General features: G+C 40.6%; 3 protein-coding genes across 3 annotated transcripts; all 3 read right to left on the bottom strand.

Moving 5' to 3' along the window:
- Window positions 1–43,008: 43,008 nt before the first annotated feature.
- LOC126457452 (UDP-sugar transporter UST74c) lies at window positions 43,009–182,581 on the bottom strand. Its single transcript, XM_050093735.1, has 5 exons — window positions 182,370–182,581; window positions 88,861–88,918; window positions 59,367–59,467; window positions 45,350–45,586; window positions 43,009–44,414 (listed from the first exon to the last, which is right to left on the bottom strand). Exons 3-5 carry the CDS (start codon window positions 59,463–59,465, stop codon window positions 43,770–43,772), a joined length of 981 nt encoding a protein of 326 aa, XP_049949692.1. The 5' UTR covers window positions 59,466–59,467; window positions 88,861–88,918; window positions 182,370–182,581; the 3' UTR covers window positions 43,009–43,769.
- LOC126456143 (T-cell acute lymphocytic leukemia protein 1-like) lies at window positions 88,915–95,285 on the bottom strand. The gene is made up of 2 exons (XM_050091897.1): window positions 94,663–95,285; window positions 88,915–88,918 (listed from the first exon to the last, which is right to left on the bottom strand). The coding sequence occupies exons 1-2, from the start codon at window positions 95,283–95,285 to the stop codon at window positions 88,915–88,917; spliced, it is 627 nt and encodes a 208-aa protein (XP_049947854.1).
- A 9,663-nt stretch (window positions 182,582–192,244) lies between the features above and the next one.
- LOC126457451 (nudC domain-containing protein 3-like) lies at window positions 192,245–277,770 on the bottom strand. The gene is made up of 7 exons (XM_050093734.1): window positions 277,601–277,770; window positions 277,391–277,510; window positions 263,776–263,919; window positions 253,260–253,545; window positions 228,340–228,525; window positions 203,297–203,485; window positions 192,245–193,615 (listed from the first exon to the last, which is right to left on the bottom strand). The coding sequence occupies exons 1-7, from the start codon at window positions 277,696–277,698 to the stop codon at window positions 193,490–193,492; spliced, it is 1,149 nt and encodes a 382-aa protein (XP_049949691.1). The 5' UTR covers window positions 277,699–277,770; the 3' UTR covers window positions 192,245–193,489.
- Between the last annotated feature and the right edge of the window lie 614 nt (window positions 277,771–278,384).

The raw sequence follows: 278,384 nt of genomic DNA, 5'->3' as shown, positions 1-278,384 counted from the left end.
CAGATACATCTGGGCATCTGGACATACCGGTCTGCTGTTTCAATGAGCAAATGGCATTGTCACTAGATACCAAGCATCACATTCACCTCTATTAACATGGTCATTTGCTGATTAACTCTGGCATAGGGATAATTTCACAATGAGACAGTTCCTTATGCTATTGACAAGGCACGATGTATAGCAACCCGTACTGCCGGTAGGAATCTGTAGTTGCATGTCGCTGTAGTTAATTTTTGAACCTTTCCCTGTTAATCTTGACACTACTGCCATGTCATTGAAACCTGTTTGTTTCATCTTCTGTCGAAGAGACGCTGGTATGGGTTCATCTTGACTCCGTCACTCAGAGTACCAGTTCTGTCTTACACTACCAGCCAATATCTACTGAAGTGTCAATCCTCTATTGACACAGTATCCCTTACGTATTCCCTGAAAATCTATCACAAAGTATGACAGCTTCTCAGGCAGATATTCAAGCAAAAAGCCAAACGTTAAACCAACCAGTATTTCAATAATCAATCAATAAGCGTTAAGCAACAGTGGGAAACTGTATTCATGCACACTTACAGTCGACCACATTCCTACACAGGCCCAGCCTCATCTATGTCATCTTTATCTTTTGATTCTCGATTCGTTCTTTGCCTACGTGTACTTATGGGGACAACGACCTCACACTCAATGTGATTCTCGCGATTTTTGGGCGCTGATGAGATGACAGAAGAAATACGAGTTCCCAGAATGAGATTATCACTTTGCAGCGGAGTGTGCACTGATATGAAACTTCCTGGCAGATTAAAACTATGTGCCGGACCGGGACTCGAACTCAGGACCTTTGCCTTTTGTGGGCAAGTGCTCTACCAACTGAGCTACCCAAGCACGACTCACGGCCCATCCTCACAGCTTTAATTCCGCCAGTACCGCGTCTCCTACCTTCCAAACTTTACAGAAGCTCTCCTGCGAACTTTGCAGAACTAGCACTCCTGAAAGAAAGGATATTGCGGGGGACATGGCTTAGCCACAGCCTGGGGGATGTTTCCAGAATGAGATTTTCACTCTGCAGCGGAGTGTGTGCTGATATGAAACTTCTTGGCAGATTAAAACTGTGTGCCGGACCGAGACTCGAACTCAGGACTTTTGACATATGAGTTATCTAGAAACACTTGCTTTTCTTGTGCGCTTAAATATACATCACTTAATAATTACAATAACTAATTGCACCTCCTTTTCTAGTCATTTATTCATTCCCATCTTTTGAATTCGTGTTGTGTTCTGCCAGCTGTTCTTTTCATATGATTTAATTAGTATTGGCATGGACTAATCACGTCTCTGAGTAGCTGCGATACTAGATTCATCCGCACCCCCCCCCCCCCCCCCCCCCCCATTAATACCACATACATCTTACTCCCTATTGCATGATCGCTTCTTAACTCACCTCAAGTCCTTATAACATTTTTCTATATATTCAAATCTAAATCTATTTGTAATACATTTAATATACTTAAACGACATCCTCATTACTTAAGCCATTCGTTACCTATGTATAATGTCTTTCTCATAATTGAGCAAAAGACCTGTAAACTTGCACAGCGTGCGGAATTACTAGTCTCTGGCACTCTTTCGTTTTGGCCGCAAATAAATCAAACAACAGTATCCTGTTGCATTTACCTCCACAGGAAGGTTAACCATTGCATCTTGTAAACAAAAATGAGAAGATGATACCTCCGTCTAATCCATATTCTCATAGTGACTTCGTTCTCCTTCATTACATTGTGGATGTTGTTTGACATGGGAATGACCCAATGATATACTTGAGTGTGAAGCCACATCAGTGCATCATCATGAATCTTTACTACTTACCATAAACCCCACAGGTTCCTACCAACATTTTACCTACTGCCTTGTGCAGATCATATGATACAGTTTGAAATACACCTCAGAAACAGATTTTGTAACTTCCAGCTTTGCACTTATATTCCACATGTTCTACTTTGTCACTTCACACTTGAGTCACAGACAGCGAAATTGCATTTTTCTAGAGGAAATTAAGATACCTCCATGCCCCACACTGTTGATGCAATACCCAAACCTTGGTTCGCCCCTGTTGGGAACCGTTTGCTGCACTCTTTACCGCAGCCTATTGTAGTTGCTTTACTTTGTTATATTCGTGCATTTACATCTCATATCTATCGAATCACTTTGACTGATAGTTGACTTCTAGTCAATAGTTCCTCCTGTGACATAGTCCACTCACTGCCAAACTATCTGCCCATTTAAAATCTCTTCTACTGTACCTGGTAGAAGCCTACCTGGCCAATACCTAGGCTAGCCTGTTGGCCTGTTGCAATATATCAATCATTTATTAGTCATATTACCCTTGACCAAGCTACTTCACACATTGAGTGGAAGATTTAAGACTACCTACACAGGGTAATTGTTCCAAGTGTTACATGTGTTCCATTAAGTCTGCTCATTATCTCTTGCATTCTATGGGTTCTATATACAGCCACCAGTAACTGAGCAGCAGCTGTCAGGTGACTACCTTGTTAAGGCACTTCGGTGTATGACATTTTTCAGGCATGGCCCTTCCTCCAAGGTTAATCTAAAGAGATTAAATACTCACTGCCACTGCTTGTGTATTTGAATCCTTTCTGTACTTCACACTATGATTACATATTAACTAAAGAATGATGCAAATGTAACAATGTGTAGAGTACTTTATACTTGGCCAGTTTCCAACCAGATACTCTTCCACACAAGCAGTAGTAATCAGTTAATAATGTCTTTAAGATTTATACAAGTTATCAGCAAAAAGGGGGACGTACAGACTGTCAGTCAATTCACAGGGGAAATTTATACATGGATAACTACATGTCACTGGCTGCTTTTGTTCTTTCTATGATAAACCCTAAGGATACTACCAATGTGTAAAGTTCGTGTCACGTTTCCACGAACCTTGGCTGATGCATGCCCCTGATGGAGTATTGCAGTCTCTCATAACGTATGAGCCTCCTTCAGGAGCACCAGAACTGTTGGTTTTGACCACAACCTACCATCGCTGTGCCCAGGCATTGTCAGCATGCCAGCCTAACCACTGCCTGGTTAGTGGCCCTCAACAGCTCTCATGCTGTAATCTGCTCCATCCGCCATCATCACAACTGGCACTTCCTTTGCTCCAACAGAATCACACCAACATAATTCAAAAAGGCCACACTCTTCCCTATTTTTTAATGTCGCCAACTTGAATATAACTTATTGTACATAAATTTTGTTAAAAGCAACAGATAATACCAAAATGTTTGCCCCCTCCGTCATTTTAAGGATTATTCTGTTTTAAAACCACCTTCCAATAGATCAAGACCCTTTTTAAATGTTGGCATAACCTTTCCAAGGGAGCCCTTCAGCACACACTACCAGTTGTTAAGTCAACATAAAACCACAAACAGCTCCTGCAGAAAAGGGAGGAGAGTGCATGGTGAGCAATCAGACCGAGTGGAAAGGTTTATGAGCTGTTTAGTGGAATTTAAAAAATATATTTTCTTTCTTTCTTTCTTTCTTTCAAACAATGGAAAATCCAGGATGGAACATAACAAGATTATGAAAAAGCAAAGTTGCTACTCACCATATAGTGGAGATGCTAAGTCGCAGATACGCACAACAAAAAGACTGTCACAAAGATTTCAGCAACATGCAGGCGCACACTGCCACAGCTGTCGTATGTGAGAGTTGTGTGCTTGTGTGGTCTACTGTTGAAGGCCTTAATGGCCAAAAACTTTACTTGTGACAATCTTTTTGTTGTGCCTATCTGCAACTCTGAATCTCTGTTTTATTTCTTTCTTTCTTTGGTTTTCTGGCATAGTCAACTGCATCTTACACTTCAGCTTTAGCTGGACTTGGGCTGGTGCAATACCAGATGTTTGTAGGTATTGCACCTATCCACACTCAGTCCACATGAACAGCATTTCCACACCAGGTACTGCTGACAGAACACTATAGCAAAGTATTTCTGACAGAAGTGTATCCAAAGTACCCTCTGTCAGCAAGTCAGAGGGCAGGGTAGTCACATGAGGAAAGCAGAGTATACTGCCAAATGTGCCCCGGTACCATGGTGTCGCTCTTGCCTGCCACCTCTCGTCCCACCAGATGTGGGACGTGGTCGTGGCAGCCAACTGTCATGGTGTAGTTTGTATTTTCCAATATCTATTAGTAGTAGGAGACAGAGCATTAAACTCCAGTTAGTAATCCAAACACTTCTGGTTTTGACTTTTCTTCAAATTTCCAGACACCCACATCCCACCGAAGTCCTAATCTTGGTCCATCCACCACAACACACATACTCCATATGGTACCTCGTGCCAATCATGAAAATTGAGCTCGAAACAAAAATTTATCTGCAAGAGTCCTAATTTCCTTTATCTTACGCAAAATTTATGTTGGTTGTAAATGTCACTTCTCAATAGTGTTTTACAGAAACAGCATTGTCCAATTTCAGTTCATATAATACTAGGGTGCTGATTGAACCTACAGTTAGCAAGTCCAGAACTATGCGATTGGTTTTGGAATTAGTGTTCTACTTAGTAAGGGGTGCGTTTTCAGCATTTCTGCGAGCAACAAAAGATCCACTGTTATGAAGTGTGGCCAGAAACCATATAAACTACATTATGGGATTTGGTCTTCAGTCGGATCAGTAACAGGTTGGACTAATAGATGTCAGATGACAGTTATTGCACAACCAACCTTAAATGTGTTACAAGAGAATGAAGAAAAAAGATTTAGTAAGGTCCTATATACATCCTCCTCTTCTCAGCATCAACAGGTTCTGAACTTAACCGTGTCGATTTGTGTTTTCTCCTTCAACGACAGCATTGTAGACAGGACATTTTTAGAGCTCTAATGATGTATAAGAAGCAGGAGCGAGGATTTGTGCTAAAATCTTAATGTCCAACATTTTACAGCTGATGTAATTGTATCTAGTACATGTAGGAGTGCGTTGGTTCATAATTACGGCATTTTGTTTAACCCCAGGATATCGGCATACTTTTGTTTAGAAGACTGTATGGATGAATCTAGCACTTCAAACGCATATTCAATGATTTTCATGAGTCATGTAATAATACTCTTAGAACAATTTCAAGGTCGCCTTCATACAGCATATGGTGACATTCAGAGAGCCTGCAAGTGTGTGTCAGTGTGTGGGCTCCTCTATCATGTGGTCCTCTTAAGAGGCAGTGTGAATTATCAGACAAATACAGGTGCACATGTTGTGAGCTGTTGAAAGGAATTTCTTGGCTGTTACGTGTAGCAATTCACAGGTTGGTAATTCTATTTATCAGTTCACGTAGGACATTTTTCCTGTTGTTACCATCAACCAATGTCTGCTCATTGAGGCCATGGTGCTTCCTCCGTGGGGCTAAGAATTTCATTTAAGTGATGAGTGCCATAGCGACGACAGCTGCATTCCTCTGAGCTTCGTGAAGCCTAGCGTTGGTGAGGCAGCGTTCACTTAAGGCAGTTGCAAGAATCAAGAAGAAATGGAGACATTCTACTGTTATCAGATATATGTGACATCAATATAAGACATCTTATAGTGATGCCACACATCCATATTGCAAGAGTTTATTTGGTGTTAGATCCCTGCTGTTAGTGTTTCATGATCATTCACTTACTACTGTGAACAGAACAAGAAGCATGCCACCTATACATAGGCTCTAGTATTAGAAACGTGACAGTTGGGAGAGAGAGGAGAGCTTATTTCTTGTCCAGACAGAAAAGAGGAGGGAAGTGCTTTGTGCACAAGATATTAGCAATGCTTAACTGATTTACACTTATGGACATGCGGATGTTGAAAAGTTATGACTTGTTTGCTACAGTGAAATGCTCCCTCCCAGAATGCCTGATTTTGTGTCAGTGCCTTTTTTGCCAGCTACCAGTTGGTACATATTATTTAAATAATTCAAGTTCTTCTACCATTTCAATGAGTTCTATACCCTGCCAGCATCTCACTAGGCTCATTCAACACACCCTATCCAGCAGGGGGGGGGGATGCAGAGTCTTCCTTACCTAGTTGTGTATTTGTAGCATTGTGCTAATTGTTATACATACCACTTTTATAAACGTCTTTGACGGTCTTGGAAATTTGTAGAACTGCAGTACTTACAGAATTTTGCTATGACTGACTTCACCGAGGTGATGGATGCACACAATTCACCTAGAGGTGTGGACAAAAACTTTCACACTATTTGCTAAAACATCTAAGAGCTCAGGAGAATCAAGCTTAGGAACAAGATCTTGCTTCATTATGATGATGTTTGAGTCTTCCGCTTTACTGGACAATTTTTTTCTGCCATTTTACATACCGTGACATCATTAATGTAACCATATTGCAGTCCCATAGTGTTCTACATCATAAAATATGTAATATTTACCACCATTTTGCATAATATAGCATGGCATCAATTTACCCACACGCTGCACTGTCAGTGTCTTATATCACAAACTACATTAATGTTTACAGCTGTTTTACATAATATGCTGGACACCATTCTTTCTACCAACAGAGAAAAAAGTTCATTTCTAGTTCACGCATACACAAACACACACAAGCATTAGAAATATAGTGGTGGCTTAACACTGAAACATTAGGCTGGTCCATAAGTTCGTAGCATTTTTATTTTGAAAAACTGGTATTTCAATTGCTGTGGGTTTATTTACCAAAAGTCTTTTGTTCACTGCTGCTATTTTAGTTCACTTATTGTAATTTTGTCATTTGAAGATAGCAAGTGGAGCTATGGATGCTAGAAAATAAAGTGGCATATGGAGAAATCTAAACATTTCTGACTTATTCTTCCATTTTAGTTCAATAGAGGGTTGGCAGCAGCAGAGGCAGCCAGAAACATTTGTGATGTGTATGGGAATAATGTCATTGAACAGAACAGGGCAAGAAAATGGTTTTCTTGTTTTAGGGTGGATCATTTTGACAATGGTGATTTCGACGTTTGGGAAGACGTTTGAGGTTTGATAAAGAGCTTTTAAACGCATTATTCCACAATGATCCACATCAGTATGCTCAAGAACTGGCAAATGTGATGAACTGTGGCTCCTGAACAACACCGACCATTCCTGTCCTGTAACATTACTGTTGACAAAAAATGGTGTATTTATGCTAACATATGGAAAAGACAGGAGTGGTTGAGCCCAAATAAAGTAACAGCTTCCCATACAAAGAAATGCATCCTTCCACAAAAGTTAGTGTTATGCATCTAGTGGAACAGCAGAGGTGTGATGTACTACAAATTTATTGCCCAAGGTGTAACCACCACTGTTGACCTTTATTGTCAACAACTGGATGTCTCGATGTCTCCCAAGAACAATAACCAGGAAGACTGTGTGAAGTGATGCTACTCCACCATAACATCCACCAACATTCTGCTTAAAAAAAAGTTTCCCACTCTTAAAAACCTTCAAGAAACTTCCTTTCTATTTGAAAATTTGCTTGGAACATGCCTTGACAAGTTCTTCATCTCAAAACCACACAATTTCTACTGTTGCAGAATCTAAAGATTACCCCAGCACGGGCAGACTACTGTAACTAGTGAAGGAGAGTATTATTTATGACTTAAGTCTCTGTTATATTTATCCTTTGTGCTTATTACACTTATTGAAAAAATGCTGCAAACTTACAAACCAACCCAATAACCTGGATACTTCTGGACACATGCAGCATTATGATCGACAGAGCATCATGTTGAGAGCATGGGATTTAACTATGTAACTGCGTGAAATTATGGAAAATAGGGAAGAATGAGTGTACCTATATACTGGCCTAGGTGAAATCTCTGCTGGTGCCTTGAATGACGATTGTCGCACTATATTGAATTGTTACTAATCAACAGATCTTGAATGACATGACTTGACATAATTACAATAATTTGTTATTAATGAATTTACACAGCCGATCCTCTCCTTAGACTGTACAGTTCCAGAGTGAGGCTTCACTCTAGAACTGTACAGTCACTCAAGCACCCCATTGCGAAAGCTGAAGATGGGGAGTGGCTGTGGGTGCTTGATTCTCATCACTTTCAGAGGGATTGGAGGGGTAGTGTAGAGAGGGATGAAAGGGGGCAGGGTGTTCTCTGGATGAATTTAAATGCACCCCATACAAATGCCAGCAAGTTTCCTGTGTGGGGGTGACCCAGTTGTGTAACCCGACACCACAGATGACTGAGAAGATTGTTACCTGACCTCATTTTCTTCTTGACAACCTAATGCTTATCAGTTACAACATTATCATATCACTGGATGCACAGGTTGCCTATCCCGCTTCCACCAGTACTTTGGCCCTTCTATCCTATGATCCTACATATTGGGTGCTGCTGTACCTTTACAATACAGCTCTTCCCCTATCTACTATGCTAATACTAATCATTCTTAAGTAATAAAGAATAGCACAGTTATATTTTTAGAGTAGCATTGATTTAATTCTATTATCTTATTTTCCTTTTCATGGTCATATATGTTTGCTATATATTTTAAGCTAGGTACTAAAGGTAAGTAAAATTAATTCACTTTCATTCATTTCATGTCATACTTGATAATAAATACAGACTACTTTTCATGTTGTTGTTCACTGACAGCCTTTTTGCAAGATTATGGCTAACTTAATTAGCACAACCAATACAATGCATGTGTGAATCACCAGTGACTGCCAACAGAAAGCATAATTGCTGCAGGCAATTTATGAAGGTACAGTTACAGTTCACGGCCTATTATCAGTTGTGTCACTCCCACATGTTTACCATCATGTCCAATGTACTTGGGCAACCATATCTACTCCATAAATTCTGTTGCATTTTTTCTTATTAATGGTTGCACTGCTAACAGCATTTCCAAATATATTACAATCTTTATCCATTTACATTGATTATTACATATGTTGTAACACCATTCCATAAAGGGTAATGCCTAATTATTGTTTGAACTTTACCATCCACAGTATTTCAATCGATAACTTTCTGTTTATTTCCTGTCATGCCATCACATTAATCTTAACAATACATTCAGTACAGTTATCTTTATCCTATAGATGTAGGAACAGCTACAGTATAAACAGTTTTTATCAGATGTAAGTGAGGACGCTCTCACATCAGAATTCTTAAAATTAAAACTAAATTTCAGAATATCTCTGATTCCTTTTATTTCCATTCCCACCAAAATGTCCTTAGTAATTTTCTGGTACAAATTGGGAAACATCCTACTGGCGTCTTACTCTCTTACTCTATTTTTCTCCATGGTGATGACCAGGCAAACCCACATCCTTTCGTCTTTCCCTCTCCTTCCGTTTCCTGATGAAGCAACCATTGGTTGCGAAAGCTTGAATTTTGTGTGTATGTTTGTCTATCGACCTGCCAGCGCATTCGTTTGGTAAGTCACATCATCTTTGTTTAATTTCCTTAAAATTATCTTTTAACTGAAGTGACTGTGCATTTGTTAACTAGTGCCAGATGTACACTTTTGTTGTAATACAATTAGTACAGATTTCATTATATCGATTTAATCAATCAAGCGTGCATCTCTTTAGTGCCATTCCCACACATTGATTAAAACAAACTTTATGCTGAAGTGTTGTGCAGCTTCCTCTACTCAGTTTATATCCAATTCATATCACAAGTTCTCGTCATCATACATATATCATTCCATTTCTTTATTATATTACTGACTACTGGCCTCTTAACAGACAGTCTGAAGTCACCACCAATTCTGGAAATGGAACTACAAATTTAAATTACACGTAAAACAAACTGTACATAGAGTAATTATTTTTCTCATTGATATTATCATCCGATAACAAGGGTATTACTGGCCCGTCAAGACAAAGCTCAGGGACCCAGAGACAATGCTAAATCCCTCACAATTTTTAATATTATTGAGTTGTTGAGAATTTTTCGCCTGTCCTTAAATACTTCAAACCCCAGTCATGCACAGACCCATACTAATAAGCTCTGTAACTCATGTAGTCCACCACAATAGTGTTTTCTTAAGCAGTCAGTATTTACTTGTTTATCATCATACTGCAAACTTAATACTTATAATGTATCAACACCAGTTTATAATTTGTGTGTACAGCACTGCATTGCATTATGAGATCACTTGCATGTGTGGCACTAACAATCACAAGCATTGTTTTCTGAAATTCCTCGTTTCTAGATCTCTTGTTGTCCCTCCTATTTTCCTCAGATGATATTCTCAGAACCACTCTGTTGATTATGCCTTTTCTGTATTCAAAACCTGATCACTTTAAAAAGTATTAAATAGTATAAATAATTTTACGGTAGCTACTAGCTTTTGTAGAACAAGCGAATCTCATGGAGGCTCCTGCATTCTTGTCAATTCTTCTGTAAGTTATTAAGTAAGAGACAGTTTTAATTATTTAAATGAAGAGAGCATGTTTGAAAGTTGCTCTGTAGAAATAAATTATCTGAACACACTGGTTATAGCAATTTACAGAACTTCTGGATGTGCGGTAACAAAAGGGTTCTTAGCCAAATTCGAATGTCTCCTAGAAAAAGTCCAGAAAGAAAGTAAGAAAAAAGTTGTTATAGCAGCAGACTTCAACTTAAATGTCTTAATTGAAAGTAATGATTCCACTAAATTTCGTAACTTAATTCAGAAATCTGGTTTCAAGCTAAACTTTTCTGAAGGCACCAGGGAAAACAGCAGACCAGTGACCTACGTTGATAATATTATTACCAGCTACAAATTTGACAATGGAAATAAGCACAAATACTGCTTAGGCTTGGGTATTTCAGATCAGTCAGCTCTGTTTATTGAGCTCCCAAAAGCAAATAACCTAAAGCCTCCAAAAGCGTATATAAAAAAGGATCTCAGTAAAAGTAAAATGGACTTATTCCACAGTAAATATAAGTATAATAAGCTGGCCTGTAGAACACAATAGTTCAAGCTCGACAAACTATGATAAATTCTTAAATTGTTTCTTAGAGGTATTTAATGAATCATTTCCTTGTAGATCCAAGCAAGAGAAAGTAAATGCTAAACTCAAATAGATTAATACAGGAATAAAAATTTCTAGTACCAGAAAGAGAGAGCTCCACAATGAGTTTAATCAAACAAAAATCCAGATTTTGTTGCTTATGTCAAACAGTATAACGCTGTATTTAGGAAAGTTGTAGTGGCAGCTAAAAGAATGACAATAAATTCATATGAGAACACAGAAATAAGACAAAAGCAGTGTGGTCAGTTGTTGAATCTGAATTAGGAGCCAAAGTAAAAATTCATGAGATTTTGAAAATTAGACATGAAAATGAAATCATAGTAAACCATGTTCAGATGTCAAGTTGTTTCAATGAATTCATCCTAAATGTAGTAAGATCAGATGTGGATATGACATTCTATCGAGGCATCACAAATTTGGAAAACAGTCAGAGCACATCTTTTAGTAGTTGTTGTGGTCTTCAGTCCTGAGATTGGTTTGATGCAGCTCTCCATGCTACTCTATCCTGTGCAAGCTTCTTCACCTCCCGGTACCTACTGCAACCTACATCCTTTTGAATCTGCTTAGTGTATTCATCTTTTGCTCTCCCTCTACGATTTTTACCCTCCACGCTGCCCTCCAATACTAAATTGGTGATCCCTTGATGCCTCAGAACATGTCCTACCAACCGATCCCTTCTTCTAGTCAAGTTGTGCCACAAACGTCTCTTCTCCCCAATCCTATTCAATACCTCCTCATTAGTTACGTGATCTACCCATCTAATCTTCAGCATTCTTCTGTAGCACCACATTTCGAAAGCTTCTATTCTCTTCTTGTCCAAACTATTTATCGTCCATGTTTCACTTCCATACATGGCTACACTCCATACAAACACTTTCAGAAATGACTTCCTGACACTTAAATCTATACTTGATGTTAACAAATTTCTCTTCTTCAGAAAAGCTTTCCTTGACATTGCCAGTCTACATTTTATGTCCTCTCTACTTCGACCATCATCAGTCATTTTGCTCCCCAAATAGCAAAACTCCTTTACTACTGTAAGTGTCTCATTTCCTAATCTAATTCCCTCAGCATCATCCGACTTAATTCGACTACATTCTATTACCCTCGTTTTGCTTTTGTTGATGTTCATCTTATACCCTCCTTTCAAGACACTATCCATTCTGTTCATCTGCTCTTCCAAGTCCTTTGCTGTCTCTCACAGAAGTACAATGTCATTGGCAAACCTCAAAGTTTTTATTTCTTCTCCATGGATTTTAATACCTACTCCAAATTTTTCTTTTGTTTCCTTCACTGGTTGCTCAATATACAGATTGAATAACATCGGGGAGAGGCTACAACCCTGTCTCACTCCATTCCGAACCACTGCTTCCTTTTCATGCCCCTCAACTATTATAACTGCCATCTGGTTTCTGTACAAGTTGTAAATAGCCTTTCGCTCCCTGTATTTTACCCCTGCCACTTTCAAATTCTGAAGGAGTATTTCAGTCAACATTGTCAAAAGCTTTCTCTAAGTCTACAAATGCTAGAAACGTAGGTTCGCCTTTCCTTAATCTAGCTTCTAAAATAAGTCGTAGGGTCTGTATTGCCTCACGTGTTCCAACATTTCTACGGAATCCAAACTGATCTTCCCCAAGGTCGGCTTCTACTAGTTTTTCCATTCGTCTGTAAAGAATTCGCGTTAGTATTTTGCAGCTGTGGCTTATTAAACTGATTGTTCGGTAATTTTCACATCTGTCAACAGCTGCTTTCTTTGGGATTGGAATTATTATATTATTCTTGAAGTCTGAGGGAATTTCGCCTGTCTCATACCACCAGATGGTAGAGTTTTTCAGGACTGGCTCTCCCAAGGCCGTCAGTAGTTCTAATGGAATGTTGTCTACTCCCGGGGCCTTGTTTCGACTCAGGTCTTTCAGTGCTCTGTCAAACTCTTCACGCAGTATCGTATCTCCCAGTTCATCTTCATCTACATCCTTTTCCATTTCCATGATATTGTCCTCAAGTACATCGCCCTTGCATAGACCCTTTATATACTCCTTCCACATTTCTGCTTTCCCTTCTTTGCTTAGAACTGGGTTTCCATCTGAGCTCTTGATATTCATAAAAGTGGTTCTCTTTTCTCCACACGTCTCTTTAATTTTCCTGTAGGCAATATCTATCTTACCCCTAGTGAGATAAGCCTCTACATCCTTACATTTGTCCTCTAGCCATCCCTGCTTAGCCATTTTGCACTTCCTGTCGATTTCATTTTTGAGACGTTTGTATTCCTTTTTGCCTGCTTCATTTACTGCATTTTTATATTTTCTCCTTTCATCAATTAAATTCAATATTTCTTCTGTTACCCAAGGAGTTCTACTAGGCATCGTCTTTTTACCTACTTGATCCTCTGCTGCCTTCACTACTTCATCCCTCAAAGCAACCCATTCTTCTTCTACTGTATTTCTTTCCTCCATTCTTGTCAATTGTTCCCTTATGCTCTCCCTGAAACTCTGTACAACCTCTGGTTTAGTCAGTTTATCCAGGTCCCATCTCCTTAAATTCCAATCTTTTTACAGTTTCTTCAGTTTTAATCTACAGTTCATAACCAATAGATTGTGGTCAGAGTCCACATCTGCCCCTGGAAATGTCTTACAATTTAATGCTTGGTTCCTAAATCTGTCTTACCATTATATGATCTATCTGAAACCTGTCAGTATCTCCAGGCTTCTTCCATGTATACAGCCTTCTTTTATGATTCTTGAACAAAGTGTTAGCTATGATTAAGTTGTGCTCGGTGCAAAATTCTACCAGGCGGCTTCCTCTTTCATTTCTTAACCCCAATCCATATTCACCTACTACGTTTCCTTCTCTCCCTTTTCCTACTACCAAATTCCAGTCACCCATGACTATTTAATTTTCGTCTCCCTTCACTACCTGAACATTTTCTTGAATTGTATCATACATTTCTTCAATTTCTTCATCATCTGCAGAGCTAGTTGGCATATAAACTTGTACTACTGTAGTAGCCGTGGGCTTCGTGTCTATCTTGGCCACAATAATGCGTTCACTATGCTGTTTGTAGTAGCTTACCTGCACTCCTACTTTTTTATTCATTATTAAACCAACTCCTGCATTACCCCTATTTGATTTTGTATTTATAATCCTATATTCGCCTGACCAAAAGTCTTGTTCCTCCTGCCACCAAACTTCACTAATTCCCACTATATCTAACTTTAACCTATCCATTTCCCTTTTTAAATTTTCTAACCTACCTGCCCGATTAAGGAATCTGACATTCCACGCTCCGATCCGTAGAACACCAGATTTCTTTCTCCTGATAACAACGTCCTCTTGAGTAGTCCCCGCCCGGAGATCTGAATGGGGGACTATTTTACCTCCAGAATATTTTACCCAAGAAGATGCCATCATCATTAAACCATACAGTAAAGCTGCATGCCCTCAGGAAAAATTACGGCTGTAGTTTCCCCTTGCTTTCAGCCATTAGCAGTACCAGCACAGCAAGGCCGTTTTGGCTAGTGTTACAACGCCAGATCAGTCAATTATCCAGATTGTTGCCCTGAAACTACTGAAAAGGCAGCTGCCCCTCTTCAGGAACCACGTGTTTGTCTGGCCTCTCAACAGATACCCCTCTGTTGTGGTTGCACCTACGGTACGGCCATCTGTATCCCTGAGTCACGCAAGCCTCCCCACCAACGGCAAGGTCCATGGTTCACGGGGGGAAGCACATCTTTTAAACAATTTGAAAAAATAAAAAAGAATAAAAAAATAAAAATTACCCAAAGGGATGTGGAAAAGGAAATATTGTCTCCAAAAAACAGAACCTCATATGGGTGGGATGAAATAACCACATCTGTAATCAAGTGTGTGTACAATATTATTTCTCAACCACTGTCAATTATTATAAATCAATCTTTTGAACAGGGATGCTTTCCAAATGTATTGAAATATGCTGAGATCAAACCCCTATTGAAGAAAGGATCAACAGAAGATATGGAGAATTGCTGTCCCCTCTTTTCCCGGCCTTCTCTAAAGCGTTTGAAAAGATTGCAGCAAAACAAATTAATAAATTTCTTACTGTAAATGATGTAATTTTTAAAAACCAGTTTGGATTCCAACAAGGTAAAAGCACTGTGAATGCTATAAATAAGTTTATCCAAAAAATATGCTCTACGTTAGATAATGGTAGACAGGTCACAGGAATATTCTGAGATGTAACTAAAGCTTTCGATTCATTGAACCATGCATTCCTCCTCCACAAATTACAGATGTATGGAATCGGGGACACTGCTTTAAAATGGTTTAGTTCTCACTTGTCAGATAGTAAACAAAGAGTAAGTTTAACTTCAAATGGAACCAATTATTCCTCAGACTGGAAAACAGTTCCCAAGGAGTCCCAGAAGGTTCAATATTGGGTCCCTATCTGTTTCTTTCTTACGTAAATGACCGACCACTTGCTGTTGATGTTCATTAAGTCTTATTTGCTTAGTTCTAATTGAAAATGAGGTATTTGAAAGTATTCTAGAAAAAGCCAAAAATACTTTAGAAAAACTCGAATCTTGGTTTCATCAAAATGCAACTAAAACTAAATGCAACTAAAACTAAATGCAACTAAAACTAAATGCAACTAAAACTAAATGCAACTAAAACTAAATGCAACTAAAACTAAATGCAACTAAAACTAAATGCAACTAAAACTAAATGCAACTAAAACTAAATGCAACTAAAACTAAATGCAACTAAAACTAAATGCAACTAAAACTAAATGCAACTAAAACTAAATGCAACTAAAACTAAATGCAACTAAAACTAAATGCAACTAAAACTAAATGCAACTAAAACTAAATGCAACTAAAACTAAATGCAACTAAAACTAAATGCAACTAAAACTAAATGCAACTAAAACTAAATGCAACTAAAACTAAATGCAACTAAAACTAAATGCAACTAAAACTAAATGCAACTAAAACTAAATGCAACTAAAACTAAATGCAACTAAAACTAAATGCAACTAAAACTAAATGCAACTAAAACTAAATGCAACTAAAACTAAATGCAACTAAAACCAAAATGCTGCAATTTGAAGCTAAATCAGTAGAAAGGCCTAAAATAAAGATAACTTGCAATGATCAGGATATCACAGAAGCAAACCACGTGAAGTTCTTAGGCCTAAATCTTGATAAAAATTTAAACTGGAAGGTACACACAGATTACTTAGCAAATAAACTGAACAGCTTGGTATTTGCAATGTGTATTTTGTCAGGTGCCACAAACGTGGATACCAGAAAGATAGTTTATCACTGTTACTTTGGGTCACTTATTTGTTATGGCATAATCTTCTGGGGAAATTCAGCAAATGTCACTAGGCTCCTAGTATTACAAAAGAAAGTAATTAGAAATGTGTTGCAAAAAAATGAGAATCCTGTCACCACTGTCTATTCCCTCACTTTACATATATGAGGTGGTGGTGGTCTTATATAAAAATCAACATACACTAGACACTTTCCGTTTTGACCCCAACTACAGCACTCGCCACAGAGATAATTTCAAACTTCTAACACATCGTTTAGAACTTTATGCCCAAATGCCGGAGTATATGGGGTTAAAAATTTTCAATAAAATAAAAGGCAGTAATATATTTGAGATGGAGCTTGGTTCACTGAAAAGATTTCTCTTTACTCTTCTGGTGGAAAAGTTGTTATTCTGTAGAAGAATTCATTGAGGACAGCCTCACAGTCTGAACACAGGGATTGGATTATTATATGTACTTGTGTAGTTGTAACTTAGAAATGTAAAATATAATGTAAACTTTTGTATTTCTCTTAAAAAAAAAAAAAAAAAGAGAAAAAAAAGTTTCTTTTTGTAAACCTTGACATGTCTCCTGTACATCAAATCAAATGATTTGAAAATTGTACAAAATGAGATGAATAGATCACATATCACTTGTCTGATTAAATTTATATGCCTTACTGTGCTTGTTCATATGCTGTGTCCATACGTGATATTTCTAGTCCTAGCTAATGTAGAACTGCATCCTCTTATGTAGTTTTGATCCAGGTTTTTTCTTACCCTATACAAGTAACCTTAAATATAACCACAATGAAATTTGGAGGGCAGCTTTTGGAGGTCTTTCTCACTAGCAACATCTGCATCTCTGGACATGTGCTGTGTTGCTTCTCTGGACATGTGCTGTGTTGCAGAGGACTTTGTATTCCCCAATAACCACATTTTTTAGTGTTGATACCTTAGAATGTTCAACTGCCACAACTTCCCAAGGTGCATGGTTTCTTGGGTAAAACTACTTTCTTTTTAGACTCGATGCTACATTCCTGTGCTTGTACCACTAATATATTACTAACATCAAACTTAGGTATCTTCTGTATCTTACTAGGTTGTTTTATTCATTTCCGTGCACTCTGTTACAATCTTTGTGCAGCTACATCATGAGTAACAATTATATCTCTTTTATACTGGCATGCCCATTTTATTACGTTTAAGAAAGGCATTCCTGTTGTATAACAGCCCAAGATTTCTGATGGTGCCAACACTGTACACCCTTGTGGCAGTTCATTAAGTATTGCCAGGAACTTTAAGATGATATACCCATTTACTGTGTGTACTCATGCAGTAAGTTCTGAATAACTGCCCTCTTTCTTTCATTATCCATTTTGCAGGATTTCCTTGAGGATGGAACTTTTGTATTCTTAAGTGCTTCACTCCCAAGGTGTCTAAGAATCTTCTGAATTTTTTCTCAATAAACTGAATATCATTGTTGGCACGCAATATTTTATCAAATAGTTGCCTCTTAAGTGTCTCAAACACCTGATTTCGGGCATTGTAGGATTATATAGACAATATCTACTGGGTCTTGCCACCAATCCAATCAGACCTCTCAAATTTATTGAGACAAAACAATAAGTGGCCACAGAGTGAGTGACAGGCAGTGGCTTTCAACAATGTAAAAAGGGAATTAATAAATGCCAATAAATAACATCATACAAAATTTCATGAAGTACTTAAAATGGCTTCAGATGCATTGTTGTAAGTGACTGCTTGTGAAATATTTCAGGAAGATTTTGTGGTTCCTGAGAACCATAGAAGCAATGTCTCTGCAAGTCACATGTTGGACAAGCATAAATTAATTAAACAGTGACTGAAGTTATCCACTAGCCACACACAAAATTATACTGATCATTGAGCTCTGTCACTGTTAATAATAGCAAATGATTAAGAGGGCAATTTAAGTGGTGTGTACTTTTTTCGAGAGTTTGATTTTTTGGTATTGTATATAGAAGGAAAACAATGTAATTGCAGATACTCTTGTTTATCCATAGGTATGTATGGTGTACCACTTAGTAGCCGAGAAGGAAAACTATTTCACTTTTTTTGAGTGTCACAGAAAACATTAATGAACAAATCCTAGCACAAGAGATAATGAGGGAGGAAAGGGCAGATCCTCATGAACTCCCAATAATTCTAGTTTCGGAGAATAATCTTGGCCAAGAGAGGAAATTAATCATTGGTCGATATTCCAGAACATATTACACTGGAGAAGTGATATGGAAAGTAATTGGTGAAAGATTTGTGTACCTATACCTGTAATTGGTCAGCTGGTAACACATACACAGCACCAATATGGACATTTTGGTATAAATTGCTTGCTCTATATGAATAAGCATTATTATTGAAAGAACATAGGCAGGTCAGTGAAGGACAATATTAGATACTGTATTGAATGCCAGAGAGTGAAGTACCTGCACCACTACAGTTGAATAAAATTTTACCCAACAATACTTAAAGAGTTCATGGGATTTATGTACAACTGCCTTCTATGGCTCTTTGCCCAAAGGTAGGGGTGGGAGTGAAGTACATCCTTGTTGTTCTAAAATGTTGGGCAAAGATGGTGCATCAATATGCTTTGAAACTGGTATGGCTTAATTCCTTCTTTTACTTTGGATAGGGGGCAGTTGGCAATAGCTTCAACTCTGTGTCAGGCTGTACTGACACTATGACCCAAATATTTAACTTCTTTGACTCTAAAGGGTGATTTGCTCAATTTTATGTAAATACCTTTTTTTTAAAAACATTGTCCATTACTACTTCCACTATGTGTCTACACTCTTCCCAGGTTCTAGTAATAGACATAGCATCACCCACACATCAGGAGCTTTTGCACCAAGTGTGGAGCTAAAGCCTGGATCAGAACCCACAAACACATGCAGACCAAATAATGCAATGGTAAACTGATATACTACCTTCAAAGAGGTAAACTGTTATAGGACTAAATCTGATGTAATCAGACTTGCCAGTATCCAGCTGTCGGTTTCCTTTAGGTTACTTACTTCATGCTTTCTGATTTTACCAAAATTTCTTCTATCAGAATTAATCTCTCTCTATCTACTTACATATACAGTAGAACCCCTGTAATTCGAGCTAATTGGGGCCACAGCTATCTCAAATTACAAAAAACTGATAAAATGGAAGTATCACTAAATCAATGGGTAAATCATGAATAAATGTTTAATGAGCATATAATGATTAAAAAAATAAATAAAAAACAATACAGTACATATCCATGGTTCAAATGGCTCTGAGCACTATGAGACTTAACATCTATGGTCATCAGTCCCCTAGAACTTAGAACTACTTAAACCTAACTAACCTAAGGACATCACACAACACCCAGTCGTCACGAGGCAAAGAATACATGTCCATGTTCAATGTACATATGGGCACACATCTTTTGGAAGCATGGTGTTGGAGTAGCTTCCACTTGCTGCTCAATATAATGCAGTGCCACATCTAGTGCTGCCAAAGCATCAGTGTGAGTGATCACTGGTACAATTTCTTCAGGCAATTCTTCTTCACTGTCTTCGGTGGGTTCAACAATTGCAAGATTGGTCACTTCAGATTGTTCACAACTGTTCATTCATTCTCAAACATCACTCAAATTTGCCTTTACACATCCAGCAAGCTTTTCCATCAGTTCTGTCAATGGTAGATCATCTTCATCTGTACTGTAGGTATTCGTTTCATTCCATAAACTGGTTTGAAGACTTCGGTGTCTCCACCTTTATTTCAGACCTTGAATCAGCTCTCTACTAGACTACTTTTTTTTAGAATTTATTTAATGGTTCCTTCACCATCACCTGCTTGTAGAAGCATCTGAAGCAAACAGCGATGGCACTTTTTTAAGCACTGTAAAACGCCTTAGTCCATAGGCTGTATTAAACTCTTCACATTGCAGGTAAGATCAATGGATGAATACTGTCACAAGTCTTAATTCTTCCTCATCAGGGTGTGAACCAGCATTGACAAGCATTAAGATTGTCTTGGAAGCAAGTATGTTTTCTTTAGGTATCTTTTGGTACCTGGAACAAAATCTTCAAAAAGCCACTTCTTAAAAATATTTCTGTCCATACAAGCAGATTTTTGGTGGACACACATAAGAGGCATTGCATGAGCAGTGATATTTTTTTAAAGCTCAAGACTTAGCAGATTTCCTTGTTACCAACAGCTTCAGTTTATGGTCTCCACTTGCATTTGGTGCAACAAGAACTGTTAACTTCTCTTTACACTTTTTGTAGCCCGGGCAGTCTCTTCTTCTTTTGAGGCTAGAGCTTTAGATGGAAGCAATTTATAATTTAGCCCTGTTTCATCACATTTATTAAGTTGACCAAGAGTAAGATTTTTCTTCCTGTATAATTTTTCTTAATTTCTCACAAAATTGTACAAGAGTTTTAAATCCACAGAAAGTTTTTCACCACAAATTTCACATTGCCTAATGCCTTATAGCTTCTTCACCTAATCAACCAATCGCTTCTTCACCTATTCAGCCATCCTGAACTTTTAGTAAAATCACACTCACCTTCCTTTAACTCATTTCTAAAAATGCAAACTTTTGCTTGCAAAATAGGCTCTGAAATTGGACTTCCTTTTTGTCTGTCAAGTAAACAAAATGAACAAACCTCCTTCAATATTTTTCAATACTAAGATTTCTTCGTTGACTTTCAATATGAAATAGAAAACTTTGCAAGAACTCCCCACTCACACAAAACTTCCAGAAATGTCTCAGTTAAGCCTGTCAGATTGTAGATATAAGGGGGCGTACGGTGTAACTGGTCACACTTTCTGACTCAAGTTTTCTGATAATTAAGCTAGTCTATTCTTGAACTTGAGTTCTTCATACCTGTGGAGATCCTCTCTTAGTTTCATGTTCCCTTGCAGAGCCTAGTGCCTACGATTTATTTAGTTTTTTTGTGCAACTAATTTTCACACAGGATGCTATTATGGGGAGTTTACTTAAGAAACATCATAAAATGAACTTGCTTGAACTGATTGTAAGATAACTGAATGGTACAGCAGCACAGTCCACCACTTAACAAGACCTAAAGGCATCCTATCAACGACTGCCAACAATGGCACAAAGTCTGTAACTTGAGCTTACAATCTTAGTTTTTATAAGATTGTAGATCTTAAGTTATGCGAAAGTTATTTTTTTATTAATATTTTCTGGAAATAAAAATTACTGAAAGATAGTATTTATGACCCATAGCCTCCACCTAATGCCCAAGTGGTAAAAGGCAATTTTTGTAAGCAAATATTTATTACCAGCAATTACTTGATTCATGCCAGAATAAATGTACTTTCCCTTGTATCTCTTAGCCGATGTCACAGGAGATTTCTGCAGGAGCACTTGACCCACTGGCTCTGAAAGTGCCAGATGGCCAACCACCTCTGCTAACCAGCGGGGGAACCTATCGCTCACTCCTTACTCCGTACATACTGCAGTGCTGATATGTTCACTTCACATATGTAAAATGGCAAAACTGGAAATAACGTAAAATGCACTCTTGTCCGCAAATAACGGGTACCTTACAACTTGTTTGATGAAAACTTCTCAGTTTTGTCTCTTTCTATGCCAATCTAACTGTCCAGTCATTGCCTCCATACTCATCAAGGGTTTTTTTATGTTTCTCCTTTGTCTAGTCTTTTTAAAGACTCCAGTTTCACATTCATTGGCACAAATTTTCTCTTACTACCAGCACTCACTGGTGTACAAATTATGGTAACACATTAAGAAACATAGCTACGTATGTACAACACGCTGTATACACATACAACAGGTGGGTTCACTACAGTATAGATGTTATTATACAACCAATTACAGTACATACAACAATGGTCAGTCAATCTTTTAAAATGTTTACAGCATTGTTACTTAGGTATACTGTATTTTATGACCACTTTCACTGAGTAGTCACAACAATAAGGGTAACACGAGGATGATATGCACTGTACAACTGATTGTCAGGCAGTCCCAATTAGTGAAATGTTAAAGAAAGACCAAGTGCTATCCTCTAAACCTAATGGTACTTGTCCATTTGTAATAGAAATATATTACCAGTCTGAGGCCAAAGTCATTTCTGTACACTATGAACAAAAACCCGAAGTTTTACCTGTATTGTACATGGAGGTAAAGTTCAATATCTAACACATTCAAAAGCTCAGAACGTACATGCAGACAACATATGAAAATTTATTTTTATTCAAGTTTTATCATATAAATTTTATTTTTAAAAGACCAGCTGAAATTGTGGAACCTCAAAATTTTAGGGCTTTAATTACAAGGGCTCTGTTGCACTTGTTTAGTCTGCACGAATCAAGACCAGCTATATCTCACCGCAGAGTTTTTTTACCACTAAGACAACTGTTGTACAGACTATCTGAGCATTCTATTGCTCCTTGTATTAACAACTTAATTTCCTTGGTAGTGGGTTCTTTCAGTGCTCAGGCTTTCGTGTAAGGTTTCACAAGGAAAGGATTATCTCTTTAATATTCTACTGACACCCATAACTCTGGATAGTCCCAGGTTGACCTCAGCATACGTTTTTTATATCGCATAAATATGTCTTACCTACTCCTTTTCTTGTCTACCTAAGAGTTCATGACTTAGAACCTTCTCTATTATTTTCTGGTAAAATTCTTTATCCTCAATCTCCATTATTTATTTTCTTTAGTTCTACCTACAGTTGTCTTTTTACAGGAGTTTGATTAGTCAACAACTGGTTTTTCCTTCTTTCCCCATTTGTCCCACTTCCAAAGAACAAAATTTCTATTATATGGCCTGCGTTTGGCAAAATTAACTACTTATGGGCAAAATCCAATATTGCTCTCTGCTTTTCTAACCAATCCAAGTAGCACTGACACATTTAGGTAAGGACTACTAAGAATTTTTGGCTGCACTTCACTGGGCCAGTTAGGGCATGTGACAGTACCTGCTCCCTTAAAGGCTTTCCCTAAACACAAATAACTGACACCATGTACACTGTATGTGATATGTCACGTACTTCCCCTTAATCTTCAGCTTTTTGGAAAACTCTTTACAACACTAGTCTCACTGAGTCTAGAATCACCAAGTTTAGAATCATTTTCACAGTGTGAGGCTGGGTCATGAGTCATGCTTGGGTAGCTCAGTTGGTGGAGCACTTGCCCACAAAAGGCAAGGTCCGGAGTTCAAGTCTTGGTCCGGCACACAGTTTTAATCTGCCAGGAAGTTTCAAATCAGTTTTGGAATAGATCAACGAGCTGTTTGGTGGATCATATTGGAAATTTTTCATCCATTTGTTCACACTATTTGTATGTTCAAACGCTGTCAGCTCCTCTCTCTCATCACTCAAGTGTTAGATGTTCAAGTACTGTGACCACTGTGTTCCTTGTACCCAATTTCGAAATTTCGCCACGTCTGTCCTACGTAATACCCATCACAATCTGTGCATTTGATGTACATCCCAGAAATCTTGGATTTATTTTGCTTTGTTGCAGTTTTGGTTTAATCTATGTGCCATTTGCCCATCATTTTGAAGTGTTATGGTAATGGATTTTTGGAAAGAACTTAGCAATTCTTTCTAACACGCACTATGTATGTCAAAGACCCAAATTCCTTCTTAACTTTAATCTTGTGATTCTCCTTACTTGTACTTAAAAAACTTGTTTTAATTTTACCAAACATATGCATACCATCTTGTGTCTTATACTCATTGGCTGTAGCCACTTTATTAGTACAATCTGTTTCTCTTCGTAATTTCTCTTTCTTGGGGGTCACGTTTCTGGGCTCTGTTGTACATTGCATAAAAAGTGTGTTCTTTTGTCTGGCTGGGTAGCATGATGTTGCTCCAATAATACTGTCTAAGCATGTATACTATGCCAGAAGTACCCCTTCCTCCCTACCTTGTTGCAGTCAAATCCAAAAGTTAACTGCTTTATTGTCCTCCATTTCTAATGCAAAGCACATTTTTGGACGTTGCTCATTTAATATCATTTCCACTCTCAAATGGCTGAGTACTATGGGACTCAACATCTGAGGTCATCAGTCCCATAGAACTTGGAGCTACTTAAACCTAACTAACCTAAGGACATCACACACATCCATGCCCAAGGCAGGATTTGAGCCTGCAACCGTAGCAGTTGCGCGGTTCCAGACTGTAGTGCCTAGAACTGCTCGGCCACTCTGGCCAGCATTTCCACTACTACTTCTTTCCTTCCTTCCAAGAGCAAAGCAAAACTGTTGATGTACCATCTATAATAGATCATTCTGTCTAATTTCTAGACAAGAGCTAAAAAATTTATGCTCAAAGTCAGCCATAAAAAATCTCAGCTGATAGGCAGTTTTAATGGCCAACCATTCATCTAGCACAAAAATCTTGTCACTGAAGATAAAACAATTAAAGCCAACGTGAGCTCTAGTATATATAAAAGCTCATGGACCTGTTTTCTATTAGGCTGTTCTTAATAATTTCTGAAGTTTCTGAAATCAAGTTTGTGCAGATGTTCAGAACAGCTAATTAGGCCAAGATGGCACCTTCTTGGAACAGCTACATCTTTCACTTCATTTGCGAAGTGCACACTATTTTTGACATCTTAAGCATGCTGAAATGTACGCCAACTTCAACTTACAGTATAAAGCTTTATGCAGGAGCTCATTAACAGATTCCTTACCATTGCAAATAACCTACAGATTTATTCTCATCATACAACTCAATTTGTGCACTCATTTGTGATGCTTTTGAGTTCATCCTATTGAACATAGATTTTTCACTGAGTGAATCAATATTGCACTATTCATTTTATATCTTATCTACCAAAAAAGCAGAAACTCGTTTAATGAGTAACAATCTCATTTCCTACTCTAATTCCCTCATCAACATCTGATTTAATTCAACTACATCTATTACACTAATTTTGTTAACGTCTTACCACTTTTTAAGCCACTATACAGGGTGTCCCACTTATCTTGACCACCCTAAATAACTTTGTCCAGATGCAAATTACAAAATGTTTCAAGCAAATTTTCTTTAACTGTCAGGGGGACATCAATCAGCACGATGGCCTTCATTGTAGCCTTTTGCTTTTTTTTGTTTTTTTGTTTTTGTTTTTTTTTTTGTTTTAAATAAAGGTATGAACAGTGCTATGACTTTTTAAATGGCACCCTGTACTTATTCGTTAATGCATTTTCTCTCCTAAAGACCTATTCAAAAATGTATCACAGTGTACCATTCACCGGAACATTAATTACATAACACAACTTTGACTGAGCCCGGGATCGCAAACGCTTCCACTTGCTGGAGTTTTCGGAAAACAAATGAAAACCTAGTAAAAACATAACCAAAATTTACTGACTCCTGTACCATTGCCCAGGAGTAGAACATTCAAAGGTGCTCAAAGTCGTGACCCAGGACACCAATACACTGGTGCACTCATTGAATGAAAGAATTATTTACTGCTTCCAGTGTTGCCTGCTGAAGAGGACTACAAGCAAGCACGATACACCCCTGCATGTCTTTACTGTATCCCCATAGAAAAAAGTCCAGAGGATTTAAATCAGGAGACCTAGCAGGCCTCCTCAACCAATCCATCTGGCAGGATACCTTCAGTTTAGAAGACGACGTGCACGCGAGGCAATATGTGCTGGACATCCATCATGTTGATACCACATAAGCATTCTTGTTCTTAGCAGCGCTTTATCCAGATGAGAAAGAATTTGTGTGAGGAAATTGGCATAAATTGTGCTGTTTAGCACACTGACTACCACGTGAGTTAAATATAACTCACAGGATGTGTTTTCAAGCCACGTGAAGTAAATACAACTCATGGACATTTTTCCGTTTAAAGCTCCGTGGTGCAGTTCTAACTCACAGGAGCGTGCTGTGACTCGGTGTTATAGTAGGTTATGGCCTCGGTAACAAATCAAATTCGTGGTCTACAGTTTTCAGCAGCTCAAGAGTAGTTATTGACATTTGAATTGGTGAGTTATATGTAACTCACATGGCTCAGTCGTATTGGACTTTTCCTCTTTTTATTATTTACTTATTATTTTGTTTGACATATTACTTACACAGTAGATTGCAAATCACATACAATTTTATTTACATTCTTCAACTCTAATTGCAACAACAATGAAAGTGAAAGATTTGGGTCATCCCACTGTTTCTCTAACACCTGTATGCACTGTGCTTTATGAAAAAACACTACGCAACAATATGAGTCACAATTTTTACATTTCCAAGCAGTTAGTTTGCATTTCTTGACAGCTTGCTCTCGTCCAAAGTCATTCTTCATTTTTTTGTAGCACACTGTACACCTACATCTGGCTGCTCCCATGTTCACAAGTGCACAATCTGCATGCAACGCTTTGATGAGAGATGTCTCAGCCTCATCGGCATCTTCTGCATGGAGTAGTCTCAAAGTCACTTCCTCTTTGAATTCTGTGATTTGAGATCACCTTGTTGGTGTATCAGTAAATCACATGAGCATTTACCAGTGCTGACCCTGTCAACAATTCAATTGCAAGCTTATTATACCACTTCATATCCCACCTTAAACAAAGCGACTACGACTTCATTTGGTCAGAAAGATCTATAAATACTGACTGATTATAGTCAATTATCATGGTTTTTTTCTGTGTGCCCTTCCTGGTTTGAACTACTACTTCTCCATGAACAGTACTCAGCATCAGAACATTCCTCTTATCTTTCCATTTCAGTACTACTACACCTGTGGTACTTTGCTTTGTGTTCCCCTTCTTCAGTTTTGCCTGTACAACATCTTGAGGATTCAGTTTTCTGTTTGATCTTAGTGTACCAACTAAATGTGTTGATTGTTCAAGAGCTGGCCGGAGTGGCAGAGCGGTTCTAGGCGCTTCAGTCTGGAACTGCGCAACCGCTACGGTTGCAGGTTCAAATCCTGCCTCGGGTATGGATGTGTGTGATGTCCTTAGGTTAGTTAGGTTTAAGTAGTTCTATGTCTAGGGGACTGATGACCTCAGATGTTAAGTCCCATAGTGCTCAGAGCCATTTGAACAATTTGATTGTTCAAGAAGCTGGTGTGCTAGATGAGCACTTCTGTAAAAATTGTCTGTATGTAAGATTCCGACCTCATTCAGTAATTCACTCATAAGGCTCATACCAACAGAAGTGGCAAGAGGAACAGCAGTCTAATATATACAGTCGCGACACTTACTGCTGTGAAAATTGTTACCATTTGACAGTTCAAGTGACACTAGCGCCCCTAGCCACCAGAAAGCTCGCCTTCCTCTGACGGCAGATTCGACGTAAAAATGTTTGTTTTTAATTCGTTTTGTATGTATTTTACAAAATAGTTAGTATATTTTTGCATCAAGTGTTAGGAGAACAGCGAGGGACATAAATGATCGTGAAATATAAGTAAACAGAGCACGAACTATTGAATGAAGTGACATAAGCTGCAACATATTCTTGAAGAAATAATTAAGAAGTAGCATACAATCACACTTATTCCACTGTATATCCTACATATGAAGTATATAGATGATCTTCCTTGTGTGAAAATGAAGTGACACAGCACTTTTCATTACGTTCTGCTTTGTAGGAAGCCTGCTTTCAAAAATACAATTTCCATCTTATTCTTTGTGGTATCAGGATATCTCAATAAAAAGCATGACTGTTTTAAAACTTTATTATATCCCATTGATACATTTAACGAAAATAAAATTAAACGAATGAGTCAGTCCTAACACACTAGCAACCCAAATGAGCCAGCTTCATCACTTTTTTATTTCTTCTCTTGCTCCTACAAGTAGTAATTTTGTACGAAGTCTAATGATTTGCACGTTTTTACATTTCACACGATTTTCCAACACGCAAATAATTTCACGTAATCTAAGCATTTCATCTTCAAAAGATGTCTGTTGCAGATTCCGTTGTTAGTGATTTTGTGTGTGTGTCTCATGTAGTAACACTTGTGGTAGCTGTTTCTTCTGTGTCAGGAGACAGTTTTATTGTTTTTGCAGTAACACTTTCACATTTGTATGGCAATTTTCTCTTCGTCACCAATTGTGGCTTATTTGGCACATCAAATTCATTCCATACTAATGTCTTCTTTTCCGCGCTCATGAACTGGTTTGACTCTAAATGTAACGCACAAAACGTCACGTTATTGTGCAAATAAAGGACATCTTTTTTCAGCAGGTCCTGTCTTCTACTATTTATTAACCATTTCTTGCTCCTAAATAAGAAAAACAAATTCATTAATTCAATACAGTTTAGAAAAAAAAATCGTAAATAAAGAGCGCTCTAATGTGATGTTTCATACCTCTCAGGGTCCTTAGGAAACCTGAAGAATGGCAAATGTGGGGTCTTCTTCCTATTATTACTGCAATTTATTGCGCTACATACACTACCTTTCGTAAAAACCATCTTATAAATGAATATGAACGGTACTGTTTACATTTACTGAATACCGTATTCAGCAGCACAGCTTCTCCACCGCTTGGGGCACTGTTGTCGCTGTGTATAACAAAAATCACCGAGTGTCTCAACTGTGTATATTAGACTGTGGGAACACCAGGATTCGCATTCTTCCCACAGTAAACTTTCTTATTCTAGGCATAGCCACCCTTTAGACAAAGTTTGAACAATTTAATTCTGAATTTATGGTGCTTATTCTTTATATACTGAATGAAACTAAGTCTTCCGCGAACTGGCATAAGTGTTTTGTCAATGCAAACTTCTTTCTTCGGCACAACTGCACTTTGAAATCTCTGCAGTAATTTATCACTAAGAGGTTGAATTTTGAATAAGTGGTTTTCCGGTGGGCACTGGTTATAATTGGAAAAATGCCACATATGTTAAAGCAGTTCTAAATGATTGCGTGACAAAACATTTTTTACATTGTTGTGATAGAGCATATTTCTTGACCAATAATTTGGAATCCTTGGTTTTCCTTTTAGTGACATCCACAACAAAAATCCTAAAAATTGTTCAATTTCAGTTTTGCTGACATCAGTCCACTTTTTCAGTCGTGAATTTACAGTTACTGAATGAGTTTCTAAGCCTTGTTTTGCATACAAATTAGTTTGTTGAGTCGCATATTCTAAAATTTCATCAGTTACAAAATATTTGAAGAAATCTTATGGTGTCTTGCCTTTGAGAATTAGTGCAAGAGAAGCATTTACACCAGAACTGGAATGAATAAATTTAAAGTTTTTCATATTTTTACCCGTAACTGACCCCCCAGACAATCTCATTAGAATTTGTTCCAAGTGTGTCTCTTCATCTTCAGAACTTTCTGATATTACACTTGCTTCAATTGAACCTGAATCAACTGCAGTAGTTATGGCACTAACACGGTTAGAGGTGCTTTGTTGCCTAGTATTTTTACAGCTGTGAAATCTGGTTCTTTGATTGAATGTGGACATAAAACTCTTCTTCCTACCTTCACTGATGTGACTCCATCATCAGAACTTCTGTATCGCTTCCGGTCTCCTCTGGTAGAAATTTGTCTGACCTATCTCCAAATAAAGACGCAGAATCTTCATCACTGATGTCCATAACTTCAACTAAAAGCTGCTGTACATGCCTTTGTTCATCTTCAGAACTTCTACGAGATATTTTCTTCTGCCACAGTATCACTTTGTTACGGAGCAAACAACACTGAATAAAGACTGTAGCAACAATGCAGCAAAGCGATAATGGAACTGTACACAAATAATGCTGTGGAATGAAAAACTGACATGAGTACAAACCGAAAATTATTAGCGACGTAGCAAATGACACACCTGGTACCTTTACTCTGGGGCCAGGTGAATCATATGTAACTATCTCAAAAAATTTAAAAAGGTACTAAAATGGCATATTTTCACTTTATTTCCAGTTGACAAGTTTACTTGGAGCAAACTAAAACAGGATATGGAAAGAAAGTAAATGGCCCCAGGTGATTGGTAACGCAACTATACCATGGCAGTGAATGTGTGAGACTACCATTGATGAAATAAGGGCCAATAATTTTAGTACCAAGCATCCCACACCAGAAGTTAACTCTCTATTGACGCTGATGTTCCACCTGTAAACCATCGTGAGTTGTCGCTGGACCAATAATGCATGTTTCTTGTATTTACCTGGCCTTTGAGAGAAACATTCATTGGTAAATAGAACATTGGAAAAGTAGTTCAGGTTGACTAGGATTTGCTGCTGTGCCCACAGAGAACGGTACACAATTCTGGAAATCATTCCCATGCAATTCTTGATGTAGGTGTACATGGTAAGGATGGCAACAGTGACGTTTAAGAATATGATGTACACTGGTTATAGGAATGCCAATCTCATGTTCAAGATGTCATGTGCTCACATGTGGATTCACAGCAATGGAAGCGATAAAGGTAACTTTGGCAACTGTCTGTGTGAGTGCTATGACGATGGCATTGTCGTGGATTGAAACTTCCACTGGGAAGGTGGGTTCTTGTCAGGATATCGTTCTGTACAGTTCCGCTCCCTGCGTAGCATTTCGCCTATCTTCAACAACAACAACAACAACAACAACAAAACATTTTGTCGATGCAGTTTGTACGAAGGGCAGCCTTTACTGTATGCCTACTCTAAGCAACAATATTTAAAAGGACTAAACTACTGTACTAAATGTACCCATACATAAGAAAACAGTATTGCAATTACTGTTCTGCTAACTTCCATTCCCCATAGATGAGTAGAATTTCTACCTTCGCTTCGTTGGTGTACATTCTACCCTCACAACTCTTCAACTGACGATGGTTGACGGAATGACGGGTGTACATTCTACTTATGTTCACACTTGTCCTCTGAAAGTCAGCACTTGGATGTGTTCCATTACCCCAAGTATCTGCACTAAGGCCTGCGAGTGTCAATGTCAATGTTGTGGTATGTAATGTAATTAATAACTTTGTGATTCAGAGAATGGTACACTGCGATGCATTTTTGAATATGGTAGGTCTTTAGGAGAGGAAATGAATTATTGAATAAAAATACAGGGTGCCATTTAAAAGAGTCATACTGCTGTTCATATCTTTGTAAAGAACAAAGCTACAACCAAGGCAATCGTGCTGATTTATGTCCCCCTGACAGCTAAAGAACATTTGCTTGAAACATTTTGTAATTTGCATCTGGACAAACAGTACAGTTACTTAGGGTGGAGTTATTTAGGGTGGTCAAGATAAATGGGACACCCTGTATAGTCCACTTAATTGATCTTCCCAGTTCTTTGCCATCACAAACAGGATTACAGTGTCACTAACAAAACTCAATATTTTTTTTATTTTTTTATTCCATGTGAACTTCACTGTCAAAGTTTCTCCTGAGTTTCCTTTACTTATTAATCAATGAGAGGTGGGATAGGCTACAATCCTGTCTCATTCACTTTGTAACTATCTCCTACCTTTCATGTCCGTCAGTTCTCAGAACTGCCAAATAGCACAAATTCTGAATAAACTTTCATTCCTTTTGTCCCCCCCCACCCCCTTCCTACTTTGTAATGTCAAACAATGCTTTCCAATTAATATTACTAAAAGCCCTCTAAACGTGTTAATTGCATAAATGAAGGTTTGTCTTTCTTCAGTCTATCATCTTATATTAAGTGTAGTGTCACTATAGTCTCAGATTCCTGTATTTCTCTGGGATTTCAATTGCTCTTCCTTGTGGTCATCTACCAGTTTCTTTACCAGTTTCTTTATTCTTACTTGTGTTAACAGGCAAAACCAGTCAGAATGTAAAGCATCAACATTTTTGTAGGTGCAGCTGTACCTTTAAGTTGGATTATGCTCTCTTGATGCGATCACTATGCCATGGCACAGAGTGGTGAATTTTCTGCAAGAAGTTCAATCTTTTGCAGCCTTCCTGTTTGTGAACTACCACTAACAAAACAGCAGTACACTGAGTGTCAGCACATGATTCAGTGTTGACAGACATTCGACATGGAGAAAACTCCAATAGCACATCAGCAAGGATCCCCCTTGAGAAATCTGTTACTCTGAATTATATCAGTAGTGAATGAGGAGAAATACTTCAATAAAGGAAGGCTGCTAAATTCAAGTGCACAGTGATATGCACATGACAGCAAAGTGTTCAAGCCATGAAATCCTCCTCATGCCCTTCTGACGATGCCATACTGCTCAGCATCTGGCTGAAACCGACTTCTGAAAATTACAATTGTCCCTGCATAACACAAAGTTAGAAATAAAATTTTAACTCGGACCATATTAGTTAATACTGTGGTAATTCAATATAACTTTACCAGAGCCTCAACACTGAACAACTTTGTTGCACTTACTGATTACCGTAAACAATGAATATGGTTCTTCGCAAATGTATGACTAGGGAAATAGATATCATGCATCACCCAGAGATGATACCGTCACTACAGCCTTCGCCAGACATTGAACATCTCAGTATTAACACTGCTTGCACGAAGTATTTGTACCAACAGAAGAAAGTACAGCATGTTATGTTACACACACACACACACACACACACACACACACACACACACACACACACACACACACAAAATTTGTTGTATCACATCTGCCACCACTGCATTATATACTTCCATTGCCGTGGTGTGGTGTGGTGTGGTGATGGTTATGAAGTAGGAAGCATGCTTTATCTCGTTACTTCTCCTGTGACAAACTGCTTATCTGTTTACTCCAACTACCTGACCGCAATATGATGGTAAAAAGGTAAAACCTTTTTAATACACTACTTGCTAATCACAGAGAAAAATGCAATATGCGATGTTCCATCTTGAATCTGTACAGTTATTCATACATACAAATGGACATTCCACTTTATCAGTGGTTACTGACTTAATGCCTACTACTGCATGAAATTATAAGTGAGCAGTCACACTATTTTCATTGCACCATTGATTCAATGGCTCTGTTACTAATGAGTCACTGACATTGGGAAACCTCTTTAAGCATTGTTAGGAAAGTTCAATATTTCTAGAAGACATTTTCAAAATTTTTCAGTGACCAGCCTAAAATTTTAAGAGAACTGAATATTGTTAAGTTCAACAATTTTACCTATAGAATGGGACTGAAAACACTACTCACAATAGGCAGTGACAGCATTTCATTAAGTTAGCTGCTGTGAGACTTGAGAATTAGAAATCCATTCACGGGAAAACTTTTTTGATGCTATAACGTACCAAAATATTTTACAGTAAGGTGGATCCATAACATTTACATTGGTTTCATATTACTAAGTCTATTGGGCTAAAAGCTTGAAGAGCCCACAACATCACAATGTAAATAAAATAAATAGAATTAAGTCAACATAAATATTAGAATATAACAATTTATATTCTTAGAATAGTATCTTCTGGGCATGCTTCTAGGAGATTGTTAATTATTGTTCAAATATTTAGGCGACAACCTTTCAGCCATTCTCAAAGTGCCACTGGAAAGAATGTTAGTCATAGATAAAACTATGCACCTACAAATAATACAAAGCAAGCACAGGGAGCAGCGAATCTAGTGCCTACAAAGTATATTATGGATGGCATATGCTGGAATGCCAGGCAGTAAAAACTTAAAATTTCATTTGACAGTGCAGATGGAAATGAAGGTTTTCCATGATTTCTGGAGCTAGAAACCCTTATCTCAGTTGGGCAGCTTGTCTGCTAATTGTGTTTTCACAGCTTCCTTGACCACTGAATCCCAGTGGGTTGATGCTGTGGCCAGTCCCTTTCCTGTAACCCATGGAATGGCCAGTGGGAATGTTGAGCTACTGCAGATTTATTGGGCTTTCTAAGGCAAGTATATCACTAGTGTTCAATATAGCATTCTTATTGAGTGTTTATTATTTGTCCTATGTACCTTTTATCACACTCAAGGAATTTCATACATACCCACTCTTTGAAAAAGGTGATCATCCTTCATAGGTCCCAGCCGAGCTGCTACCTTTGCCATTAGATGGAAGCTCACATTCACTTTATGCTCATTACTCTTGCAAGTTTTGAAAAAACATTTCCCTATATACGGTAGAAAGGCTGTAGACTTCACGTCTTTCTTCTTGCTCTTATTTTTGGTTGATCTGGCATTTTCAATTGCAGAGCTCTCTTAATTTAATTTTTTATGAATTTCTTCTATCTAATCCAGATATGTAATCTGGCAGATTTACTTGCTGACCCATGCTTGTAATACAGCTGCATGTAGTTTTATATATCTACTTTGTGTCGGCATAAAAGTACCACAATTGTGTGTTTCACAATCAACTACTGATACACACGTGAAAACAAACTACACAATACAATAAATCATTTTTCACAGTATGTAGACTGTATTTCTGAAACCTATATTTTATCTTCCCAGGTTCGATTCCCGGTTGCGTCGGAGATTTTCTCCGCTCAGGGACTGGGTGTTGTGTTGTCCTAATCATCATCATTTCATCCCCATCGACGCGCACGTTGCCGAAGTGGCGTCAAATTGAAAGACCTGCACCAGGCGAACGGTCTACCCGACGGGAGGCCCTAGCCACACGACATTTCCATCTCCCTTTATGGTAATGAATGAACCCTAGGATTTTTAAAATCTAATGATAAATAAAGATACTCCAGCATATTTAAAAGAATTTTTTTATTTTGAGTGCACAATTGTACTTTGCACTGCTGATCATAAATCAGCAAAGAATAAAATTAACTTTGGCATAATATTCAGATGTTAGGAAATAAAGTCTTAAAGTCCACTTGTGTACACAAATATTATTGAACTTCTTACCAACCAAGCAGTGAACAGTCACACATTGCCTGTTTTTCTCTGAAATGCTGAAAATAAACATAAAATACTGATCGTATCACAATTAAGCCAAGGAAATTAAAAACCACACTTATTTTCCCATTCATTTGGGTGTTACAGTATTAATACATGGCCTAACATGATAAGAACTAACAATTTACACTAAAAAAATATGGACCCACAGCAAAAGCAGTCCAAATAATGTTTGACATTTTTTTTTATATATTACTGACAAATAATTTTGTACATGTACAGCTTTTTCTTAATTACATCTCACACCCTCGCATTAATTTCACTTTAGTTGCTCGAGACTTAAGTTTCATGTAAGGGTGTATCTTTTCACTACAGCTAACTAATGGACACCATGTAACTAAAATTATGGAAACTATAAAACAATACGTTGACATGCATTTCTTTTTTCCTTCCCTATTTATCTTTCAGTTCTCCAGCTACACTTCTTTGGCAACAGATCTGTTCTCACACACACACACACACACACGCACACACACACACACACACACACACACACAGAGGAGACAGACAGACAGAGAGAGAGAGAGAGAGTCAAAATATACAAAAAACAATACATAACAGAATGATTAAATTTCCAAACACAATCTATCTATAATTTGTTATGCAGTTACTTTCATTATCGCAGTACAGTCCTTGAGGTTGTCTTGAGAGAAAAATTTAAGAAGCCAATTATTCTGTTTTGAGACCCTGCTTACAAAGTTTGAAACACTAATATCAGGTGGCTAATCTAGAAATATTCTTCAGCTCACATACATATCACTTCTGTAGGGGCTGTGCAGAAAAGACAAGAATAATTACATCACACAAATAGGCACTTCAGGAGTCATTTTTCCCACAGTCTGCACAAGAAGAACAGAAAAAAACTAACATGCAGTATCATGCTAAGTACCCTCTGCCATGCACTTCACAAAGGTTTGCATAATATGCATGTAGAAGCCATGGTTTATTGTGCCAAGGAAATAGACTTTAGCAATATTTATCTAATGTCAAAAATTCCAGAGATATCTAATCTAAAACCAAGCACATTTACACTTTCTTAATGAATTTCCTCTGAGGTATGTATGCTTTATCCCATTCATCTGTCAAACAAATGATCATGCATAATTTTCCTAACATGAAGACAGTTAAACATAATTTTTTGCAATTTTTGTGCTGAAAACAGGAGGCTGCTCATTGTAGCAGTTATTTATTTAAATTATGTTCAGACCAACTGCCACATGTGATCTTATGAATAAAGATCGCTTCAAACTACTCGATATATTCTACTTCGTGAGATGCAAACAACCTTATTTAGTGATGATGACAATATAGTGAAGATGAGTCACAAACACACAACAAAAAGGGATCAGACGGATGGCCCAGGGAGATAAGTAGGGCATCTACTAACAGATTAGGCAGAAGGGGAATGGGAGGAGAGAGATAAAGAGATTGGGTGCATTGGTGGAACAGAAGGCTGTGTAGGGCTGGAGTGGTAACAGGGAAGGTAACCGGTAGGTGAAGAGCAATGACTAATGAAAATTGAGGACAGGAGGGTTACAGGGGAGTTCCCATCTGTGCAGTTCAGAGAAGGTAGCATTAGTGGGAAGGATCGAGAGGGCACAGGTTGTGATACAGTCATTTAAGTGATGAACGCTGCGTTGGGCAGTGTGCTCAGCACTTGGGTGGTCCAGCTGTTCCTTGCTGGCAGTTTGTTAGTGACCATTCATGCAAACAGCTTGTTTGTTGTCATTCCCACATAAAACAGCACAGTGATTGCAGTTTAGGTTTTAGAACACATGCTTGCTGTCACAGGTAGCCCTGCCTTTGACGGGATAGGTGATGCTTGTGACTGGACTGAAGTAGGTGGTGGTGGTGGTGGTGGTGGTGGTGGTGGTGGTGGTGGTGTGTATGAGACAGGTCTTGTACCTACATCTACAACAGGGATGCGAGCCAAGAGGGCTGGCCGGTGTGGTCGAGCAGTTCTATGTGCTTCAGTCTGGAACCGCGCGACCGCTAAGGTCGCAGGCTCGAATCCTGCCTCGGGCATGGATGTGTGTCATGTCCTTAGGTTAGTTAGGTTTAAGTAGTTCTAACTTCTAGGGGACTGATGACCTTAGAAGTTAAGTCCCATAGTGCTCAGAGCCATTTGAACCATTTGAGCCAGGAGGCAAGGGTTTGGGAGCAAGAGTTGTGTAAGAAAGAATAAGGATATTGTGAAGGTTTGGTGGGCAGTGGAATACCACTGTGGGAGGGGTTGGATAGGTAGTGGGTATAATATTCTCTATTTCAGGGCACAAAACATTGGTGGATAATGTGATTCAGCAGCTCCAGTCCTGGGTGTGCTACTGAATCATGAGGGAAATGCTCCTTTGGGGCTGTGCGGTGGGACCTAAGGAGGTGGTGGGCGACTTGAGAGGTAAGGCATGAGATCTGTTTCTGTACAAGGTTTTCATCTGCAAAGGCCTCAATGAGGCCATAGGTACAGTTCAAGAGGCACTGTTCATCATCAGAGATGTGACGACCACTGGTGACTAGACTATATGGGGGAGGGACTTCTTGGTACAGAATGGATGACAGCTGCTGAAGTGGAGGTATTGCTGTGGTTGGTAGGTTTGATGTGGACAAAGGTACTCAAGTAATCATCTTTGGGTTAGAGGGCAACATTGACGAAGGTATCTTGCTTGACCTGGTGTCCAGGTTCTGGAGGAATGTGGATAGACTGTCCTCAGCCTCAATCCAGGTCACAAAGATATCAATGATCTTAATTAGGTGAGCAGTTTGGAATTCTGGGTGGTTAGGAAGGATTCCTCTGGATGGCCCATGAATAGGTTGGCATAGGATGGTGCATGCAGGTGCCCACTGCCATACCATTGATTTGTTTGCAGGCGATGCCTTCAAAGGAGAAGTAATTATGGGTGAGAGTGTAACTAGTAATGGTGACCAAGGAGGAGACTCTAGGTTTGGAATCTATCAGGCACTGGAGAAGGTAGTGTCCAATCGTAGCAAGTGCATGGGCATTAGGGATGTTAGTGTAAAGGGAGGTGACATTAACAATGACGATCAGGTCACCCTGTGGTAAAGGATCACGAATGCCGAGTGTCTGAAGGAAGTGGTTGGTGTCTTTTATATAGGAGGTGGGTTGTGGGTAATAGGCTGGTGTTGGTCTACAGGGGCAGATATTGTCTCAGTGGCAGCGCACTAACTGGACATAATGGGGCACTCTGGATAGTTCGGTTTATGGACTTTAGCAAGAATGTAGAAGGTAGGTGTGCGGGGAATGGCAGGGGTGAGGAGAGAGATGGACTCCGGGAAGAGGTTCTGGGATGGCACTCGGGATTTGAGGAGAGGCTCGAGATCCTGTTTGATTTCCGGAATGGAGTCACTGTGGCAGAGTTTTTAGGTGGACAAATCTGACAACTGCCAGAGTCCTTCTGGCAGATAAACCTTTCACTTCAAAACCACAGTGCTGCAGTCTGTAAGCAGGTAGGATTATAAGACTGAGCTCAGTTTTTAGACGGTGGATTGTGGTTCTTTCTGCAGATTTAATGTTAGCTTGCATATTGAGGGATTTGGGAAATAATGATACAAGGTTGAGGTTAAGAAATTTTGGAACATTAATTGGGGGGGGGGGGGGGGGATTTGGGGCCAGTGGAAGAGGATCACAGTTGGACGGAGGAGCAAACTGTGACGAGTTACATGGGCTTTTTGGCTGAAGCAATCTATCCTCTTGATATACTGCCATTATTCCATCCTAGATTTCCCATTGTTTAGTGAGTATTTTCTTTGGTGTAATGGTAAAGTGTGTCTACTAGCAATGACTGATCTCAGTCTAGAAATGCATAGTCCTATTCTCACAGCAGTATTTGAGGAGTTAATTTTTTCTGTAAACTTTTTTTAGTGTTTGAAACATGAATAGAACCCAGCTCTCATATTCTCAATGGAGTACAGCCAGAACTGCAATGCCATCAAGAATACATATCTGAATGCATGTCGACTTGTGAACTCTTACTAGTGCATTTGGGCCTGCAGGCAAACCCATCCCTGTTAGTGAGACTCAGAGGAGAAGTGGTGCAGCTGGATTATTAGGATAGCTCATCTGATGTCGGATCCCTATCAATCCTGAATCCTAGTGCTGCAGAACACTGCAGTACATTTACCTCAAACTTCAACCATAATCTGCAATTTTCTAGTATGTGTAGCATGAAGCAGGTGACTGTCTTTGTTGAACCAGGAGAGACCAGAATTTTGCTGTATATAACACAACTGCAGCAGAGTCGATAAGTGTCAGAAGTATCACACAATCCACTAAAGAACTCATGCCTCGAAGTTACTGACAAGAATCATACAGGAGAATAAAAAAGAAAACTGATGACCTGTTATATGATTGCTTTCAGGAAAACTTTCACACAGGAGGATCTTGCAAACATTTTTATTTGACTGTCACACAGAATGCTGTATGGAGAACACAGTAATCACAGTAATAGGCTCCCCTTGCATAGAGAAGCAACTGAAAGAGCTGAAAAATAAGTTGCCAGACCTGGATGGAATACCAGTTCAGTTTCACAAAAAATGTATCTCAAATCTCTCACCCAACGAAAAGTCCCAAATGGATGGAAAAAATTGGCAGGTGTCTCCCATAGGTAAGAAGCATAAAAGAATGGACCCACATAAAGAGCAATATCCTTAATGTCAGTTTGCTGCAGAATTCTTGAATATATCTGAGTTCAAATATATTTCCTTGAGACAGAAAATCTGTCCACAAATCGTCATCGATTTAGAAAACATCACTTATGCAAAACTCCATTTGCTCTTTTCTTGCATGTCATCCTGCTAACAGTGGATGAAGGACAACAGGCAGATTCCACATTCCTAGATTTCTGGAAAGCAGCTTTTATCCTAGCCTTCAGTTCATTGACATCAGCAGCTGGTGTGACGAAAACTCTGTCCTTGATATAGCCCCGGTGTGGGAGGGGGGAGTCTTCGTCACACCAGTTGCTTACGACGAACTGAAGGCTAGGATAAAAGCTGCTGTGGGTACTGTGACAGAACACATGTTACGAAACACCTGGAGGGAACTGGAATCCGCCTCAATATTCTCCGAGCTACCAAGGGAGCACACACATCGAGGTTTACTAACTTAAGTAGTCTTCAAAAACTAGTAACATTAACCTATGTAATGGCATCAAATGTAACTTATCTCAAACAGTTATTCGGTTATAAATTTTTATAATCATGGCAAGACTGTTCACCCTGTATATTTATGACAATTTCCTTTCTACAGGCAATTAGCTAAATTTTCAATAATTCCAGAAAGCATGTCAACATTCAGTAATCAGTATTGCCTGCACACTAAGGATAGTATGGTATTTTAACTAACAACGTTTTGATTTCTCTGGTTACCTTCATAATCAGTGATAACCTTTCCCTTAAAGGGAGTTGTGTACCCTGTTCCCTCTAGGTTTTCTATGAGTAATTTTGTCTGTTATAAACTCTTTGTCTTGGGAATAAAATCAAAGACTTCTGCACCAATAACCAAAAAACTATCCACTAACCTAAAAAAGCTTCAATGACATTTTATCAGTCTTTGCTAATGGTGTCAAATGAAGAGCTCAAATTAAATTTATTCTTCCTGATAGTTTTAAGTTTTATTAGGTATCACATCTGTTGGCTCGCATCTATATTATTCATCCTTAAATTTATATGTTCATGATCTAGGGTATTGCCTCACTGTACAAGATATCACAGCCTGATGTCCTCCTCAGAGTGCAGGACAAGCGCACCCGCACCCGCACACGCACACGCACGACTGGTATATGTGAGTCTCTCAAGACATTTATTGAGAAGTTCTCAAGCTTTGAGGCAACTGTTGATTGATTTTCGATTACTATGTAAGAGGTGTTCTACCCACTTCAGCCAGTGCACACCTGCACAGTCTGTTTATCTTCTAGAGCTGTTTATAATTTAAAAGTAAGGTGTTTGCTACTAACTGAGTGGAAAAAATTACAGCAAGCATATTCTACATTTACATCTATACTTTGCAAGTCACTAGAGTGCATGGCAGAGGGTACTTCCCTCTGTATTATACATTAGGGGTTGTTCCTGATCCTTTCACATATGGAACATGGGCAGAATAACTGCTTAAACACATCAAATTTGAGTGTTCATGCAACAATGCATGATAAATGCATTTCAAGTGAAATAATAAATGCCGCAAATTGATAGTTTGGCAGAAAAGTATACAGAGAGAGCCACAGAAGCACACCTTTTCATAGAACCTTGGAAGGTGTGTCAATTCTGACCATCATGCCAATTAAACTGGCTTCAGCTTGTGCATAGTACCACCATTATCTTGCTACATGGAGGAGGAGGAGGAGGAGGAGGACAGAACACTTTACGAATTCCTGTGATAGAATGGGAATCTTTAACATCACACTGTTGGTAACCATGGTCATGGTAATGGTAATGGTAATGTTTCTGTTGCAAATTTCATAAAGGTATGTGGGAACAGCAGTTAGTTGACACTCAAGTGAAGCAGTCAGTGTGCCATAGCACACAAGATGTAGAAAATGAGTTGTGTGTAAGCATTATCAGGCATCTCAGCTGAATGATTACACTGCATCATGTAAGTAGAACGTCACATGTAAAAGCAGTGTGCACTTTGGATGGGTAGAACTGCTTAATGTACCAAGAACAGGTTCAAAAAATTTTAATCTGGTGCCTGACAATATTTAAGTGCATCTGGAGGATTTTGATAATTTGTGAGTGAATAAAATTAGGACTAATTACCACATACCAGAGCCCATGCAACAATCGGTACAGACAAAGGTAGGTGAGCGCACCAAATGGTCTAGTTGTTATGTTGACTGGAACAGTGATGTCTGTGCTTTTAGGGCTGCTAAATATAATTGTGAAAGCTTACTTGGAAAAGGCAGAACTCTGAATGAGTTTCAGTAAACGGGAGTTGACTGAAAATGATTAAGACAGGCACAAACTGCTTATATCAGCGCTCTGGCTTTTACTGTAGCAGTCCATAGGAATGTACTTTCTAGTAGATGTAATTGTTTCATCAAGTATGTTAATGTCTTGTCTCAACAGAGCCCAAACCTAAATAATTGTCTTAACAGCCTTTCTGCAGGTGACAACTAATTTTAAAACAGAAGGATGCTGAGTAACAAACTAAAGTCAGCTAAAAACTATATTACAGAAGACATCCGACAACTTATTATTGATATACTTAATAAGGAATATCTCCAAAGACCTCTTATCATTAACCCTCCAGCTACTAAAACACAAAAATGTAACATTCTTCATTCTGAGCACAAAATGTTTGATTATGGCACATAATTAACACAAACATTTCCAAAAATGGCACAATTTTCACATAAAAACTAGTCATTCTACAATATGTGAAGTGGGGGTAGCATGAATCTAAACTGAATAACACATGAGATTTTGTACACAACTACCAGTGTTACAACATGAAGCTGACAATAGGCTTAGCACCTTCAACAAGTAACTGATATTTCATTGTCATGAAATGTGCAGGAAAACAACAACCATACACATGGGTAGGCCTCTGCGCAACGCTTTGCTGCTAACTTAAAATCTGTCTCTTTAAGTAGCAGTTTAAAGTTACCTATGTACAAATATCTGGAGTTAGATTTTACAACCATCAATACACTCATTTAATTGAGTGATCCATAAGAGTGCATCACAGCAGAGTTAGAGTAAAAGAGAGAGAGAGAGAGAGAGAGAGAGAGAGAGAGAGAGAGAGAGAGAGAGAGGTAGGTAGGTAGGTAGGTAGGTAGGTATCCGACTTAATGCACATCCGGAAATCTGTCCGAACACTGTGTATGGAACTCCATACCATGTGTCTTCAGTGCAGTAATAAACGGCAAGTTTCATTTACCAGATTTTGCAGCACAATACTGTATTTCTATTTGTTGCACTCAAATGAAAATTGTCTGTATGTGTACAATTGAGGATCTTAATTTTTGCACTGGCATTATGATTATGATTATTATTATTATTATTATTTTGACATATGACAAGTATTTTTGTGGATCGACGTGAGTCTCTCCTCATCAATAATGTAAACTAGTTCCTGCAGCTCAGGCCATAACCAAGAGTCCGAAATTTGACACACACACACACACACACACACACACACACACACACACACATTTTGCATGTGCTTACATAAATATTTTAACACATGGTAATTTTACAGATCCTGTTTAACATTTGTTAAAGTAAGAACTTCATACAGTATATACTAGACTCTCAATTACTGACTTCATTCATTATGTTTAGAAAAATATACCACACTAGGAAGAATTTCAGACTAGCTTTTCAAAGCACTTATGTAGCATTGCATAAAAATTTGTCAATGCTGTGATCATTGCCCTCTTGTATGACGTACCGGATAGAGTTTAGTTTGATGTACTGGAATTAATGTGCGCCTTTTTTCTACATTCTCTCACCATTCTCAACCTATGATATGCTACAGAGCAAACATATCACCACCTCGAATCGCAGATGAGCAAAAAGAACTAAATTTGAGATCTTTTTCACATGTTCAGTTGCAGTTACACACATACACAAGTCAAGTGAAATCACAGTTTCAGTAGTATTGTAAGATGCATACTGTCACTGAGAATACCACCACTTTAGTCTTCATCATACAACTGTTGTGACAGCAGCATTTGACTTTGGCTCTTGTCTTGGTTTTCTTCTAAATGTCACCCAGGTGTACACAAGACTTCCAATAACACTGACGTTGATGCCTATGAAATTCAGCCAAGAAAATATATAGTCTCCACCAATCACCATACCTAGATAAGTAATACACACATTCTTGAGGCATCCAATAACTGTAGTTGTCAATGCTGAATTGTACATGGTACAAAGCATAACAGAATAAGTCAACACAAAGCCCATCACACACGAGGCAGCAAACTGCACCAAAAAAAGTGGCTGATCCCAATCAGAAAATGCAATGGCCCTGTCCAGTTCCCCCGTGGCCCATGCAAACACAGTGGCCGGTGGTAACATGAACAGTGAATTATAAAACATTAGTCCATACTTCCCAAGCTCTGCTGCATCCAGCTTTTGTTTCACAACAACACCATTTGCTGCAGTGAAGAAGTCATTCAGCAAAACTGATATGTAGCCTTCTGCACTGAAGGCTAGATCATTGCTTGCAGCAATTATTGCACCAAGAATCATTGTATAAACAGATATTTGGACAGCTGTAGTTGGTCTAACACCCAGCAAATAAAATTCACCTACCATTGTCATCAGAATCGAAAAACGTCGCAGAACCTGTAGTAAGAGATATTTAGATCAGAGGCTCTTTTTTTTTTCAAAACAATTTACACAAGACTATATAGTGTCTATGATAATTTATTGTATGTTAATGCATCGAATCATTAAAATCAATTTGTGTATGGCCCAACAACAATTCAATAAGAAACTGTTTTCTGTAGTTTGAATTTTTCAATATACAAGCAAAATTCACAAATCCTATGATTACCTACCTAAAATTTATTTCACTGAAAACATTATTTCACTAATTTTTTAAATTACCAGGTCATCAAGCAAGCAATACAAATTTCATGTGAGTCATTCTTATACAATGCTGTTCTCAACAGTCATGAATAGTACTAGATACCATACACATTGTGGCTATTAACATTACTTTGTAGTGATGGCCACTACATATTCACTACAATAGTAGTTCTCTCTCTCTCTCTCTCTCTCTCTCTCTCTCTCTCTCTCTCTCTCTCTCTCTCTCTCTCTGTGTGTGTGTGTGTGTGTGTGTGTGTGTGTGTGTGTGTGAGAGAGAGAGAGAGAGAGAGAGAGAGAGAGAGAGAGAGAGAGAGAGAGAGAGAGATGGGGGGGTTTGTGTCAGGCACACAGAGTAATGTGAAAGCAGTATTATTTTTTACCTATGATGCACCCACTGTTTTGTCACCTACAATGATAAATATATCACCATTTCTTTCATCAAGGAACAGCACAGTTAAGCATCAGACCTTGAGTGAATACATCATCTTGTGCAATATGGTACATATGAAAGTAACAATAAGCTAGTAATGCTAAAGTCCACTTTCAGCTTTCTTATCACATGGCCTGAAGAATAATGGTTGATCTACTGCTATACATTTGGAAGAAAACCTGTGATTTTCATTATTTTCATGAAATTTGTAGACATAATGATCCTATCAGCTATTTAACACACAAAAAATTATACTTACTGTAAGCATTGGCAAGGAAAGTTGTTTTGTCCCATAGAGCCCAAAGACAACATTTCCCATGTAAATCAGGGGCAGTGGCCATAGTTTACGAAAGATGCCTCTATCAAATGGAGGGAAAGATAGCACATTGATGCTCCGTGCAACAATGAGTACTGCTACGGTAGCAGCCATCTGACCCAGACCAAGAACTTGAGCAGAAGGAAATCCATAAGTTGTCAATACAGTCTTGTTTACCACCTGTAACAGTTCATTTTCAAAATATTCACAATAATGCAGCAAAGTTCCAGAATAAAAACTTATTTAACGTAGAGAGCACTCAAAAAATTTCATGTTAAATGCATTATGATGACAGAGAAAAAACACAACTTTCTGCAAATTATCAAAAAAGGAATGTAACTAGAGCAAGTATGCCAAATGCTGAAGCATAAGAGACGAAGTCCAGTACGCTACTTTATTACGATCCTGAGCAGATTCACATGCAGTCACATCCTGCCTATCCCATAATTTTTTTCGTCCTTTACCAAAGCAAGGAGACTAGTGACTACAAGAAAGGACAGGAGTTACTGAAGTCATTTTAACTGCAAGTGAGTTTAAATTGGAGATAGGTCCTCTCTTATCACAAGGAATCCACCAAATGTTTTCTTTGCTCCATTTTTCAACATCTCTTCTGGTTACACACCCACTTTTTCCTCTTAATTGCCTATTGTCATTTCTATGATTCATTTATTGGTCTTCCTGGGCCTTCAGAATATAATTAATATGCCCACTTTTCCATTCCGCTAAGCAACTCTTTTTTGCATTGCATCTGGCAGGACATGCAAGTTGAAATTTTCCATCTCAAGCACAATGAGGTATCGCCCACTTTAATGTGACATTCAATTTTTCTGAAAGATTGAAACAGTTTTTTCTCTATACCTCGTTCAGTCTTCACCTGCTCAACACACGCTAGGCTGAAACAAAAAATTAATCAACAGATTTGGTAACATAATTAACTAAGTTTTTTTCCTTTCAAAATACCAATTAAACACTGATTTAGTCCAAACTTTTATAGTACTTAAGTCCCTTCATACCTTGTTGGATTTTTCTGCTGTGAAGACAAGCAAAAACAATTTTTTTAACAAACTGAAATGTCAGTTTGATCCCTTCTTGTTTCAAATGCTGTCAGCAAAGATTTTGTCACAAAAAAAATTGTGAACATAATGTCTAAAAACTAGCATAAAATCAAACTCAAGTGAACTGCAGCTCCTTAAGGTATGAATTACAATGTGCACTAAACTGTGAAGGATAGATGCAGCACGTCTCTCCATCAGTTCACAGATGCTGGTTCAGTCAGTTGAGGGTAGTGCTTGTGGGACAATCAACTGAACACCAATATCATCACCCAATACATCAAGTCAAAATCAGTATTTTGTATATCCACAGAGATTAGCATGTGCCCACATGCATTCTATACATTTATGATATCTTGTCCAAATGTGGCATTGACGGGGAACAAAACAGGAAACCCATCAACAAGATGGTGTGTGAAGGAACCACTCACAGAATTCTAATTCTAATCCTAATTAGTTACCATAACCATTACAGGTGACATGGGAACAAAGTGTTTCAAGTAAACCAAGGCACACCGACTTACGTCATATGTAGTAATATGGATTTCTCCATGGCGTGTGTTTATACATGGTAGAATCAAACTGAAGGGTGTTTCAAAATTAATATACGGGTTTTAAGGCTTTGTAGCACATATTACTTTCACCTTACAATTATAAATAATACACCAAATGAAAGAGAAACACAAACACTTTTTCTTACAATTATTCAGTGTGAACACCGATCACACGTCAAGTCAACAGGATAGTTGCTCTAAAACCTCGATCAATGTGTTAAGAGTAACTACTGCAAAAACACTGTTTCTAAAGTTGGATAGATCAGCTGGTATCAGAGGCACACGCAAAAAATGCTGTTTGTCAACCTGCCCCTTGCACCCAATCCGCCGGCCGGATAAAACTTTGTTTAACCAGTCGCGTATCGAGTTATGACAGTGAGGCGGCACACCATCTTGCTCCCAAATAAAGATGTGTTGTTCAGCTTCTTCCCAATGAGGCACAGGCCATAGCTGTACCGCATCAAGATAAGAATCAGTAGTTATGGTTGGTTCACCGAAAAAGAGAGGCCCATAAACTTTGTGTGGGGATATTTCTTGGGGCTAAGCATGAAAGACTCACACTCGTTCAACATATTTTTCAGGCACTATGTCATTCCATACTCTTCCCATTGCACACAGACATACAAATGGAACTGTTTGAGTTGCTCTTTCATGTTGTGTATTATTTACAATTTTGAGTTGAATGTAATAAATGCTACAATGCCTTACAACTGGCATGTTCATTTTGAAACACCCTGTAAATAAATTGGCAATACTGAGCCCAATTCAAATGTGTGATGACACACCATTGCAAATCCTGTACGACATTTGCTATTTGTGCAAGAAATGCTCTCGACACAGGCAAGTTGCTTTGTCTCAAGTGTTATTTGTATAAACATACAGGAACAGCATGTCACATCACTACTCACTCCCATCCCTCCTGTAACATGCTGTTAATGTGAGTTGTGTTACAAGTATGAAGATGGCAGATCTGTAGAGGCAATGATGGCAAGTGGACTTTTATGTACCTAATAATAAGCCAGGGCAAATGCTTGTGGCACTCAGATGAAGAAAGAGTTGGAATTTATGCAAGTTCACAAGATCCTGAAGACCGCCCTGGACTCCAACAATTTGATCGGAGTCCTTAACTATCATGCTGGCCTAGTATTAGGTTATTTACCTTGTATGACACTACAGAAATGCTGATGCTGAAGTGGTAATATTGGCTGACTGAAGTAAAGAGCTAATGACAAAAAGCCTGCAAAGCTTCAGATTAACTAGTCAATATAATAGAAGGGTATGCTTTCACAATAAATAAGTGAAAGAGGTCTTGGTAACAGCAACAACCATAATTAATAAAAAGCTCCACCTGAGGTAATTTTTCTTCAAGAAATGAAGTATGCAAGCAATGCACAACACAGTCAATCAGACAGAAAATTCAACATTAGGGAATATCAGCCATGAAGAAACACACAGATCCTGTAATATGGGGAGCAAAACATATATTTCCATTTGCCAAAACACACTGATGTGTGGCATTTACATGAAATTAATCAAGAAAAGTTGAACCAGAAACATTGTAATACTGGATGACTTTCAAGTAATTGTTCCCAGAAAGTAAAGGTTACTGCAACAAGAAATGACTTGTACTGTCTTTTAAAAGCCCCCTCTGTTGTAAGTGGTAACTGTTGATGTGCCTGCAGTGTTCCAGAAACTGTACAGTACAAAGTACAATGCTAAGAATGACTGTTTCAAAAATAATGCAAAAGAAAATTATACACAAACATCACTATTTCCAGCAATAAAGAACCATTTTACAAATATGTCTCAATGCAGGCAAGAAGACAACCAGTTGTGAATATATTGACACTAGATGGTATTAACCCATTAGTGCCATGTGTTGCCATAAGGCAATGTTTGTAACACATTTTTAAAAATCGTTGATTCCACGACATCATACGAGTTGCGTTGGCAGCATTGGATTCCACTCTGCAAGACTGGAAAGATCACTACAATGCAACAGTTTTAACAATACATTTAAATTCTGCGGCATAAGCAGTGTTGGAAGTCGTCGTTTGCTGAATGACGAAGAAAAATGGAGAACAAGTTCGAGTATGTACGTTTTACACAGTAACTTACAATATATAATTTGGTTTTTTAGTATAGTTGTGCTTTGAATACTCAAATATATATTCTTTGGAGGTGACTGCTTGCCGTAAAATAAATTGCGTTCATTTAGGCCGTTTGAATGTCGGTGTTGCCATATGGCAACGCTAGGTGCTTGTACTCAGTAAAATGACAAATTTTCTCTTTTGTTTTACAAGAGGTTTCTCTCTTGCTGAGGCACTGGAGATTCTTTATAATGACGATATTGAAGGTGATGTGTTTGTTGAGGCCCCAGATCCGAATAGAGAAGAATGATGGATTATTGTATGTGCAGTGGTTGGACAACTCAGTTGTCACAATGATCTCTTCATGTGCTGCACAAGTAGTTGGCCAAGTCACGAGATTCTCGCAACTAAAAAAGCGAAATATGATTCCCAGACCAAAACTGGTAGCCAAATATAATACATATATGGGAGGTACTGATCAGAATCTAGCATGCTATCATATTGCAATAAGAAGCAAGAAATGGTACTGGTGTCTCTTTACATGGATGTTAGATGTCGCCATACAAAACAGTTGAATTTTGTATAATGAAGCAAGAAACCAAACTATTTTTCAGCTTGATTTCAAGAGACGTAGCAACAGCAAGTTTTTTAAAAAATCATGAAAAAATTAATTCCAGCACTAATGAGTTAAGGGAGTACACAATATTAGCAAATTGTGCAAAAATTCACACACACACACACACACACACACACACACACACACACACACACACACACTCTCTCTCTCTCTCTCTCTCTCTCTCTCTCTCTCTCTCTCTCTCTCTCTCTCTCTCTCTCTCTTTTCCAGTGGAAACCACAGAATTGATCATCATCATCATCATCATCATCATCATCATCATCTCCTTTCTCAGACATTATGTCTGGTTAAAAATGGAAAGCGACATGGACTTGATCAAGCGTGACTTCCATTTAACTGTACGGTATATGTTACATTGCATTTAGGAACTTTCGGGTAATTGAACATGTATCCATAATTACAGATTTATGTAGTTGTATATATAAGTTTGGATGTAGCTGTATTGTGTTGATGTGCTGGTGGATATTCTGTGGTATGACTCCTGTAGTTGATAGTATAATTGGTATATAATGTCAACTTTATCCTGATGCCACATGTCCTTTACTTCTTCAGCCAGTTGGATGTATTTTTCAATTTTTTCCACCTGTTTTCTTCTGTATATTTACTGAATTGGGTATGGATATTTCGATTAGTTGTGTTAATTTCTTCTTTTTATTGGTGAATATGATGTCAGGTTTGTTATGTGGTGATTTATCTGTTATAATGGTTCTGTTCCAGTATAATTTGTATTCATCATTCTCCAGTACATTTTGTGGTGCATACTTGTATGTGGAAACGTGTTGTTTTATTAGTTTATGTTGTATGGCAAGTAGTTGATGTATTATTTTTGCTACATTGTCATGTCTTCTGAGGTATTCCGTATTTGCTAGTATTGTACATCCGCTTGTGATGTGATCTACTGTTTCTATTTGTTGTTTGCAAAGTCTGCATTTATCTGTTGTGGTATTGGGATCTTTAATAATATGCTTGCTGTAATATCTGGTGTTTATTGTTTGATCCTGTATTGCAATCATGAATCCTTCCGTCCCACTGTATATATTGCCTTTTCTTAGCCATGTGTTGGATTCGTCTTGATCGATGTATGGCTGTGTTAGATGATATGGGTGCTTGCCATGTAGTGTTTTCTTTTTCCAATTTACTTTCTTTGTATCTGTTGATGTTATGTGATCTAAAGGGTTGTAGAAGTGGTTATGAAGTTGCAGTGGTGTAGCTGATGTATTTATATGAGTGATTGCTTTGTGTATTTTGCTAGTTTCTGCTCATTCTGTAAAGAATTTTCTTAAATTGTCTACCTGTCCATAAAGTAGGTTTTTTATGTCAATAAATCCCCTTCCTCCTTCCTTTCTGCTTAATGTGAATCTTTCTGTTGCTGAATGTATGTGATGTATTCTATATTTGTGGCATTGTGATGGTGTAAGTGTATCGAGTGCTTCTAGGTCTGTGTTACTCCATTTCACTACTCCAAATGAGTAGGTCAATAATGGTATAGCATAAGTATTTATAGCTTTTGTATTGTTTCTTGCTGTCAATTCTGTTTTCAGTATTTTTGTTAGTCTTTGTCTATATTTTTTCTTTTAGTTCTTCTTTAATATTAGTATTATCTATCCCTATTTTTTGTCTGTATCCTAGATATTTATAGGCATCTGTTTTTTCCATCGCTTCTATGCAGTCGCTGTGGTCATCAAATATGTAATCTTCTTGTTTAGTGTGTTTTCCCTTGACTATGCTATTTTTCTTACATTTGTCTGCTCCAAAAGCCATATTTATATCATTGCTGAATACTTCTGTTATCTTTAGTGATTGGTTGATTTGTTGCTGCCAGTAGTTTTAGATCATCCATGTATAGCAAATGTGTGATTTTGTGTGGGTATGTTCCAGTAATATTGTATCCATAATGTGAATTATTTAGCATGTTGGATAGTGGGTTCAGAGCAAGGCAGAACCAGAAAGGACTTAATGAGTCTCCTTGGTATATTCCACACTTAATCTGTATTGGCTGTGATGTGATATTTGAATTTGTTTGGGTATTAAGTGTGATTTTCCAATTTTTCATTACTATGTTTAGGAATTGTATCAATTTAGGATCTACTTTGTATATTTCCAATATTTGTAGTAACCATGAGTGGGGTACACCATCAAAAGCTTTTTGGTAATCAATGTATGCGTAGTGTAGTGACCTTTGTTTAGTTTTAGCTTGATATGCCACCTCTGCATCTATTATCAGTTGCTCTTTACATCCTTGTGCTCCTTTGCAACAGCCTTTTTGTTCTTCATTTATAATTTTGTTCTGTGTTGTATGTGTCAATTTCTGTGTAATGACTGAAGTTAATATTTTGTATACTGTTGGTAGGCATGTTATGGGGCGATATTTAGCTGGGTTTGCTGTGTCTGCTTGATCTTTAGGATTCAGGTAGGTTATACCATGTGTAAGTGTATTAGGGAATGTGTATGGGTCTGGGGCTTTCCAATTGTGAGTAGAATTAATTGCTTGGGTGACTTCATGTTGCAAAATTACCACTTCAGGCATTTGTGGTATCTTGTATGCATCTGTTTCTGAAGGCTCTAATTTAGGGGCCCTCAATGGGCTGATAAGGTTTAGTAGCCCTCCCTTAAACGGAGTAGTAAAAGCCCCTTCAAAAATAAAATGTAAAATTAACTTAGCTGCTGAGACATTGTTTCTTAACACCAGGGGTAGCAAGTCAGGGAGCTTAAGCGCCTGCCACAAAACAGCTAGGTTAGGACAGTTCAGCGAAATGAGGACCATTATCAAACAGGAACTGCATTAGCAGTGGGATGGGTCCTCCCAGAGGAGGGGATAACCATGAGTCAGCGAAGTATGGCCAATGCAGATCCAGAAAAGGACAGTAGAGTCCTTGCGAGAGGCCTGCAGGGAGGATTACCATGGTTGGAGGTTGTTTTGGGGAAGGAGACCAGACAGCAAGGTCATCAGTCTCATCGGATTAGGGAAGGACGGGGAAGGAAGTCGGCCGTGCCCTTTGAAAGGAACCATCCCGGCGTTTGCCTGGAGCGATTTAGGGAAATCACGGAAAACCTAAATCAGGATGGCCGGACGCGGAATTGAACCATCGTCCTCCCGAATGCGAGTCCAGTGTCTAACCACTGCACCACCTCGCTCGGTGAGGATTGCCATGGATTCATAGTCTCCACTTACCACACAAAGTTTGGCAAAGCCAGACTGAGCCATTCTGTATTAGAGATACTAAAACTTGATGGTGTAATATCGATCAGAGTCCTGTTACTGAATACCACTCTCAAGTCTATATACTGGTAGCCAGTTTGGCCAGGCTATAAGCAAGTTTATTCTCCATGACCCCAATGAGGCCTCGGGTTCAGACAAAGATCACAGAGTGTCCGCATTGGTCAAGGGCACACAAGGTATCGTGAATAGACATGACCAAGGGATGGCGAGGTTAACACTGGTCAAGGGCTTGCAAACTGCTGAAGGAGTTGCTGCAGATGGGAAAGGCTCTCTGAAGCAGAAACATATGCTCAAGAGCACGATGGCTATTAATTCTGCAGTGAGAACATTATAGCCATTCGGCAAGGAGTGCAGTTCAGTATGTCCTGCATGAGTACAAGAAAAGCCTACAAGACCAATAACCATTGAGCCTTTAGTATAGACAACTACTGAAGCCCAGAATGTGCCAAGGATGGTGAAAAATTGGTGTCCGAAGGCCTCAGATGAACTGAGTCTTTCAGAACTTGACAGATCAAGACAAAGCTGTGGTCGAGAGATGCACCATGGAGTTTTATGTGAGTGGGCCTAGAGAAGAGGTGATGGAGGAAACAACTGGAGTTCAGAGAGGCAGCACATGATGCAGATTTTGACTGTAATCCCTGATTGGGGCCACCATGTGGGAGATCACTTTCTGTATTTGGTAAGAGGAGACTGCAGTTTGGATGTTTAGGGGAGCTGCAAATGTATGTAGCGTACCTGATATTGTGATGTTGGTACCTGATCCACAATAGAGGGCCCCCAGCCTTGAAGAGTAAGCTGCTAACATGGCTAGTTTGAAAGATTCCTGTCAAGTCTTAACGCCACAATTGGATCCAGCATCCATAATGCTGACAGCGATGCCAAACCGTATGTCAGAGTCCCATAACGAAGACAGGATTGTATCACGGCTTTGTAAAGATGCAGACGGGAAGTGCAATCTGCAACCCAGCTAGTATTACTCAGGCAGTTAAGTGTATTAAAGTGCAGCCAGTACTTTCACTTAAGCTGGCAAAGATGGATAATCTACATCCAAACATGAATACCAGTGCTAAAAAGTGATAAGTCCATCACATTGAGTAATTGGTCATTGAGGTAAGGTTGTGGTTGAACGATATGATGCCAACGTAAGTGCATGACATGAGTCTTGGCAGCTGAAAACCAAAAGCCATTGATGAGCACACGTGTTTACACCTTTCGTATGGTGTCTTGCAGTCAATATTCAGTGATATCTACACTAGATGAGCAATAGTAGAGGCAAACGTCTTCAGCACGCAAGGAGGGTGATACTGAGGACCCCACAGCTGCTGCTAGACCTTTTATGGCTACTGAAAAGAGAGGGCACTCGGTATTTTCTTGGATATGGAGAGAACTGTTGGAGGCACCAACCTGAACCTAGAAAACACAATTAGACAAGTTCTGGATAAAGAGAAGGAGTGGATCCCCTAGACTCCACTCTTGTATGGCAGGAAGGCTGTGTCGCTGCCTTGTGATGTTTTCAGCCTTTTGCAGGTCTAAGAAGACAGCGAAAAGGTGTTAACATCAGGCGAGAGTTGTTTGGATGGCAGACTCCTTGAACTCCAGATTATCAGTAGTAGAACGACAATGGCGTAAACCACCCTGGGACTGAGCCAGAAGACCACGAGACTCAAGGAGCCAACACAGCTGCCAGCTCACCATGCACTGAAGCAACTTACAGAGAACATTGGTGAGGCTAACTGGGCAACAACAGTTTATCTCAAAAGGGAGTTTACCCAGTTTCAGTACTAGGATGATGTTGCTCTCTAACCATCGTGAGGAGAAATCTACCTTGCTCTAGACGTGGTTAAAGGTGGCAAGAATATGGACACTGACACTCCAACAATAGGTGCTTGAGCACTTTGTTGTTAATGCGGTCTAGCCCTGGGGCTGCATCAGGGCAATGGGCTAGGACACTAATTCCCACTTGCTGAATTGAACGTTATACGGCGCCAGGTGGCTTCTAGGTACAAATAATTGCTTTCACTCTACCCACTATTTCAGGACACAAAAGGTTGACTGATAGTTCTCAGATGCAGAGGCTCAAGCATAATGCACAGCAAAACATTTGGCAACAGCAGCTGCGTCAGTGTAGAAACCACCATCCGAGGTAATACTAGATACACCTGCAGATGTATGATATCTGTAGTGACATCTGATCTTTGCCCAGACCTGTGAAGGTGTGTGGTCCGATCACTGGAACTTTCTATTCAGCTTTCTTGCTTCTGTCCTTTTTCTTTAGGCAGTGGTCCTGGGCATGGAGCCACTTAAAGGCAATAAGGTGCTGCACTGATGGGTGGCACTTATGGCACTGGAGAGCCCGTCTATGATCTCTTATGCTCTCTGCGATTGCTGATGACCACCAAGGTACTGTCTTCCATCAGCACAATCTCAAAGAACAGGGGATTGCTAAATCTGCTGCTGAAAGAATGGCTGTAGTTGTATTCTGAACTGCCTCATCTGTATCTCCTTGCAGTGGGGAACCAAGGGTCACAGCAGAGGCAAAACCATCCCAGCCAACGTCGTTGAGGGCCTATCTCAGCAAGCTTCCAAGGGACTGACACTAATGGAGAAGAAGGAAGATCGGGAAGTGGTTACTACCATACAAGTCATCGTGGACTCTCCAGTGGCTGGACAGCAGAAGAAGCTGGATGCAGATGGAGAGGTGAATGGTCAAGAAAGTTTCGTGCGCCACACTGAAGTGTGGGGGCACCAGTATTCAATACACCGAGCAAGGTGGTGCAATGGCCAACACAATGGAGTTGCATTCGGGGGGACAATGGTTCAAACCCAATTCCTGCCCTCCATATTTAGGAGGAGGAGGATATTAGTGTTTAACGTCCCGTCGACAACGAGGTCATTAGAGACGGAGCACAAGCTCGGGTGAGGGAAGGATGGGGAAGGAAATCGGCCGTGCCCTTTCAAAGGAACCATCCGGCATTTGCCTGAAGCGATTTAGGGAAATCACGGAAAACCTAAATCAGGATGGCCGGAGACGGGATTGAACCGTCGTCCTCCCGAATGCGAGTCCACTGCGCCACCTCGCTCGGTCCAGATTTAGGTTTTCTGTCATTTTTTTAAATCTCTCCAGGCTGGGATGGTTCCTTTGAAAAGACACAGCTGATCTCCCCGTTCCCTGACAATCCAAGCTTGTGCTCCATCTCTAGTGACCTTTATGTCGACACGACATTTAACCCCATCTACCTTCCAGTATTCAAGAGACAAAGGTCAAGCTTTCGACATCTTTACCACCTCACAAAGGGTTATGAGCATCAAAATTACCCAAGATTAGGAAAGGTGGGAGGAGCTGAGAAACCAGTGCCAACAGTATGTTCCAAGACACTTTCACCATCAGGAAGGAGGTAAACACTTCAGATGGTAATATCCTGAAATGCCCCTATCTTAACAACCACAGCCTACAAAGGTGTATTAAGAAGCACAAGTTCACTATATAGGGTGTCCAGAACATATGTGCAAACTCCATGTGACACCCTGTCATAGGCAGTACAATTCTTATAATATCCTCAGTATCCACAAAGAGCCACAGTCCACATTGCTGGAAACCAAGTCTCCTGAAGGGCAACGCAGTAGGCAGGGGAAGTGCTTAAGAACTGTAGCTCAGCCAGGTGGTGGAAAAAACAGCTACAATTTCACCAGAGAATAATGTTTACATACTGTGAGGCCACGAAGGAACCAAGGAGGCAGGTTATGCCCTAGAGTCATCTGCTGGTTCTAGGTCCCGTTGTGTGTGAGATCTGGGGCTTCCGGGGCCACCATGATCTCCGCCTCTGTCACAGGAGTGGGAAAGCTGAGATTTGGTGTGGCGTTGGGGCCACCACAATCTTTCTTGGAAGACGTCTTATCCTTTCTCTCTTTAGAGGCTTTGGATGTCTGCAAGGACTTTTCTCAATCAGTTTCAGGCAATGGTAAGAAGAGCTGGATGAAGACTATTTGCCTCCTGCTGGGAGGAAGGGCGAAAGGGGGGGGGGGGGGGGGGGGAGGGAGGGACAATGTCCATGGTGGATGGGAAGCCAACAATGATCCCAAAGTAGATGTTGGACAAGAATCAAGAGGAGAGGCCCCAACCATAAGTGGGCAGGCATGCTCGAGCAGTCCTGGGGGTGTAATGGACATGAGTACCATTGCCAAAGGGGGGCGACAATGTCTTAGTTATAGCGTAAGAGACACTTATACATTCTGGATGCTACTGCTCTTATTACTTCTTGGCCTCTTCGTAAGTTGGTTTGCACAGAGTCTAATAGTCTTCTCCCCTCTCTCTGGAAAACAGTGCAATCTGGTAAGCAGGGAGAATGTTACTTTCCACAGCTGACACAGATGGGAGGAGCGGTACAAGGAGTGTTTGCATGCAGCAATCATTCACAATCCCTACAGATGGGGCTGGCATTGCAACATGAAGACACGTGCCAGAATTTGAAACATTTCAAGCACTGCACAGTTTCACATTGGATTGGTGTATCACCACCTTGACCTTTTCATCCCCTCCAAAGGCTAAGATGAAGACACCGGTAGCTACACTGGTCCTTTGGCACCCTATGGACATGACTGACTAAGCATACACCCCGCCACTCCCTGCTGGCATGTTGATCATCAGACTTGAAGACCAGGTCTCTGTGAAAAATGATGTCCTATTATGGGTAGTGACATTCACTGGTAAGTCACCCAGCTCGTTGCAACCTAACAGCACCCATGACTGGGTAGGGGATGCTGTTTTGATCAAAGATGAAACACTATTTTAGAGAGAGCTGCCACTTTCACAAACTTTACCTTTATGTTCTTGACAAAGAATAAGGGCTATGTGGCCAAGAAGGAATCCCATCAATCGTGCAAACCAAGTATTGGGGGAATATTTCTCTGCTTGCCGCTTACCGCTACATTCCTTCCATGGTCTAGCCAGGAAAGCTAACATTTTAGGGTTGTATTTATCTGCATTAAATGAGGATTGTCCTAGTGGGGCTGATAGGGCCATATGGCCACCAGCAGGAGGTAACTTCATCCTCTTTATTTGCAACTCATCAACCATGGTGCCACCCACTCCAAACGGGGCCTGTCCTCATGAGCACTATCCAGTCTCAGGAACAGCTACCTGGCCAGTAATCTGTTGTTTGGGGCCCCCATGCCCCAGTCACAATGCACACATACTTCTTGACATATACGAGGAGCTTTCAGCTAAGGCACAAAATGCGATCCCTGCATGGTTAGGGGGCTACCATCATATAGTTACTTGAAGACCCTTCCGACAACGGGATGGCTACAGTGCTGGGTTTTAGGTGTACTACCTTATTAAAGTGAAGGGTGCGAAAATGGGAAGGCACAAAGGTGGTGCATATACCACATAGAGCGACCTTCCCTGCACAATCCGCACTTCTGGAGAATTTTGAAAATTTGTGGCATGCCAAACCCAACAATGGGGACCAGATATTCATTTCATGGAAAGTTGCAGGAAACAACAGAAGTGGAAACTCGAGTTCCAAATCATGAACTAGTTCCGAGCAGGGTCTGCACCAAGGGAACCACCTAACAGAGGCAGAGGGAAAAGGGATATTGGAAGCACAAGTTTGTAGCACGGAAAGGGAGTAATGCTGTAAGGGTTGGGGCCCCACACAGTAGCCAAGCACATACTCACAAGAGTTGAGCCCCCTGAGGGACTTGAGCTGGAATTCACAACATTCTGCCGACAAGAGTACACGAAAAATGGTGCATCACAGTTGTTACGAATCTGTCATGAAGTATGGTATAACATTCTGGTGAAGTCCAAATAGTGTATCTCTATTAGAAACTGCAGAAATAAATTAGCAGACACATATGTACTGCACAGTACTAAGAATCTTGTCGCCCATTATTTTGGAACCTGCTAATCTTATTTGTTCACTCCATATACATTTATGAAATTATGATCATTCTAGACAGCACACAAAAATTATTTGAGGAAGATTATAATTATTCATACAACATGAGAAATAATTTGATGCTATCCACCTATCAGTTGTCATCATATCCACAAACTTCACAGTACATGGGGATGCCAATACACAATAAATTAATGAGCAAAAACATGTTTAATATGAAGCCAGAGATTCTAAAAATATGATTACAGTAAATTCTGCTGGAGAAATGCTACTATTCGGTAGAAGACACAGAGGACTAAATGATAATTTGAGCTAGGGGTAATTCAGTGTAATTTTTTAGACAACAAAATTTTATTACCACCACCATGCTGCTATCATTAGTTATTGTATGTTTATAGTGAAGTTTAACCCCAATTTTGATGTGTTTTCTGTGCATGAAGCAAGTGATTTAGATTATTTACGTTTGAGACCAGCAAACCGCAATTCGCAATAGGCATGCTAACTTACGGTTATTAGAAAGGAACACGCTCCATACAACACAGCAGAACCAATGCGTCTCACCAAGGCTGTGGTTGGCTCAGTTGTCTCACTGTTTGGTAGCCCCATACCTGATAACAGTAAAAAATATAAATTTGTCATTTAATGTATACCATTAAAACTTCTAAATTACTCTGAAGTTTCAAAAATATGTGATGGCATGAAATTGCTAAATTTGCAAACAAACATTTCTTACACCACCACATGAATGGAATCACTTATGTAACACCATATTGGAATAGAGGTTAATGTCCTTGGAACAAAGGAGTAACCGGCAAATAATGTCACAAACAGATTGAACTGTTTTTCTTTATACCTGACTATCGAGCCACACCCAGCTTCTCGGGGTTGCAGTAAGTATCTACAGCCAGACGACTTAATTGCAGATGTAATTTTGTTTATGGGCCATTGCACAGATTTATGATTAAAATCAACTGCTCATCATCACTTTCATATAACTAACTATTTAAGCTGTTTACTCCTGGACAGTTTCTGCAGTATCTTGCAGCTGCCTCCCAGTAGTGGTAAATACTGCTGGTCTGGCACTGCCATTGTGGTAGCCTTAGACCTGTGTCCACAAACCTTACTCATGAATAATTGTATCAGTGGAAACCCTATCAATATCTCTACAGCAGTTCCTGAGAATACCCCGAACACACAGACAGAAACTGAATCAGGAAATATTAATTTATCTATTATACAGATGATATGATACTGAAATCTTAGCATATTCCCTGTAAGTCACCTTTTTACAATCTGTTCAGCACTTTCTCTTACAACTATTGTCTGAAAGAGATAATTAGCATTTACTTAAGAAAACTGTCTGCCAAGTAAAACCCATTGCAATTATATTTCCAATCACCACTTGCATGCTCCACTTACATCTTTCCACCTGAGAAAATTAGTTCCTTCCCTTATGTTTCTAGTGTTCAGTAATAAAGTTGTCATTAAAAGTATCTCACTGTAATTGAAGTTAAGAGGTTGCTATTACTAACTGCAATCATACTTTTAACTTCAATTTTAACTATATACATCCTGAAAGCTAATACATAAAATGAAAATAGAAACTTACTTTAATGGACGCCATTCTAATATAACAATATTTCCTGAAGGAGGAAATATTTTCAAAATATTTTAAGGAACAAAGAACAGCCAGCTCACTCTTTATTCGTATTCATAACCATTCATATATGACAAAGTCTTTTCAGGTTAGCAGCAGAGTCATCAGGGTGTCACACTGGCCACAGGTTGAAGCCCTGACTTGGCTGATAACCTGAGAAGACTCCATCAAAATTCACCTGCATTCCTATATATTCATATGGTACGCAAATTGTTTTATTGGTAGATTGAGCCCCTTTATATAAAGCTAACACTACAGGAAGAGAAATGATGTAAGCAATGGATAATCAGATAATGTTACTTGCAAGAATATAATAACAAAAAGTTTTAGAGTGTGGAAAGGACAGCAGAGTCCTGTCAATCTTTACAGAAAAGCAGAACAACTGTTAAATCCTAAAAATCATCACACAGGTGTTGGTTGGTTGGTTTGGGGGACGAGGAGAGAGGGGTGGGGGGGGGGGGGTGGGGGGGTTGGGGGGAACGACACACAGACCATATAGCGAGGTCACTGGTACCATCAGATTAGGGAAGGAAGTTGGCCATGCCCTTTCCAAGGAACACCATCCCGGCATTTGTCTGAAGTGATTTAGGGAATCACAGATGTGCGTTTGAACAGTTGGCCTCTCGAATGCAAGCCCAGTGCAACTCGCTTGGTCAAGTGGGTGTATGTGGCTAGTGTCTGAAAGCTAGAATGACAGAACTTTTAAAACATTGCAGCCTGCTGGTATTTTGGAAATGGGTCCAGATGACAAGATTGCAAAACAATCTTAGTCCATAGTTACTCAAATGGGCAATTAGTTATTCTAGCAAACTTTACACTTGAGTCACTGTCACACACAAAAATGTAGCTTGGACAAATAAACCTTAGCCATGTAAATTGTTACCAATCAATACTTAAAAGTAACATGCACATATGCATGCATACTTTAAATATAAAAATGTGAGTTTATTTAAAAATATGGACCCAATTTAATTTTTATTCCTTTGGATCTGAATATCTACATACCATTAAAGAATAGGGCCAGACATTTCTATTACTGCCACTAGAGCACTGACAGTTGCATAAACTGCTAGAGTGCTCCCATAACAGCCAGACAGTTTGCATCAATAGCGTGTAAGATGGCTAACATGCAATGTAAGGTTTTCTGTCTTCTTGCATTCAGAAGAAATGAGTTGGCAATTTCTTTGCAGAGGACATTTCAACTGACTCAGCATTTAATTACCAACCACGAAAAGCATGAACTATTGGTTTAAGCAATTTTAGTAAACTCTATGGGTCTGTAAGGGACTGAGTACAGGTCAAATTTATGTGTCAAATGATGACATGGGACAAATTGAGAAAAGTTGTTTTAGTTGGTTGACTAAAGGGACTAGATTATTAAGTCATTAGTCTTCTGCCTCAGACAGGTCTACATGACTGTAGATTAAACATGCACTACTGCACAAAGCCCAGGGGAAGAAACCCCAAGGTCTACCACAGGTCCATGAAGGTTAGATAAGAGGAAAAAGAAAGGGAGACATAGCAAGAAAGGCAGATGTGATGTCCTGTATAGGGAGCAGCCAGAAGCCCCTGAACACAGGACAATGAAGGGACATAAACATCCCCCACCCCTCACTACTTATCTGAATACCACAATCAGATACTGTCTGGGAAAGATTAGCTACATTGACAGGACAAGAGAAGAACAAATAAAAGATGAACAAGCTGAACAGACTACATGGGAGGGGGGAAGAAGAGTAAAAGAGCAGGTTGGATGAGGATTGGTGTGGACCACGTAGCCCAGACAGATGCAACCTGGTCTGGGCAGAAGAGGCAACTGTGTTCTGCCAATCACTCAATGGGCTGATAAGGTTTAGTGGCCCCCTTAAACAGAGTGGTGAAAGCCCCACTTCACAAATAAAATGTAAAATTAAGTCAGCTGCTGAGGCATCGGCTCTTAACACCATGGGTACAAGCCAGGGAGTTAAGACCCTGCCACATGACAGCTAGATTAAGACACTTCAGCAATGTATGGACCACCACCAAATGTGAACCACAACGACAGAGGGATGGGTCCTCCTGATGGAGGCGATGACCACGAGTTGGCCAAATATGGCTGATGTGGAGCCTGCAAAGAATGGTACAGTCTTTGCGAGAAGCCTGCATTGGGGACCTTCACAGATCTGCAGTCTCCTTTATCACGCATAGTTAGTTTTGTGAAGACAGAGCCGTTCTGTATTCCAGATACCTAAAACTTTATGGCCTAATACTGATCAGAGGTCTGATTCCAGAATACCAATCTCTAGTCTTTTACTCGTAGCCAGTTTGGCCAGGCTATCAGCAAGTTCATTACCTGAGAGCCCAAAGTGGCCTGGGGTCCACACAGAGGTCATTTAGTGTCCACATTGGTCAAGGGCATACAGGGTATCCCACATAGCCATGTCCAAGGGTGGGCAAAGTTAACACTGGTTGAGGGCTTTCAAACTGCTCAAGGATTACAGACAGTCATGCAAAACACTTTTGAACACTTCTGAAAATTGTCTGAGTAGCTCACCCAGCAGCCCACACACAATGGACCTTATAGCTCAAATAAGCTGAATCTTTTTGAAAGTGTCCGTACAGAAACAAGAGTTAGCGATGATGTTACAGCAACAATGATTATAAATAATGTATACTGCCAGGTAAGGCTCATCAACTCTATAGCTCAAAGCACTTTTTGTCATCATTGTTGAGTAGCAGTAGTTCATATGATGTGGTACAGAAATTGAAACCCCCTTACAGACCCTGGAAAAATAATGTTAACTTTCGACACACTAATTACTGATGAAATGGTGTGACTGGCCCCAAACAGGTTGCTGCAAAGTAATGAGTTAACGCATTCAGATCTGACTTCAGATGAGATAGCACAAAATTGCAGAATGAGAAGAATTTATCACTGCCGCACAGAATGTACTTTTGGATGAGAGGGAGGTGGCAAAACTTAATGAGACCCCCACCAGGAGGGCAGGTCCCCATCAAAGGCTATTCAGGCTTCGGCAACCATGAACAAGTTGGTCAGTTGAGCATAGTGACAGGAGGTTCTCTAGCACCCCAATACCAGTAAGAAAGAAGGGGGCCCACAGAGGACTGTTCTCTGTGTGTGCCACAAGAGAAACACCATTGAGTTCATAGCAGGTGCAGAGTGCCTGCATTCCCAGCATCAGATTCTGTGCCACAGGAATGGCAGTTTTGTCCTGATTGCTGGTCATTACAAAAGAAAATACACTGCCCCTATTTTCTTTTCAACTTTTTCAGCTTTACATTCACCAGGGCACTTCGCAGAGGTGTGCAAGGAATGATGACAAGCAATGCCATGGGATAAAGTTCCCATATAAGCCAACAAGTCTGCAAACACCTCAGCAGGCCTACAGCCGCAATGTACCATAGCAGACTGAGATAGCTGGGTGTTGCATGATGTTTCAATTTGACACAGTAGCCTCAGCCAGTCTGAATAGTTTGGATACTTATTACCAGTGGGTGCACTCAACCCTCAGCACCAAGCATGTTGTTGCAAAAATGTTGGATGGCAACTCACATTTCTTCTTGTCAATTCACAACTGGCAGAAAAAAATACTAGGATTTCATGCTTTCACTATTTTTTGATTTAACGTAGTCGATAAAGTTAACCTTGTCTCTCAGTAGTACCATTTTGGAACTTGGAGGCAGGGATCTGGGTACAGACATCCATTTTGAGGTCCACGCAACACTAACAGTTTGCTGTTCCTATGTTCTGTCAAGCCAACCTCTTGCTGTTTGCTATGCTGGAAAGTGAAGGTGAAGGTGGAGGTGGAGCTTTAAGGATGGCAGAATCTTGGGGGTGGTGTCACTGGTTTCATCTAGCCAATGGGACACCTCATAATACAGAAACCGAACAGCAATTTTAAACTTTGCAGTCATTTCAAGCACACTATCAATGCACAATGTGAAACACATGTTTATCCTGTACTGTGTCTTGAGGAATTGGTGGCTAAGTTGGCTGTCAGTCAGGATTTTTCCAAAGCTGACTTCATGGATACAGAAGTGGAGTTGGCAGTGGACATCGAGTTATGGCAAATTTTAGTATTAAGTATTTCTTTTGGGATGTACCAGTTTAACCATTTGCTGTTTGTGATAGCTTCAGTGTTTTCTTGAGCAACTTAAGAACATTCCGTGCTGCATCAGTTATTGAGACATATGCGTTACTGGCTCCATGACAGAACAGTATTTGCAAACTTCATATGTGGTTTTCCTGCAACTATTGGACAATAGGCTGCTACATGAACTTTGGAAATTTAGCTTTTTTCCTCTTAGAGTGCATTTCTTAGGCCATGGTAAGTAAGAATGGTATAGTACCTCCAGCAGAGCAAGTTGCATAAATAGCAATTCCTGAGAATATTATAGAGTTTACAGACTATTTAGGAAAAGTAAACTACTACACAAAATTCATTCCATGCACTTGTCACTAATGAATCTGCTTCGTCATAAAGTGAAGTTTGTGATATGAAGCATGTCACCTCTGCTACGCACTGTGTTTGGCTTCTTTCACTCCCGGTAAGCCTTTTATTCAAGTTTCCACCAACACTGCACCACTGCGATTTCTGTGCTCGCACAGAAATCCCAATATCTCAAAGCATCCTGTTGTATTCACCTCTAAGGCCTCATCAAAAGCATGCAGAAATTACTCTCAGATTGAGACGTATGCACTCACGATCATATACAGTGTAAAACTATTCCACATATTCTTGTACGGCACTAGGTTCCACCAGCATACAGACCGCAAGCGGATCATCTCAGTTATCCCCAGTCCTAGTTTCTGGAGAGAATTGCAGAATTTTACAGCACTGGTTCTCGTTTTTGAGTAATTATTCCTGTAATATTCACTACAGACCAACATCACAGCACAAGAATGTGGAAGCTTTGACTTTATTACTGTAGAGTCCAGACACCAATGACAGGCAGGAGGCAGTCTGTTTTGCCTGGATCATAATTTGCAAGATACCCTCAACGAGTTTTCTTTGGTGGTTGGGAAGTCACAGGAGCTACAAGTGAGGATCCTCTTGCACAGTGTTAATGTTGTGGCCGAGCAATGTTAGCTGCGAAGTTTTCCACACAGGGTCATAATCAGTGCTCTGGACATATTTACAACTTTGTGATAGGCTCATTGCTGACGACATGTTACTGCTACCTACAGACCATAACTGTCACACTGTTATTCCACCATCATTGCAACAACACATTCTGTAGATGTTAAATGCATACCATGGCTGCTATGTCACATGAAAGTGCTGGTCTAGCAACTTTTCTATTGGCAAGCAGTTGATTCCATTGCTGACTACATAGTGTGTGCCTATTAACTGTGCACTCACAAGCAAGATCCCACAGCAAACATTCTCTCCATGACAAGTGCTGGAACACCAATGAGGCCGGATGCATGTGGACGTCACCAGCCCCTTTCTAGGACTCAAGTGGCTTCTGACGAGACCCCTTGTTTAATTTACCAAGAACTACTCACCTGCCCTCCGCAATGTCTCACGCTATAATTCTGACCTTAGCCATCATTTTCACTATCAAGGATGCACCACACATCTGAGTCTCTGACTATGGTCACCAGTTCATGTCTGAGGATTTTGAAGCGTTTTGCTGCCAAAACGCAATTCAGCATTTGACCACCATTCTCTTCCCTCTGGCATCAAACAGAGGTCGAGTGGTTTATCTTGACACTGAAATCACAACTGAAGAAAATAGTCTCAGCAGTATTTAGATGTGATAACCTGACAAGGGTTTTCATGTCTTACCAAACAACTGAAATCAACAGGTGCAGACAGCTGAGGTGCTGAACAACCATTATCAGCCATGCTGACTGACCTCTTCTCCCCAGTTCCACAGGTATCTTGTCAGCAAGTCATGCCACGGATCAGCAAGTTTCCACTGTCTGGTAATACATTTTATGGTAGACATACAGTTAGAAGTAAGGCATTGTGGTGAGACATACGGGGTGACAACATTACGTCACTGTAGGTCAGCAGCACCTGACATTTCATGTGAACTAGCCATGCTCACACCAAACTGAGTAGCCAGAGCCACAAATCAGCTGCACAGGAGCCCTTAGCACAGGCAGCAAGGACCAAACCAAACCTTGCTCCCAGCACCAAGTAGCACCCAGGGCATCCAGAGGTCCCCCACCTGTGCATAATGTCATATAATTAATTTATACTGTTGCCTTAGAAAACAGCTGTACATTTGCCAGGAGGCGGGTGGTGGCGGGGAAGAGGGAAGGAGATCTGAATCTGATGCAGGTTGAGTACCTCCCTTCATCTTTACCACAGTTGGCAGAAAGTGACCCTTAGTCGTCATTAGTTCTTCACCACCAGTCCCTGGTGGAGTGTCAACCCACTGTCAGCTCAAGACTTGCCAAGCTGATGAAACCTATTAAATAATACAGCTATAACAAGTTTTAGGACCTTTATGTTAATAACTAATATCAGGTCTCGAAGTTGTAGTTCAGAGATCATGTTCTTCTATCAGATCCATTCTAAAAATTCTAGAAGGCTAAATAAACTTTTTCTGTGATTTTAACTAACATACCTACATGCCTGCAAAATTAAGAAGATTCTAAATTGATTCATAACACTTATTAAATATTGTGTGTGTCCAAGAAAGCGGACCTTTAGAGACTGCTACCGTGTGCATAGGGTGGATGACAGCAGATGTTCCCCTGGCTGTCCGCACACCACATATATAAATACAGTCCAAGAGGCAAGACTAGGCTTGACTTCGCACCCAGCCATCATAAGATCTGCGTTAGTCAAACGCCGGAGTGCGCGCTTCCTCAGATGACGTCAGAGGGAGGCTGTTACAAAACAGTCATTTTCAGTAATAAGAAGTGAACTCTTGAGGATTGCACAGTGTCCTGGATCACTTAGATTTCACAGAAGTAACTGTTAGTGTGATGCCCAGAATGTTAACAATTCCATGTGGCAAGTTGTGACTTATTTTTCACTTTTGTGGCGAGCATTTATTTTGTTTATCAGTGGTCAGGGCAAAAGGCAATTTGGTAGGGACTTACCGTAGGTCGCCTCTGAACTGCTCATAGTGCTGTTTAGGATAGAGATTTACTGCCAGTACGAACATCACGAATATTACAGTGTTGTGCATGTGAAACTTTACCAAATGTATAAATTGATTAGAACTCAAAACCTTCATTTATAACCATAGTCCTGATCTGAGCAAACAGATAAATGAAATATTTCTTTCACTGAGCTGTACAAGAATGTGGACTCTCAGACTGGGAACTATGGTCAGTATGGTCTCCATCACTTTCTGGCTAACCACAGGAATAGTTGCCAGGCTCTCGTAAAAGACCGCGAGCAATATTTACAACAATTCGAATTTCCTCCTATGAAAAATGAATATTGTAATTTGATTCTTACAAAGAAGACAGCATTCAGCCACTATTAACGCTCCTATTAACGCTCCTATTTATTTAAGTAAATTGCGCCGTAACCGGTTTCAAACTGACAAGTTCATCATCAAACGGCTGTTCACAAGATTTACAAGATGCACTTTGCATAATCGTCAGTTTTCGATTTTATTCTTCCATTGTAGTGAAGTATTCTTGGTGTGTTGGTGCCCTGCGGTAGAAAACAGTGTTAGAAGCATCCTATGTGAACATAACTAACCTTGAAACAATTAAATACAGAGTAAACAAATATGTGAGGTTAAGTGGTTATAGTACTTGCATCGAAAATTTTGTTGCGATGTTGCACGATCGTATTTTTGGAATTGATTTGCATATCACCATATTGCACACGCACACGCGCAAAAGTATTTGCCACATGTGAAGTTTACACGAAGATTGCAGTTTTACAAATACAACTCACTGAGATATTACAATATACAGATTACTTTGATTTCACAGTATGATTGTTTTTAAAGAATGGACATAATATAATGAAATTAAAACAAAGATAAACCTTACATTATGAGCATATAATGTTACAGATGAAGTTGACAGATGGAGTAACCAGCTTGTGTGAATGTTACTTACACGGTATCATGTAAATACTGTGCTGTGTACAGGAAGCAACATAGAGGTGAGATAAAATGAATAATATGACAGTAACAATTATATTAACGTCATACCATGCAAAGAAAATGTAAATAAATAAATTGAAATTTTGAATGAAGTGTAGTTGCAATAAAGTGTGACTAAGCAGGCAGCTATATTTTTGTTTAAAGCAGTGCGAAAGAATTTCATGTATACATTTCTTTAATTTGACAGTGAATTTTTTCCCAAGAATCAAGGTAACATTACAAGTATTTATACTACAAAGAATAAACGTTACATTGTGAGCATACCATATTCAGTGAGCATTAATTACAAATAAACTGGGAAAATGTGCTGACCAGTTTGTATGAATGTTACTTACATGGTATTGTGTAAATACTATGCCGTAAACAGGCAACAACATATAGATGACATACATGAATAATGTGACAGTAGAAATTATATTAATGTAGTATGGGACACTACTTTTTTTTTAAAAAAATCAATTTTACAGTTGGAGTAATGTGTGACTGAGCCGGCAGTCATATTATGATGTAATACTATGTTTAGCTTATTGATAACATGTTGTTAAAAGGTGTAGTGTTTGTTTATGTTTTAAACTGGATAATAAGTGAGTAAAATTTTGTAGAAAGGTTGCATTGGCTAGCTCTGTCTGTCCCTTGAGAATATGATGTGGTGATTAGCTTTTGTGTGTGTATATTTCTATTGCTTCAAGCAGATAGATGAGGCTACCTTTCTCAGCATAATGCAATATTTGGATGTGGTCTTTAATGTTTTCTACTCCATGTTTACTGAGAGTTGTGTGCATTGCAAATGCAGATTTTGTAGGAGTGTTCAAACATATGGCATCTAAATGTTCTTTGAATCTAATCTCAAGGTTTCTCCCAGTCTGTCCAATATAGAAGGAGGAGCAATTTTGGCATCTGAGTTTATATATACCTTATGTTTTGTATTGGGGGTTGTTATTCTTTGTGTTATGAATGGTTAGCTGCTTAAGTTTACAGTTTGTGTGGAAGTTTATATTTATGTATGTGTGTTTTTGAAAAGATTACTTATTTTATGGGATATGCTCCCTAGAAAAGGAAGTGAGATATTTTCTGCTGCTTTCTACAGACTTTTGTGTTGACTGCGTAGGTGTCTGATGCAGGGCTTTGTTTGTTTGTTCTTCGGATTTTTTGTGATAACTTATCAGTAACGTGAGGGTTATATCCATTGTTTAGAGTTATGGCTTTAATGATAATGGTTTCTTTATGTTGTGCAACTGGTTCCAATGATATTTTATGCAGGCGATTCAGCATGGATCTGAAGTATGCTATCTTATGTTGGTTTGGATGGCAAGATGAGCTGTTGATGCACACATCTGTGGCTGTTTGCTTTCTGTAAATTTCAAAGTGATGTTTCTGGTTTTTGCTGGAAATTTTTAAATCTAAGAAATTGATGCTGTTATTGGATTCATGTTCAACAGCGAATTTGATGTTACTGGGCATGCCGCTCAGCTTGGTTGCTAATGTGTCAATTTCTTCATTAGCTCCATCAAAAAGAATAATTGTTATCATCTTCATACCTTTTATAGTAGATGATTTTAATGTTGATGTGACTTAGTTTTGAAAAATGTGTGCTCTAAGTGGTTAATGTAAAAGTGTGCTAATTCCCAGCTAGGCTGCTACCCATTGCCAACCCATCATTCTGTTTGTAAATTTTATTATTAAAACTGAATTAATTTGTATGACAGCACCAATGTAACTCAACGAGCTCATAGATTTCTGCCATGCTCAGTTTCTTATGTTCAATCAGATTTTTCTTGATTATATTTATGGTGTCCTGTATAGGGATGTTAGTATAGAGACATAAAATGTCAAGTGACGCAAATCTGGCTGTCAGTGGAATGTGCACATCCTTAATTGTGTCAACGAGCTCATTCGTGTTCCTAATGGAGTAGTTGGTTTCAAAAGTACAATGAGTATTCAGAAGAGCTAGCAGTTTGTAATTTAATCTATATGAAGGGCTGTACCTAGAGTTAACAAAAGGCCTGATCGAACAATGCTGTTTATTTATCTTAGGCTGTGACGGAAGGCGAGGGGCAGTGGGGTTCAATAGCAATGCAGTCACACACTTCTCAGTTAGGAGGAAATTACAGTTCTTAAGAGATTTCTTAAGTTTGCCTGAAATTTAAAAGTGGGATCAAAGTCTAATTCAATTATGTTATTCCTACTGAAAAATTCCATGGTCTTTTCAACATATTCGTTTTCATGCATTAAAACTGCACAGTTACCTTTGTCTGCCTTCGCTATAAGAGTTTTACTGTCAGAAAGTTTGAAGTTGATACAATTCAGTGTCGTTTGGTCACTGTTTTGATGTGAAGTATTTTTTAGGTGTCTTGTGATTATTTTATTGGCTTTGAAGGCTATTGCATTGGTTTCACTGGGATTTTATTTAGCAGCATCACATGCAAGCTTAGCAGCTGCAACAAGGCTTTTTAGGTTTTTGCCATTAAGATTTGGTTCTATGTTGTGCTTAAGGCCTTTGTTTATGAGGGCAGGTTCAGTATTTGTAAAAGTGATGTTAGTTGAATAACTCTTTCATCCAACTGATGTAGGTTAGCATGGGGATTTTTGGCACTGAAGCTACCTTTTTTACTTTTCAGAACAAGTTTTTTGTTATGCCTACAAGTTATTTTCTGATGTTCTTTAGAAACAAAGTATTACATCATAATATGGCTGCCTGCTCAGCCACACATTATTCCATCTTAAAAATTGATTAAAAAAGTGGTGTGCCATACTACATTAATATTATTATTCATGTATCTCATCTATATGTTGTTGCCTGTTTATGGCACAATACCATATAAATAATATTCATACAAACCATATAACTAACATTCATACAAACTGGTCACCACATTTTCCTAATTTATTTGTAATTAACGCTCACTGAATATGGTATGCTCACAATGTAACATTTATTCTTTGTAATATAAATATTTGTAATGTTACCTTGATTCTTGAGAAAAAAATTCACTGTCAAATTAAAACAATGTATACACGAACTACTTTGGCACTGCTTTACACAAAAACATAGCTGCCTGCTTAGTCACACTTTATTGCTGTTATACTTGATTCAAAAATTCAGTGCACCATATGATGTTAATATAATTGTTACTGTCATTATTTATTTTATCTCACCTCTATGTTGCCCCCTGTATACAGCACAGTATTTACATAATACCATTTAAGTAACATTCACACAAGCTGGTTACTACATCTGTCAACTTGATCTGTAATATTATATGCTCATAATTTAAGATTTATCTTTGTGTTTTAATGTTCATTATGTTATGTCTATTCTTTAAAAACAGTCATACTGTTAAATCAAAGCAATGTGTATATTGTAATATCTCAGAGAGAACATCTCTGGCACTGCTGTATTTGTAAAACTGCAATCTTTGTGTCAACTTCACATGTGGCAAATACTTTTTGGTGTGTGTGTGTGTGATTTTTTTTATATATATATATATATATATATATATATATATATATATATAGAGAGAGAGAGAGAGAGAGAGAGAGAGAGAGAGAGAGAGAGAGAGAGAGAGAGAGAGAGAGAGAGTGTTTTTTTTTTGTTTTGTTTTGGTTTTAGGGCGCAAAACTGCTATGGTCATTAGCGCCCAGCCCGTGACTTAGGAAACAGTAAAAAAACGAAATTTAAAATCAGCAGCAATGGGAACAAAGTCATAAAATTTGAGAAACTAAAGGCAGAAGGAATGCTTAAAAATCCACTATAGAAAGGGGTTGGTTGTCCCCCAAAAAAAAAGCTTCAAATGACTGACGTCATTTCACTGTCACTAATAAACTGTAGAACGCGGTCAGCTGAGCGCGTGTCATCTGCTAAAATTGACGATAGATCAGGCGATAGCTGTAGACGGGAGCGTAACGGATTAAAATAGGGGCATTCAATTAAAAGGTGTCTGACCGTCCACAGCTGAGAGCAGTGGGGACAGAGTGGGGGAGGATCACCGCTTAAAAGATGTCGATGACTAAAAAGACAGTGCCCTATCCGGAGTCGAGCTAAAATTACCTCCTCCCGACGACGCGTTCGGGAGGAAGAGGTCCAAGCGCAAGGAACGGCTTTCACTTCCCGCAATTTATTGTGGGGAAGTGTTGACCAATGCGCATGCCATAAATGAGTAACTTGGCGACATAAACCGCTCCGTAGATCGGTAAACGGAAGAGACTGAAGAGCCGGCCGAGGAAGAGAGACTGCAGCCTTGGCCGCTATATCGGCCGCCTCATTTCCACAGATACCAGCGTGTCCCGGGAGCCAGAGGAACGCCACTGAGACGCCCCCCAGGTGGAGCAAACGCAGACAGTCCTGAATCCGGTGGACCAGAGGGTGCACAGGGTAAAGAGCTTGGAGACTTAGGAGAGAGCTGAGAGAATCTGAGCAGATTACGTACTGTATCCGCTGATGGCGGCGGATGTAGTGGACAGCCTGGAGAACAGCGTAAAGCTCCGCAGTATAAACCGAACACTGGTCGGGAAGCCGAAAGTGATTTGGGGTGTCGCCAACAATATAGGCACTCCCTACACCTAACGATGTTTTCGAGCCATCGGTGTAAATAAATGTGGCTTCCGTCATTTGTGCACATAGAGCAGCAAACGCCCGACGGTAAACAAGTGTAGGGGTACCATCCTTGGGAAATTCACATAGGTCTCTGAGCAAGTCGATCCGGGGACGGTGCCAAGGCGGTGCTGTACCCCAAGTTGTCAAGAAGGTTTTAGGAAAGCGGAAGGAAAGAGAATGGAGCAGTTGACGGAAGCGGACTCCCGGGGGTAGTAGGGAGGAGGAGCGGCCTGCATACCCGACATCAAAGGAGGCGTCAAAAAAAAGGTTATGGGCTGGATTAGCAGGCATGGAAGACAGATGGCTAGCATAACGACTCAGAAGGACTGCCCGCCGATTGGACAGCGGAGGTTCAGCAGTCTCAGCATAAAGGCTTTCCACAGGGCTGGTGTAAAAAGCTCCAGACACTAAACGTAATCCACGGTGGTGGATAGAGTCGAGACGCCGAAGAATAGACGGCCGAGCAGAAGAGTAGACTATGCTTCCATAATCCAATTTCGAGCGCACTAAGGCGCGATATAGGCGGAGAAGGACCACCCGGTCCGCTCCCCAAGAGGTACCATTCAGGACACGGAGGGTGTTAAGGGAACGCAGACAGCGAGCCGAAAGATAGGAAACGTGAGAGGACCAGCACAGTTTTCTGTCAAACATAAGACCCAAGAATTTAGCGACGTCGGAAAACGGAAGGTTGACAGGACCTAGATGTAAGGAGGGCGGAAGAAACTCCTTACGTCGCCAAAAATTAACACAAACGGTCTTACTAGGTGAGAAACGGAAGCCGGTTTCGATGCTCCACGAGTGGAGGCGATCAAGACATCCTTGAAGACGTCTTTCAAGAAGGCTGGTCCGTTGAGAGCTGTAGTAGATCGCAAAATCGTCCACAAAGAGGGAGCCCGAGACATCAGGAAGGAGACAATCCATAATTGGATTAATGGCGATGGCAAACAGTACAACACTCAGCACGGAGCCCTGGGGTACCCCGTTTTCTTGGGAGAAAGTACGGGAGAGAGTAGTGTTCACCCGCACCCTAAATGTGCGCTCTGCCATAAATTCGCGAAGAAAAAGGGGCAGCCAGCCTCTAAAGCCCCAAGAGAACAGTGTGCGGAGGATGCCTGTCCTCCAACAGGTATCGTACGCTCTCTCCAGATCAAAAAATATTGCTACCGTTTGGCGTTTCCGGAGAAAATTGTTCATGATATAAGTGGAGAGAGCAACAAGATGGTCAACAGCAGAACGATGCTTTCGGAATCAGCATTGGGCTGGTGTTAAAAGACTGCGGGACTCCAGCCACCAAGCTAAACGGTAATTCACCATACGCTCCAAAACCTTACAGACACTACTCGTGAGAGAAATGGGGCGATAGCTAGAGGGGAGATGTTTGTCCTTTCCAGGTTTCGGAACGGGAATGACAATAGCTTCCCGCCATCGCCTGGGAAAGGTACTGTCGGTCCAAATTCGATTATAAAGGCGAAGGAGGTAACGCAGGCTATGGGTTGATAAATGCAGCAACATTTGGACATGGATACCATCCGGTCCTGGGGCGGAGGAGCGAGAAGAAGAGAGTGCATGTTGGAGTTCGCGCATGGAGAAAACAGTATTGTAGCTTTCGCGATTTTGAGAGGAGAAAGTAAGATGTCGCACTTCCGCTGCACGTTTCTTCGGGAGAAACGCTGGCGGGTAATTTGAAGAGCTCGAAATCTCAGCAAAGTGCTGACCCAATGAGTTAGAAATTGCGACGGAGTCCACTAAGGTATCATGCGCGACAGTGAGCCCAGAGACCGGGGAGAAACTAGGCGCGCCTGAGACCCGTCGAAGCCGACTCCAAACTTCTGAGGAGGGAGTGAAGTTGTTAAATGAGCTAGTAAAGAATTTCCAGCTTGCCTTCTTGCTATCACGGATGACGCGACGGCATCGCGCACGGAGCTGCTTATATCGGATACAGTTGGCCAAAGTTGGATGGTGACGGAAAATGCGAAGAGCACGTCGCCGCTCACGTATTGCGTCACGGCATGCCTCGTTCCACCAAGGAACTGGAGGGCGCCGGGGCAATTCGGAGGTGCGTGGTATTGAACGTTCCGCAGCTGTGAGAATAACGTCGGTAAAATGTGTGACCTCATCATCGACGCTGGGAAAGCGACGGTCATCGAATGTCGCTAGAGACGAAAAAAGTGTCCAATCGGCTTGGGCAAACTTCCAGCGTCGCGAGCGCATATATGGCAGTTGAGGCTGCAGTCTAAGAACACATGGAAAGTGGTCACTCGAGTGTGTATCATCAAGGGCGAACCATTCGAAGCGCCGAGCTAGCGGAACAGTACCAACCGCAAGGTCCAAATGGGATAAATTTGCCGTGGAGGCAGACAAAAATGTGGGGACCCCAGTGTTGAGGCAGACTAGATCCGCTTGGTGGAAGACGTCTAGCAATAGTGAGCCACGTGGACAAGGATGTGGAGATCCCCAAAGCGGGTGGTGGGCATTGAAGTCCCCAACCAGCAAATAGGGGGGTGGAAGCTGATCAAGAAGATGAAGGAGATCAGCTCGTGCCATTGGTGTAGACGATGGAATGTATACCGTACAAAGAGAGAACGTGTATCCAGAAAGGGAAAGACGGACGGTGACAGCTTGGAAGGAAGTGTTTAAGGGGATTGGGTGATAATGGAGAGTATCATGGAGCAGAATCATGAGTCCTCCATGGGCTGGAGTGCCTTCAACACAGGGGAGGTCATATCGGACGGACTGAAAATGAGGGAGAACAAAGCGGTCATGGGGACGCAGCTTTGTTTCCTGAAGACAGAAGATGACCGGCGAGTAGGATCGTAAGAGGATCGACAATTCCTCCCGATTTGCGCGAATGCCGCGGATATTCCAGTGGATAATGGACATAGGGTGAACAGAAAATGGAGGAACGTCACCAAGGGTGCTGTCAACTCAACGACTGCTCAGAGCTTGCGACCGACAGCATGGAATGGCATTCAGTCGAAGGCAGAAGATCCTGATCCATAGGTTGGTCAGGAGCAGCTCCTGCCACCAACGATCGGCCAGTTGACCGGCCACCAACAGTGCGCCTCGGCGACACAGAAGATGGCCGAGGGCGATTTCCGCCAGGTGGTGCTGTAGATGGGACTCGCCTTGGCGGAGAAGGAGAGGAACTGTGTTTCTTCGTAGCCTTCTTGGAGGTATGTTTAGATGAAGGAGGAACCGATGGATGTGAAGTTGCAGTACGTAAAAACTCTTCACGAGAATGCTCTTTTTTTGATGACTTGGCGTCTGACTTTTGGGCTCGAGATTTAGCAGAACCCGACGAAGGGTGAGCCATAGAGTGGGCAGGCGAAAGAGGTGAGGTTGAACGGGCAATCTTTGCGCTGGCCGATCTGACGACCGTGGTACTAAATGTGAGGTCGCAAGTCTGCGTGGCCGCCTCCTTTGTTGGCCGAGGAGAAGCAAGGACAGCGCTGTATTTTCCTTTCTGAGGCACGGTGGGCTGTCGACTGGCGAGTAACTTTCGAGCAGCAAAGGTCGACACCTTTTCCTTCACCCTTATTTCCTGGATCAGCTTTTCGTCCTTAAAAACAGGGCAATCTCGAGAGGAAGCAGCGTGGTCACCCATACAGTTGATGCAGCGAGGGGATGGAGGTGGACAAGCACCCTCATGGGCATCCCTGCCACACGTAACACATTTGGCCGGATTGGAACAGGACTGGCTGGTGTGATTGAACCGCTGACATTGATAGCAACGCGTAGGGTTTGGGACATAAGGGCAAACGGAAATTATCTCATAGCCTGCTTTGATTTTTGATGGGAGTTGAACTTTGTCAAATGTCAAGAAGACAGTGCGGGTTGGAATGATGTTCGAGTCAACCCTTTTCATAACCCGATGAACAGCGGTGACGCCCTGGTCAGACAGATAGTGCTGAATTTCTTCGTCAGACAATCCATCGAGGGAGCGTGTATAAACGACTCCACGCGAGGAATTTAAGGTACGGTGCGGTTCCACCCGGACAGGGAAGGTGTGGAGCAGAGAAGTACGCAGCAATTTTTGAGCCTGGAGGGCACTGTGTGTTTCTAACAACAGGGTACCATTCCGTAATCTGGAACAAGACTTTACAGGACCCGCAATTGCGTCGACACCTTTCTGAATAATGAAAGGGTTGACCGTGGAAAAGTCGTGACCTTCGTCAGACCGAGAAACAACAAGGAACTGTGGCAACGATGGAAGAACCGTCTGTGGCTGAGACTCAGTGAACTTACGTTTGTGAGCAGACATAGTGGAAGGTGAGGAAACCATTGCGGAAGAATCCCCCATGATTACCGGCGTCTCCGATGGCGCGCTCCTCCCTTGTGGGGGCCCTCACCGAGGGCACACCCGCCTTAGGTGATTGTTCACACCTCAGGTCACACCTCCCGACAAACGGACGGAGGGACCAATCGGCACTTTCGGAAGGTATCAGCTCGGGTAATCACCCCTCCCTGGGCCTGGCCGTTACCAGGGGGTACGTACGTGTCCTACCTGTCTACCCGGGGCGGGGAATTACGCGTTACCCCGTCACCGGCTACGCATGGAAGTGCGTGGGTCGGCCTTCAGACACGCACAGGGAGGAAGAAAGAGACAGGGAAAGGAAAGAAGAGAGGTCTCAAACGCCGCAGCGGAGAAAAGGGTAAAGAGAAGAGGTAAAGAGAAGAGGTAAGGGAAAGAGAAGGACGAAGAAAGATGAAGACAAAAAAGCAAGGAAGGCGAAGAGTGCGGTACATTTACAAGCGTCCGTCTCCGGACGTAGGCACAAACCATACTCCCAGAGGGGGAGAAAGGGAAGGAAAGAGCCAGAGGTGAGGGGGGGGGGCGAAGATGGGGGATGGGGAAGGATATGGAAAGGGGGGGTATGCAGCCCGGAAAAGAAGGAAGGCCACATTAGCTCGGGGTCCCGTGCTCGCTACACACGTATCCACAAAAGAGTTGTGGATCCCCTGGGGGGCACTAATAAACTGTAGAACGCGGTCAGCTGAGCGCGTGTCACCTGCTAAAATCGACGATAGATCAGGCGATAGCTGTAGACGGGAGCGTAACGGATTAAAATAGGGGCATTCAATTAAAAGGTGTCTGACCGTCCACAGCTGAGAGCAGTGGGGACAGAGTGGGGGAGGATCACCGCTTAAAAGATGTAGATGGCTAAAAAGACAGTGCCCTATCCGGAGTCTAGTTAAAATTACCTCCTCCCGACGACGCGTTCGGGAGGAAGAGGTCCAAGCGCAAGGAAGGGCTTTCACTTCCCGCAATTTATTATGGGGAAGTGTTGACCAATGCGCATGCCATAAATGAGCAACTTGGCGACATAAACCGCTCCGTAGATCGGTAAACGGAAGAGACTGAATAGCTGGCCGAGGAAGAGAGACTGCAGCCTTGGCCGCTATATTGGCCGCCTCATTCCCACAGATACCAGCGTGTCCCGGGAGCCAGAGGAACACCACTGAGACGCCCCCCAGGTGGAGCAAGCGCAGAAAGTCCTGAATCCGGTGGACCAGAGGGTGCACAGGATAAAGAGCTTGGAGACTGAGGAGAGAGCTGAGAGAATCTGAGCAGATAACGTATTGTATCCGCTGATGGCGGCGGATGTAGCGGACAGCCTGGAGAACAGCGTAAAGCTCCGCAGTATAAACCGAACACTGGTGGGGAAGCCGAAAGTGATTTGGGGTGTCGCCAACAATATAGGCACTCCCTACACCTAACAATGTTTTCGAGCCGTCGGTGTAAATAAACGTGGCATCCGTCATTTGCGCACATAGAGCAGCAAATGCCCGACGATAAACAAGTGAAGGGGTACCATCCTTGGGAAATCGACAAAGGTCACGGAGCAGGCAGATCCGGGGACAGAGCCAAGGCGGTGCTATACCCCAAGTTGTCAAGAAGGTTTTAGTAAAGCGGAAGGAAAGAGAATGGAGAAGTTGACGGAAGCGGACTCCCGGTGGTAGTAGGGAGGAGGGGCGGCCTGCATACCCTACATCAAACGAGGCATTGAAAAAAATGTCATGGGCTGGATTAGCAAACATGGAAGACAGATGGCTAGCATAACGACTCAGGAGGACTGCTCGCCGATTGGACAGCGGAGGTTCAGCAGTCTCAGCATAAAGGCTTTCCACAGGGCTGGTGTAAAAAGCTCCAGACACTAAACGTAATCCACGGTGGTGGATAGAGTCGAGACGCCGAAGAAAAGACGGCCGAGCAGAGGAGTAGACTATGCTTCCATAGTCCAATTTCGAGCGCACTAAGGCGCGATAAGAGGCGGAGAAGGACCACTCGGTCCACTCCCCAGGAGGTACCATTCAGGACACGGAGGGTGTTGAGGGATCGCAGACAGCGAGCCGAAAGATAGGAAACATGGGAGGACCAGCACAGTTTTCTGTCAAACATAAGACCCAAGAATTTAGCGACGTTTGAAAACGGAAGGTTGACAGGACCTAGATGTAAGGAGGGCGGAAGAAACTCCTTACGTCACCAAAAGTTGACACAAACGGTCTTACTGGGAGAAAAACGGAAGCCGGTTTCGATGCTCCAAGAGTGGAGGCGATCGAGACATCCTTGAAGACGTCTTTCAAGAAGGATGGTCCGTTGAGAGCTGTAGTAGATCGCAAAATCGTCCACAAAGAGGGAGCCCAAGACATCAGGAAGGAGACAATCCATAATTGGATTGATGGCAATGGCAAACAGTACAACACTCAGCACGGAGCCCTGGGGTACCCCGTTTTCTTGGGAGAAAGTACGGGAGAGAGTGGTGTTCACCCACACCCTAAATATGCGCTCTGCCATAAATTCGCAAAGAAATAGGGGCAGCCGATCTCGAAAGCCCCAAGAGAACAGTGTGCGAAGGATGCCTGTCCTCCAACAGGCATCGTAAGCTCTCTCCAGATCAAAAAATATTGCTACTGTTTGGCGTTTCCGGAGAAAATTGTTCATGATATAAGTGGAGGGAGCAACAAGATGGTCAACTGCAGAACAATGCTTTCGGAATCCACATTGGGCAGGTGTTAAAAGACTGCGGGATTCCAGCCAGCACGCTAAACGGTAATTCACCATACGCTCCAAAACCTTACAGACACTACTCGTGAGAGAAATGGGGCGATAGCTAGAGGGGAGATGTTTGTCCTTTCCAGGTTTCGGAACAGGAATGACGATAGCTTCCCGCCATCGTCTGGGAAAAGTACTGTCGGTCCAAATTCGGTTATAAAGGCGGAGGAGGTAACGCAGACTATGGGTTGATAAATGCAGCAACATTTGGACGTGGATACCATCTGGTCCTGGGGCGGAGGAGCGCGAAGAAGAGTGCATGTTGGAGTTCCCGCATGGAGAAAACAGTATTATAGCTTTCGCGATTTTGAGAGGAGAAAGCAAGAGGTGGCACTTCTGCTGCATGTTTCTTCGGGAGAAACACTGGCGGGTAATTTGAAGAGCTCGAAATCTCAGCAAAGTGCTGACCCAACGAGTCAGAAATTGCGACGGGGTCCACTAATGTGTCATGCGCGACAGTGAGCCCAGAGACCGGGGAGAAACTAGGCGCGCCTGAGAACCGTCGAAGCCGACTCCAAACTTCCGAGGAGGGAGTGAAGGTGTTAAATGAGCTAATAAAGAATTTCCAACTGGCCTTCTTGCTATCGCGGATGACACGACGGCACCGCGCTCGGAACTGCTTATAGCGGATATAATTGGCCAAAGTAGGATGGTGGCGGAAAACGCAGAGAGCATGTCACAGCTCACGTATTGTATCACAGCATGCCTCGTTCCACCAAGGAACTGGGGGGCGCCGGGGCAATTCGGAGGTGCGTGGTATTGAATGTTCCGCAGCTGTAAGAATAACGTCGGTAATATGTGTGACCTCATCGTCGACAATGGGAAAGTGACGGTCATCGAATGTCGCTAGAGACGAAAAAAATGTCCAATCGGCTTGGGCAAACTTCCAGCGTCGCGGGCGCATGTAGGGCAGTTGAGGCTGCAGTCGAAGGACACATGGAAAGTGGTCACTCGAGTGTGTATCATCAAGGGCGAACCATTCGAAGTGCCGAGCTAGCGGAACAGTACCGACCGCACGGTCCAATTGAGATAAATTTGTCGTGGAGGCAGACAAAAATGTAGGGACCCCAGTGTTGAGGCAAACTAGATCTGCTTGGTGGAAGACGTCTAGCAATAGTGAGCCACGTGGACAAGGATGTGGAGATCCCCAAAGCGGGTGGTGGGCATGGAAGTCCCCAAGCGGCAAATATGGGGGTGGAAGCTGACCAAGAAGATGAAGGAGATCAGCTCGTGCCATTAGTGTGGACGATGGAATGTATACAGTACAAAGAGAGAACGTGTATCCGGAAAGGAAAAGACGGCGACAGCTTGGAAGGAAGTGTTTAAATGGATTGGGTGATAATGGAGAGCTTCATGAAGAAGAATCATGAGTCCTCCATGTGCTGGAGTGCTTTCAACAGAGTGGAGATCATAGCGGACGGACTGAAAATGAGGGAGAACAAAGCGGTCATGGGAACGCAGCTTTGTTTCCTGAAGACAAAAGATGACTGGCGAGTAGGATCGTAGGAGGATCGACAATTCATCCCGATTGGCTCTAATACCGCGGATATTCCAGTGGATAATGGACATAGGGTGAACATAAAAAGGAGGAATGTGACCAAGGTCGCTGTCAACTCAACGACTGCTCTGAGCTTGCGACCGACAGCATGGAATGGAATTCAGCCGAAGGCAGAAGATCCTGATCTATAGGTTGGTCAGGAGCAGCTCCTGCCACCAGCGATCGGCCGGTTGATCGGCCGCCAGCAGTGCGCCTCGGCGACACAGAAGACGGCCGAGGGCGATTTCCGCCAGGTGGTGCTGTAGATGGGACACGCCTTGGCGGAGAAGGAGAGGAACTGGGTTTCTTTGTTGCCTTCTTGGAAGTATGATGTTTAGAGGAAGGAGGAACCGATGGTTGGGAAGTTGCGGTACGTAAAAACTCTTCACGAGTATGCTCTTTTTTCGAAGTCTTGGTGTCTGACTTTTGGGCTCGAGATTTAGCAGAACTCGACGAAGGGTGAGCCAGAGAGTGGGCAGGCGAAAGTGGTGAGGTTGAACGGGCGATCTTTGCGCTGGCCGATCTGACGACCGTGGCACTAAAGGTGAGGTCGCAAGTCTGCGTGGCCGCCTCCTTTGTTGGCCGTGGAGAAGCAAGGACAGTGCTGTATTTTCCTTTCTGAGGCACGGTGGGCTGTCGACTGGCGAATAATTTTCGAGCAGCAAAGGTCGACACCTTTTCCTTTACTCTAATTTCCTGGATGAGCTTTTCGTCCTTAAAAATGGGACAATCTCGAGAGGAAGCAGCATGGTCACCCATACAGTTGATGCAGCGAGGGGATGGAGGTGGACAAGCACCCTCATGGGCATCCTTGCCACACATAACACATTTGGCCGGATTGGAACAGGACTGGCTGGTGTGATTGAACCGCTGACACCGATAGCAACGCGTAGGGTTTGGGACGTAAGGGCGAACGGAAATTATCTCATAGCCTGCTTTGATTTTCGATGGGAGTTGAACTCTGTCAAATGTCAAGAAGACAGTGTGGATCGGAGTGATGTTCGTGTCAACCCTTTTCATAACCCTTTGAACAGCCGTTACGCCCTGGTCGGACAGGTAGTGCTGAATTTCTTTGTGAGACAATCCATTGAGGGAGCGTGTATAAACGACTCCATGCGAGGAATTTAAAGTACGGTGCGGTTCCACCCGGACAGGGAAGGTGTCTAGTAGTGAGGTACGCAGCAATTTTTGTGCCTGGAGGGCACTGACTGTTTCTAACAACAGGGTGCCATTCCGTAATCTGGAACAAGACTGTACAGGATCTGCAATTGCGTCGACACCTTTCTGAATAGTGAAAGGGTTGACCGTGGAGAAGTCGTGACCTTCGTCAGACCGAGAAACAACAGGGAACTGTGGCAACGATGGAAGAACTGGCTGTGGCTGAGACTCAGTGAACTTACGTTTGTGAGCAGACATAGTGGAAGGTGAGGAAACCATTGCGGAAGAATCCCCATGATTACCGGCGATACAGAGAGAGAGAGAGAGAGAGAGAGAGAGAGAGAGAGAGAGAGAGAGAGATAGATACATAGAGAGAGAGAGAGAGAGAGAGAGAGAGAGAGAGAGAGAGAGAGAGAGAGATACATAGAGAGAGAGAGAGAGAGAGAGAGAGAGAGATACATAGAGAGAGAGAGAGAGAGAGAGAGAGAGATACATAGAGAGAGAGAGAGAGAGAGAGATACATAGAGAGAGAGAGAGAGAGAGAGAGAGAGAGAGAGAGAGATACATAGAGAGAGAGAGAGAGAGAGAGAGAGAGAGAGAGAGAGAGAGAGAGAGAGAGAGAGAGATACATAGAGAGAGAGAGAGAGAGAGAGAGAGAGAGAGAGAGAGAGAGAGAGAGAGAGAGAGAGAGAGAGATACATAGAGAGAGAGAGAGAGAGAGAGAGAGAGATACATAGAGAGAGAGAGAGAGAGAGAGAGAGAGATACATAGAGAGAGAGAGAGAGAGAGAGAGAGAGAGATACATAGAGAGAGAGAGAGAGAGAGAGAGAGAGATACATAGAGAGAGAGAGAGAGAGAGAGATACATAGAGAGAGAGAGAGATAGAGAGAGATAGAGAGAGAGAGATAGAGAGAGATAGAGAGAGATAGAGAGAGATAGAGAGAGATAGAGAGAGATAGAGAGAGATAGAGAGAGATAGAGAGAGATAGAGAGAGATAGAGAGAGATAGAGAGAGAGAGATAGAGAGAGATAGAGAGAGAGAGATAGAGAGAGATAGAGAGAGATAGAGAGAGATAGAGAGAGATAGATAGAGAGAGATAGAGAGAGATAGATAGAGAGAGATAGAGAGAGATAGAGAGAGATAGATGCAAATCATAAATGCTGCATATATTTTGCAATATTTTGAAAATACAATCCTGCAACTTTGCAACAAAATTGTGCGGAATTTTCGATGTAAGTGCTATAACCACTTAACCTCATATATTTGTTTGCTCTGTATTTAATCGTTTGGGGTTAGTTATGTTCACATAGGGCACTTCTAACACTGTTTTCTACCATAGGGCACCAACACACCAAGAATATTTCACTACAGTGGAAGAATAAAATCGAAAACTGACGATTATACGAAGTGCATCTTGTAAATCTTGGGGCAGCCGTCTGATGATGAACTTGTCAGTTCGAAACTGGTTATGGCGCTATTTACTGAAATAAATAGCGGTGTTAATAGTGGCTGTCTTCTTTGTAAGAATCAACCTACATTAATTTTACACAGTACACAGTCTCTCCATGTCAGTTTTAGACAAAATAGCATAATGAATATTACTATGACAAGCAACACACCACCTCACACTTGACTTGGGAACTGGCATAGGGCAGAGCATTTTCAGCCCTACATGCCAAAGCAGGAGGGATTTGGCAGACGAGTTGTTTGGGTTTGATAGAGGGATCCACGACTCCACTGTATGTCGGTGAGTGCATGTACACTGGGCAGTGCCTTTGGAGTCTTAGCTTTCCTGACGTGACCATATTTACACCAAAGTTAGTTGCTTACTGGCATTAACCCAGATTCTTGTTTACTTGGGTTATGTTTGCTTGTATTCAAATTGTGAATTCTTCATGGTGTCGTGCCCTGATAGTTCCTCATTTGTCCCTGAATGAGCTTTTGGACTGCATGCCAGTTCTGTTGACACATTGTTTTTGAGACCACCACACATGTCACTCCCTCTTTATTCCCGAACATTTTCGTACATGCTATCATTTTGCTCCACAGGTTATAACCCTTATGCCCAAAATTGATATAATAAAATGACGGGCAATGAACAATATCTCTTAATGCTGCCTCTAAATGCATCCTTCACTTGGTCCCTAGCACGCAGAAGAATTGTAGCTCTTGGTCACGGTTTTTTATCTCTCTGTATGGCAGCTTTGCTAGTCTAAATCATTTCCCTGTTGTGTATTTGTTTTATGCCTTCTAGAGCACACAGTCAATGCAGGAGGGAAAGTTGCCACTTTGATGGCTTCTTACTATAGTGCCATAATGGATGCACACATTTTTGTATAGTACTGTGTACAGCATTGTTGTAATATAGTCATACGTGAGGCTGCTAAGGAATGATAAATCTCATTAGCAAACGCAAGCCTCCCATTAATTTGTCTTGTCACTACTAAAATTTCCAGTTTATGGAGATGGTAACCCCTTAAAGGTGCACAGGTATCTCAAATTTACCTCCTGGAGATAAGTGAAAGTATTTTCCCTGGGCAAGGAGCTTAAATTCTTCTACAGGAGTAATCAATTCATATTACACTGACTCACGGGAATCATTTTAATGAGCACAAGATACTCGTGGAAAGTGTCTTGTGTCTCCCTGGCTGCATGCCGCATTTCACTAGAACCATTTCGGGACCGGAGATTTATTTTGTACTTTACATTGTTTCCCCGAGTGTGATGTTTTTGGAAAAATAAAGGACTCTACACTACACACTCTTACTTGTTTCCTTCTGTTTCACAAATGGTGGTCTCATCTCAGGAAATTTTAGGTATTGTTTTGCAGGTGTGTGTGTTAGTATTTCTTGATGGTGAGGGCAAATCATTGGGGGATACATTAACCAAGTACAATACTTGTACACTTGGACTCATGTGGTCATTATCAGGAACATGCAGAGATGTTGCAGTAAACAAGTACAGTGGTAATTAAGGAAAACACATCACACAATTTTAACACAGTTGTGCATATACTATAAAGTGTTTTGGAGTATTTTTGTGAAATATTGCAATAAAAACCCATGATAAGCCTACTAAAGCACCCTCACTCCCAGGTGCAAAAATATTGTGTACGACTACTAGTTTTTTCAATGTCATCCTTGTATTAAGACAACGTTCATTTGGTGACCTTCGGCTCTAACTGAATTTTCTTCTCAGCAAATGACACAGACATTGCTCGACACTAGGTGAATGAAGGCAATTTGTGCAAAATGGAAGGCAGGCAAAAGATCTGTGTGTCTAATGTGCAGCTGAAGTACAGTTTTTGTATGTTGCTGTGGGTATACACGTAAAATTTGTATGTTCAAAGTTTTGACAATTACAGCAATTTTAGAAGTTTGGGGTATAGAGCTGTACCTAGTTTTCAGGTAATACTGGAAAACCAAAGCAAAGAATGAAAGCCACTGTATTCTACAATTCTTCCTTTATCCATAGATCTTAATGTTGCATGTGCGACACTTGCACCCTACTCCTTATCTAGTTCTGATGCATAAGAGCTTGCACATTACAACAGTCTTGCTAAAAGTAAAGGTGTTGGTCAGTTCTATTTCAAGGGAAACTTCCTAGCCTGTCATTTTTAAGAATGGCAGTAGGCTACTGAGATAGTAGTTTCAACTAAATGTGTTCCATTTTGACTCTGCATAGACTGCAGATTCCCAGGATCCCTTCTGAACTTTCATTGGTGTACAATGGGGACGCTTAAGAATGGCCCATTATCTCTCTTCGTAACAAAACATGTTTTAAGAAATTTGTATCCAGTTAAGTCTTTTAGTGACCTTGGAAACAAAATGCAATGACAAATAGTGTTTTCTTGTTCCCTTTACCGAACGAGGTGGTGCAGTGGTTAGCACACTGGACTCATTTGAGAGGACGACAGTTCAAATCCGCGTCCGGCCATCCTGATTTAGGTTTTTCGTGATTTCCCTAAATCGCTCCAGGCAAATGCCGGGATGGTTCCTTTGAAAGGGCATGGCCGACTTCCTTCCCTAATCCGATGAGACTGATGACCTCACTGTTTGATCTCTTCCCCCAAATCCCAACTCTTGTTCCCTTCTCTTGTTGCATGTTAGTACTCCCCACAGTACTGGAGCAATTCTTGCGTTAGTACTTTACATACTTATTTATATTTGGAAGTACATGTCTGCAGACCTGATATACTCTTGTAGTGTGCTACACTATTGTGGTGCAGGGGTTTCAGTGTGTACCGGGACTGCAAACATGAACCAGCGAACAATGAATTACATACTCTTTCTGGGTTAACAAGCATGTTAGGGCTATTAAGATCAAAACAGTCAGATTCAATTTATCTGAATACGCTAAACCCAACTGCGCTGTGGCAGCTGGATGGGATACCGTCCACAGTATGCAACTTTGTCTCCCCCCTCCCCCCCCCCCCCCCCCCTCCCTCTCCAGCACAGTACACTAGGTAAGTTAAGATTATTTTTGAAGGTTTTCATCTTCCTTAATTGAACCGAACTACGAACTCATTGTAACATACAATATTCCATTACATATCAAACTGTTGTGATTGTCTAACATGTGGACTTTACAGTGGGATAGATGTTTACCTAGTGGATTTGACCAGACACCGAACTGGCAACTTTATTTTTTTCCTTTTATTACAGTCTACGAACATAAAAGTTGTCCTTAAGATTATGGATATCTGTCAATAGCAACCATCTTCAGATCTGCTCACAGCACATTCTGGTAATTGCCATTTTTTAAACACATCGCAGGCGATCATTACTTGCCAAAATCAATATTCTGAGAATTTTTGTGACTACAATGGAATAAAAGTAGAGTTCCACACCACCTAGATTACAGTTTTTATTAGGGACTATGTTGCAGCTTGTGGTGACTTCAAGGCCTCTACACCTATGTACATCCAGCCATTGTTAGCTGGCTCCCTTGGTGGTAGAACAAAGACATGTAGCACATTTGCACCGTTCACATTCTCTCTCTTGAGCAACTTATCTAGAAAATAGCCATTTACTGTAACCCTCCTGGCTCCATTTGGTGGTAGAGGTCATATGTGGGTGAAGTGTGCTTGCTTGTGTGAATGTGTGTGCATTTCCTTTGTTGAAGCTTTTGATCAAAAGCTATAATGTGTAACAGTTTTCATTGTGCCTGTCCAACTCTAAAATGTCATCTTCATGGTTTGTAGCAATCTACCTTTTTCCTAATATTGTTGAATTTTTATTTTTCATGTACCTAAAGCACACTACAGTTCATTCAGCAAAAGAGCCATAACAGCTGGCAGTGCAGTTACCAGCTAAGTGCAAATGGTCTCTGGCAGTATCAAAGCTAGAAACAACAGCACTCTTCAGAGCTGCATGAACAACAAGGCATTGTCATAAAAGAGAAACCACCACATTACGTGATTAGTCATGGAAAACAAGTGAAGCAGCTGCATGGAACCCACTTTAAATGTCAGGACTCTTCTTTCCCTGTGTGTAATATACAAATGCACATCAACAGGATTCCTTAGGGCAACAAGATAAACTAGAGCAGTTTACCTTTTAAATCACGAGACTGGAAACATTAACAATTTTAATGTGATGCTTTTGTTAGCTTCCTCTCTTTTGTTATTTTAGTATTGCCCAAACATTCATGAAATACAGTTTTTGGTAGCAATTTTTATGAAAGGAGAACAGAATACTCTAGCAAGCTAGGCAATAATAATAATAATAATAATAATAATAATAATATGAACATTAACAGTTTAAACATCACTTATTCAATATTAAATTTCTAAATATTAACAACTGATGAGAGATGAAATTGTGAATTGGTAAGTGTCAAATGTATTTCCTGATGTGTAACTAAACTATTAAGGAAGATAAAATTCCTTCACTGCAAATTTAGCTTACCTTGGCTGAAATGAAGTCAGAACTATCTTATTATTCCAATCTCTCTGCCCATATTCATCTGCGAACAAATTTAGAATTGCACTCAATGTAAACAGTTCACAGATAGTAATTTTGTTTTCACTCAATAAAATAAAACTTAACTTCCTTCCATAAAAGAATTGTTTGCAAATATTTTCATCTGAGACTTTTGGAAGAAATTCTGCAGCAGAATAATTATAGTTTAGTTACACAGTAAAAATAATAATTTTATTAGCAGATATGTAAAATAAATTTCAATAAACGGTAGCTATGGAAAAATCCCTAAAGTTGTTAAATTAATACTCATAAGGGAAAGCAATTTACATCGTTCAAGGTTTAAAATATATTAACGTTATTCTCTTAAAGTGATGTATATGTCACACTCTAGAAAATAAATGCAAAGAAGTGTACACAGATACACAAAACATATATCCCATTACTAGGAACAGCTCTTACGTTATTTTTTTCAGTCTGGGCATTAATTGGCTCTGCTACAATTTTTCGCCAGATTTCTGCCCTCCACCGCCTTACTTACATTTTGCTCTTCAATTTCTGCTCTTACCTTCGACTTTTTCCCCACCACTACCTCATTAACTTCGTAGATTTCTAATTTTGTTTGTTGTTGTCGTTACATACTTTAAATTTCCATCTAGTTCTGCATGCTATGTCATCCTTGGGTCTCGTTTCTGCATTAATAACTTTCTCCAATCCTTGGTATCAGTGTTTCCTTTGGCTTCCTCATCTCACTTTTGCATCCAATATGGTGCAGTTTTTAGCACAATAGACTCACATTTGGGAGTAGGGAGAACACCTTTTCTGGCCACCCTGATTTAGGTCTAACCAAACTAAAACACCATGATCGTTCTTTCAGAAAGGAGACTAATTTTCATCCTTGTCCTCGCCCATCTGAACATCTAATTACCTCTAAGGACCAGACGGCTCATTAAACCCTACTCTTTGTTCTATCCACTTATCAGGCTAACGAGCTCCAGTTTCTGGAACCTACTTTACGTATCATCTTTTGTATATGAATCAATATCACCTAGAAGTTTTTTTAATTTTCTGTAGTTGTACATTTATTCTTTTCTTTTTCGTATAAAGGAAAGGTGAGCTGTAGAGTGTGAAAGATGTAAGCAATTCTTTATTTTTATACGACAGTGATCACTTACGCAAAAATTCGAAAGTCAAGTGAAAATCATCTGCACAAATCCAACAGTAGCACCTCTCAAGCTTAAACGAAGGTATTCAAATATATTCTAGTGGGTCATACGTACCAAGGCACGGATTATTTACATATGTTACTACTACTACTAAAATAATCTGAACAAGTGTTATTACTGACACCTATGACGTACACTGAAAACATTACTATTATTTAATTATGCTGTACTTACCTGTAAATAACTTATATTGTTTCACTAGTTAATTTTGGATTCTCTCTGCTTTATTTAGTAGTCGTATTTGGTTTATGTGATTTTTAACGCGCTAAAACGTTCTAGTGAAATTTCGTAATAATGGGAATATACGGTTTTAACACTAGGAAGCCGTCTACCAAACTCTGTATTACAAGGTAACTAATGGCAGTTCAAAATACAAAAACGCTCCATTTTTCCATTCCAATAACGGTACAGTACGTACGGTAGAATGTTAGGCACAATACTCTATAATAGTCGTCGTCCTAAATTGTGGAACAAACCATGAAATTTTGCAGCTTCAAAATTCAACAGGCATGTATCGACTACACTGTTACATCTGGTATCTAATAGGTACTAAAACAGGCAGCAAGGGAATTTTAATTGCGTCAAAATTATGGGTAGCGACATGCAGTTTCTTAAAATATTAATCGATTCAGCGAAGTACAAATCGAAACATCTTAGCGTTTCGCTAAGATGCCATTTTTCAGACCTATTTAATGCGCCACGCTCATTAGAATCTTAACACGCGACGACACAACCTACATTAGCACCACCTCCCATCTCCTCCCCGTCCCATCATTTCGAATAAAGTTTTGGATCACATTTTCTGAAACGGTATCGTTCAGTTCTTTATGTAGACGTAGTGGTCGACAGCAATTGGAAACAAGATCAAGGAGTGAGTGTTGTGAAAGCACGAGAAAATAATTAGGTCATGAACACCTCGAGAATGATGTTTTCTGCACGTTTCGGAGAAATTGTTTGAGCAGCTTTACGCACGTTTCTGCAGTCAGCGAGTATTGGACATCGACAGATAAGCAAAAGGGGCCCCTATGAGTGTGTATAAACAGGAACAGGTAAGACAATTGCGACAGCAAAAATTTACAAGACTCGGTGACTCATCAAATGCCCAGGCAGCACCGTACGTGACTGCATAGCCTCGGAGCTAACCTTCACTGTGCCCCTGTGGCAATAGCACAACTTAATTTCCAAGTGCTGGGTTACAGCCAAGTCAATGTCATTTGCTTTTCACGGTGTTTCGACAGCTTCCCTAGTTGTCTTCGTCTGGGCAAACAACGAATACGAAACAATACGAAGACAACTACTATAAGGAAGAGGTCGTATGTCTTGGAAAGAAAAAATGACAGTACTAGCTCGGCTGAAAAGATTACAGATAGCAAATCAATTGTGCCGGCATTGGAAAGTCGCCAACACTGTAAATTTCTCCCTAATATATTCTGCCGCTATATGCATGTGCAGATAATTGCAAAGGTTCTCAGAAATAACATAAGAATATCGGGGAAATCAAAATTTGTGTGGAATACTGTAAGAGTGAAACGAGGGCTATACATGAACAGGAAATTACTCTTACAAGTGCAGATGATACCAATACTGGAAGGAAAGACCTGAAATTTCATAAATTACTGTGAAAAATCACACTTAGTTTAAATTTCACAAATCGGGATAAAGGAGCATGAAGTAGTAAAAGGTGATTAAATGCCTCAAATGCAAAATGTCAGCTGGTATAGATTTTTCAGTGTCACTTAAAATTTACACAGCTTCACATATTGCAAAACTCTTGGCTCACTTTGTTAATTTATCGTTCACTAAGGGTGCGTTCTCCGAAAGATTAAAAATATCTAAAGTGGTACCTCTCTTCAAACGTAGAAATGGGCATAAAATTTACGATTAACGAGCCATTTCACTCCTCTTGGCACTCTCTAAACTGAGAAATTACTAAAACAACGAATCTATAAATACTTCGACGGCCGCTGCCTACTGAATATTAATCAGGATGGCTTTTGAACAGGTAGAAGTCCTGAAGCCCTGAAACGATTACACTGACGAAACAGTAGTTTGGATAACAAGAATGATTTGCGGAAGTTAATTTAGGTGTCTCTAAAGCTTTCGACACGTTCAGTCATGAAATCCTTTTCGGTAAGTTGGATGCATGGAAATAAAAGGAATAGAAAACAGGTGGTATCATATTTGCAAAATATGATTACAGGTCCTGGAGCAAGGAAAGTCGAAATAGGTATACCACAGGGTAGTGGGTTAGGCCCCTTCTGTTCCTTATTTATACACACGGCTCAGACACAGCAGTCAAGATCATATTTACAGATGACACTAGTGTAACAGTGACATTAAGGAATCTGTCCACTACAGTTGTTGAATTCTAAGTCCTTGCATTCATGGTTCAATGCCAAGAGGCTAACCCTAAATGTGGAAAAGTTATACGCACTTTGAGAGGACTAGTCAAAACCAAGATCTCCATCTCGTACTGGGCAGAAATGAGGAAAGGTACAATGCACGAAACTTTTAGAAATGTATGTTGATCAACATTTAAAATAAGTATATCATAGCTATTGTAACGAAGTTGAGTTTTACTATTTTTTTCCAAGTATTATCGAAATGAAACCATTGGGCCGTTATGTAGTTGAGATACAAAATTTATTAAATTTCAGGCCCATTTTTCCTTGTTAGTTAGAACTATAATTCGTTTTAGGCATTATGAGGTCACTGAAGTTTCGAGACGTGACAAAATGTGAATTTGCTTTCAGTAAGTCGAAATGATTGTTGGTTGAAAACTGTGTGCCAGTGATTCCAAAGTGAAAGCAGCAGAATAAAACGACTGTTTACTTTTTACCAATTTCTTCTTGTATTTGTTGCTTACCACGATCACGATTATGTGAAATTTTTTAAAATTATATTTTTCTATTGTTGGCACTCAAAGGGTTAATGTTAATGTTTCTGAAAAAATCTGGTTCCAGCAGAAATTCTTAAGCTAACTCTAGTGGCTATTTGTTCCAAAATATGAATGTGTGTGACAGCAGATGTCACATTTTCAGGCAGTATGGCGCAGTAACCTACAAAAATGTGAAGTTTATTATAATATTTGTGCCCTCTTCACAATCGTATTGGTGAAATCTCAATCACTCAGTTTTTCATTCCTGAATCTATTTTTTTCTAAAACAATTTAAAAGAATCTATAGGCCATCATCTTGCTGTACGCGTGTATCTCAAAGAGCTGAGATGTTTCTCCCATAAATTTTACTTGAGACACTGTGTCGAAGAGTTTCACGCATTAGATTTGCTAATTTAGACTTTAAACCGTATTCACAGATTAATTTATGTAATTAGTCAAAGAATCAAATGACTTATTTCTGCAAGTTTTTTTTTTTTCCAAAGTCTCTTTTCGTTCTCATTATTCTTGCTGTTTCCTTCCTTTCCTTTTCAAATTGATTGTAGTACTTTATTTTCCTTGAGAAAATCCTTTTCCCCCCACTGTTAGGGTTTCACTTAGTTCATTCCACCTTATTTTATTTTTGGTTGACCCAATGTTTCCTGTGCAGAATTAATAATTTCTTTACGTAATTCTCGTTAACTGCCATGTTTACTTCAATTTCCTCTTAACATTCTTTTGTTATAGCATTATTTTGTTAGTATAATTTTTTATTAGATACGAGTTTGACCTTAATTTTTGAGGGGTACTGATCAGAAATTCACCACTGCTTTTTACTTTCACATTTATAATTTTCTTTTTCTTTTTACTTTTATTGGGAAGCAGCTACATGAACAAAGAAAATCGCCCACCATAATATGTAGCCATGTTCTGACTTTTTTCTTTGTAGCTTCCTGAGGTTCGGTAACACCAGGCGAAAATTCTGAGTGAGTGAGTGAGTGAGTGAGTGAGTGAGTGAGTGAGTGAGAGAGAGAGAGAGAGAGAGAGAGAGAGAGAGAGGTTGCGTGTGGTTGCGCATTTTGTACTTTTCGTGCATATGTAGAAGACCTAACTGAGGTGGAAATACTTACCAGGAACATCACTTGCTAGATGAATGCGGGTAACGGCTTGAAAAACACATTAACGCTGAAAAGCAGAACGGTCTCAGGGCGACTTGCGTTAGAACCCAGATGTCACTCGTTACCGTGTAGCCTCCTCCGAGAGTTCTAATGCGAATGGGGAACAAAAGACAGAGTAGCATTTAATTGTCTCCTCGTCTAAACGATTATTGTTTTACTATCTGAATGGAGCTAACCAAAAGGCAACTTTGGCTGGTAGTCCAGTGTCCTAACTAATAGTTGTTATATTGATGAAATATTTCAAAAGCCAAAGTGTAAATCATCTGTGTGCTTAAATTAGTGAAATGAAGTTTTATTAAACGTTCCCTTTATATACTGAAACGCCAAAGAACTGGTATAGGCATGCATTTTCAAATACAGATACATGTAAACGGGCTGCGGTCGGCACCGCCTATGTAAAACAAGTGTGTGCCACAGTTGTTAAGTCTGTTACTGCTGCTACAATGGCAGGTCATCAAAATTTAAGTCAGTTTGAACGTGGTGTTATAGTCGGCATCTCCGAAGTAGGGACGCGGCATCTCCGAAGTAGGGACGCGGCATCTCCGAAGTAGGGACGCGGCATCTCCGAAGTAGGGACGCGGCATCTCCGAAGTAGGGACGCGGCATCTCCGAAGTAGGGACGCGGCATCTCCGAAGTAGGGACGCGGCATCTCCGAAGTAGGGACGCGGCATCTCCGAAGTAGGGACGCGGCATCTCCGAAGTAGGGACGCGGCATCTCCGAAGTAGGGACGCGGCATCTCCGAAGTAGGGACGCGGCATCTCCGAAGTAGGGACGCGGCATCTCCGAAGTAGGGACGCGGCATCTCCGAAGTAGGGACGCGGCATCTCCGAAGTAGGGACGCGGCATCTCCGAAGTAGGGACGCGGCATCTCCGAAGTAGGGACGCGGCATCTCCGAAGTAGGGACGCGGCATCTCCGAAGTAGGGACGCGGCATCTCCGAAGTAGGGACGCGGCATCTCCGAAGTAGGGACGCGGCATCTCCGAAGTAGGGACGCGGCATCTCCGAAGTAGGGACGCGGCATCTCCGAAGTAGGGACACGGCATCTCCGAAGTAGGGACACGGCATCTCCGAAGTAGGGACACGGCATCTCCGAAGTAGGGACACGGCATCTCCGAAGTAGGGACACGGCATCTCCGAAGTAGGGACACGGCATCTCCGAAGTAGGGACACGGCATCTCCGAAGTAGGGATGAAGTGGGGATTTTCCCGTACGACCATTTGACCAGTGTGCCATGAATATCAGGAATCCAGTAAAACATCAAATCTCTGACATCGCTGCGACCGGCAAAAGATCCTGCAAGAACGGGATCAACAATGACTGGAGAGAATCGTTCAACGTGACGAAAGTGCAACCCCTCCCGCAAATTGCTGCCAATTTCAATGCTGGCCCATCAACAGGTTTCATCATCATGCGAACCATTCAACGACATCATTGGTATGGGCTTTCGGAGCCGAAGGCCCACTCTTATCGTTTATGACTGCATGACACGAAGCTTTACACCTCGCCTGGGACTGTGAATACCAATATTGGACCGTTGATAACTGGAAACATGTTGCCTCGTCGGACAAACCTCATTTCAAATTTCACCGAGCAGATAGACGTATACGGGTGTGGAGACAACCTAATGAATCCATGGACCCTGCTTGTCAGCATGCAAATGAATCCATGGACCCTGCTTGTCAGCATGCTAATGAATCCATGGACCCTGCTTGTCAGCATGCTAATGAATCCATGGACCCTGCTTGTCAGCATGCTAATGAATCCATGGACCCTGCTTGTCAGCATGCTAATGAATCCATGGACCCTGCTTGTCAGCATGCTAATGAATCCATGGACCCTGCTTGTCAGCATGCTAATGAATCCATGGACCCTGCTTGTCAGCATGCTAATGAATCCATGGACCCTGCTTGTCAGCATGCTAATGAATCCATGGACCCTGCTTGTCAGCATGCTAATGAATCCATGGACCCTGCTTGTCAGCATGCTAATGAATCCATGGACCCTGCTTGTCAGCATGCTAATGAATCCATGGACCCTGCTTGTCAGCATGTGACTGTTCAAGCTGGTGGGGGCTCTAATGGTGTGGGACGCATGCAATTGGAGTTACATGGGACTAAAAATGGTTCAAATGGCTCTGAGCACTATGGGACTTAACATCTGTGGTCATCAGTCTCCTAGAACTTAGAACTACTTAAACCTAACTAACCTAAGGACATCACACACAGCCATGCCCGAGGCAGGATTCGGACCTGCGACCGTAGCGGTCACGCAGTTCCAGACTGAAGTGCCTAGAACCGCACAGCCACACCGGCCGGCAGTTATATGGGACTCCTGATACGTATATGTACGACTGACTGGTAACATATGTAAGCATCCTGTCTGCTCACCTGCATCCAATTTATGTCCTTCGTGCATTCCGACGGACTTGGACAATTCCAGTAGGACAATGCGGCACCTCGCACCTCACACCTCCAGAAGTGCTACAGAGTGGTTCCAGGAACACTCTTCTGAGTTTAAACACTCCGCTGGTCACTGAACTCCCCAGACATGAACATTACTGAGCATACCTGGGATGCCTTGCAAGGTGCTGTTCAGAAGATATCTCCACCCCCGTCGTACTCTTACGGATTTATGGACAGCCCTGCAGGATTCATGGTGTCAGTTCCCTCCAGCACTACTTCAGGCATTAGTCGAGTCCGTGCCACGTCGTGTTGCGGCACTTCTGCGTGCTCACGGTGCCCCTACACGATATTAGGAAGGTGTACCAGTTTCTTTGGCCTCTCATTGTGTATTATGCATAAGTAAAGCAGCAAGTTACGATAATGTGACTGCATATGGCTGAATAGAGGCTCTGCAGTTCAACAGTGCCATAGCCCCATGCAATATTTAACTTGTGCTGATCTGAGGAGGATTATTACCAATTAAAACTTCGCATCTGATTAATGTTTTTCCAGTCAGGAACAATAATTTACATACAGTTTCTCAATATGGAGCACAACTGATACATAGTTTTTCGACGGAATAACTTATTGTGAAGTATGAATTACCAGTAATAGCTTTACTTTCACAGAGACCTCAGTCACCTTTACAAAGCTACAATACGACCACCTAGACTTTTACACAACCTCCAGAAGCTTCACAACTGATGACTACGCTCTTACAACCATGCGAAACTGTCAAAGTAGTTCTTTGGAATGTGCATCCCGCACTTCACACTGGCTTGAATGTCCGTTACGTCGTTAAAGTGTTGACCCTCCAGGTCAATTTGTGCACTGTCGTTTTGTGGTAGGTACGTACTGATACGGCGAAGTCTCACCATTCGTGGTGATTTTCGCCAGAAAAGAATCGTCCATGCTTTGCATTCCAGTCAAGTCACGGACGTCGCATTAATTTTTCTCTTCTTTAAAACATTCTGGAGAATATCTTAACACTTTAGATATGTTGCTTCATTGTCATTTGTGAAAACTCTGACACTAGAGTAGCAAGTCCATGACATTAACACAGCCTACTGAGAAGTGACTAACGCATATCTGTGGTTTACAGTTGTTAGTTCAAACTGCCACTACAGTTACTACCCTGACGTCGCGTGTACGCCAGGAACAAAATCAGTCGCAACTTTTTAGACGAACGGTGTACGTAAACACGCACTCTGTTAGTAGTTGTGAGATAGACTTCGCAAATCATTAAAAGGCTATACACTGGCTGTCAGTCCAGGTTTTGTGTTATCTTACATCACCGAATCATTCTCTTTCCATCGATATAACTTTCAGACTGTAGCAAAGCTTGAGAGTCTGCTTTTAAATTCTGCTGAAAAATCTAGTTTATGGCCATTAGAAACACTCTACTGAAACGGGTCGTCAGTACCCGACAAATCAAAGTGCAAATGGAACATGAATTTCACACTTATCGGAACTTAAGAATTAACTCCAACACAGATCTATTTTCAGAGTAACCCTTACCTTAACTGCGCATAATCTCATATATATTGCTTGCAGAGAAATTGACATTCTTGTTACTGATAACAGAAGCCAATTGTAAATAGTTTTAGACAGTGCTCACAACTGGTACACCTCTTACTTTAAGAACAGACAGAAGGTCATTCTCCTAAGTACTGAAATGGCTATGACATGAAGTCCCAATAGGAAGTGGGAGGGGGGCAGGGTCCCCAGGGATCTGTGCTACTGTTTCTTATTTATATAAATTTTCTTATTTATATAAATGATATGCCTTCTAGTATTACAGGCGAGTCTAAAATATTTGTTTGCTGATAACACCAGCTTGGTAGCGAAGGATGCTGTGTACAATATTTGCTAAGTATCAAAAAAATGCAGCTGAAGAATTTCATGGCTTACAGAAAATAAACTGATGCTAAATTACAGTAAGACGCAGTTTTTTACCTTTTTGACACACACTTCAACAAAACAGACATTCTGATTACACAGAACGGCATATGATTAGTGATACTGAAAAGTTAAAATTCCTAGCTGTTCAGATAAACTGTAAGCTGTCTTGGAAAGACCACGTTCTGCAGCAAATTCTACTTTCTTTAACGTTGGACAAATGTCTGAAATAAATGACAACTCAACATGAAAAGTAGTCTACTTTGCTTATTTTTATTTACTTATGACGTATGGTATTGTTGCTTGGGGTAACATTTCTGATTCAATAAAGGTATTTTTGGCTCAGAAATGGGCAGTTTTCGGGCAATATGTGGGGTAAGTTCACAAACCTCTTTTCGACTCCTGTTCAGTATTTTGATAATTCTGACATTGGCCTCTCCATACATACTTTCTTTAATGTCGTTTGTTTTTAACAATATCAGCTTACATCTACATCCATACTCCGCAAGCCACCTGACGGCGTGTGGCGGAGGGTACCTTGAGTACCTCTTTCGGTTCTCCCTTCTATTCCAGTCTCGTATTGTTCGTGGAAAGAAAGATTGTCGGCATGCCTCTGTGTGGGCTCTAATCTATCTGATTTTATCCTCGTGGTCTCTTCGCTAGATATACGTAGGAGGGAGCAATATACTGCTCGACTCCTCGGTGAAGGTATGTTCTCGAAACTTCAACGAAAGCCCGTACCGAGCTACTGTGCGTCTCTCTTGCAGAGTCTTCCACTGGGGTTTATCATTTCCATAACGCTTTCGCGATTGCTAAATGATTCTGTAACGAAGCGCGCTGCTCTCCGTTGGATCTTCTCTATCTCTTCTATCAACCCTATCTGGTACGAATCCCACACCGGTGAGGAGTATTCACAAGCAGCGGGCGAACAAGTGTACTGTAACCTACTTCCTTTGTTTTCGGACTGCATTTCCTTAGGATTCTGCCAATGAATCTCAGTCTGGCATCTGCTTTACCGACGATTAATTTCTGTAGTCATTCCATTTTAAATCACTCCTAATACCTACTCCCAGATAATTCATGGAATTAACTGCTTCCAGCTGCTGCCCTGCTATACTGTAGCTAAATGATAAAGGATCTTTCTTTCTATGTATTCGCAGCACATTACACTTGTCTACAATGAGATTCAATTCCCATTCCCTGCACCATGCGTCCATGTGCTGCAGATCCTCCTGCATTTCAGTACAATTTTCCATTGTTGCAACCTCTCGATATACTACAGCATCATCCGCAAAAAGGCTCGGTGAACTTCCGATGTTATCCACAAGGTCATTTATGCAACGGTCCTGCGACACTCGCCTGCGGCACACCTGGAATCACTCTTACTCCGGAAGACTTCTCTCCAATGAGAATGACATACTGCGTTCTGTTACCTAGGAACTCTTCAATCCAATCACACAATTGGTCTGATAGTCCATATGCTCTTACTTTGTTCATTAAACGACTGTGGGGAACTGTATCAAACGCCTTGCGGAAGTCAAGAAACACGGCATCTACCTCGGAACCCATGTATATGGCCCTCTGAGTCTCGTGGATGAATAGCGCGAGCTGGGTTTCACACGATCGTCTTTTTCGAAACCCATGCTGATTCCTGAAGAGTAGACTACTCTCCAGAAAAGTCATTATACTCTAACATAATACGTGTTCCAAAATTTCACAACTGATCGACGTTAGAGATATAGTTCTATAGTTTTGCACATCTGTTCGACGTCCCTTCTTGAAAATGGGGATGACCTGTGCCCTTTCCAATCTTTTGGAACGCTACACTCTTCTAGAGACGTACGGTACGCCGTTGCAAGTAGGGAGGCAAGCTCCTTAGCGTACTCTGTGTAAATCGAACTGGTATCCCATCAGGTCCAGCAGCATTTCCTCTTTTGAGGAATTTTAATTGTTTCTCTATCCCTCTCATCTATTTCGATATCTACCATTTTGTCATCTGTGTGACACTAGAGAAGGAACTACAGTGCAGTCTTCCTCAGTGAAACAGCTTTGGAAAAAGACATTTAGTATTTCGGCCTTTAGTCTGTCATCCTCTGCTTCAGTACTATTTTGGTCAGAGTGTCTGGACATTTTGTTTTGATCCACCTACCGCTTTGACATAAGACCAAAATTTCTTAGGATTTTCTGCCAAATCAGTACATAAAACTTTATTTTCGAATTCGGTGAAAGCCTCTCGCATAGCCCTCCTCACACTACATTTCGCATCGTGTAATTTTTGTTTGTCTGCAAGGCTTTGGCTATGTTTATGTTTGCTGTAGCAGTTTTCTAACTTGGTTGTTGTACCACGGTGGCTCTTTTCCATCTCTTACGATCTTGCTTGGCACACACTCATCTAATGCATATTGTACGATGGTTTTGAACTTTGTCCACTGATCAACATTATCTGTACTTGAGATAAAACTTTTGTGTTGAGCCGTCAAGCACTCTGAAATCTTGCTTTTTGTCACTTTTGTTAAACAAAAATCTTCCTACCTTTATTAATATTTCTATTTACGGCTGAAATCACCGATGCTGTAACCGCTTTATGATCGCCGATTCCCTGTTCTGCGTTAACTGTTTCAAATAGTTCGGGTCTGTTTGTCACCAGAAGGTCTAATATGTTATCGCCACGAGTCGGTTCTCTGTTTAACTGCTGAAGGTAGTTTTCGGATAATGCACTTAAAGTTTCACTGGATTCTTTGTCCCTGCGGCCCGTTATAAACGTTTGAGTCTCCTGGTCTATACATAGTAAATTAAGATCACCCAAAACTATAACATGGTCGGGAAATCTACTCGAAATGTTTTCCAAATTTTCCTTCAGGTGTTCTGCCACAACAGCTGCTGAGTCAGGGGGCCTATAGAGACATTCAATTACCATGTTTGAGCCTGCTTTAACCATGACCTTCACCCAAATTATATCAAAGTTCGGATCTCCGTCAATTTCCTTCGATACTATTGCACTTTTTATCGCTATAAACACGCCTCCCCCTTCACTGTCCAGCCTGTGTCTGCGGTATACATTCCAGTCTGAGTTTAGAATTTCATTACTGTTTACATCTGGTTTCAGCCAACTTTCCGTCCCTAGCACTATGTGGGCATTGTGACCGTTTATTAATGTGAGCAGTTCCAGAACCTTTCTATAGACGCTCCTGTAGTTTACTATTACCACAATATTGTCATTCCCTGTTGCGTTTTGCCTACTGCTTTCTTGTCACGTCTCAGGAGGCGTCTTGTCGGGCCTAGGGAGGGAATTCTCTAATCTAAAAAACCCCCATGTGCATTTCACACATACTCCGCTACCCTTGTAGCCGCTTCCTGCGTGTAGTGCATGCCTGTCCTATTCAGAGGGACCCTACATTTCTCCACCCGATAGCGGAGGTCGAGAAATTTGCACCCCAGATAGCACTATTGTCTGAGCCGCTGGTCTAAGCCTTCCACTTTTTTTTGTGGGGTTTTAGGGCGCTCAACTGCTAAGGTCATTAGCGCCCAGTCACAAATGTGAGTGCATATAAATCTAGTAAAACTCAAGGGGGGGGGGGGGGGGGGGACACCAGAAAGTTCTTACAAAGATAAAATAATTAAAAGAGTTAAATGTCTTTGGACAAGTCCGTCAAAGTAATAAAACAAAGAACACGAGCAGCTGCTCGAGCGTCATCAGCTAAAATTTCCTGTAAGGTAGACGGCTGAGACAGGACAACACGAGATTGATTAAAATGGGGACACTACAATAAAACATGGCGCACTGTCAATGCATGACCACAAGGGCACTGTGGGGCGGGGTCACCGGATAGGAGGTACCGGTGGATAAACCAGCAATGCCCAATCCGCAACCTGGCCAAAATGACCTCTCACCGAGATGGTCGGGAGGAGGTTGTCCAAGCTGTTGGGAACGGTTTTATGGCCCGGAGCTTATTTTCTTGAAGTGACAACCAAGTATCCCACCATAATGACACAAACCTCTTACAAACAACCCCACTAATGTCAGACGATGGGATACAAAGGGAGGCTGGCCGAGGCAGGAGGACTGCAGCCTTGGCCGCAGCATCAGCAGCCTCAATCCCAGGCACTCCTATATGGCCTGGAACCCACATAAAGCTAACAGGAGAGCCATGATCAGCAAAAGAATGGAGGGATTGCTGGATCCGTTGCACCAAGGGATGGACCGGATATGGAGCTCCGAGGCTTTGAAGAGCACTGAGTGAATCAGAGCAGAGTACATATGGAGAATGGCGGTGGCGGTGGACATACTGAATGGCCTGATAGAGAGCAAAAAGCTCGGCCGTAAAGCTGGAAGACTGGCCGAGGAACCGGTATTTAAAGGTGACTTCCCCGACGACAAAGGCACAGCCGACACCGTCGTCAGTTTTGGAGCCATCAGTGTAAATAAAGGTGTTACTGGCGAGTCGCGCACGAAGTTCGACAAACCATGAGCAATACACTGCATCCGCTGTACCCTCCTTCGGGAGCGAGCGGAGGTCAAGATTAATGTGAACTGGAGCCTGGAGCCAAGGTGGTGTCGGGCACTCGCCCTCTCTGAAGGTGGTATGGAGGGCAAAATCCAACTGTCGAAGCAGGCGACGAAAGCAGACTCCAGGGGGCAGCAGGGCAGACACATACAACCCACACTGATGGTCGAGAGAATCATCAAAGGAGGACTGATAAGAGGGGTGGTCGGGCATTGACAACAGCCGGCAGGCATACCGACAAAGTAGTATGTCGCGCTGGTAGGCCAATGGTAATTCGGCAGCTTCAGCATAAAGACTCTCCACAGGACTAGTGTAGAATGCTCCGGTCACAAGACGTAACCCCCGAGCCTTCCACTTGGCTCCAAACCAGAGGACCACGATCGGTTCTGGGAACGATACTACAAATAGCTCAGATTCCACCTCGCGAGCAAGGCTTTCCGCCTTCAACTCCGCCAACCGCCTGTATGAACTGAGGATGACCTCTGAACCCAGACAGCAGGAGTCATTGGTGCTGACATGAGCAACAATTTGCAGTTGGGTGCACCCAGTGCTCTATCGAAGAAGGCAGGGCCTCCTCCATATCTCGGTTGGTTGGTTGGTTTGTGGGATTGAAGGGACTGGACTACTAGGGCCATCGGTCCCTTTTTCCATGAACTTGAAACCCCCACAAGGAATAAAAACAAACAATGGAGATGACAAGAGGCGACACAGGACAAGAAAGACACAGACAGAGACCAGACAAAAGGAATTAAACTCACCGAGTGTGACAGTGATTGGCCAACCATAGAAACAAAACAAAAAAAAGGAAATGACAACCACCAAGAAACGCACTAAAGCCCCAGTCTAAAATCGTAGGCCAATGGCCAGACTCAACACAAAAAAGGACCAACACTTAGATCAAGCGATAAAAACCCCCTGCACGAATAAAACTCAAAACTAAATCTTCCAACGCAACATCAACTGATAAAAGTGCAGGAAGCATACGAGGCAGTGCAAACGTCTGCCTGAGCGGAGTTAAAAGGCTGGCAGTCCAACAAGATGTGGACCACAGTCAAAGCTGACCCACAGCGACATAAAGGTAGGTCCTCTGCGATGCAATAAATAGCTGTACATTATCCAAGTGTGGCCAATGCGTAGCCAACAAGGGACAACAGGGTCCTTACGAGAGAGACGCAAGGAAGAGTGCCAAGGACCGGTAGCCTCCTTGATGGCCCGAAGTTTGAGTGAAGGAAGGGCACCATTCTTCACCCGAGGAGTGAAGTACCTTGTGGCGCAAAACTGACCAGCAACCATCGAACCGTCAGTACAGACAACGTCAGAGCCTTGAAATGTGGTGAGGATTGAAAGAAAGTGGCAGCAGAGGGCCTCAGGAGGGACTGAGTCCTTCAGGCCCTGTGCCAAATCAAGCTGAAGGCACAGGCGGGCACACACCACGGGGGTATATGCAGAGGGGCCGGAAAAGAGGTGGAAGATGGAAAACCTCAAGCCCAGAGAGAGGAGCTCTGACACGAACCGCGATCTGACACCCTGACTGGGGATGCCGTTCTGGAAGATGGATGACTGACTGAGGGAACAGGAGACGATAATTGGGAGGCCCGGGCACGCTACAAACGTGTGTAGCGTAAGCCGCCAGTAACTGTTGGCACCGGAACTGCAATGGAGGGACACCTGCCTCCACAAGTATGCTGTTGACAGCGCTTGTCCGGAAAGCTCCAATGGCGAGTCGGATCCTGCTGTGAAGGATAGGGTCCAGCAACCGCAATGTAGAAGGGGATGCCGAACCGTAAGCCAGGCTCCCGTAATCTAGATGGGATTGAATTAACGCCTGGTACAGCTGTAGAAGGGTAGACCGATCGGCACCCCAGCTGGTGTGACTCAAGCAACGAAGAGCGTTAAGATGCCGCCAGCACGTTTAAGCTGCCGAATATGAGGCAGCCAAGTCAGCCGGGTATCAAAAACCAATCCCAAAAACCAATGCGTCTCCACCCCTACAGGAGGTTCGCCGTCAAGATAAAGCCGTGGCTCAGGGTGAACAGTACAATGCCAGCAGAACTGCGTAATGCAGGTCTTGGCAGCTGAAAACTGGAATCCATGCACTACAGCCCAAGACTGCACCTTTCGCATAGCGCCCTGCAGCTGCCGTTCAAAAGCTGCAATGCCAGTGGAGCTATGTTCCCACCACCGCAGCGAACCCCCCAAATTGCAATTAAAACGAGGCAGACACTTAAGACAGATCCATGCGGTACCCCATTCTCCTGAACTTGGGAGGAACTATCGGAGGCCGCAACTTGCACATGGAAGGAACGAGGTGACGGAAAATTGTGTGTGAAAATCGGGCGTGGACAACGAAGAACCCAACCATAAAGCGTAGAGAGGATATGATGTCGCCATTTCGTATCGTATGCCTTCCACATGTCAAAAAAGACGGCGACCAGATGCTGACGGCGGGCAAAGGCCATATGAATGGCACAATCCAGCACACCAGATTATCGGTGGCAGAGCGGCCCTTATGGAACCCACCCTGAGACGGGACAAGAAGACCCCGAGACTCAAGTAGCCAACTCAACCTCTGGCTCACCATGCGTTCAAGCAACTTGCAAAGAATGTTGGTGAGGCTAATGGGGTGGTAGCTGTCCACCTCCAGTGGGTTCTTACCAGGTTTCAACACGGGGATTACGACGCTTTCCTGCCATTGTGACAGGAACTCACCCTCAACCCAGATACGGTTGAAAAGGTCCGTGAGGCATCACAAGCAGTCCACCGAGAGATGTTTGAGCATCTGACTGGATGCGATCTGGCCCGGGAGCCGTATCAGGGCAAGTGGCTAGGACACTTTGGAATTCCCACTCACTGAACAGAGAGTTGTACAATTCAGGGTGGCGCGTGTTAAATGAAAGGCTCCGACGTTCCAACCGTTCTTTCAGGGAGCAGAAGGCCAGTGGGTAATTCGCAGAAGCAGAACTCTGAGCAAAATGCTCGCTAAGCGGTTTGCAATTGCGTCCAAGTCAGTACAGACTGCTCCATTCAGTGAAAGAGCAGCTACACTGACAGGGGTCTGATAGCCATAGAGTCGCCTAATCTTGGCTCAAACCTGCGATGGAGAGGAATGGAGGCCAATAGTGGAGACATACCTTTCCCAGCACTCCTGCTTGCATTGGTGAATGAAGCAGCAGGCTTGCTCACAGAGCCACTTAAAGGCTACGAGGTGTTCCAATGAGGGATACCGCTTGTGATGCTGGAGTGCCCACTTGCGATCTTTAATCGCCTCAGCGATCTCTGGGACCACCAAGGCACAGTCCTCCACCGAGGGGACCCAGAAGAACAGGGAATGGCAGATTTTGCGGCAGTAACGATACCAGTGATGACCGAGTGAACCACCGCATCAGTGGCGTCATTAGAAAGAGGCTCTGTTGTGGCAATGGAGGCAAACAAGTCCCAATCAGCCTTATTCATAGCCCATCTGCAGGGGCGCCCAAAAGAGTGACACTATGGCAGTGACAGAAAGATCGGAAAGTGGTCACTAACGCACAAGTCGTCATGCACACTCCATTGGACAGATGGTAATAAGCTAGGGCTGCAGATCAAAAGGTTGATGGCTGAGTACGTGCCATGCACCATTCTGACATGTGAAGGCACCATTATTTAAAAGAGAAAGATCGAGCTGTGCCAGTAGTTGCTCAACGGCACTGCCTCGTCCTGTTGCCACTGATCCACCCACAGAGGGTTATTGGCTTTGAAGTCGCGCAGTAACAGGAAAGGTGGCGGCAACTGAGCTATCAGCACAGCCAGGACATGATGCGGGACATCACCAACCGGTGGAAGATAGAGACTGCAGACAGTAACAGCCTGAGGCGTCCACACACGAACAGCAACAGCCTCTAAAGGTGTTTGTAGAGGGACAGACTCGCTGTAAAGGGAGTGAAGGACATTGATGCAGACGCCATCGGATACCCTCTCATAAGCTGCCCGGTTCCTATAATAACCCTGATAGCCATGGAGGGCGGCGGTTCACATCGCCAGATACCAAGTTTCCTGAAGAGCAATGCAGAGGAAAGGGCGACGGCTGAGAAGTAGTTGGAACTCCGCAAGATGGTGGAAAAAAACCACTTCAGTTCCACTGGAGAACGACGTTGTCCATGGCCGAGAAAGGCGTGAAGGGACCGAGGAGTCAGATTACGCCACTGTGTCACCTGCTGCCACCAATTGAGTACCTGTGCGAGTGACATCCATTGTGTCAGAGTCCAGCGAGTAGGCAGACGCCAGAATCTCTACCCCGCCCTCAGACGCAGAGCTTGTAGGTTGCGGCTGAGTGGGTGCCACCTGAAGTTCCTTCATCTTAGAGGTCTTCTTGGACTTTTCTCGCTGCTCCTTGAGTTTCACTGGCTGTGAGGGCTTCATTGATTCAGTCTGTGGGACGGACGAGGATCACGAAGCCCTATGACCAGCTGCTTGTGGGCACTTATGTGCCATTGCCGGGCATCATCCTTCCCACTTGTGGAAACCTGGGAAGGGAGGGACCCCTTGCGAGCGAGAGGAGCTGAAGAAGTTGGATGTTTCTCCAGCTTAGAAGCAGGGACAAACGACCCCAATGGGTTTGGGGGGGGGGGTGTTGCTCCCGAGGTAAGTGGCGCAGGAGCAACAGGGTGGGTAGTGCCCCCCCCCACAGGCAAGGGGGCATGGGAGTTGTACGGCTCGGTGAGCCTACTGGAATTCACTGAACTGATGGGGCTATCACGGTTGTCGTAGAGGCAGCATATGAGGAAGTCATTTGCACAGGATGGAGTTGTTCATACATCCTCTTAGCCTCAGTATAGGTCAGTTGGTCCAGGGTCTTATATTCCATGATTTTCCGCTCGTTCTGTAAGATCCTGCAGTCTGGCGAGCAAGGTGAATGATGCTCTCCGCAGTTGACACAGATGGGAGGCGGGGCACATGGAGTATTGGGACGTGATGGGCGTCCGCAATCTTGACATGTGAGGCTGGTAGTACAGTGGGAAGACATGGCCGAACTTCCAGCACTTAAAGCACCGCATCAGGGGAAGGATATAGGGCTTGACATCACAGCGGTAGACCATCACCTTGTTTATGCGGTAACGTATCACCCTCGAAGGCCAAGATGAAGCAGCAATTTAATTATCCTTCGGACCCCGATGAACGTGCTGGACGAAATGAACACCCCGACACTCTAAATTGGAGCGCAGCTCGTCATCAGACTGCAAAAGAAGGTCCCTATCGAAAATAATACTCTGGACCATATTTAAACTCTTATGGGGTGAGATGGTAACAAATATCCCCCAACTTGTCACAAGCAAGTAACCTTCGTGACTGGGCAGAGGATGCCGTTTTTATCAATACTGATCCAGAGTGCATTTTGGACAAGCCCACCACTTCTCCAAACTTGTCCTCTAAATGCTCTACAAAGAATTGAGGCTTTGTTGACATGAAAGACACCATATCAGCTTTCGTACAAACTAGAAACCGGGGCGAATAAGTGTCACTGCCATCCTGAGCCTTATGCTCCTCCCATGGTGTGGCCAGGGAGGGAACGTTTTGGGATCTTATTCCTGAGCATTGAATTGAGCCTGAGAGCACTTAGAGACCACTGGCAGCTGGTCACCAGCAAGAGATAATGTACCACACTTCATTGCAGGTCATCTGCCCTGATTCCACCCACTCCGACCAAGGGCCCTCCCCATGGGTGCCACCCAGCCTCAGCGAGGGCCACCTGGCAGGATGGCCACTGTCAGGAGTCCTGATGCCCCAGGGCGATAGGCATCTACTCCTTGGCATACATGGGGAGTTAATGGCGCAGGCATCAGCAGAGCAGTCCCTGTGTCGTCAGGGGGCTACAACCAACAGGGTACATGGTGCCCCCCCACAACCGACTGGCTACCATGCTGGATATTGGGTGCAAGGGAGTCCAGTCATCATCTCTGCAAAAAGCAACACTGCACAGTGCATGGTTGAAATCGCACCCAGGAATGTATTCTCGCCCAAGAGCTGGAAAACAAGGGGGACAGCAATGCGACGACGAGAAAGCTGGCTAAATGTCTCAATGCACAATGGACACAATGCACCATGTAAGGCGCCCTTCTACAATTGGCTCACTCTTTGGAAGAATTTGGAAATATGGAGGTCAAACCCAAGAGTGGACAATCACATATAGGCCGAAACGCTTAAGACACTTTTTAGTCGCCTGTTGGGACATGCAGGAGTACCCGCAGGCATATTCTAATCCCCGATCCCGCAGGGCGTCCACATCTCGGATGAGACCCCCCGGCAAGCAGACAGAATGAACACTGGCCTTCTTCCCCAAGCTTGACTGTTTTGATCAAAATTGACCCTCTCTTCATTTTGAAGATGGCTGCAACTTCCCAAACTTTTTCTCTGTAGTTTCTACAAATACAAAAAGCTTTGTGGCCAAGAAGGAATCCCCACCTAAGTACTGGGGGGGGGGGGGGGGGGGAGTACTTCTGTGCTTATTACTTAGCCCTATGTTCCTCCCATGGCACAGCTACGAAGGAAACATTTCAGAGTCGTATATCTCTGTTTTAGAGGACTGACCTTTCAAAGAGACTGCTGGGCCGATGTGGCCACCAGCAGGAGATAATTTCATCTGCTTAATTTGTGGTTCATCTGCCATGGTGCAACCCACTCCGAATGTGGGTTCTCCCCATGGGCACCACCCAGCCTGAGCAATGGCTACCTGGCCAGTAATCCATTGCTTGGAGTCCTCACTCCCAGTAACAGTGGGCACCTACTCCTTGGCATACATGGAGAGTCTACAACTCTGACACCATCAGTGATATCCCTAAATGGTTAGGGGTTCTACCACCGTGGAGGTACTTGACAACACCACTCACAACAAAATGGCTACTTTACTGGGTTTTGGGTATATTGCCTTATTAAAAGGAAAGGTGCAAGGTTGGAAGGGCACAATTGTGGCGCATACATTGCACTAGGCGACCTTCGTTGAAGATCCTCACTTCTGGAGAATTTTGAAAATTGGTGGCAGGTCAAACCCAACAATGTGGATCATGTTTTTCTTTAATGACAGGTTTTAGTAAATGCCATAAAAAGAAAAACCAGGATTACGCAGAACCAAGAAAACCATCCGATGGAGAGGGAAAGGGGCAAGGGATAGTTGAAGTAGAAGCTTGCAGCACAGAAAGGAAGTAATGCATCAGACGGGGCCCCGTGGTAGCCAAGCATGTACTCCATAATAGTTGTGAGCACACCAGTGCGAAATGTTCTGATGGATTAACTATACTAACTATATAAACACATGCTAGCAAAATAAATTACATTCTTGTCACTGTTTTCTGGGTCTGAGTAAGATTTCAGTTTCTACTTATTGACTTACAGAAAGCAAGTAACGTCCCTGATAGAGGCAGTTCTAGAACGTCTCAGGTTTAGAAGGAGAATCTTACCGATTCGTTTTTAGATGATCTGATGTTTGTAGGTAGTGATATGGTTCTGGCACAGACGAACTGTCAACCAACAAAACTGTCGCGAAGATCTGTGTAGAAATTAATAAAATGTGCATTCACTTACGAACCGTTATTAGTTTACTGTAGCTCTAATGCCTATGTTCTGCCGCCAAACACTTATGACCAAGATTCTTTAAGAGGAAAAGTAAGGCAGTAAGGATCTAGGATATAGATTACAAAGCATAAAACCTAAAAAAGGAAAGGGGGAGGGGGTGGGTGCTTTGAAAGGAGAAGCTATTTGTTTGAAACAGTTACACTGCAAATACTGACAAACATGTGTTACCGAATTATTTTATAATAGTACTCTCACACACTATCTGCTTGCCACAAAGAATTCATCGCCCATAAAGTTATTACAGTGAAATTGCTTAGCACAAGAAACCCACCCACACGCCCCCCCCACCCCCCCACACGCCCCCCCACCCCCTCCACACACACACCCCCACCCCCCCACACAAACGCCCCCCCCCCACACCCCCCCACCCCACCCCCCACACCCTCCCCCCACCCCATTCCATTCCCTAGGACCATGTGAAAAAAATGAACATTTAGATCCTTCCGTTTGTGCTTTATTGTATGACGATGGTCATTGGTCTCCTATGTAGGTTAGAGTCAAATCTTTTCGCACTGACGAGAAAGTTGTTTTTACGACTGCCACTCTCAACTCTCGTATAATATTCGTGACACCTTTTTCGCGATGATACAAAACTAGCTGCATTTTGAACTTTTCCGATGTCCTCCGTCAACCCTATCTGCTAAAGGTTCAATATGTATTGACAAGACTATTTTGTCAAATCTTCGATACACGGAAGCGAGCTCGCGCTATCAACAATATTGACAATAGATAACGCTTTTTTATAAGGTTAAGACAGCGAACACCCTACAGGAAGCGTGCTGCAATTGTACTAGCTATAGTTTGCAAGCAACAGAAAACGAAAAAGAGGAAATAGGTCCGAGAATGTTTGAAAAGACGGTGCAACTGGTAATTTATTGACACATCAGACCACGGACCCAAAAGATATCAAATGATTTCCCGATGAGTCCTGCATCGTACGACAAGTCAATACTGACACGAGATGAAACAGAGCAGCAAAGTACGTTAATAAGAAAGGCAACTGCAGACTACAGGAGATAGGAGTAACAGTTTTCCGGCAACAGGCGGACAATTCTAATGCGTTCTGTAATATCAGTAAGCATTTAGTAAAAATCTATGGGAACCTGTGAAGCAATTATATATGCCTGGAAACGCTATGTTGAGGCAATTAACGCGAAACATTTGCGATACGTGATAATTAGGTGAAATAGACATGCATTTCAAACATCTCTCATTAGTCATTGCAAATAAATGATGGTACTGATCCCCCATGGTACACAAAACGGGTCAGATCGTTGTTGCACAAGCAACGAAAAAAAGCATGCCAAATTTAAAAGAACGCAAAATCCCCAAGATTGGCAAAGTTTTACAGAAGTACGAAATATGGCGCGTACTTATATACAAGATGCTTTTAATAATTTCCACAACGAAATTCTGTCTCGAAATCTGGCAGAAAACCCAAAGAGATTCTGGTCAACACAAAGCACACCAGTGGCAAGATGCAATCAATACCTCCACTGCGCTATAACAACGGTGAAGTCACTGATGACAGTGCCACTAAAGCAGAGTTATTAAACACGGTTTTCCGAAATTCCTTCACAAAAGACGACGAAGTAAATATTCCTGAATTCCAATAAAGAACTGCCAAGATGAGAAACATAAGTAGATATCTTCGGTGTAACAAAGCAGCTTAAATCACTTAATAAAGGCAAGGCCACCGGTCCAGATTCTATACCATTCAGGTTCCTCTCAGAGTATGCTGATACAATATTTAGCAATTATATACAACCACTCGCCCACAGAAAGATCCGTACCTAAAGACTGGAAAATTGCTCAAGTCACACCAATACCCAAAAAAGGGAAGTAGTACTAATCCGCTGAATTACAGGCCTGTATCATTAACGTCTATTTGCAGTAGGGTTTGGAACATCTACTGTATTCGAACATTATGAAGTACCTCGAAGAAAACGATTTATTGACACAGTTAGCACGGTTTCAGAAAATATCGTTCTTGTGAAACAACTAGCTCTTTACACTCATCAAGTAATGAGTGCTATCGACAGGGGATGTCAAATTGATTCCATATTTTTAGATTTCCAGAAGGCTTTCGACATCTTTCATCACAAGCGTCTTCTAACAAAACTGCGTGCCTACGGAGCATCGTTCGGTCGTGCGACTGGCTTCGTTATTTCCTGTCAGAAAGGTCACAGTTCGTAGTAATAGACGGAAAGTCATCGAGTAAAACAGAAGTAATATCCGGTGTTCCCCAGGGAAGTGTTATAGGTCATCTATTGTTCCTGATCGATATTAACGACGTAGGAGACAATCTGAGTAGCCGTCTTAGATTGGTTGCAGATGCTGTCATTTACAGTCTTGTAAAATTATCAGATGATCAAAAATGACTTGCAAAATGATTTAGATGACATATCTGTACGGTGTGAAAAGTGGCAATTGACCCTGAGTAAGGAAAAGTGTGAAGTTGTTCACATGATTACTACAAGAAATCGGCTAAGTTTCGATTACGCGATAAGTCACACAAATCTGAAGGCTGTAAATTCAACTAAATACTTAGGGATTACAATTACAAATAACCTAAATTGGAACGATCACATAGATAATATTGTGGGTAGAGCAAACCAAAGACTGATTCATTGGCAGAACACTTATAAGGTGCAACAGGTCTACTAAAGAGACTGCTTACACCACGATTGTCCGCCTTATTCTGGAGTATTGCTGTGCGGTGTGGGATCCGCATCAGGTGGGACTGACGGATGACATCGAAAATGTACAAATAAGGGCAGCTCGTTTTGTATTATCGCGAAATAGGGGAGATAGTGTCACTGACATGATACGTTAATTGGAGTGGCAAATCATTAAAACAAAGGCGTTTTTCGTTGCGATGGGATCTTCTCATGAAATTTCAATCACCAGTTTTCTCCCCCGATTGCGAAAACATTGTTGGCACCCACCTACATAGGGAGAAATGATCATCACGATAAAATAAGAGAAATCTGGGCTCGCACAGACAAATTTAAGTGCTGGTTTTTCCCGCGTGCCGTTCGAAAGTGGAACGGTAAACAGACAGCTTGAAGGTGGTTCATTTAAGCCTCAGAGGTACTTTATTGTAAATAGCAGAGTAATCACGTACACGTAGACGAATGTATGACGTTTTTCGAAGTGGAAGCGTTTTTCCTAACTGCTACGTAATTCACTAATATATACTATAGTTTCAAATTAATAAAGCAAGCAGTGTTTTAGAGAATCCTCCGTTAACCAGCATAAAATAGCATATAGAATGATTAACCCTACATAGACCTATTAGAACTGTAGGTGTGTTAAAAGAGTACTAAACATTTAAAATGGGGTATGATATACACAAAAGGCGAAATAAAAACTAAATGCACACTAACGCCGCGAGGCTGGGACATGAAGCTCTTAATGTTTGAATGGAGAATATTGTCGAACCGTCACTATTATACCTCACACATTCTGTACGTATTGACAATACTACGAATATTTTGAGGGCCATTAACGCTACTCGTCAGTATTTTCACCACTGATACGCACGCACTGATGATCAATATACTGGCGGTTTGACAATATTATTGAATGCATGAGGGCCTCAGGTAACCAATACCGCGCAGCAAAGCTCCAAAAGAGGGCAGGCAAGCGTAGTGAAGGCAGTCTATGGTAAATTTGTTGCGTCTACGAGTTCTGCGAAAACACATTGTCTTTAGTTCGCCTCCGCAAGCCGTTTTATACGTTATGGTTCCAATTTAAGTAAATAGTAACTGTGGCGGTTACCCACTTTTCGCACCACACACGTCTCTTTTCAATCATTTTCCAATAAGTTTTGCGTTTTGATCTTCTGGTGATTCTACTGGACAGTAAAGCATCAGTTGCAAAGAATCTGAGAGGTCTGCTCAGACTGTCTTCTAGATTTTTCATACAGATTAAGAACAAAGGACCTATAGCAATTCCGTGAGTTAACCCCACATTCCTCTTCACCCGAAAATTCCCAGTCGATTACTATGAAATGTGACATAACATAATAACGAACACTATGATCTGTCAATGGCAACTGTCTTCATTTAAACATTTACTTAGTGTTTGTCCTATATACACTTACGGTCACGTCAACGCTCCGCCTAACCTCTACTTTTTCACCAATGAGGGATTTATTGGGTGTTTGGACTCATAAAATTAAAGTACTTTAATTCTACAATGGCAGTTCAAAAATGGCTCTGAGCACTATGGGACTTAACTTCTGAGGTCATCAGTGCCCTAGAACTTAGAACTACTTAAACCTAACTAACCTAAGGACGTCACACACATCCACGCCCGGGGCAGGATTCGAACATGCGACTGTAGCGGTCGCTCGGTTCCAGACTATAGCACCTAGAACCGCTCGGCCATACAATGGCAGTGTCTTGAATGTTTTCATTCAGGGAGTTCTGAAACATGGTAAGCAGAAATGGCAAAAGTTAACGCTAACTACCGTCCATAACACTTCGTCCCGTTTTGGAGGCGTTGGACCAACAGGAGAGAAGATTCCCTATAAATTACATACTGGATTTTCGTCCGAATTTTCATAGCCTAGCTAAGAGTGGCAAATGGACAAAGGGGGAAGGTATTAAATTTAGCAGTACGACGTCTTGTTTCGAAGAAGGAGAAGAAGAAGAAGAAGAAACAAGTAATTGCTTGAAAGCAAACACGGTACTCAGAAAATTTAGTAATTTTGCTCTCTTCAGGTATTACGCGAAACTACCTTTATCTCCTCTTCCTCGACACTTATAATTCCTAGCCTTTAAAGGGAGTGTCACTCTCCCTTCTTTGTACGTGTTCGTTCCAAAAGTCAGTAATTTAAGGGAAGATATTTCTTGAGCAGCTACTGTTAGCTAGGAAAACGTAATGTCAAAAAGCTCGTCTCTTCAAGGCCCGCTATTTTGCGCATAGTCTTTGCATATTTATCTGATACTTAATTCAAGACGGCTCTCTTTGAATTACGTTCTAAATTCTGGACTTTTAGGGAAAGGAGAACGCTAGGAAAAATGTTTTTTCAACAAAAAAATGAGAATAAAAAATTGAGGAAATTGTTCAAATGTCTTGCGAAATTATTTGTGTAAAAGTAGAAACAATTGATTAGAGAAACATTTGACGCGCCTACAATGTTTATCATGTAGAGCCAATGTAATGCCGATTCAGAAGTTAATGTACAACGTTGAACTAAGAATCTCCAGAGTACCAGGATGGTGTTTGGTGGATTATGTAGACCGTGCCGTCTGCTGTTTTATGTCCTTGACATATTTCAACCATCTATGCCCGAAAATTTAAGGAAATTCCCAAAATTTTTCAGCATGAAAAAAATGTTAGAGAATCCTTGGAACTGCACGAAAGTGAATGCATGATTTCGGGCACCGTTCAAAGGCGCTACAAATGTGTGTGTGTGTGTGTGTGTGTGTGTGTGTGTGTGTGTGTGTGTGTGTGTGTGTGTGTGTGTGTGTGTAATATATTTTCATATTAAACTGAGCATTTTAAACATTTGAACCTCCTCACTTTTTTGGATAATCAGTAACAGTCAGTTATGTTATTCACAGTCGTCTGCGGCGGAGACAGTGTCGCGGAGAAAGTTTGACTACAGTACCTGCAACAGCGAACGGCCCAGCGGACAGCACGGACGGACACACACGCGTGTCGTGGCAGTGTACTCACGCTCGCGGCTCACGGACGACGCGCCGCCTCATCGCGTGCCGGGCCAGCTCACGTCGCCGCCTCCCGCTGGCACACACTGCTCCACTCGCGGCCACGGTCTCCATACACTCTGCAGCCGCACACGCTACGTCAGCACCATCACGCTCGCGAACCAGCTTCAGCTTATCGAGCCCCAGCGCTTCCGCTCTTCCTGTTACCACGTAGCGCCATCTGCAGTCTACGTTTCGCACCCTCACCAAACGTTTCCGAAATTACTAATGCAGTCACTCCCAACCGTAACTGTACAACAGTAAAAGCCGCTGCACCAAATTCGCTGCGTCTTCATATATACTCCACGAGCTCTAATTTTTCTGATTTTCTCGTCACGGTCATTTCGCGAGATCTTGACGCGTTTCCACGTGGCGGATAACTGGATTGGGTCTGCACCTGTATAATCCACTTTGCAGAGGAAACTGCTGCAATTTTCCTTCCAATGTCATTTCTAGACCAGTTTACGAAACCTATGTATATTGAGCAAGCAGTAAAGGAAACAAAAGAAAAGTTTGGAGTAGGTATTAAAAACCATGGAGAAGAAATAAAAACTTTGAGGTTCGCCGATGACATCGTAATTCTGCCAGAGACAGCAAAGGACTTGGAAGAGCAGTTGCTTGAAAGCAAACAGGGTACTCAGAAAATTTAGTAATTTTGCTCTCTTCAGGTATTAGGCGAAATTGCCTTTACTCTCTTACTCGACACTTATAATTTCTAGCCTTTAAAGGGAGTCTGTCACTCTTCCTTCTTTGTACGTGTTCGCTCTAGAAGTCAGTAATTTAAGGAGAATATAAGATGAACATCAACAAAAGCAAAACGAGGATAATGGAATGCAGTCGAATTAAGTCGGGTGATGCTGAGGAAATTAGATTACGAAATGAGTCACTTAAACTAGTAAAGGAGTTTTGCTATTTGGGGAGCAAAATAACTGACGATGGTTGAAGTAGAGAGGATGTAAAATGTAGACTGGCAATGGCAAGGAAAGCGTTACTGAAGAAGAGAAATTTGTTAACATCGAGTATAGAGTTAAGTGGCAGGAAGTCGTTTCTGAAAGTATTTGTATGGAGTGTAGCCATGTATGGAAGTGAAACATGGACGATAAGTAGTTTGGACAAGAAGAGAATGGAAGCTTTCGAAATGTAGTGCTACAGAAGAATGCTGAAGATTAGATGGGTAGATCACATAACTAATGAGGAGGTATTGAATAGAATTGGGGAGGAGTTTGTGGCACTAAGCAGATTCAGAAGGATGTAGGCTGCAGTAGGTACTGGGAGATGAAGAAGCTTGCACAGGATAGAGTAGCATGGAGAGCTGCATCAGAGCAGTCTCAGGACTGAAGACCAAAACAACAACAACGTTTCCACTGTCGCTGCTGTACGGAGAAAGAAGAAGTTGTTAAGTCAATAACAAAAAGGTAAAAAGAAACACATATTAGATTGTTTCAAGTTTTTCAACATCATTTTCCTTATTTTGTAAAATAAGGGTATCATTCATCATGTTAAGCACCACAAATGACACTAATGTTACAATGAAAATCATCTCACCTGTATTACTCCACATTTACTGTGTTACGAGCGGTTATATTCGTTGGACATCTTCGGGTTGTCGAGTTGTGCTAAAGTCATGGCGCAAATGGTGTGGTTGTCGTACGTTTATGTTGAAGACCAAGTCCAAAAGAAATGACCACAAACATTCTGACAACCGCGTGGCGAGCAGAGAAGGCGTGCAACGTATAGCAAACTACCCAACCTGAAGGTTTTTAACGAACGAAACAGGTTGTAACAAAATAAATGTGTAATACTAAAGCTGAGGTGGTTTTCATTAATCATTAACAAAGGATATGACTACCTGATCACGCCAAGTCGCAAATAAGTTGTACCAGCGGCACACAATCATACAATTGAAACTTTACACTCATCACAGTTAAAATATTCAAATGTTCCACTCTCTAATTTCGGATATGGTCCCAGTTGGCATAAAAAAACTCCAACGCAGACATTAGCTGTAAACAATAACCTTTATTCAGAACGTGACAGTACCTTTTCTTTTACAAAAAGTCATATAAACTCTATTTCTAACAACATATGTTACGTATTTAACTTCACTCTGAACATTATCCGTTTTTTCGGGTTCATCACCAGCAATTTGTAGTCCAATATAAAACGGGTTCGTTCCTTGAAACAAACGAATCTTTGCTTTACACTGAGTCTCCAAGTCAGTCCATGATTTTACCTTGTCTATATCAGCACTTGTTTCTGGTTTCGAATACGTTACAAACTTAAATCTATTCCTACGACTATATTTACGCCATGGAACACCAGCTGAGCGCTCTGGATTAAGATCAAATGAACCAATTTTATTAGTACATGCTATACGGACTTTTTCAAGAGCACCTTGATCCTCAAATATTTTTTTGTAAGCCCTTTCATCCAAAGTCAAACGTTCTATTCTGACATTAATTCTATAAACATACGTAACTACTTTATTAATTATTACTGAGGCATATTTGTTAGAAAAAAACTTGAATTCATCCGTCATATCATAATGCTGCAATTTCGCAAAGTTCTTCGCCTTTTCGTCATGTTTTTCACTAATACCCATTTTGCCATACTGAAATCGTACACCATCAGTTTGCGTAAATTCTGTGCGCCACCTACACATACGACCAAAATAAGGTCTACTGAGATTCGTCCGTCGGCGTATCCAACGCCTCGGGCGTGCAGCGCGAAACCTCTGAAACACAATACTCCAAAACAGACCAGACAGACAAAATAGTGTCCACAAAGTGCTGTTTTCCAGACACAGAACTAGCATCGACTGTAATAAGATTGATGAATTAGCTATTTTATGGCAACAAAATAAATTATTCTGCAGCTGTTATTATATTAGAAGAATTGTGGTATTATAAGCCAAACCTTGATGATTTAATTCGTCAGTTTAGGGATGCATACAGAGAATTTGTTTTTATGCCTAACGGTATAAGGTGTGCTAATAGGTACTTTGATTTTAGACAGGGCCGTTATAGGCCTTTGTGGTATAATTATTAGAGCCTCAATAAGAGATCCTTACAAGTCATACCTTAGACGCAAAGCCGAAGACCATCCTAGAAAATGGCCTCACGGGTAGTGAGTCTCCTGATCAGGGTAAAAATAAATATAGGCTTGTACACAAGTTGTCTACAGAGAAAAAATATTGGCATTGTAAATGTGGCCATGAATTTTGTTTACACTTTAGGTGGAAGATGTTGGCAAGAATGTATTATTTATTGGATATTTCAGGATGGCTTACAACCTCCGTCCCGCTGTGGGATTCAGAAGAGGAGATTATGAAACCATTACCAATACTAATCAACAAACCGAAAGTACCCAACATCACCCAACTTCTCAATTACAATGGCTGGGCGGGTCGCGTTGTACGCTGGTATAACAAGGCCTTTCGGTTCTTATTCTGCAGCTGTTATTGTATTAGAAGAACTTTGGTATTATAAGCCAAACCTGGATGATTTAATTCGTCAGTTTAGGGACGCATACAGAGAATTTGTTTTTATGCCTAACGGTATAAGGTGTGCTAATAGGTACTTTGATTTTAGACAGGGTCGTTATAGCCCTTTGTGGTATAATTATTAGAACCTCAATAAGAAAACCTCTGAAGTCATACCTCAGACGCACAGCCGAAGGCCTTCCTAGAAAATGGCCTCACGGATAGTGAGGTCTCCTGATCAGGGTGAAACTAAATATAGGCTTGTACACAAGTTGTCTACAGAGAAGAAGCATTGGCATTGTAAATGTGGCAATGAATTTTGTTTACACTTTAGGTGGCAGATGTTGGCACGAGTGTATTATTTATTGGATATTTCAGGATGGCTTACAACCTTCGTCCCGTTGTGGGATACCGAAGAGGAGTGCACAATTTAAAAAGTGTCATGATGTTCAACCATTTTTAAGATTTGGCGTAGTATGAAAATCATATTCTTATTTTATAAAAAAACGAAATGTTGTAGAAAATGGGAAAAAACCTTGGACGAGTAATTTTTACCTTTCTGTTTTAGACTAACAACCTTTCCTTTCCACGTACAGTATTGGTAGTGAAAATATAAGATTCCCAAACCGATCTGCGAATGAAGTTCACAGAAAAATTGTAGCCTTCCGCAGGATCTATACCCGCTACCCGAAAAAAAAAGAAGTACGATGCATGTAGGAAGAAGTAAAGCTTTGTCTGGTCATTCTTGGAACGTATGATCTCGGAATTTTAAGGGTGAACTGTCCGTAGACACAGCGAACGTCTTACTGCGACTGCCAACGCAATTTGATAAACATCTTCGAAACGTCCCCAACCTTACTAAACGAAGACATGCGAAACAGATATTCCCTAGCTTTCACGTTGACCCTGCCTGGTAAGAGTCGCAGACTGAAGACCAATATTCAAGAACCAGCTGAAAGTGGTGGTTTTTTCGCCCGCACGCCACTTCTTACGTGAATGAGCTGCATTTTATTAAGATTCTTGCAATCAATCTCATTCTACCATCTGCTTTTTCTACGACTCCGTAACCAAGCGAGATAGCGCACTCGACAAGAATCACATAGTCGCCTCGATACCTTGATTTAGGTTTTTCGTAGTTCCCTTAAGGCGCTTAATACAAATATGGAGCGAACGTAAAGCTCGTGTTAAGCTAGTTATCAATCTGGTCTTTTTTTTTTTTTTTAATGTGTGTGGAATCTTATGGGACTTAACTGCTAAGGTCATCAGTCCCTAAGCTTACACACTACTTAACCTAAATTATCCTAAGGACAAACACACACAGCCATGCCCGAGGGAGGACTCGAACCTCCGCCGGGACCTGCCGCACAGTTCATGACTGCAGCGCCGTAGACCGCTAGGCTAATCCTGCGCGGCATCAGTCTGTTATCAAAACCTTTACATCTTCATCTACACTCCGCAGGCCACCTTACTGAGTGCGACTCAGGGAACTTTGAGTAGCAGTGTCACTTTCCCCTTTTCCTGTTCCTGTCGTGAATGGCTCGCGGGAAGAGCGACTGTTGGCAAGCCTCCGTGTCAGCTCGTATCCCTAATTTTTACCTTCGTGGTCTTTCCGTGATGTATACGAAGGAGGAGACAGCATATTGATTGATTCTTCTAGGAACGCACGCTCTCGGAGCTTTAACGCCAAAGCCCGCCGTGATGCAGATCGCATCTCTTGCGGCGTGTGTCACTGGAATTGGTTGGGCACCTCCGTGAGGCTTTCGCGCTTACTAAATGAACCAGTAACGAAACGCGTCGCTGATCTCTGGATATTCTCTGTTTCCTCTAGTCCTATTTCCTCCGGTCCTTCTTCACGAGTCAAGTGGTCCTTGGCCACTGTCTAGTGGAGACTGGTGTGGTTGTTGCCCTCATACAGGGTAAACATTAATAAAACCGACAAACTGCAGGGACAGATTCTTGACTGAAAATGGAGGGAAAAAGGCCCTATGAACATGTGTCCGGAAATGCATCGTTGCCACGGTAGATGGCGCTGACGAATGAAAGTTCCTCGGACCACGTGCCGTGTCTGTAACCCACAGATGATGATTATGCAGACTGATGATGCCCGTTCTGGTAAAGAATGCTTCGTCTATAAAGACGACCGATAACAGTAATGCCATAGTTGTGATGGTCTGGTGCAAAAACCACCGACAAAATCCTTCCCGTTGAGCGGAATCCGCTGCTGATTATATTTGTACCCGTTGCAGGTGATAGGGATAGTAGTGACTGTCGTGGGGGATACACATAATTGTTCTTTGGCCTGTACCATGTTGGCGGGCCACTTGCCTGGAGCTTGTACTACGGTTCGTCTCAATATCCTGTAGAACGTAGTCGTCCAATTCTGGTGTATGCACAGTCCGTCGTTTCCTTGCACGTTCGTCTGTCTGAAAGGACCCATAAACACACAAACGCCCAAAATGGTTCAAATGGCTCTGAGCACTATGGGACTAAACATCTGAGGTATCAGTCCCCTAGAACTTAGATTTAAGTAGTTCTAACTAATCTAAGGACATCACACACATCCATGCCCGAGGCAGGATTCGAACCCGCGACCGGATTCGAACCTGCGACCGTAGCGGTCACGCGGTTCCGACTGAAGCGCCTAGAACCGCTCGGCCACTCCGGCCGGCGACCAAAATGGGTTTGAAATGTTGTGTGATGTGGTTGGTGTCTGTGATGGTATTTGTTTTGGTATAGCCGTGCTGTTTCTCGATTGTTTCCACCTCCTTGACCGTACGAAAACACCAATCGACTTGTTCCCGACATGAATACCGAATCATTCTGCTGCTTAATACGCTGCGTCAATCACAGTCTGCAACACAAGGAACACACGGCACGCAGTAAGAGGGACTTCCATTCGCCAGTGCCATCTACCGTGGCAACGATGCATTTCCAGACACACGCTCATAGAGCCCTTTTTTTTCCCTCCACTTCCAGTCAGGAAGCCATCCTCGCAGTTTGTCGGTTTTATTAATGTACACCCGGTATTGCAATATCTGTGATGTCCCGTTAACGGAATACTTTGAGAACATCGTGCTGGACATGGCTCCTGGAAACCCTACTTGCATTTACCATTATGTCGACGACATATTCGTTGTATGGTCTCATGGATGTGAAATGCTGTCGGACGGTGCCTCAGCCACAGTGTTTATGGACAACCCACCCAGAAGGACCGGTATCTGCACACTACCAGCAACTATCATTTGAGGACCTCAAGGCATTGACCGAAAGCAATTTCAGCCGCTGAAAACATACCGAAAGAAATGAGTCACTTACAGAAAATGTTAATAGAAAACGGCTACAACCACCATCAAATTTAGGAAGCCATTTCACCAAAGACTCGTAAACGGAAGCCCACTGAGGTGAACACAGAGAAGCTTGCGTTTTTACCGTTCTGTGGCTCAATATAAGGAAAGATAACCAACCTGTAAGGAGTCCTGAAATCGATTCAGACTTCACGTCAGAATAAAAAATTCGACAACTTATGAGACCGGTGAAAGATGATGTGAGCCTAAGAACGCCAGGAACATACAAAATACCGTGTGGGTGTCGACAGTTTCAAGTTGGACGGACTGGGCGCACTACAGAACTGCACCATATACTACACGAATTCCCGCTTACAGACTTCCGAGAAAACAGAGGTAGCAGAACATAATATGGAAAACAGACACCGAAATGCACTCGACGAAAGATTTATTATTAAACGAACAACAGATTTCTGGGATAGCGTTTTAAGAGTAGCGACCGACATAAAAATATCTGAAAAAATACTCAATCTAATCAGGACTGATGGAAATTATCCTACTCCAGACGTAAAGGATGGTCCCTTCTTTTCTTTTTCAACAGATGCGCCACCTCAACCATCCACAAAAATTCGAAAACTTTACTGGCGTACAAAGCCTGTAAATAATGAAATATATGTACGTGCTCCCTTCCGGAAAGGAACACTTAACTCATAGTACAGGGTTATTACAAATGATTGAAGCGATTTCACAGCTCTACAATAACTTTATTATTTGAGATATTTTCACAATGCTTTGCACACACATACAAAAACTCAAAAAGTTTTTTTAGGCATTCACAAATGTTCGATATGTGCCCCTTTAGTGATTCAGCAGACATCAAGCCAATAATCAAGTTCCTCCCACACTCGGCGCAGCGTGTCCCCATCAATGAGTTCGAAAGCATCGTTGATGCGAGCTAGCAGTTCTGGCACATTTCTTGGTAGAGGAGGTTTAAACACTGAATCTTTCACATAACCCCACAGAAAGAAATCGCATGGGGTTAAGTCGGGAGAGCGTGGAGGCCATGACATGAATTGCTGATCATGATCTCCACCACGACCGATCCATCGGTTTTCCAATCTCCTGTTTAAGAAATGCCGAACATCATGATGGAAGTGCGGTGGAGCACCATCCTGTTGAAAGATGAAGTCGGCGCTGTCGGTCTCCAGTCGACTTCCGAGGGCTACGCGAGAAACTTGCCCGCACGCGTTCAACCGTTTCTTCGCTCACTGCAGGCCGACCCGTTGATTTCCCCTAACAGAGGCATCCAGAAGCTTTAAACTGCGCGTACCATCGCTGAATGGAGTTAGCAGTTGGTGGATCTTTGTTGAACTTCGTCCTGAAGTGTCGTTGCACTGTTATGACTGACTGATGTGAGTGCATTTCAAGCACAACATACGCTTTCTCGGCTCCTGTCGATCTCAAGCGCTCTGGCGGCAGAAACCTGAAGTGCGGCTTCAGCCGAACAAAACTTTATGAGTTTTTCTACGTATCTGTAGTGTGTCGTGACCATATGTCAATGAATGGAGCTACAGTGAATTTATGAGATCGCTTCAATCATTTGTAATAGCCCTGTACTTATGAACAACGGACAAGACCGCTTCCGCACATATAAATGTGTCCGACTACCACAAAAAAACTTTCGATGCACCCTATGCGCTGTCTGTTGGGTGATATATACATGTTGCTAATCATTACCTTACGTAAGCAATAGTGTACCCAGAAGATTAAGTCGTAATTTCACTAAAGAACAAGTCGGTATGAGAATAAGGATTTAACCTACATTGAAGAGGCACGAAGTCCGAGAATGTTTTGTACAATAAGTCGGTATATTGCACTTTTTTGCTTACGTGTCTCCTCCCCTCTCAATGTTTTAAAGTATTTTTACTTACTGGTACTGCGAGTTACAATGCTGTCTTGTTATAATTAGTTATTGCAAAAAGGTGGGAAAATAAGGAAATGACACTTGGATAAGCTGAAAGAACCAAAGGTTGTTGAGAGTTTCAGAGGCAGCATTAGGGAACCATTGACATGAACAGGGGAAAGAAATACAATAAAAGAAGAACGGGTAGCTTTATGACATGAAATTGTCAAGGCAGCAGAGGATCAAATATGTAAAAAGATGAGGTCTAGCAGAAATGCTTGGATAGCATAGGATATATTGAATTTAACTGATGAAAGGAGAAAATATACAAATCCAGCAAATGAAGCAGGCGAAAGAGAATACAAACGTCTAAAAAATGAGACTCACAAGAAGTGCAATATGGCTAGGCAGGAATGGATAGAGGGCAAATGTAAGGACTTAACAAGCGTATTTCACTAGGGAAAATATAGATGCTGTCTACAGGAAAATTAAATAAGCCTTCGGAGAAAAGAGAAACAGCTGTGGCCGAGCGGTTCCTGCGCTTCAGTCTGGAACCGCGCGACCGCTACGGTCGCAGGTTCGAATCCTGCCTCGGGCATGGATGTGTGTGATGTCCTTAGGCTGGTTAGGTTTAAGTAGTTCTAAGTTCTAGGGGACTGATGACCTCAGATGTTAAGTCCCATAGTGCTCAGAGCCATTTGAACCATTTTTTTGAAACAGCTGTATGAATATCTAGAGCTCAGGTGGAAAACTATTCTTAAGCAAAGAAGCGAAAGTTAAAAAATGGGAGGAATGCGTAGAGAGACTATACAAGGGTAATGAACTATAAGCCTATATTACAAAAAGGGATGAGGAAACAGATGAAGTTGAATCAGGAGATATGATACTGCGAGAAGAATTTGACGAAGCTCTGAAAGATCTTAGTCGAAGCAAGGCACCTATAGTCGACGACATTCCGTCTGCGCTACTGATCCATGGGAGAGCAACCCATGACGAAATTATTCCATCTGGTGTGCAAGATATATGAAACAGGCAAATATCCTTAAATGTAAAGAAGAATGTAATAATTCCAATTCAGAAGACAAAAGGCGCGAGCAGTTTAGAACGTTACCGAGGTATTTGTTTAATAAGTCATGTTTGCAAAACACCGACACGAATTGTTTACAGAATAAAGCCAAAATTTGTAAAAGCCGACCTTGAGGACGATCAGTTTGCGTTCCAGAGAAATGTAAGAATATGCGAAACCGCACTGACTCTATTACTTATGTCAGAAGACAGACTGAAGAAAGGCCAATTTATGTTTATAGCACTTGTAGGAGTAGAGAAAGCTTCTGACTACGTAAATTGCAATACATTCTTAAGAACATGAAGATGGCAGGGGTAAAATATAGGGAACCAAATGTAAACTTCTACAGAAATCAGACAGCTCTTGTAAGAGTGAAGGGTATGACAGGGAAGCAGTGGTTGAGAAGGGAGTGAGACGGGCTTGTATCCCATCCCCGATGTTATTCAACTGTACACTGAGCAAGCAGTAAAGGAGACCAAAGAAAAATTTCGAGAAGAAATATTTGGGTGAGCAGATGAACGGAATGGGCGGGAGAATATAATATGAACATCAACGAAAGAAAAACAAAAGAATGTAAATTAAATCAGGCGACGCTTAGGGAATTAGATTACGAAATGGGACACTAAAAGTGGTAGATAAGTTTCATCATTTGGGAAATAAAATAACTGATGATGGCTGAGGTAGAGAGGATATAAAGACTGGCAATGCCACAAAAAAACGTTCTGAAAAAGAAAAATTTGTTAACATCGAATATAAATTTAGATGTTAGGCAATCATTTCTGAAGGTGTTTGTCTGGAGTGTAGCCCCGTACGAAAGTGAAACCTGGACGATAAGCAGTTCAAACAAGAAGAGAATAGAAGCTTTTTTAAATGTGGTTATACAGAAGAAATCACATCAGAGGGGTAGGTCGCGTAGGAGGTACTGAACAGAATTGGGGAGAAAAGAAATTTGTGGCATACCTTGACTAAAAAAAAGGGATCAGCTGATAGGACATAATCTAAGATATAAGGAATCATCAATTTGGTACTGGAGGGAAGTGTGCGGGCGGGTGAGTAAAAATTTTATAGAGAGACAAAGAGGCGAATAACGTACACAGCTTCAAAAAAATGGTTCAAATGGCTCTGAGCACTATGGGACTTAACATCTATGGTCATCAGACCCCTAGAACTTAGAACTACTTAAACCTAACTAACCTAAGGACATTACACAACACCCAGTCATCACGAGGCAGAGAAAATCCCTGACCCCGCCGGGAATCGAACCCGGGAACCCGGGCGTGGGAAGCGAGAACGCTACCGCACGACCACGAGCTGCGGACCAGGTTCAAATGGATATATGTCACAGGAGTAATTCGGAAATGAAGAGGCCTCCACAGGATAGAGTAGCGTGGAGAGCTGCATCGGGCTTGTCTTCGGACTTCACAACGACAACAAAATCAGCTATTATAAAAAGAATCAAATGCAACAAGCAAACTTCTCAAAATTGCAACATCCTCATAACTTGTATTGTTTGTATCTTGTATTGAAAACTCTTTCCTCAATACTCTTTTGACAACAAAAAATCGCTAAGTACGGCCACTTGTGTAGAAGAGGTAAAGCAAGCCTGCACTCTTATAGTTAGTGCAGTTCAGTAGAGCGCGTTCTGTTCCCAATCGTCAAGGAGACAACGCAGCTAGTGCACGAAGGGTCTGCTAACATGCCTTGAAGGGTCATTTCACGCTTAAGCCTTCCTCTCACGAAACATGAAAACGCACGTGGACGAGGAGCTGCTGGCATCACAGCGTGGAATTACAGGTTCCACTACACTGCAGAGCGCAAAATAAGGAATCTGGCTTTCAGATTTTTGCCTCGTGGAGAGGAACATGGCCAATGAGAAGCGACATCGTTTTTACCTAACAAGCAGAGCTTTGGAGCCGCCACACTGTATAGAGCTAAACTCCGTCTTTAGTTATTTTTTTATTGCAGAGTAATAAAAACAAATTGCAGAGTGGGAGGTAGCGTTGCTCACGTCCGTAGGTTTAACCTTAAAATACCCTATATGTGCCTCCTGGGTGGTGCTAATTGAGCAACAGTGATTACAGGCAGCCAGACTATCCATAGGATCTCCTGGCAATGACATATCAACTAAATAGCAGAAACAGTTCTTTTCAGAGCTCATTAACAAGAAACATTGGACCAACTATCAGACTCCTTCAACTGAATATCGAAAGCATTAGCAGGGCAAAGTGTGACTACCTGTCAAAATTTTTGCTGGACAACAATATCGATGTCGTCGCCATTCAAGAAACTCGTGTTTCCAGCGAAGAAATATTCCGAAGCCGACGTCGAATTCCTGGATATTATGCACTTGGTGTAACTTACCACGAGGTGTATGGAATTGCTACGTATGTCCGTAACAACATAAACGAAGCTTCACTGATTTCTGTAAGTGTGGAGGCAGATATACATACAGTTGTCATACAATTGCACGGCATTACTATTACAAATGTTTACAAACCACCCAAAACAACATGGCCCGATTTTGTCCTACACACAGCAGAACATCCTGCAATTTACATAGGAGACTTCAATAGTCACCATGAACTTTGGAAGTACTCTCAAAATGATGAAAATGGGAGCATGCTTGCAGAATGGATCGAAGAGAATAACCTTCATCTAGTGTTTGATGCCAAAGATCAAGGCACTTTCAGGTCAGCTGCTTGGGACAAGGATTCAAATCCAGACTTATGCTTTGTTAGCTGCAACGAAACTGGCTTTCCCATCAACACCACAAGGAAAGTGATAGATGCCTTTCCTCACAGCCAACACAGACCTATAATAATACAAATTGGCTGCACTGTTCCTGTCATACGATCAACTCCGCATGCTCGATGGAATTCCCAGAAAGCCGACTGGATGAAGTTTTCAACGGAACTGGATAAGACCATTCGATGGATACCTCCATCACATAATAACTATCAACGCTTCATTGGTGCAGTAACTGCAACAGCTAAAAAGTGTATGCCAAGAGGATATCGAAAAGAATGTGTTCCAGGATGGAATGAGGAAAGTGAAACACTGTACCAATACTTCCAGCAAAGCGGTGACCCAGAGATAGCTACGGAACTATTGTCCAGCTTGGACATGTCTCGGAGGCAGAAATGGGCAGAAACAGTCAAAACTATGGACTTTACCCACTCGAGCAGGAAAGCATGGAGTCTTCTGAGAAAACTGGGAGGAAGTGCACCAGCATGCAGAAAAAATTCCGAAGTAACACCAGACCAAATTGCTTCCCACATCATTACTACCTCAAGAGTACCTCCTGACAAGAAACATAAGAGACATATCAGACGACAGCTTCGTGACCTGAAAAAGAAGGCATCTCCCTCATCTGAGTATACCCATCCCTTCACAGTTTCAGACATTGACTCTGGGCTGAAGGACCTCAAACCTCTTAAGGCACCTGGATTCGATGGTATCCATCCAGAATTCCTGATCCATATAGGAGGAAAAGCTAAGAAATGGCTGGCAGAATTCTTCACTGGCATCCTTCTGACTGGTCAACTTCCATCTGAGTTTAAAAAGGTGAAGATAATAACTGTTCTGAAACCTGGCAAACCCAACAACAGGGTAGAAAACTATCGCCCCATTTCCCTACTCAGCTGCTGCTACAAGCTTTTTGAAAGGGTAATATACAACAGAATAAGTAGCGCTATCTTAGAGGACGTTCCAGTTGATCAGGCAGGCTTCAGACCAGGGCATAGCTGCTGCGACCAAGTATTGTCTCTCACATCCTTCATAGAGTCAGGACACCAAATGAAGCAGAAAACATCTGTGGCATTTGTTGATCTAACTGCCGCCTTCGACACTGTGTGGAGGGAAGGCCTTATCTACAAATTTCTCCGCATGATACCCTGCAGAACAATGGCTCGACTGATTAACAGCATGCTAAGTGATCGGAAGTTCCAGGTAATCACTGGAAGCAACATAAGTAAGGAGAGGAAGCTGAACAACGGATTGCCTCAAGGATCAGTTCTCTCACCCTTACTGTTCAACCTGTATCTATCTGATCTACCTGACACTTCGTCCAGAAAATACTGCTATGCCGATGACCTGGCTCTAGCAGTCAAACACCAGGAAATGAAGACAACAGAAGAGATTTTAGCCAATGACCTGTCTGCATTAGACAATTACTTCAAAATCTGGAGACTCCAACCCAGTGTGAGTAAAACAGAAGTGTGTTGCTTCCATCTAAATAACCAGTTGGCGAACGTAAAACTGGAGGTAAGTTTCAGAGGCAGAATTCTTCGTCACAATTGGAACCCAAAATATCTTGATGTCATCCTGGATCGTACACTATGCTTCAAACAACACCTTCTTAACTTAGCTCAAAAGCTGAGGACTCGAAACAACATCCTCCATAAGCTATGCGGAACTACCTGGGGATCTTCAGCAACCACCCCGCGAACTTCAGCTCTGGGCTTGGTACACTCAAGTGCTGAGTATTGTGCACCTGTTTGGATGAATAGTCATCGTACAAGGCTTGTTGATACCCAGCTGAATACGACAATGCGCATAATATCTGGCACAATCAGATCTACTCCAGTTTATTGGCTTCCACTGTTACCCGGTATAATGCCTCCTGATCTACGCAGATGTACTGCCCTTACGAGAGAATTCCACAAGATCTCCAGGAATTCTAACCTACCCGTGCATAGCGACCTGCCACTTTTAAATCGCAAGAGACTGAAATCACGTCATCCAACTCTGTGCGATGCTGCTGACATGGTTGCTAAGAATTTCAAACATCTTGAAGAATGGAAAGGTCGGTGGGAAGCAGTGACAGATGTGCACCTGCATAACATCTTCTCAGGTGCTAAACTTCCAAGTGGATTCGACTTACCACGCAAGACCTGGTCTACTCTCAACAGAATCCGTACCAGCCATGGGCGATGCAGGGATGCTCTCTTTAAGCTGCCTGATCCAGCTTGTGACTGCGGGGCTCCATACCAGACTGTTCACCACATTGTCAGTGAATGCAGGATTCGGGCTTATCACGGCGCCAAAGAGGACTTCCTGCTAGCAACTCCAGATGCAGTGCGCTGGATTGAAGGACTGGTTATTCAGTTGTAAAGGCAAACTTAAGTTTCTTGTGTGTCAGTATGTACATATGTATATGTAATTTCATGATATGTCTGTATTAGCCATAAGCTAAATAATAATAATAAAAATATTGCAGAGTATGTGGCATGAACAAAATGCGTCGTTTTACTTACAATTTGTTCTAACAAAAGGCAGGGAACTACATATTGGTACGTAAAGGCTTCCTGTAGTTGACGTTTTTAGCGTCATGACTCGTGTGCTACAGAAGTATGCCACTTCACTGCTACGGCACAATGATCATCTGTCAAAAGCGCATCTTTTTGGTATAATTTGCCTATTAAATATCAAACAATGACATTTTAAAACACAGCCTTCAGACAGCGTATGCCGATTGCTATGTTGAAGCTGTAGCACAGTTGAGAGCGTCGTGAGCTCGAGAGTTGTGAAGGAAAAGGTAACAGTTTTTTCTCACCTTTTGTTTTCAAGAAGATTCCGAGTCTTTCGTATTCATTTAATGGAAGTATAATCGCAAAAGTTGATGTTGTTTATTATAAACAATGTATCTGCTGTAATTCTTGTTGCGAAGGCCAGCGACTGGAATATTTCTCCAGAAGCGAGAAATCTTAGCATGACTGCCAGTCTATGAAAGTAACAGAAGTTACAAACTGGAAGTTTCTACTATTATGAAACTTTCTGCAAAATAATGGTTTAATGACTGGCTCATGTTTGTAACTTGCCGGTAAATATCATTTTCAGTGACAGTGAGCGGCTACAAAAAACTCCTCTTCCATTAGAACGAAATTGCGACAAACTCTTTGATGAAGTGTGTTGTTTCAGTGTTGGTAGTCAGTGCAACATCGAGAATATGGACATTATTCCCGCGTGAACCGACTACTCCTTCTGCACCTTAACTACAATCAATTTAAAACCGAAAACTGGAGAAAAATTCAATTGAGTTAACGAATAACTTCTAGCCTACTAGTATGTATCTCATATCGTTGTAAAATATTATGTAGTGTTCCTCTACAGGCAATTCGCTGTTCAAGCAATCGATGAATCCAGAATCTTCTTGCCGGCGGTTCTAGGCGCTTCAGTCCGCGCTGCTGCCACCGTCGCTGGTTCGAATCCTGCCTCGGGCATGGATGTGTGTGATGTCCTTAGGTTAGTTAGGTTTAAGAAGTTCCACGTCTAGGGGACTGATGATCTTAGATGTTAAGTCCCATAGTGCTTAGAGCCATTCTGAACCAGAATCTTCTTCACCATTTTCTTCGGTCTTCTTCGATAATCGCTAACAGAGTTAACGCAGCTACTTTACACGCGTCCATTTTCGTAAAGAAACCCTGTAGTTTGTGAGACAAACACAGCCGATAGTGGCCGCCGGAGAGTGCTGAGCGCGCAAATCACGTTACCTAGCTCGTCCCGTGTGCCGACGGCTGTCTTTAGTGATGTCAGATGTCCCGTCCACGTCCACGTCTGTGTTAGCTGCCCCGAGCCGTGTGAGGGCGGATCTAGAATGTGTGCGCACTCTCATCTGACGGCAAGAAGAGTTGTCTGCAGAGAAACATGTCCGCCGAATTGGGGTGCATCACAGTGACATCATCCGGACAGCCAAGCGCTGTAGTGAGACACAAACCAAGCCTCTTAACTGTCACCCACGGTCAACACTATCAGCTCATGACCGCTATCTACAGATTATGGTTCGTAGGTGCCTGGAGGTAAATATTACAGAACTGCGCACATGCTTTCTGTAGCGCACTGGGAACTGGAAGAGCTTTATCGACAGAGAGAGAATGTAACCATCTTCAGGATATCAAACTGGACGCTGCATGCGTCCACTGCAAAACGACACAATGACGTGTACGGATGTCTGACGCCAGTATCGATGTTCTTGGATTGTGGGTTGTGGTTTTCAATCCGAAGACTGGTTTGACGTAGGTGTCCACGCTAATGTATTCTGTGTAAGCCTCTTCAACCCTGCAGAACTACTGCAGCCTCCATACAATTGAACCTCTTACTAAAGTCAAAGCCAGGTCTCTTTTTAAAATTTTTATCCCTTACACCTCCTTCCGTTATCAAATTGACGATTCCTTGATGCTCACCTTGTGTCCTATCAAACAACCCATTATTTTCCCTCAAAGTCGATTCAGAACCTCTTCAGTGCTTAACCAACTATCCGTCTAGTCTTTGGCATTCTTCTGTAGCATCACATTTCAAAAGTTTCTACTCTTTTCCCGTCCCAACGATTTGTTTTACACATTTCAATTTTTTTTACAAAACTACGCTCCAGAAAATACTCTTCGACACACAAATTTACGTTCGATGGAAAAAATGTTTATCTTCCAGAGGACTCCATCGACATCGTGAGTAATCTGAGGACAGTACAGCGTGAGTACAGGATCTTCCAACCTTCTACTCAGCCCTCGAATCAACATTTTGGCGGTGATTTCGCCTTTAAAAAAAGGTAATGCATAAACTCGGTGCACCAACGTCTTTACCATCTCTCTCCAGCAGTCAGCAATCAAATGAATGGAATCGCCTATGATATTGAAAACGGTACTGAATGCTATCCAACAGTATATTTTAATTTCACGGCTATGGGAAGACGTGCATTTTTAATCAGACTGCCTTTATTCCCTCCATTGCTTTGTTTTTATTTTGCAGAAACGTTTTTGCCTTTAAAGCTTTTTTCTCCATTACCTGCACCCTTCCAATCTACGCCCTGAATCGTTTACAGACGAGCAAATGGTACAATTTTTGTGAGGAGTGTATGTGGTATAGCTTTGACAGCTTGCCTGTACACGAAAAGCAATTGACAAAAATATAAAATATCGTTTTCCCCACCTCCTAAAACAGTAATTCCAGCGCACTTACTCGAGGAGGTATGAGGCCAGTAAACAGCGAAATGGTAGATAAAAGTTCAGGAGATATGGTAATTATCTCTGTGTGGACAGGGTGTTAAGCGCGAAGGTTTTCCTAAGGCATCAACTCCCTGGTACACACACGACACAAAGTAAATGTTATAAAATTAAGTGAGGCGCGCGCCTCTGTGTGTGTGTGTGTGTGTGTGTGTGTGTGTGTGTGTGTGTGTGTATGTGTGGGAGAGGGAGAGAAAGACAGAAGAGGAAGAGGAAAAGAGAGAGAGAGAGAGAGAGAGAGAGAGAGAGAGAAGAAGAAGATACTTTTCCGCCATTGGTCATTTCGAGCCATCTGGGAGAGCTTCCGGCACAGCGTTGTAATACTATCTAAGAATGCGCAGGTTAGCTTTTCCACTTCAGTTAAAAAAGAGCGTAGTACGGACACCACATGGTATAAAAACGACAAATATGTATTTTTTTTTGGACACACAGTCGCCTACATAATACACGTCTGTGGCTATTCGAGGTGCATCGTCCTCGACAAGTGTTGGGGAAAGAGCGAACATTCACTTAGGGCACGATCTATGGTTATAAATACAGTTTGACCCCAATGGTCGAGGGTAGACAAAAGAGAACAAGCCACAAATGTCAACACACAAATTTGTAACTGCGACTCAACCGAGAAGTAACAGGAAAACTGGTTCCTTGAATAGGCCACGATCATTGTCGTTCCTCGTTTTCTTCCATTCAAGTTAATAGTTCAAATGGCTCTGAGCACTATGGGACTTCTGAGGTCATCAGTCCCCTAGAACTTAGAACTACTTATACCTAACTAACCTATGGACATCATACACATCCATGCTCGAGGCAGGATTCGAACCTGCGACCGTAGCGGTCGCGCGGTTCCAGACTGTAGCGCCTAGAACCGCTCGGCCACTCCGGCCGGCTGAAGTTAATGCTCTATATCTTCCATCCTACAGTACTGTGCAAAAAACTCAAGGACGAAAGAAACTTTCGCATGTCTCACCGCCATGTAACACAGCTCGACTAGACTTCGAAGGTACATACAAAGAACTGCTACAGTATAGCACAGAAAGAAAAGCGCCACGAGACGAACACAAATGACACTTTTATTAAAAGACAATAATTACACTGAAGCAGCCGCGATTTATGATGTTCCCGCGGACAACATGGTTCGCAATAGAGTGACTTGCCGTGCGGGGTAGCCGCGCGGTTGAGACGCCTTGTCACGGTCCGCGCTGTTCCGCCCGTCGGGAGGTTCGAGTCCTCCCTCGGGCATGGATGTGTGTCTTGTCCTTAGCGTTAGTTAGTATAAGTTAGATCAAGTAGTGTGTAAGCTTAAGGACCGGTGACCTCAGCAGTTTGGTCCCATAAGACCTTACCACAAATTTCCAAAAATTCATGAGTGTGGTTCAAAATGGTTCAAATGGCTCTGAGCACTATGTGACTTAACTTCTGAGGTCATCAGTCGCCTAGAACTTAAAACTAATTAAACCTAACTAACCTAAGGACATCACACTCCTCCATACCCGAGACAGGATTCGAACCTGCGACCGTAGCGGTCGCTCGGTTCCAGACTGCAGCGCCTAGAACCGCACGGCCACTCCGGCCGGCTCATAAGAGTGTGTTATCACGACGGACGGCAATTCATGCTCTGCAACGTGCTGGCCACAAGGTTGGAAGAAAGTTGCGCTGTTCGATGTGCTCGCGCACTGTTCGCATTAAAAGGAAGTTAGGATCGAATGTACCCCTGAAAAGACGCACATGATGAAGGAGTATAGTATCACAGTAACGACTGACCAATCAGTGTACAGTATGCAAAGATTTGGAGGTCAGTACGCCGATGCAACATTATGCCTCCCCACACCATAAGACCTGGATCACCAAAACGATCACGTTCGACAATATTCCTTCGTGCATTACGTGTTTCCACATCTCCCCATGTGAGGGTACGTCCAACATTGTCGAACACGATTGTTTTGGTGGTCGAGCTGTTATGGTGTGGAGAGCCATACTGCAGCATGGATGTACTGACTTCTGTACCATACTGCAGCAGTTCTTTCTGTGGTCCAAGTTTCATCGAACTATGTTACTTGACAGTGGCACAACATGCGTAGGTTACTTTCGTCCTTAAGTTTTGCACACTCGTATATTATCGCCAGCACCATTTCCGTTCTCGGTGTGTCCACTTTTCTTCCTCTTGAAGAGCGTAATTGCATTTTTGTTCCTTATTCAAAGTTTCTCTTCCGTATTATTTATCTTTATCCCGCGTGCAACGTTCACCATCTTGTCGAATTTTCCAGCAGTCAAAATGTCTTTCAAACACGTTATACAGGGGGGGGGGGGGGGGGGGGAAGGTGTCCATCTGAAGTTTCGGATGAGATTATCTCGAAAACTATACATCGGGTAAAAATAGTGGGTGACACAAGTTCGTAGGCTCAAATGGGGTCATCAAGTGATACTACACTTGACCTCCAGCCCCCGCCCCTTTGGGTGAGGCGGGGGCAACTTTTAAATCTTAAATGGAAACCACATTTTTTATTACAGATTCGGATTCTCCATAAAAATATACTTTTAAACCATTGACAGATGGCGCTGAAATCGAGAAAAAAGTAAAATTGGGGAAGAACTCTGATTTATTTAGAATTATCCGAGAAAGACACATCAAATCGATAAAAAATGTGCACCAATTCTTTCGTTACGCCAAATTAAGCTATTTTTGTACAAAATGTACTGTATCCTACTTTTAGCGTTACCCAGGAACAACGACATGGACGTAGTAGAATGATTTTCCCAGGGGGTGCTTCATTAGTGTGAGTCCCCCTGCCTCACACGATTTGGGGTGCTTAATTAATGAAATTAGTTCGAAGAAATGGTTCCAAATGATCCCCATTTGCTTCAATGCATAAAGTCAATCGTCTACGAAAGTTGTCCACAGTTTTGAGCAGCACATCCCGTGGTATGGCTGCACACGCTCTTCGAATGCTTTGCTCCATATCGTTTCTGGTTGTGGGCTGTCTTTCATAAACAATATTTTTTAAATAACCCCACAAGAAAAAATTAGGAGATGTTAGGTCTGGTGGACGTAGGGCCATTGAATTGGTCCGCTGCGTCCTGTACACCGACCAGGGTACCGTAACTTTAAAACGTTCCGCACATTTTTAGCATAATGGGGAGCTGCTCCATCCTGTTGGAACCACATTCGTTGCCTAGTTTCTAAATCAACATCTTCCATTAGCTCCAACAAATCATCGCGGAGAAGTTGTAAATAAGATTCCACAGTAACATTTCGGTCAAAAAAATACGGTCCTATCAAGTCACCATTTAAAATTCCACGCCAGACCAGTAACGTCCATTTGTGCTGATTGTTAACGGGTCTGTACCAGTGTGGATTGACAGGGGACCAATAATGACAATCATGACGATTTAATTCGCCATTGTTTTTGAATGCGGCTACACCGGTGAACATAACGTATCTAAAAAAATCATTGTCACCTCTTATCATTTCCAAGGCCCATTGGCAGAAATGCACATGTATTTGCATATCTTTCGGCGTTAATGCCTGTGTCAGTGTGATATGATACGCATGATATTTATGTGCCTTCAAAATCCTCAAAACAGTTGATTTCGGTATTCCAGTTTGTCTCTGAATCGCACGACTACTAATTTCGGGATCCAGTTGAACACACACAAGCACAGTAAGGGTACGAGCGTCATTTCAATGTATTCGCGATGACGAGGTGGACGATGCATGAATCCATTTCGAGCTCGTTGAGTGCAATTTCGAATAATGTTTTCGCTTGGATGTCGTGTGTTTGGGAAACGATCCGCATACAATTGCGCAGCTGCAGCGTAATTGTTATGGCATTCACCTAAAATTAACATTATATCAACAATCTCTGTACGAGGATAGTGAGCCATATTTCGCTAAAGAATAATTTACTTTCGTCAGTTGATGTTTAAGGTTCACAATCTGATCGCATTGCACCGACCTTTATACTGAGCCATTGTTCGCAGTTTGGCCACGGTAGCACCACAGTCGGGTGAGTAATGCAATTGTGAAGAGTTCCCTAACGAGACTTTAATACCATTCCGCCTCCCTCCATCAACTGTGGCGGGGAGGACACACTTTGCAAAAAAAAAAAAAAAAAAAAATGCTTAATTTGGCGTAATCAAAGAACTGGTGCACATTTTGTATCGATATGATGCGTCCTTCTCGGATAATTATAAATAAATCGGAGATCTTCCCCAATTTCAATTTTTCTCGATTTCAGCGCCATCTGTCAATGGTTTAAAAAATGTTTCAGACAAAACCTGATTACTTTTGTTTGGAGAATCCGAATCTGAAATAAAAAATGGTAGTTTCCATTTAAGATTTAAAAGTGGACCCCCCCCCCTGCCCCACCCAAGGGGCCACGTGTAGTATCATCTGATGTCCCCCTTTGAGCTTACGAACTTGTCTTACCCGCTATTTTTACTCGATGTGTAGTTTTCGAGATAATCTCATCCGAAACTCCAGATGGACTACCCTGTATGTTTGACAAACACGTTAAACAATAATTTACATAATCAAATATGTGGCAAACATAGCAAACTTTGACAAATTATTTTACTGTGTGCGGTGCTCTTAGAGACAATATAATAGCCAGCCGCATGGCGAAGTTTCACCTAGGCATTACGAAGCGAAGATCGCGTGTGGTCGCACAATGCACGCGGCCCTTACGTGACATCGACATCTATTACGTCAGCACATTTTCGTAATGCACGCCGAAGGTCTATTTTAGAAGTATGACAATGAACTCCCATCAGGCTGGCATCACCTTTCTTTTACAAGGTTTCGTTCACAATGAGCCATTGCTCGCGTGTCTGCTATGCCAAACGCATGGCAGCAGTATTATGCAATGTAAACCTGGTGGATTTCCCCCATCGCAGAAATGAGATACATTTTACATGTCTTTCAACGACAATCAAAGAGTATATTGTGTTCTATAAAACAACTGCAACGTCGTACCTTCATTTTTTAAGTTTATTTCCCTTGTGAAAGCCCTCATATACTCACACACAAATTTTCTTCGAGATATTCGTTAGTGAATAATCATTCCTCACTGGGATGGTAGCTCTGCTGTTAATTGAATTACTTCGACAAAAATTTGTAGCTATATATGCTAATAGTACTTAATATAATTTCCGTATTTTATGGGCTCAGTCATCAGTCACAATTTAAAAGGCTTTATTGTACATATGCTAGTACTTAAAAATTTGCATTTTATAAGAATGAAAGAAGATTAGTGTTTAATGTCCCGTCAAAGACGTGACCATTAGTGAGGGAGCAGGACCTAGGCTTGGAGAAGCATGAGGAAGGGAATCTCACGTCTTCTTCATTGGGACCATTCCGGTATTTGCCTCAAGCCATTTAGGGAAGCTACGGAAAATTTAAACTTAGATGCTGGACAGGGATTTGCACCGGTGATCTCCCGAATATGAGTCCAAAGACTCCCGTAAACGATGAAACATTTTGTCAGACGTAACTATCCCTGCCAAATATCTGACCGTGTAATATGCAGTTTGAGGTGTTTGTCAAGGATAAATCGTATTTAAGAGTAATTTTGATTGTCAGAAAGTTTGACAAGAAGGCGGACGTTGTTTGTGCTCACGTTTCGCCGCATATATTTAGTGAAAAATTGTTTTATTACCATTTATCCCACTGTATCGTCAGTTTGCATCACTATTGAGACTACGATGCAGTATACAAGCAAAATAGCGCTGACAATTACCAGAATGGCAGAGGTACGACATCTTTCTCAACCATATACTAGCATCTGCTTAAAAATGAGGTTAAACTGACAAACATTGTTTGAACGTGTATGGTCTTGCTTGGCAAATCCGTGACTAGATAAAAGCGATTTTGTCAAACACTTTTCATCGTTTATGGGGGCCTTAGTGCAGCGGTCGTCAAACTGCAGCCCAAGATCCGCGGCAAGCGTTTCTCAGGCGTATTTTATAATAATATGCATCTAGCAAGTAACAGCCGAATCCGAAAGCTCCAACTGGTGTTAAGAGCTCCTTAAGAAAGTGGTTTTCCAGCTCAGAACAAATAAAAATACTTGCAAAGACAGTAATACGTGATAAAAAGTATCCGGACACTTGGTTGAAAAAGACAAGTTCGTGGCGTCCTCCATAGGCAATGCTGGAATTCAATATGATGTAGGCCTACCCTTAGCCTTTATGGCAGCTTCCACTCTCGCAGGCTTACGTTCAATCAAGTGCTGGAAGGTTTCTTGGGGAATGGCAGCACATTCTTCACGGAGTGCTGTACCGAGGAGAGGTATCGATGTCAGTCGGTGAAGCCTGGCAAAAAGTCGGCGTTCCAAAACATCCTAAAGGTGGCCTATAGGATTCAGGTCAGGACTCTGTGCAGGCCAGTTCATTACAGGGATGTTACTGTCATGTAACCACTTCACCATAAGCCGTGCATTATGAACAGGTGCTCGATCGCGTTGAAAGACGCAATCGCCATCCCCGAATTGCTCTTCAACAGTGGGAAGCAAGAAGCTGCCTAAAATAACAATGTAGGCCTTTGCTGTGATAGTGCCACGCAAAACAAGGGGCTCAAGCCCCCTCCATGAAAAACACGACCACACCATAACACCACCGCCTCTGAATTTTACTGTTGACACTACACACGCTGGCAGATGACGTTCACCGGGCATTCGCCATACCCACTCCCTGCCATCGGATCGCCACATTGTGTACCGTGATTCGCCACTCCACACAACGTTTTTCCACTGTTCAATCGTCCAATGTTTACGCTCCTTACACCAAGCGAGGTGTCGTTTGGCATTTAGCGGCGTGGTGTGTTGCTTATGAGCAGCCGCTCGACCATGAAATCCAAGTTTCCTTATTTCCCGCCTAACTGTCATAGTACTTGCAGTGGATCCTGATGCAGTTTGGAATTCCTGTGTGATGGTCTGGATAGATGACTGCCTATTACACATTACCAACCTCAAATGTCGGCGTTCTCTGTCAGTTAACAGACGCGGTCGGCCTGTACGCTTTTGTGCTGTAAGTGTCCCTTCACGTTTCCACTTCACTATCACATCGGAAAAAGTGGACCTAGGGATGTTTAGGAGTGTGGAAATCTCGCGTACAGACGTATAACACAAGTGACACCCAATCACCTGACCACGTTCGAAGTCCATAAGTTCCACGGAGCGCCCCATTCTCACGACGTCTAATGGCTACTGAGGTCGCTGATATGTAGTATCTGGCAGCAGGTGACAGCACAATGCACCTAATATGAAAAACGTATGTTTCGGGGGTGTCTGGATACTTTTGATCACATAGTGTATGTAAGGATGTTCTAAACTGTAACTGACGTCGGAGAATTTGGGCGTACGCTAAGTAAAGTTGGTCGCCTATATCAGGGGCTGGGGGCTAAAAAGCGCCGTCACTGCGGGGTTAAGGACGTCAGGGAGGCAATGTTTTATTTTTGTCTTCCAGTTCTGACAATTCACGGGCGTGCGCAACTCGTACCGATAAGTAGCAACGGTACAAATTTTGACACGGAAACAACATGAACTTGTGAATGCGCAGCACGGAGGCGGTCATCTTCAAATGCGCTAAATATCTGTAGGAATGAATATGAAATCTTATTATGGCTTTTGTAATACAACGCAATGAGTAGACATAAAATTACATTAAAAACATTTAGTAAACATTTGTGATCGTGTGTCATATTGCATCATGCACTGACACTAATCAATCGTGCGCTAAATGAGACAACACAACACTTAGTCAGGCAATTCAAGTGCCACAACTTTGGGGTCGCTGAGGGTGGCAGCAATCCGAAAGGGAGAACTATTGTGATGAAGTGTTCCGAATGATGCCGACTTTTAACGATCAGCGCTTGGTAGCCGGTCGTCAACTTACCGCGTCCTTACAATAGCTAGTCTGCTAGCGTACTGGGGGGTCGTAACAAACTAATTTATGTAGGTCAGCAATTAATAATAAGATCGGTGCATATGGGACCCAAGGTGCCGAGCTCTTTAGCAAAAAAGTACGAGGACCACTGGTCTAGAGCCTTAAAACACTGAGCCACGTCGCACGGCATATTTATATCAGGGTTATCACTTAAAACCATAATTCAGAATTGTAGGTGCGATACTTATTAACACTTATTATACAGGGTGATTCAAAAAGAATACCACAACTTTAAAAATGTGTATTTAATGAAAGAAACACAATATAACCTTCTGTTATACATCAGTACAAAGAGTATTTAAAAAGGTTTTTTTTTCACAAGTTCAGAGATGTTCAATATGGCCCCCTCCAGACACTCGAGCAATATCAACCCGATACTCCAACTCGTTCCACACTCTCTGTAGCATATCAGGCGTAACAGTTTGGATAGCTGCTGTTATTTCTCGTTTCAAATCATCAATGGTGGCTGGGAGAGGTGGCCGAAACACCATATCCTTAACATACCCCCATAAGAAAAAATCGCAGGGGGTAAGATCAGGGCTTCTTGGAGGCCAGTGATGAAGTGCTCTGTCACGAGCTGCCTGGCGGCCGATCCATCGCCTCGGGTAGTTGACGTTCAGGTAGTTACGGACAGATAAGTGCCAATGTGGTGGCGCTCCATCCTGCTGAAATATGAATTGTTGTGCTTCTTGTTCGAGCTGAGGGAACAGCCAATTCTCTAACATCTCCAGATACTGTAGTCCAGTTACAGTAGCACCTTCGAAGAAAAGGGGACCAAAAACTTTATTGGCTGAAATGGCACAGAAAACGTTCACCTTAGGCGAATCACGTTCATACTGAGTTGTTTCCCGCGGATTCTCAGTGCCCCATATACAGACATTGTGACGGTTGACTTTCCCATTAGTGTGGAAAGTTGCTTCATCACTAAACACAATCTTTGAAACGAAAGATTCATCTATTTCCATTTGAGCAAGGATAAAATCACAGAAATCGATTCGTTTAATCTTATCAGCTGCAGACAGTGCTTGAACCAATTTCAGACGATAAGGTTTCATAACTAACCTTTTTCGTAGGACTCTCCATACAGTTGATTGTGGAATTTGCAGCTCTCTGCTAGCTCTGCGAGTCGATTTTCCTGGGCTGCGAACAAATGCTTGCTGGATGCGTGTTACATTTTCATCACTCGTTCTCGGCCGTCCAGAACTTTTCCCTTTGCACAAACACCCATTCTCTGTAAACTGTTTATACCAACGTTTAATACACCACCTATCAGGAGGTTTAACACCATACTTCGTTCGAAATGCACGCTGAACAACTGTCGTCGATTCACTTCTGCCGTACTCAATAACACTAAAAGCTTTCTGTTGAGCGGTCGCCATCTTAGCATCAACTGACGCTGACACCTAGTCAACAGCGCCTCAAGCGAACAAATGTACAACTAAATGAAACTTTATAGCTCCCTTAATTCGCCGACAGATAGTGCTTAGCTCTGCCTTTCGTCGTTGCAGAGTTTTAAATTCCTAAAGTTGTGGTATTCTTTTTGAATCACCCTGTATTTAAGTGACTTATAGAAAATGCAAATCAGAGGACTACAAAACCGTTTTTTCCTTACTTAACTTGTACAGCCATTTATTAATTTCATAATCATATCTCCGAAGTACCACATTTTCAATCACCAACTGTTTTGTCAGTTAAACAGTTTTTTTTCTCGGTTAATACTGCAACAGTGGGACAAGTGTTTCGATTCTTCAACTTCTCCTTTTTCTTCTTCTTCACTGTCGCAGATGCGCAATGGTCTCGGTGGAAGATGTATCCTATACAAAGTGTTCCAGGAGGGATGGTCAATACTCAGTGATAAAACAGGAACGATCATTCGAAGCAAAAAAGTGTAGTAAACATGGGCTCTAAAAAGCGTGCCTTAAAATCAGGATAAGTGTTTCACGGCAGCGAAGATGAACAAGTGCTCGTAGCTCTTAAGATATGCACTTTAGAGCCCAAGTCTACTTGACTTTTCTTGCTTCCACTGATAGTTCCTGTCGTATCCCTGAATACTGACCATTCCTTCCTGTATAGGATATTATATCCCTGAATACTGACCATTCCTCTTTGAACATTCTGTATGGGCGGATTCTAAAACGATCACTGTTAAAATTCTGTTTGGCTATTACGACAGACAATTTTTGGAATACTTTTTGCCTGTGCATCAACGCTACAGGGATATCTGGAAGCATCTTACACAATATCCACCTTTCATTTATGAAATCGTGGTCCGTTGTTCTTGCTAGTCGTGCAGTAGGTTTTGTTCTGGAGTAACCACAAGCGCCGGAACGAAGAGAAAGAACGCAAGACCAGAGAAGGCGGTGAGGAAACGTCAGCCAATAGCCCGCTGATACGGACCGCGCCGCACTAGGAGCGACCACTGCAAGAAGTGAATATAAACGCCGCTCCTCCCAGCCTCGGCCGGACATTGGTGGACGGCCTAGCAGAGAGTGCGACGAGACCAGTTAGTGGTAACGTGTATCTAACTTGCAGGAGCAATGTGTATAGCAAGGACTCGGATTTATGTTGCATGTCGCTCATCGCTTGCTACATCTTTGTACATTAAAGTTGAGTATTGTCAATCTGCTTTATAGAAATAAAACTACTGATGTTATTTGCTTGAATTGTTGAATAGTATACCGAGAACGCAGCATCCCTTAGGCACCCTACACGAGACGAGTGGGCAAGACCCAACAGGTCTGAAAATGGTTCAAATGGCTCTGAGCACTATGGGACTTAACATCTGAGGTCATCAGTCCCCTAGAACTTAGAACTACCTAAACCTAACAAACCTAAGGACATCACACACATCCATGCCCGAGGCAGGATTCGAACCTGCGACCGTAGCGGTCGCGCGGTTCCAGATTGAAGCGCCTAGAACCGCTCGGCCACACCGGCCGGCTCCAACAGGTCTCTTTCGTGTTTTTGTATCGAGTCCGATGCAACTAACTTCTCAGCCACTTCAGACAGTGTTTACTTCATTCCAACATCGCTGAGCGATTTATACGTAATAAAATACAATTTCACATTTGTTGCCATTTATTATGGATTGTCTCTAATACTTGTTAGATGGGTGGATGATTACTTAATTTCTGATGCTGATGTAAGTAGGAGGTACTGAGTTTTTGGCTGCGTTCATTGTCATCATCTCGTATGGATCCGACATTGGCTTTCAAATGATTGCAGTTCATACATTTCGAAAGCGTGTCTTACGGAATCTAACTACGTATCCCACCTTGAAAAGTTCCGGCCAAAATGTTAGATACTGCATCAACGTATCGTTACTGCTAGCGACTACAGAGCTGCATTCAATAATAAAAGTTGTTTACAGCGTCGGAATAAAATGGATGACTCACGTGTTAGTGTCCAAGTATGTCGACTTATAAAACTTACCTTCACGTAGCAACAAAAATTTTATTGTATTTTTAAGTTAAGTCCTACGCGTGAGCACGTGTTTGGTATTATATGCTATCTGCCAAGCGACAGACTATTTGCTTGAAAGGGGGAACTCGTATTTGGGCGGACGTCACATGACACCCCTTCAATTTGATCGTTGAACATTCACTCAGCTTTTTTTTTTTAAATTGCAGAGGCCAGCCAGCCCTTTGACCGTAAATAAAATTTAAAGAAGTGTTGGTAACAGCAGATATCAAACCTAAGTCGACGAATTGCCAGTCTGTGCGTTAGACCTCTCGGCCACGACGTCGTTACAAAATTGGCTTCTCAAAAATTTGTCATACTCCACGCGTAAATATTTAGATAGCACTTTACTTTTTCCTACGGCCCACTCAGGCGAAAGTTTCTAGGGACTTGAAGGGGCCACAACCTGCTACTACTCATATAGTTTTATTTTATTTATAGTTTATGTAAATGGAATCGATGGCCTCTAGTAAATCTGCACACATCTTTTGAATTTAGTAATCTTCGGCAAATGATTGACTTCAGATTAAATATTCGTTCAAAACTTGATCTGGCGTTCCTAAAAGCACATTGACATTCACCTAAATCACCCTGCAGTGGTGTTTCTACTCTTTTAAGTATAATGCCGTAAAGTATGTTACATGCAAATGGTTGCAAAGAAATACTTGTATACTTGTTTTTTTTTTACTACCATCTGACTTACAAGAGTAGTAATCATTAATAAATTGAATACATTAATTTTACGTATATATATTTAAATTATTACGTTTAATAGTTTAACACCGCGAGGAATAAAATAAAATGAAAAAAGATATATTGATAACGGCAGGTATCGTTGCAGTGACGTTATGACAACTGTTCTTAAAAATTCCTCATACTCTGCTTGTACAATACGCTACGCACAATCTCAAAGAAAAATATTTGCCTGATGCTGTGAGCAACGTAGCATACGTGGTGTCGGAAGGGATGACGTCACATTAGAGCATACAAAGTCGAAAACAGACAGCTGCATCCCTTCCCTGACTTGATCGTAATTAGGCTGACCATCATTTCAGCACTCGATACTGGTGTGTAGTTGTCGCAAGGAGAGCGTTACAAAACATGTTTTTATCCGTTTTCTTTGCATACCAGCATTCGTAGAGAAATGGTGTACTTTTAATGTAATTTCCAGCTCGAATTCGAAGAAAAATGGCCATTAGTGCAATATTTACAGTCTGATGTGGCATATTAGGACATGATAACCGGCCGCCACTACACACCTATTCGTCCATAAATTACAGTAAACAGTTAGGGCAACAGAAATTCTTCGAAGGCAGTGTTTATCCATTTACATTACTTAGTCGCGACGCCAACGGCCTTGCCTCGTTGAGTATAAGATTCTCGTCAGATCACCGAAGTTACACAACGATGGGCGTGGCCAGGACTCGAATTGGTAACTGCATTGGTACCCCATGTGGCTGCTTTCTAAAAAAAATGTTCAAATGTGTGTGAAATCTTATGGGGCTTAACTGCTAAGGTCATCAGTCCCTAAGCTTACACACTACTTAACCTAAATTATCCTAAGGACAAACACACACACCCATGCCCAAGGGAGGACTAAAACCTCCGCCGGGATCAGCCGCACAGTCCACGACTGCCGCGCCTAGACCGCTCGGCTAATCCTGCGCGGCGGCTGCTTTCTCTTTGCCTTTGCGGCAAAGGGGAGGGAAGATGATAGCGTTAACTTACTAGCAACCAGTCTATACGTCAATGTCCTGAGTTCAAATTCTAACCTCTCTGCTGAGTATTATAAAGTGAGGGCATGCGAACCTATTAATGGTGGTCCGTCGGTCGCATGGAGACGTTAAGCACGGTGCTATTCAGCTGGAGTTCGTTACTTGTCGGCATCGAGATTCACCCTTTCGCTTCTCTCACTATCAACCAGCACAAGCAAGACATCAGAGGACACATGCCCATTCACAATCACTTACATTTAACAAGAACACATAAATAAACAACTATCACACTTTGCGAAAATGTCATTGTGCGCGATGGACAAGAAACATACTCAATTAGGCGGCTGAATCTGCCTTATCATTCTGTCAGCCAACAATACCATACGACATTCTTTAATTAGTTACGTCAAATTTCCAAACCAGTAGACAATCGTGGATTTTACAGTGGTGGAATTCTTTATGCATCACTAATTATTTCCTCATAATTTTGTCTTTGGCGGCTGCCTGTTTCAGGTTATGCCGGTCTATTGTTATTAACGCGTCAATTACATATTCTTGCCTTTACTGTTTCATTCCTATTACATCTTTTTCCAGCAATATCCAACACCTTGTTGCCACAGTTGTTATCTACACACATCAAAAAACAGTTCTGCATCGCCTCGAGTTCCGGAACCTGTGCAGAAAATTGGAATAGAGATCTACATAAACATCATTTCCGCCCTTTTTATTGCTCTTGAAAACCACACATTGCTTGTTGTACCGCTATACAGCGCGACCTTCAGAGGTGGTCGTCCAAATTGCTGTGCACACCAGTACCTCTAACATCCAGTAGCACGTCCTCTTTCACTGATGCATGCCTGTATTCGTCGTGGCACTGTATTCGTCGTGGCACTGTTGGTCCAGATTGCCCCACTCCTCAACGGCGATTCGGCGTAGATCCCTGAGAGTGGTTGGTGGGTCACGTCGTCCATAAACAGACAGCCGTTTTCATTCTATTCCAGGCATGTTCGATAAGGTTCATGTCTGGAGAACATGCTGGCCACTCTAGTCGAGCGATGTCATAATCCTGAAGGAAGTCAATCACAAGATGTGAACGATGGGGGAGCGAATTATTGTCCATGAAAACGAATGCCTCGCCAATATGCTGCCAATATGGTTGCATTATCAGTTGGAGGATGGTATTCACGTATCTTACAGCCGTTACGGCGCCTTCCATGACCACCAGCGGCGTACGCGTCCCCCACATAATGTCACCCCAAAACAGGACTGCACTCGCTGGACAGTGTGTCTAAGGCGTTCAGCCTGACCGGGTTGCCTCCAAACACGTCTTCGACGAGTGTCTGATTGAAGGCATGTGCGACACTCATCGGTGAAGAGAACGTTATGCCAATCCTGAGCAGTCCATTCGGAATGTTGTTGGACCCATCTGTACCGCGCTGCATGGTGTCGTGTTTGCAAAGATTGCCCTCGCCATGGACGTCGGGAGTGAAGTTGCGCATCATGGAGCCTGTTGCGCACAGTTTGAGTCGTAACACGACGTCCTGTAGCTGCACGAAAAGCATTATTCAACATGGCGTTGCTGTCAGGATTCCTCCTAGTCCTAATCCGTAGGTAGCGGTCATCTACTGCAGTAGTAGCCCTTGGGTGGCCTGAGCGAGGCATGTCATGGACAGTTCCGGTTTCTCTGTATCTCCTCCACGTCCGAACAACATCGCTTTGGTTCACTCCGAGGCGCAAGCACACTTCCCTTGTTGAGAGCCCTTCGTGGCACAAAGTAACAACGCGTACGCGATCGAATCGCCGTATTGACCGTTTAGACATGGTTGAACTACAGACAACACAAGCCGTGTACCTCCTTCCTGGTGGAATGACTGGAACTGTTCGGCTGGCGGACCCCCTCCGTCAAATAGGCACTGTTCATGCATGATTGTTTAAATCTTTGGGCAGGTGTAGTGACATCTCTGAACAGTCAAAGGGACTATGTCTGTTATACAATATCCACAGTCAACGTCTATCTTAAAAAAGTTCTGGGAACATGGGTGATGCAACACTTTTTTGATGTGTGTACAATAAAGCAGTGTCCATACAGCCATTTTGTGTTGACACATTGAGGTGAAAAGATGGGCAGGAATTAATGCCGAAGAAGAAAGCTGCTATACTTTCTTGTGCGTCAGCTGGTCTCAGCACACGCGATATATCCTCTAAGATAGGTTTTAATATATCCTCTAAGATAGGTTTTAATCAGTCTACAACTTCGAGGTTACGGAAAACACACAGTGGGAAAGGAAATGTTGACCGTGAAACAGAAGAGGCACTAAAAGAACGTATACTGGCAACAAGATAATTTCTCTACACTAAAGCTACACTGGAACGAAATTCATGACATCTCAGTATCCAGCAGAACAGTTAGGAACAGGCGTCTGGAAGCTGGACTCGCTGCCTGTCGACCTATAAAGAAGCCTTTACTGACAAGAACGATGCTGCAACAACGGCTAAAATGGGCAAAAGCACATGTGACACGAACGGCGGAGATGTGGAACAGAGTAATTTTTTCAGATCAGTCTAAATTTAATCTGCAGGCGTCTGATGCCAAAGTGTTCGTGCATCGCAGAATAGGTGAAGAATTTTTGCCTTGGTGTGTAACAAAAACAGTCAAACATCCAGCAGGGCAGATGGTCTGCAGATGCATTTCTACCCACGAAGTAGGCCAGGCCGTGCAGGCTTCATAAATGGCACAGTCAGTGCAAATTTATACATCGGCATCCTCGAAAGTGTGTTGAATAAAATTTTTTGTTCTTTTCTTTTGATACAAGTAAGTTACATGTAAGCTGAATGGGATATACACAACGCCAAAGGTAAATTAATTAGTTGTTTCGCGGCAAGGATAGTGTTTTGGTACATCTGCACGAAAAAAAGAAGAAATACGCTCTTCATTTTGTTAATTCCTGTATCTTCACCTATTTGTTGCTATAAGTGGTAGCGTACGGACGTATGCTTGAACCCGTCGGACCAGCATTGTTAAAAAAATGTATATCTCAACCGTACATTAAAACTGTTGTAAAAAGTTATTAGAAAGGTAAAATTAATTCGCATTTGTGAGATTTGCGTCCCTGTCTGTTCATCATTTCGCCCGCCACCGAGAATCCTGCATCAGGAGGTTCGGAGCAGACAAGAGGAATTTGAGCGAGCAGCGGAGGAGCAGTCCTGCATCGGAATTTTTATAATCAGGACAACGCACAATGGAATTAATGTGAAGCAGTACATAATGCAAATAATGAATATTGACCTTGAATGTATTAATACTAAAGATCTGTTGATGTTGGTATCAGTTAAAGTCACCTAAGATTGTGTACAGATTCATAAATCAACCTTCCAATTTGTTTCAACTATTCTTTCCAATCAAGAATTTTTGCCTTGGTGTATAACACAAACAGTCAAACATCCAGCAGAACAGATGATCTGTGGATGCATTTCTACCCACGGAGTAGGTCATGTAGGCTTCACAAAAGGCAAAGTCAATACAAATGGCTTTGGAGCACTATGGGACTTAACATCTAAGGTCATCAGTCCCCTAGAGCTTAGAACTATTTAAACCTAACTAACCTAAGGACAACACACACATCCATGCCCGAGGCAGGATTCGAACCTGCGACCTTAGCAGTCGCGCGGTTCCGGACTGAAGCGCCTAGAACCTCTCGGCCAACACGGCGGCAAAGTCAGTACAAATTTATACATCAGCATCCTTGAAAGGATGCTTCTGATCACAGGAAGAGAGGAGTTTGGGGATGTTTCCAGTTGCATTTTCCAGGATAATTCTGCTCCTTGCCATAGAGCTCTGAAGGTAAGTCGTGTGATATATGTTTGTATCAAGCTTGAAGCAGAAGATGTTCCAACTTCATTGTTACGAATTTCTACACATCGGATAAAAACTTTCTTCAGTCAAAAAGGAGTTCAAACTTTAAAATGGCCTGAAAACTTTTGGAAGATTATACGAAATGACGTCACAAAAGAAGCCACGGAATGGACAGGAACTGTTGGAGACTCGTGTCCGTGCGTGGTTTCACGAACGGAGCGAGGGATGCTTTAAAAAGTTAATTCTCTCAGTGCCTACACGGCGCAAAGTGGTGATTAAGAAACATGGAGGGCTGACCAAGTATTAAATGGCAGCAGAGGATTCAGATGACATAATTATGTATGCACAGAGTTATGTCGTAAAATTAATATTCAGTGTTTCTTCCGAGATTAATATTCATAGCTCAGAAGAAAAAATAGGTCAGATGACATAGGCACTTACACCCGCTTCCTTGAGAAAGTGTTAAAATGTAAATAACAACTCAACCTTATAGAACTAAATCATAAGAATAAAATAAAATTGACATAAATTATTGTGTATACTTGTTTCCTGAAGAAAAAGAGAGAAATCAAGCCAATTTACCAAATAGTTCAACGATTATAACAAACGTGGTGAACTATACACTGAAGCGCCAAAGAAACTGGTATAGGTATGCATATTGGAATACAGAGATACGTAAAAGGCAGCATACGACGCTGCGCTCGGCAACGCCCATATAAAACAGTGTTTGGCGCAGTTGTTACATCGGTTACTGCTGCTACAATGTCAGGTTAGCAAGATTTGAGTGAGTTTGAGCATGGTGTTATAGTCAGCACACGAGCGATGGGACACAGCTTCTCCGGGGTGACGATGAAGTGGGGATTTTCCCATACGACCATTTCACGAGTGTTACTGTGAATATCAGGAATCCGGTATAACATAAAATCTCCGACATCGCTGCGGCCGGGAAAAGAACGAGACCAACGACGACTAAAGAGAATCGTTCACCGTGACAGGAGTGCAGCCCTTCCGCAAATTGCTGCACATTTCAATGCTGGGCCACAAACTAGTGACAGCGTGCGAACCATTCAACGACATATCATCGATACGGGCTTTCGGAGCCGAAGGCCCCTCCATGTACCCTTGACGTCTGCACGACACAAAGCTTTACGACTCGCCTGGGCCCGTTAACACCGACATTAGACTGTTGATGACTGGAAACTTGTTGCCTGGTCGGACGAGTCTCGTTTCAGATTGTATCAAGCGGATGGACGTGTACGGGTATGGAGATAACCTCATGAATCCATGGACTCCGCGTATCAGCAGGGGCCTGTTCAAGCTGGTGGGGGCTCTGTGACGGTGTGTGGCGTGTGCAGTTGGAGTGATATGAGACTTCTGTTACGTCTAGATGAGATTCTAATAGGTGACACGTACATAAGCATCGTGTCTGATCACTTGCATCCTGTACATTCCGACGGAATTGGGCAATTCCGACAGGGCAATGCGACAACCCACACGTCCAGAACTGCTACAGAGTGGTTCCAGGAACACTTTTCTGAGTTTAAACACTTCCGCTGGCCACCAAACTCCCCAGACATGAACATTATTGAGCAGATTTGGCATGCCTCGCAATGTGCTGTTCAGAAGAGGTCTCCACCCTCTCGTACTCTTAGGGATTTATGGACAGACATTAGTCGAGTCCACGCCACGTCGTGTTGCGGCACTTCTGCGTGCTCGCGTCGGCCCTACACTATATTAGTTAGGTGTAAAGTTTCTTTGGCTCTTCTGTGTAGAAGGTGGTGTTACAAATTATAATTCCGCCACTGCAGCTCGTCAGCGTATCTCACATGAATGTAAGGCTGTTACAAATTCTGCTGTTTTGTCCCATTTGCGGTAAGTATTATCCTGGTGAACTCTGCATTAGAATCTCATTTTAGGGTTCTTCAGAGTTGCACTGGCGAGACATGCCTAAAGGTGTAATTGACGATGGAACAGGGCGGTGACTAATAAATCTATAAATGACCAAACATACATATTTTGTACTGACACACCAAATGATATATCAGTTTGTCTGCGCAGAGAGCAACAACTTTTAGCTAATTATACTAAAAACGCACCACGCTGCACGTTTTACCACTTAAACTCGTTGAAACACATTCAGAGCAAGGTGTAATTTCATAGTAGCAAATGTGATTCAGCCAGCTCTCGATAACGCAATTCTATTAAATTACTATTTTAATCATGGAATTACAGTTAGACTATATTAAGTTACAGATCAGCCACTTTCTTATTTCATATTTAGGGATAATCTCTTGCGAAGTGAATGGTCCCACGTGACTAGAAAAGGGCGCAAGTCAGTCCCGTAAACAGAAAGAATAAAGGGACGGATCCACAGACGTCGTCCGTCTGTTGCAAGACCGTAGGGTGCAGTCTAACTTTAAACACTGAGACCTGATGATGACGATGAGATTAGTGTTTAACGTCCCGTCGACAACGAGGTCATTAGAGACGGAGCACAAGCTCGGGTGAGGGAAGGATGGGGAAGGAAATCGGCCGTGCCCTTTCAAAGGAACCATCCCGGCATTTGCCTGAAGCAGTTTAGGGAAATCACGGAAAACCTAAATCAGGATGGCCGGAGACGGGATTGAACCGTCGTCCTCCCGAATGCGAGTCCAGTGTGCTAACCACTGCGCCACCTCGCTCAAACACAGAGACCTTCCTGGAGGAAAAGAAGCTTCTCTTGAAGAATCACAGGGTGGCGACTTGTTTCTTGTAATGTTTCTCTCACATATCCAGACTGAAATTCCAAATTTACATGAACTGATTTCGGTTGCAGTGAGAGCAAGTTTTATGCTACTCTTTTTTATGAGCGGATATGATTTTTTTTTCAGATGCCACCTTACTTACTAATGATTATTCCAAGTTCAGTTACAATTTAGAATTACTACAAGCTCTTGTCGCTGCTGGAAATTCCACCGCTGGCATCGTCCATCATCATTTTGTGTCGTGCCGTGTCAATGAGCGACATCCGCAAACACTAGTGTTTGCGTGCCTCACCGATACAGATAGCCGTACCGTAGGTGCAACCATAACGGAGGGGTAGATGTTCAGAGGTCAGACAAAAGTGTGGTTCCTGAAGAGGGGCACCAGCCTTTTCAGTAGTTGCAGGGACAACAGTCTGGATGATTGACTGATCTGACCTTGTAAAATCACCAAAACGGCCTTACTGAACTGGTACAGCGAACGGGTGAAAGTAAGGGGAAACTACAGCCGTAACTTTTCCCGAAGGCATGCAGCTCTACTATATGGTTAAATGATGATATCGTCCTCTTCGGTAAAATTTTCCGGAGGTAAAATAGTCCCCCATTCGGGTGTAAGAATCATAAAAGAAGGTTGTACACGTGGAAGAAACCTCAAGAAATCGAAAGCTCTCAGACTGATTATATAATAGTACGACAGAAATTTAAAAACCAAGTTTTAAATTGTAAAACATTTCCAGGGGCACATGTGGACTCTGACCACAATTTACTGGTCACGAACTATAGATTAAAACTGAAAAAAATTGGAAAAAGATAGGAAGTTAAGGAGATGCAACCTGGATACGTTGAAAGAACCAGACGCGAAGTATTAGGCAACGGTTGTCTAGAATAGTGTACAGGAATACAGTAGAAAACGAATGCGCAGCTTTAAGAGACGAAATAGTGAAGGCACCTAACTATCAAATAGGTAAAAAAACAGGGGCTAGTAGGAATCCTTGGATAATACAAGAGATATTGAATTTCATTGATGAAAGGAGGAAATATAAAAATGCAGCAAATGAAACAGGCGAGAAGGAATACAAACGTCCAAAACATCAGATTGACAGGGAGTGCAAAATGGCTAAGCACGAATGGCTAGCGGATAAATTTAAGGATTTAGCAGCACATTTCATTAGGAAAAAAGATAGATACTGCAACACGAAAATTAAAGAGGCCTTTGGAGAAAAGAGGAGCAACTGTATGATTATCAAGAGCTAAGATGGGGAGATAAACTTGAAAGCAATGTTATAGAAAGGGAAGTGGGCGTGGATGATGATGATGAAATGGGTGATATGATACTGCGAGAAGAATTTGACAAAGCCCTGAAAGACCTAGGTCGAAACAAGCCCCGGGAGTAGATGATACTCCGTCAGAACGACTGATAGCCTTGGGACAGACGGCCATGACAAAACTCTTCCTTCTGGTACGCAAGATGTATGAGACAGGCCTGATACACCCAGACTTCAAGAAGAAAGTAATAATTGCAATTCCAAGGAAAGCACTTGCTGACAGATGTGAAAATTACCGAACTATCAGTTTAATGAATCATGGTTCCGAAGTACTAACAAGAATTATTTACAGCAGAATAGAAAAAACGGTAGACGTTCAGTGTGGGTTCCAGATAAACGTAGGAACACACAATGCAACACTCACCCTCCAATTTATCTTACAAGAAGGGTTAAGGAGAGACAAACCCACATGTATAGCTTAGAGAAAGCTTCTGACAATGTTGAATGGAATACTCTCTTTGAAATTCTGAAGGCAGCAGGGGTAAAACACTGGGAGCCAAACGCTATTTACCAACTTGTACAGAAACTAGATGGCAGTAATAAGAGTTGAGGGGCATCAAAGAGTAGCAGTGGTTCAAAAGGGAGCGAGACAGGGTTGTAGCCAATCCCCTGTTATTCAAACTGTACACTGAACAAGCAGTAAAGGAAACCAAAGAAAAATTTGAAGTATGAATTAAGGTTCAGGGAATAAAATAAAAAATTTGAGGTTTACCGATGACACTGTAATTCTGTCACAGTCAGCAAAGGACATGGAAGAGAAGTCGAACTTCCGACATCGTCTTGAAAGGAGGATTTAAGATGAACATCAACAAAAGCAAAAAACAACGATAATGGAATGTAGTGGAATTAAATCAGATGATGCTCAGGTGAATTAGATTAGGAAACGAGGCACTTAAAGCAATAAATGAGTTTTGCTATTTGGGCAGCAAAATAAAGGATGATGGCCAAAGTAGAGACGACATGAAATGTAGACTGGCAATGGGAAGAAAAGCATTTTTAAAAAAGAGATATTTTTTGTTATCGAATATAGATTTAAGAGTCATGAAGTCTGATGTTAAAAAGTATTTGTAGGGAGTGTAGCTATGTATGAAAGTGAAAAATGGACGAATAACAGTTTAGACACAAAGAGAATAGAAGCTTTCGAAATGTGGTGCTACAGAAGAATGTTATGGATTAGACGGGTAGAGCACGTAACTTATGAGGAGGTAGAGAACAGAAATCAAGAGAAAAGAAATTTGGGGCACAACCTCACCAAAACAAGGTATCGGTTGATAGGACGTATTCCGAAACATCGAGGGATAATCAATTTAGTACTGAAGGGAAGTGTGGGGGGTAAAAATCGTAGAAGCAGACCAAGAGATGAATACAGTAGGCAGATTCAGAAGGATGTAGGTTGCAGTAGGTACTGGGAGATGAAGAGGCTCGCACAGGAAAGGCGTAGCATGGAGAGCTGCATCAAACCAGTCTTCGGACTGAACACCACAACAACAACATTGGACTGGTAATTATGGGAACGCATAAGACCACTTCAGCACGTTCGCTGCCACTGTAATTGCCTTGCGTTGACACGTAACCATTTATTTTTTTAAATAGAATATCAAACTGTATTGCTAAAAGTAATATGAAATGAATTTCTTTTATAAGTAAAAGATATAATTTACTCTCGTGAATATTTTTTTTTTTTTTTTTGGGGGGGTGGGGGGGGGGGGGGGGGTGGCGGCGAATTAGGGCGTCAGTGGCATATCAGGCAACCTTCTGTAGCGGGTGGCCATGAACGCGCTAGTGCGTCTCGTTTATTTTTCCTGAAAATTGTGACAGTTCAGGGTACTACATTTTTATTTTATATTCAAAAATAAAACGAAACATCCTACTGACGAACGACATATTTATTGAACAAAAAATATAGTAGAAACAGCATTCAAAAACAAACACAAGATCTTGAAGAAACTTCTGGAATACAATGTATGTCAAATCTCAGAAAAGATACAATCAAGAACTTTACCGATTACACTCAAACAAAATAAATACAAAGTTTAAGATTAGTAACTACGCATAAATGTCGAAAAATGAAAGAACAAAGAAAGTGCTAGCTGCGTTTAGAGGTGGTGAATAACACAACAATTCAAACAATACCCTGCTTTATTTCGGCAATCTGGGCAATCATAAATCTTGACTGTTTGCTGTCTTCGTCTGGCGCATGATCTGCACTATTTCTCAGTGTTTTTGATTTTCCAGTTGATTCTCGTTTTACCACAACATTTTGGGGATTTCTGACTGGCCGTTCTACCTGCTTTGGTGGCAACAGTGCTCTTGTAATACTGAGTCTAAATTCTTGGAGGGGCATTTTGTGCCAGAATATTTATTGTGTGGGGCATGTGCGTTTGTCAGCATCATTTCCATAAAGTGGATAAAGAGTTTCTTGTACCAGCGTATGGTTTTTTGTTCCGAGAGGTAATATGATAAGATCTGATCTTGCCGATCAACTCCCGACATAAATTTATTGTAGTTTACAATGGCCAAGGGCTTAGATTTCTTCTCCTTTCTTTTGTTTTCAACCTCAACCATTTCATTTCTAAATGCATTAGAAATGTAGCAAACCTCCCTCTTATCAAGCCACGTAACTATCAACTCCTTACGCAAATCTGGCAACGGCTTCACCTTTTCCTAATTTTGCCTTCTGTATTTCCTTGGGTGTATCCTTCCTATTCGCCCTCAGAGTTTTGCCGTTCAATGAGTCTTCTTGTCCAGGAGCAATTTAGCCAATGCGAAGGTATTATAGTAATTGTCCATGTACACGTGGTGACCAGCATTCATCTTTTCATCTAGTAAATGAAGAACAATTGTTTGCGCATTGCCTCTTCCTCTTTAATCGTCCAGCATGCCACTGTATACCGCGAATTTTAGGACCATTCCAGTGGGGGTTGTCACAATATATAGCTTTATGCCGTATTTGTGCTTTTTATTTTTGATGTATTGGCGGAAAGGTAACCTTCCACGCCAAAGGATCATTAATTCGTCCAGTGACAGTTCCCATCGAGGGTAGTACACTTGGCACATCCTTTCATTGAAAAAATTGACAACTGGATGTATTTTATACAAACTGTCGGATGGTTTTGGTTCGCTCTGTTTTGATTTTTCAGAAAAATGCAATGCATGTAGTAAAAGAAGAAAAGTTTACGTGAAACACTATCGGGAATTCCTTTCATGTGAAATAAAGAGTCATTTTTTCCTATAGTCCTGCAATTTACTCAACTTTACATTTCCCAGGTGCAGGAAAACTCCCAAGAACACTAATAATTCGCTAACCGTCACATCTTTCCAACAATTAATTCGTGATTGTTCTTTGGTTCCCACAGAAAGGAAAAATTCAACTGCGTTTCGAATTGTTCCTTCTACAATTTTCAATAGAAATTCGTTCGTCAGCAAAAGGCGAAGATAATCTAAGGAAGTATTTCCGGTTGGTTCAATTAGCAGTCCCTCATTTTTTATAAATGGGCAATTTACCATTCCAACTGGCTCTCTTTTCCATGCAACACTTTTATCAGCTACGTTACCACTTGTTACCACTCTCTCTGCCCTTTCCCTGTCGCTTGGATTCTCAGCCGTTTCTACAGACTCATCCAAAGTAAACTCTTCACTGGATTCCCACCCGTCCTCCCCACTGGCCAATTCCGTTTCCGAATCGCTTTCTTCTAATATTCGTAATAATTCCGCATCCGTTACTTTTTGTACGTTTATTGTGTCCCGTATTTTACGTTTCTTAGGTTTTGAAGGACCCGCCGTGTCACGATTGTTTTCCATTTTCAGTCCAACAACAGAGAAAAACTGCAGGGAAAAAACCCGAACCGCACCCGTAAAAATTGAAAACAATACGTTCTTAAAGTGCCTGCGGAATAAACTTCACCGAATGGCTGTGTCCGACTAAATCACGGTGCCTCGCAACAGCTGCGTCTCTCGCCGCGCAGGCGTTTCCACGGCATGTGCACCAGTAACGGCCGGGCGCACAGGTGCGCAGATGGCAGAGAACGTTTAAGTAAAATGTTTACAACCAATGTAAATATTATACATGTTTAGGTCGTGTTACAGCACTCCTCTTGTAAAGCTTAGTATGCACTGTGGAGCATTGTTGAGACTCACTGTCGCAATATTTTGCCGTGGACTTTTTATGGCAGACCGTTGTGCCATAACACGCAAAGAATCGTGTCCACAACCAGACCTGAATCGAGGAAAGTAGAAAGCAGAAAAGTGAGTCATCTGCTGCGCTGCTACAACATTTTCTTCACGTAAACGAAGTAAAGCTGCATCTGATGCTGCATCTTACTCTAAGCATAAATAATTGAAAACCACAGGTTTTGGAATCATATGCTTCTTCGTTATGCATTATTTCTGAAACGACAGTAAACAACTGGATGTCACTTAAGCAACTTGCATATCCCTAACCAGTTATACAACTGGGGAATGGGGAGCTACAGTGTCATTTGGAACCCAGCCACGTTTCGTTTCTGACGAATCTCCACATGGTTTAAAGGGAAAGGCTAGCTTAAAAGGATGAGTGAAAAGAAGTGACCCAGCCGGGATTACATCCAACAACCTTCAAGTTTCCAGCCCAATGCTTTACCACTACATCATCATACCACATGCGAAATTGGTTACGCTTTCTGCTAACTCAAGCACTGCTGCTCTCTCGAATTATGGAGGCTGTTCGCAGTGGCATCGTTTTCGCACCTTAACTTTTATAATTCAATTTGTACGAAATATTTACAAATTATACACAAAAAAAACTTCCTCGTAAATCAGTGTATCTACGAAGGCGTGCTGAAAAGTAATGCCTCCTAATTTTTCATGTGAAAACTCTTAAGGATTTTTAAATGAACCAAACGTTTTAACATTCTACATCTTTGTTCTTCATATTTACTCCTCAAGAAAATCACCCTGGTGATAAAACACGTTTCTCCCAACGAGGGACCAGTCTGTTGATACGTCAATGCAGGCAGAATGTTACACTTCGTTGACGGAGCCACTACCTAACATATACTTGAATCTCTTCATTATTATCAAAGTGAAATCCTGGAAAATGTTCTTTGCGTTTTGGAAACAGGTGAAAATCGGATGGAGCCAAGTCGCGACTGTATGGAGGATGATCGATTATAGTGAACCCAAGGGGCTAGACTACTGCAGACGTGGCAGAGGTCGTGAGAGATCTGGCATTGTCTGCTGAAGGATAGGGTACTCCATGCTTTGACGGACACTTCTAATTTGAAACTCGATTACAGCATGCTGTTTTCTCAAGCAACGATATATATAGTTACGTTACACGCCGCCGTGTTACAAGCTACAATTTGGAACCCTCTAGAAACATAGCGCTGCACATATGTAGCCATGAAGAATAAAGTTGTAGAATGTTAGTAAAGTTTTTTTTATTTAAAACCATTGAGAGTTTTCACACAAAAAAAATTCGGAGGCATTACTATTCAGCACGCCTTCGTGTTAGCGAAAACGATCTCAAATCTCTACAGCAGTTATTAGACGGACATTATTTCATAACTAATCGCCACAACTGTTAATACACTTATTCCACTGTAAGACGGTCAGTGTCTTCGAGGAAAAATGTTTGCAGATGCCTTCGCAACCACGACTGTACCCGGTCCGAAGCAAATTGACGGGCACGAATGTGTTTCTCCAGTGTACCAACAACACGAAAATCTCATGGGGATAGATCGTGACTGTGGGAGATCACCAGCAAAACTTCTGCAGTGTACTCGAAACGCCTTGCCAACATGTGGGCGGCCATTTTGTTGGCCAGTTGTTTCGACTAAACTGCAGAAGTTTCGCTAGGAAGGCCTGCATATCCTCCGAAGTGTATTTGCCGAACCACCCTTATTTTTTGACCCACGGCGTCATCAAAATGGCGGATAAACCGGTCACGAAATCCAATATGCGTAAAATATCCGTGATGATAATTTAAGTTATTCTTGTGAAGTCATCAGCTCAACAGACTGCTGATTCGTTTCTGGTCTGAATAATCTCTCACAAAAATCAGCGCACAAAATTCGTTGCACAATCAGTCAAGAAGAGGCATTGAGTATTTCGTCGGTCCCTTAGTACTGAGATTGTACCCATACAGGTTAGTTGACTACAGATGTAGGACCAGTAATTACGAGTGTCATGGTAAAATCCTATCGCTATTTCGCCCCGTAAACGCAGGACGTTGGAATACATTTCCACCTTTTCCTTCCTGCAGCACGGGAACGTCGTGTTTTTAGACTGAGCTATTATTGGAAAGGTTCCTATTCGAAACGTACCACCCTGTCCTCGAAGAGTCCAACTGTAATTTCGAAAAAAAAAAAAAAAAAGAATACTGCGTTGCTAGGATCGAGTGAACATTACATAATATTCGGGGTAAGACATTGTGGAAGCAGACTTCTCCCTCGTCTTTTCGAAGATAGCGATACGCTAAATTCAAATTCCCCGGTTCTACAATAAATGGGCACGGTGCAGCAAGCACGCCGATACGACCTGAGGAAAAGTTTCTATAGATAAAGACGCATTGGACACAGAAACACTCATTTCATTATTTCGGGTGGATTTCTGTCCTACGACAGTAACGTCCACGTAACAGATGACTAAGATCATAAACTTCTTAACTCTGACCTGTCGCAGCTACCGTCGCCGCTGTCATTTCGTCTAACAGAAATGCAAATGATAGGTATAAGCAGTATTGGATCCTTTAGTAAAGCTCCCTGCAAAACGTTTGCTTCACTGACTTCTACTTCAAGCCCTTGGCTTGTTTTGTAGCAAAGGAAAGCAGTAGGCGTGACGACTTGCGTAAGCAAAGCCTTGTTTTGTGTTTTTTGTCTCGTCAGCGTCGTAACAAAAAACGGTAATCCGCGCTAAGGCCTCTTAGTGCGTTCTTCCTTTCTGCAACTTAGTGAAGGAAAAAATTCAAATTTTTTTAAAATACTTAACAATGTGTATTTCGCAGGCTTGCGGGTAACTACCAAGCGAATATTCGCGCATAGATAAACAAGTTCGACGAAGAACTGCCTATACAAGAATGGACTATACATCTTTTGGTTTTCGTTGCACTGAATCCAGCTGGATATTATCTACCACTTTTCACGTAATACCAACACATCAGCAAACGCAGAATTCCAGGAATACATAGTTTAAATTACCGTCGGAATTCATGCTTATCTATAATTATAAGCATACAGAATCCACTTTATCCGTTATGTTTGGAAATGTACGGTAAAAATTTTGACTAATCCATCTCCGGACTTAAACTATTTCAAATAAAATACAGTGAGAAGTCAGAGCAATGTGCATCATTTTTCAGACTGCAGGTTACATGAGGGTGAACTGAAATGTAATACCTTCAATTTTTTTTATTCTGGTCTCAATATCGGCTACAACATGGCGGTGTGTAATGTAAATATGCCGGTACGCGAGAAACGGCGAGCTGTAATCGAGTTTCTACCTACAGAAAAGGTACATCCAATTAAAATCCATAGAAGAATGAAAGCTGTGTACGGTGATGATTGTATCGACATCAGTAATCCGCGACCTTAGATTGTTCGTGCTCGCAATGAAAGAAACGCCGGTGCTGACCTCAACGTCTGTGCCAAGCGATTGGAGCGTTTTGAAAACTTAATGAATACATTCGAAAAATTCACTTTGATAGTGATGAAGCGGTGCAAGCAGAAATGAGGTTGAGGCTCCGTCAACGAAGTCGGACATTCTAAAGCGACAGTATCAACAAAGTGGTCTCTAGTTGGGAGAAATGTATTATTCTACACTCTACAGGGTAACTGATGAGAAATAAAATATGCAGAAATGAACAATGGCTCTGAGCACTATGGGACTTAACAGCTGTGGTCATCAGTCCCCTAGAACTTAGAACTACTTAAACCTAGGACATCACACACATCCATGCCCGAGGCAGGATTCGAACCTGCGACCGTAGCAGTCGCGCGGTTCCGGACTGCGCGCCTAGAACCGCGAGACCACCGCGGCCGGCAGAAATGAACAATAAAGATGTAGAATGTTAATACAGTTCATTTTATTTAAAAAGCTTTAAGAGTGTTCACATAAAAAAAATCGGAGACATTACTTATCAGCACACCCTCGTGTTGCAGTATTCGCTGGTTCAACAGAAGATGGGCAGTCTTGTTGTTGTCTTCAATCCGAAGACAGGTTTTGATGCAGCTCTCCACGCTAGTCTATACTGCGCAAGACTCTCGGTCTCTGCGAAACTGCTGCCACCTACGTCAATATTTGAACCTACTTACTGTATTCAAGTTTTGGTCTCCCTCTGTAGTTTTTACCCTTTACATTTCCCTCTGTTAAATTGACAATTCATTGATGCTTTAGGGTGCGTTCTACTGACCGATCCTTTCTGTGCCACAAATTTCTTCTTTTCCCAATTCGATTCAGTTATTTCCGCATCTGTCATTCGATCTACCCATTCAATTTTAAACATTCTTCTGTAGTACCGCATATCGAAAGCTTCAAATTACCTTCTGGTACGAAATGCTGATGCCCCATGTTTCACTCCCGTACAGGGCTACACTCATTCAGATAGCCTTCACAAGAGTGTTCCCAAACTTCCTCAGAAACGTTTACCTTGCTGATGTCAGTCTCTACTTCGGCCATCGTCAGTCACTGCGCTCCACAAAGAGGAAAACTCATCTACTACTTTTATTATCTCACTTCCTAATCTAATTCCATCAGTATCCCCTACTTTAACTTACAACATTCCATTACCTTGTTTTTACTTTCGCTGATATTCAGCTTATAACTTATTTTCAAGACACCTGTTCTTGCTAATCTATTACAGAATTACAATGTGAACGGCAAACCACAAAGTTTTTATTTCTTCTCCCTCAATTTTAATTCCCTTCCCAAATTTCTCTTTTCCCTTGCGGCTTGCTCAATATATAAAGTCAACAACATTAGGAATTTAGCCTTACAATCTTGTCTCACTATCTTCTGTGTTAATGGAGTCCACCTGGAATTGCAGCAGTTAGACAGAATATACTTTGAATGAACTAAACATGTTATTCAGAACTCACAAAATAAATACTTTTCTTAAGGAAAGATAGTTTTGAACATTGCTTTAACATGTCCTCAATTTTTTTTCCATCGACTGCAATCGCCGATCGAAAGATGAACAGATGAAAGTACATTGTATAATATGTTGTTGCATGCTGTGGCTGTTCTATGGCGCATATCGTCTGGCGTAGTTGGGGGCTTCGTGACAGGCTGCATCTTTCAGTGCTCCTCATAAAAAGAAGTAAAGAAGAGTAAAGTACGGTGACCTGGCCGGTCATTGTATTGCAGCATTCCGTCCTATCCAACGGTCAGGTAACTTGTCATTCAGTGTTTACGTTGAACACGGGAAAAGTGTGATGGACAGCCGTCGTTTTGGAACGATACAGTCGCTATCTACTGGTACCTCTTCTAGAAGAACAGGAATATGTTCCTCGTAAAATGTGCGTCGTATTTCCATAACGCCACTGGGCTGAAGTAAGGTTCCAAAATGGAATTTCCTATAATGCCGCACCATGTGATAATTAGATATTAAAGATATAACAAATACGCTAATGCAAAGATCTATATTTTCCGAATAGTGTTTGTTATTTACATTAGGTGCTGGAAATGACCTCCTTGTGCTTCAGTGCACTTTTGCGCGCGACCTGAAATGTTCATACACACTGAGGTGGCGAAAGTGATGGGATACCTCTTTATGTCGTGTCGGTCCTTCTTTTGCCTGGCGTACTGCAGCAACTCGACTTGGCAAGAACTCAACAAGTCGTTGGAAGTCCCCTTCAGAATTATTAAGCCATGCTACCTCTATAGCCGTCCATAATTGCGGAAGTGTTGCCGGTGCAGGATTCTGTGCACGAACTGACCTACCGACTACATCCCATGAATGTTCGATGGGATTCGTGTCGGGCGATCTGCGTGGCCAAATCATTTGCTCGAATTCTGCAGAATGTTCATCAAACCAATCGTGAACAATCGTAGCCCGCTGACATGGCGCATTGTCATCAACACAAATTCCATCGTTGTTTGATAGCGTGAAGTCCACAAATAACCACTTCCGGTCTATGATCGGTTCAGCTGGACCAGAGGATCCAGTCTATTCCATGTCAACACAGCCCACACCATTATGGATACGCAATCATCTTGCACAATGTCTTGTTGACAATTTGGGTCCGTGGCTTCGTGGGGTCTGCGCCACACTCTAACTAGATTATCTGCTCTTACCAACTGAATCGGGACTCATCTGACCAGGCGATGATTTTCCGGTCATCTAGGGTCCAACCGATAAGGTCGCGAGCCCAGGAGAGGCGCTGCAGGCAATGTCGTGCTGTTAGAAAATGCACGTCTGCTGCCATAGCCCATTAACGCCAAATTTCGCCGCACTGGCCTAACGCATACGTTCGTCGTACGTCCCACATTGATTTCTGGGGTTATTTCACGCTGTGTTGCTCGTCTGTTAGCACTGACACTACGCAAGCACCACTGCTCTCTCGATCGTTAAGTGAAGGCCGTCGGCCACGGCGTTGTCAGTGGCGAGAGGTAATGCCTGAAGTTTGGTATCTCGGCACACTCTTGATACTGGATCTCGGAATATTCCATTCCCTAACAATTTCCAAAATGGAATGCCGCATACGTCTAGCTCCAACTGCTATTTCGCGTTCAATGTGTGTTAACTCCTGTTGTGCGGCCATAATCACGTCATAAACCTTTCCACATAAATCTTGACAGCTCCGCCACTGCAATGCCCTTTTATGCTTTGTGTACACGATACCACCGCCATCTGTGTAGGTGCATATCGCTTTCCCATGACTTTAACACATTAGTTCTGAAAACTTCGTTATGAATATTGTCCATCAAGTCTTCTAACGTTACTGGGTTACTTATGTACACTTTTCCCTTTAAATTGCCCCACAGGTAAAAGTCACACTTGGTTAGGTCCGCACAATCCTTTGCGACAGTTCTTTCTTCTGTTAACCTTTCATGGATTCGTGATACTGACTCGCGTGAAGTGTGACAGATCGCCCGGTCGTAATGAAAGACAGCATTCGTATGGTCAGCTTCGAAACCGTAAATGATGACTGGCGGGCGACAATGAGCTGTACTACTCGAGGCCGGTTTTTCGTGCGCTACCCTATACCTTACCAAGCCAACGTGAAATTCCAGCTACCCCGTAGAACATGTTACGTTAATTTACATTATCGTGCTTCGGAAACGTTACTTCATCGGTGATGACCACACGTTGCAAAAATCTAGTGTCATCTCCCAGGCGCTGCAGAGCAAACCGATAAAATTCTATACGACGTTCGAAATCACGACCTCCGGGAGCCTGACGTAGTGACGCGTCATAAGGGTGGCTTTTATGATAATGCAAGATGCAAATGACACTCGTTCTGGCTGATCCCACATTCATGCCACCATGAGGACTGATAAGTATCATAGGCAGAACAGCTCATTCAAGCGCTCCGTCAGTCGCAGTCTTCGACCTCTGTTCGGCGTTGCAGCTGCCTGTTCACACCAGTGGCCTAATAATTCATCCAACTGCCTGGCGCGACGGACAGAGGTATCCCCCATACCACCGTAGTACCATTTCGACAGCATTCATCGTATAAAAATAGCACGTCTGCATGCAAGAAACTGAAGCAGACAGTTGCTGCTATTTTTAGTTCAGCAGTGCAGACAAGTAAACAATCGAAAGACTTTCTACAGTGACGGAGCGTGGCATGATCGTATTTACAATGGAATGGTAGATTCCGGTCGACTGGCCTTTCTGTCTTACAATGTTTCCCAGATTCTTTCGCGAACATTTAAAATCTAAAAATGAACAAGCATTATATCACTGTACTCGTATTTTCAAGAGCTTTCGGGTGACGTTAAAAAAGTATACCGTTCTATTTCGAAAATCATACGTGCTTCAATATCTGGATCAATACAAGATTCTTTATCACATATAGAAGGTACGTCCCCTTTAGTGTGTTACCATTTGCCGAAAACCTCGTTACGGCGCCTATAACTGTTCACGAAATAAAAGAAGTGTTACGTATTACGTATCTCACCCCGTACATATCCTCTACGTATTCCTTCCATCTGCTAGCTTTTCCTTCTTTGGTTAGTACGGGCTGCCATTAGATACTGATACAGGTGCTTATCTTTTCTCTAAAGGTCTCTAGAATTTTCCTGTAGATGGCATCTATTTACTCCATACTCATGCGCGCTTCTACAGCCTCGAATTTGTCCTAACATACCTGTTTAGTTATTTTGGCCTTTCTGCCAGTTTATATTCTGGTCGTCTCTATTCCCATTTTCTTGCTTCATCTGTTGAATTTTTATATTTTCTCCTTCCGTCAACTAAATTCAATACGTGGTGTTTTATCTACGGGACCTGACTGGACCTTGTATTTTTGCCAATTTTATAATCTGTTGTCTTGTGACAGCCAGAGCGACAGCACCAGCAGCAGCGAGTACTGTTTGTATAAAGCGTTTATTTTGCATTTTGTTTACGACCTTCCACTAAGGAAGGGGTTCTATTTGTGTTTATCTGCTCTGCATAGTAACTAACAGTTCTTGATAAAACTTTACGTAGTTTTCGTGTTAGATTTCTTAGTGTTTTCTTGATCGTTTAGAACAGAAAGCGCCCTAAAACCGTCTTTTGTTTGTTTCGCGGCCGTTAGCCACTAGTCACCTGAATCAGCAGTTGTCTTGTGACAACCAGAGCGACAGCACCAGCAGCAGCGAGTACTGTTTGTATAAAGCGTTTATTTTGCATTTTGTTTACGACCTTCCACTAAGGAAGGGGTTCTATTTGTGTTTATCTGCTCTGCATAGTAACTAACAGTTCTTGATAAAACTTTACGTAGTTTTCGTGTTAGATTTCTTAGTGTTTTCTTGATCGTTTAGAACAGAAAGCGCCCTAAAACCGTCTTTTGTTTGTTTCGCGGCCGTTAGCCACTAGTCACTTGAATCAGCAGTTGTCTTGTGACAGCCAGAGCGACAGCACCAGCAGCAGCGAGTACTGTTTGTATAAAGCGTTTTTGTACTTATTTGCTGCGCTTAGCTTTTAAATAGTTTTTCTGGGAAAACCTAGCGTAGTTTTCGCGTCTCGTATTTCAGTGAGTGTTTCTTGATTATCAGAGTAGCTCATCAGAAGATTGTCTTGGGAATTTGTCACCGTATAGAGTAGGGTAAACATAGTCATGTGTAGGGACTGTGGTTGTTGTGAGCGGACGCAAGGAGAATTGGCCACTCTTCGGGGGCAGGTGGAGGCTTTGTCTGTTAGGCTCATCGAGCTCGAGGCGCAGGCATCGGCTCGTAGTGGCGTTGGGGCAACTGTGGTGAGACCTATGCCTACTTCGGTGGCCTTGGAATCACATGGAACCCCTGATGTCGCTGCGTCTTCCGGCAGTGAGCATCTTACCGGTCAGCCATCACTCCAGGGTGAATGGCGGACAGTGGTGGGCTCGCGCGTGCCTGGCCGAAAGGCGAAGGTGGGATCTGGCCGCGTGGCAGCTGCCTTACCCCTTTCCAACAGGTACGGGGTGCTTCCTAGTGGTGATGACATCGTTTCCGAGCCACCACAGGGTGCCTCGCCTGTTGGGCCAGTGGCCGATTCTCCGGCAAGGTCCCGACAGTCACAGAGGGCGGGCCTATTAGTTATAGGGAGCTCCAACGTTAGGCGGGTTGTGGAGCCCCTCAGGAAAATAGCGGGTAGGTCGGGGAAGAATGCCAGTGTGCACTCGGTGTGCTTGCCGGGGGGTCTCGTCCGTAATGTGGAGGAGGCCCTTCCGGCAGCTATTGAACGCACTGGGTGTGACCGGCTGCAGATAGTAGCACATGTCGGAACGAATGACGCCTGCCGCTTGGGTTCTGAGGCCATCCTTGGTTCCTTCCGGCGGCTGGCTGATTTGGTGAAGACAACCAGCATCGCACGCGGAGTGCAAGCTGAGCTTAATATCTGCAGCATAGTGCCCAGAGTCGATCGCGGTCCTCTGGTTTGGAGCCGTGTGGAGGGTCTAAACCAGAGGCTCAGACGACTCTGCGACTATAATGGTTGCAAATTCATCGACCTCCGTTATTGGGTGGAGAACTGTAGGGCCCCCCTAGACAGGTCAGGCGTGCACTACACACCGGAAGCAGCTACTAGGGTAGCAGAGTACGTGTGGCGTGCACACGGGGGTTTTTTAGGTTAGAGGGACCCCCCCTTGGGCGAAACGATAAAATACCTGACGGCTTACCAGAGAGGACATTATCATCGTTGATAAAGAATGTCCGTCCTCAGAGACCAAAAACAGGAAAAGTTAACGTAATATTGGTAAACTGCAGGAGTATCCAGGGCAAGGTTCCTGAATTAGTATCTCTTATTGAAGGAAATAGTGCGCACATAGTATTAAGAACGGAAAGTTGGTTAAAACCGGAAGTGAACAGTAACGAAATCCTAGACACAGAATGGAATATATACCGCAAGGATAGGATAAATGCCAATGGTGGAGGAGTATTTATAGCAGTAAAGAATTCAATAATATCCAGTGAAGTTATTAGCGAATGCGAATGTGAAATAATCTGGGTTAAGTTAAGTATCAAAGGTGGGTCAGATATGATAGTCGGATGCTTCTATAGACCACCTGCATCAGCAACCGTAGTAGTTGAGCGCCTCAGAGAGAACCTGCAGAACGTCGTGAAGAAGTTTCGTGATCATACTATTGTAATAGGGGGAGACTTCAATCTACCAGGTATAGAATGGGATAGTCACACAATCAGAACTGGAGCCAGGGACAGAGACTCTTGTGACATTATCCTGACTGCCTTGTCCGAGAATTACTTCGAGCAGATAGTTAGAGAACCAACTCGTGAAGCTAACGTTTTAGACCTCATAGCAACAAATAGACCGGAACTTTTCGACTCCGTGAATGTAGAAGAGGGTATCAGTGATCATAAGTCAGTGGTTGCATCAATGACTACAAGTGTAATAAGAAATGCCAAGAAAGGAAGGAAAATATATTTGCTTAACAAGAGTGATAGGGCACAAATCGCAGAATATCTGAGTGACCACCATCAAACGTTCATTTCTGAGGAAGAGGATGTGGAACAAAAATGGAAAAAATTCAGAAACATCGTCCAGTACGCCTTAGATAAGTTCGTACCGACTAAGGTCCAAAGCGAGGGGAAAGATCCACCGTGGTATAACAATCATGTACGAAAGGTACTACGGAAACAAAGAAAGCTTCATCATAGGTTTAAGAGTAGTCGAATCATAGCTGATAAGGAGAAGCTGAACGAAGCGAAAAAGAGCGTAAAGAGAGCAATGAGAGAAGCATTCAACGAATTCGAACATAAAACATTGGCAAACAATCTAAACAAGAACCCTAAAAAGTTTTGGTCATATGTAAAATCGGTAAGCGGATCTAAATCCCCTATTCAGTCACTCGTTGACCACGATGGAACCGAAACAGAGGACGACCGAAGAAAGGCAGAAATACTGAATTCAGTGTTCCGAAACTGTTTCACTGCGGAAAATCGTAACACGGTCCCTGATTTCAGCCGTCGCACGGACGCCAAAATGGAAAATATTGAAATAAACGATATCGGAATTGAAAAACAACTGCTATCACTTAGTAGCGGAAAAGCATCCGCACCAGACGAGATACCCTTAAGATTCTACAGTGATTATGCTAAAGAACTTGCCCCCTTTCTATCAGCAATTTATCGTAGATCGCTGGAAGAACGTAAAGTACCTAGCGACTGGAAGAAAGCGCAGGTCGTTCCCATTTTCAAGAAGGGTCATAAATCAGATGCGAATAATTATAGGCCTATTTCGCTTACGTCAATCTGTTGTAGAATAATGGAACATGTTTTGTGTTCTCGTATTATGACGTTCTTAGATAATACAAATCTCCTTCATCATAACCAACATGGATTCCGCAAACAGAGATCATGTGAAACTCAGCTCGCCCTATTTGCCCAAGAAATTCACAGTGCCGTAGACACTGGCGAGCAGATTGATGCCGTATTCCTGGACTTCAGGAAGGCATTTGATACGGTTCCGCACTTACGTTTAGTGAAAAAAATACGAGCTTACGGAATATCGGACCAGGTTTGTGATTGGATTCAGGATTCCTAGAAGAAAGAACACAACATGTCATTCTTAACGGTTCAAAATCTGCAGATGTAGAGGTAATTTCGGGAGTACCGCAGGGAAGCGTGATAGGACCTTTATTGTTTACAATATACATAAATGACTTAGTTGACAACATCGGTAGCTCCGTGAGGCTATTTGCAGATGACACGGTTGTCTACAAGAAAGTAGCAACATCAGAAGACTCGTACGTACTCCAGGAGGACCTGCAGAGGATTAATGCATGGTGCGACAGCTGGCAGCTTTCCCTAAACGTAGATAAATGTAATATTATGCGCATACATAGGGGCAGAAATCCATTCCAGTACGATTATGCCATAGGCGGTAAATCATTGGAAGCGGTAACGACCGTAAAATACTTAGGAGTTACTATCCGGAGCGATCTGAAGTGGAATGATCACATAAAACAAATAGTGGGAAAAGCAGGCGCCAGGTTGAGATTCATAGGAAGAATTCTAAGAAAATGTGACTCATCGACGAAAGAAGTAGCTTACAAAACTCTTGTTCGTCCGATTCTTGAGTATTGCTCATCAGTATGGGACCCTTACCAGGTTGGATTAATAGAAGAGATAGACATGATCCAGCGAAAAGCAGCGCGATTCGTCATGGGGACATTTAGTCAGCGCGAGAGCGTTACGGAGATGCTGAACAAGCTCCAGTGGCGGACACTTCAAGAAAGGCGTTACGCAATACGGAGAGGTTTATTATCGAAATTACGAGAGAGCACATTCCGGGAAGAGATGGGCAACATATTACTACCGCCCACATATATCTCGCGTAATGATCACAACGAAAAGATCCGAGAAATTAGAGCAAATACGGAGACTTACAAGCAGTCGTTCTTTCCACGCACAATTCGTGAATGGAACAGGGAAGGGGGGATCAGATAGTGGTACAATAAGTACCCTCCGCCACACACCGTAAGGTGGCTCGCGGAGTATAGATGTAGATGTAGATTCACTATTTCATCTCTCAAGTCTACCCATCCGTTTTTTTTTTTTTTTCCTATATTCCTTACCCCCGTTTCAGTCAATCGTTGCCTAATACCCTCTTTGAAACTCTCAACCTCTGATTCTTGCAGCTTATTCAGAGCTGATCTCCTTAATTTCCTACCTTTTTACAGATTCTTCAGTTTGAGTCTACAGTTATCGTAAGAATCCACATCTGCCCCTGGAAATGTTCTGCAGTTTAAAATCTCTGTCTTTCTATTATGTAATCTATTCAAAACCTTCCAGTGTTTCAAGCTCTCTTCCACGTATACAAGATTCTTTCATAGTTAAAACCAAGTATTACTTGTGATTAAATTGTGCTCGGTACTTCCTATCATCCGCTACATTGTTCTGTTATTTTTCGTTCTCATCCTCTTCCAACTATCGAGTTCCAGGTGCCCGTTATTTTGAATACTCGTCTCCCCTGACTATCTGTGTAATCTGTTATCTCTCATCACACATTGTTTCAATCTCTTCACTTGCGGAGCTCAGCTGGCATTTGTTGTACTATTGTGGAAGGTGGTGGCAATGTTTCTTGTATTTGACTATGCTTATATTTTACTATGCTGCTCAATGTAGCTTATTACATTCCTACTTTCTTAGTCATTATTACACCTACTTCTGCATTACTCCTATTTGATTTTGTGTTGATAACAGCGCACTGACCTGACGAGAGGTCCTGTACCTCCTGCCACTGCAGTTGACTAATTTTAACTGTAACCAACTTCAACCTATCCATTTCCCTTTTTAAATTCTCTAACCTGACCACCCAGTTAGGGAATCTAACAACCCACGCTCCGATCCATAAAACGTCAGTTTTGGTTCTACTGACGACATCCTCCCGAGTAGTAGCTGGCGCCCAGGGATTCGAGTGTTATTTTATCCCCGGAATATTGTGCCCAAGAAGATATCATCATCAGCATCATCCCCCCTTCGGGAAAAATACCGGCTGTAGTTTCCTCTTGCTTTCAGCTGTTCGCAGTTGGCTAATGTTACAAGGCCAGATCAGTTAATCATACTGCAATTAGTGAAAATCTGCCGCTCCTCTTCAACAACTATACATATACTTTTTACTGCCCCATGTCAACTAAAGTAGATCCGCTGCAATTCTTGAGATTCTCGCAACATTCATGTTTGAGCTTCAGAAAGGTCTATGTTCAGTCGACGAGAACTGCAGAAGTAGTACGTAAACTCAGCCTCTAAAACACCACAGAGCCATTTCATGGAAGTCGCTCAGTAGAAACAAGGAACAATCAGCGATTCATCGTCCTGTTTGTAGCTCCTTCACTAGACTGGAAGCCTCTAGTAGCCACCCGATAAACTATATTCGGAACACGTACCCAATCTATTAGCAGAGGAATTTTCGTGCGATAAGTGAAAAACATAAATGACAAGGCTCGCAGAACTTAAGTTCCTATGATTATTTTCTTTCGTGGCGCTTACTGGAGTGAAGATCCTGTCGTGTGGCCGAAAAAATGGTGTATATATTGCTATCAGCGGTAACTACATTTTTTAAACGCAGTTCGCAGTTTATCACGATGGCAGCGGCAGACGTAACAGTAAAGTTCACCTTCAGTTGCAACTGAAATGATTTAGGGCGCGCGCGATGAAAGTAACACAAAATAGCGAAGTTTCAGCTTATCTGTCCTGCACTGACTACAGTTTCGTGAACACAAACTAAATAATGTTGTCTGAAGTAAAGTCAGAATGAAACTAATATTCTCTCTTGAAGTACTATTAGAAGAACAGTTCCAAACAAACACTGCTCTTAAATCTATAGGCAGGCGGCCTCTGTCCATACACAATCATTCTATTCACTGTTCTGTTTCCACTATCTATCGGCAGCTGCTTATATCTCACTGACGACTAGAAGGCACGACGAACTCCCTAGCAAGACTCAGGCTGGCTTACAACGTGCATCCCACAACTTTGCTCGAACACGGTTAACCCTAGGACGCCCAAGCCTCTTTTTTTTTTTTTTTTTTTTTTTTTTTTTTTTTAACTTGGATGCCTAGGGGGGGGGGGGGGGGGAAGGGGGTTCGGCGAGCCCACAGGTATTAAATAAGTTTACTGACGATAAATTACAACTTTCAAAATGGTTTATGTATTTTAACTAAGGCATCGGTTTATAAATGTTGTTAATTGTTATAAATATTGGATTGAGTGAATAAAAAATTGGCATATTGCAAATACAAAATACAGATGTGTTCATATACAATAGACTACTCTCAGTCCTCAACTTCAAGGCAAGAGACACACTTCACAATTTTTTTCTGGATGTGTGTACACACATGTTTATGACACTGTCCACAATACTGTTTTGGTTTACTTAAATTGTTGTACTTCTGCTTCTTTGTTTTAGCTTTTCTTACACAAATATGGCACTGACCTTTCCCTGCAAGAGGCTGACGTGCTTCTGTTGTCACTTCTTTGATTGTCTTTTGTAGGATAGTCTCCATTGATTGAACAATTTGGTTAGATAACCCTCTTGCATTGGCACTTCTTTCTTCTACCTGCAATTTCACTAGTTCCATCCCATCTTGCAGAAGATAAACTTTCCGTTTGTTGTGTTTCTTTTCATTCTTTCTTGGATGTTGCTGGATGTATATGGTGGTTGCATTGATAGCAAAAATGTCGATGAGAGAGTAAAATATAGATAGAGGCCATCTCTTTGTTCCCCTCTTGCAGGTGTACATGCGCGCCATTTGATCAATGGTATCAATTCCACCTTTAGTGGAATTCCAATATGCATTTATCTCGGTTTTATTCTTCTCTCCTCCAACAGTGCCTTTATCTTGGTGCACTGTTGCCAAACATCAGTAAGTTTTCACTTGGTTTCGTTTTTGCTGGGTAGGACACCAAAGTTACTAGAGGCCTACGTGTTGGGAACTGCACTCACTGCAAGTTTACAAGATGAATAACAGCTGACTGACATCAACATTCACTTCCTCTGAAAGTAAACCGACTGTTGTGAATATCAAGAATACCAACCAACGAGAAACTAACTTGCATTCTTGTAGAGATGAGAAATACGAAATCCTACTAAGGGAAATTTTCTATAGCATGGAAACCTTGGTGGTGGTGGAGGGGGGGGGGGGGGGGTGTTGGACCCATAATAAGTTTATTTATTTTTTCTTTCAAAGCAGGAATTTTCTATAAAATATATTGACACTAAAGTTTCATAAAATAGCCAACAAACAATAACTCAAACGGAATATGTAGTATGAAAGTTACTTGGGCAAAAGCAGGGGACATAAAAAAATTGTGGGTTCAACGAACCCCCCTCTTAGGCGCCCTAGGGTTAATTAAGCGCGCGTCTCTTTTTCCTGTGGCGCTGCCACTCTAGGGGGGCCGCCATGTTCGCGGGTTGCGTGATTGGTTTGTGCGCAGCGGTGTTCCTGCTGCGGACGTCCACGGGACTTCTGGTACCAACGTACTGTGTGTTATCTTTACACAGCACGCACCCCTCCATGCGCACGCCACAGGAGAGTGCGAAGAAGGGAGGATGAAAAAGCATAAACACCCTTTCTGTTTCGAATCAACGTTCAGATTCTGTCAAATGGTTTTGAACGGTCTCCAAAGCAAAAGCTGCGGTAACGCTACCCTCCGAAGGAGTGAGATCACGCTCTTTGGAGGCCCAGCGAGGTCAGCAGTGGCAAAATTTGACAAAAACAGTGTTCTGTTGCTCATCACTTTGCAAAGTGTCGATTTCGACCACGAAATGTGCCTAAATGAACGCCCCACGAGAAGGGGTGGTTTCATTGACGCTCTTTAGGCCTTCTCGCGTTGATTCCGAAAGGTGGTATGTTCGAAATTTTTTCCTGAGCCATTCATACAATAAGATACTCGCATGATTTCAACGCTACACGTGTAGTTCTGACCTCCATTGCTGAGGCGTTAAAGGAAGGGGTGAAATATAGGTAGGAGGGAGTTATAATGACCTTTCCCGTCGTGTGACACGTCCACAGTGGCGTTGGTCAGAAGTGTGACGTTATTAACCCACCTTACAGCTCACATGAACTTCTGAGCTCTCGCCTTTTATTTGCATGTGCTGAGACCTTGCAGTTTGAAGCGTCCCCGAGAGTGGCGTCGCGGGGTGCCACTACGGTAGAAGGTTGTAAACTCCTTTGAGACAAATTTCGAACTTCTGTATCGCAGTGGAAGACGATTGCGGTGTTTCAAAAAAGTTATTCTTCACGTGTGTTGCGCAGTGTGGTTTTTTTTATAAGAGAATTGGCAAAGTAAGACTTTTAAATACAGCTGGAAGGAAAAGATTTTATTCTTGTGAGTAAATTCTCCCGGCAATTATTTTACAATTTTTCTGGAGTGCAGACGGACCATCACGCAACTGCTTTGAAAACTGGTTAAACGAAATACTGGTTCAGTAAAAAAAATAATGGCCCTTCTAAATTATCTAAAACACTTTAATCAATTTCGTTCTTACCGGAAGTGATCATAGCGTGAAATTGTGAATGAGAAAAAGCTGACAACTTAACTAGTTAATGTGTTTCGAACAGAAAATTAAAGAGGTTGGTAATTGGATCGGGGTTAAACGTAAGAGGAAGCAATCAGCATTCACATTTGCACAGTTTTTGTGAAAAGCGACGAACATCTCGATATTACAAGAACTGAGCAATTCCTGATTATTTCTGTTTGCCAGGATGACAGTTTATGAGTCAAACTATTTCTTATATCAAGAGAACAATGTTTATTGTCACAAATCACATTCGATATGATTCGTTTTCGGACGTACCAATACTCGGAATGATTGATGCCCTCCGTAATGTAATTGCTCTCTACCTAGTAGTTTTAGTGTGCATTCGAGGAAGAACGATTGGTGATAAATGTAAAAGTTTTCTGGGTGTAGAGTGGCGTCATATTGTAAAATAACACTCCAAATGTATAAAAAATTATGGCTAGGACACACATGGGTGGTCTTCATCTGGGTCCACTAATGGAGGAACTGGTGTACTGCCTTAGCTAGGGCCTATGACGGTAGTGTCAAATACTCAAATAATGGAGTCTACAAGTTCATAATTCTATACTGTAGCAATGACAAATGGAAAACGAAATTAATTCAAGAAACGTGATGTAAGCCACAGGTGTATGACACTAATTAGGGAACGTCCGTTATTTACGTGAGCTCAAAATAGGGAGGGGGGAGGGGACCAGCGAGATATCACCAACTCTCATTTGAAGTGGGTGGGGCGGCAACTTTTTAATTCAGGGAACATATATTATTATAAAGGACAATATTAAAGTGCCCACAAATCTTTATGGCCTCTCTGAACTGAACGCTTTACGTTTGTGCATGCCCGAGATTCCCCGATTTAAAACAAGTGTCAGATTTCATTCCGGGAGTTTTCTGCCGCGCCGTTCGAAATCACTGCGTGCCAGTCAGTCAATCATTCGTGATGTTCTGCAACGCAAATAAATGCTATGTTATTGTGTTCAACATAATATGTATCAACACTTTTAAAAGGCGTATATTAAGTGGGATGCCGCCAAGTCGAAATACATGCGCGAACAAGAATTTAATTGTTTGTGGAAGGAAGCCTAGCTGAAGTTCACCAACAATATTTCTCTTAGTGATCAAATGAATGAAGAGATTGAAAAACTACGTCATCACATCGTTCAAAGGAAGGTACAAACAATGTTGTATTTCATCTGCGAAGTAAAATATATTGACATTTAACGCATAAAATACACCAATAAAAAGTCAACATTTTAGGGTTCCATCAAAAACGTTCACACTATTTTCGTGAGGCCCTGAATATTACTCAGCGTTGACAGTGTAAAAGTTTTAATCACATATTAAAAATACTATTTAATATACTTTCTAAATAAAACACGGTTTTATCAAAGTATTTTGATTAATGTTTAAAACACACCAAGAAATTTTCATTGCGACATATCTTCATCCACATTTCTCCAAGGGAGGAGCGGGTCTAAGTTTTAAGAAAATCCCTCACATAAACAGATCATTAATGGGTGTCCCCTTACCTCATTATACTCATAAACTGTGACAAAAAGCCTACTATTTAGACTACCTTGTCGTTCAATGCTGTTGGCCTACTTAAAAGAACAGAACATTATTAAGGAAAAACTTAGCCAAACGCATATGAACATTGCTCACTGGTGTACTTCGACTGTTTCTGCCCACACTCCTAACGAATACGAGACCATTTTCTCAATCGCTGTGAAGTCTCATTCAGTTTTAAGCTGTGAAACACACCATGCAAAGGTAAATCATCAAAATCTGCTTGACTACTGTATACAGTTTTATTCCACTGAATTGTGGATTCAGAAGATCTAATGTAGTAACATCTGATTTTTAAATTCTCTATTTTCTGTTATTATAGTGGAGGATAAGTCGTGTGTGTAGTGAAACTGTGCATGTGTACCACGGGTAACACTAAAAGAACTGGAATACACTGATGAGCCAGAACTGTGCGACCAACTACTTAACAGCATGTTGGTTCACCTTTGGAATCCATTACAGCAGTAATTGTGCACGACATGAATTCAATAACTCCTTTCCAGCTTCCCCGGAGTATATGGCACAGGTCATGCAGTTCCCATAAATTATGGGCTGATGGATAGTAGGTGCGAAGCTGGTGGCAGTTAATGTCACACATGTACAAGTATTCCATAGGATTCTGATCAGACGAATTTCGTTGCTACGACACCAACGTAAGTTCACTACCACAATCCTCTACACGTTTCCACTGATGAGTCAAATCAAATCAACACACCTATTTTACCTCACCCTCTTAGATTTTGCTGGAAGTTGGTATACTTATAGTGGGCACTGAGACTAAGAAAAATACCAAATTTCAATTTTTTATCTCAAACCATTCCTGAAATATGGCTATGTAAACTTTTCAAAAACCAGTCAAAAATGTGTGAACGGACTTTTTTTAAATTGTCCTAGGAGCTGCCCTAGTTGGGCTAGAGAACTGGGAAAGGTGTCATTTTGCAGCATTTTGCATGCTCTTTCCAGTGATAGACAAAAAACATAGCTTTTAATTAATAACCTTTTTCAAAATGGTAATTAATATTTTGATTTAATTTTTTTACAAAAAGCAGATAATTGAAAATTTTCAAAATATTTCCATGACTACTTCATACTATAGTAAATCACGTGGCAAAATATAAATCTGGGATGATGCTGGGTTAATTGTTAAAAAAAATTATTCCGGATTCTTGTTTTTCACTAACGGCCCTAGTTTGACTTAATTGACCTTTAACAAACAGGAATTTCTTTAAAATATACTGAAAGGTAAGTAAAAAAAGTATTAGAAATATCAAAACATCACCTTATTAAACCAAAACTAATCAGCATATTTTATAATTAAGTTGATTGCTTATTTTAATGTCCTACAACTTCACTAACAGTATATTAACCGATATAACAAAAACAAGAAATTGAGCATTTACTTACAAACTGAAATAAAGTATGAATAAGTACAAGTATTTACATAATAGTTCTGGTCCATGATGTTTGAAATGGAACTATTAAACAAATTAAATACGTAATGCTTGTTTTTGAGTAACAGGTATCTGTACATAGCTAAATTTAACACAATAGGTACTAACAATGATTTTGAAACAACTTTCTATAAAATATACATTAACACTAACCTGAGACAAAATTTAAGCAGTTTCCCAATAAATTGTCTTGGAACTTCACATATTACATTTTAATAAAGCTGATTGGGTTTGGTTTACATCACTTTCATTAAGAATGTATGTTCTCCCTGTCGGAGTAAATGTATTCACTTTTGTGAGAACATCCACAACTGACACCCACAGGACCTCTGCATGTGCAGGATAAGAGAATGACTTAGCTGGTCCACATGGATGAAGAAAAGTTATTTTCACTTCATCAAGTTCTTCGTTTTTTTCTAAAATGTACCCAAGCCACCAGTTTCTGCCATATATAGTGGTGACATAGCCTGATACACCTTGTAACTTCAGTTTGTCTGGTGATGTAGTTACTTCCCTCTCCCAACTCTGCATATCACCTCAGAAGTAGGCCTATTTGACTATTAATTTTGATGTGTTGGGAATGAAAGCGTGAAATTGCTGTGTTCCTTTGATTGTCAATGCCTCTTCAAGTCGGCTTTTAAAGAATATTTCTGAAGCAGTGTAGTCTTCTCGAGTGGAATATGCAAAATCAACATTTGTGATATTATCTACTGCCCACTCACATAGATCTCGTGCGGTTTGGATCTGATTTTGGTATGGCCTTTGCAAACTTGCACGAGCTGCCAGTCTCTTTACTGAACCCCCTACTCCATCACAGGGCCCTTTCGCACATGCTGTGGCTGAAAAGTGCCACTCAGCTTTTATGTTGAAGTCTTCCTCATGAAGGCAAAGGTTCAGGAAGTTTTTCTTATTTTTATACTGAGCAGCAGAACCATCAGGATAATAGTATATCTTTTTTGGAATCTTTTGAAATTTATTTGTTAGATACGAAATTGGCTTCTTCTGAAAGGTGTAAACCGCAGTTGTATTGTGCTCCAGGCAATCAGAAACAATGACACAGCTCATATGCTCAATTTTGACTTCCTGTTAGTAATATATAACAAAAGGATGAATGGTAATCTGTTGCCTTGTTCAGTGGAAACTCTGAGCTTCATACTGTAGAACTATACTATAATTTTCTGAAAAAATCACACATAACAACAAACTCAGATTCCATAAGGTTTTCTATTGTGGAGTTTAGGAATGTTTGTTGTTGTTGGCAATGAAGTCTTGCCGAATCAAAGTCGACATCTTACTACAAAATAAAAATCAAGGCCAGCAGTTCTCCAGTCTAATACTTCCATCCACCTAATCTTTGGGCCTTGGCCTATTCCACATAACAACAGAGCTACCTACATATTTCTTTGAATCACTGAGCTGCAATGTTTGAACTTCCTTTGACTTATTTCTCTGAATAACGTTCTAAAAATTCTGTATTATGCTACAGTTTCTGAGGTATAGTGTCATTGTAGTCATAGTTTTTTGGTTTCATCCCTTGGAAAATGTGTCAACAAAATGGATCTACGAGAGGGAGGTGGGGGGGGGGGGGGGAGGCATTTTTTTCTGCCAAAAATGACCCTATAAAATTTTGAAGTTGGTCGCATGTAGAGGTTATGTTGTTAGCCATAAATCCCAAAAGCACCGATTTTCCACTGTATAGTATAACTACTGGTATTTATTGTCTTTGAAGTGCTTGATAAGATAACAACTTACTGACTTATGACCTATTTAACATCGAACAACTAGTTCAGCATGCACTTCACAATCTGCAGGGCAAAATCTAATTAATAGCAGTCAATATCTGTCAGCAATTAAGAAAAGCATAGATCAAAATTGGATGCCATGCTATTACGTTTCTTGGAGCAAATAATTGTGCCAAATGTCTGGATAAAACAATTTTTCTTGATATTATAATTAAAGCAAATTACAGCAGAATCTACTGGGTGCATTTAAATTTTTACATGCCGGCCACTGGATGAATACACTAATTTTATTCCGGATTAAGCGACAAAAACTCTATAGGGAGAGTAGTGTTCGTCCGCGAGACGGTGTACTAAATGTTCTAAATAAAATTTACTGAATTAAAAAGTACTGATCGAAAATCACTGCAGCAGTACAGCATAAAATACCAGCAATACTATTAATTTCAATTAGATATAAACGAAACTGGATTATGTAAAACGTCCACGATTGCAATTCACACACTAATAAGGCATCAGTTGCAAGGCATATACAATTACAAATACCTTGCTAAAAATTGTTTCAACTCAGTTCTTTACTCACGACCCTGCGATGACGGTTACGAGACTAAACTGCTCTTTCTTTTTGAAAATAATTCTTAACTCAACAAACGGCAACAACTGTTCTTTATCTCAGTTCTGCGGAGATCCAAAAAAGAGTACATTACATCTAACGCATTTTAGTATCGAGCGTGACGCACCTACCAAAACGAAGCAGCCGGTCGAAATAGTGGTAGGACTTTTTTTCGTGTCATTCCTATTACATACTTACACCAATCTCTTCAGTTTTTCTGAAATAAATCTTAGTTACCACTGTCATGCAGATTCAGCGATGCGGCATTTAATGTTACCTTGTAAACACTGGGTCATCAGCGCTGACCGCTCTTAACTCGAACCACAGCTTTATCACTGCATAACACTAATACTTCATATCATTTTCTTTTCACTATGAGAATGAACATACACACATCGCGCACAATTGGGTTAAACACATAAACAACAACTTAAATATTGTTCGCCATACATGATGACAATCGAACCATGTTTATGTCTGAACCGGTCACAGTACACACGGCAAAGATTATAAATAAAGATATGGTGCTTCGCAGCCGGAGTAAAAAACAAATTACATTCGTGTTATCACAGAGGAAGGCATGCAATTAAATTGTGTTGTGGACTTAAATTGTGTTCTGGATAAGTAAACGTAAAGCCGATTACACTGGTCTTCACGTCAAAACTTTCTGCAATTCAGGCTGTACTGGTTAATTGCCGTCTTTAGCAACTGTAATAAAAGTCTTGCGTTTCGCGTTGTTTTAAAGCAGCTTCAGTGGTCACAATAACACGATTTCTTCTCTTACAACAAAGAATCCAACATACAAGAAGAAGGCTTCGCAATGGGATACCCCATTTCTGTAAAGTTGGCACATATCCTCGTGAAAAAAATATATGAAAACAAAAATTTCCAGAAAATAGCACCAGAAAAATACATTTACTTTATTGGCGGAGATACATTGATTTATGAACCAAAAAACTAAATAGAAGTCATGCAGCGATAAACACATTACGCCAAAACAAGTTTCCCTGAAGAGACTGAACAAACAGGCTACATAAATTTCGTAGATATAGCCATCACAAGGAAAGATAACCAACACTCACTCTGCAATTATAGGAAAAAAAACACCATAACAGTCACAATATTACATCAATCTTCTAACCACTCACGGGTCCAAAACGAATCTGCCCTCAGATTTATGATCCATAGATTAAACACAGCACCAAATGGCAAACGTAACTACAATAAGGTGCTGCATATAATTATTCACATAGCAAAAAATAATCGATACCACTAATCCATAATAACAACCGAAAAAATCCAAAAAAACATAAAATAATAATGAATCACACACACAATACAACAAGAGAACATAAAAACTCAGACGAACTGGTGCACACTGAAATACAGAAACAAACTGACACACTGAATCGGGCACATCCTCAAGAAACAAGGAATAAAAATAGCATACCAAAGGAGCAACCCTATACATGAAATAGCAGTAACGGAGAAGAAACACACAATAAATGACCAGGCAAACACAAGCAACCAGATGCTGTTTAAAACTAAAATGCCCCACCACTATCAAAACAAAGAAAAGACGAACACATCCCGCAATAGCAAAACAAAACACACAAAACGGTAGGAGGGCAATGATACTTCCCAACACCCAAGTATAAATGCATTAATTGCAGTGAAAGTGCTGTGTGCAAATACTCAACACATACTCATGGAAGATGACGAAGAATGCAATAAACAAAAAAAAGAAAAAGAAAGAAAGACTGCTTAAAGTAACAAACTGCCTGTTGGCTTCTGTCTCAGGTTCCTCAGCCGATATTTGTCTGATGATATTTCTGACATTTCGCCAGCACGAGTGACTGGTGTTGTCAAAGTTTCACCCACCATTGCTGGTGGTAGACTGGAGCAGAGCTTGCGGCTGCAGACTACGCGTACCTGGCATGCCAACATCCGAGGGCTTCTCCACGGTCACTTGCCGTGCGGTTCTCTTGCTTTGCTAGCGGCAATGGTCGTTCGCTGTGGCATGACAAGCGAGGATCAGTTTACCTTGAAGCTTTCTTCTTTCTTGTTGAAGCTATTCTCATGTTTGTGTATTTCTGTAATTTTTCTGAACAAGTAGGTGTGATAGTTCTTATTTATAGCCAGAACTTGTGTATTGGCAAATTTTACTATGTAGTCAGTCTCAAATTGCACATGCTCTGCCATGGCCAATTTCTCCACCTCCCCAACCTGGAATTTCGCTTATGTTCTGTGGTCCTAGTGTTGACTGATTGTGCAGTCATTCCAACAAAGACTTTTCCGCATGTGCATAGTATGCGGTATACTCCCAACATTGCAAGTGGGTCTCTTTTCTCCTCTGCAGATCTAGACACTCTTTGATCATCTTTGTCGGTTTATAAATAGTCTTTACATCATGTTTGTACAATATTTGGCCGATTCTGTCCATCACTCTGGGAATGTATGGCAGAAAGTCCATACCTGACATTTCTTTTTCTGATTTGTCACTTCACTGAGTGTTTGGCTCTGTTTATAGCAACAAGTAAAGCATGCGAACTGTTAATGATCATAACAAATGAAACTGTGAGAGATAAAAGCCATATGGTTACTCTGACCACTGAATGTGCTTTAAAATAAAGCAAAACATGTCTGGTCTTAATACGAATTTCATTACAGTTGCTCAAGATGGCAGTTAAGCTATACAACTTATATATGTGCAACTGTGGGAAAAAAAGAGGCCAAAAAACAAAGAAGACAAAATGTGTTTGAAACGGCAGCATTCACATGTCATCAACGAACCATCATATCAATGTTTCTCAAGAAGAAAGCTTTGACGGTGCTGTAGTCTGCTAAATTCATAAGTTATCAAGTAAAAACTATGCAGATTCCATCAGCACCTTAACCCTGCAGTGCTCACAGGGATTACATATGTAATCCACTTGTGGAAATTAAAAAAAGATCTGGAAGTCGAGTAGCGACAATGCTTCGAGCATCTGTGTAGTTTAAGATGAATTGCTGGACGACTCTCTGTGTCGAGCAAGCACCGGTCATGTGGTTGTACCACAGCAGCTCGGCAAAGTCAGCGACCTACCGTTGCAATCTGTGCGACTTAATATGTAAGTATGTTTTGAAACACGTTTTTATTTCTTAGTCAGTTTTTTCCATTATTTGTTGTGATACATTTATTATATTAACTTCTTATTGTTTTACAATGTATAAAAATTTGAAATACTCATGTGAATTCATTAGCAAAATTATGGACAAGGGGCAAGAAGCTCAAACTCTAGTGTGGCTGAAGGGGACTAAGAACGAGAAAGATATCCCTGACTCGAGTTCTAATGAAGAAGATGAAGATCTGGAAGAGCAGGACCACTAGTCTGACTCTAAACAAGAGGGAGAAGGCCCTGGTGAGACAACTGAGAGTGGTCCTGAAGTATCATGTGATGAACCATCCCGGAGAAACAGACTGGTTGATTTTTACATTGGTGTAGTTGACATAATGTGGTCAAAGACTTCTCCTCTTAATATAGTAAGAGCTAGAGTTCCTGACATTGTATGTGTGCATCCTGGTCCTAAGGGAACCGCACAACAGGAAACTACTGAGCGAGGTGGCGCAGTGGTTAGCACACTGGACTCACATTCGGGGGGACGACGGTTCAATCCCGCGTCCGGCCACACTGACTGATGTTTTCCGTGATTTCCCTAAATCACTCCAGACAAATGCCGGGATGGTTCCTTAGAAAGGACGTGGCCGACTTCCTTCCCTGTCCTTCCCTAATCTGATGAGACCGATGACTTCAGTGTTTGGTCTCTTCCCCCAAACCCCCAACAGAAAACTACTGTTGAAGATTAAATGCCCATTTTTTTGGACAATAATATCATTGATCTCAAGGTGTGGATCTAGTTGGTAAGATGTCCATGCTATATGACATCCAGAAAATCAAGGATAGTCTCTTCCTGTATTTTATGATTTGTTGTATCTTGGCACCCTCAATGCATCTTACATTTATACAGTGAACCAAAACTACTCTGTTGTTTGAAGTTGAGATTTTTTTATTGACCTGTCTTTGCCTTGAATGAAACCTCCGACTCACTGAAGATCAGGGGAAAAAAGAAAAGAAAGCTGCTCTTCAAAATAAAAGTCTTTCTTGGCATTTCTCTGGCGGAAAGTCAGCCATCCACTTCGTGAATGACACAGAGTTGTTCTGTAGGTTGCTGCTATGCCTGCAGATCATGAAATAGAAGTACACAATACGTGTGTGATGTAGGTATTAAAGGAATTTGCCCCCATCATTCCAAGGTCATCTGTATGTCTTGATCCAAAAACCATGATTAGATTTCAATTTGTATAAATACGTATTTTTTCAAACTAGGTCGAAGCCAATGATGTCGTGTTAGTTAAAACTGTGACTCATTATTAAAATTTTGTTGCCTTTTCAAATATGAGGTTATGTATTTACTTTTTGTTGATAGTTTTTAATTAACATTACTATGGGTAACATATAAAACACACAAAAAAATTTTTCAGAATTCAACGCCCTCTTTCTTTGGTTGAGAAAATGGCATACATATGTAATCCATTAGTTTGTTTTTACAGTGCAAAGACTGCACTATTAACAGCTCACATAAGAACATGTTCACCATATGGCTGCATGGGGAAGCAGAACTGCACAGATTTCATGATAACTTCAAAAGCTTACATAACAACCCATAGTTCACATAATGGAGCAATTCCTTTACTGGACATGGAGGTTTGCAGAACATCTAGTGGCAAACTAGTACAAAGTCGACAGGAAACCTACACACAACAACAGGTGCCTATGTGCGGATTTGCACCACCATCCAGCATAAAAGAATGCTGTTCTACGGGCAGTGACAGCCAAAGCTAACCAGATTAGTGATACTAACCACAAACAAGTTGAGCTGTACAAGCTCAAGACAACATTAGTTGCTAATGGATATAGCAACAGATACATACTTCTGAGGTACAGTGAAGGCGAAACAGACAAAGGTACAGAAGAAACTCTTCCTGTTGCTCACTTACCGGCACCTTATGTGAGAGGTGTCAGGGACTTTATCGGCAAAGTTCTGTGGAGGAATCAAACACATATTCCACAATGGTTGCAAGATTAGAGATCTTGTCGAGGTCCATAAAGGCTCCTATAGATGTTCTCCACACTGTAGGTGTCTACGAACTTCAATGTGAATGCCGCAAAATCTATGTTGGCGAAACGAGGAGACTCATTAGCACTAACATTTTGGAGCATGAATATTATGTATGACTAGGGCAGAACAACAAGTCAGCTGTACAAGAACACAACCAGGAATGTGGCCTTTGTATCAGTTTTTAAGAACATTATGTGTTTGTCCAGAGGCTGTGGGTGCAGCAGCAAAAATAAGAGAGGCTACTGAAATAATCATGCCCCTCCATATCCGCATCCAGTAATGCCTGTAGGCTAAAGATGACATGGTGGCCGGTTGGTACTGTTGGTCCTTCATGGCCTGTTCAGGTGGAGTTTTTATTGAAATAATCAAATGCCTTAATAGTGTGCACAGGAGGCATGGAGACAAGTTCCTTATGGCCAGCCTACCATTGATTCCAGTCCTGTGGACTACCTGTTCACCAGTCAGCAGCACCACTCAATCCAAGTTTAACAGTTTAAATAGCAGCCATGAGAAACTGCCGTGTGGCTTGAACGCTTCACTGCAGGATAACACTACCTCTGATTACAAACTACTGATTTGCTATTGCCTAGCAATCTCTTCGAGAGTTGCCTAGCAGTCACTTACTAGAGGACACAGGCAAGAGCCTGCAGATTCGCTGTTGCCGAACAATCACCAACTAGAGTTTTCTTCCAGTCACCTATTAGAGTACCACATGCAATAACATATTGTACAGCCAACCCCCTATGTAGCAACTCCCTTCAAATTGTCCAATGACATCACAGATATCTGACATCAGAAAACATCAGATAGCCAAAATAGGCAGTATGTAGGGGAAGACATTTACCAGTATCCAGCAGTTAACTGCCCTGAAGAGAACCGCTGCAAAGTCGGTCAAAATAACGGCAATTTAGTTGCTTTAGTGTTCAACAATGACTTGGCCTAATACCCTAAACTATTTTATTCAAAATGGGGTCAATGGACTGAGGAGCCGCACTCAATGCCATGAAGGACATCACTGGCCACACATGATAAGTGTCATGTTGATTATCATATAGCAATGTCACCTACCTTGGGTGAGAAAAGGGAGATTGTTTGCAACAAGACAAGTATCCGCATGGACGGTACGATGATGTCTATAGTATCACAGACTGTCAAACATGGACACCATTACTGTGGCTTCTCATAAAACACACACACACACACACACACACACACACACACACACACCACACACGACATGTCCAACAACACAGGAATCAGATGTGGCGCCACACCGTCTTTGCAGATGAAACCCAGTTCATACAGCTTCACAATGGATTTATCTTTGTGTGGAAGTTCCAAGGAGAATGAACATTGCATTCTTCTCTTTGTCTGTGTCATAGAGGCCCAGCACATGATGTATGGCTACTATGACAAAGAGAGAAATTGCACACTACTTCCTAAAAGATCTGGAGCTTCTAGTGAAGAAGAATAGTCTAAAGGGAAAATTTTCTTCCCATTCATAAAAATATTCATGGATTCGTAAAAAAAGTCACGGATTGCATTAGCATGATACAAGGGTGGTTTGAAAAGTTCTCGAAGTGGAACAGGAAAAAAAGTACTTACATCACTGAAACTTTTTTTTATTTTTCAATGTAGTCTCCTTGTAGATTAATGCAGTTGGTCCAACAATGTTCCAGTGCCTTTATCCCACCTCGAAAATTAGTTTCCTCCAGGCCTGCAAAACAGTTGTCAACTCTGGCTATCAATTCTTCGTTTGAAGTAAATCTTCATCCACCAAGAAAAATTTTCAGTTTTGGGAAGAGATGGAAGTCTGATGGAGCCATCTGATGAAGTTTGATCAGATGAATAAGGCGAGTGTGGCAACAATTAATACCTTAGTTCGGGTAATTTTGCCACGGTGGTGGCACATGTGTGCAGGCGTGCATTGTCTTGATGGAAGATGACTCTCTTCCTTGCTAAACCTGGCCTTTTTTCACATATCTTTTGTTGCAGTTTGTCCAGGAGGTTAGTATAGTATTCTCCAGTAATTGTTTGCCCAGTGGGGAGATAATCTGCAAAACAGAATCTCCTCCGCATCCCAGAAAACTGATGCCATGACCTTTCCCTGCTGAAAGAACTTTCTCTGCTTTCTTTGGTGGTGAAGAATCAGCATGTTTCCACTGCCTTGACTGTTGTTTTGTCTTTAGGGTATAGTAGTGCACCCAAGTTTCATCTGTGGTAACAAACCGGCGCAAAAAACCTTGTTCGTTTCTCCTAGAATGGGTCAAATGTTGTTCTGATATGTCCAGTCTCGTGCGTTTTTGATCCAGCAGAGAATTTTTTCATTTCTAATTCTTCAGTTAAAATGTGATATACTCTTTCAGATGAAATCTGGCAAGCGTGAGAAATTTCACGCCCTTTCAATCTGTGATCCTCCATGACTATTTTGTATACTTTTGCAATAATTTCTGTAGTAGTGCCACATCTTGGCCGCCCACTGCACGAATCATCATCTAAGCTCTCCAGACCAAATTTAAATTCATTTTTCCGCTTGGCAACAGCTGAATACGGAGGAGCAGAGTCCCCCAGTGTATTCTGGAAATCGGCATGAATGTCCTTTGCTTTCATACCTTTCTTTACAAAGTACTTAATCACAGCCCGAATCTCAATTTTTTCCATCTTCACAAATCACTACATGGGAACAACAACAGAGCTGCATCACAACAGCATCACCACCACAGCTCTCTTCCAAGAGCACTGACGTGGCACGCATTTATAAGCAACATCCCAATTAATATTACGTGAACAACTTGTTGCGCTATTGCTGACCTCTTGTCGTGAATTCCGAGAACTTTTCAAACCACCCTCATAGTAGGAAGACACAGTATTAAAACAGGGTTTAAACCAATAAGAAAAGTGCATGACTATTTGTACATTGCAAAGTACCTAGACCCACTGCTTCTCATAGCAGGAGTGTGTACAGTTAAGTGTACACTAGAACTACAGCAAGAAGCATTAACAACCAACCTAAGAAATTGTCTGGAAAACACAGATTACTCAGCAGTAGTAGAGATTTGTTACTCTGAGATACTATAGTTTTATCTAGATCCAAGAATTACTATGATAAGATGTACTGAAAAGCCATAGAAATTCAAAAGCATAAAAACAACTTCAACAGCAAAGAAGGACAATGGAAATTAGACAAGTTATGGGCCTTAGAGCTACAGGAGATTTCAAAAAGTAAGTTACTCATTATTATGACAGGCCAAGTAACTTTTCTCTGACAGAATTACAATGTCATCGGCGAACCTCAAAGTTTTTACTTCTTCTCCATGAATTTTAATGCCTACTCCGAATTTTTCTTTTGTTTCCTTTACTGCTTGCTCAATATACAGATTGAATAACATCGGGGAGAGGCTACAACCCTGTCTTACTCCCTTTCCAACCGCTGCTTCCCTTTCATGTCCCTCGACTCTTACAACTGCCATCTGGTTTCTGTACAAATTGTAAATAGCCTTTCGCTCCCTGTATTTTACCCCTGCCACCTTCAGAATTTGAAAGAGAGTATTCCAGTTAACGTTGTCAAAAGCTTTCTCTAAGTCTACAAATGCTAGAAACGTAGGTTTGCCTTTTCTTAATCTTTCTTCTAAGATTAGTCATAAGGTTAGTATTGCCTCACGTGTTCCAACATTTCTACGGAATCCAAACTGATCTTCCCCGAGGTCCGCTTCTACCAGTTTTTCAATTCGTCTGTGAAGAATTTGCGTTAGTATTTTGCAGCTGTGACTTATTAAACTGATAGTTCGGTAATTTTCACATCTGTCAACACCTGCTTTCTTTGGGATTGGAATTATTATATTCTTCTTGAAGTCTGAGGGTATTTCGCCTGTCTCATACATCTTGCTCACCAGATGGTAGAGTTTTGTCATGACTGGCTCTCCCAAGGCTGTCAGTAGTTCTAATGGAATGTTGTCTACTCCCGGGGCCTTGTTTCGACTCAGGTCTTTCGGTGTTCTGTCAAACTCTTCACGCAGTATCTTATCTCCCATTTCGTCTTCATCTACATCCTCTTCCATTTCCATAATATTGTCCTCAAGTACTTCGCCCTTGTATAAACCCTCTATATACTCCTTCCACCTTTCTGCCTTCCCTTCTTTGCTTATCTATGTTCAAATATCTGCAGTTCCATTGCCTTGACTGAAGAAAACCTGTGGCTACTAAAACCACCACAGTAGGGAAAATATCATAACAAAACATGACAGAAATAGTTTCTCTCCATTTCTGGAAGTTAGTTTACGAGTATCAATCTTGTAAATTATCTTTTTTTACTGATAAGTAAATCCAGTGACTGGTACTGAATGTGTACATTGTTTTATGTGAACGAGTTTCCAGAATTGTTACATACATCTAGAAACATTAACAGGTTTGTGTTGTATTCATTGCAATGTCTTTTGATAGACATTTAATGAACAAGAATACAATTCTGCACAGCTTTTCATCTGAATATTTCCAGCCTTCTGCAGTTTTCTGTTGTTGTACATTTTGCCACTGCTTCGACCATTGCACATCAAGATTGACTACACTCTTTTCCACACACTTTTTTTCATATTTAATGCCTAGATCACTGTTTCCTTTCCTGGGGAATATAATGCAGTTTCTTTCATATTATTTCTCTCTGATAAAAAATAGTGACCAGTGTCTCATCACCTAGTTCCCAATGACACTGTTGTGTGTCTTACAGCTTTCCAATAGAAGTAAGTTGCATTTTAATATTCTGTTTACCTTAGTGATATGTGGTAACCAGTCATGAAAGGATGAAGAAGGGAACTGGCTTAAGTACTCTGCAAGCTTTCGTCTGAAAAGATGTCGGAAAACCTGTATCATAATATGTGTTTAGAAATTTTAGCCCTTTAGTTTTGTATTACCATATCACATATTCTCACCATTTCTTCTGTAAATTATTCAACATCTACAGCACAGACTTTAAATTTAAAATGCAATAAATCCAAATACACATACAAAAAGAAAATTTAATCAATAGAACTAACAAAATATTAGACATGTTCTGCTCAGTGCTTACCTTTCAGAAGTGAAACGTGTCATACTGATGGAGGACACACATAAAAGTAAACATTATCAACTTCCTAGCTTTTGGAACTAATTGTTCCTTCCTTGGGGAGGAGAGAGGTTGTACAGTGGAGCATTATCACACCTCTGGAGTTCAGGAAACCTAGAATCGGGTGGGTGATTCCAAGTAGCCCATGTTCTGTAGCAAGCAGTCAATAGTCACAGTGCAGAACGTGTTCAGCAACTGGATACTGGGTGTTCCCATAGCAGACTGTTGTTCTATGCTCATTCACATGCTCAGTTATAATACTGTGCGGCGGGCACAAGTTAGTTGATAAACAACATGCAAGGTTTTGCAGTTGCTCTGACTTATAAGATTTACCAATGGTTGGGCTGAAGTAGGTGACTGTGGGAGCATGGGACTGGTTTTACATCGGAGGCGACTGTACAGCAATCAAGGCCTGAGTGATAATGGTAGTGTTTCTGATCTTTTTGGAAGTGGAAACTGTCTAGAAACAACCCAGATTTGTTTGTGTACAAGATCAGTAAAGTAGCCACGGGAGACAGAGCTTGGAAGAAGTGGTTGGCGTAGGTGTTGAGGGATGTAATTTCTTAGAACAAATACCTGCTCATCTCATATTTCAATCCGTGTAATCACACAAGCACTGTGAAAAACTTAATTGATCACCAATACCTAGTACTTAATATATTTCTCCAGTGTTGCCAGTGGTTTTAAGTGTGTACAGCAACTGCTACAGAAGATGTCTCCCTGCAAAATGTATCCCCCCCACCCCCCTGTAATGCATTATGCATTTCAAAAGTAACAAATTCTCTTCAAATTTCCCACATGACACCAGATGGCAATTATTTTACAATTAAAATGACTATATATATTTTTTAACTGAAATAACAACAGTTCATGAAAAATACACATTTCCACACAACTTTGATACAAATTCCAGATCGAACAAGAGACAAATCAAAGTATGACAGGCAAAACAAGAAGAAACAAATGAAGTTCATAATTCTAAAAAGAAATCACAACATTTTTCTGTATATCTATTACAAAACATGTGCAATACGATGCAACTGTGCAATACGATGTAACTGAGTTGTGGGATCTCTACACTCATAATAAACTTCTGAAGATGAATACATCACGAAACTTTAAAAGTGTACATAGTTTATTTAGTTCCCATCTGGTTGGATAGTGCATGAACCACTTGCGAAACTCAACAATGAAGGGTCATAGGGACGTCCCTTGAAAGGTGACCCTTCTTTGTCCCATGCGTCCTTTAAAATGTTTGACAGCCCCTGAAACAGAACATAATGACATACTCTTAAAAAAATCTGCAGCAAAAGTAACATGGGTTATAGTAGCAGCAATATGGCTATGACTCAACCCCTTCTCTACATGGTGAGTAGCATCCTTTCCATATTGCTAATATTCCTCCCTGGACTTCCCACTGTTTTCTTTGGTATAGTAGTGTGCACATGAGGAAGCGAGTCGTAGGGCTATGTGCCAGCATCAATGAGAAGTGTACCAATGACCCCCAGCCAGCAGTGTCATTTTGCTACATGAGCTTGTTGAGAATACTTTGGGGTGCAAGTAGAATATTTACCACTGATATTCATGTTAGTTCTGGTATGCTGAGATGTACGGATCATACTGTGTTCATTACGCACGGCATAAAGCAAACACGGCAAGTATTACATCAAGAAGCGAAAGAGATAGTTTTCAGAGCATATAAATTTTACTCGGAAAGATCAGATACAGAGACAGCGGTCCAGTCACCTCTGTGTTGTCAGTTACGAAGGTAGGAAGTGAGTGTGAAGTGTGGTACAGAGACAAAGAGCAAACTGGCAACACCACTTAGTATTTGCCTTCTCTCTGACACCTTCTTCCATGCAATAAAACTAAGAGCAATAATGTGAGCTGGCGATGACTACAATGAAAAACTTAAAAAATTACAAATTTATTTCCACAAAGATCAAACACAGACAAATTTACAAAATGTTGGCAGTTTTAATTCTGTAGAGGCATACACAGGGTGTTACAAAAAGGTACGGCCAAACTTTCAGGAAACATTCCTCACACACAAAGAAAGAAAATATGTTATGTGGACATGTGTCTGGAAACGCTTACTTTCCATGTTAGAGCTCATTTTATTACTTCTCTTCAAATCACATTAATCATGGAATGGAAACACACAGTAACAGAACGTACCAGCGTGACTTCAAACACTTTGTTATAGGAAATATTCAAAATGCCCTCCGTTAGCGAGGATACATGCATCCAACCTCTGTCGCATGGAATCCCTGATGCGCTGATGCAGCCCTGGAGAATGGCGTATTGTATCACAGCCGTCCACAATACGAGCACGAAGAGTCTCTACATTTGGTACCGGGGTTGCTTTCAAATGCCCCCATAAATGAAAGTCAAGATGGTTGAGGTCAGGAGAGCGTGGAGGCCATGGAATTGGTCCGCCTCTACCAATCCATCGGTCACCGAATCTGTTGTTGAGAAGCGTACGAACACTTCGACTGAAATGTGCAGGAGATCCATCGTGCATGAACCCCATGTTGTGTCGTACTTGTAAAGGTACATGTTCTAGCAGCACAGGATGAGTATGCCGTATGAAATCATGATAACGTGCTCCATTGAGCGTAGGTGGAAGAACATACTGACAAAACTAAAATGAGCTCTAACATGGAAATTAAGCATTTCCGGGCACATGTCCACATAACATCTTTTCTTTATTTGTATGTGAGGAATGTTTCCTGAAAGTTTGGCCATACCTTTTTGTAACACCCTGTATATCCATATTTCATCTATACCCAATTGCCTTGTAAAGCATATTCTAATAATGGTTACGGAAGACACGAACATGAAAATAAGTGAAACCAAAGTTCATTTAGTTGGTAAATTAGAGGAAATGGCATGAAGAAACAGAACTATTCAGAAATTAAGTAAGAGCCACAGACAGAATTGAGTGATGGAAGAAACATCACCTCATTTTCACCTGCTGTGCCTCCCTAAAGTATGTGGCATAGTCTTGCTCTCTTCTGATTCTTCCTCTCTATAAGGAACCGGCAACTTCATATATTGTCTAATACCAATTTTTAGTTATCTTTTTTTCTGTTTTCATGTAACTGTAGTTTAAGTTTGGATGTTTTTATCCTTACAGATGCTGAAAATAAGTTTGCATACCACTCTACCAAATAGTAATCCATGAGCTTGAATAAGGGAGAATTTTAACATGCTTCACAGCAAACACACACTACCATTGGCACAATGAGTTTTAATTTCTGTGATCACATGGAAGTTTTGAAAATAAACAACAGAAAACCTGAAGAGGGACACTTGCAATTAGTAAGAGACAAAACTTAACTATAAGGCTGTGTGAAGAAAGTAACTTACTACAATGGAGAAGCTCAATGCCAAAATGAGGTGGTGCACAAATGAATTTACACATAAAACAATACTTTAGGGAAAACTTAGCATATGAAATTCAATGGCAATTACATATACGTTAATGAAGATCCAGTGTTTGAAAAAGCTGCAATTTGCATATGAGAATTAGGTATTAAACGTCACCAATTTGCAAGATGCTGCCTAATGAATCCTGCTTTCTGCTTCATCTAACTGATCAACTTTTGGATACCAATTGAGTGTCAGAAGAGAACTAACACTTTGTAATCAGTGCAGTAGTTAGCTTTTAAATAAACACTACATTGCACTGTTTGACAGTTAGCTAATTTTGCCCCCTTGGACATTATCAAACATCATCGCAATAAAAACTGTTACGCTTGCAGTATGCTATATTTACATTGAACACACCAGTGTGTGGAGAAAGCAACATCTGATGCATCCCTAATAATAATTTCACACAGTTACAGTTGGTACAGGCACATTATCCCAGATGTGAAATCCACGCGTAAAAGGGAAGAACTGCAACACTTACGTGGAAATTACCACTGTGCTAACATACTTTAATATGTTATGTACGGAATGTACAGTATTCTCCAGCAGTATTGGGATGCAGTGAGTGACCTTAGCTCCATATACCTACAGCTATCTACCAGCACCTCAATCGATCAATCAATCTTACTGCGTTTAGCAGTGGTCTAAACTTCCTCACCAGTTATTGTAGTTATCAACTGGCACACACAATAATGTGACTGAAATGTGCCTTTGAGTAGGAGAAGAAAGATTGAAACATACAAGTGTTATACAAATCATAATCACTGAGGGGAAGACTAGCTGAAGGTTCCACACTGTAATTAGTAGTGAATGCAGGAGGATAAATGAGTTCTACTAAACCATACAAATCTGTCATAATCCACATCTACCTCGTGCTTACAGGTATGACGATAGTGCATGATGAGCCGGACATATTCAAATAATGAATTCACACCAAAACAGTAAGACACACAAGCTAATCAAAATTATCAATACTGAACTCAAATAAAGTAGCTGACTTGTATATAAACAAGTAAATATGTTGTCTTTTTCATGCTCCTCTCTACATAATCTATATTCTCTCATTCTCTAAATAAAATTTTGGATACCACTATTCAAAGGAAAAGGAAAAAGTCAAAAGAAACTCATGTGTATGAGGTATGGTGCCCTTCAGCACAGGTGAACAGTCTCTCTCAGCCACTTCTTTTGGCAAATGAGGTGAGTTGGCAGGAGAGTGAGTGAGTGAGTGAGTGAGTGAGGAAAGTACCTTACTAAATAGGCAATAATGAGAAAGCTTTGTTATCAGTACACTAGACTCTTGCTAATCCGGCCGTGGGTAGTCCAGCCTCTCAGTAATCCGGCGCACATCCAAAAACATGTGCACAATGAATTATCATGTGCAACAATGCTTAGTTAAACAATGCTTTATATACTGTATTTGAAATGGTAGCTTACTTCACAGTTTGGAATCATGTCTTCTAAAAGGAAACACATTATGCTGGACCTCAAGTAGAAACTCTAAATTTTAGATAAATTAAATAGAGGTTCTTCACAGAAAGCCATTGCTGCCAAGTTCAGTGTTGGACAAGCAGTTATCTATGACATCAAAAAGAAAGATGATGTTATTCGACAGTACTCAACACAAATGGATAGTGAGTTGGGAAAATGGAAGGTTATACAAAAGAGTGAGAATGGAGAACTGGACGTAACCATTTATTGATGGTTCATACAACAACGCAGTAAAGAAATTTCAGTCAGTGGCCCAATTATAAAGGAAAAAGCAGCTGCATTTAACAAACAACTTTGGCGGTAGTAACTTGTTTGCAGCGAGCGAAGGTTGGCTATCGAACTGGAAAAAACGATATGACATTTGGCAGCTGACAGTCATTGGAGAAAGTCACTCAGCTAACGATAATGATGCTGCAGTTTGTACGCAAGATACAAAAGATAATACAAGAAGATGATTTAACTGCTGATGCCTTGAATAAAGCTGATCAAACAGGACTCTTTTACAAGATGCCTCCTTCAAAAACATTAGCTGCCAAGAACGAGAAGAAAGCTTATGGTTACAAGCAACAGAAACAGTGGATAACATTAATGGTGTGTTGTAATGCAAATGGGAGTCATAAACTATCCCCCATGAACCATGGACCTTGCCGTTGGTGGGGAGGCTTGCGTGCCTCAGCGATACAGATGGCCGTACCGTAGGTGCAACCACAACGGAGGGGTATCTGTTGAGAGGCCAGACAAACATGTGGTTCCTGAAGAGGGGCAGCAGCCTTTTCAGTAGTTGCAGGGGCAACAGTCTGGATGATTGACTGATCTGGCCTTGTAACATAAACCAAAACGGCCTTGCTGTGCTGGTACTGCGAACGGCTGAAAGCAAGGGGAAACTACAGCCGTAATTTTTCCCGAGGACATGCAGCTTTACTGTATGATTAAATGATGATGGCATCCTCTTGGGTAAAATATTCCGGAGGTAAAATAGTCCCCCATTCGGATCTCCGGGCGGGGACTACTCAAGAGGACGTCGTTATCAGGAGAAAGAAAACTGGCATTCTACGGATCGGAGCGTGGAATGTCAGATCCCTTAATCGGGCAGGTAGGTTAGAAAATTTAAAAAGGGAAATGGATAGGTTAAAGTTAGATATAGTGGGAATTAGTGAAGTTCGGTGGCAGGAGGAACAAGACTTTTGGTCAGGTGATTACAGGGTTATAAATACAAAATCAAATAGGGGTAATGCAGGAGTAGGTTTAATAATGAATAGGAAAATAGGAATGCGGGTAAGCTACTACAAACAGCATAGTGAACGCATTATTGTGGCCAAGATAGACACAAAGCCCATGCCTACTACAGTAGTACAAGTTTATATGCCAACTAGCTCTGCAGATGATGAAGAAATTGATGAAATGTATGACGAGATAAAAGAAATTATTCAGGTAGTGAAGGGAGACGAAAATTTAATAGTCATGGGTGACTGGAATTCGTCAGTAGGAAAAGGGAGAGAAGGAAACATAGTAGGTGAATATGGACTGGGGGGAAGAAATGAAAGAGGAAGCCGCCTTGTAGAATTTTGCACAGAGCATAATTTAATCGTAGCTAACACTTGGTTCAAGAATCATAAAAGAAGGTTGTATACCTGGAAGAATCCTGGAGATACTAAAAGGTATCAGATAGATTATATAATGGTAAGACAGAGATTTAGGAACCAGGTTTTAAATTGTAAGACATTTCCAGGGGCAGATGTGGATTCTGACCACAATTTATTGGTTATGAACTGCAGATTGAAACTGAAGAAACTGCAAAAAGGTGGGAATTTAAGGAGATGGGACCTGGATAAACTGAAAGAACCAGAGGTTGTAGAGAGTTTCAGGGAGAGCATAAGGGAACAATTGACAGGAATGGGGGAAAGAAATACAGTAGAAGAAGAATGGGTAGCTCTGAGGGATGAAGTAGTGAAGGCAGCAGAGGATCAAGTAGGTAAAAAGACGATGCCTAGTAGAACTCCTTGGGTAACAGAAGAAATATTGAATTTAATTGATGAAAGGAGAAAATATAAAAATGCAGTAAATGAAGCAGGCAAAAAGGAATACAAACGTCTCAAAAATGAGATCGACAGGAAGTGCAAAATGGCTAAGCAGGGATGGCTAGAGGACAAATGTAAGGATGTAGAGGCCTATCTCACTAGGGGTAAGATAGACACTGCCTACAGGAAAATTAAAGAGACCTTTGGAGAGAAGAGAACCACTTGTATGAATATCAAGAGCTCAGATGGCAACCCAGTTCTAAGCAAAGAAGGGAAGGCAGAAAGGTGGAAGGAGTATATAGAGGGTTTATACAAGGGTGATGTACTCGAGGACAATATTATGGAAATGGAAGAGGATGTAGATGAAGATGAAATGGGAGATAAGATACTGCGTGAAGAGTTTGACAGAGCACTGAAAGACCTGAGTCGAAACAAGGCCCCGGGAGTAGACAACATTCCATTAGAACTACTGATGGCCTTGGGAGAGCCAGTCCTGACAAAACTCTACCATCTGGTGAGCAAGATGTATGAGACAGGCGAAATACCCTCAGACTTCAAGAAGAATATAATAATTCCAATCCCAAAGAAAGCAGGTGTTGACAGATGTGAAAATTACCGAACTATCAGTTTAATAAGTCACAGCTGCAAAATACTAACGCGAATTCTTTACAGGCGAATGGAAAAACTGGTAGAAGCGGACCTCGGGGAAGATGAGTTTGGATTCTGTAGAAATGTTGGAACACGTGAGGCAATACTAACCTTACGACTTATCTTAGAAGAAAGATTAAGAAAAGGCAAACCTACGTTTCTAGCATTTGTAGACTTAGAGAAAGCTTTTGACAACGTTAACTGGAATACTCTCTTTCAAATTCTGAAGGTGGCAGGGGTAAAATACAAGGAGCGAAAGGCTATTTACAATTTGTACAGAAACCAGATGGCAGTTATAAGAGTCGAGGGCCATGGAAGGGAAGCAGTGGTTGGGAAAGGAGTGAGACAGGGTTGTAGCCTCTCCCTGATGTTATTCAATCTGTATATTGAGCAAGCAGTAAAGGAAACAAAAGAAAAATTCGGAGTAGGTATTAAAATTCATGGAGAAGAAGTAAAAACTTTGAGGTTCGCCGATGACATTGTAATTCTGTCAGAGACAGCAAATGACTTGGAAGAGCAGTTGAACGGAATGGACAGTGTCTTGAAAGGAGGATATAAGATGAACATCAACAAAAGCAAAACGAGGATAATGGAATGTAGTCAAATTAAATCGGGTGATGCTGAGGGGATTAGATTAGGAAATGAGACACTTAAAGTAGTAAAGGAGTTTTGCTATTTAGGGAGTAAAATAACTGATGATGGTCGAAGTAGAGAGGATATAAAATGTAGACTGGCAATGGCAAGGAAAGCGTTTCTGAAAGAGAAAAATTTGTTAACATCGAATATAGATTTAAATGTCAGTAAGTCGTTTCTGAAAGTATTTTTATGGAGTGTAGCCATGTATGGGAGCGAAACGTGGACGATAAATAGTTTAGACAAGAAGAGAATAGAAGCTTTCGAAATGTGGTGCTACAGAAGAATGCTGAAGATAAGGTGGGTAGATCATATAACTAATGAGGAGGTATTGAATAGGATTGGGGAGAAGAGAAGTTTGTGGCACAACTTGACTAGAAGAAGGGATCGGTTGATAGGACATGTTTTGAGGCATCAAGGGATCACAAATTTAGCATTGGAGGGCAGCGTGTAGGGTAAAAATTGTAGAGGGAGACCAAGAGATCAATACACTAAGCAGATTCAGAAGGATGTAGGTTGCGGTAGGTACTGGGAGATGAAGAAGCTTGCGCAGGATAGAGTAGCATGGAGAGCTGCATCAAACCAGTCTCAGGACTGAAGACCACAACAACAACAACAAACTACCACTTATGGTGACTAGAAAATCCCAACAACCACATTATTTTCAACACACTGACATCAATACTCTACCAGTGCAAAATTGCACTCAGAAAAAGCGTGGATGGACAGACAAATATTCTCTCAGTGGTTCCATGAAACGTTTGTACCAGAAGTGAGAAAAGAGCTAAAGAAGAAAAATCTTCCACTGAAAGTTATCCTTATGATTGACAATGCTCCCAGTCATCCTTTAGATGTTTCTCTAAAGTCCAATGGTACACATATACAAGCACTCTTTTTCCCACCCAATGTGACAGCCATAATTCAGCCCATGGACCAGAGAATTTCGGAATCAATTGAATGTCATGATCGACATTCGCTTCTCATCTCCTTGCTGAACAAAAGTGAAAACGAGTCTATTGAGACTATGCTGAGGGTGCGGAAAGCAATTAACATACATGATGATGTTTTCCAAGCAGCCGAAGCATGGGATGAAGTGGAGAGTGCTGTCATAATGAAGAGCTGGAGAAAATTGTGGCCATCCGTTGATGCCAAGTTGGATTCAGCAGTGAGTGACAGTGATGAGCCAGTCAATTTGGAATTATCAATTACTTTGTACAGTGACATGTTCCACAACCTTCCAGAAGGAGAAGAAATTGACGATGAAGGTGTTACTATGTGGCTGAATGAGGAAAACTGTAATACAGACCAAACTTTAACAGATGAAGACATAATCAAAAGCTTGCAAGAAAGTAATGAAGAAAGTGATGAAGAAGAGGACACAGGAGGAGAGAGCATGAAGATTTCTCATACTGCTGGTGCTGAAGCTGCCGAGTTCTCCCTGGAGTACCTTAGGCAACACCCAGATATATGCTTGTAAAGCACTTGCGTGATAAAGCATGCCACCATTGTGTATCATCATTGTGATAATTTAAATTAGGGACATGTTACATAACGAGTGATATGACTGTATAATTATGTACAGTATACACTCAAGGACTAAGTTTTCTTCGAAAATTAACGTATTTTTGGATTTAATAAAGTATATCCTCTATGTTTTAAAATTGTATCCTTCATTTTAATAAAGTACAGTACACTATATCCCCTAAGTTTCCAAAATAAATAAAAAACAAAATAAATGAATAAAATAAATTTCAGACACTTAATCATCTGGAATTCCGCTAATCCGGCACCCGTATGTGCCAGGAATGGCCGGATTAGCGAGAGTCTAGTGTAATTCTTGACGTGCTTGCAAAGTTTTATGGTTGACACAGGAGATGAGCTGCTCCTGTACTCAAGTGCACTTTCCTTCATCATACTGTACATATCTCTCAAAGATTACATTCAAAAATAAAATCTTAGGTGAGGCAAGGAAAGCTGCATTCTCAGAGTATTTTGGTTTTGATAACTACCTGTGTGTAGCTCATCACATTCACGACCACTTTGACAAAAACCTTAAAATATCTATTCTATGAAACTTTTGAAACAAACAATTCAGTTACAGTTGCTATAATTTTATTCATTTTGTAAAGGTACAGCTGTGTTGACTTAAGGAATGAAACATTTAATTGCACAACATCAACTTTCAGAAATTCTAAGTTCAATTATGTTGGTTTCAGCGTTCACACTTATTCTCAACTACAAAAACAGAACAGGAGATGTATCATGTGAAACTTTTCATTACTGTGCAGTTCCAGCAACAGTTCAATTGAGACTGCGTTTACAGAGACATACTAGTACCTTACAGAGACTAACAACAGTGTAGCTTAGTTATGTTCATCACCTAATACACTGCAACCTCATCAAACAACTACAATCCAAATATTGTCACACCAAGACCTGTATGTTTAAAGACTCAATGTTTGAATGTAAATAAGCTGAGGAATTGATTTCATATAATACATGATCTCTTACATTAATCTGACATTCATCTGCCAAACGTAAACTATGTTTCACCTATGCGTCAAGCTGCATCTCTTTTTGAGATATTGTATTTGAGAACAAGCTTGAAGCTTGAAACAGGATTTTTGCAAAAAGGGGTTTTTGGTAGTAGAAGTGAAATTAATCAAACATTTTCTACACAAAACTATAGTTTTGTTATAATCCATGTACAGTCTCGACACTTACCAGTTCTTGAGAAGTTGGCAGACCCTTCATTTTGCGCTGCTCATTCCACATAAGTTCTTCAATCTTCATGTGTTCTTCTTCAGACAGCTCATCCATTGGTCGACTCGCATCAATCTGTGTTAAATCAATTTTTGGCTCTGACTTAAGAAGTGCCTCCCACCAACGCTCTTTTGTTTTCTCCAAGTGAATCTAAAGTGAAATGTAATAACAAACCTCAGTTTCCTTGTTCTCAATTAACAGTTTGCTAGAAATTATGAAAATTAATACTAAAAAGTTATATAAGGAGGGAATCTATGGTATAAAATATTGTAATTTGGAGAAACAAGCTAAAATACTATAATTTGGAGAAACATGACAAAATATTATAATTTGCTCAGCAAGTTTCTATTGAGGTACTTCAATGATGACACATGGAAAAGCTCTTCTCAATTTCTCGGGTTGCTTTCTTATCTCTTCATGGGACTGTACTCTTCTCAAGGCAATGCTGTTTTTGCAATTTTGTTAACACATTATCTACATGACTATGATGTTCATCCTATAATTTTTTTCTTGTCTATTTTTATGCTTCTGCATGATCTGAAATTTCACTAATTTTGCCTTCACAGTCTTTCCACACAATATATGCAGGAAGAAGGAGCCACTGGATCTGAAAGCTTGTAAAAGTTAAACGTGTATTTATGTGTGTGTGTGTGTGTGTGTGTGTGTGTGTGTGTGTGTGTGTGTGTGTGTGTGTGTGTGTGTTCTCCTGCCGCAGCTTGGTGAGCAAATTTTTTTACCTATTCACTTGCATTATATTGTCAATAATGTATTATTTTCATTGTTATATAAATGAAATAGATTACAAAAGTGTCGTACAATTAGTATCTGATTATTGCTCCTCAGTTTGGGACCCACAGCAAGTAGGATTGGTAGAAGATCCAAAGAAGAGAGGAGTGTTTCATCACAGGTTCATTTAATAAATGTGAAAGAGTCAAGGAGCTGTTCACTGAACTCCAGTGACAGAAGTTACAAGAGTGGCATAATGCAACTGCTGAAGTTAGGTGTTAAAATTCCAATTCCTGAAACAGTCAACCAACATATTCCTTCTTCCTGCATATATTGTGTGGAAAGACTGAATGCAAAATTGGTGAAATTTCAGTTCACACAGAAGCATAAAAATAGTCATTCTTCCTGGGTACCATTCATCACAAACAGGAGAGGGAAGAGTTGACAGTGATACATGAAATACCCTCTATAACACACCATATTTGTGTGCTTGTGAAGTACAGATGTAGATGTACATATTTTTCTTTCAACTTGCATTCTCAATAATTCCCACTCTTACAAAGGGATCTTCCCAGTGGTGGGCCCGACGTTTGGAAAACGCCTTTACAATGAAGTATATTTAGCTTTCACGTATTGCACCCTGTAGCCACACAGCCTGGTGGGCCACTGTTTACAAATAATGGATGAAAAATAATTTCTTGGGATGGTCTAGCACTTTGAAAATAACACTAATTTTCAGAATGGTGCCACAGCCTAGCAGTTAAGCTGTTAAGCTTAATGTTGTGGTTTTGAATCCCATCAGGTTCATTTTTTATACAATCTTTATCACATTTATTATGAATTAACAAATGTAGTTCACATGAGCAACTGCGAGCAACTGAGAGTGAAAAAAATACAAGTTGCCTTCTGCTACCAGATTGGAATTATGTAGCAAAAGAGAAATGGATATCATCCCAGCACCTTTGGCATTAAGTTTGGAAGTTTTCCTCTTTGTGAAAATTCTGTTTAGCACCACTCAGCATGCTTCATTAGATTTATAGGTCACTGTCTCCATTAAATTTACTGGTGCACTTGCAAGTCTCAATCACTCCTTTTACCAAACAATCAAAGTAAGAGTCTGTGGGATGGGATCTTACTGCTTTAAAAGCTCATCTTATCCTTTTTTTGTAAGACTTTGTTCCACAGTCACTGACTTTTCAAAGTTTCTGAAGTTACTGTGCCATTTATGTACAGCACTGCATTTAACAATGTGTGGATTGGCTGCCTTATGTAGTTTTACTGCAATCACATGACAATTCACACAACACGCACTCTTATGCCTAGGTCCCTTTTCACTAAACACAGCATTTCTTCAATTTTTTGAGGTGGCCTGAACAATGGCCTAACACCATATATTACACGCAAATGTCCATTTGTGAGAAAGCTATGCAGAATGGAAGAAGTGCTGTAGGTCTATTTTTAATTTTGACTGAATGGGTTTGCTTCTTCTTTTACTAATGAATGTAGGTCTAATTTTGTATCCTTTATACCTGTTATTCTATAATACAGCCTTTAAATGTTTTAACTCATTCACTGTAGGCTTAAGTACAAGTCACTAACCTATTGCATGGGCAATGGATCATGTTTGTAGGCAAATTGCAGCAATTGGTTGCTCATTTGTGAGGCCCTGAAGTATGCATGTACTACAAGCCAAAATCTAAGTCAAGCCAAATTTTGCAGTTTTTGCACTGTACCTGAAATAGTAACACCTAATTTAACACATATAAGCATCAGTCACACTTGGATTGTGTGTTAAGCTAGCAAGTGCCAGGAGCATGTAAATGCCCATCTTAGAAAGGGGGGAGGGGGGCAATGAAAACACTGAAGCAATGATAAAACATCAAAACATAAGCTAATTTTAATACAGCAAAAAGAAGGAAAAAACTCTGGAAATATTAACAATATCCATTGTAAAACAAAATGCTCTCTAATCATGTTATCACAGAGCAGTTCATAAAGTATCTAGGCTTGTTCCAACAATCTCTACATTCATACGGTACGTCAGTACACTTGCCCTGTTCAGTGCACTTTTTACATTTCTTTCACATGATTTGATTTTTCCCTTTGGTAGGTACCCACTTTTGCACAATGTGTGTTTCAGTACGAGGTCTCTTCCTCACATCTCTCCAAATTTCCATTGGAGGAAGTAGCCCCTTTATTATTTTTATTCTGTAATCATACAGTGTCATTTTACTTCCCACGTATTTGTTAAGGTGATGCAAACTGAAAAGCTGCAGGTCAATCAAGTGAGAAAATAATTTTTTTTACACCAATGGACAGTCTTCCGTTCATATAAATTATATGACAACATGTATTTCTGCCTATTAGTCCCAGACATACTCGTGTTGTATTTGACAATTGGTAGTGGTTTTGAGATTGTTTGCTGGCACGACTGTCGCTTGAACCATTGTGGAACTGTAACTAACCTCTCATCTATCCCTCCATTTTATGATCATCATGCCTTGCAATTAGTGAAAAATTGTGTTTCCTTTACTCAGTTTTGCAGATACTACATTTTGGAAGTGTTCCTCCTATTTAATATCAGCATGCCACTAGAATGCATTTTCAGATTCAATAAGTTTTTAGCTAACACAAAGCTACTGCAGTAATTTTCCATGTAAATATTACAAAGAACATGCAGCTTCTCCTAAGCAAATGCAAAACAATCTTTCCAGCACGATATTTCCACCCGTATCATCAAGCATCCCCATGTACATAGTGTACATATTTACAAAACCATCCAGTTGTTTAGCATGTATGTTCTGGTGCCATATGTATGCCTTTTGTTTCATATATATTGCCTAAAGTACAATCTGCATTCATTTCAATAAAGATCTTAATGTGTCAGCTTCCTTTACACAAAATGGCCCAGCCAACTGTACAATTTCTATACATGACATGTATTCGCAGTTGTTACTAAGAAAAACCATCAACTGTTTAAGGGAATGACAACAGCGAAAATTTGTGTTGCACCAGGACTTGAACCTGCATTTCTCACTTCATGCGAACAGTCACCTTCCGCTTTTGCTTTCCATGCACAGCTCACAGCCATATGCAAACTTCCATATGTCATCATTCCTGCATCACAACCTGTACCATATGCACATTGTGTAATTACCATACAGGGGAGGATATTTTAATTTAAATTTTATATTTCATAACGGCTGTAGTCTCCACAGTGGCTGTTCCTTTGTAACAATGCAATGTTATTCTTAATAACATAGGCACTGTAATATCATATTTAACTGCTGATACCAGGCAATGACCCTCAATTAAAATGTCTGCCCCCATACAGGAATTACATACTGTATGTACAAGTACAGGTTGTGATGCCTAAACGATGACATGGAAGTTTGGGCCTGGATGTGAGTCGTGTGGATAGCCAAAGCGATTAAGGCGACTGCTCACAAATTGCAAAATCCGCATTCAAGACCTGGTCCGGCACAAATTTTCATTGTCATTCCCTTACACAATCGAAGATTGTTCATATTTGCAAATGTGAATACATTTCATATTGGCTGTAGTCACAGCAGTGCCTGTTCCTTCAGAACATTTCCTCGTTCTTCTTAATACAGGCACTACAAGATTGTGTTAAACCACAAAATGTCCAAAAAATCAATTTTGCTACTTCTACCATAAATCTGATGCCTTAATTTGAGACCAGATTAAAAATACGTTGCCAACATTTAGACAGAAACAGATGGGTTGAGAGGAGTGGTGTTTAATGCCTGATTCAATTAAAATGCAAAATACCTATTTGTCTTTACACGAAATTTTGATTCTAACAAACAGTGGAGGGGAAAATTTCACTAGCACCATTTTCAAGTCTTTCTTTTACTAGGATCCCACATATTACAGTTATGAATGTTCTGTATGACCTGTTATGACAATGAAACATCGCAAAGCATCAATCTCTATTACAAAAAAAAAAAAAAAAAAAAAAAAAAAAAAAAAAAAAAAAAAAAAAAAAATGAAAGCTACATTTATGAACAAATGGACATGAAAAGCATCTGTCTTTAATAACAAGAATATTGTAATTATGTCACTGTCACCGTAACACATTTAGTTTCAAAATTGATGATGCAACCTTAACAATACAGGTAGTGGGGGCTGTGCGAAATGGATTGGGCAGTTTTTTTTTTTTTTTAGATTAGTGGCTCCTGGGAAAGTACAAAGAGGCGTTCAGTCCCAAAGGCTGCAGGTCACACAGAGGATGATGGTAGACCTAGGAAACATTAAGATCATAGTTGCAAATTGCCATAGCTTTGTTGGGAAGGAACCAGAACTCCTAGCATTAATGAAAAGCACTGAACCTGAAATCATGGAGTATAAGGCACTGAAAGCTGACTAAAGCCACAGAAGTTCATCCAAATTTTTTTTTACCAAGGACCTACTGTTATTCAGGTAGGATAGATAAAATTCCATTGTTGGTAGGAAAGTTGCTATCAACATACAGCAGAGATGCTGAGTCGCAGATAGGCACAACAAAAATATTCTCACAATTAAAGCTTTCGACCAGGTCACAGACAGTTAAGTGCTGCACATTAGATGGAAGGCAGGGAAGAAGTGAGGAGGAGGAGGAGGGGGGGGGGGAGGAGTAGTGGAAAAGGAGAGAAATAGAAAGACTGGTTGTGGTGGTGGAATGATGACCATGTAGTACTGGAATGGGAACAGGGAAGGGGCTGGATGGGTGAGGACAGTGACTAGCGAAGGTTAAAGGCAGGAGGGTTACGGGAATGTAGGATGTACTGCAGGGAAAGTTCGCACCTGCGCAGTTCAGAAAAGCTGGTGTTGGTGGGAAGGATCAATAAGGCACAGGCTGTGAAGCAGTCATCGGAATGATGGATATCATGTTTGGCAGCATGTTCAGCAACACAGTGGTCCACTTGTTTCTTGGCCACAGTTTGTTGGTGGCCATTCATGCAGACAGACAGCTTGTTGGTTGTCATGCCTACATATAATGCAGCACAGTGGTAGCAGCTTAGCTTGTAGACCACATGACTGGTTTCACAAGTAGCCCTGCCATTGATGGGATAAGTGACATTAGTTACTGAACTGGAGAGGTCGTGGTGGTGGTGGTGGTGGTGGTGGTGGTGGTGGTGGTGGTGGCAGGAGGATGTATGGGACAGGTCTTGCATCTAGGTCTATTACAGGGGTATAAGCCATGAGGTAAGGGGGTTGGGAGCAGGAGTTGTGTAGGGATGGATGAGTATATTGTGTAGGATAAGTGGACAATGAAATACCACTGTGTGAGGGTTGGGAAGGATAGCAGGCAGAACATTTCTCATGTCAGGGCATAACGAGAGGTTGTCGAAACCCAGGGCATAACGAGAGGTTGTCGAAACCCTGGAGGAGAACATAGTTCAGTTGCTCCAGTCCTTGGTGGTACTGAGTTGCGAGGGCAATGCTCCTCTTTGTACAAGGTTGGGAGGATAACTACGGTCAGTGAAGGCCTCTGTGAGACTCTCAGTATATTTCGAGAGGGACCACTCATCACTGCAGATGTGGCTAGGCAGTATGGAAGGGACTTCTCGGTATGGAACGGGTGGCAGTTGTCGAAGTGGAGGTATTGTTGGTGGTTAGTGGGTTTGATATGGATGGAGGTACTGATGTAACCATCTTTAAGGTGGAGGACAACATCTAGGAAGGTGGGTTGTGGGTTGAGCAGGACCAGGTGAAGCAAATGTGGTAGAAGTTGTTGAGGCTCTGGAAGAAAGTGGATAGGGTGTCCTCACCTTCGATCCAGATAGCAAAGATGTCATCAATGAATCTGGACCGGGTGAGGGGTTTACGAAAGATTCCTCTAGATGGCCCATGAATAGGTTGGTATAGGATGGTGCCACATGGGTGCCCATAGCCGTACCCTGTATTTGTTTGTAGGTAATACCAGCAAAGGAGAAGTAATTGTGGGTGAGGATATGGTTGGTCACGCCGACTAGGATGGAGGTGGTTGGTTTGGAATCTGTCGGGCGTTGGGAGAGGTAGTGTTCAATAACGGTAAGGCCATGGGCATTAGGAATGTTAGTGTACCGGGAGGTTGCATCAATAGTGACAAGCAGAGCACCTTGTGGTAAAGGGACTGGAACTGTGGAGAGTCGGTGCAGGAAATGATTGCTATCTTTTACATAGGAGGGTAGGTTCCGAGTAATAGGTTGAAGGTGTTGGTCTAAGAGAGCAGAGATTCTCTCAGGGAGGCACAGTAACTGACACAATGGGGTGCCCTGGGTGGTTAGGTTTATGGACTTTAGGAAGCATGTAGAAGATAGGAGTGCAGGGAGTGGTAGGGGTGAGCAGAGAGTTAGACTCCAGGGAGAGATACTGGGATGGGCATAAGGATTTGAGTAGTGACTGGAGATACTGCAGGATTACTAGAATGGGGTCACTGTGGCAAGGTGGGAGTCCTCCCGCCAGGTAATCTTTGCGGTTTGAAACAACAGTGGTGGAGCCTTTGTTCGCAGGTAGGATTATAAGGTCAGATTCAGTTTTTAGATGGTGGACTGCGATTCTTTCTGTGGATGTAAGGTTAATCTGTATGTTGAGGGATTCGGGGAATGATGGTGAGGCAAGGTTCGAAGTAAAGAAATTCTGGAAAGTTAAAAGGGGGTGGTTTGGGGGCAGTGGGGGTGCATCATGGTTGGATGGAGGAGTGAAATGAGTTAGGCAAGGTTCAGTATTGGTCTTTGGTTGAGTACGATTGGTAGGGTTGGTGGCAAAAAAGTGTTTCCACTGTAGGGACTGGGAGAAGGAGAGAAAGTCTTTAACAAGCCCTGCATGATTGAATTTGGGAGTGGGGCAAAAGGTGAGGCCTTTGAAAAGGACTGATATTTCTGTGGGGCTAAGGCATGGAGGAAAAGTTCATGAATGTGCTGCAGGTCTGTTTAGATTCTGGATTCTGTGTGGTGGTGGGAGGGAGTTTTGGAGGTTGGGGTAAGTATAGTAGGTCTGCAAGACAAGGTTTGTCAGCTATGAGGGGAAGTGGGGGAGGTTTGGAGGTGGTTGTAGATGTGGTGGACAGTGGTACTTCAAGGTGGGAGTAGGAAGTGAGCAGGATGGAAAGAATCCAGAACCTAAACCTAAATTTAAGAAAATCATTAGTTATATTATGCTTTGTAAAATCGCAAAATTATGTTGGAATTTTTTATTTTCCTTGTTTGACGATATTTACCTTTTAAAGTACATTCAGTAATTAGTTAAATAATTATTACAGTAATAAGTAGGTTAGCTGAAAACGAGTGGTGTGAATCATGATAGTGTTATGGTGCTGCGGGCACACTTAGAATTTGTCATGGTGCGCGAGCCTTCGGGTAAAGTCTGGCACCTGCGGGCCAGTGCTGTAGCTGCAGCGACATCAAAAGGACTGGAGCAGAAGCACCTGGAACCCTCCGCCTCGCATCGCCTTGACACTTCGAGGCATTACGACGCCGTGGCTATATAAAGCCCACCCTGCTGTCACTGTCATTCAGTGTGAATAGTTTAGTTCAGTGCATGCTGCAGACGTATTTAGTGTTCCGACTTTAGTGTCTGGTGGACTATTTTATATGACTACATTTTATTTGTTTACTTTAGTCTTAGTGTGTTGTGAATAAAGTTCGCAATGGATAAATTTGTAACCAAAACAGCGTGCTTGAAAGTTGATGATACTGCAAGTCAACGTCCAACAAATATTGCGTCGTCAAATGCTTCGTCTTCAGGCGAGAACCATTCACAGCTGAAAGCTGTACTGTCCGGTAAGGGAAGATCATTTCAGAAGTCTTGGTTGATCAAATATACATGGCTAGAATATGAAGCATCTACCGAAAAAGTTTTCTGCAAAACCTGCAAAGAGTCAGATGCTAAAAATTTATTACAATTTTCTTCAAGAAAAGAAGATGCATTTACTTCCGTATAGTTTTCTAACTGGGAAAAGGCTTTGGAAAAATTCTGTCTTCATGAAACTACGTTTACGCATAAAGAAGGTGTTCTGAAACTAAATTCTATCACTAACTGAAGTGTGGCCTCCCAATTGAATGAACAGTTAGATAGTGATATGAAGAAAGGCCGTTTAGCTCTTGCGACAATTTTTACTACCATTCAATTTCTATGCTGACAAGGACTAGCAATTAGAGGGCATGAAGATGTAAACCCAAATTTTTTTCAATTGTTGGAACTCCGAAAGAATGACGTACCTGAGTTTAAAGGTTGATTAAGGCGTTCAGGGTATACGTGGACGTCCCACGATATTCAAAGTGCGATCATTGATCTACTAGGAAAGTCTGTGTTGAGAAAGATGTTGGCTTCAATCAAGAAGACTGAACATTTTTCTACTATGGTTTACGAAACAACTGATTCTTCGATTCACGAACAAGTGTCATTTTGTATTTGTACTGTCGATGATTCCCTAATCATCATCAAAGATTTTATTGGCTTATACAAGACCCCCAACACTGAATCACAAACTCGGTTTAGTATTTTAAAAGATGTTTTTGCTCATCTTGATTTTTCAATGGATAACTTAAGAGGACAGTGCTACAGTGGTGCCTCGAATATGAGAGGTAATTTCAAAGAACTAAAAAAATTCGTTTTGGATATACAACCAAAAGCACACTATGTGCACTGCACTGCTCACAGTTTAAACTTGGCAGTTGTAGACAGTCTCCGCTATCTTACGTCTATGAGGGATATTATGGCTTTAGCCATGGACTTAATAAACACCCTAAGGTAATCCAACAAAAGGTTGGGACTTTTCAGAAGGATACACTTTGAGAGGGCCAGCAACCAAACTGGTCTACAACCCCTTTGCCTGACACAAGGGACTATCTGGGCTTCTAGTATCTTGAGAATATTGACAAACTTTGAATAACTTAAAGAGTTTTTTTGAAACATTTTCTGCAGAGGACAAAACAGAGGCAGGTTACCTTGAGTCAATATTACAATTCCAGACTTATTTCTTTTTACGTCTTCATTGCCATGCATTGAACCCAGTAGAGGATGTCAATGAAAAACTTCTGCGCCCTCACCTAAGTGTTGCTGATCTGGACAAAATGTATGAGGGCTTGATTTGTATATTGAATGGAAGATGTAATTGTTTTGAACACTTTTGGGAATTGTGTTTACAAGAAAAACCTTCAGAAGTTGATCCTTCGCTTCCTCGGAATCGAAGTATGCCAAAGAAGTATGAAAACAACGAAGCCAGCTCATTGCACACTTTCAAAACCCCAAAGTAATACTTACATTGAAGTTTGTGAAACGATGCAATGTTGCATTACTGAGTGGTTTGCATCAACTGGACACACACAGGTCATTGCAGTTGAACAAGAGTGCTCATTTTTAGTAAACAGAGGTGAAACAAAGTTGAAAAATTCAACAGTTTTTCAAAAAAGACCTATACATTGAGAGAGTGCGCTTACACTTGAATATGTTAGCCGATATTGCTAATAAAAAAAAACTGGTCATAAAAAACATGCCTGATGTAAGAAAGTACATTACACAAGAGCCTGCAGTTGGAGAAATGTAATGTGAAGTAGTGAAGTGCATTAAGCTGCTCCAAGTAGTTCCAATAACGACAGCAACAGCAGAACAGTTATTTAGTGCCCTTAGGTGTCTGAAGTCATATCTCCGATCAATAATGGGGCAGAAGCAATTGAACAACTTCGCTGTGCTTCACACCCACCAAGATGTTTTGGATGAATTGGATATCCGACCAGTCATCAACGACTTCATATTCAGTAATTCAGTCAGACGGCCAACATTTGCACCTTTCTCAATATACTCTAGCCCTAATAATGGCATTTAGAGCAATATTAAAAATCTTTATAAAAATAGAGAATTAAATACATACATAATGTTAAATTTTCAGTTTTGAAATATTAGTATTAGTTTAATACTGTATTACTATATTACTATAGTACTGTATTAGTTATTTTCAAATACTTAAATATTTTTAGGGTGTAAGACCCAATTAAAAGCTGCTATTTACATACTTTTTGACTGAAAGTATTAGGCATACTGTATTAACTTTATTAACTGCATTATCTTTGAGACATTGGTTTTATTTAAATATAATTTCAGTCTTTTCAGAGCTATATATTCACTGATCTGTAATAGTCTGTAAGCATGATTATTATTGTAAATTAAATTAGCTTTTCATGAGAATACCGTGTGCGTTTCTTTTTTCAAAGCCAAAAAATGTGTCACGCTTGTCGAGTTTCCCGGAGCGTCTAGTTAGTGAGAGTCCAGTTTTCAGGGGTCTGATGTTGATCATATGACTCCAAAATGCTTAAAAGAACTTTAAAACTCAGGTTCCTCTCAGAGTATGCTGATACAATAGCTCCATATTTAGCAAATATATACAACCGCTCACTTACAGAAAGATCCATACCTAAAGACTGGAAAATTGCTCAAGTCACACCAATACCCAAAAAGGGAAGTAGGAGTAATCCATTGAATTACAGGTCCATATCACTATCATCTACTTGCAGTAGGGTTTTTGGAATATATACTGTATTCGAACATTATGAAGTACCTCTAAGAAAGCACTTTATTGACACACAGAAAAAATCGTTCTTGCAAAACACAACTAGCTATTTACACCTATGAAGTAATGAGTGCTATCGACAGGGGACATCACATTGATTCCATATTTTTAGATTTCCAGAAGGCTTTCGACACCGTTCCTCACACGCATCTTCTAACCAAACTGCGTGCCTATGGAATATCGCCTCAGTTGCGCGAATGGATTTGTGATTTCCTGTCAGAAAGGTCACAGTTTGTAGTAATACACAGAAAGTCATCGAGCAAAACAGAAGTAATATCAGTCGTTCCCCAATGAAGTGTTATAGGCCCTGTATTGTTCCTAATCTATATTAATATAGGAGACAATCTTAGTAGCTGTCTTAGATTGTTTGCAGATGATGCTGTCATTTACTGTCTTGTAAAGTCATCAGATGACCAAAACAAATTGCAGAATGATTTAGATAAGTTATCTGTATGGTGCAAAAAGTGGCAATTAACCCTGAATAAAAAAAAGTATGAAGTTATTCAGTGAGTACTAAAAGAAATCCACTAATTTTCGATTACGCAGTAAGTCACACAAATCTGAAAGCTGTAAATTCAACTAAATACTTGGGGTTGCAATTACAAATAACCTAAACTGAAACCACCACATAGATAATGTTGTGGGTAGAGCAAACCAAAGACTGTGATTCACTGGCAGAACACTTAGAAGGTGCAACAGGTCTACTAAAGAGACTGCTTACACCATGTTTGTCCACCTTATTCTGGAGTATCGTTGTGCGGTGTGGGATCCGTTTCAGGTGGGACTGATAGATGACCTAGGAAAAGCAGAAAGAAGGGCAGCTCGTTCAGTATTATCACAAAATAGGGGAGATAGTGCCACAGACATGATATGTGGCAACCATTAAAACAAAGGCGTTTTTTGTTACAATAGTATCTTCTCATGAAATTTCAATCAACAGTTTTCTCCTCCGGTTGCAAAAACTTTCAGCTGGCACCAACCTGTTGTTGTTGTGGTCTTCAGTCCTGAGACTGGTTTGATGCCGCTCTCCATGCTACCCTATCCCTATTCTTCATCTCCCAGTACCTACTGCAACCTACATCCTTCTGAATCTGCTTAGTGTATTCATCTCTTGGTCTCCCTCTACGATTTTTACCCTCCACACTGCCCTCCAATGCTAAATTTGTGATCCCTTGATGCCTCAGAACATGTCCTACCAACCGGTCCCTTTTTCTAGTCAAGTTGTGCCACAAACTCCTCTTCTCCCCAATTCTATTGAATACCTCCTCATTAGTTATGTGATCTACCCACCTAATCTTCAGCATTCTTCTGTAGCACCACATTTCGAAAGCTTCTATTCTCTTCCTGTCCAAACTATTTATCATCCATGTTTCACTTCCATACATGGCTACACTCCATACAAATACTTTCAGAAAAGACTTCCTGACACTTAAATCTATACTCGATGTTAACAAATTTCCCTTCTTCAGAAACGCTTTCCTTGCCATTGCCAGTCTACATTTTATATCTTCTCTACTTCGACCATCATCAGTTATTTTGTTCCCCAAATAGCAAAACTCCTTTACTACTGTAAGTGTCTCATTTCCTAATCTAATTCCCTCAGCATCGCTCGACTTAATTCGACTACATTCCACTATCCTCGTTTTCCTTTTGTTGATGTTCATCTTATATCCTCTTTTCAAGACACTGTCCATTCCGTTCAATTGCTCTTCCAAGTCCTTTGCTGTCTCTGACAGAATTACAATGTCATCGGCAAACCTCAAAGTTTTATTTCTTCTCCATGGATTTTAATACCTACTCCGAATTTTTCTTTTGTTTCCTTTACTGCTTGCCCAATATACAGATTGAATAACAATGGGGAAAGGCTATAACCCTGTCTCACTCCCTTCCCAACCACTGCTTCCCTTTCATGCCCCTCGATTCTTATAACTGGTTTCTGTACAAATTGTAAATAGCCTTTCGCTCCCTGTATTTTACCCTTGCCACCTTTAGAATTTGTAAGAGTATTCCAGTCAACATTGTCAAAAGCTTTCTCTAAGTCTACAAATGCTAGAAATGTAAGTTTGCCTTTCCTTAATCTTTCTTCTAATGTAAGTCGTAAGGTCAGTATTGCCTCACGTGTTCCAATATTTCCACGGAATCCAAACTGATCTTCCCTGAGGTCGGCTTCTACCAGTTTTTCCATTCGTCTGCAAAGAATTCGTGTTAGTATTTTGCAGCTGTGACTTATTAAACTGATAGTTCAGTAATTTTCACATCTGTCAACACCCGCTCACAGTGCGATTTCAGTTGTCTGAGACTGCAGTTTTGTGTGTGTGTGTGTGTGTGTGTGTGTGTGTGTGGAGGGGGGGGGGGGGCGGCTCGCACATGCATGTGCACGCACATGTGTGTGCCCATGGCCAAAAGCTTTAATTGTAAGAGTCTTTACTGTGCCTATCTGCGATTCAGCATCTCTGCTATATGGCGAGTAGCAACTTTCCTTCTCATAATACTGTTACATTTGATTTTGGATTTCCCAGTGTTTGATTCCATTGTTGGTGGTATATTTGTTGCTGTGAGTTAGTATGAGCAGAGGCTATACTTAATAATTGGAAGAAAATAATGATTGGTTCCTTTTACTGACCCCAAGTCAGGTTATACAGTTGTTGAAAAGCTCAGAGAAAACTTCAGTTTTCATTTCAAGTGAAAACACATTTTTAAAAATCAGTGGTAGGCATAAAACATCATCCAAAATTGTACTAAAAGCCTTTTCTGAGAATTATTTTGAGGAATTAGTCCAGGAGCCCACACAAAATGTATATGATTGCTGTAACATACTAGACCCAGAAGCAATTAAAAAAGCCTTAATAAATAGGAAGTGTCATGACACATACAGCGATTAGTGACAACAATATTGTTGTAGAGACTGAATACAGTAACTCACAAATTCACCAAAAATTAAAGTAAAAAAAATCACTTGATTACTTCCTAAGAGGTAGTTTTCATTCCTTGCAAACTTCCTATTTAAGTGTAGACCACGAGTGCCTTAAATTCAAAGAAATACTATCACTGGTAACTGAGAGATTCATACGAAGTAAGTTATAAGAAACAAAACGGATCCCCTACGATTTTCAAAACAGGTCTGGAAACTGTTGCAGAAGCACCAATAAAAAGAAAGAATGGCAGATTTAAACGAATGTAAAATCTAAAATATTGGCAATGTTTTACAAAATCTTGAAATTTAATGTGAGATGTTTTCAATAGTTTCCACTACAAAACTGTCATGAAATCTGGCAAAAAAACCAAAGAGATACTGGTTGCATGGAGAGCACACCAGCAACAAAACACAATCCATACATTAACTGTGCAATAGCAATGGTAATGTTACCAATGACAGTGCCACTAACACACAGCTATTAAACACAGTTTTCAGAAATGCTTTTACCAAAGAAGATGCAGCAAATATTCCAGAATTCAAATCAGCTGCCAACTTGAGTAACTTAGATGCAGATAGCCTTGGTGTAGTCTTGTTGTCCGGACCGTACACCAACTGGGTTCTTTTCAGATCAAGCTGATGCAATAGCTTCATAATTAGCAATCTTACAGAACTGCTTGCTCTCTGAAAAATCTGAACCAAAGGACTGGAAAGTTGCGCAGGTCACAAAGTACACAAGAAAGGAAACAGAAGTAATCTGCTGTAATAGAGACATATATCACTTAAATCAATCTGCAGTGGGACTTTAGGCATATGCCATGTTCGAACAACCCGAAATACCTCAAAAGCGACAATCATTGACACACAGACATGCATTCAGAAAATACTGTTCTTGTGAAACACTGGCTCTTTGTACACAAAAAGAAATTAGTGCTATCGACAGGAACTTTCACACTGATTTCGTAGTTCTAAATTTGCAAAAGGCTTTTGGCGCTATTCTTCACACGCAACTTCTAATCAACTTGTGTGCCTTTGGAATAATATACAGGGTTATTACAAATGATTGAAGCGATTTGACAGCTCTACAATAACTTTATTATTTGAGATATTTTCACAATGCTTTGCACACACATACAAAAACTCAAAAAGTTTTTTTAGGCATTCACAAATGTTCGGTATGTGCCCCTTTAGTGATTCGTCAGACATCAAGCCGATAATCAAGTTCCTCCTACTCTCGGCGCAGCATGTCCCCATCATTGAGTTCGAAAGCATTGTTGATGCGAGCTAGCAGTTCTGGCACATTTCTTGGTAGAGGAGGTTTAAACGCTACATCTTTCACATAACCCCACAGAAAGAAATCGCATGGGGTTAAGTCGGGAGAGCGTGGAGGCCATGACATGAATTGCTGATCATGATCTCCACCACGACCGATCCATCGGTTTTCCAATCTCCTGTTTAAGAAATGCCGAACATCATGATGGAAGTGCGGTGGAGCACCATCCTGTTGAAAGATGAAGTCGGCGCTGTCAGTCTCCAGTCGACTTCCGAGGGCTACGCGTGAAACTTGCCCGCATGCGTTCAACCGTTTCTTCGCTCACTGCAGGCCGACCCGTTGATTTCCCCTTACAGAGGCATCCAGAAGCTTTAAACTGCGCGTACCATCGCCGAATGGAGTTAGCAGTTGGTGGATCTTTGTTGAACTTCGTCCTGAAGTGTCGTTGCACTGTTATGACTGACTGATGTGAGTGCATTTCAAGCACAACATACGCTTTCTCGGCTCCTGTCGATCTCAAGCGCTCTGGCGGCAGAAACCTGAAGTGCGGCTTCAGCCGAACAAAACTTTATGAGTTTTTCTACGTATCTGTAGTGTGTCGTGACCATATGTCAATGAATGGAGCTACAGTGAATTTATGAAATCGCTTCAATCATTTGTAATAGCCCTGTAATTGTGTGACTGGATTCATGATTTCCTGCCCGAAAAGCCACAGTTCATATCACTTGATAGAAAGTCACTGAGTGAAACAGAAGTGTTAGTCTCTATAGTTATTAATCTATATAAATGCTTTAAAAGACAATATGGACAGTCCTCAGAATGTTTGCAGATGATGCTGTCATTTACCACCTAATAAAGTCATCATCAGATCAAACCCAACCGCAAAATGATTTAGACAAAAGTTCTCTATGGTACAAAACTGCCAACACACAGAATTAATAAGTAGTATGAAGTCCTCCACATAAGTATCAAAATAAATCTGTTAAATTTCAGTTACAAGATAAATCACACAAATTTAAGGGTTACTGAGTGAACTAAATACCTAGGGATTACAATTATGAAGAACTGGAACCACCACGCAGAAAATTTTGTGGGGAATGTCAACCAAAGACTGTATTCAACTGGCAGAGCACTTAGAAGATGCAACAAATCTACTAGAGACACTGCCAACACTACATTTGCCCTTCCTCTTCTGGAGTACTGTTGCTCGGTATAGGATCTTTAGCACACAAGGCAGACACAGAACATAAAAAGAGTTAAGAGAAGGGCTGTTACTGCAAAATAGGGGATAATGTGTTATGGATATGATATGAGAGTTGGAATGGAATCAATAAAACAAAGGCATTTTTCATTGCCATGAGATATTTTCATGAAATTTCAGTTAGCAACCTTTCTCTCCAAATGTAAAAATATTTTGTGACTCTCACCTACAAATGGAGCAATGACCATTACAATAAAATGAGATAAATTGTAGCTTGCATGGAAAGATTTAAGTGTTTGTTTTTCCATTGTGCTACTTAAGAGTGGAATGGTAGAAAAATAGTCTGAAAGTGATACGATGAACTCTCTGCTAAGCACTGAAGAATAAATTGCCAAGTAGTCGTGTATGTAGATGTAGATGTAGATGTACTTGTTCTTCATGCTACTACCTCAACACTAAAGGCTTTAGGATGCCCTGCAGTTGCCTGCACTTGGGCTTCTGTCACATCCTTCCTCCTGATTTTAAGGCCTCAAGTCTACTGTCACTGTTGTCGCTTTAGGGTGCAAAGCAGCTGATGTCACAAGCGTCTGTGTTGTAACTTTAAATGGTCAGTCACCAGATGAAGCTGAAGTCGCTAACACTCCGAGCCCAACTGACTGGAGTAGGGGAATAGCTAAGAACTATCAGTTCCCCTTTGAAGAAGATGCTCAAATGGTTGAAAATTAAATTTCCTTCACCATATTACCACAACGAATAAAAAGTAAAACAAAATTTACAGCTTATGCTGTATCTGCCAAGATATCTGATAATTCAGATGTCTAACACACATTGAAACATAAAAGGTTATAAAATTGGCATTAGGTTAGAAAGTGGTGCACTGTCAGTGGTTGGTTGCAGTAAGCACAGAGTGGTGTGGTGTCTCCACTTAACAAATTATGAGTGTTGAAATGACAGTGATCAGTACACAGCCAAGCTAAAAGCATCTCCTCACAATGAGAGGGGCGAGAGGAAGTCATCCTAGCCATTGGGAGATGTTTAATTTCACAGAGTTTGTTGCCATTTAGAAACGACCAGTGTTAACACCAGAGGGACACAATGTTCTTATATGCAGCACCCAAAGATCAACAGAATAGCAAAAAGGTCTAGGCAGTCAGATTACAGCCTCAACAGCAGCATCGGCAGCTTCATTCCCCGACACTCCGACATGACCAATGACCATATGAACATCATCAGCAAGCGAGTGGAGGCTTTCATGGCACTGTTGTACTAAGGGCCGGTATGTGTGTAGTACACAGAGGCCCTGCAGCGCACTAAGTGAATCGTAACACAACACACAATTGAGAAGCCTGTGTCGCCAGATGTACTGGGTAGCCTGATTGAGGGCAGAAAGCTCTACAGTAAAAGTCAATTACATGTCTTAAAGTCAGTATCTAAAATGTTTGTAACCAATGACAAAGGTGCATCTGAGACCACCATCAGTCTTGGAGGCATCAGTGTCGACGAATGTGCCGTCTCCAAGTTGAGTGCAAAGTTCAAGAAACTTACAGAGATAGGTCAAATATAGAGTAGTGTAAGTGGAAAATGAACTAAGTCCAAGATTAACGCAGACCTCTGCGTGAAGCCAAGGCATTGAAGGGCTCTCACCCATTAGGAACATGGCAGGTAATGTAAGGTTAAGCTTCCGAAGCAGTATAAGAAAGCAACCTCTAGAAGGCAACAAAGAAGTTACACTAACCCCTTGTTGGTGGTCAAGGGAGTTCAACGTCGGTATGACAGTGGTAGTTCAACGGCATATGCATGGAGACTCTTAACTCACCTAGTGTAGAAATGTCCAGTGACAAAACGTATGCTTCGATGGTGGATTGTGTTGAGATAGACGGTCGTACAGATGGGTAAATGAGAAACCCACAGTCCAGTTTTGATTGGATGAGGGATTGATATAAGCAGAGAAGGATTTTCCGATCTGCTCCCCATGAAGTACCGTTTAAAACATGTAGGATATTTAGATTGGGTACAGCATGCTGATAGATGTGAGAGGACCAACAGAGTTTCCTATTGAGTGTAAGCCCCAAGAATTTCATGGTTTTTGAAAAACAGAAGGGCAACAGGACCAAGCTGTAAGAACGATGGAAGAGACTCCTTATGCTGTCAGAGTTTCAGGCAGACAGTTTTTCGGTCGAAAACTGAAAGCCGTTGCCAATGCTACCTGAGTAAAGATGGTTGAGACATCTCTAAAGTAATTGTTCAAGTAAACAGGTTTGTTGAGAGCTGGAGAAGACTGCAAAATCATCGATGAGAAGAGAGCCTGAGATGCCTTGTTACAGAATTCCATGATAAGGTTAACTGCTGTGGCACTACACAGAATCCTGGGGGACACTGTTCTCCAGAATAAAAGTGTTTGACAAAGCCGAACCCACACATATTTTGAAAACCCAGTCTTTTACAAACTTGTGGCAATGCATCACAGGATTTTGCACGAAAATGCACGAGTAAGACAAATACATGCAAATGAATGGGGTGCCACTACTGCGAGCAAACCTGTCATCCGTTGTCGTATGACCATGCCCAAGCTTCGAATCACTTTGTATTTTCCCAGTCAGTTGTGTGACAAACTGCAGGACTGCAAGATGCTAATCAACTTGGTGCAAGCATGAAGATGCTTCTCGGACCAAAACAGACTCCTCAGTATCGCATGAAAAACATCATTTCAAAGTTGTGGAATGAGGTAGCAATGCAGTTAGAAGAGACTGTAAATTTCTTTCCTGTCGTGTGTTTAGTGACAAATGCAGATGATATTGTAAATGTGGTTTTCCCTAGTTTACCACAAATTACTAAAACCCTTTTGGGTTTTCACTGCCCGAGAAGAAAAATTTAGCACCCAGAAGGGGAGGAGGAAACGAAATGAAACTTTGCAAGTTGAGATAGTATGTGCTTTTATTTCAGTGGTTACAAAATCCATTCAAATTTACAAAGAATGTGGCAGTATGTACCTACTGAGTAGTATGACAATCCACTATTTACACTCTGGATACATGCACTCATTGTGTTCAGAAGGAAACCGTAAAGACGTTGTATGCTCTCCCGAATTAAAGTGGCCCACATCTGTCGTAACACGTCTTTGATATCCTTAATACAGGCACTGGGATGGAATTTATGTACAAGCTGGTCCCACACATGTTCTATCGGATCAGAGCTGGGGATTCTGCTGCCTCAGGAGTACCTAATCATCATGCAGACAGTTTATAGAGACATGTTCCATGTGTGGCGAACATTGTGCTGTTTAAAAATAGCAGCATAATGCTGTTGCACGAGAGATACCACATGAGGATGCAGTACATCTGTGACACAATGCTGTGCCATCAGAGTTCCCTCAATCACTACCAGCCATGACCTGAAGTCATACCCTCTGGCTCCCCACACCATCATGCCAGGAGTAACACTGCTGTACCTCACCTACACATTGGAAGGATGGGACTTCTCCCCAGGTTGGCACCTTAGTCCCTGGCGATGGCCATTTGTGGAAGTGCAGAACCGCAACTAACCCCTGAACACTACGCAACGCCATTCATCACAAGTCCATGTTTCCCAGTTGCAGCACCTTTTCAAAGATCAAAGATAGCCGTGTAAGTGTTGTGGAGTTAACGGCAACCTAAACATGGGATGGTGATTCCCTATTCCGCTGCTGCTAGTCTCCAACTAGTGGTGCCAGATGACACAGAATATTGCAGGGAGGACATTACTTGTCTTTAACAGCAGATGCGAATATGAAGGGGTTACGATATGCTCAAAGCACAATATGGCGATCCTCTCTTTCAGTTTCTACGCAGCCCTTCAATGGACCATTGGCATATGTGTGTGAATGCCACTGAAATCAGGATGCTGCACAATTCGACAAGCCATCCAAATGGAGAGCCACAACAAAGCCCTTTCAAACTTTCTCAGTTCAAGTCTCGGTCGGTGCACACAGTTTTAATCTGCCAGGAAGTTTCATATCAGCGCACACTCCGCTGCAGAGTGAAAACCTCATTCATTCTCAGATGCTGATAATGCCCTCACATAAGCGAGTGCCATCTCTGTGTTCTTCACAGTGATCAGTCAACATCTAACCCTATTTGTATCCAACATACAACCTACCACCCCTGGCAATAACACTAATCATGAACAGCACTAAGGCATTCTGGTGGGACTTTGCCTGTCACAGACTTTTACAATTCTAATCATTTACATACCAATGGTGCGTATCTGCACAAAATAACCTTGGCATCAAACTATGTTGTCTGGGTGCTTCACATTTTCTTTGTCAGACAGAGTATTTAGAGAATCATGCTTTGTGAAGGAGCAGTTGTAGTCTGACGAGTTGTCATTGCCTTTCCTGCGAACTATCCCAAGTAAAAACTAACTAAGACTGGAGGTGGGGCATGCTAGCGTAATATGCCAAAGCTGTAGACGAATACCTGAGTACAGCTTCATTGCAAAGTAGTTTCTTAGACCATTTCTGTAGCAATGTGATAAGTTTATGTCAAATTTAAAATGTTCTGGACCATAAAATACCAGAGAAATTTTGTAGTTACAAAATGAATACTTAGAAGATGCGTTTACATAAGCAATCTACTTACATAATTTTAGTTAATGAGAGAATTAAAAATCTTGTAAAGCCATTGGTAATGTCCTTTTGAGTGCCCCATCACAGTACTTTGTTTCATGTTAATATTTTATTGAGTAAGATATTATTCTTACCCACTCTTGACTCCACCTTCCCTTTCTTCATCTAGGAAGCTTTAAAGTGTCCAATGCACATAAAAAAGTAAAATGCAGAAAGACACTAGCCAAAAGGCCAACTGCTTTGATATAGGACAGTAAAGTCATGAGCAAAGAACATAGTGTTGTCACGTGAAAACGTGATGTACAATACTGTGAAACGATCTGTCAAATATTTATATATCCAGTGGGCACACAGCGTAACCACTCTTCAGTCTGTCCTTGCCTAGCCATTCTTCAGTCTTCAGTCTACTGAAGCATAAATCTTTGGCCAATTCTTAATCAACAGTACTAGTGCTGCTGAGGATAAAGAAAGATTTACAGTGGACAATTACACTTTAGCGTAACTGAAGAGGTGTAACAAAGCTTCCATTCAAGAACACAGAATGATTTCTCCATCTGCAGAATACCCTAAAAAGCTGTCACTATGACATAATGATTAAGCACTAAATGGCATCATGTGCATGAAAATAACCACATAGTAGAAAAAATATGTGGTGTTACCGATCAAGCCCACTATTTCTTTATAATAGGCTATACATATCGTAACAACAAATGAATGTAATATTGAATGGGAAACACTTTCCTGATGTCCTGCAAAACATCAATGAAATGTTTCCAATTCAATCTTATTGTCATGTTCTACCAAGCACCAACACAAAATTCACTTAATGTTACATATGTTTGAAATAGCATTATCACAACCTTTGATGAGAAGCTGACAGATGTATTACCAATAAAATGAAGCTTAGTGCTCTAACACTATTTTGTCATTTGTGCAAACAGAGGCACAAATATTATATTTTTCCCCCGAGACATTTAAGTCTTTTCTTTATCTACGACAATGATTTTAGCAGAAGCAATGAGTTAAAATTTGTGCCGCGGCCGGGGCCAGAACCTGGGTCTTGTTGCTTGCTAGGCAGAAATGCTAACCATTACACCACCATAGCACTTTGGTTAACACGCTGCACTAACTACCCAAGTTGAGTGCCCTCCCAACACAAACTTGTTGTGTTGCTTCAATCATTATCAGAGGCACAAATATCTTGCCTTTGCAGTGAGCCCAAAAATCCTTCATTTCCAATCAAATTGAATTTTTATTTCCCTGCACTATGGATTTAATTCAGTCAGTCAGTTCCCCCACCCAGTTGTAAATAACTACAGTTGAGCTGCAACATGTGCTGGCATAAGCTGGCACCAGCACACCATGCGGCAAAGTGTTGCAAATCATAGAGCAATATGATTCGGGTGCCACAGCCGCCAATAAGTTTGACCAGGCCCTGATTTGTCAGGTTGAGCCGCCTCTTGCTCACAATCGCCCCAAGCACCCACAACAACGAGTGCGTACACTTCCAGGCAGACAGCCATGTACACAGGTAAACAGACCTATGAACTTAGTGAAGTCTTGCCCTAGATGTTTTGCTCACCATAAATGACGGGACTGACCATCACGTAATACAACACGACGTGTTACACATGTGGAAAACAAGGCCATGTCCAAGCAGTTTGTCTGCAATGGCACAAAAATGCAAATTTTGCCCACTCGCAGACAAAACAGGTTTGTGCACATGCAGTGAACATTTTGTTTTTTAAACCTACAACAGGTTCTGACACAAGTAAGATTAAGATTGTGCCTAATTCTTGTCCTAATGCTGTGCAAGAATGTTCTAACAAACTATTTGTATCATTAAAAAGCAAGCACCTCCCTGCTTACAACGGACAGGGAATTCCAGTGGTTGGAAAGTTTAGTTTGCCTACCACTTACAAATCTCACAATGGGACAGTGAATTTTACTGTGTTGAAATCAAGAGACAGTGAGAACATTCAAGCATTGTCCTCAATATTTTATGTAGAAGGTTTGCCTGAAGTATGTGTGTTGGACAATGGACCACAGTGCACTTCATGCAACTTTGAACAGCTTTGTGAACACAATGGCATTTGTCATTAACAAGTGCTCCGTTTCACCCACAGTCCAATGGAGAAGCAGAACACTTCATACGTACTTTCAAGCAACAGATGGCCAAACTTTGCACCGCCCGGACTTCTCCATGACCGCCGCCATCTGATGCTGCTACACTTGCTCCACCCACCGCAGCATCCGGCACCGCCCGTGGTCCGCAGGTATTGCTTTTCGTGCACAACATTGTTCTTTCAGGGTTTATGGCAACCATGGGCGTTGGGAAAGAAACATGATCTAGGAACGCATTGATTCTTATATGTACTTCATTGCAGGTCCAGATGGTTTGCAACACCGCCACCAAAACCAAATTAGCGCATGTCACTTGCCCTGTGATTCTGCTGCTTTTCTTCCCCCGATTCAGGCTTCAAGGGATGCCTGCCTTTGCAACCGCCTGCTGGCACCACCAGGGCGCCACAGGAAGAGCAGATGGACAATGTGCCCTCGCCGATGCTGTCCCCACTTACCAATCCCATTGACCTGGACCCGCCATCGCCGTCCCTCAGGCCTGTACATGTGCCCTGGCAGCAGTTTTCCGGAGGATGTTCCTGTTGCCCCACAAGCCAGATGGTGGGATGCAGTCAGGAGTATGTGACCGCCACATCCAGTGTTCTGTCTCCCTCCCCGTTGTCATTGGCAGCCTCAGCCTCGGCCTCACTACACGACAATGGTGCGGCATTTTGAAGGGGGGGGGGGGGGGGGGGGGGGGGGGGGGGGGAATGTGCTGGCCTAAGCTGGCGCCAGCACACCATGCAGCAAAGAGGTTGCGAGAAGATAGATAGAGGCCAAATACGGACTTGCAAGAAATGCATCACCAACACCCTCTCAGTTGCCAGTATTTAGACCACCGCCAGAGACCAAAGGCCCAATCAGTCAACCAGTGAGTCATCGAGTTGAGTTGAGTCATTAGTCACTGTCACAGTTAGCTCAGTCTCTAGCTCAGAGTCACGCAGCACAGAGTGACCAGAGTAGTTTGCATAGTGGACTTGTACTTCACCAGCAGTGATGTTAATGTAGGCTATTAGGGAAGGGCTTGAACAACAACTAGCGTAAGTTAAATAACTTTCTTGTACTTATGAATAAAGAACCTCGATTTTATAGAAAGAGGATACCGGCCACCAAATGGCATCCCCTCCTTGCTTCCCATGGTAGAAGCCTACAGTGACGACAAGACGATGCAAAACATCTACTCCTTTCAGCTGCAGTCCCAGGCAAGCAATGAATTTCTGTTATCACAAACCGTTCCACTTCCACAGACAAAAATAAGACACTGAACTGTAAGAGAGTTTAGGGTTTTATGAAACTGATAGCACTAACCATCCAAACTTTACCAATCACTTACCCATCTACAATTGGTTATTATTTGCAATGAATTCACATCTTGTACCAGCAAGATATTTGCAGTTTGAAAAAATTTTGCAGATGTAGTGAACACCACTGCCTATTTTAAACTGAAATTGTACTATTGGTTTTAAGTAAGTGAAATTTCTCTTACTGTACCCAACTCTTGCAACTTATCCCTTGATGAGTACAGTGAAATATGCATATAATGTGAACAGTAGTTCTAGACAGCATGAAAATGATTTAACAACAAAATGTGCAACTGGGTGTCTAACCACATACCTGAACATACTGGCCTGGGACAAGTGACCAAATGCATTCTTCTCTGTTGACTAACCAGCATAGTTCACCATCAACTACAGTCTTCCATTCATCTTCTTTATCACGTGTCTCCACTCTCACTGTGTTTGATGTCACTGACACTCTAACATCTGTGCTGCCCTTTTGTACATTTGGACCCACAATTACCTGAATAACAAAGAATTAAAAAAGCACAATTTGTATTGACTGAATGGGGAAACACTGCTTCAGAGCCACAGAGAAAAAAATAAAGTGTGCATAAATCAAACTGTACACTCTAAAAACATAATCAATTAGGGAATTTTATGTTTCAAAAAGAAGACATATGAGTTAGGTAACCAATGACAATACAGAATTCATTCTTACATGAACTGTTTTATAAAGTTCTCATTAAAGTACACCTTCATTTGGTTCACATGGAGTAGAAGGATGGAACATTAGCACTACACAAGCCTTCTATTCCACCAATGCACCCACGGTCTTTTTACTCCTCTCCTTCCCCCCCCCCCCCCCCCCCTCCCCCCACCATCTCTCTAACCTCCCATCTGCATCTGCACCTAGCTCAGACAAAAGTCTTTTCACTGAAAGCTTACTTTTTCAGAAGTCTTTCCACTGTTTGACATTACACACAGACATATAAAGATAGCTCTTAAATCTCAAAATACTGAGTTATTGATTTCTTCAAAAAAACACAAGTGCATTAGTGCACTGGACTAAATAACATTCTGTGTAGATGTGAAGTTGAACCATGACATTCATTAAGCTTCGAATGTTGGCAGCTGTGAGATATGCATAAAAGCAGGAAATGCACAAGGCTACATCACAGTCTTCACCACATCTTGACTTTCTTGTTGCCTTTTCCCGTCAGCGTCCAGAACAAGGCTGCACATCATCCAAGTCCTTGTCAGATGTTGTTTCGTCACAGTGGGCAGAATTATTGAGGGTAAATGTCAGTCAATCAGCAGCCTATTGCTGGGGCTTGAAGATAGACAACCTGCAACTTTTGATGCTAACTCCTCTTTCCGATGTTTTAAAATAACGTTTTCAGGAACAGCAATAAGGAACTCGAGAAAATTTTTCTTTCTTTAAACAGGAGACCGTGTTCCACGAAGAAAGTTCGATGAGATGGAAAAAAATTCTCTCGCAATACTTCTTTCCTCTTTTCTGACACGCTGGGTTGTTGGCCCAATTCTGATCCACATTATCTACTCCATCCATTGTGTAACTGTACACCACAACTGCCTAAGGACTTCAGCTTTTTCTGGTTCTTTTCTTTACAGTTTTCATTTCAGCATTGTTAACTGTTGTCAAGACACACACATCTCCTTTGCCCTTGCATCAATTTTCTGTCACTGTTCCCATCTGAAAAGCATCAATTTTCCCCTTCTTTCATTTCTATGAAGAGATTATGAAATCAGATCTCTTCTAGATGTGCTCTATAGTTCCATACAAATAAGTTCTCTGAGCAACAAGTAAATCTGCGAGTTGAGGAGATGTGTAGTAGTTATCAATGGTAAGGTAATCATTTCTTTTCAGAAGTGGTTACAGCCCGAAATGTCACTGGCATATCATTACACACTTCATTCCATTCCTTTTCTTGCTTGTAAGAGGTGTGGTGTCCAAAATGTGATTATTGCAAACAAAGTAACATCCCCCTCCCCTGTCTATACACCATTGCATGTGTGTCTTTCATTGTTCAAAGCCATGTTGTAGGTCATCCATTGACACCTCTCGGCAACAACTCTCTGCTGTTTTATTGCTTTTTTTATCACCTCAACAGACTGAAAATGTGTTCCCTCCAAAGCACTTTTCAATTTTAGGAACAGATAAAAGTCACAGGGAGTCAGATCTGGTGAATACTGAGGATGATCAAGAACAGGAATGTGCTATTCCATTAAAAAACTGTTTTACAGATGCAACATTGTGGACTGATGCATTGTCCTGATGCAGAATATACATATCACCCTTCCACAAATCTGGTTTTGTTTTCCTTACTCTTTGCCGTAGTTTGATTAGGCCTTCTTTGTAGTATTTTCTATTAACAGTTTGATCATAAGGCAGCCGTTCTGACAAAAATCAGCATTGCCTTTAGTTTTGACTTGATCATTCATGCTTTTTTCATTCTTGGCAAGGTGGGAGTCTTCTAGTACATTGACTAATGCTTTGTTTCTGGGTCATACTGTAAGACTGATGTTTCATCAGAGGTGATGACGTGTGTCAGAAAGTCCTGTTCTTCGTTGAGTAGTTCCAAAACACCACAACAAATGTTCTTCCAATGCTCTTTTGTTTGTCAGAGAGGTTTTTTGGAATCAGTTTTGCATAAACTTCATGAAGCGAAACTTGACTTACTGTCAGTCTGTTCATGTTCACCACGTCTGCAATTATCGAATTCTCAAATGTTGATAGTTCCACGGATTTTCATTAATTTTCTGAATGTGGGCTCCAGTTCTTGAACTCACAGACAGACTGTGGTGTTCATCATCTTCTACCTCTTCTCAGCCTTCTGAAAACTGTTTGTGCTGTTCAAAAACTAATGGACGTGACATAGTATTATCACTAAAAACCGCCTTTAAAACATGAAAACATTCCATTGACGACTTTTTTGAGGTTAATGTGTGGCTCAATTTTCAAGTTCACCACACTCACCGCATTACTACAGAACAACGTCCTCTACAACTAAGTCGAAAAAGCAAATTAAGGCAGACAGAAAGACGACAGGAACAGTGGCTGCTCTTGAAGATTCAAAGTCAACAGTATTCCAATACCTTTGTGCGATACGAAGTGCACAGTCTGATTAATTAACACACCTCATACAACAAGTAACCCTACATACCCACTGATGAGATTTACACTTAGTAACACTCTTTATTCCATATTCACTGCATAAACAAAAAGTGAACAAGAAATATAGAATCACACAGTTCAAGAGTAGTCCAGATCTGAGACAACAGTTGTCATCACAAGGCAACTGGCATACTATGCGGATTGTATGGAGCGTCCACTTATACTGGGCAGATCGGCCATGGGATTCCACCAGGTGATTCAGCAATCACCTATGGAGTGTGACTTCTTTCCAGTGTTTGTCTTGTGGTCACCATTCAGAGCTCACAGTGCCATCAGCTGTGAATGTTGTACTTATGAACTGATTTCAGGCAGCTGCGGTAACTCCATGTCACTGTCCAGATTAGTTGAATCACCATTTTGCAACTCATGTAGCATACACATCTTTATTCCAAACCTTGCCCTTTTCATTGCCAGATACTGCAGCCATCCACCTCTAACTTTATACAACACCAAACTCTCATTGACTGTCGTATCTGTATGGTGTGCACAAACATTGGAATTTACTATTGAAGCATTCAAATATAGGCCAAATCTTTTTTATCTTCTGCTGAGGACAGTTCACGGGACTGTACGTCGTCAAATCGGCAGAAAAACAGAGGCACTTTTTCAGCATCAGAAAAAAAGAAAAACTCAACTAGATTAGCCAAGTTTTCTCAAGTGAAATTCCCTGATATTTCCCTGATTTCTAGGTAAGTTTTAGCATTTTTTCTGTAACAAATTTTGAGATTTCAAAAATATGTAAGAACTTCTGTATTTCTCCTTCAAGTGAGCAAAAATCTTTAATACTAACATCAACATCTTTTCTAATGAACTGTTTTCAGATGAAGAAAGCAAGCAAAATGGTATGTGTGTTAGATTAAGCCCACTGTTGTTATTTTATTTCAATATAACAAAACACATTTGGTGACAACAAAACGCATTTCCTTGGAGTCACAAGAAAGGCCGTTTTCAGAAATAACCTCAGAAAAAAGCAAGCCTCTGGAAAGAAATATATATAGCAGGGAATAGTTGTGTAAACTAATATGTTCATTGTTGTTGTTGTTGTTGTGGTCTTCAGTCCTGAGACTGGTTTGATGCAGCTCTCCATGCTACTCTATCCTGTGCAAGCTCCTTCACCTCCCAGTACCTACTGCAACCTACATCCTTCTGAATCTGCTTAGTGTATTCATCTCTTGGTCTCCCTCTACGATTTTTACCCTCCACACTGCCCCCCAATGCTAAATTTGTGATCCCTTGATGCCTCAGGACATGTCCTACCAACCGATCCCTTCTTCTAGTCAAGTTGTGCCACAAACTTCTCTTTTCCCCAATCCTATTCAATACCTCCTCATTAGTTACGTGATCTACCCACCTAATCTTCAACATTCTTCTGTAGCACCACATTTCGAAAGCTTCTATTCTCTTCCTGTCCAAACTATTTATTGTCCATGTTTCACTTCCATACATGGCTACACTCCATACAAATACTTTCAGAAACCACTTCCTGACATTTAAATCTATACTCGATGTTAACAAATTTCCCTTCTTCAGAAACGCTTTCCTTGCCATTGCCAGTCTGCATTTTATATCTTCTCTACTTCGACCATCATCAGTTATTTTGCTCCCCAAATAGCAAAACTCCTTTACTACTTTAAGTGTCTCATTTCCTAATCTAATTCCCTCAGCATCACCCGATTTAATTCGACTACATTCCATTGTCCTCGTTTTGCTTTTGTTGATGTTCATCTTATATCCTCCTTTCAAAACACTGTCCATTCCATTCAACTGCTCTTCCAAGTCCTTTTGAGTCTCTGACAGAATTACAATGTCATCTTCTCCATGGATTTTGATGCCTACTCCGAGCTTTTCTTTTGTTTCCTTTACTGCTTGCTCAATATACAGATTGAATAACATCGGGGAGAGGCTACAACCCTGTCTCAATCCCTTCCCAACCACTGCTTCCCTTTCATGCCCCTCGATGCTTATAATTGCCATCTGGTTTCTGTACAAATTGTAAATAGCCTTTCGCTCCCTGTACTTTACCCTTGCCACCTTTAGAATTTGAAAGAGAGTATTCCAGTCAACATCGTCAAAAGCTTTCTCCAAGTCTACAAATGCTATAAACGTAGATTTGCCTTTTCTTAATCTTTCTTCTAAGATAAGTCATAAGGTCAGTATTGCCTCACGTGTTCCAACATTTCTACGGAATCCAAACTGATCTTCCCCGAGGTCCGCTTCTACCAGTTTTTCCATTCGTCTGTAAATAATTCATGTTAGTATTTTGCAGCTGTGACTTATTAAACTGATAGTTCGGTAATTTTCACATCTGTCAACACCTGCTTTCTTCTTGAAGTCTGAGGGTATTTCGCCTGTCTCATACATGTTGCTCACCAGATGGTAGAGTTTTGTCAGGACTGGCTCTCCCAAGGCCGTCAGTAGTTCTAATGGAATGTTGTCTACTCCCGGGGCCTTGTTTCGACTCAGGTGTTTCAGTGCTCTGTCAAACTCTTCACGCAGTATCGTATCTCCCATTTCATCTTCATCTACATTCTCTTCCATTTCCATAATATTGTCCTCAAGTACATCGCCCTTGTATAGACCCTCTATATACTCCTTCCACCTTTCTGCTTTCCCCTCTTTGCTTAGAACTGGGTTTCCATCTGAGCTCCTAATATTCATATAAGTGGCTCTCTTTTCTCCAAAGGTCTCTTTAATTTTCCTGTAGGCTGTATCTGTCTTACCCCTAGTGAGATAAGCCTCTACATCCTTACATTTCTCCTGTAGCCATGCATGCTTAGCCATTTTGCACTTCCTGTCGATCTCATTTTTGAGACATTTGTATTCCTTTTTGCCTGCTTCATTTACTGCATTTTTATATTTTCTCCTTTCATCAATTAAATTCAGTATTTCTTCTGTCACCCAAGGATTTCTACTAGACCTCGTCTTTTTACCTACTTGATCCTCTGCTGCCTTCACTACTTCATCCCTCAGAGCTACCCATTCCTCTTCTACTGTATTTCTTTCCCCCATTCCTGTCAATTGTTCCCTTATGCTGTCCCTGAAACTCTGTACAACCTCTGGTTTAGTCAGTTTATCCAGGTCCCATCTCCTTAAATTCCCACCTTTTTGCAACTTCTTCAGTTTTAATCTACAGTTCATAACCAATAGATTGTGGTCAGAGTCCACATCTCCCCTGGAAATGTCCTACAATTTAAAACCTGGTTCCTAAATCTCTGTCTTACCATTATATAATCAATCTGATACCTTTTAGTATCTCCAGGATTCTTCCATGTATACAACCTTCTTTCATGATTCTTGAATCAAGTGTTAGCGATGATTAAGTTATGCTCTGCACAAAATTCTACCAGGCGGCTTCGTCTTTCATTTCTTAGCCCCAATCCATATTCACCTACTATGTTTCCTTCTCTCCCTTTTCCTACTCTCAAATTCCAGTCACCCATGACTATTAAATTTTCGTCTCCCTTCACTACCTGAATAATGTCTTTTATCTCATCATACATTTCATCAATTTCTTGATCATCTTGGCATATAAACTTGTACTACTGTAGTAGGCATGGGCTTCGTGTCTATCTTGGCCACAATAATGCGTTCACTATGCTGTTTGTAGTAGCTTACCCGTACTCCTATTTTTTTATTCATTATTACACCTACTCCTGCATTACCCCTATTTGATTTTGTATTTATAACCCTGTAATCACCTGACCAGAAGTCGTGTTCCTCCTGCCACCGAACTTCACTAATTCCCACTATATCTAACTTCAACCTATCCATTTCCTTTTTAAATTTTCTAACCTACCTGCCCGATTAAGGAATCGGGCATTCCACACTCCGATCCGTAGAATGCCAGTTTTCTTTCTCCTGATAACGACGTCCTCTTGAGTAGTCCCGGCCCGGAGATCCAAATGGGGGACTATTTTACCTCCGGAATATTTTACCCAAGAGGACACCATCATCATTTAACCATACAGTAAAGCTGCATGCCCTCGGGAAAAATTACAGCTGTAGTTTCCCCTTGCTTTCAGCCGTTCGCAGTACCAGCACAGCAAGGCCGTTTTGGTTAACGTTACAAGGCCAGATCAGTTCATTATTGTCAATTATTAATCACGAGAAACATATGAGTACATAGATTACAAACCGCCAGCGAATGCCATAATTTTCTTCCTCTTATTGTCCATACTTTCTAATATACAAATTACTTTTTTAGTGGCAAAATGTACTACAATAAATAAAACATCTATAAAACACTGCCTGTACAGTGTACTTGTGGTGAGACCGCTGCAATTCCTGAAATCGATCACCCATGGCCTCTGGCCTGCCGAGAGGCACCACAGTCCTGGGTCCACAGATAAACCACAAAAATCTGCCACGTTACACCACACACAACAGACCCGACCTGTGGATAGATCAGTGATACTAGATGCGACAGGCAGGGCCTCCACATTAGTAGGAAATGACAGGCTCCAGATCAATAGGCTTGATCCGTTAGAAATACCAAGGGAAATGGCCCGAGGTTTTGGCCTGTCAAGGAAATCCACTCGTGTGGCCAGCTATTCATGTGTCACAGACACCATGTTAATGAAATGAGACCACAATGATCAACCCATACAACAGATAACTTGTGCAAATACTCTGAAAATCAATACTAATGATGATAGGTAGCAACTTACCATAAAGATGATCACTGAGCCACAGACAGGCATGTAGAAAAGACAATCACACCCTCAGAACTAAATTTTCGGCCATTGGATTTGTCAGAAAATGAGTGCTATATTAGATGATCTCAAAAGGAATCATCATAAAGCCATTCTTGGTATCAAGTTAATTACACCCTTGTTAATTAATAGTCTTCGTCTACCTAAACGTTCATAAATAATATTAGATAAACAAAATAAACCAGAAGAACACAAACCTGACCAACCATTAAAGAAAGAGAACCTATACAACCTCATCAATTCATAGTCATCAATCCTCCAATAACCATTCTTATATGAGCAACAGAAGAATATGCAATTAAAGACTTTAAATCAACCTGACGAAAACAAATAAATCTAACAATAACCCCACCAGATAAACCCAAAGACAATCAAAAATAATTAAACTTTAAACCCAAATAAGAAATAACCTTCATAACACAAAAAATACCATAACCACCTAACTTTAATAAAACACCAGCAAGAATCATTCTACCTGAAATAGGTGCCTCAACATGAGCCTTAGGAAGCCATAAATGAACCAAAAATATTGGCATCTTAACTAAAAAAAGCAAGAATTATAAACACATAAAATATAAAATAATAAGAACCAAAAATCAACCAATGAAGGAAAATATAAAGTATTAGAAAAATCATAAACCCTAAATAAAACTAATAATAAAGGCAATCTAGCAACCAGAGTATAAAAAATTAAATAAACACCAGCCTGTAAACGTTCAGGCTGACAGCCTCAACCCAAAATCAAAAGTAAAGTAGGAACTAATCTAGCCTCAAAAAAAATATAAAAAGAAAGAAGACTCAATCTAGCAAACGAACAATAAAGCATAATCATTAAAATTAAGACCATAAAGACAAATAAATTAGAATGATAAGAACTTAAATAAACTGAACCTCTAGCAGTAATTATTAAAGAACAAATTCAAAAACTAAGCAAAATTAAACTAAAAGAAAAATAATCAATACCAAAATAATATCTAATTATATTCAAATCTGCGTATGAATAAACACAAATCATAAAAACAAAACTAGACAGAAATATTAAAGAATGAACCAACCATCAACAATTATTAACCAAACAAAGAGGGATCAAAAAAATAGTTATAAATAAATACTTTACCATAAAGATAAACCAAAAGAATTAAAAAAATCATTTCCATGAGAATGAATTATTGAAACTAAAATAGAAAGACCTAAAGCACCTTCACAAACAGAAAAAACCAAAAAAATAACAGGAAAAAAATAATCATAATCAAACTCAATAAGAAAAACAATAACTAATATAAATAAAGAAAGAACAATATATTCTAATCTCAAAAGAACCATTAATAAATGCTTACGTTTAGAAGAAAAAACATAAACACCAGCAAAATAAACCAATAAAGAAGTAAAGACAGAGAATATAAACATTAGTTTTAATAGTTTAAAAAGAACGCCGGTCTTGTAAACCGGAGGTAAGTCCAGCCCCACTTTTAAAACTTCAGAGGTGAAAAAGCTTTCCATCATCGGTCCCCAAAACCGATATTTTTAATAAACTAACCCCTGAAATGATCAAAATAATAATTATATCGCTATCAAACGTAATAAATATTCATTTTATTAAATTAAGACACCCAATATCAATAATGCTTTTCATTATCCTACAAATTTTTCTAGTTGGACTAATAACAGGAACAATAATGGAAAGATATTGATTATCATATATTTTATTTTTAACGTTTCTTGGTGGTATATTAGTGCTATTTATTTATATTACGAGAATTGCATCAAACGAAATATTTCAACCTAAATCAATTACGATAATTATTAACTTAACAATATAAGTATTTATTATATCAACATTAATTATTTTAGATATAACAATATTTATAGACTTTTTCAAGAATACTGAAACCATAAATATTGATAATTCAGTCAATTATCAAGAAATAACAATATCTTTAGAAAAACTATATAATAGACCAACATTCATTATCACAATAATAATAATTATTTATTTTTAGCACTATTAGCAGTTGTTAAAATCACTAATATTAACCAGGGACCTATTCGTAAAATAAGATAATTTACTAATGAATAAACCCTTACGATTAAGACATCCTTTAATTAAAATCATTAATAACTCTTTAGTTGATTTACCTGCACCAACAAATATTTCATTTTGATGAAATTTTGGGTCCCTACTAGGGTTATGTTTGGTAATTCAAATTGTAACTGGACTATTTTTAGCTATACATTATACATCAAATATTGAAATGAGCATTTAGTAGTGTAGTCCACATCTGCCGAGACGTAAATAATGGTTGAATTATTCGAACCTTACATGCAAATGGAGCTTCTATATTTTTTATTTGTATTTATTTACATGTAGGACGAGGAATTTACTACGGATCTTACACATACATACACACCTGAATAATTGGTACAGTAATCCTATTCTTACTTATAGCAACTGCATTTATAGGATACGTTTTACCTTGAGGTCAAATATCATTTTGAGGTGCGACAGTAATTACTAATCTATTATCAGCAATTCCATATTTAGGAACAGATTTAGTTCAATGAGTATGGGGAGGGTTTGCTGTTGATAACGCAACATTAAATTGATTCTTTACATTCCATTTTGTACTACCATTTATTATTGCTGCCATGGCAGCAATTCATTTATTTTTCCTTCACCAAACAGGGTCTAATAACCCCCTAGGCCTAAATGGAGATATTGAAAAAATTCCATTTCACCCATACTTTACTTTCAAGGATTCTATTACATTTGTATTAATAACATCATTATTAATTATATTGTGCTTGATTAATCCTTACCTCCTAGGGGATCCAGATAATTTTGTACCTGCTAACCCATTAGTAACCCCCGTTCATATTCAACCAGAATGATATTTCTTATTTGCATATGCAATTCTACGATCAATCCCTAATAAGCTTGGAGGTGTTATTGCATTATTCTTATCAATTAGAATCTTAATAATTTTACCATTTTATAATAAAACACCATTCCGAGGTATTTAATTCTATCCTATTAATCAGATTTTATTCTGAATTATAATAGTTGTTGTATGCTTATTAACATGAATTGGTAAACAACCTGTTGAAGAACCTTATATTATAACAGGACAAATTTTAACAATTATCTACTTTACATACTTCTTAATTAATGTACATGTTGCAAACGCATGAGATAAACTAATTAAGGAATAATAAGTTAATTAGCTTAGGAAAAGCATATGTTTTGAAAACATAAAACTAGAAGTTTAACTCTTCTATTAACTTTTCTTAAAAAATTTCACTAAATAAATGAAATAAATAAAATCTTTAAACCAACAAAGAAAATAAAAAAATTCAAAGATAAAGGCAAAAAACTTTTTCAAGCTAAGTACATTAACTTATCATAACGAAAACGTGGTAATGTTCCCCGAACTCAGATAAAACCAAAGGACATAACAGCAAGCTTAATAAAAAAATATAAAAGAATAAAAATCACCGCCTAAAAAAATTAAAGCTAATAATATTCTTATAAAAACAATTCTAGTATACTCAGCTAAAAAAATTAAAGTAAACCCGCCTGCACCATATTCAATATTAAACCCTGAAACTAACTCAGATTCACCTTTGGCAAAGTCAAAAGGAGTACGGTTAGTCTCAGCTAAACAAGAAGCAAAACAAGCTAAAGCTAAAGGAAAAGAAATAATAATAAACCAACAATAAAGCTGATAATTTATAAAATCAAACATGTTAAAACTACCAATTAAAATAATTAAAGATAATAAAATTAAAGCCCAACTAACTTCGTATGAAATCGTTTGAGCAACAGAACGAAGAGAACCTAGTAAAGAATAATTTGAATTAGAAGACCAACCAGCAATTATAACAGGATAAACACCTAATCTAGTACAACATAAAAAAAAACAAAAATCCATAAGAAAAAGAACATATATAAGTTAAGTAAGGGAAAATCACTCAAACAGCCAAGGAAATTATTAAATTAAAAACAGGAGAAAAATAATAAAGTAAATAATTAGATATAATAGGAATTGGCTGCTCCTTACAAATTAACTTAATAGCATCACTAAAGGGTTGAGGAATTCCTACAAACCCTACTTTATTTGGACCCTTTCGAATTTGGATGTAACCTAAAACCTTACGCTCTAATAAAGTTAAAAAAGCAACACTAATTAAAACACAAATAACTAATAAAAGAAAATTCAAAATAAACATAAATAAATCATAAAGTATCAATACTATTTGTAGAAAAAATCTACATAAATGAATTCTAAATTCAACACATTAATCTGTCAAAATAGTAATCTAATTAATATTAATCAATAAAATAAAAAATATTTCAACCATAAGGTCCTTTCGTACTAATATGAATTAATAATCTTAGGATAGAAACCGAACTGGCTCACGCCGGTCTGAACTCAGATCATGTAAGAATTTAAAGGTCGAACAGTCCTAATTACTGGGCTACTGCACACAAAATTTTTCTTAATCCAACATCGAGGTCGCAATCTGATTTGTCGATATGAGCTCTCAAAAACAATTACGCTGTTATCCCTAAGGTAACTTAATCTTATGATCATAAATTATGGATCAAAACAACAAACATAAATGATATAATAATGAAGAGTTTATTTATTCTTCATGTCACCCCAACAAAACATCATCATTAAATATAGAAAAACAAAAAACTATATAAAAATAAAATATTAAGCTCTATAGGGTCTTCTCGTCCTAAAGAAAAATTTAAGCCTTTTGACTCAAAAGTTAAATTCAAAAATTTATTAAGAGACAGTTGATTTCTCGTCAAGCCATTCATTCCAGCCACTAATTAAGAGACTAATGATTATGCTACCTTTGCACGGTCAAAATACAGCGGCTCTTTAAAAATCCGCTCAGTGAGCAGGCCAGACCTCAAAGTATTTTCAAGAGGACATGTTTTTGATAAACAGGCGGAAATCAATTTTGCCTAGTTCCTTATAATAAATTCACAAGGTAAAAATTATATACAAATAAATATACTAATTCTATCGTTATTACAAAAATTTTAAAATTAAATAAATAATCTTAATAAAAAACCTAAAATAATTATAAAATCAAAATAAAAAATAATGAACTAAAACGTAATCTTAAAGATAGCTGGTTTAAAGCTTACTATTATATTTTATAAAACAAATTATAGGTTATTAACTTCAAAGCTTATCCCTTAAAGAATAAATAAGTTAATATTTATACTTAAAAAATTAAATAAAAACAATTAACTTCAAAAAATTAAATTTTTTCTTAAGAAACTAGATATCTTGGGAAACGATTAGCATCTCATTTCTATAAATAATTTAATAATTATTATGATACATTAACTATAAATTATTTATAAATCAACCCAAATCGAGACAAGTAAAGTAAATACTAAAATTTTGATAAACCCTGATACAAAAGGTACAATAAATAAAATCTACTTTTAAAAATTTAAAATAATATTTCATAAAACAATTACATTACCAATAAACTATAATCTAAAAAATCAATTCTACAAAATATACTAAGACAAAATTCGACAAAATTATTTTTATTAAATAATTAAATAAACAAAAAATAAATATAATAAAATAAATAATCAAGATATCCTGATTTGCACAGAAAAATTTTCAGTGTAAATGAAACACTTTACTAATAAGTTATATCTTGGAACTCTTCCTAGATACACTTTCCAGTACATCTACTATGTTACGACTTATCTAAATTGAAGCTACATTAAAATAATAAAATAGAATAATTAATAATGAGAGCGACGGGCGATGTGTACACACTTCAGAGCCAATATCACTTAAATTAAATAAATTAAATTACTATCAAATCCACCTTCATTAATAATATTTCACCATCAAATCCGTTATAAACAAAAATCTATTGTAACCCACCTCCTCTTAACTATAAGCTGCACCTTGACCTGAAATATTTTATAATTATAAATCTTGAGAATTATAACTCTAAAAAGATTCTCTGATAACGGAGATATACAAACAAATAAATTAAGTAGAGTAAATCGTGTATTATCAATCACGGGGTAGGTTCCTCTGAATGGAATGAGATACCGCCAAATTCTTTGGGTTTAAAGACCTTAACTAATAGTACCCTGGTAAATATAATTAACATTTAAAATAATAGGGTATCTAATCCTAGTTTATTATTTAAATTTCACAGATTCATAAAAAGAGCTATAAATAAATTTTAACATTTCACCTTACAAATCTATATTTTAACCCTAAATATATAAACAGCTGCTTTAACCAATAACATTCACTTGTATCAATCGTATAACCGCGGCTGCTGGCACGAATTATGCCGATACTAAATCAATTGCTAAATCCAAAATCACTTGATAATTAAATCAAATTACTGCAAAAAGAACATTTAGTTTAACAAAACTTACATATAATACAAAGAAAAAGTGAATAAACAAGCAAGAATAAAACTTTTGGAAACAAAATAAGAAATTTGAAAATTTATAAAATTAAGAAAAAATAAGATTCAAATATTTAAAGAAAAAAAAAGAACACAAAAAAATTACAAAAAAAAGAAACGCACCCTCGAATGACCACAACAACTTCTCTATTATATATAAATAAAGATTAATATGGAACATGTATACTGATAAATGTATTATATTCTTTCTTATTTAATCTTTCGTTTCACTAATAATAAACAAAGATTAAATAATATAATAAATATATTTTATATAATTATGTAATTTAATGTAATATGTTATTAATATAAAATTAACTTTATATTAAATTAACTTAAATATTAATTAGTTAAATAATTTAATTATAGAAAATTATTAAATTATATTATTATAATTAAAATGACTATTTATATTAATATAATATTTTATATTTAATATTATTAATTATATTTATTATATCCAATTATAATAATATTTAATATTAAATTACATATTATTATATAATTTATAATACAATAACTTATTTTAAGCTAAAAACATAAGTAGCTATAATCCTAGGTAAATAAATGTATTAAAATAATCATTTAATAATAATAAAATAACATTATAGGTATTTAAATTTAGTTAAATGTAATATATTAATATAAATTATATATATATATATAAATATATATATATATATATATATATATATATATATATATATATATATATATATTCAAATTATACAAACCGAGATAAATTAATTAGAAATAACCAAAATAATACATAAACAAATTTTTTAAAAAAATTTTTAATTTATATATTAAATATAAATGAAGTGCCTGATTAAAGGGTTACCTTGATAGGGTAAATCAAGTAAATAAAAATTACCTTCATTAAAAATTACATAAGACAGAATTAAACTACCTCCTTTAGTATCAAAAACTAACGTGCATCATACACCTTAATGTAAAAAGGTAAGCTAAACAAGGTAATGGGTTCATACCCCATTTATAGAGGTATCAATCCTCTCCTTTTTAATGACCAATAACTCTACAAAACTTCTCTTCCTATCAACATTAATGATAGGAACGATCCTGTCCATTCCATCAAACTCCTGATTTGGAGTTTGAATAGGACTTGAGATCAACTTACTTTCATTTATTCCGCTCCTAACAAGAAATAAAAATATAATAATAAATGAGTCATCAATTAAATATTTTATTGTCGAAGCAATAGCATCGACAATACTATTATTTTCAATTTTGCTGATTCAAATAAAGTATCCAATAGGATGAGAAACAGAATTTATTCCATCAATAATAATTAAATCTAGATTATTATTAAAGATTGGGGCTGCACCCTTTCATTTCTGATTTCCAGAAGTAATAGGAGCTTCGAGATGAAATAACTGTTTAACACTAATAACATGACAAAAAATTGCCCCAATAATGGTATTATCTTATTGTATTCAACTAAGAACTTTCATTTGAACAATTATCATTCCAAGAATTATTATTGAAGCAATAGGTGGTTTAAATCAAACATCTCTACAACTTCTAGCATATTCCTCAATTAGACATTTAGGGTGAATAATTAGATCCCTAACAGTTAGACAAAACATCTGAGAACTATACTTTATTATTTACTCACTATTAAGATTAATTATGGTCTTATTATTTAAGCAAATAAATCTATTTTTTATAAACCAAATTTATTCAGCCAGAAATATAAAAACTGAAATTAAATTCATAATATTTTTATCTCTCCTATCCCTAGGTGGTTTACCACCATTCCTTGGATTTCTACCAAAATGAATTGTAATACAATCATTAATAGAAAATAACATAACAACTATTATAACCATTATGGTTGTATTAACTACAATTACACTTTATTATTATATACGTATTAGATTCTCAGCCCTAATTATATCATATACAGAAAATTCATGATCTATAAAAATAAAGTCTCAAAAATCAAGAATTATTCTTCCTATAACAGTAATAATTTCAACAATAGGCTTAATCTCAACATCAACCTTAATCTCATTATACTAAGGACTTAAGTTAATTAAACTAATAACCTTCAAAGTTATAATTAAAAGAAAAATCTTTTAGGCCTTAGTAAAATTTTACACCTCTCGAATTGCAGTCTAGAATCATAATTGAATATAAGGCCTAAAACATGGTAAGAGAGAAACATCTCATAAGTAGATTTACAGTCTACCACCTTAAATTCAGCCATCTTACCGCAAAAATGATTATTCTCAACAAACCATAAGGATATTGGTACTTTATACTTCTTATTTGGAGCGTGAGCAGGAATAGTAGGAACATCAATAAGAATACTTATTCGTGCTGAACTTGGTCAACCAGGATCTCTAATTGGAGATGACCAAATTTATAATATTATTACAGCCCACGCATTTGTAATAATTTTTTTTATAGTAATACCTATTATAATTGGTGGATTTGGTAATTGACTCATACCATTAATAATTGGTGCACCAGATATAGCGTTTCCACGAATAAATAATATAAGTTTTTGATTACTACCGCCTTCATTAACCCTTCTTCTTACATCTTCTATAGTAGATAACGGTGCTGGTACAGGATGAACAGTTTACCCTCCTCTTGCAGGAGCTATCGCACATGGAGGTGCATCTGTAGACCTAGCTATTTTTTCACTTCACTTAGCAGGTGTATCATCTATTCTTGGTGCAGTAAACTTCATTACAACAGCAATTAATATACGATCGGAAAGTATAACTCTAGATCAAACACCTTTATTTGTGTGATCTGTAGCTATTACAGCCCTTCTCCTCCTATCGCTTCCAGTATTAGCAGGAGCTATTACTATACTATTAACAGATCGAAATTTAAATACATCATTCTTTGACCCTGCAGGAGGGGGTGACCCAATTCTATATCAACACCTATTTTGATTCTTTGGACACCCAGAAGTTTACATTTTAATTCTACCAGGATTTGGAATTATCTCTCACATTGTATGTCAAGAAAGAGGAAAAATTGAATCATTTGGAACATTAGGTATAATTTATGCTATATTATCAATTGGACTAATAGGATTTATTGTATGAGCACATCACATATTTACAGTAGGAATAGATGTTGACACACGAGCATACTTTACATCAGCAACAATAATTATTGCTGTACCTACAGGAATTAAGGTATTCAGATGATTAGCTACACTATATGGAACTAAATTCAAATTCAATCCACCACTGTTATGAGCTTTAGGATTTATTTTTCTATTCACAATTGGTGGACTAACAGGATTAGTATTAGCAAATTCATCACTTGACATCGTATTACATGATACATATTATGTAGTAGCCCACTTCCATTATGTATTATCCATAGGAGCAGTATTTGCAATCATAGGAGGTGTTATTCAATGATACCCACTATTTACAGGATTAACTATAAATAATACATGATTAAAAATCCAATTTACAATTATATTTATTGGAGTAAACTAAACATTCTTCCCTCAACACTTCTTAGGGCTAGCAGGAATACCACGACGATATTCAGACTATCCAGATGCATATACATCATGAAATGTAGTGTCAAGAATTGGGTCTACAATTTCTATTGTAGGAATCATTATATTCATTGTAATTATACAGAGTGTTTCAAAAATGACCGGTATATTTGAAACGGCAATAAAAACTAAACGAGCAGCGATAGAAGTACACCGTTTGTTGCAATATGCTTGGGAAAACAGTACATTTTCAGGCAAACAAACTTTCGAAATTACAGTAGTTACAATTTTCAACAACAGATGGCGCTGCGGTCTGGGAAACTTTATAGTACGATATTTTCCACATATCCACCATGCGTAGCAATAATATGGCATAGTCTCTGAATGAAATTACCCGAAACCTTTGACAACGTGTCTGGCGGAATGGCTTCACATGCAGATGAGATGTACTGCTTCAGCTGTTCAATTGTTTCTGGATTCTGGCGGTACACCTGGTCTTTCAAGTGTCCCCACAGAAAGAAGTCACAGGGGTTCATGTCTGGCAAATAGGGAGGCCAATCCACGCCGCCTCCTGTATGTTTCGGATAGCCCAAAGCAATCACACGATCATCGAAATATTCATTCAGGAAATTAAAGACGTCGGCCGTGCGATGTGGCCGGGCACCATCTTGCATAAACCACGAGGTGTTCGCAGTGTCGTCTAAGGCAGTTTGTACCGCCACAAATTCACAAAGAATGTCCAGATAGCATGATGCAGTAATCGTTTCGGATCTGAAAAATGGGCCAATGATTCCTTTGGAAGAAATGGCGGCCCAGACCTGTACTTTTTGAGGATGCAGGGACGATGGGACTGCAACATGGGGCTTTTCGGTTCCCCATATGCGCCAGTTCTGTTTATTGACGAAGCTGTCCAGGTAAAAATAAGCTTCGTCAGTAAACCAAATGCTGCCCACATGCATATCGCCGTCATCAATCATGTGTACTATATTGTTAGCGAATGTCTCTCGTGCAGCAATGGTAGCGGCGCTGAGGGGTTGCCGCGTTTGAATTTTGTATGGATAGAGGTGTAAACTCTGGCGCATGAGACGATACGTGGAAGTTGGCGTCATTTGGACCGCAGCTGCAACACGGCGAACGGAAACCCGAGGCCGCTGTCGGATCACCTGCTGCACTAGCTGCGCGTTGCCCTCTGTGGTTGCCGTACGCGGTCGACCTACCTTTCCAGCACGTTCATCCGTCACGTTCCCAGTCCGTTGAAATTTTTCAAACAGATCCTTTATTGTATCGCTTTTCGGTCCTTTGGTTACATTAAACCTCCGTTGAAAACTTCATCTTGTTGCAACAACACTGTGTTCTAGGCGGTGGAATTCCAACACCAGAAAAATCCTCTGTTCTAAGGAATAAACCATGTTGTCTACAGCACACTTGCACGTTGTGAACAGCACACGCTTACAGCAGAAAGACGACGTACAGAATGGCGCACCCACAGACTGCGTTGTCTTCTATATCTTTCACATCACTTGCAGCGCCATCTGTTGTTGAAAATTGTAACTACCGTAATTTCGAAAGTTTGTCCGCCTGAAAATATACTGTTGTCCCAAGCATATTGCAATGAACGGTGTATTTCTACCGCTGCTCGTTTAGTTTTTATTGCCATTTCAAATATACCGGTCATTTTTGAAACACCCTGTATGAGAAAGAATGGTTACAAACCAAGCAATCATATTTAGAGCTAATATAAGAAGATCAACAGAATGACTACAAAATAACCTGCCTGCAGAACACAGTTACTCAGAACTACCATTAATTTCTAGATTCTAATATGGCAGATTAGTGCAGTAGATTTAAGCTCTACAAATAAAGGTTTGACCTTTTATTAGAAAAATTCATTAATGGCAACATGATCAAATTTATCCCTTCAAGATGGAGCTTCACCATTAATGGAGCAACTATCATTCTTCCATGATCATACTATGGTCGTATTATTATTAATTACAGTAATTGTAGGTTATGCCCTAAGTTATATATTATTAATTGCCTATACAAACCGAAACATACTTCACGGACATTTAATTGAAACAATCTGAACAGCATTACCAGCAATTACACTAATTTTTATTGCACTCCCATCATTACGACTACTATATTTACTTGATGATTCAGTAGATGCAATAATCACAATTAAAACAATTGGACAACAATGATACTGAAGATATGAATATTCAGACTTTATAGACGTAGAATTTGACACTTATATAACACCAGAACAAGACCTAGAAAACGTCGGATTTCGACTTCTAGATGTAGATAACCGAACAATTCTAACAATAAATACGGAAGTACGAGTATTAACAAGAGCATCAGACGGTCTACACTCATGAGCAGTACCTGCATTAGGGGTTAAAATTTACGCAACGCCAGGCCAACTAAACCAAGGAACATTTACAATAAACCGACCTGGACTGGTCTTTGGACAATGCTCAGAAATCTGTGGAGCAAACCACAGATTCATACCAATTGTAATTGAAAGAACAGTAAACTTATTTATCAAGTGATTATCTAAGATAATCTAAGGAGTTAGTTAAAATACATAACATTAGAGTGTCAATCTAAAATAACTAAATAATTAGTACACCTTGAAATACATCAGATGACTGAAAGTAAGTAATGGTCTCTTAAACCAAAAAATAGTAAATTAACGACTACTTCTGATGGGGAAATTTAATCCAAATCCCTCAAATATCCCCTCTCATATGATTCTCCCTATTCCTTATATTTTCGGCTACATTAATTTTATTCAATCAAATAAACTTTTTCTCATTTAAACCAAATCTTATTAAAAGAGCAGAAAAAAGAACAATTGATATAAAAAACTTGAATTGAAAATGATAAACTTATTTTCAACATTTGATCCATCAACTAATATCTTCAATTTATCATTAAATTGAACTAGAACATTCTTAGGATTATTATTAATCCCATCAATGTTTTGACTTACACCATCACGAATTAATATTATTTGAAATAAACTAAACTTAACCTTACACAATGAATTTAAAACATTACTAGGACCAAAATCATTTAATGGAACAATATTCATCTTTATTTCAATTTTTATTATAATACTATTTAATAATTTTATGGGATTATTCCCTTACATCTTTACTAGAACAAGACATTTAGCATTAACATTTGCAATCGCTCTACCTATATGATTAAGATTTATGTTATTTGGATGAATTAATCATACCAATCACATATTTACACACCTTGTTCTTCAAGGAACACCACCTGCATTAATATCATTTATAGTATTAATTGAAACAATTAGAAATGTCATTCGACCAGGTACACTAGCAGTACGACTAGCAGCAAATATAATTGCAGGACACTTACTATTAACATTACTAGGAAATACAGGACCATCTATAGCAATAGACTTAATTTCACTATTAATTATTGGACAAATACTTCTATTAATCCTAGAATCAGCAGTAGCAATAATTCAAGCTTATGTTTTCTCAATTTTAAGAACTTTATATTCTAGAGAAGTATACTAAACCTATGTTAACAACTCACTCAAACCACCCATTCCACTTAGTAGATTATAGACCTTGAACATTAACACGAGCAATTGGAGCAATAGTTCTAGTATCAGGATTAGCAAAATGATTTAACCTATTTAACATTAACTTATTTATAATCGGATTCGGATTTACCCTACTAACTATAATCCAATGATGACGAGATGTAGTACGAGAAGGGACATACCAAGGGCTACATACGGGATTTGTATCAATTGGATTACGATGAGGAATAATTTTACTTATTGTATCAGAAGTACTATTCTTTGTTTCATTTTTCTGAGCATTTTTTAGAAGAAGACTAGCACCTACTATTGAACTAGGAATACTATGACCCCCAATAGGAATCCAACCTTTTAATCCTATACAAATTCCATTACTTAATACAGCTATTCTTTTGGCATCAGGAGTAACAGTAACATGAGCACATCATAGTTTAATAGAATCTAATCCTACTCAAGCATTACAAGGACTATTCTTCACAGTATTACTAGGACTATACTTCACTATACTTCAGGCATATGAATATTGAGAAGCACCCTTCACCACTGCAGACGCAGTTTATGGATCAACATTCTTTGTTGCAACAGGATTCCATGGTCTACATGTAATTATCGGAACAATTTTCTTATCAACATGTCTACTTCGACATTCAATAAATCAATTTTCACCAAGACACCACTTTGGATTTGAAGCAGCAGCACGATACTGACACTTTGTAGACGTAGTATGATTATTCTTATACATCTCTATTTATTGATGAGGTAGATAATTGTTTTTCTAGTATAAATAGTACATTTGACTTCCAATCAAAAAGATTGATATAAATCAAGAAAAACAATCCTAATTCTATCTACAAGAATTTTTATTAGATTTATTATTCCAATAATTGTTATAATCCTTGCAACAACATTATCAAAACAATTAATTAATGACCGAGAAAAAAGATCACCATTTGAGTGTGGATTTGACCCAAAAAGATCAGCACGAATACCATTCTCACTTCGATTCTTCTTAATTGCAGTAATTTTCTTAATTTTTGATGTAGAAATCGCACTAATTCTTCCAATTGTAATTATTTTTAAAACTTCAGACATTATAATCTGAACAGTATCAACAATATTTTTTATTATAGTATTACTAGGTGAACTATACCATGAATGAAATCAAGGAGCCTTACAATGAGCAGAATAAAGGGTTGTAGTTAACTATAACATTTGGGTTGCATTCAAAAAGTATTGATATAATCAATCAACCTTAAATAGAATAAGAAGCGAAATATTGCAGTCAGTTTCGACCTGGAAGATTGGTAAATAAATACCCTTATTCTTATTAATTGAAGCCAAAAAGAGGCGTATTACTGTTAATAATATAATTGAACTATAAAGTTCCAATTAAGGAAATGTAAAGCCAATATGAAAGCTGCTAACTTTTTATATTAGCGGTTAAACTCCGTTAACATTTCTAAAATTTATATAGTTTAAATAAAACATTACATTTTCACTGTAAAAATAATATATGTATATTTATAAATACCTAAAAGTAAAAATACTTCCTTAACATCTTCAGTGTCACGCTCTAATTATAAGATATTTAAGTAAACGAAAAATAATATCACCAAAATAAATATTCAAAAAATAAAAGTTAAAAGATAAATCTTAAAATTAGAATCATATCAACCTTGTATATAACCAATTAAATAAATAAATAGTCCATATAAACCTTGACCACCAAATAATTCACCTCAACCATAATCAAATGATTTAGATGAATAATAACCCAATTTTAAAGGAATATATCTAATAAACTTAGTTGAAAGAAAGGGTACAAACCACATAGAACCAGCAAATCTGACAAAAGAAAGTATACTTAAAGAAAATAAATTTTGAGAAAAATCAAAATTAGAAATAAGATAACCCAAATAAGCACCTAAAACAACTACAGTAATAGTTAAAAACTTTAAATAATAAGGCAAGGCAATCACATGAGGAACAGGAAAAATTAATCAAGACAAAAGACTACCACCAAAAACAGCAACAAACAATAAACCAATTATACCAAACGAAATATAATAACCCTTATCATCAAAAGAAAATCTAGAATAAAAATTATTATCACCAGATATTGAATAATAAAAAAGACGAAAAGAATGAGAAGCAGTTAAACCAGTAGAAAAGAAATAAAGAAAAAAAATCAAACAATTAATTCATCTTAAACAAACCATTTCAAGAATTAAATCCTTTGAATAAAACCCTGCTAACACTAAAACACACACACACACACACACACACACACACACACACACACACACACACACACACACACACAAGCGCGCACGCGCGCACACGCACACATTCACACAATCACTCAGACACAACTCGTGCACACATGACCGCCGCCTCTGGCCACTGCATCAACAATCCCTGAGAATCATATCCATCCAAACCATATCTCACGCTGCCCTGCCTCTAGTCAGCAGCTGCTTGGCTAGCGGCAAGAAATGGTGCTCAGCACTGAGTGGTAGGAAGTGGAGAAGCAGTAGGATTATTGCCCCCTGCCCCCTGCCCCCCCCCCCCCCCCCCCCTGGTATTTCCACGACATGTTTGAAATTCCCTGATTTCCAGAACTTGAGACAACCCTGTCAACGTTGTCTAAATACCAGAGTAGCAAGCATTGGCTGTTTTCTCCAATACATTCTGGATTCATCACAATGCTTTGAAGCATCACAACACTGATAAATACTTTTTTAGTCACAGTTTGTGTCTTTCTACTAAGAAATATGTTGTGCTTGAGCACACTTGTTTGCCTCTGTGACAACAATATTTATAAAGTTTTCTTCGGCGAGTTGATCCAAACAACACATGGCATTGTATGTGCAGTTATTCACTACATGAACTGCACGGTTTCCTGTGAATAGAAATCTTGGAAGAACTGGCTGAGCATGATAAACTTATTTCTATTGTACCACTGATGAGTACTTGTCAAACAGTCATCTGACAAATATCAAATAAAAAATCAACCAAGTATTATTAGTCATCTGACAGACTGTCATCACCTCCAGTCTCAAATGAAGTAACGTCATATTCTTCTTCACTTTCTCAGCTGCTAAATTTTGTTTCAAACTCAAGATCATTATAAAAACACAGTTTCGGAAGTACTGCCTAAACAACAATACACGACCGAGACTGAAAGGAAATGTTTTGTGTCCAACCACTTAACAGTCTACGCTGAAACAGATAAAAGTGATGTTTCATACTCTGGATTTTAAATTTCTGTCAAGAAAGAGTAGCTCAGAACTTTGTATGTTAAGGAATTAATGACTCTCACTTCTTTTTTCTCTATTGTTATCAAATTCATTCCTACTGTAACTTTTTCAGCCAAAAAAATTTTCCGATATAGTGTGTAATATCTATATGCTGAATTCAAGTATAGTTCTTCAATAGCGTGATACATGTTTCTTTTATTTCAGGCAATAACAGACATCTATTATAGATACAAAATCATATTAAGAGCGAAACAGAAGTTAAATAAAATGACACAATTACTTAGTAAATTAAACAATGTTACGAAAAATTATGTTGATGGTTACATACTAACACAATAAAAAGTATTTTACCTTCCGACTCATCAGATTTTCACTCTTTCATAGAAGTATTCACTACCCGATGAAGTTAAAGACTTTCTCTGGTAGTGTGAGTACCAATGTTTCTTTGAATATCATTTTCGGTAACCACACATACCAGCATTACTACATTACATGCTTGTGCCTATGCACAATGTAGAAATGATTACCTGTACATCAAGGTCTGTGATGGTCTGTGACCACCGGTAGTTGTCCCTAACAGCACCATTGTAACAGTCAGAGCTGGAAACAGCAATTGCCTCCACTCCTGGGGCTCCTAAACATTTGTCATCAGAGCTGCCACTGCCAGAGCAACCTGTTTCATCGGTACTGCTACCAACATTGTCAACTAAACTTCCCATTTCATCCTGACTGCTGCATACTTCGTCAGAGCTGCTCCCAACGTTTGCAGTCATACTGACATCAGTCATTTCACTGTCAATGTCAACGGAACTGCTGCAGAGAGACAAAGATTGTTGATCAATGAAATATGTTCCAAATTTACAAAAACATAGTGTGTCGAACATCAATTAATCAAGAAGGAACATTGAGCATCATTCATTTGTTGTTTTTGAGATATATGAATTAGTTGGTACATGATAGCAAAATTACAAAGTAATTAGCAACGCCACAAAATTTGCTGTAAATTATTTATGGACAATGAAATATGTGAATTTTATGGCAAAATAAGACCAGTATTCCTTAGAGCTACGATTCAATGTGAAACACTTTGCCACCATAATTCATTGAGAGTTTTGAGGATAAAGTGTGTAAGTAGCCAAGAGAATGTGTGTTCCCAAATTGATAAGGTGTTCCCTCAATACAAGCAACTGCAGTATTACACTCCCTGTATTTTTTCTTTGTTGCTCCAATGTTTACAGACATTCACACAGCATCCATTATTTCTCAATCATCCTACCTGTTCATTGTGTATATGCAGACAAGAGAAAAAAAAGTCTGCTTTCTCCTGGGTGAAAATACACTATATCCCAGGTGAAAGTATATTCTTTCCATGTAAGTGACAATATACTTTACCTCAGAGTAAAACTTATCAATTCCTATAATGGTAAACCTTTTATACACCAACATAGAACTTCCCAGCACTCTATGAAATGAACTCTAGCAAAAAACAACAAAGCGTTTTGGACTGATCTCCAATGCGCAGCAAAATGTACACGGCATATTTTCATGTTTCGAACGTATACGTATGATTTCCACTGAATAAAGTACTGCAGCTTCAAAAGCAATGAAATATACATTGTGATGCACTTTTGTCACGTGATGTTGACAGCCAATGACAGCAGATATTCAGAACATAGGACATGTTATGTAGCCAATGGCAACACTGCTGTTAAGTAACATGAATACAAAGATACGAAAAGTTAATGGTTTAAATTAATATACATACAGTATAGCTATATTGTTAGGCAGGATGCTGAGAGCACAGCATACATTGCAGCTGCTGAATATTTGACAAACATGATTATATATTTCACTGCTCTGCACTGAACATTTCATGGGTTACCTGGATGAGTACATGTTCCCATTGAGCACTATGACTTTTCAATAGAAAAGCCAATTTCGTGTGATACTGCTCAAGAACTCACTTCACACTTTCTTTTTCAAGGATAATTATACATTTTGCTCTTGTGGTTGCATAATTTGTAATCTATGAAAGAGCTTTGTCTTTTTTAGCATCTATTACCCTTGAAGATATGTCAAACACAAATGTGCCAGTAAAATTTTAAATAATGGTGTAAATGGCTGGTCTTCTCAGCTTGAAATTTTTCTGAGTGGCCAGTCCTGAAACTGTTGAGTTTTCAATGATAGTTCAACACTTTGTGATTTAACAAATTCATGGCACATTCTCATATGTACGTAATTCGTCTCGCATGAAAGGAACACTACTCGATCCACCCTTCATGATATTTTGTCATGACCTGTTAGAAGCGTAAACAGTTGTGACCTCATACTCATCGAAACCACTTTGTTGTTACCAAGTATTGCATAGTCTTCATACTAAATACTTTGATAGATTTTGCTGTCAGCAGACACTAGTGTGTGCAACATGTTTTTTTGTTGTAAATGGTGCACTTTCTTTGCAACTAAAGTTATATTTTGGTGTTATTCTCTTGTTTATCTTTTATTGCTGCAGTATTATTCTCCAGTAGTGGACCAAGCAAGATGGTGCAGTGGTTAGCACACTGGAATCGCATTTGAGAGGACAACGGTTCAAACCCGCGTCCGGCCATCCTAATTTAGGTTTTCCATGATTTCCCTAAATCACTTCAGGCGAATACTAGGATGGTTCTTTTGAAAGGGCACAGTCGTCTTCCTTCCTCATCCTACCCTAATCTGATGGTACCAATGACCTTGCCGTTTGGTTCCCTTCCCAAATCAATCAACAGCCTGCAAAAGTGAGATAAAGTAAAATTCTTTATTAGAACACCACTTCTTAGCAGCCAAAATTATAGAAATTTAACTGGAAACTAAATCAATGAAAAATTTCCAAAATTCTAAAAACACTCAGATTTTTCCCAAATGAAAAAATTCCCTGGTTTTCCCCAGACTTCCTGGTTATCCTGGGGCATGTACACCCTCCTGTTGTCGTATCTTCATTTAATGTTCTGCTGCTCATCACACTCTTGCAGTATGATTTGCCTCAATGTTTAGAGCTTCGTTTTGACCCCTACTGATGTTCAAGTAATATTACAAATTTTTCTTCCTGTTTCTGAGAATGAGAAGTCACAAGAATTCAAGTCTATGAAATGACAGAACAAGGCATGAACCAAACTCTTAGTCTAACATCTCTGAAACTCACAGAATTGTCAAAAGGATAATACAGCAATAGAGCCTCAACACACTATGTTCTGAAGTTCACAGCCTTTGAAGATTTTTGAATGGTATGTTTAGTTAATGAGGATACAAGGGGGAGAGTGTAAGTACATATACTTGCAAAAGACATTCATTACAAAGATGTGAAATGAAGTTTAAGAAGTTTGTGGGTAAATAAGAAAAACTGAATGAAACAATGCAAAGGAATGGTCAAAGAAGACCAATCCATTAGGGATTTTAAAATCTACACATTCCTTGATGAAACACTGGAAAGCTTGTCTTTGAAAGGATACCGCACTCTCATTATTATCTCTGCCCTCTGCTTTACTGTGTGCAGAATGGCTAGAATATTCATAAGCACCCTACCCCAATTTCTTACTTTCCTGAGTGCAAAAAGGCAGTACATATCAATTACACTAAACTCCCACTAATACAGCCCTCAGTAGTCTGGCCTCTCTCAAACGAACCACCCATCGCACCCCCACACCCTCAGATTTAGTGGCAAGAGGGCTCAGTGGACAGTTTGTCAAAAACTCAATACAAATCAAGCATGAAAACAGAAAGGAGTACTGGTCTGTGAATAAAAGCGTAGAAACAGTGAACAGTCCAAGAACAAGAAATGCAATATACAGCAGCTGGGAAAAATCATTGGTGTCGTGGCTAAGTGGTTACAGGAATGGACTGCCAAGGGGGTGATTCATGTTCAAACTTCCCTTGTGTAATTTTTCTTTTCCTTCCACCCTTCACTTTATTCACATATGTGTCTGTGTCGTCGTGTAATGCCCATTTGCAATGGTGAGGTGTAAGACATGGGCCTCTAATGACAGTTGATTCTGTGCAACTCTCTATTACCAACTGAAAGCAATTGGCCTACAAATGGGAACCATCAACGTTTGATGACAAGGCAACAAGTCAACTGAATCCGTCACCGGAAAACATGTCTCCTGTGTCATACATGACATTAGCGAAAGCACGTGTGTTATAGATATGAATCTCTTATCAATGCACCTAATTCGTATGACTGGTAAGTGAGTGAGATATGCTTCCTTGGCCGATGTAGATGTTGATATGAATGAATGTGACCACTCCCAAAGAAATCATGGGAACATAATAGTTTAAAAACAAAGATGATGTGACTTACCAAACGAAAGCGCTGGCAGGTTGATAGACACACAAACAAACACAAACATACACACAAAATTCAAGCTTTCGCAACTAACTGTTGCTTCATCAGGAAAGAGGGAAGGAGAGGGAAAGACGAAAGGATGTGGGTTTTAAGGGAGAAGGTAAGGAGTCATTCCAGTCCCGGGAGCAGAAAGACTTACCTTAGGGGGAAAAAAAGGACAGGTATACACTCACGCGCACATACATACATATCCATCCGCACATACACAGACACAAGCAGACAAATGGACATAACAGTTTCACAATCACACAGTTCCTCTGTGCCCTGTCAAAATATTTGTTTTTAACATTTCTGAATTTGTGATCCTTTTTGGAAGTCTTGACTCTTGAATTCCTTTGTTGTAACATAGCTCACACCAGTTTATTTGTTGTTTTCATTTCTGAGAGGCAGATATCTAATATCTCGCTTGCTCTCACTATTCATCACATTTACTCGTGATGGTAACATTCTTACCACATGACTCATATTCTATAACCAATGTACAGTATGACAACTGCCAAGACTACAGAAAGAGAACAAACATTTCAGTGAATGGACAGACAGTTCATAATGTTTGGGGGGGGGGGGGGGGGGGGGGTTGGCTCAAGGAAGTTCTGAACACTTTTCGTCTGTTTGGCAGTCCAACAAACACCACACTGCTTTTTATTGCGCTTCTTGTTCTCGGACCGTTCACAGTTTCTATTTTGCCTTTTTTTCACACTTTCACACTTCAGTACAATCTCTTCCTGTTTTCATGCTTGATCTGTGTTCAGTTTTGACAGTCTATCCACTGGGTCATCTTACCACTAACTCTAAGACCGGGCACTGTGGGTAGTTTCCCTTGTCAGTAATCTGGCCCACAACTAGCCTCTAGCTGTTCAAGAGGAAATGATGCAAACAAAAATGAATTATCATGCACAACAATGTGTTAGTTAATTACAATGTTAAACAATGCTATACATATTTGAAATTGTAGCTCTCTCAAGAGCTCAGTATCATGCTGGAAATAAAATGGAAATGTCATGTGGCTAGGGCCTCCCGTTGGGTAGACCGTTCGTCTGGTGCAAGTCTTTCGAGTTGATACCACTTCGGGGACTTGCGTTTCAATGGGGATGAAGCGATGATAAGGACAACACAACACCCAGACCGTGAGCAGAGAAAATCTCCGACTCAGCTGGGCATCGAACCCGGGCCGTTAGGTATGACATTCCGTCGTGCTGACCCCTCAGCTACCAGGCGCGGACAAGTATCATGCTTCTAAAAGGAAACACGTTATGCTTAGGTTAGGTTAGGTTAAAGACCTCAAGAAAAAACCCAAAATTTTAGACAAGTTGAACTGAGGTTCTCAGCATTACCATTGCTGCTAACTTCCAGCTATTTACAACCTCAAAAACGAAGATGATGATTGACACTGCGGAGAGTGGAGAGGGAAAACTGAACATCGTGCAAAAAGGGAGAATGACGAACTAAATGTAACTGCTTATAGATAGATGGTTTATACCACAATGCTGTGAAGTAACTGCAGTCAGTGGCCCAAAAATAAAGAAAAAAACATTTGCAGTTAACAAACATCTTTGCAAAAATAACTTAATATGCAGCAGGCAAAGGTTGGTTACCAAACTGGAAAAAACGACAGTGCATTGGCTGACAGTCACTGGGGAAAATCACTCAGCTAATGGCAAAGATGTAGAAGAATTTGTGAAGTAGGTATGGGAAATAAAGAGAAAGAAGATCCAACTCATAATACTTCATACAATGGTGATGAAACACATCTCTTTAACAAGATGCTTCCTTCAAATATATTAGCTGCCACAAACAAACGGGAAAACAGCAGAAACAGTGCAGGACATTAATGGTGTGTTATTACGCAAACAGGAGTCAAATTACAATGCATGGTGATTGGGAAATGCCAATATCCCCATTGTTTTCAACACAGAAACAGAAACATACTACCAGAGCAATATTATGCTCAGAAGAAAGCATGGATCGACACAGAAACATTCTCTTAGTGGTTCCACAGAGCATTTGCACCAACCATGAGGGAAGACCTGAAGAAGAAAAAGCTTCCAATGAAAGCTACCCTTATAACTGAAAATGCTCCCAGTCGTCCTCCTCATGTTACTTCAACATTTGTTATACAAGTATCTTTCTTCCACCCAATGTGAAAACCTTTTCTCGGTCATTCCATGTCAAGTCATCCAGGCCATGACACCCATTATCTAGTGGTGAACTGAAATTTTGTGTACTGCTTTTGTGTCTAATATCATGAACTATTGCCAATTTTTATTGATTTATATACATTCTGTTGGAAGCAACTGCTAAACGTTTCATGCAATGTGTTACTTCAAAGCAAACTAAAAATTTGAAAACTGCTGCAATTTTTTCCCTGAATATCCTTTCGGACATGTAGTTTCTGAAAACATGTTAGAATTGCCCAATTAAATTTTTGTAAATTAATTATATTTAATTTTATTGTTAAATTAGGGAAAATATTTTGGACAGTTGCCTCCTCCGGAAAACACTGAAAAAATTAGAAAGTGATCTACAAATAACAAAGTTTCATCACACAAAAAATCAGGTTTGAGAAACAAATGGCACTGAGGAAAAAATTTATATATATACTGGAGAGAAATACAAAAAAATACAATTACTGCCCAAGAGACATTAACAATATAAGTACACATAACAATATTCAAATTAAACAAAATATTTTTTTTGTATGAGAACCACTTTTCTTCCACCGACTTTAAGGACTCTTTGCTCAGAGAATAAGTATGGCCTGTTGCTGTGGTTATCTCAACTTCACACAGACTATGAGAGAAAGAAACATCACAAACATCATTATCAGGCAAATAGAAGGACGGGGATGATCCATGGGGATGCACAAACCTTACTGTAACATCTCCTTCTTCACAATTCACCTTCTCAACAACTCCCAAATACCAAGAAGAGTCATATGCACATGCAACATAGCTGCTGGGGTGCACAGTGCATTCTGGCATTAGTGGCAGAAGTGCATCTGATGAGAAATCATGATGTTTGGTTTGTTGGGGGCTCAACCGCGCGGTTATCAGCGCCCGATGAGAAATCACGCACAATGCTAAAATCCGTATCACAACTCAGCCTTTTTGCTCCAATCTTGGTTGGTGATATTGTTGGTGACAATGTGATGCATAGATCATGTTCCAGGAATTGTTTTTGTACTTGTAAAGCACTGAGAAAGATAATGTCTGACTTGTACCATTTCATCTTTCGAAATATAGTGAACTGAAATGTCTTGCAGGTTCTCACGACAGAATTCAAATACCTGTGAAGCTGTAAGTATTTGATCCTTATAAACTCTTTGTGAACTTGTTTTTGTGACAAGTCTTAACAGTGTCACCAACACAGGGAGATTTGCCATGGCTGGTAACAAAAAAAGACCAGCTGCACTTTATGTTGAAATCGTGTTCATGGTAGCAGATGTTTCTGAAATTCTTACAATTTTTATATTGTGCAGCACAACCATCAGTGAAATAGTCAAGATACGCAAGATGAATTTCTGGAAATTCGCACTTACAAAAATTCAATACGGTCTTCCGAGTCTGGTACACCACAGCAACATCATGTTCTAGATCATCAGAAACAATAAAAATAGTTTTTGCATGCAACTGTTTGTTATTTTAGTAATATATATGGACAGTGTGAAGAACGCAGTTGCCATTGTTCCAACTGTATCTTGTACTTAACCTTGAACAGCAAAATTTAGATTTTCACTGAACTCCATTAAAATTAACAATGATCCTTCACATCAAGTCTTTCCTCCTTCATTTTCAGATCATCAGATTGTGATTGAGAAATAATAGAGTGTGGAGTAAGTTTTTCAATTTTCTTAATTAGAGTGTCATAAAATTCTGATAGAGAAGCGATTTGAACACTTAAAGTCATTCTATCAGTTGATACCCATTGACTGTACTGAACCACCTCATCAGGATCATAGTACTGAATTTCATTTTCTAAGTGGGTTTGAAGCAATGAAATGGTAGGGCATTTTTCACACGGATCAAGCATACAGGCTCGGTTATTTATACCGCATGTTACTATTTTAATTAGATCTTGGTATGTTTCTTTAATAGAAATGGAATTTAGAAGCAGTTTAATGTTTTGGTGGTAAATGCACACACATACAGTATGTGTTCCTGATGATCCTACAAGTATACACTGTTTTGGTCAAAGAGAAGCAAATTTTGAGACTCCCACTTTGTCTTCGGGATATTTATTTTTTATAGAGAGAATACAGTTCAGTTAAATTACTTAAAACAAGATGCTTTCGCTCACAGGTATTTTTGCTGGTCCTCACTTTGTCTTTTTTCCCAGACATTATTCTTGTGTTTTCGTCATCCAAATAAAAACACACTACTTTTTGCACTGTATCATGTGGCAATGTCTTTCCTCTTTTCTGCTGAGCCATCGATAAAATACCTTTCTCCATTAAAAGAGCTCTTATTTGTCATACCAAATATTCAGAAACCTGAAATTTCGACTGACTTTCTGTCGAGACCAAGTTGGCGACACAAGAGTAAGTAACTGAATTTTTTCATGATTATTTGCATATTCAATTTTCTGTCTGATTTTGTCCACGAGTTCATTATTATGATGTTTTGCCTTTTCTTCCAGTTCTGTTCAATCACTATCGGGGATACAGCTTGCATCAGCAGCCATCTCAACTTAATATGTATGTGAAATTTTAGTTTGCAGAGCCCAGCTGCTGATTCCAATTTTCGTTTGGCTGCTGCAAACTGACTATGCCTAGCAACTGAATACAGCTTTGCACGAGATATTCCTAAGTTAGTTAAGCTATTATTCAGCACAGATTTTTCAGGAGTCTGCACCTTCATATTACTCTCATTTATATAGACTGGTGACGAGTCGTCACTTGCTTTTTTTTCATTAGTAAGTTTGATACAGGTCGAGCACATTTTCTCCCCAGGAATAACACTAAAGCCTTTAATTGAAGATCTCTGCCTTTTCTAAACTAATTTCATGCAATCCAGATGAAACACATCATTTATGGCACTTGAAGAGATCACAGCAAATGTTCTTATGTAGAGAGAATCTGTGCAGGTACCTGTCTGTGTTTTCTTTTTGTGTTACACACACACAAAACACTTAAATCACAGTATGAATGACTTGCTTCACCATGATAAAAGTTCTTGTTCTTCACTGGTCAGTTCATTCACACAAGTCAGGGCATTATCACATATATCTTGCAGATATTGCCCAAGAAAACACTGCCTACTCATACTTTCCATACTGCTTCAGTCTTAAATCAATATTTATCACAAATAATTAAAAAAGATGATTGGTGTAACCTAAAAAGTAATTAAATAATGAAAAATCATTCTATCCCATTGTTTCATTTCAAAAGTATTTCACATTATTATTGTAACATTAGGGGACTTACTTCTGTTTTGGAATGAACAATTAAAAACTGAAACAATTGAATTTTAACCAATAACTGACTCTGGGTAAAACTCACTACAAGAGCTCGGAACTCCATGCTCAGTGAAAATGACTCAGAACAAAGGAACTGGATGACGCAATACATGTAGTGGCAATAAAACAGTGTTCTCAGATATGATTTGTTCTTAGGGAAGTCCAGTGTAGCCAACTTCAACAATTTAGTGGCAACATGGTAGTCATGAATCAGCGACTTCAATACTTCTTTTATAATAACGTCGTTTTTCACACTTCCTATTATTTCTACAAACTGATTCTTTTTGTGTGACGTAACAGACTATTTATAATAATGTTGTAAATTTTTCAAAGGTATCTATTGGGGGGGGGGGGGGGGGGCAATACCCTAAAAAATTATAATGTCCATGCATGGATTTTGTTTAAAAGGGCCATTACGCGTAAGGGCCACGAAGGTAAGTTATGAGATATTAGGGCTCATACAGAGGCATACAGACATCCATTTTTTATTCACTACATTTGCGAGTGGAACAGGAAAGGAAATGACTAGTAGAGGTACAGGGTACCCACTGCCATGCATCATATGGTGGCTTGCGAAGTATCGATGTAGATGTGCAGTGATGAGATGTTTTAAGTGGCAGATTTCCACCTGGTGACCAAAATTTGAACTAATATTTTCCCAGCCTAAATTGGTTCCAATTAATGCATTAGCGTTTCTACCAAGATTTGCTGCCATATGACAATTACAGCCCACACTGGACCTCTCTGAGTAACTGCACTTTGGTTGTAACCACCTAGTACATTACAACTAACCCATTCAACGATTTTTCAAAAGTTCTGAAATTAACTACCTAAAATAGCTTGTTTTTCTCCTGGTTCAGATTTTCATTTGCTGATTATACAGATTCGGATTTGGCAAAACAACTTCCAATGAACATTTGGATGGTAAGATTTTTCATCACAACCTAATTTCTGCTTTGCACTTTGGACTTTATGTACCTGGATTCCCCTTATGATTTCAGGTTACAATACAAAAATTTGTATTTTTGTTGGTTATACGTGTATAATTAAATGCCGAGCACATGCAGCATGATACTGACAATATATATTATGTAATACTCTATAATTATGTTCCTTACAATGCAAACATACATTCTCTTGCTTTTGAAACAACTACAAAAAAGAACAAATACAAGATGGTGGATTCATACCCATTTGGTATCCATTTTTACCTTGGAGTATCAACAGCCATTTCACTTCTTTCACTAGCTCCAGTCTTCTTCTTTCGGGAAACAGCTTTCAGTATTCGGCGATTACCAGGTGCTAGGCTGTCATCACCAACCTCATATTCTTGTGCTACTGGCAAATCATCTCCACTAAGAAATTAACACAAGAAAAATTAATAAAATGAAATTTGTATCACAAAAAAGTAAGTAATGTATACTAAAAAAAATATAACATTCATTTCTGTTGGGATGGAACAACTGAAACACAAAATACATGAGAAACAAATATCAAATATTATGTAGCTACTGATTAATAGTACAGCCAAATTAATGATACTGTAAATTGAAAATTTGGTGTTTCAATCTCTCCCACAAAACACTCTAGCATATCATTAACAAATGCCTGTACTTCCAATACTGAATGCACTTGGACAAATTTACAAAAATCCTACAACACTGGATTGCATCTACAGTTTTCTTTAGTTATCACCATTTTCACAATTTTTGAGTAATAAATTTGACAAGAGGTGTTTTGTATTAAAACTAATTCATTACAAAGTGAAAAAAAATTACAGCACACTATGGTCTACACGTCTGATTTTGTTCAAATCTGGTATGCAGGTTACGGGTGCAAAAATGATGCTGTGATATTTCAAAAATGTTAGCACTGTTTGAAGTGCTGCTATTCAGTGGGTAATTGTGGTAAAGCTATAAAATAAGGCAAGACATCTGAACAGTTTGCATTATCCACATTCTGTAAGTTTCATGTTATCTGTCTCACTAATATTGCTCCAAGTAGTGCTCAAAGTCGTCAAAAATCTTCTCTCAAGCTGATGTAGCTTAATGTAGTAGGTTTACAAACTTCTCCTTTTGTAATCTTATGGCCAGGTTGCTTGTTTATGAAACCTGTAAGTTCCAAACTTTTGGGTCCATAGTTTTTGAGAGAGACAAGGATGAAGTTGCCCAAAAACAAATTTGCTGGCAGAGGAAGTGATTTTTAACCCTTGAGTCTCAGAAGGGGCACCTGATCCACAGCAGCATTAATTACCTTCTGAAAGAGCATCTTTTTCTTTACAAAACATAAAATTTTGAGATATGGTTTTTCCCTGATCGTCTACAACTATCCTGTAAAATTTCTCACGCAAATGACAATTCAGTCATTCCAGAGGAATACAGAGATAAGAGATGAAAAATTAACTTTTAGCAAATGTAATCCTCTTACAAAATTGTTAAGGCCTTCGTGGCCACTTGTTGACAAACTGGCTGTTGCTTCAGTCTTAGGTTCTTCAGGCGACGTTCATCTGATGATATTTCTGATGTTTTGCCAGCATGAGTGGCTGGCATTGTCACAGTTTCACCCTCCATTGCTGGTGGTGGACTGGAGCATGGCTAATGGCCACAAACTATATGTACATGGTGCGCCAACATCCAAGGGCTTCTCCGCAGTCATTTCCAGTGCGGCTCTCTTGCTACCTGCAATGGTCATTTGCTGCAGTATGGAAAGCCAGATCCGTTTACCTTGAGGCTTTCTTCTTTCTTGTTGAAGGTATTCTCGAGTTGATTTACTTCTATAGCTTCTCTGAACAAGCGGATGTAATAATTCCTCTGTACAGCCGAAATTTCCATGTCAGCAAATTTTACAATGTGGTCTGTCTAACAAAGCGCGTGCTCTGTCACAGCAGATTTCTCCACCTGCCCCAACCTGCAATGTCGCTTATGTTCTGTGATCCCGGTGTTGACTGCTCGTACAGTCATTCCAACTTCTCCGCGTGGTATGCAGTATATTCCCGACATTGCAAGTGGGCCCCTTTTTTCTTTTCCTATCTGGGACACTCTTTGATCTTCGTTGTCAGTTTGTAAATAGTCTTTACACCGTGTGTGCGCAACATACAGACAAATCTGTCTGTCACTCTGGGAACGTATGGCAGAAAGGTCATATCAACATTTCTTTTTCTGATTTGTCACTTCACCAAGTGTTTGGCTCTGTTATACTTCTCATACATCTTGTGGAGTACCCATTGCTCCTCAGAACACTTTCCAAGTGTTGTATTTCACGTCTGAGGTGCTGCAGCTCACATATTCGCATTGCTCGCATGATGAGCATATAATTATGCCTCTTTTTCTGGCTCGGGTAGTGATTTGAAAGTTTGTGCAGATATTAGTCCGTGTGTGTCAGTTTTCAGTACACACTGTGTCCCAGGCTTTCATCATCCTGTGTGATGAGTACATATAGAAATGGTAGTTTTTTGTCCTTTTCTACTTTCACGGTAAATTTTATGTTTGCAAGGAGTCTGTTCAAATTTCTTAGGAAATCACTGAGCTGTCCTTCACCATGACTCCACATGACGAAGGTATCATCAACGTACCTGTACCCCACCTTAGGTTTACAAGGTGCCAAGTCGAGTGCCAGTGCTCGAAATGTTCCATGAAGAAGTCGGCAATCATTGGACTAAGACAACTACCCATGGCGACGCCTTCCAGCTGTTTGTAGAAGTTGCCATTCCACATGAAGTAGCTCCTGATGAGACATTTATGAAAGAGATTTGTGATATATTGTCAGAAAATGGAACCGATGAGCTCCGAAGAGTCAGTGAGTGGCACTTTTGTAAACAAAGAAACAACAACAAAACTGACCAGGATGTCATTCGGTGTAAGTTTTAGTTTATCCCCTTATACATCAAATTGATGCTTAAGCTCTACATTTTATTGTTTGCTATAGATTTCTCCCAGAAACAAGTATCTGTGGGAGTGTAGTTTGTTACAGGTGGGTTCACCAAAAAAAAAAAAAAAAATCCAGAAATGTTTTGATGGTGGCTGCCACATTTCCTGACTGCCCTCGAATTTTTGAAGAAGCAGATGATGCAAGAATCACTAAATACAAGGTACTGCATGAATATTGAAACATTAACATTTTTCTCAGGCACATAATTATATTTATTTTTAGTTTATATATTTCCCAATGTATCCAACATTTGTAAGTTTTCAATCTTTCACACTCACATTACACAAGAAAAAGTTAACAAACTCTGAAAATTTAAGCAACTTATTGATTTGAATAGATGCTAGATTCAGCAACCACGGAGGATCTGCCTAGTATTCTTTGACAGTTGTCGATTGTTGATGATATTCAGAACAGTGTTTCATGCGATCATAATCCATAAGCACATGTTAGGTTTCCTCCGCAGATGAACATTCGTTCACAGTGCACTCCTATGACCGTTACTGTGGTGCTGTGCCCAACGCCACCATTACCGCAACATGTAACATGTTTGAATCAGCCATCCTCCGCACCTGTTATGACTCGCATGAATACCAGCTAAGGACATATCATTAATAGTGCTCCACGGGCATTCTCCAGGACTCCTGCGTAGGCGGTTGACCGTAATAGTGCGTGTTCAATATACGGGTCAGCACCTGCTGCTAGTGCTGTACAACTGATGGACACATACCCCCCCCCCACCCCTATCCAGTGACGTACATCACTGAACAACAAACTTTTCTATGAAGTTGAACAATTCCGCCTGTTCATTCCATGATACCACCTGTGCCTACTGCGATGGCCTTCCGCGATACAACAGGTATGCTCAGTGATCACACACATGGCAATTGTGGCAAATGTGGTTTTGCCCCCCCCCCCCCCGCCCCCCCTCCAGTGTTACATATGTTTTCTCTGCGGGACCACCTACTCCGCCGGACTGCCATCCTACCATTCCCTGGCCGGAACAGGATTTCGCGGCTCACAAAGACAATTCGGTGTTCCCGGAAGTTCCTAATTCTCCTCTCTCTTCCCCCTGGACACCACTGAAGTTACCGCTGTCAGAAGACAACCCCTGTGACATGGTTCATCTCTGTAGAGCACATCTTCAAGCTACACCAAGTTTACTATGACAACTCCAGGTTCCTCTGTCTCATGAGACACCTTCACGACCACTCAGACCTGATCTGTGACCTGCTCCTGCATCTGCCACTGGCTCCGAAGCATGACTTCGACAAGAAAATGATTATAGAACACCTTGCCTGTTCCCCCCAGGAGCTCATACTAAAAATTTTATATGAAGAACACCTTAGGGACCAGACACTGTCACAGCTCTGGCACCTCCTACGGTTGCTGGTCCATGAGTAAACTATGCAGGATACAGTGCTCTGGGCAGTGTCGTCTGCTAAGTTACCCACCAATCTCCAGAAACAACTGCTACAACACTCCTTCGAATAGATCGGATCGCGCTTACGGATCGCCGATCAGTTGTACTCTCTCCTGAGAGAGTGCCAACCTCTGCATTCTCTGCCACAGGTTGGTACGCCTGCACCAGAGTTCCACCCCTTTGCTGGTAGGAGCAGGGCCCGTTCCACTGCTCTGTCCTCCACAACACCCGGCAGCCTGCGCTCACACTCTTCACTCTCCGAACATTCCCGAATCACGCACACCCTGTATGTGCCAGTATACCTACCCGAAGCAATCGATGATGACCAGCCGCCCCCTCTTGCTAATTCTCCACCTCTGCCACATCCAACTCACCCATACTGCTGGTATCACAAGATCTTCGGCGACTGAGCACAGAAGTGTAAGTCACCTTGCCAGCACCCAAACACTGTCCGCAGGGCACAGTAGACGCCGAACCCTGCGGAGTCAGACAGGCGTCCCCTATGCTGCATAACGTACATTCCCCCATTTTTCCCAACAGCCGCTCGTATGCAACAACATTTCTTCTAAACTCAATTTTTTGGTCGACACAGGTGCGGACATATCTATAATCCCTCTACCTGCATCTTCTCCATCGACTTCGCTCCTCTGAGCAATCAACACTTTGATCCTAAAAACTTCAGTCTCAGTCAATGTTTCGCCTGGACTTTTTACATAGCTGACAGATGAGCCAATTCTAGGGAAGGATTTCTTGTCACATCAAAAACTTTCTCCGAACACCTTTCAGAGCACGGTGCTGCACCACCCTCAGAACACAAACATACAGTGTGCTCGCCTTTCGCTTTATCGCTCAAGTGTTCTTGCAACGAATAATTTGGTGCACGAGTGTTCCACCCTTGTGGGTGACATTCTGAGGAGTGTGGATGGTTTACCGTCGGAGTGCGGGTCCGTGATGAAAATCCATTGGGACAACGGCGAGCTCCAATGCCGCATTTCGCTCACCTCCAGCGAGCTTGCCTCAGCCCCCATTCAGCTGTAGAACCTGCAAGTCACAACACCAGCAACAGGACAAGTTTCTTCCACCAGCTCCAGCCCGGCTGCTTCTCAAGTCAGCTCTACAAAACATTTTGCGTGTGATGAACCAGTTTCTTCGGCAGGCACCCACACCATGCCGGTCCCTCCCTGTGTCATGTGTACCGATCAGTGTGCCCAAATGCCAACCCCACCGTCACACATGCGACGCGCCCACCTCCTCTGCACAAACTGACACACCTCGTATTGATAAATAATCCCCCTCTCCTGCGCACCAGCCACGTGACTCAGCCAACACCTCTGTTTCTCGCACCCACCCAGCGCTGCTCGTGCTCACGCCGGCTTTCGTGCACACTAGTGACATTCGATGTTTACCAAGTGTTCCTGCTCACCACTCACTGCGCTCGCTACTGATCTCCCAGCATTTGCGCACATCACGTGCATGAGTCAAATATGTCACTTTTGCACTGCCATTCCCTACTCACTTCAATGGTCATATTTCGACCCATGGGTGTACTCCCCACATGACAGATGCTTTTGTTAACCAGGAACACCCTTGTGTGCAGTATTCAATATTCGCCGTCATGGACGGGACAGTGCATAAGATAGTTACTACTGTCGGCAACCTATCTGACAAAGTTGGACGCCTCAACCCTATTAAATTACATGCGGCATGACAGCAAATTAATGATCTTATCTGCAGGTATACTACAGCTGTCAGACAGTAATTGGTCATCGCCTATTCACCTCACTACCAAACACGATGGCCCATTTCGCATGTGTGGGGACTGCGGGCGTTTAAACTTGAGGACCATAATAGATAATAACCCAGTGCCAAACATCAATAACTTCACCCAAATGTTATCAGATGCTTCCATCTTCATTGTAATTGACTGTAAACACGCCTGCCACCAGGCACCTGCGGTACGGGAGGGCATACCCAAGGTGCAATTATCACCATGCTAGGTTTGTTCCAGTACCATTACATGCCTAGATGTGGCAACGATTTATTGACTCCATCCTATGAAAGTTTGAGTTTTGTTTCGCATACCTGGACAAAATACTCATTTTCAGTGAAACAACAGAGGAGCAGCGCAAGCATCACTTATCCATGGTAGTGAAGACTTTAGAGTCGAATGGTGTTGAAGTCAACAGAGATAAGTTACAATTATGGCAGACGTCTCTAACCCTCCTCAGCTACACAGCATCTGTTGACAATATACAACCTCCAAAATCTCATGTGCAGGCCATTTCGTCTATTTCACCCTCACTACCGAGCACTTTATCTGGAAAAATATCAAAGAAGACTGACAGATGGGCTCGCAATTGTATCCCTTGCCAGCACAACAAAGTTGACCACCATTCTGCCTCCCCCCCCCCCCCCCTCCCGCTGGATAAATTCTGCGTTCCTACAGGACGTTTCAGACACGCCCTTATCAATCTCACTGGCCCCCTTCTGCCATCAGAAGGTTTTAGATATGTCCTATCTTCTACTGACCACTTGTCCCAAAGGGTGTTAGCCATACCTTTGCTGAACATCACGCCCAAGACGGTAGCCAAAGGTTTTGTCTCCTCTTGGATCACACGAATCGGCTGCCCAGCCACAATCACAATTAACCAAGGCCGGCAATTCGAGCCATTCCTGTTTGCTTTCTGTGATGCATGTGCAGAATCAACACCACCTATAACTGCCTTTGGTCAGAAGCTCAACCTGGGGTCATTTTTGGGTTGAGATCAATGCACAAACTAGACATCCAGGGCACCAATTCAGGGGTGGTTTATGGGGAGAACCCCATCCTGCCAAGTGAACTGATCCAGCCCATGGCTCAGGAAGACTTCCCCCTCCCAAACTTCACTAGCCCCTTGCATACGAATTTCAAACACATATGCCTCTATCCACTGGTTAGCCATAGCCTGCCCGCCTCCTATGTGCCCACTTCTCTGCAGAACTGTTACCACATCATGTTACAGGACGACGCCGTATGCCAACTTTTACAGTCCCCTTCAATGTTCTGCAACATGGGGATTCAACATACGACACTCTCATCAAGGACACGCCACAAACAGTTTCACTGCATCTAGTCAAACCTGCAATTGTGGATTCTGATTCTCTGGCATCGGGCTCTCCCAACACGGCTGACCAACTAGGGACCCGTCATGTTTCGGACTCCTTGAATGATATGGCACAAGTGACTCAGGCACATGGTCCCTCACCAGTGTCCAGCCCTAGCGACTATCCTTTTGCTGATCTCCCAGACAGTTCAAGTGACTTTCCGTTCGCAGGTTTTTCAACCCACACGACTCACGCCGAGGTCGACCCTCCTACAATCGCGTTTCATGTCGTAGTTCTGACACACCGCGTGGAGGACATCTCACTGGTAGTACATAACGGCCACATCCTCGTCCTTCTGATGGACTCGAACCCTCTCTTATCACACGAGTACTTGGAAGTCGAGGCACTACAGTGTTTCGCCCTCCCTCAACAAGGCAACCCCGCCCTCCTACACGACTTCATCTCTCCACTCAGCGAGATTTGAATCGTCTCTCCGCACTTAGGTTCTTCTCCGCACTTCAGCCCACTGGCTTTCTCTCGAGCCGGCTGTCGCCTCACCAGACCACGCCATCTGCAGGACCTACCACTGTGTTCCAACACCGACTTCATCACTGGCCAACCTGCTGGAGGTACCAATCATCCAGCTTGTGGAGCCCAGGATGTGCTTGAATACAACGCAGATGCTATCCCCCCCCAGGACAAATCCCATATATTCTGCACTGTGGTGTGGGGTGGGCAGTTTATATAAACATCAACTCACAAACGGGGACTCTCTCTCTGCTCAAGAGTTCTTTGGATGAAAATTTTGAGATAACCCGTCTGTTTATGTGACTCCTTATACATACACTTGTAGATGCTTGTACCTAAATGTAAATCTGTATCAAAATATAAAGTGGATGTGTCTGATTTCGGGACAGTATTCCATCACATTCCCACAACACTATTAGCAATTGGTACTGTGAACTCCATTGTAAGCCATAGCTATCCCTCTTTCAAAGCTGTTATTACAGCAGCAATGTCCGAAAGGCGAAGACTGCAAACATCTACAACTATATGGTTACACAAAAACAGTTTTATATGTATCACCAAGGAGATCTATATGTTCTCACAAAGACATACTTCCCCCACACAAACAACATCTTGCCTGTAAACAATTCTTAACAAATATTTGATGAATGACAAGACATTCAGTTCTAACTAATATTAATAAGGAAATCAATTACAGCTTTCAAGGTCACACTCTTCTTCTGATGAAACCTCCAGCATTCATTATTCAACCATAACACGTTTCTGATAGCTGGAGATAAAGTAACCTTTAGCTGAAATGTGTCAGTCACATTATTGAAATGTCATTCCATCAGTTCTTGGCTAATCATTTTAGATGACAAATCTGTAGTTAGGAATCGTTGTTACAATGTAAGAACAAAAAGATGACCATTTAATCATGCGGCAGCTATGTTAGAGCACTCATGTGCCAATACAGTTTGACAAATGTCTATTACACACAAGTTGGATACGGTAGTGGACATTGTCACTCCAATGGCAATAGCATCACATGGTTATTTCCACTCTATGCATCCTAGTCCACTGAGGTAGCTTCATTATACCTCAGGAATAATCATGGGGAAACTATTACATATCCTATATATGACTAGGTGAATTTGGGGGAAAAAAAACATTGTAAAATTAAGAAAATAAGATACTTTGTTTCTCCCAGGTTTAAAGAAAACCTGTGAACAAAATAGCACAAATTTCTACCAATCAGAATGAGGATGGCAGGGGATTTAAAACATTATACAGATTGTTTCCTTATAGTGTTCATTTAGTTTTTAGACCCTTTTCCTGCTGTCACTGACCTGAGATAAGAGTCCGGAAAGTTTGCACATCATAAGAAAGGATGTGTGAACAGAGGCAATACCAAATGTCCGGTCAGGTAATTGTATGCATGACCTAGTACATTTTTGCATATTAGATGTATCATTAAGTGCTCCTGCGAACAAAGAATCACAGGATGTGATTTGCGTATTACGTGTTAAAGTTAAATCTACGTACATACGTAGCCAATGGTGTCACATACACACATCTGCAGATCATTTGCAACTGACTTTAAGATTTTGCAATAGGAGCTAATCATATGCTAACTTGTTTCTTCTTTTGAGTACAATGTAAAAACATTACCATAAAATGGGGTTACTTGAAACAATCTGCAATTATTTTGTCTTTAATGTTGGCATCATAGTGTGAGTAATATCACTGTTGGTTTTGTGTGCGATTCTGAACAAGCATATGACGAGCAGTAGTTAAGCCAAGAAACTGAAGTAAATGAATGAGGTTACTATACACTAGATATCGTTTGTGTTGTTGACCAGTCATACTTCTTATTTCTTTATATCATTTTCCTTATGCTTATCAACTGAAAATAGTGAATTGAAAAGACTTCAATACAGTATGACTATAATCTTGCACTAATAGTAAATCTCTTGCCTCAGAGAAGTATCAGCAGGCAGTGTCTGTGAAATCCATAACGCTATGGTCAGTATAAGGAAACAACCAGTATAATGTTTTAAATGCCCCACCAGCCTAGTTCTATTTTGTAGATCTTGGAAACAATCTACATTCTGTCATTGCTGTTTAAAAGACTGCGAGAAAAAATGGGTCAATGGAGGCGTCCAATCCCACCTCCTGGCTTTGACCCGTGACATTAGGATGTTGTGTTGTGACATCATGACAGCACAGAGATTAGTTTATGAGTGTGTTGTGTTTGTAGATGTCTTGTTGCAGTTGGTGGTGTCCCCTGGTGATGTGTGTATAGTGTGTGTGTATATGTAGTGTATTGGGTTCATTTAGGTGTTGGTGCTTAAAGTGTGCATTTATTGGTCATGACTGTTATAGAAGAACGGAAATCAAATGGTTCAAATGCCTCTGAGCACTATGGGGCTTAACAGCTGTGGTCATCGGTCCCCTAGAACTTAGAACTACTTAAACCTAACTAACCTAAGGACATCACACACATCCATGCCCGAGGCAGGATTCGAACCTGCGACTGTAGCAGTCGCACGGTTCCGGACTGCGCGCCTAGAACTGCGAGACCACCCTGGCCGGCAACAGAAATTAGTTTCAGTGAGTTAAGAATTAGGTTTCCATTGTGTTTATGTCATTGCAGTGTTGTTTGATGTTGTTGGTTTGTTGTGCGGTAAGTCATTTAATTCAATTTGTGGCTTCTTTTGTTAGGTATGGATATGACTTCTAAGTTTAATAGTACACATATGCGGGCTGAAATGGGGGCGACATGTTGTCCATCATTAAGTTTCCGTAACTTTTTGGGCTTGTGGCAGAGATAGCGAAAAACGGCATATGCAAGCAGAATATGTGAGTTGGGTTGTGTGTGTGCTGACCCGGTGTGCAGCGCCAAAACTTTTTTGTGGTAAGTAGTCGTTATTTGGGTCTATTGTTCGCATGTTATGATATTCGGTGGGGGTTTTATGTGTTGTGGGGTCATTGTTATTTACGGCATATGTTGGTAGTTGATTTATGTATCTTAGGGGAAGGGCTTGATTTCAATTTTTTTGGTATTGTCAGTTGTATTTGAGCTATATAGGTCATGGGAAGTGATCGATTCCAATTTTTCGTTGTGGCTATGTGTGCTTTGGTGTCGTGAGCTGTTGTTCAGCTATATAGGTCAAGAGAAGTGTTCGATTCCAATGTGATATGGTTGAGCTATGTAGATGAAGGGAAGTGACTGATTCCTGTTGATATTGTATTTGGGAATTTTGTAATGCTTTTATGTCGTCATTTTGTGTGATTTGGGATCGTGGTGTGTGTCTGTATGCGTTTATATTTAGTTTGTCCCCACCAAAAAACCCCCAATTTCCTGCACTGGTCCAGTTATTTTGATTATAGTTTTGGAGGGAGATGTGTTTGTTGTGTTTATGTAATGATGTCATAGGCGCCATATTGGAGATGTTGAGAATGGTCATTGACGTCATAGGCGCCATATTGGAGAATTTGAGAACGGTCGTTTCCGCCATATTGGAGAAGTTGAGAATGGTCGTTTCCGCCATATTGGTGGCGCCATGGGTCAAAGCAGACGGGTGGAATCTGACACTTCTGTAATTCCGAAAAAAGTAAAACATGACATTTTTGCTTTTCAAATGATTTCTTTTTCATAATCACCACATCATTATAGCCTATGTGATAGCAAGTTTTTTTTTTTTTTTTTTAACACACAAAACACTACATGCTCCATTTACATTTCTGAAATATAACGAACTCGCCTCCGTGACTGAGGAGCGCACAGAACAGAAATATCCATTTTATGCTACTACCACTGGACTGACAATATGTACTGCTACTGGTTATCCAAACTGCCACCTGGAGTGTGATAGTGACACCCTCCCCCTCTCTCGAAGTACTGATTGCGGTGACAGACTGATCTGTAGTGAAGTTCGAGGTCTAGATTAGGTTGAAAGTTGATAATTCAGCTGTCAATTTGTGAATCCAAAAAATGTAAACACGCACTAAATGTTGTGATAATATGTTGATCCGTACTGTAGTCTGATGTCTACATTCGCACCACATTTAACGCACTTGCACACTTTTTGTTATAAATATTAAAACTGGGATGTAATTTTGGAAAATTTATATTATACAATGGATAAGTCTTTGATATGTATTATGGAACATATTATGTTTGAAAATCACACACAAACTACAAGAATGGAAGGGGTAGTGGGAAGTGTTTGCTGCGTAGCTTTTAGCCAACTTTCAGAGTAAATTTTTACTCTGCAGCAGAGTGTGCATTGATATGAAACTTCCTGGCAGATTAAAGGTGTGTGGCAGACTGGCACTTACGCCCAGGACCTTTGCCTTTAGCAGCCAAGTGCTCTACCATGATTCATGTCCCACTTACGCACACAGTTTTAATCTGCCACGAAGTTTTGGTGAACTGTTTCCTCTCACACTCACAGCAAAACAACTCTCAAACGTGCAACTGTCTGCCATACGTGGATGACAAGCAATAAACAAAAATGATCAACCGTAGTCACACTGTCAATTTATCTACTTCAGCAAGGCAACATTCATCACACACAATTTATATAAATTTCAGGCACCACACCTTTGTACTGGCACTTACACTAAGAATTTGTTATTAAGGAAGTCAAATAATTTGTACAAAAATGGCCACAAACAAGTATCATTGGAAACCACAAATTTGTTGAAACTGGAAGCTCGCTCTTGATATATATCTTGTAGATAATTTCAGTCACATTTACTACGGGGGCAGGACAGAACCCAAACACATTTAAATGAGAAAGCATTGCCCACACAATTCATGCACAAATCACGCCACTTGTAAAGCACTCTCCCAAATCAACTGATGGTTGTATGTTATGGAACTAGTAGAACCTGAAAGGCATATGGTGAATCATGTTTGTTTATTTCACAAACTATTCTCCACACAAAATTTTTGGTTCTGATATCAGGGCTAATTGGTATGATCTAGCAAAATTTTCACAAGACCATGCCCCTCTCCATTTATCATAGACGATGTATGGCATATATAAGCAATATGGACCAGAATGCTCAGAGATCAGCCTTGGTGATCAAATCATATTGTGCATAATAACACTGATGTGAATAACATGCAAGAATGACTGATAAAGCAATTCCTGTCCCATAGAGTTTGCTGCCTACAGCTTCTGAAAAAAACAAAGTTTACTGTCCACAATGAAGTTGGATGTTCAGGGCAAAGTAAAATGCAAAAGGGTAGTGGTTGCAGGGAGTGGGGCTGCTCCCTTTACACGGTTTCTTTTCCTACCCCAGGCTACACACAAGACAGGGCTCACTTCCCTGTTCATAACAATATCTTCCAAAACCCATGAAGAAAATATTTGTGCATATTACACAGGCACAAAAAATTATAGGTCCCCCTAAAGAATAGAGCCGTGGTGAAGCCCATATACGAAATAATGAGTTTCAACTTTGACTGTATTATAAATTTGTTGCAAACAAATGTACATTAATAAAATGGTACAAATTATTAAGTTAAGAGAAATAACATTCAATTCACAATGACGGTGTGGAATAACGAATTTGAAGAAGAGGAGTAAACATTATTCCAGTGGAAGTACAATGCGATTTATCCATAAATGCAGGGCAGTAATGTAGTAAATGGTAGACTGTTATAAACGGTAGACCAAGGTACACTAATCTTAAAGCAAGGGAAAAAAATCACACTTACTACTGATAAATTACTCAAAGTAGGCGTACTTGTGACACTGTATAATTGCACTGTAATAAAAAAAAAAAACACCTGAAGGACGCATACTCTTAGTAATTCATCAACAAATGCTATAACCCTACGGGATGTCAAGCATCGCATCATGCTTATTCACCTGTATGATACCAGTTCTGTCTCAGTGCGCTCTTGCCACTTCCTGAAAATGCCGAGAACAACTTTTTCAATGTCTTCGTGTGACGCAGGCGGCCCATCTTCTGGTCGGTAGAAATCAGTTCTGAAAACAAAACGCAGAGGACTGTGAAGATCGTTTCACGCAACTTAGTTATAAAGCACACGCCGCAGTAACACAGATTCAAAAAGCTACCGTCTCTGGAGGAATCCGAATACGCAGTCAAGAAACGAAACAGCATGTCCTAAATCTGAAAGTATTTCTCCAAGCTGACCATCGTATTTTTCACTCATCTTTCAATTTATCACGCCATACGCGGTTCTGAACACTAAACAAAACCAAAGATGTACGGTGGGGGCAATAACATTGCTACCAAAGATATCAATGTAACCAGAGACTGAAACTTTCCACAGCAAACTATAAAACAAAGGGTTTAGTTGGAATCAGGTACCGCCCCTCCACATGTTTAATATTTATTGACAATACTTGCTTGGCAGACCTACAATATATTGAAGCGACCTCACACTGTCAATAACATTGACAAAAACTGTCAGCTGACATCGCGATTTTAAAGTGTTAAGAGTTGAAGACCCAAACAAAAGCGTGTGATGCAATCACGTTAACTGTAGCTTGCAAGTAACAGAAAACAACGAAAAAGGGCAAGTGGGTCTGAGATTGGTGGAAAAATGGAGTCACTGGTCACTCGTTAACTTACTGACTCTTTTCAGAATCAGGGACCCGAAAGATGTTATACATTATTTCCTGATGAGTTCTGCATCGTACGACGCGTTATTAGTGTCGATACAAGATAAAATGAAGAAGCAAAATATGTTAATGGGAGAGGAAATCACTTTCGACGAGAGATTAAGAGTAACTTAGAGATGTCTGGCGATAGAAAGGTCATTCTAATGCTCGATGTTTAATTCTGTAATATCAGCAATTAGTAAAATGATATGGAAAACTATGCAACAATTATAAC

This window comes from Schistocerca serialis, chromosome 2 (genome assembly GCF_023864345.2).
Source record: "Schistocerca serialis cubense isolate TAMUIC-IGC-003099 chromosome 2, iqSchSeri2.2, whole genome shotgun sequence".
NCBI lineage: Eukaryota > Metazoa > Arthropoda > Insecta > Orthoptera > Acrididae > Schistocerca > Schistocerca serialis.
The sequence above is the reverse complement of the archived record's forward strand: the minus strand, read 5'-3'. Positions and strand labels throughout refer to the sequence as shown.

What these genes read in the sequence shown, in the direction of transcription:
- LOC126456143 (XM_050091897.1), bottom strand. Translation starts at nt 95,285, where the DNA reads ATGCCGTGTCCCTACTTCGGAGATGCCGTGTCCCTACTTCGGAGATGC.
- LOC126457452 (XM_050093735.1), bottom strand. Translation starts at nt 59,465, where the DNA reads ATGGGGCTACCAAACAGTGAGACAACTGAGCCAACCACAGCCTTGGTG. An exon ending in CGTGTTCCTTTCTAATAACC is followed by an intron (nt 45,587 to 59,366) that starts GTAAGTTAGCAT and finishes GAACTGTTACAG; the next exon opens with GTGGTAAACAAGACTGTATT. An exon ending in TTTCCTTGCCAATGCTTACA is followed by an intron (nt 44,415 to 45,349) that starts GTAAGTATAATT and finishes CTCTTACTACAG; the next exon opens with GTTCTGCGACGTTTTTCGAT.
- LOC126457451 (XM_050093734.1), bottom strand. Translation starts at nt 277,698, where the DNA reads ATGAGTGAAAAATACGATGGTCAGCTTGGAGAAATACTTTCAGATTTA. An exon ending in ATGGCTGTTGATACTCCAAG is followed by an intron (nt 253,546 to 263,775) that starts GTAAAAATGGAT and finishes GTCTCTCTGCAG; the next exon opens with CAGTTCCGTTGACATTGACA. An exon ending in TCACAGACCTTGATGTACAG is followed by an intron (nt 228,526 to 253,259) that starts GTAATCATTTCT and finishes TTTGTTATTCAG; the next exon opens with GTAATTGTGGGTCCAAATGT.